General features: G+C 38.8%; 2 protein-coding genes and 1 long non-coding RNA gene across 8 annotated transcripts; all 3 read left to right on the forward strand.

Moving 5' to 3' along the window:
* Nucleotides 1-41,721: 41,721 nt before the first annotated feature.
* On the forward strand, nucleotides 41,722-45,141 carry LOC147911999 (uncharacterized). Its single transcript, XR_015550675.1, has 2 exons — nucleotides 41,722-41,822; nucleotides 44,765-45,141. It is a non-coding gene; the product is annotated as an uncharacterized LOC147911999 (long non-coding RNA).
* A 47,928-nt stretch (nucleotides 45,142-93,069) lies between these two features.
* Nucleotides 93,070-211,216, forward strand: RPS6KA3 (ribosomal protein S6 kinase A3). 6 transcript variants are annotated; one of them, XM_014791154.2, is made up of 23 exons: nucleotides 119,505-119,587; nucleotides 120,560-120,596; nucleotides 126,271-126,327; nucleotides 151,281-151,397; nucleotides 162,038-162,119; nucleotides 170,419-170,499; nucleotides 171,311-171,390; nucleotides 171,996-172,102; nucleotides 177,857-177,894; nucleotides 178,103-178,245; nucleotides 178,428-178,498; nucleotides 187,258-187,346; nucleotides 187,793-187,857; nucleotides 187,935-188,037; nucleotides 189,959-190,083; nucleotides 193,174-193,299; nucleotides 196,197-196,286; nucleotides 198,276-198,434; nucleotides 200,197-200,358; nucleotides 202,978-203,054; nucleotides 203,583-203,700; nucleotides 209,092-209,232; nucleotides 210,221-211,216. In XM_014791154.2, exons 3-23 carry the CDS (start codon nucleotides 126,286-126,288, stop codon nucleotides 210,341-210,343), a joined length of 2,139 nt encoding a protein of 712 aa, XP_014646640.1. In that variant the 5' UTR covers nucleotides 119,505-119,587; nucleotides 120,560-120,596; nucleotides 126,271-126,285; the 3' UTR covers nucleotides 210,344-211,216. The 6 variants fall into 6 exon arrangements, with proteins under 6 accessions (XP_087283670.1, XP_087283669.1, XP_004435244.1 ...); XM_087427544.1 differs by lacking the exons at nucleotides 119,505-119,587; nucleotides 120,560-120,596 and adding an exon at nucleotides 93,070-93,125; XM_087427543.1 differs by lacking the exons at nucleotides 119,505-119,587; nucleotides 120,560-120,596 and adding an exon at nucleotides 93,232-93,545 and having other exon boundaries at nucleotides 193,177-193,299.
* Nucleotides 211,217-220,793: 9,577 nt separating this feature from the next.
* On the forward strand, nucleotides 220,794-240,607 carry EIF1AX (eukaryotic translation initiation factor 1A X-linked). The gene is made up of 7 exons (XM_004435183.3): nucleotides 220,794-221,030; nucleotides 227,910-227,993; nucleotides 230,439-230,542; nucleotides 231,634-231,684; nucleotides 233,486-233,567; nucleotides 235,022-235,113; nucleotides 237,702-240,607. The coding sequence occupies exons 1-7, from the start codon at nucleotides 221,015-221,017 to the stop codon at nucleotides 237,705-237,707; spliced, it is 435 nt and encodes a 144-aa protein (XP_004435240.1). The 5' UTR covers nucleotides 220,794-221,014; the 3' UTR covers nucleotides 237,708-240,607.
* Nucleotides 240,608-241,645: the final 1,038 nt, after the last annotated feature.

The following is a 241,645-nucleotide window of genomic DNA, read 5'->3' on the forward strand; positions in this document are numbered from 1 at the left end:
TCTTTCCAACACCCCCAGAACAAGCTCATCATGCTCCCTTTGAGCTCGAAGACCCCAGTACCAGCCAGTCAGCCCCTACCTCCTCAGAGGTCTAAGTCTGAGCTCCCTGGGCCCCTCCTCCAAGACTCTAAATTTTTTAAATTCCAACCTTTTTCCTTTGTTCTTTCATCCTTACAGGTAATAGTCCTTAGTGTCTCCTCCTCTGTGAATTACCATATTTTTTATTCATTACTATTGTGTTATTTGTCTTTTTCTTATTGATTTGTAAGAACTCTTGTATATTCTTTTTTTTTATTTTTTCCCCCAAAGCCCCAGTAGACAGTCATATGTCATAGATGCACATCCTTCCAGTTGCTGTACGTGGGACGCGGCCTCAGCATGGCCAGAGAAGTGGTGCGTCGGTGCGAGCCCGGGATCCGAACCTGGGCCGCCAGCAGTGGAGCGCGCGCACTCAACCGCCAAGCCACGGGGCCGGCCCTGTATATTCTGAATACTAATATTTGTCAGTTTTGAATGTCTTTTATTGTTCATCTTATGGCTTTTAACATTTTTGTGATATCATATGCCAAATAGACACTTTACATTTTGATACACAAATTTGTCAGTCTCTTCCTTTATGGTTTGTGCTTTTTATTTCTCGTTGAAAGAGAGAGAGATTAAGGGAGAAAAAGAGGGAAAATGGAGGGATGGAGAAAAAGAAGGAAGGAAGGCAAGAAGGAAGGAGGGAGAGATGGAAAGAATCTAACCCAAGATCATTCATTCATTCATTGAACAAGTGATTATTGAGTGTCACTTCATTCTTTGTTCTACCATTATTTATAGTAATAAATAAGACAGACAAGGCCCCTGCCCTTGTGGGGCTTACATAAACATAGAATTTACTGTCAGGGGGTGAAGGTGCTGTGAAGAAAAGTAAACAGGTGTAAGTGGATAGAGGGGGACAAGGGAGCTACTTTACCTAGGGTGGTCAGGGAACACCACTCGGGGCAGAGAGCTGGATGGAGGGAAGGAATAAGCTATGCACATATCAGGGGCCAGAGCATTCCAGACAGAGGGAAAAGCCAGAGAAGAGGTCCTGAGATGACCAAGATGTTTGAAGTGTTTGAGAAACAATCAGCAAGGAGGCCAGTAGGGCTGGAATTCAGTGAGCAGGGGCAAGTGGTGGGAAATGAAGCGAGAGAGTCAGGCAGGGCAGGAGCCACCAGTGGGCCACTGTAGAGAGGCAGGAAAGAGACCTTATCTTGCTTACAATTTAGAAAGGTCACTGTGTACTGCAGTGCAGAGAACAGGTGGAGGGAGGCAGGAGAGAAACCAGGGAGATGAGTTGGAAGGTCAGGCAAGAGATAGTAACTGCATGCACTAGGTCATCAAGAGCTTCTTCTTACGTTCTCTTCTCTTTTAGAGCATTGTTTGTTTTGCTGTTGTTGTTGTTGTTTTAACCTTTAGGACCTTAATGTAGCAGAATTTATTTTGGGATATGAGGTAGGGATCTAATTTTACCTTTTTTCCATGTGGAGAGCCAATGGTCCCAACACTGTTTATTGAATATGGTTGGTCTTTTCCCAATTGATTTGTGAAACAAGCCATTTTATATATCAATGGCTCTTTTTGGGGGGGGTGGGGTCTCTATTCTGTTTCATGGATTAGTTTGTCTACTTCTGTGCCAATACCATTCTTTTCAAATTGTTGTAATTTTGGACTATGTCTTGATATCTGGTAGGATGGGTGTCTCCCTCCCCCCCCACCATCTTTTGTTCTTTTTCAAAATTATTTAAGATTTTTGTGCACTTTCATTGTTTCATATTAATTTTAGAGTCAGTTGCTGTTGAGTTCCAAAAAAATGCTGCAAAGGTTTTTGTTTTTAATTATACTGAATTTATAACTTAACCTAGGGAGAATTTATATCTCTAGAGTGTTAAGTCTTCCTAAGTATAAATGTAGCAAGATTTCAATGTATTCAGATCCTTCAGTGAAGTTTAAAATTTTTCTCCATAAAATCCTCCTAAGAACTTTATAATTTGTGCTGCTATCACAAACATCTGTTTTCCTATTGAGTGTTCTATTAGTTACTACTGGTGACAAAGAACTATATTTTTAGCATCAAAAAAAAAAACCTCTTATCAAGCATAAAAAAGGCAAACAAACAAATAGGAAAAAAAGTGGGCAAAGGACATGAGCAGACAATTTTCAGGAGAAACACAAATAACCAATTAACATATTGAAGTTTTTCAGCCTAACTAACAATCATAGAAATGCAAAATCAAACAACTCTCAGATTATTATTTTACACCTGCCAAAGTGGAAAAGTTTGTTTTCAATTTCTTGTGCTTACTCTGTTTCAAGGCTAATACTAACAGGCACTCTCATACTCTGCTGGCAATAGTGTAATTGAGGGAAAAGAACGTAGTACAGTATTTTAAGAACTTTAAAAACTGTTCATTCCCAATCCTAGGGATTCTGACCTGAGGAGAAAGTCAAAGATCATTGGAAAAATGTGCTCATCAAAAAGCCATTTCTGATTACAAAAACTTGAAAGAATCTGTGAATCTGTATGTCTGACACCAGAGGAATAGTTAAACAAAGTACGGTACAACCGTACGATGAAATGATGCAATCATTATCATAAGCATGTTTGGAAAATCTTTAATAGCCAAGAAAAATGTTCATGATCAACTGTTAAATGAAGAAGGAAGATATTAAACTGTACATCTCCATTTTTTAGAGAAAAATTAGACTAGAGAAAAAACATCAGAATATGGCAATATTTATCTCTGAATAGTGGATTACCAGTGATTTTTATTTTTTTGTAATAGCTATCTGTACTTCCTAAATTTTCTACAATATGCATGTGCTATTTTTTAGAATCAGGACATGAAAACATTAAATAAATAATAAATGATCAAAATCGTTACAAGAAACTAGAAGCGTGAAAGAACCCACCTTGAATTCTCAGTTCACTTTTAAATGTTTGGTTTGTTATATGTAATAACAGATAGACACTGCTCGTGGGCAGTGCTTGAAAGTGCAAAATCTTGGTTGTAACAGTTAAGCTCCTAACCAGAAGGGGTCCACATCATTGTCTTAAGATCCCTCATTAAAGCAAATGCAGCCATGGGATCTGAGAGTTAACTAGTGTCCAGAGGATGTGTTGGGAGGAGGAACAGAGGATGTGTTGATGTATCGATGTATCTTAAAATGCATAGGATTTCTTTAAACTGGGAACTCTTTATAGTTCTAAAGTATATATATTGTTCACTCATCCATTCAATAAATATTTACATGATGCATATTTGGATCTAGACTTTAACATATTGTTGGCACTTTAAGAGAGATGAGTTTGTGGTGATTTTGGCAAAAACAAACGCGTTACTACTAAGGTTTATGTTGTGACTTGGTCTGGTGTCCAAGCCCAGTAGATCCTCGAATATCCTCACACCCACAACCTTTCTGGGGAATGTAACTCACTCCTCCTTGCCCTTGCAGCCAGGAAAGATTTCAGAGTATCCTTTTACATTTACGTGGAACTGCCTACCAAGATATTTTTATCGTATCCTCAAAACCACTCATCTCCTTTTCATCTGCCTTTCATACTTATAATAACTTCAACTCTTTCCTCTTTCTGAAAACGAGGAAGTTCCCTTGATATTTGTGTATTTATTTTGCTAGGAAACAAATTGGAATTAAGCCCACATTTCTATTCAGTGTCAATAGAGCTCATAAAGAGACCAGTTTCCCCCTTGGTTTAGGCCTCTTGGTCAAATTTACTCAGCTTCCCAGTCGGCAATCCATCCCACTCACCAGCGCTGGACTCCTCCAAAGAATAAATAACCTAGGCTGGGAGCTCTGTGACTAATCGTGTTTGCCCAACCCTCACCATTCCCTCATTAAACAGCTTTTAAAATTCAACTTCCTCTGTCTACCAGTGAGTAACTGAAATATGGAGACTCTCCATGCCAAACTCCAGTCTAAAATGGCAGCTTCCTCTTCAACCGTTGCCCGGCGGTCTGCATGGACGCACGTGCATGTTGTTGATGTGCTGTGTGTCTGCACTCAGCACTTGCCCAACTGGACAGACACTCTCCTTTCTGTCCCCACAGTAGCATCTACATTCAAGTGCAAACCTTCAGCCAGCAAGTACATAGCAAATAGGGCTATGGACGATTTTTATGCTCTCACAAAATGATGAGGCCGTTTACAGGAGGCACCTAGAGACAGACAGTAGAATGGTGATTGCCAGGGGCTGGGGGCAGGGGGAATGGGGAGTTAGTTTTTAACGAGGACAGAGTTTCAGTACGGGAAGATGAAAAAGTTCTGGAAGTGGAGGGTGATGATGGTTGCACAGCACCATGAATGTACTTAATGCCACAGAACTGTACACTTAAAAATGATTAAAATGGCAAATTTATGTTATGTATATTTTACAACAATTTTTTAAAAAGCCAAGTTGATAGAAGGTTAAAAAAAAATGATGAGGAAAAAGCAGTCCTGTTTCTCTCGTGAAATCCAAACCCCTCTTATCTAGATGCTGCCTCTTAACATTCCAGATGAGTGAGCTCTTAGATTTTCAGAGTTCCACTCCAGGTCAACTGGTGAAAGGAAGCTGTGAAGAAAGAGAGAAAGGAGAGTTGGATGCACGCGTGGCCCATGAGAGCCTGCAAGGAAACTGCATAAAAGTGCACTTGGGCTCCAGAATTCCTGCAGGCTTGCTTTCCCGCCACTGGCTTCCTAAGTCCTTACTAGGCAGATGGCTTGTTTCTGTGCTTCGTCTTGTTTTGGGGTGATCACCTCCCTCCCCAACTCCAAGAGTTGATTCTACTTGCCCATCAGCTTCACACACTGCAACCCTGCGTGGAACACGTAGTCTCCCCCCTCCCCACCCCTGTCCAGCCCCAGCTGTGCCCTCCTCTCGCCCAAAATATCAGGGGAGACGGATGGGACAAGTAAATAGCAGAGAACATTCAACTCTGCAACTCTGAGACTTCTCCCCAATTCCTAAGAAAATTCCTAAAGTAAAAATGGAATTTTTGTTGGAAGAATTTTTAAGTCGAGCAAATCTGCCACATTCCTTAAACGACAGCTGCGGAAAGTACAGCTACTGTGTTGTTATGCAACATTCAGCCAATATTGGCACAACCGAGCACATGGATAAAACATGAAACGCTTTCCCTGTTTTCCATGTTTTGCCACAAAATTCTGTTCAAAAAGTCTGTGACTCTTCACTGTCTGTCATTTCTGTGGGCTCATCTGGAAATTTAGAAAGTGCCCTTTCGGTTAAAATTCCTCCCCAGTGTAATGAGAGCGGTCTCTCTCTCGCCTTAGGTGACACATTCCTTTCTTACCTGAACTAATGTTTACCTGCATACACTAAAGCAGCAAAAACTACTATTTTTATTTTGCACTTTAAAGGGATAATATGTAGGGTGAAAGTTTTTAAATCCCAATTTCCGAGATAGCTAAAGACCCACTAATCTGTAAACACCAAATTCTTCCGTTCAATTAACGTTTTACAGCTTCCCTGCTCTGTGGAAACAGTATTGGTAACACTTCTCTGTATTTGCAACCTGTTTAGGTGTAACATTGGTGGAAATTAACAGTAAAGTGTTACTTTAAGCGAACCAAAACAACAAATTTTGGACCTGAAATAGTAATTTATGCCATACAGTTCTGATATATCAAGAAAGGGAGAAAACGTTCAGAAAACTACTCGCAATGTCACAAGAGTTAGTCCAATTTCGTTAGGCTGTCCTCGGCAATTGGAAGAAAAAAAAATTTTGTTTCTAAGAAATTGATTTTTAAAATATTCAGAATGCCTCCTTCCTTCTTGGAGAAAATCTTAATTATTCTTTTAGTTATAGGATTCTAACAAATTGAAAGAGAAAACTGGTAAAGAGAGTTGAAAAGATTTTCAGATTAAAAACAAAGTATTTACAATGCCAAGCCAAAATATTTTCCAAAGCCAGGTTCTAAGAAGTGAACTACATCTTTCAAGATCCCCAAGGATCATTCCAGATTGAATTTCATAAAAATAAGTACCCTTTTGACAAAAATGTTTATTCAAGAATGGGATTGCCAAACCCTAACCAATACCCATTCACTATAACAAAATTTCAGAACAATAATACTAATGCTTAAATGGTCCTTGCAAATTCCGTATACAGTATATGATGAGTACAGGAGCAGCTTGCTTTATTTAATACACTAGATGTGTTCCTGCAAAGATGAAGGTAATTTAAATTTTTGTAAGATTAAATCATATTTTTAAGACTAACTCTCCATCCAAGGGAACACTTTGGTAAATCTTTTATTGAATGAAGCATTTTTTTTAAAAAAAAATATCATCACCTCCTAATTTATGTGCTTTTTTATATATCATTTCAGACATCAGATCTCTCTTGAACACCTGACTACTAATAACGTAGGACACAGACATTGTGGAGAATCATATAGGCAACTTTATGTGGTCTAATAGTTTCCAAAAGTCAGATTGAAGCAAAAGATTGAAAATAACCTAAACGGCCATGAATAGGGGTACTGGTTACAAAAACTATGGTATGTCCCTACAGTGGAATACTGTGCATTGTAAAAACAGAATGAAGATGCTCTCTATGTAACATACGGAAAGTCCTCCAAAATATAGTGTAAAGCGGCGGGGGCGGGGGGGGTGAAGCAAGATGCAGAACACTGGGGATAGAAATCTATCCTTTGTGTAAAAGGGATGGGGAAAGAATATAAATCTGTATTTGCTTGTACATGCATTTTTTTAATTCCTGGAATAATACAGAAGCAATTAACAACTGTGGTGACCTATGAAAGGAGGCAAATGGGCAGACAAGGAAGGGGTTAGGAGAGAGATTTTTCACCACATATTTTATACTTTTTAATTTTTGAAACATGTAAATGTATTACTATCTGAAAAAAAAATTTTAAACTCAAGGTCAGACTAAGTGATTATAAATCATATATACTCTACATATTCATTTCCATCATGGGAGCCTTTTTTCAGCTTCCCAGCATTAGAGCTATCTGCTTTGCCCGGAAGCAGAGCCTGAGACAGGGATTCAGATGCTCGTGACTGAGTGAAAGACTGCTCTCAGAGAAGCCTCTTATGGAGTAGGGGAAGCAGGATAGGGTGGGGAAAGAGTCAAGTGAGGAAGTGATCTCGGGTAAAGTCCAGAGCATAAATCACACCACAAACTGTCCTTCCTCAAGGCTAACGGGCCACATTTTTATTCCTCAATATCAGACTCTGGGCCTGGGGTGGGAGGCAGGGGGCTGTAACCTCTCAAGCCATGTGACTCCTATTCAGCCAAGGGCAAGTCTCCAGAGACTGGGCCAGCTGTGAGCAGTTAGCAACCAATATTCCCAGCAGCTGGCAGATGGGTGAGCGGCCTGGGAAGGGGAGTATGGATGGGGCGCTGGCAGCATCCACTGCACCAGGGGTTCTCAACCTTTAGTGTACATCAAAATCGCATCGAGAGCTTCTTTTTTTTTTTTTTTAAAGATTTTATTTATTTATTTTTCTCCCAAAGCCCCAGTAGATAGCTGTCTGCCATAGCTGCACATCCTTCTAGTTGCTGTACGTGGGACGCGGCCTCAGCATGGCCGGAGAAGCAGTGCGTCGGTGCGCGCCCGGGATCCGAACCCGGGCCGCCAGCAGCGGAGCGCACGCACTTAACCGCTAAGCCACGGGGCCGGCCTGAGAGCTTCTTAAAAAAGATCACTGGGCCCCAGTCCTAGAGTTTCTGATTCAGTAAGTGGGGGAAAGGGCGGGAGAAGAGAGGGGCTCTATAATTTGCATATCTAACAAGTTCCCTGGTAGTGCTTCGCTCTTGGTCCAGGGACAACACTTTGAGAACCCCTGCCCTGGGGCCGGCCCCGTGGCGTAGTGGTTAAGTGCGAGCGCTCCGCTGCTGGCAGCCCGGGTTTGGATCCCGGGCGCGCACCAATGCACCGCTTGTCAGGCCATGCTGTGGCGGTGTCCCATATAAAGTGGAGGAAGATGGGCACGGATGTTAGCCCAGGGCCAGTCTTCCTCAGCAAAAAAAAAAAAAAAAAAAGAGGAGAACCCCTGCCCTACATCATCTTTGCCTCTTGCCTCTCCTTTTCCTCTATAGTCAATTTCAGTACCCTCTTATCTTCCTTTGAATCATCTCCTCAACCTACTTCCTCTCCATTCCCATTGCTGACATTCCAGTGCACGTCTTTATTCCATCAAGACCTAGATTAAGGGGAGTTACTACATCAGAGACAAAAAAGAGCAGGGCCTTTTGTGAATTACCTCTATTGTCTGTCTACACTGATTAAAACCGCAGAGTAATTATCCAACTCACTTTAATTGTCTGCAAGTGCCACAGGGAGGGCTTGACGTGTTCAAACAGTGGAAGAACTGCTGCAATTCCTTGCCAATGATCCACATGCTAACTCTATTCTTTTCTAGAAGGATTTATAGAAGTCATCTTGTTCGGTAGTTTTCATGGGTGGTGGCACTGTGGGGCAGAGGAACAGCTCTCAGAACTGAGTGAGGGTGGGTCGCTGATCTCCTCCAAGCCTTTTATTTTATAGATGAGGAAACTGAAGCCCCATTCACAGGCATATGCCTTAGAGTGATGCGTACCCCTTGTCCTGGGAGCATCCCAGCCTGGGATCCAGAATGAGGACCGCAGGCTTGGGTCTTTCACAGCCCCAGAACTTCAGCAGCAGCCAGTTCACCAACTCCAGCCCCGCCTCCTGCTTTCCAGGTTCCTCATCCCCAGGCAACAATGAAGCTAACATTTATGGAGCCCCTAGTGTGTTCAAGACAATGTACCAGGGCTATCATATATACTACCTCTTTATCTCCCTTACACATCTTACCAAGACCAATGCTGTGACTAGGCTGAGGCAAGAGGAGGGCCTCGTCCCAGCCCTGACCAGGACCACCACTTCAGGGTGGGAACAACCAGCCTCTGGGCATGCCCTGATCCTGGTGTCCCTGACAGAATCAAATCCTCTCAAGTGACATTGTGCATGTGCTTATGACAGCACTGTGCACCTTGAGAAGTGATAGTGATGTACAATAATAGTCAATGAGAAACTGCCCTTTGGTTCTAACAATCGCAAACTCCTTTGTAAAAAAAAGAGTGATGGCAGTCACCCAGAAAAGCCATCTGTAGCCTCATTTTCATCTCCTCAATCCTGTCCTTAAGGTCACTTGGGGATGGAGGCTTCTTTCTACATGGGGTGTCTCTTCCAAAAGGAAAGGGTGTCTTTTTCCAATGGGAAGATTTCTTGATCCTTTCATGGAGTGGCTTCTTCCAAGCAGTTCCTTTGTCTAGATCTGTGCCATCCAATATGGTAGCCACTAGCCACATGTGGCTATTTCAGTTTAAATTTAAATCAGTTAAACAATAAAATTAAAAATTCCATTCCTCAGTCTCACTAGCCACATTTCAAGTACTCCATAGCCACATGCAGCTAGCAACTACAGTATTGGACAGCATAGATATAAATATGTCCATCATTGAAGAAAGTTCTGTTGGACAATGCTGGTCTAGAAACTTTCCCTACACTTCATTTATTCAAAATCTTATTTTTCAAAGTCACCTAAAAAAATAATAATTTCTTCCTTAATTGTACAGAATCTGGTTTTTCCTTTAACACCATCCTTTATTTCCTCTATGACTCTTAACTGCCTGAATTCACTTTAAAAGTAAGTTCATCTATGTAAGTGGTTCTCAAAACAGAGCCAAGAGATCCCCGGGGGTCCCCAAAACCCTTTCGGGGAGTCTGTGAGGTCAAAACTATTTTCATAATAATACTGAGACATTATTTATCTTTTTCACCTTCATTCCATCCAAATGTACAGTGGATTTTTCTAGAAGCTACATGATGTGTGATATCACAGAAGCAGATATGATAATCCATGTGTCTTCTATTAAGCTAGACATTAAAGAGATTTGCAAAAATGTAAAAACAATGCTATTTTCTCACTAAATGTTTCTTGTTTTGGAAAATAGTTATTTTTGTTTTAAAAATATATTATTTATGTTAACATGTAATGGTTTATTAATATTGTCTTTAAAATGAATTAATAAATAATTTTAAATATCTGTTTTAATATCTTATATGGTAAATATTGATAGTTGTAACCCACATAAACAATAGCTCTTTGAGGTCCTCAATTATTTTTGAGTGTAAAGGGGTCCTGACATGAAAAAGCTTGAGCGCTGCTGAGCTCTGTTATTAGTGTTAATGATATCATTGTTCATCTTTGTTTTCATTCTTGTTTTTGACATATACCCATCACTAGATAAGAAAGACCAGTCCCAGCCCAGATTCTCCCATTGTCCCCAGCTTGTCTGTGGCAGCGTTAAGGAGGCAATCATCTCGAATCCCTTGTAGAATGAATAGGAGAACAAGGGCCCTGTTGTCTCGCTTCTAGATTAGCAAAATGAGTATCTTTCCAGGGAGCGGAGCAGCAGGCAATGAGAATGAGCCGCAGAAATGTCCCTCCCACCCCCTAGCCCTTCTCTCCCCCAACCTGCCCCTGACCCCTTGACCTAAGAAAGGAGCTGGAGAAAAGTCCAAAGCTGAGAAAGAAAAAAAAAAGCTAAACCCAGGGGGTATGATGCCAAGGGAACACGGGGGTGACCAAGGTTTGCATCGAATCAGTGGCTGCTTATAAGATTGATATTAAACTATTAAGAAATAAATTAAGGAGTGGGGAGATATACACTTGTGTATTTTAGGGGTGAATTCTTTTTTTAAAAAATCTAAGGAAGTATCTTTTTCACTTTGTTTAAGCTTCGTGAGATTTATTTTTTTGCTCAAGAGTCGGAATCATACAGGAGGAAGCCATGTGTAAATACACTTTAAACTGCTCTGTTCCTGTGGGTCTCGGAAGTCAGCAGTGGCGGAGAGCTAAGGCCTCCTTAGAAAAATAGTTGGTGTCTGAACAGATAATAAAAAGGAGGAGCATACAAAGTTATGAATATTAATGACATAGAAAAGAGAAACCTGAAGCCTGGAACCTAAGGTGCTGATCTAAGGGAAATTATCAAAAGATTGGGTAAAGTTAGATTCTTTTCTGCTTGTTTTTCTCTCTTGAGTGGGAGTAAGGAAAGGAACTAAGGAAGCTGGGAGCAGGGAGGGATATTCTCCCAGTAAACAAGGTTCTCTGAAGTCCTCAGCTGTGCCTCTGCTTCCTCCTCCTTCCTCCCTTCACCCAGTCTCACCCCCTCAAATAACAGCAATAACAATAATAGCTACCATGTACCAAGGCCTTGAATATGCGAGGTACTGTTCTAAACACTTTCGATGTAGCAGCTCATTTAGTCACCACAAGCCGACGAGGTGGGTGGTCTTATTAATCCTCACTTTGTAGATGAGACAACTGAGGCACACAAAGGTAAAGTAATTGTCCAAGGTCTTTGCACTTCTGAGCCTAAGAGTTCTAAGGACCAAAAAAAAAGCATAGGTTTTGGTGGGGCAGATAATTGTCAGCTTAAGAAAAGCGTGCCATTTGAACCTAAGATTTTGTCCTTTTAAGATCACTCTTTAGTGTATTTAAAAAATTATTATTGGAAAATCATTTAATGTTTATACTATTTAACGTTTTAATAGAAAAGGCCTAAATAAAAAGGAAAGAGACTGATATCTGTATTTCCCTTTGCTGCCCACATTTAAGAAGAGCCTAACTGCGGATGCTCAGTTGCTTCTTCTGTAAAATAGGGGTAAAACACCAACTTCCTAAGTTGCTAGAAGGATTCGATGACAAAAGTGCACAATGCCTAACACCGCCTGGCACAAAGTAGGTGATTAATAACTAGCAGCTGTAACAATGGTTCCCCCACTTTCCCCCCACTTCTATGCTTTACTTTCCTTTGTATTGGTTCCATTCCAAGGCAGATAAGCTCACCTCTTGTGGTGGTAAGATGGCTGCCAGCAGGTTCAAGTGTATGCCCCATCTCCTCAGCAACTTCAGGAGGAAGACAACTAAGAGTTACAACCAAAGTGTCAAGAACTGTGAAGGGTCTGAGATTTTACCTGACTTGCAAGCTAACAATTTAGCCTACCACACGTGGGAGAAGATACAACACTCCCAGGTCAGAGGCGAAGCATAGTTTACTACTCACAGCAATAGCTGTAGCTGGTGTATCAGCATTTTTGTGCTGTTCTAGTAGGTACTATCAGGTGCTTCTGGGACTTAGAAGGCCTGACTCCTTGTGATATCACAGCTTCTCTCAGACTTCTCCTTTTCTATGATTAGTTTTCCTGACTGTAAAAGAATCTTCAATAAGAACATATGTACCCTTTCCTGTTCTGGTGTTCTAGGGTAGAGAATTTTGGCATAGTGATCACCTGAGAGCTAGTAAGTTGAGATAAAAAAGCAAAAAATATATTGAAAATTTAATATATTTAAAATTTAGAAGACCCAGTCCCCACAAGGCAATACAAACAGGGCCAGGTGACACCTGTACACATAGGGGATTGCATTACAGGAGAGGAACCTTGAGCTTTATGAACCCGAATCTTTTATAATGGTCCAGAGATAGCTGTTATCTTTATTATACTGGACAGTAAGCTTGATTGTTCTTTGCTCTGGAGGGAGACAATATCTCAGTCTTCCAAGGTTGTTGGCTACATAAACCTCCTTGAAAATATAGTCTGGAACAAAGAGCATTCAGTGCCTCACTTGCAGGATGTGCAGAAACATAAGAGACCCATGGAGAGTTGTCTCCCAACACAGAATTCCGGAATTGAGTCTAATTGGTGTGCCTTGGCTCACATGCTCATTGCTGAGTCAGTCACTGTGATCAGGGGAAGGACTGCATTGACTGGCCAGGCCTGAGCCATATCTGAGAACTAGAGAGGGGATTGGCCCCAAAGCAAAAATTATACAGTAGCATCACACCTTCCATTTCCAAATGTGACAGGTGATGGCAATCATCACTCTATGGCTACAAATCTGTGAAAATGCCTCTTGACTCATAGAGAAGGTTTCTATTTTAGCACTAGGACCACAATATTGTAGCACATTACTGATATGCATCAACTGTAACTAAGTGAAGCATAGTAGTAATACCAAAAAAAGCAAAGTTCAAACCAAATAATATGAGATGACACCTTAAGGATAGTACTCAAAAATTAAGAATTTCTCAAGACATTCTAAGAATAATGTTTGACTATAAGATAGTTTGATGAAAGTTACATTGATAAAATGCTAACTTTGTGTTTTTAGCTCATCAAATTATTCCTTTGTAACTTAATGGTTTAGGTGAGTTCTCTTTGAAGGTCCCAATGGAATAATGAGAGTAACTATGTTGCTCACCCCAGTATCAAGGTCTGTTTTTTTTTAATGCTGTCTTTCAATTTGCCAAGGTAACTATCAAACAAAGCCTGGATGACCATATATCTGGCAAGGATGTTATGAATGGGGTAGGAGGCTATGACAGATGTATTTCCCAAATGGAATGGAATGGAATCCATGTATGGAATCTTTGATTATCTCATTATGTCAATATGTTTTTGTAAAAAAAGCAGACAAAAAACAAATTTGATGATCAAATTTAAGAAGCATGTTACAAAGTTAAACAGGTTTCTTTATTGCAGGACTTCTCAGTGCCTTTAAAGTATTAACATGTACTATGAATCTCCACAAGAAAGATATAAAATCTTTTTTTTTCTCAGGCACTCTATTACAGTGTAATAGAATTCAGAATTACAGAATTCCCCATACTTCTTTGACTGCAGAACCAATCTTTTTTCACAGAAAACCTAATAATAATTCAATGAAATACTGGACAAGATAAACATTAATAATCCTTAATCAGAGATTCATAATTCTATTACTTTATCCTCCACTGAAGACCTAATAGAAATGTGACCAGTGATTTTTTACATTTGATATAATCAAGTGAAAGTGTGAATAGGACTAAATTTTCCCCGGTAGATTACACAAGTCTTGACAAATTACTGAAATTTTAGTTCAGCTCCTAGTTCTTTTACTATAACAGAGTATCTAGGGTTTCAAGATGTCTAACTAAATGTGTCAAAATTAAACATGATTATTACAGACCAAGAGAGACAAAATAAAGTCAAAACTATCTGAACATTAGCATTTTCTTTAGGCTAAAATACACTTTTTACAGAGCATGCAGCCATAAAACTAGCATTTATGTCAAACTAGGATTAGTATTATCATATTGCAGATACACTGAGGCACTTTTAGCAATTTTGAAAGGCAGTTTCATATTCCCAACTGGAATAGAGTGCCTGAGAAATCACACCCATCGTGCTAAAACCAGTGTAATTATGAGAGTAAAAACAACAACTAAATATCTTTGACATAGCCCTTTAGCTGTCTCGTAATACTGAGACGTTAAATTAATGCAGTTTGCTGCTCTGAAAAAATGTGGATTCTGCCCTTCCATTCTAGTTTGAAACAAAAATTGAGAGCATAAAATTGAGAAGTAAATGAACCAAGAAAGATGTCCATATTTTTTGTGATAGTCTTGCCTTGGAGAATAAATCCCCCACTGAAAAAGTAGTTAGCTATAGAAAATGAGCAAATCGTAGACTCTCAGAGGCAAAAAGGGACTTAGAGATCATCTGGTGTTATGTAGACCACGTTGTGCAATTTATTTTTTGAAAGCAATAAGTTTGGTGATGGGAAAAAGATGCCTCAAGGTGGATAATGTCTCATTACACTTATTCTTTCACATTACTTGCCAGTCTGAGACTACTCCAACAATTGCACACACTGTCCCCACGCTTGGAGTTGGGAGCTAGCAAAACAGAGAAGCAGGGACAGTGGAGAACCCATTTGGGTGGTGGTGGCAACAGCAGTGGCAGCAACGGCAGCCACATCTGGATTCCAGGGCAGAATTCAGTGCCACTGGTGTACTGACACAAGCTGTGGCATCCGGTGCTCACTGGAAGCAGGAGGAGTGTCACATCGAGGTGTGATTTTTGGCAGTCATGGCTGCATCAGCCAATGTCTGAGCTAGGTTCCAGCCTTCCTGGAGACATGGTGTGAGCTACCCAAAATCTTTTCATTAAACTTTTTCTGCTTAAGTCATCCAGAGTTTGGTTTATTCTTCCACAGAAAGGGAGTCTGAGAGATGGTTTTATAGGTGGTCTCATCGAGGTGTGCTAGCCTGATGTTTCCATGCCAGGCACCCCTTCTTGACACCAACCTTCTGATCAGATTTCAGTAATACCCCTATCATTCTTGTTTGCTTTACAAATATCACCCAATTGTAGGAGCGCCATGTTGTACCTTCGTATACTGACCACAGGAGAGAAGGCTAGAAAGATCTGCAGGACCAGGTCTGAGAGGGCTGTGAATGTCAGGCATGGATTTTGAAAGTTTCCAAGTAGAGGGATAGTATGACTACAGCTGTGCTTTTATCAGCTAATGATGTATAGAATTAATTGAGAGGAGGGTTGCAAAAAGACCAGTTGGGAGACCATCACAATAATACACATAAGGCGCTGGAGGTGCAAACGTGCTACCGCTGGAATATCTTTCCAAGGATTCATCCTCCAAGGCTCAGCTCAGATGCCAAATCACCCAGTAAGCCATTTCTGAACACCACGCTGGGCCAGGTGCCTGTTTTCTCTGCTGCCAGACATTTAGGTGCATTCCGCTACATTAGCTCTTAACATATTATCTTGAAAGTATCAATTTATTTGATACTCTCTCCTATAAACCTTACTGTTTTTCTTTGCATTCTAAAAACCTAGAAGTTCATGGCATGGCCAGAAAGGACACCCAAATTTGGTCTAATTCCAAACTTTCCCATTTCAGTAAATGGCTCTTGGCTCAAGCCAAAAACCTGGGAGTCATCCATGAGTGATATATCCCTCTCCTTACCACCAGTCACCTCCAGGACCTCGCCCAACCCAATCCATCACCAAGTTAAGCCTAGTCTACCCTCAAGATGTATCTAGAGAGAATTCACTCTTCTCCATTTCCACTCCACCATTTTGATCCACATAACCATCATTTCTCACCTGGATGATTGCAATGAACTCCTAACTCATCTCTACTTTTACACTCATGCCTATCTTCCATCTGTTCTCCACAGAGCAACCAGAGGAACTTTCTTTAAAGCATAAGCAGATACAGTCGATTCTTGTTATTCGCAGTAGCTATATTCTGTAAAGGTGCTGTGAACACTGGATTAGCAAATACTGAAGCATTGCTCCTAGGGGCAGTCTTAGGTTCCTGTGAGCCTCGGGTCACAAAATTTTCATCAACTGATCAATATGTAACCTTGTTTTATGTGCATTTCTGTTGAAAGACACTTTAATATATAATTGTTGATTCATTAACACTGAACTCACAGCCAACTGCACTATAACTCATGCCTGAATGAAGCTTATCTAACACACATATTTTCCCCTTAAAGCATGTCACAGCCTTTTTGCACTTAGGGACACTGGACAACATTTCAGCACTATGCTTCAGAGCTATTTTAAACAACAAAATCACCAACAAAAAAATGCAAAAAACGTGACACTAAATATACCACAAAAAAGACACTTGTACACTTGTTTAGAGTATGACAGCTGGAACAAGAAGGCGGAGTGTTGCCTTACTTGACCTCAGCTGGGAATATGCACGTCGGGCAACTCAAACTTTTCACCACTCTGTGCATGTCCAGGAATGACCAATAAAGCACTGTGAGTATTGATTTGAGGTTTGCAAATAAATTTTAGCCACTATCAGAATTCGCAAATACAGAACTTGTGAATAATGAGGATTGACTGTATGTCACTCCCCTGATTAAAACTCTTCAGTGGTTGCCAATGATGCTTAGGGGAATAAAGCAAAGTTTTTAATATTCTCTACAAAGCCCTGCACGATTTACCCCATCCCCACCATCTTGCCCACACTCCCCATCGCATCACTCAGTTTCCTTGTGGCAATACCATAATTCGTAACTAAATATGTGTTTACATATTTAACGTCTCTCTTCCCCACTAGCACTAAGTTTCATGAGAGACAGGACTATGCAGTTTTGGTCCTCATTATGTATCCTGTGCCCATCACAGAGGCCGGTACACAGCAGGTAGCAACTTGTAAATATCAAGAGGCCAAGAGAAGGTAGCTGTGGCAGACACTGTTTGTGCTCTGCACCATGTCCCCTCAGCCCACCTCTGATTTCCACTTCAGCCGTGTGGACAGTTACCATGCATGCTACAAGCATCCCGCCTCATGACCTTCCATGTCTCTCTGCTTTTTTACCTCAGGACTTTTTCCAAAGCTTTTTCCAAGGCTGTTTCCTCCAAGGGTAGTCCAGAAACACAGTTGGGGTTGGGGGATGAAGTTACCGTCCCAGAGAAAACCTCAGCCAGTGGGGAATGAGAGTGGATAAATCCTCCAGCATACCCCATCCCTGGAAAGACATTTCTGAGGTGCATCCTACACAGTTCCTCAAAGGTCCCCAGAGGCATTGAGCCCCGGTTGTCTGCAGGGATAAACAGCTCAATAAGGCACAAGTAATTGGTTCTTCCTGCTTCCTGAGATCATCTCCCAAGTAAGCTACCCACACCCAAGTCCGTTTTTCAAGGACTGCTTTCAAGGGAACGTAAACTAAGATAGTAGTGGACACATGTTCTGCCTGGCATCTTTTGAACAACTTCCTTATATTTGGGGGATTCTCATGTTAGCTTCCCATATCCCACATTGCTTTCCTGGCCTCCTTTGCAGCTTGGACACAGGTGTTCATCCTAAGCTCTGCCAATCAGATGCACCCACAGGAGACTTTGATTCAGAAGAGAGCAGAGTGAGAAAGCAGGCATTACACAGAATCATTGTTCAGGTGAGAATGGCAGAGGATGATGGAAAGGCATTGGGCCGTGTTGGCCATAGCATCCCACGCAGCACAGCCATGAGATGAACCTAGGGTGACTGCACCCGTTGATGGCAGCAGTGAGATGGCAAGATCTCTACTGGAGCAATGCAGTGGTGTAACTTGGTTGTTGTTCCTAGCCGTGTAGTCTCCAAGTCAGATTCTCTGGCCCTTCCAGAGGAGCTTCTCTGAGCCACCAAATGCTCTATAATAAATTATCATGGGCCTAAACTAGCTAGAGTGGTAGGGCAGAGCCTGGCTAGTTACTCACCAAACCTCTTCTTCCTGGTAGAATGCAGCACTACATTTCCCAGCCTCCTTTGCAGTTGGATGTTGCCATATATCTGAGTTCTGGCAGTGATCATGAGTGGAAGTGATGAACCCATAAAAACCTCCCAGGCATCATCCTTCAGCCTTTTTCACCTCTGCCAGCTGGATGCAGAGGATGCTGAGGCACAAAACCACAAGGGAGAAGGAACCTGGGTCCTGAATAACTATTTATAGGAAGTCATATGAAGGCCACCTATGACTCAAGAACATCCACTTTGGGATTCATGGGAGTGACATATAGGTTTCTATTGTTTAAGCCACAGAGACATTGGAGTTTATCTGTTATAGCAGCTAGCAGTACCCTAATGATACAAGTGGGTTCTATTGTTTGCGCCAGAACTGAAACAGAGGCTATGGCAAATTCAAGACACTGAGGATAGTACAGTAAGCTCAAGAACAGAGAGCAAAGGGAAGGGTAGCAATAGCTCAGACTGGAGAGGGGGGCAGAGGTCAGGTGAAGGGACAAGGCCTTTAGAGTTTGCTTTAGTAACTGCAAACTCCAACGTCAGCCTCCAGAGAGTGCAGTAGGAGAGGCATGTAATACACTCATAGTATCCACAGGATTGATTTCTCCTAAACTAATGATTCTACTTCCTGGCCAAATAAATTAATGAGAGAGTCTTGGAGAAGTTGCTGTAACTTCAGAGAGAAGCTCCAGAAACAAATAATGAGTAGGTGACTAAGATCCTTGGAGTAAGGATACATTATTCAATGTGAAGAAAAAGAAACCTCCAAGAAAACTTCTGTGGTCTTGTGAGGCAATGACTAAGAAAACAGATATAAAAGGATGTCATAGGGGCCCTTCCACATATTTATGGAGGAGCCTAGAGGAGAGGTGCTCAGTGGGTTTGCTAAACCTAGGATTCCTATAGGCACCCAACTGTGAAAGTAGAGGAAAAGGCTTAAAATAAGCTAGAATTAGTTGACAGGAACATAGGAAATCTGTGCAAATCAACAGAGACTTGTTTCTCTGTGCTCCAGGAGGTGTATAGGCATTGCTAAAGGACAGAACAGGCTAGTATTCAGCCTAATAAAATCGTGTTGTTTGGAAGCTCTTACCTCTCATAAGCCCAGCCTGGATGCCTGGAGTTCCGACTTTTGATTACAATGAGTTACTGCAACATCATTTGGCAAACTCTAGTACATTCTCCTTGTCTGTTTGAAAATAAGCCAAATGTCAATGGTAATTTATCAGTCAGAAATGAAATGGGGGAAACCAGTTAATGATGGGAAAATAATGAGCAAATAGAAAGTAAGGTATAAAAGACGTGCATAAGGCGAGGGAGGAACCTGCAGAAGTGAGGGAAATTCTCTTTGTAAAATACTAGCTATGTCCTTCCTGTTCCCAGAATTAGGGGCTTCCCAGATAGACCCACTATGATATTTTTATCTTACTTGACTCTAACAAAACTGTGTTATTGCATTCTCTCTGTTATCACAGGCAACATCCTCCCTCATTAGTTCATTTACTGATTTTCTTAATAGTACTATTGCACCACATTTGGAAAATCCCAGTGTATGGGCTGAACCATCAAGTCAAGCCTCTACATTTTGTGAAATCCTCACAAAATGCCTTCCATTAAACAATGTGCGCTGAAAATTATACCACTATCAAGATCCTTTGAGGGAAAAGATATTAGACATCCTGGTGAAAATGGCAGCCATCCCCGAGATGCTGAGACAGCCCTATTGTTTGCCCTTTGTGACAGTTCAGCTTGCACCAGGAACAAATACACTCAGCAAGAGCCACTGCGATTATCTCAGCAGACTTGCATTTTTTGTAGAAGTGTGACTGATTATCCCTACCCTCGGATCCCCTCTGGCAACAAAAAGTCTGACCTATACTTCAGGGAAAAGCTCATATCTTGTTGATGCCTGGTTTAAGAAGTACAATTGGGATGATTGATTTGGAGAACTAAAGTGAAAAGTATTAGTGTTTGGATTACATTTACTTCTTAGAAGGTTCAAGTTCTCATTTTTTAAAATCTGAAATCTTCATCTCCCACCTCAGGAAGCAACGTCTGTGTCATGTCCACACACCCTCCATCCTAGCCAGATGTTTATAACGCAGTGTTCAAGCTTGACTGGTCGCCTGACATCAGCATTTGCCTTCATAGAAGTCGGCTGAAGCCCCTTAGCTGGAGACAGAAAAATCACTTTAGAATTAAACTTCTTCCTAATTTGTTCCTCACCATCTAATTCCTTTATTCCACGGTGCTGCACAGGTTTCTAAGAGCTTCCTATAAATTATTTGACTTGTTCCTCTCTACAATCTGTAAGCAGGTAAGGTAGATTTTACTTGTGAGGAAACTGAGCTATAGAGGGGTCCAGTCATTTGGCCAGGGGCTCACAGATAGAAGGTGACAGAGAAGAGACTCAGACCCAGAATTCCTGTTACCTAACCCAGTGCCCCGACAATTATTCCCCTGCTTACTTGGCCATGATCTCCCATAAAGAACCACGCTTGTGGCTCCTGATCATTTGCCTTAACTTTTTTGGGCCTGCTGTCTTTGAGATTGATGTCCCCTTGCTTCTCTACCTGTCTCATCTCTGACCTCCATGGACAAGTGTGTAGCAGATGCTATTAGAGCCTTGCCTATAACCCCTTCGAATTTACCATTTCTGTACATGCTGACCCAATGATTTCCAACTACAGGCACCTGTGACTCTGCCTAGGGGCTTTCTTGGACTCCTAGAGCCCTCTCAGCCTGTGGGTAGGTAACTAACGTCCCAACACACTCAGAAACAGCCCTCAACCAATGGCTGATGGAAGTTGGTGGATTCATTCCTCAGCTCTCTCACCCCTTTGGTAAAATATGAAGCATATTCTACATTGTCTTCCATTGTTTTCCAGGTAGATTGAGCCCCAGCTGCCCACAGCAGTATGCTGCTCAGTAACACCCGCTCTACTGGCTTCTTTTCCTTCGCTGTCTCACTTCCTACTTCCCTACCAGTCCTTCCTGGGATCACCTCCCACATAAAGTACTTCCACCCAAATCCTTGTCTCAGGGTCTGCTACTGAGGCAACCCAAACTAAGACAACCTGTATGTGTTGTCCCCTCATCTCAACTTGACTTCCTGGTTGGGATTTCCAGCCTTCAGTATGAAGAAGCAGTTCTACTCAAAAATATTCTCTTGACCTCAAACAACTACTTCCACCTTGACTAACAACTTCCAGATTGATCCTAAGTCCAACCATTCCCATGCCTTCCTCATATCCTGTGTACAGAAGCTCTAAACACATCTATCCCTGCACCCTCAGCCGATAGTGCCTCATACTTCCATCACCAATACCATAGCCCCATAAATTACTTGGAGTTTGACTAGATGGATGGATGCTATGACCTAGACAGATGAGGGTGTATTCTAGACAGAGGGAACAGCATGAAGAGAAGGCAGAGATGCATGTGTGAAAGTGGGACTAGCAGGGAGTTCTGTATGTCTAGAGAGTTCTGTATGTCTAAGGAGAAGAGAGGGCAGGCGATGACAATGAGGGGAGCAGAGATTACCTCTAGAAGGACTGAGCATGCCCTGTAAAGAAGTTAAAATTTGGGCCGGCCCCGTGGCTTAGTGGTTAAGTGCGCGCGCTCCGCTGCTGGCGGCCCGGGTTCAGATCCCGGGCGCGCACTGACGCACTGCTTCTCCGGCCACGCTGAGGCCGCGTCCCACGTACAGCAACTGGAGGGATGTGCAGCTATGACATACAACTATCTACTGGGGCTTTGGGGGAAAAAAAAAAAAAGGAGGAGGATTGGCAATAGATGTTAGCTCAGAGCCGGTCTTCCTCAGCAAAAAGAGGAGGATTGGCATGGATGTTAGCTCAGGGCTGATCTTCCTCACAAAAAAAAAAAAAAAAGAAGTTAAAATTTTATCCTGAAGTCAGCCAGTCAGCCCTAAAAGGTTTCAAGCAGGAGAGTGCCAAGTTTAGATTTATATTAAGAAAAATTATTCTGAAGGCTCTGTGCAGGGTGGATTGGAGTAAAATCTTATCTTAAATCAAATAATGAATGTGAAAGCACAGTGTAAACTGTGAAGATGATTTGCAAGTGAAATATTATGAGTCCTGAGGTAGACTACCCTAGGAGTCCTTATTTGTACAATGTAATGCCCTCCTCTATTCCCTCCTCCAGCCTGGTCTGGGGCCCCTAACAGCAGGAGGCAGCAGTGGATTTATTCCATCCACATTTACTCAGCACCTGCTATGTTCCAGGCTCTGGAATTGTGTTGGCGATGAATAATACATAGCCCCTTCCCTAGTGGAACTCACTGTGCAGCTTCTGGAACTCACAGCCCCTGGAACCACCCACATGTCCCACCACAGAGCTAATTTCAGGATTTTATAGTGGCCACTTCAAGGCTTTGATTACACTGATGGAAACTGGTGTGAGACCAAGAAGGGGCAAAAGATGGGGCCAGTACCAGATGGGGAGAATATACAGGACTAGGACAAGTGGTAAGAAATGGAGAAAAGAAAGAGGAAATGGCGTGGCTGAATGTGGGCATACTGCACACCCACAAGCACTCTACATACCTTGTTTCATTTGGCTCACACAACCACCCTGACACTGAGGTACTGTTATCCCAGGTATAGAGCACACATCTGGGAAGTTGCAGAGCTGGAATGTGAACCGGAAGTAGTCCACCACCAAAGCGCATGTTGGTAACTGCTACAGCTAATTTGAGATTCAAGTAGGCCTCTGCACCTGGATGCAGAAGGACCAGATGGGAATGTATGAAGAAAGAAGGGCTGATTGGAAAAGCTGAGGCAGGAGGGGTCTTGGAGCAGTCAACTCCAGAGAGGAAGTGTGGGGTGGGGATGGGTACATATTGCCATAGACTACCTTTTGCAGGAAGACAACAACACACTCAAGTATGAATTACCCCACTGTCATCCTGCAAAATACCAAAATTCTTAAGACAGCACACAACACTGGTGCCTATTAGTTCTCACTGAAATCAGTATTATTCCTTTAATTTTGGTTTACATTCTAGATTATTAATCATATATTTCCTAATAAATTGTTGAAAAGTGGACACCTACAAATAATTTTTGCGTGCTTTTACATTAACAACACTTGAGGATTTTATCGTTAAAAACAAAATGTTTACTGCACTTGTATCTCTTTTTCTTCTAAAATAAAACATAATGCAGCTGAACCTAAAAGAGATATATTTAAAAATTCAGTGACAGTTTTACCAACAGTATGAATAATAACTAAATGATACATTGCCTTGAATGAAATAAGAGCATTTGCTAACTTTAATAACATAAAAAAATGTTATTTTTTCCGTGGGTGATACTAATTCTCTAAACATAACACAATGGTTTTGCATTGTAATATTCTGCATAATAGCTACTTTGTAGCTAATATTAATTTTCTAAATATGACTCAGCACACAATAGCTTTGCGTTTCGATATTCTTGGTAATGGTTGGTTTATGTCAGAGAGAATAAAGGTTATTATGTGATATAATCTCTGCATTATCTTTTTATATACTATTTTTGATTAAATGTTCCCTTCCAATATCAGAACTGACCTTTTACAGAAATCTCTACACCAGAGCAGAAACTGATGTCATAAGGCAAAGGGATATTAAATAACAGGGCTTGTCAGGGATACACTATTGCATCCAGGTCTGGTGTTTTGCTGCGGGTGGATTTTGCTATCTTCCTAAAGTTATAATTAATGTTTAAGTGTGACCTCATTAAGGCCACTGATAGGGAACACAAGTCAGTGAGGTCGATGAAAACCTAGACATATATCAATAATCATCTTAGCACACTAGTCATAATTTGTGTCCAAAAAAGGGAAAAAATCAGCAAGAGAGAGTTTCAAACTTAATCTTTGGCTATACACTCTTAATTCCCCTTCCTCCCCTCACCCTACAATGGATTTGCTTAAAAAACAATCAAGAAATGGAGAATGAACTTGCGCTGGGTGTTGTCTCTGTGCATTTTTCTCCTCTGTCAATCTTCGCAGGCCTGCAGACCTTCATTTCTGCTGTGTTTCCCTAGGCTTTAGAATGTTTACATGGCCCATTCCATTTTTCTTGTTCAGGGAGGGTAGAGAGGTAGACTGACTAATTTTAGAAGGGACAAGAAGACTGTTGTACCAAATGAGAATATTTATAACTTTTCTGAAGAAGAACATCTGAAAAAACAAATTTTGATCTCATATTGTAAAGATTTTCAGCTAAAAAGCACTAATATTTTCCATAACCTCCAGAGTGACAAAGAGGAAAACACTGTCTTGTTTAAAAGTTATTTTTATTTTTCAAAATAGTATTAGGGAGAAAGGAACTATAGATTCTGTAGTAAACATAGATTGAGAAGAGTTGATGACGTCATCCACATGGATTTCCTTCACCACTGACTCATCACATAAGTAGTGAATTTCTACCATGCTTATCTTGTCGTGAGAATTAAGCCATGTTGGCCATCTATGTAACAGTGATGTTTTGATTCTTCAAATGAGCTCATTTATCTTTGAACCATCGAACGACTAAAGTGAGGTAGTCAAATCTTGCTCTGAATTGCAAATAAAGTATCCTTTTCTGGAACCCCGCCTCTCTCTTATATTTTATGGTGCTTTCTATAGCATTTTATGGTGCTTTCTGGTAACTAACGACTAATGTTCTTAAATAAGATATATGCCCTGACCAATTTACTTGTTACTAAGCATTTTTGAGCTACTAATAGGCTCAGCGCTCTGAAGGATAATGTGAAATCTCAACACTCAAAGTGGGTCCACCGACCAGAGATATGGGCATCCTCTGGGAGCTCATTGCAAATGCAGAGTCTTGGGCCACTCCCCAGACCTGCTGGATCAGAATCTGCATTTTGACAAGATCCCCAGGGGATTCCCATGCACATTAAAGTCTGAGAAGCTCTGATATAAAAGACTGAATAAAAGTAGTTCCCACACGGGGACCAGTATGATAGGACCTTTCTGGAAGGAATTTAGGGGGGTTGAGAGACCCGAAAATCCACCCATTAGCAGACAAATATCTTAAATAGGGGTCATAGCATTTTACTCCACAATCAGAAATAAGGTTTTTTTTTATAATTTTTATTTATTTATTTTTTCCCCCAAAGCCCCAGCAGATAGTTGTATGTCATATTCGCACATTCTTCTAGTTGCTGTATGTGGGATGCGGCCTCAGCATGGCCAGAGAAGCGGTGCGTTGGTGAGCCCCCGGGATCCGAACCCGGGCCGCCAGCAGCGGTGCACGAGCACTTAACCGCTAAGCCACAGGGCCGGCCCAGAAATAAGTTTTAAGAAAAGACAGCTCCTGGGAGAGGAAGTGTACTGACTAAATTCCCACGTAGCTGCTTGTTCTGACTCCGCAGCTCCGGTTTCTCCCACCGCCTTGGCTTGTCTTCCTACGGAAGGCAAGAAGGACCTATGCTGGGCAAATAGGGACCAACTGCGGTGCCTAAGCATTAGGTCCCAGGGGTTGGCCTGAGGTAGCTGCATCGCCTACCTGTCCACTCACACCCCAATCCCTTTTGAATCACGTACTCTAAAACAGCGACCTAGTAGGGAAAAAGTAAAATATTACTTTCTGGAGCTGGGCTCTCTATAGCTGAATTCTGACTCTATTCTCCAACATATACACGCATCCTCAACAAGATTCAGCATGCTTGCTAAGAGGACGGGCTCTGGGTTCAAGTGCCAGCTCCATCACTGACTGTGCGGCCTTAGACAAATGATTTAATTGCTCTAACCCTCACTTTCCACATCTGTAAACCCAGCCACAGTAATAGCTCCTATCTCATGGAATGATTGTGAGGGTTAAATAGGTTAATACAAGTAAAGCATTTCTAGCAATGCCCAGCACATAGTAAGAACTCAATAAGTAACAGCTACTATTACCATCATTATTATTATCATCGCTATTGTTACTAGAGATCTGCTTCTGATTTAACATTAATTAGCACTCCCTGGGTAGAGTTGTTCAACCAGTTCCATATGCACACCATCCCCAAATGTTTTTCATCCAGTCCGTAACCCTCCATCTTCTCAGGAAATGGATTTTTGTAAATCACTGTGACAAATAGGACTAAAATCCAGTTGTAGAGTCTTGACCCCGGAACACGCCCCTAGTCTGCCAGAGCACTAACGATCAGGGGACTCACTTGGCATGACTTAGTGACTCCACGCTGTTTGCTAGCCAACTTCTCTTCCCCAAGTACCTATAAACCTATAAAGTACCTATAAACAATTTAATAATTCATTCTAGAATTTTCAGTGAATTCAATTTCCAGTTTGAGGTTGAAGTTTTTGGGAAATTCGGACAGTTTCCCTTTTCCAGTCTTTGAGCTCTCCTCTTCCCCACAATTCCCCAGAATTACCAACAGTGGCTCAGCAATTTCATCTGCATTTGTCCAAATTCTCTCAGATTGTCATTTTTCTGAGTCAGAAGACATAAATCCATTTATAGCAGCTTGTGGCCCTCTGATGATCCCCTCACTTATCTCTGCCTTCAATTTCTCTCAACCAAATGTGTTATGACCTTTCTGCATTCTCTCTATTGCCCACCCACATGACCCCATCAGACCGGAGCAGTCAGGCTAATCTCATTTGTAGTCTTTGTGAGCCAAGGATAAATTGAAAACTGAGTTAGCTCTTCTTGGTCAAACTTTGATTCATTTGGGGTTAAAATAGTTCTAATAATAATTTTATAGGTTTGTGTTTGTTTCATAAATTAGAGAATGTCAGATAGGACTTTGGGTCTAAAGCTGAGGACAGAGAAGTAATAAGTAGCTCCACATTCTAGAGAGAGCCACAAACTGTTGGTACCAGTCACCCCACAGAACAGGCCCCACTCCTGTCAATCATCACAGCCTGCGGGGGGGCAGAGGGGGTAGTAGGCACAATTTCCTCCAATTTCTATAAGTTGAATACTGGGGAAGGAGTCAAAGAAGTCACGAAGTAATCAGTCTTCAGGTGGAAGCACACTGTGGTAAGTGGGGTACTCCAGTGCTCCCCTCTGGGCAAGGCGAAGGGGTGCCTGCAAGAAGCAGGGGCCGCGAAACCATGATGAGCTGCCCCTTCACACAGGACGGCTATACTAAAAAAGACAGACAATAACAAGTGTGGGCAAGGAAGTGGAGAAATTGGAACCCTCATACACTGCTGGTGGGATTGTAAAATGGTGCAGCCACTTTGGGAAACAGTTTGGCTGTTCATCAGAAGGTTAAACATAGAGTTGCCACATGTCACAGCAATTCCACTCCTAGGTATATACCCAAGAGAAATGAAAACATGCTCACACAAAACTTGTACATGAATGTTCACAGCATCTTTATTCATAATAGCCAAAAGTAGAAACAGGCCAAATGTCCATCAAAAGAGGAATGGTATATTCATCCACTGATGAATGGTATACCAATGGATGAGTGGTATATCTGTATAACATAATGTTATTCAGCCACGAAAAGGAATGAAGTACGGCTACATGCTACAACATGGATGAACCTTGAAAACATATGCTAAGTGAAAGAAGCCAGTCATAAAGGTGTATTATTCTATTTATACGAAATGTTCAGAATAGGAAAATCCATTAAGAAGAAAGTAGATTAGTGGTTTCCTAGGGCTGGGGGGAGGGGAAGGTAGAGGGACTGGGGGGATGATGGCTAAGCAGTACAGGATTTCTTTTTAAGGTGATGAAAATGTTCTAAAATTGATTGTGTTGATGGTTGCACAGCTCTGTGAATACATTAAAAGCCATTGAATTGTACACTTCACATGAGTGAACTGTATGGTATCTCAATAAAGCTGTTACCAAAAAAAAAAAAAAAGAAGCAGCATAGATTGGCTTCTCCAGCTGGATACTTGCTGAGGGACAGAATCTGCAAGCCCATCCTAGTGCACAGATCAGAGCACAGTGAGGGAGTGCTCGGAGTTTTGAAGACTTACGTGAACATGGAAACTGGTGCCTGCTTCTAGCCTGGAAGTATAGAACGGGGTAGGACAAGGTGGATGCTGGAACAGCCCACCCTACAATGACAGTGAAGAGTGCTGGCAGTGGACGCGCCTGCACGGCACAGTTTGGTAAGGCAAGAATGAGTACATTTCCTACAGGCCAAGGAGACATTCAGGAAGAAGGTATCTGGGCTCAATCATGCTTAACCACGCCAGCATCCCATTCAAGAGGGCTGCCTACTAGATAAAGGGGCCCTCAGCAGCAAGAGGCTTCTGGCATGCACCCAATGGTAGTAGCTGAGGGAGAGGGAGGAAAAAGAGGCTGAACCAGATCTCCTTCTTCTGGGACCTATATAGTGGGGAGACCTCCCAGGATCCTCTAAGACGGTACATCTCAGCCTTTACTGTGCCCCTGTGGATCATCTGGGAATGTTATTGAAATGCACGTTCTGATTCAGTGAGTCTGGGATGGGGCTTTGCATTTCTATCAAGATCCCAGGTGATCCAGATTCTGCTGGTCTGTAAACCAACTTGAATCTGCAAAGCTCTAAATCGCTAGTTCTCAAACTCTTTGGTCTCAGGATCCTTTTGTACTCTTAAAAATTATTGAGGTCCCAAAGAGCTTTTGTTTATGTGGGATATAGCTATTGATATTTACTGTATTCAGAATTAAAACTGAGAACTTTTTATATTTATTGATTGATTCATTTAAAAATAACATTAAAGCTCATTACATGTTAGTATAAATAACATATTTTTATGAAAAATAACTTTGCAAAAAAATTAGCAAGTGGCATTGTTTTACATTTTTGCAAATCTCTGACTTAGAAGACAGTTGATTCTCACCTCTGCTTCTGCATTCAATCTGTTGCAATATATTGGTTTTGTTGAAGAATATCTGGCCTCATGCAGATAAGTAGTTGGAAAAGGGAGCAGTATTTTAATAGCCTTTTCAGATAATTACAAATACTCTACTTTGATACTACTCTAAAACTCAATGAGATCACTTTTTTGTGTGTGTGAGGAAGATCAGCCCTGAGCTAACATCCATGCCAATCCTCCTCATTTTGCTGAGGAAGACCGGCCCTGAGCTAACATCTATTGCCAGTCCTCCTCCTTTTTTTCCCTTTTTCTCCCCAAAGTCCCAGTAGATAGTTGTATGTCATAGTTGCACATCCTTCTAGTTGCTGTATGTGGGATGCCGCCTCAGCATGGCCGGACAAGCGGTGCATCAGTGCAAGCCCGGGATCCGAACCCGGGCTGCCAGTAGCGGAGCGCACACACTTAACGGCTAAGCCACGGGGCCAGCCCCAAGAGATCACTTCTTAAAGGTTAGTTGCAATGTGGAATCTGAAACCATAACAACGAACTTTTCGTACTCTGCTATGTTAAAATCCATCAGTATATCTTGCACTTTGAATGGATCTTTTACACGGTTTTATAAAATCATGCATTGATAATTTGAAAATATTGGTTCACTGAGTTATGCAGATGTTCCAAATGTTAATACATTTCATTACATAATTCCAAAAAGTCACATTTGTTAATAATATCACCACTGATTTCACCAGTCAGCTCACCAGAAAAGTTTTTAAGAACTGGGAAACTTCCACACTTAGAATGGTGAATACAAGTTTTACAAAATTTTAACTTTTGCTTGAAATCTCAAATTTTATCATTGACAACAAATGCTAGCAGTTGTTTTCCTTGAAGTGGCAGGCTTACTTCAATCATTTACAAGAAAATGGCTGCCAAATACCTAAGTCTGAAAAACCATGGTTTGTCTATCAGGCATTCCTTCCAGTGAAAACGATTTTCCATTAAAATAAGTGGCTAGTTTAGCTCGCAACTCAAACAATGATGCACAGAATGTTTCTTGAGACAACCGTCATACTTCAGCATGTAGCTGAAGTGCTTTATGCAGACTTCCCATATTGTTACACAGAATATTAAAAAGGCATGTACTCAAAGGTCAAGATTTAGCACGATTAATAATTTTTACTGCTTCACCAGTGACGTTCTTAATTGAAATTGGATTTTGTTTTATTTTATTCTGTTTTATTACCAAGAGTGACAGCAATGAAGAATACCATGACTACTAATACAGCTTGGTGCCACAGCTTTGATTTATGCTAAGGCACAGGCAATTTTACCCACTGTTGCTTTTGCACTATTATTGCAAATGCCAACACAATGAAAACACAAATAACATCTTAGTATTTATATGAAAATAGTTTGCATCTCACAGACCAAAGAAAGGGTCTCTGAGAGCCACTGTCCTAAGGAACTCATCATGTGCCCCATAAGAAAGTCAGCATTTGGAAGGCTGCCACCAGAGGGTACAGAGGCCTGGCAGAGTGCACCAAAGAAGCCACAACAACAAAGAGAGAGAAACAATAGCAGCCCATTAAGTAAAGACACACTCGTCCCTGCTTTTGGAAGGATACATTTTAGAGCTAGACCAGGCCACTCCAACACAGCTCAACCTTAGGCTTGGGCAAGGAGAAGAAATGAGATTGAGATCAAATCTGAAGCTGAAATATTAAACCGGACTGAACTTCTAAAAATCAAAAGTGACCAGGAAGTTATGGAATCTGCCCAAGATGTTATTTAAAAAACGGGAAGGGCAATAAGACAGAGCACGGTTGGAAGCAGAGATTAAAGCTAAATAAAACACTTCCATGTTTCTTTCCCTACTGAGTTGAAACTCTTCATTAAACAGTTATGTCTAGTCCCCCTTCCATTTAAAATGCATACGTATTTGAGCTAATTGAAAAGCTCCCTATGTGACATGCCATATTCCTTTTCTTCCTTGTCAACATCATATCATTCATTTATTCAACAAAGTTTGATTGAATGCCTACTGTGCCAGGCACTGTTCAAAGGGCTTGGGAAACACCCATGGAAAAAACAGACGGATATTGTTGGTAGAGCTTACATTTGTAATTGTTAGTTTTTAAAGCTTTTTTCAAGTAACCATGCAGGCTCAGCTGCAAAGCATACTGGGATCTTGGAGCAACATAGTAGGGTTCAGTAGAGCTTGGCTAAATATTCTGAGTGGTCCATAAGGCTGACCCCGAGGAATACAGCCAGCAGTCTACATCACAATGTTCCAGGGCGTGTCCAGCTGGCTCCAACAGCCAAGGTTATCTGATAATCTACTGGGCAGGAGCCCAAGAGCAGAAGGCTCTGGCAAAATTAATAAGAGTGGCAGCATCTTAATTCCAGTGGGATCTAGGAGGAACTCAATGCCAGCCAGTAGCTGGAGGCACAAGGGACAGAGTCCAACTCCTTCAAGAAAGCAGGCCTGGTGAGGGTTTGGCAGGGGTAGGGTCTTAGTCAAATGAGCTGGTGTTCACTTGGGAACTTTAGCAGTTGGGGAAAAAAAACGGCTCACAGGCTGGAGTGAACACTCCAGATTGAATTCAGGACAAAAGGCAGCTCAATGCGTATGTGGCTACTACCTGCTGAGCTCTTTGAAGGGTGTATTCCGGATCCAGTTTAAGACCATTAAAGGCTCGACAATCTGAAAAGACGTGTAATGTAGAATAAAAACAACACAAAACCAGAAAATAAGTATAAGGAAGTCCAAGAAAGTTCTGCTTTTTCCCATGATGTCTTCTTCAAAGTTGTCTCAATAGCCAGTTCCTTCAAATGGGTGTTTGTGTGTGTGTGTGCACGCGCACACATTACAGTGTGTGTGCGTGTACCATAATCTCATGTTTAGTCTGTCTCAGGGGTCATCTTTGCTGATCTGTCCCCAGCCCAACAGAGAACATCAAGGACATACAATAGAAACTCCAGAGTGAATCACTGGCGTTCACGTGATTAACCTTGAACAGGCCTTCAATCGCACTACCCACCCCCCCTTATTATGCCCTCAGCCTATTCCTTCACCTCTCTGACTTTATTTTGGCTCACACTTCCAGTTTGTGACCCAGCCACTCTACTGCTCCAACACTCAGTGGTCCTATTTCATTCCATGACTTTTCTTTCTCTATTCATGGTGCTCTCTTGAGACAGCTCTTTCAGGAATGGTCCCCTTCAATTCCTCTCCAAGTCCCCTTCATACCCCTTGAATTCCTGGGGAGACCTAATTAGGCGTCATCTGGCTTCCCATCCCCCACCCCAGCCTGGACCCTGGAGTAAAGAAGTCAAGCAGATAAACCTTCCCTCTCCCTCTCTATCTCTCTCCCCAAGCAATAGTCATAAGACTTGAGGGAAATGCAAAGGCTCTAGAAAATGGTAGGTCAATAAAAAAGAATGCTAATAACCTTGCATTTAATAATCATAGAAGTCTCAGAGCAGAGCTTCTCAAAATGTTGTATGTTATGCCATGTGCATCGAATCATCCTAGGGTGCTTGTTAAAAATGCAGTTACTGGGCTCAACTCCAGACTAACTGTCTTAGTTTGAGCTCTCCCATAAGCAGACCCTGAGACAAGTATTTGATTGCAGAAGGTTGATTTGGGAGATGGTCCCAAGAAACACTAGCAGGGGAGAGGGAGGAAGTGAGACAGGGAAGGGAAGGCAGCCAATAAAAGGTGCACTCTCACACCAGTTACTACTGTGGGCAACTGGAGCTCAATCCCACTGGGGAACTTTGGAAACAATATAGTACATGCATCTCAGAATTATGCCACCGAAGAGGAGAGGGAGTTGAGGTGTTCGGACACTAACTCCCCTCAGTCGTTGATTGAAGCTGCACTTGGGTGGCATTAATTCCCTGACACTACTGGCCTGCAAAATCATAGCCATCTGGCAAAAAGATGCACGTGCTAGGAGATGGGAGTCAGGCTGGGGTGCACTGAAATGGAAAGGGTTGAAGAAATACAGGCAGGGACCCGACATCATCTGCTACACCAACTAAATCAACGTGTCTGAGTGTGGGGCTGGGATCTACATTTTGAACAAGCTCCTTGCACTACAGTTGGAAAACACAGAGTATTAAGAATATGTAGTACAAGTGAGATTGGATTTCTAATTTCCTAATGGCTTCTGTGAGTAAGAAGACCTTCTACTCTATCATCTGTTCCCCACCAAAAAAAAAAAAAAATCCAATTTTAGTAAGCCCTTCTTTTCTTATGATGAAAGCAAAAAACTTGTCTACCACTCACCGTTATAATCGTTGGGCTGAATTTCCCTTTTGTACCAGGGGAGCTATTTTAGACAAACTCTGTGAACTTAAATACGGAAAGTGATTCATTGGCATGTAAGGTCCGTTTCATGTTGATGTCAGAATGGAGAAATCAGATGGTGCTAAATGTTCTCTCAGGTCAATACTTGATGACTTCATAGCTTTCACCAGCGTTTTTAATGGTTCGACATTTAGCACGCAAGTCCCGGAGCTTTTTGCCAGCTTTGTGAGGGGGGAGGCTGGGGGAGACGCTATTGAAAGGTTTTTTCAAAAGGTTAGTTAATGCACTAGGGCATGGATTTCATTACATGATCGCATAACACTGAGTGGCAGAACATATAGTGGGCAATCTAAAAATAATTACTGCTCAGATGTCAATTAACCAAGGGTTGGCCATAAGCCGGGCTTTGGAAATGTGAAGCTGGGGGCTGAAAGAGCAGGTTCCTGGGACCCCGATCTTCGATAAGGCTGTGGGTTGGGAGAGAATAACATCAAATTCCTGCTACTGGAGTTCTCGCAAACTTTCCCTTCCTCTTCTCCATAATCATAAGCTACTCCATGCCCAGGAGAGCTGCAAAGGGCTTCAAAAAGGCCGTCAGAGTCCTTCTTTGCTACAGTCAAGAGCCATCTTCTGTATGTTAAAAACCAGTGTAGATTATCATTAATGCTTATCTATGGTGGGTGCCATGCACTTTCTATAATATTGCCTTGCCTAGAAAAGTGCAGTGATTGAGCAGAGACCAAGGGAAGAAAGAGAAATTAGCCCAGGGTGTGGAGCTGAAGGTTCTTCTAAGAGAATCAGTCAGAAACTCTCGGGAGAGGCAGGGAAGTGGGTGCATGTAGCTGAGGCAGGCATCCGGAGCTTCCACCTCTGCCAAAGCACTCTCCACACTGTCACATCTTTGTCTCTTTTCTTGCCTGTCTCTCCTCCCTTCTGCCACCCCCACTGAGAGTGCCTTGAAGGCAGGGCTAAGTCCTATTCATTCCTGAATCCTCTCTGCCTCGTATACAGTAAGCTCGCATTGCCTTTTGGTTGAGTAAATAAACGAATAACAATTATTTTTAAAAAGTGACTTGTAGAGCCAGAAGGTAAGGAAGAGCTAAGAAAGAAAGAGAGAGAGAAAGGAAGAAAGGAAGGAAGAAAGAAACCATAGGAGCCAACTGAAAGAACTCCCAATGACCAAAGCTAGAACAGTTTGAACAACAAAATAAATAAAGTAGCATTGGATTATAACCCAAAGTAGAGAATAAATATCTATGAGTCCATACTGATATAAATGAATGTCTGAATAAATTAATAAATGGGGGAGAAGAAACAAATCTTCCATGCAGAAGAATTTGAAATAAATTTTGTAGATACCCTCAAGGAGGTGGAGCATACCTCCCTACTCCTTACATGTGGGCTGCACTGAGTGACTTCCCCCTAAAGAAGACAGTATGGAAAGGGGAAAAAGAAGAGTACTCCTGCAGGGAGAGACCTGACAAACACTGCTTTAGCTAGATGACCAAGATTAACATCAAAAGTCATCAATCATGTTGACAGTATGTACCCTTGATACAACGTGATGAAAATGGTACTTTGTGTGGTCTTCCTCCCCAAACCCATAACTCAGGGCAATCATGAGCAAAACATCAGACAGATCCTAATAGGGGGGCATCCTAACAAATACCTGACCAGTCCTCCTCAAACCTGTCAGGGTCATCAAAAACAAGGAAAGTCTGAGAAACTGTCACAGCCAAGAGGAGGCAAGGGGGATGTGACAACTAAATGTAGTGTGGTACCCTGGGTGGGATCCTGGAACAGAAAAAGGACATTAGGGAATAACTAAGGAAATCTGAATAAGCTATAGGCTTTAGTTAATAGTAATGTGTCAATATTGGTTGATGAATTGTAACAAATGTATCTTGCTAAGGAAAGATGTTAACAACAGGGGAAACTGTGTGGGAGGTAGTGGGGGAGGTGAGGTATGTGGGAACTATCTGTACTATCTGATCACTTTTTCTGTAAATATAAAACTATTATAAAAAATAAAGTCTATTAAAAAGAGAGAGAGAAGGAAAGAAGGGAGGGAGGGAGAGAAGGAATGGAAGGGAAAGAAGGAGATACAGGGTTTAACTCTGTGCTATAGGCCACGGGCAGACCTGCTACAGAAAACCTGTAAGTAACCATAAATGGAAAACTACTAGGGCCCACAGGGCAGGCACAGATAAGAGGGAGTTGCCCCTGTGGAGCTCCAGCAAGAATTTCAGGGACCAAACCTGAGCTTTAGCCCTGAGTGAGGGGGATTGCTGAGTGCCAGACTACTGTATTATATGGTTGTACAAGCTGTTTCTGGATGCTTACATGGCTAGAACTTAAAAGGCAATGGGGACCCCAACTCTGGGCTCCTCTGGGCTCCTCTGGCCTAGGGGACATCTCACTGTTTTCAGGCTGCCAAGATCACTAAGAAAAGCAAGAGAAGTGATGGGGAGCTGATCTACATCCCTGTGTTCTTATCTCATATATATCATTTGCATGGCTTATTAGCTGCTTTGGGAGAAAACAGAAGTAAAAGCAAGCTCAACATGAGCTCAAGTTGCCAATCTCACCCATCCTTGCCACCCAGACCAGAATCTGTCCTAGTCCCTCTGTAATTGTGGACTAGTGTGGACCTGGGGTTGCCTCTCTCAGTGAATACTGCTGTCTTCTTCCATTCTGAATATCTGGCCTGCCCAGTGAACCATCTGTTGAGGGCTTTCTGGGTGCTGGCATGCTTTCCATGTTGTTGCATTAATGCTACTGTTTATGCGGTGGAGGTTATCTTTCCCCACCTGGGGACAAGAATTTGAAGTTCTAGGAAGAGTTGCAATCACACCGTTAAGGGCAGAGTTCATCTTTATACTTCCCCATTGTGGGGACAGCAGAGCAGACAAGCGGTGCTCACAAGAGACCCCAAGCCCCTGGTGGTCTCACAAGTTCTCCAATCCACAGTTCTACTTCTTTCTGCCTCACAATCCTGGGTAAATCCCAGGTCAGTAAAATAGCCTCATATAGTGACTGGCATAACTGTGGCCAAGAGTCAGAGACCCTCGGTTTTATTCCAGTTCTGCTGTTGACTAGTTAGAACATTCCTCAGCATTCACACTGACAGACACTTCACGATGGTAACAGCACAGAAAGTGCTGACGAATTGGGCTAGTCTCTTTGTTTCAGTCATTTTGATAATAACTAACATTTATATCGCAATTTGCAGTGTTCACACAAACCTTATCTCACTTGATTCTCAAAAGAATTCTCTGATATAACCAGAAGAGTTGTTGTTGTCTCTGTTTTGCAGAGGAGGAAGCCAAGGCTCAGCAAAATTAAGCAACTGGCAACAAATTAATATGGCAAGAAAGAGAGGGGCTGGCCCCGTGGCTTAGCGGTTAAGTGAGCACGCTCCACTACTGGTGGCCCGGGTTCCGATCCCAGGCGCCCACCAACGCACCGCTTCTCCGGCCATGCTGGGGCCGTGTCCCACATACAGCAACTAGAAGGATGTGCAACTATGACATACAGCTGTCTACTGGGGCTTTGGGGAACAAAAGGAGGAGGATTGGCAATAGATGTTAGCTCAGAGCCAGTCTTCCTCAGCAAAAAGAGGAGGATTAGCATGGATGTTAGCTCAGGGCTGATCTTCCTCACGCACACAAAAAACAAAAAAAAAAGAGAGAGGAAGGGCGTGGGTAATTTACCAAGTGGCTCCTCCTGATACCTGTAGAAGCAGCAGCTTAATAGTGTTTCCCAGGCTTCCCTTCCTGCTCCTCTTATAGGTTCCATCAATTGGATTTTTTTCAATCTCAAACTCTCAGAAGTCTACAAATTGGGGTCAGTGTTAAAAACGAAGAAACAGGTTCAAAGGTACTTGTCCACTATCATACAGCTAAGAAGATCTTAGCAAATAAGAATCCAGACCTAATAAGACAACAGAACTCCTGTTCTTCCCTCTCAATCACAGTCCTTTCCTAAAATTACACTTTCCCTGGGTGACATCTCTCACACTTATAACACGTTAACCATCAAATCTGTCTCCAGCCCAGACTTCTCCTGAGCTCCAGATCCATTTATGCAATTGCCTGCTGGAAATCGCCCATGCACACCTGCAGGTCAACATATCCTAAACTACACTCATTGTAGACCTCCCAAACCTACTCCTCTTTGGGGACTTCCAACTCTAGTTGATAGCACCACAGTCCAGTCCATTGCACAAATCAGAAACATGGACGTCCTATGACAGTCCTCCCTCTTCCTCACTCCCACACTCAATGGGGAGCCTTCTCAATTCTTTCTCCTAAACATGTATCCAATCACCCTTCATCTCCCCAGGGTCACTCAACCCTTTATCCTTTATCCTTTATCTCCTGCAATAGATTCCCCAATGGTCTCCTTGCCTCGAGTCTCGGCCCACCTCCAAACTCCTCTCTGCCTGGTAAAGCGGCCTTCCTACATCTGGGCCCTGCCTGGCTGCCGTTCCGGCCTCACTACCCTCGCTTTACCTCAGGCACATTGTGTTCCAGCAAGTCCAAAGTACGTCCAGTCCACAAACAGCCATGCACCTTCTGCCTGGAATGCCCTGTCCCCATCTTCAAGACTCAGTTCAACAACCACTGTCACTTTCTCTTTGAAGACTTCCTCTCCCCAGGGAAAGCTGCTGTCTCCTTTGTAACACCCTTGTACCCTGAACATGCCCCTATTGTGGCCCTTCTCACAATTCTTTGCTTAAATGCCTTCCCTCCACCACTACTATCATGGTGAGAGATCCTTGAGAACAAAGACTAGGCCCTACTCATCCTAGCCCAGTGCTCAACACACAGTAGGCACTCCATAGATGTGCACTGAATGTGTGCTGGGATTCGTCATCACTGAATTTTAGAATCACTGAAGGAAACTTAGAGCTAGTCTGGTCCACTCCAAACCCTCATTTTATAGATAATGATACCAAAGCTCGGAGAGGATGTGACTTGCTGAGCTACATAACCACTTGGCAGCAACAGTAATAAGTAGATTCAAATCTCCTGAACAGATTCACTCCTTTATCAGGTCTCTTTCCATGATTTCTCACTGCCTCTCAGACTCAAAGTAGAAAAGCCATTACGCCTGTCAGTGTCTCTGTTTCCACTCATAGACAACGGAAATTACTAATGCCTTCCTTTTCCACAGCATAGGGATTTTATTTAACTATGGTTGAATGTGGTCCGTAAAAATGCTTTGACTTCAGAGATGAGATGCGCCACAGCCGAGACTCAGCGGCCCACCACTTTGATTTCAACTTCTCAGTTTACTCTCTCACTTCCTCTATTGACTTTTCCTCCCATGCAGCCTGCAACCCAGCAGAAGCTGGGGGAGAAAGAGATTTGCGATTTCCTCTTCTACTCCAGCTCCACTTAAATAAGGAGAAAGGTATTGTAAATAAAATAAGTCAAAAGTTCCTGTATAGCAGCGTTAAAAACCTTGCCATTGATTATAAGTTCAGAATGAGACTAAAAGGAGGTTTGAGTTTGAAGTCTCGCACTGGGAGTGATTATGACACTACTCAGAAACTCCACATCCATCCATATGTATGTCTATAAAATAGCCTGCCAAACCTTTGAGATTTTTTTAAATTCTGACATTCTTTAAAAGGGAGAGAGGGGTTAACTTGAAAAATAGCAATGTCATAAAAGACAAAGAAAGGCTGTGGAAATGTTCCAGATTAAAGGAGGCTAAAGAGACATGACATCCGACCCTATACTGGATCCCGTATAGGAGGGGAAAGATGCCATAGAGGACATTATTGGGTCAAATGACAAAACTGGAATGAGAACAAATTATTGATACAAATGTGTTGTATCAGTATTAAATTAGGTAAGAAACTATCCCTATTCTTAGGCAATACACACTGAAGTATTTAAGAGTAACGGCTCGTGATGTATGTAACTTACCCTCAAATGGTTCAGAAAAATGTGTGTGTGTATGTATGGAGAGAAAATGATAGATAGATAGATAGATAGAGTAATATAAAGGAAATGAGGTAAAATGTTTATAGTAAGTGAATAAGTAAATCTAGGTAAAACGTTTACAGACGTTATTTATACTATTTTTATTCTTGCAACTTTTCTGTAAGTTTGAAATGATTTCCAAATAAAAGTTTTTTGAAAATCATGTGTGAACAAGACTTTTCATTTGTAATATTTAAGAAGTTCAATTTGCTATATTTCTCTATCTACCATCTATCTATCTTCAGTAATCATATCTCTGGCACTATGTTAAAAGCTATAGGGTTTAAAAAGAGAAATGGGCATAATTTTCTCTTTAAACAGTTCATTTCTAGTTCAGAAGAGAGGATATAAACACATAAAGAGATAAAAATAATAATAAGCAGCAAATGCTGAACACCAGTTGAGTAGTAGCGACAAAAGGGAAGACACAGTGGGATTTCAGGGCTTAGAGAGGAGATGGAATTTGAGTCAGGCCTGTGAGTGGGGGGTGGGTCTGGAAAGGACACCCCAAGTGGAGGGTGCAGTGAAGCCAAGGTGTGGAGGTGGGAAAGCACACCCTGTCGTGAGTAGTATGATTTGAGAGGTTTCCTGTTGGGGCGGGGTCGGGGGCAAAGATCAGGGTAGGAATGTAGGTTGGGACCAACCGGGGACAACTGGAAACACCAGGTTAAGGAGTTTGGACTCTATTCCAGAGGCCAGAGGTCAGAGGTCAGCAATCTCTTAGAAGAGGCTGACCCCTCTTTCTCCTGGACAACACAGATAAAGCTGGGAGTGGGCTGTGCCAATGATTATGCAAAGACACCAAGAAGGCTCCAATACTTAGGAACATCTCCATCATAGATCCCACCAGTCAGGAATCCATTTGAAAACAGAACTATCTTTCGGGAGCTAATTTGGTACTTATTGTTCATAATTAAGTGCACTTTAATCAGATAATCATATGTCTTGCCTTTAACACACGACTATTTTCAGCCATGTTGCTAGCCACACTGAGGGAATGGAAATTCTTAAAGGAAGATGGAGAGCAGTAATTTTGGAGAATTGAATGAGGGAACACCAAGAAGGCAGATATATTAGCGTAATTAATGCTAGCTGCTGTAACAAAAAAATTTCAGTGATTTAACATAGCCAAGTTCTGGGCCGGCCCCGTGGCTTGGTGGTTAAGTGAGCGGGCTCCACTGCTGGCGACCCGGGTTCGGATCCCGGGCTCGCACCGACGCGCTGCTTCTCCGGCCATGCTGAGGCCGCGTCCCACACACAGCAACTAGAAGGATGTGCAGCTATGACACACAGCTATCTACTGGGGCTTTGGGGGGAAAAAATAAATAAATAAAATCTTTAAAAAAAAAAAAAAAAAAAACATAGCCAAGTTCTATTTCTCATTCATTCATGTCATGATCAGGTACAAAGGGGACAGCTCTCCTTAGTAGGTCCCCTTCAATTGGTGACTCAGGAATCCAGGCAACTTCTATCTTGTGATGCTGCCATCTTAAATACATGACCTCCGAAGTCACCATGGAAAGGAAAGATTGAGAAGGGATCACACCAGGAGTCGTGTCCCGACCTGGAGGTGATGTACGTCACTTCTGCCCCTGTGTCAGAGCCTAGTCACATGGGCTCAACCAGACTACAAGAGCCACTGGAATATGTAGTTGTTTGCACATCCCCAGGAAGAGAAAATGAGATGGTGAGTTTTGGGTTCCCCCACAGATACGGGTGCTAACAGTTTAGGTGAGAGAGGATCTTGGAACACCAATAGGAGAGTAGAGAAGTGAGAGAGAAGGAAGGAAGCCAATGCAGAATATGTTAATGAGCATCTCTGGGCACCTCAGGCTCAATCCTACTGGAGACTGCTGGGCAACTGTATAAAACAAGCCCCAAGTTGTTCCACCTGAGAGATGAGGAATCTGAGATATTTATCCCCCCACTTCTGTCCTTCATTGGTTGAGGGCTGCTCCCTGGGAAATTAACTCTCTGGCATTTCTGGAAAGCAGGCAAGCATGCTCCAGTGGCCAGAGAAAGTCCTCAGGCAGAGAGTCACATGTGCTTGTGTATGATGCCAGCAGTGTGTGCTGAATACTAAATGCATGTGAGAGGGACATCTGCAGCTTCTAGCCTCTCTGCCACACAGATAACCCCGAAAGAAGTGCTCCTGGGAGGCCAGAGTACAGCCTGAGGCCATGGCTCTGGGGTGAGTCCTAGAAACGCATTTTCAACAAGCTCCCCAGATGGGTCCAAGGCAGTCCATTTATAAACAAGCATTTGGAAATACCTCCCATTCTCTACTCAAACTTCCTTCATCTCACTTCTCTTGCAAACCACTAGTGAAACCACTCTCCATAAGATCACCACTGGCCTCCCACTTCAAATCTCATTGTCTCCTCAAGTCCTCCACTTAGTCATTTGACAAATGTTATTATTTCCTTGTTGAGACACTCCTCTTCCTTCTGGGACCCGCCTCCTGCCAGTACTTCCCCTGCCTTCCTGGGTGCTCTCTCTGCACCTAGTAACCAGAGCGGTTCACTCTTCCTTGGAGGCCCACAACTGTTCCTGGTCATCACACCTAGACTTTGAGAAGAAACCAAGAATGGTAAGTAGATTTATTGGTAATGGCTGCCTGAAGCCATGTGTTGAGAAGGATTCTGAGGCTGTATGTTCAATTAGCTATGTCAGCCATGGCTGTTGGCATAGGGAGTGGCAGCCTGAGTTCAGACATTAGTCAGCTCTGCTGTAGATCATTCTCAAGTTTCCATCTTACATGATCTCCCTTGACAGTCTCATCTACTCCCAAGGCGTTAACTATCATTTCTATATAGACATCACCTAAATATATATTTCTATTCATGACCTCTCTCAGGAGTTCCAAAGCCCTATTTCCAATGCTTTGGAGGACATATTAACCTTGATATTTATTTTCTACTTGCAATCTCTTTCATCTGCATTCTCCATGTCACATGATGGCTTTACCATCTTTCAAGACACCTCAGCTTAAAACCTTGGCAGTATCTTCACTCCCTTAGTATTTCCTCATCACTTTTCCCTATCAGTTACCATGGTGTGCAACAAATTATATCAGAATTAGTTGTTTAGTCTCTGTCTGCCCCAAAACACTGTGGATTCACTGAACAAAAGAACCAGATCTAATTCATCTTGCACCTTCAGCTTCCAGAACTGTTTCTGGTACAAAGAAGATACTGAGTAAGTGCCTGAGGATGTATTATGTATTTAGATATATAGAAACAATGTATGTGTGTGTATATATAAATTTAATGTATAAATTTTATACATTATATGTGTGAGTGTGTGTGTGTGTGTGTGTGTGTTTTGCTCCTGTTTAACTCTTCCACCCTTCCCACCTCACATCTCTGATGGATCCCCAAGCTCTATCCGCTCAATTGCTCCACAAAGACATCTACATACACCAGCTCCATTTCCATCCTCATTGTTTGCCACAGGTTGAGTCCCCTGGAAAACAGAGTCTGAGATAGAGATACGAGTGCAGGAAGTTTATTAGGAAAAACACCCGTGGAGGGGTGAGGGAAGCAGGATTGGGCAGAGGGAGGAATTGGGCTGCAATACAGTCACAATAAAAGCCTCAGCTTTTAGAGACCTCTAGAGATGGGATGGCCCTTCAGAGAGTTTCCAAATTGGAGAAAGTGTCTGGGCCTTTATAACCACCACCCCCCACATTGACCAATCATTGGATGTAAACCGCCATAGAGAAAGAGTGCGATTTGGGCTAACGAGCTCTCTTCAGGTGAGGGCAAGGCCCAGGAGACTCAGCTGAGATCCATCAGCCACCAGCATTTCCTGCAGCTGGGCTAATGAGTGCCTCAGTCCTGAAGCGGGGGTCTTGGAAGCACTCCACAGCATCCCCTAGACCACGAGCATCCTAGTTCATGCCCCCATGACTTCTTGCCTCCCCTACTGCAGGTGTTGCTAAGCAGTCTCACTGTCCTCAACCTCTTTTTTCCAATCCATCCTTGCCCTGCCACCCAACTAATTTTTCACAAACCAACCTGATATGTCCAAGAGTCAAGAGTCAAGATATATGTTCAAGTCAACACAGCTTTCTTTGCAGTATGTACAAATCCATTTGTGTGGGTAAGGGGAGAAGCAAAAAAATATGTGCAAAAATATGTTTGCACATATACACGTAGAAAAGTATCTCTGGGAAAATCCATAGAGACAGAAAGTAGATTAGTGGTTGCCAGAGGTTGGGGAGAAGGGGGAATGGGGAGTGACTACTAATGAGTGTGGGGGTTTTTTCGAGGTGATGAAATGTTCTGGAAGTAGACAGTGGTGATGGTTGCACAACCTTGTCAATATACTAAAACCCGCTGAATTGTACACTTTAAAATGGTAGATTGTATAGTATGTGAACTATATCTCAATTTTTTTAAAAAGTATCTCAGAGTTGACATTAGAAAGTGATAGCAGTGATTATGTCAGGTTTGTGTCCTTTGTGTTGAACTGGCTTTTCAGATTTTTCTGTAAGTGAACATGTTTTTGAATATTAATTTAGGAAGGATAACAATTCTCCTTTCAAAATTACTCTTCTGCTTTAAAACCTTGAAACTTCATCCCTACGGGCAGAGTGAAGGCCAAACTCCTTGCAAAGTAGCCCAGGCCCTTTCTGAGCGGGCACCAACCTGCCCTGACAGACACTCGTCGTTCACTGCCCCCATGACTCTCCAGCCCTGACTTCAGCCACTGCAGGTGCCCTGGGCTTCCTGTCTCCAAGTCTTTGTTCCCTGCCACTCACACCCACCCCCTTCTTTGTCTCCTCTCTACTCGTCGTACGCCCTACCTACAGAAATATTTCCAGGGCCAGATCAAATCTCACTTCCCCAAAGCTGCAGTTGAAATGTCTCTCTCTCTCTAGCTCTGCTAACACTTCATTTGGCATCTGTTTTTATAGCATTTATTACAGGCTGCCATTTTATATACAATCAGCTGTGTATTTCTCATTAGGCGAATTCACCTTTGATTCCTCTACCACATACAGCACATGGAATAGATTTTCAATGAAAACTTACTTAATTTTTGGTTTAATTTTTTTTTAAATGCAAATCCACCTTCATTCACTTGCTCAGTCAAGAAGTACTTACTGATGGCATACTATGTGTCAGGCAATAGTGCCCAAGTCAGAAAATGTCCTTACTCTCATGGAACCTACTTCTTTATTTTTATTCATATATGACATACATAGAGTGTGCACAGATATTAAGTATACACCTCAATGACCTTTTACATATGTATATACCCGTGTAATGACCACCCATAGCAAGATATAGAGTATTTCCAGCACCACAGGCCCCCTCTCAGTCAATATCCTCCTGCCCAGAGGTAACTACTATTCCGATTCCTGCCACCATAGATTAGTTTTGCCTGTTCATGAATGTCATAGAAATGGAATCATGTAATATGTTCTCTTTTGTGCCTGGCTTCTTTTGTTCATCATAATTTCTATGAAATTCATCCATGTGGTGTGTGTAGCATCAGTTCATTCTTTTTTTTTTTTTTTGTCAGGAGGACCAGCCCTGAGCTAACATCCAATGCCAGTCCTCCCCTTTTTTGCTGAGGAAGACTGGTCCTGGGCTAACATCCATGCCCATCTTCCTCTACTTTATGTGGGACGCCGCCACAGCATGGCCTAACAAGCAGTGTGTCAGTGCACACCCAGGATCCGAACCAGTGAACCCCGGGCCGCAGCAGCAGAGCACATGCACTTAACTGTTTGCGCCACCGGGCCGGCCCCAGCAGTTCATTCTTTTTATTGCTGTGTAATATTCCATTGTAGAATATTCCATGGAATATTTCACAATTTATTTATTCATTCTCTTATTGATGGATATTTGGTTTGGTCCCAGTTTTTGGCTATTATGAATAAAGCTGTAATAAACATTCTTGTATATGGCTTTTGATGGGCATAAGCACTCATTCCACTTGGATATATACCTAGGAATGGAATTGCTGGGTCATAGGTGGCTTTGGTACATACTGCCCAACAACCTTCCCAAGAGGATTGTGCCAAGTTACGCTCCTGCCCAAAACATGAAAACAAGCTAACAGATAAAAAAGAAAAACATCTGATAGTGATAAAAGTGTCATCGAGAATTAAGATCAGATGATGAAGCTACATTAGATTTCATGGCCAGGAAAAACTTCTCTGACAGGGTGAAATTGAGCCTGAGACCTGAATGACAAGAAGTCAGTCGTGTATGTGTCAGGGGAAGAGCAGTTCAGGCAGAGAGAACAGCGACTACAAAGGCCCTCAAGCAGGAAGATGAGCAGAAAGGAGGCTAGTGGCCTTGGAGTGAGTGGGGAAGTGAGACAGGGAAAGGAAGAGAAGGCAGCAGATAAAGGGTGTGTTGTTAAGCCAGCTGCCACAATAGGTGGTGGGAGCTTAATTCTGTGGGCAAGTGATGGGAAGGGTATAAAATACGTGCTTCAAAATCATCCCATCCAAGAGCCAAGACAGCTGGACTATTTACCAACTGCCATGGTCATTTGTTGAGGATTGCTGCTGGCATGTTGGGAGTGGGGAAGTAAAGGTTAATTTCCTGGCACTTCTGGCCTGTAAAATGACCTTCCATAATTCTGGAAAAAGCCTTCAGGTACAGGGATGCAGATACTGGCAGCTGGAAATTGTCCAGAGCCCCTTAAACTGGATAGTGGCAGACCGAGAGTATACTGACAGCATTGCTATGCTCTCTTAATTTTACCTATTTTCCATTTAAATACTTAATCACACATACACATATCTAACATAGGTATTTACTTCCATAACTGAGATCCAATATCTTCATCTTTATCTAGGCTTTTAACTTCATCCTGTTGTCATTGTTCTTCTCCTTTACCCTCCTGTCCCACAGCCAGAGCCTAAAATTCACCCTCTCCACCATCCTAAATATGACATGAAGCCATTTGACCACCTTCATTCCCATGGCCAGCCTCTCTGGATCATGTCTATCATTTCTTTTGCTTTTCTTGGGCTCTCATTCACTGGACAGTCTACCTAGCATAGTGTCTTACCAATGATAGACTCAGTGTATGCATGCGGAATGACTATTGGAGGGGGATCCATAACTGTGCTGATTTGGAAAGACTTCAAATTTGTGTTAAATTTCAGTTTGATTTTTGCTACTCCCTGTAGTCCTCCAATCCTTAGGTACTTCCTGGATGTTTTCCTGACGACTAAAGTCTCACTTTCTATATCAGTTATCAGTTGCCACATAATACTGTATAACAAAACACCCTAAGACTCAATGGCTTCAAACAATAAGCATTTATTTAGTTCACAAACCTGTGGGTTGGCAATTTAGACTGGGCAGTACTTCTGATCTCAATTGGACTCACTCATAGGTTTGCAGTCGGCTGTAGCTCAGCTGATCTAGGATAACCTCAGCTGCAATGATTGGGGCACCTCAGCTCTGTTCCTCACATCCCATTTTCCAGCAGGATAATCGGGGCATGTTCTCATGGCAAACGCAGAAGAGCAAGCAAATGAAAACACTCAAGATCTCTTAAGGCCTAGACTTGTAACTGACCCACCATCACTTCCACCACATTCTATTGACCAAAAGTTAGAAGGCCAATCCAGATTCAAGGGGAGGGAAAATAGACTCCGCCTCTTTAGCAAAAGAAATTCCCAGGTCATGTGGTAAAGGATGTGGATATAGGAAGAGGTGAAGTATCAAGGTCATTAATGCAATCTGCCATATTTTACTATTTGCCTTTTGACTTAGAAGCTCAAAGTTTCTGTGTCTTAAAACATCCAAATAAATATAAGCAGCAGTGCTTTTTTTGGTTTGAATGATTAGATATTGCTTCGCTTCTCCATTTCTGTATGTGTAGGCATCAAAGAAAGAACTACAGAAAGTGTGATCTCAATCATAAATATCCCAACAGACTTTAAAATCAGGATTGTCAGTCACCAACTAAAGGTCGATCTTGAACAGAAGTTAGATAAAATCGCCCACAAACTTGGAGATCATTTATTTTATTTTGTATTGGAGAGGGATGCTCTTCCTATGTCTGATGTCTTCATTGGAAGAGAGGCAGTGCAAGAAGGTGCTTAAATGGTGTGTCATTTATCAAAGGCAACAAAGGAGCCGCCACTATCACAGCCGTTGCCATGGCCATATCACATTAAATCAGGATAGAGGAGGTTACTGAAGTGGCTTTTCAAACAGAGTGTCTCCTCATGAGACATCTCTGCCAGTGACATCAGCAGGAACACCAAGTACAGAGTGTCCACTGGAGAGAATGTACAAAATATTCAAGACAACGATGATCCTGTAAATCAAATGGTCCTGCTGTGCCCTGCTCAGCACTATTTCTGTTCTGGGTGAGGTGTGTGTCCTGAATTTGATTTACTATCTTTAACGCCTTTCACCCGCAGTGTAGTATGTGGCTGCCGTGAAGGGCTCCAATTAGGATCTGAAAATCCACTGCAGGGCAATTGAAGCATAACTATTAGAAACAGACATAAAGCCGTGGAGAGGGAGGAGAGTGTGAAGGCAACTCATTCGTAATTTCCTGCTTAGGGAAAAGGAACAACACAGAATAGTGTTGAAGAAGACAGATTTCTGAGACAGTCTCAGATTTGAGTCCAGGCTCTGCCATTGCTCACTATATGACTTCAGGTAGGTCTCTTGTCCTCTTTAAGCCTCAGTTTCTTTATCCGCAAAATGGGACTACTGTTGAAACAACTTCGAAGGTTTAATAGAGGGGAAAAATCCATGTGTAAAGCAAGGTGCCTGGCACAGAGTAAGTGCTCAATAAATGTGAACTATACATTTTTAAACTGGAAGGGACTTACGAGGTCATCCAATCCAAGCCTCTCACTCAGAAGATGAAAAACTGCCACAGAAAAGCTAAAGGAGTCCCCCTCAGTTACACAACTAGTTGCACCATCAGGGCTGAAAACTCAAGCCGTTCTGATTCCTGTGCCTCTGTGTTATCCCTCCACTAGCTCACCCTGCTGCGGCCTGCAGCCCTGTCTACCCTCTTCCACAAAGTGGAGCTTCAGTCAAGAGCTGAGGGTTCTCCCCTCTGCCCTGGATAGCCACATCTCAGGCGCAGGAACTCTGAACGGTGTGGAATTTTCTAATGCGCACTCACCGCCTGCTCACTTTAATCTGCTGCAAGTGTCTCTGGGAAATAAAATATTGGCAGGTTTGTCCAACAGCTGCTCAGCCTGGAGACCGCAGCTTATTTTGGTCCATTTATGTTAACTCATCTGTCTTAAGCTCTTTGTTAGTGACTCACCGCATACTGCTACCAAAAATATACACCAAAATCCAAGAATCATTCAGATGAAGGGCAAACCTCTTCCTTAAAATACCACATTTCTGCCGTCTTGTTTTTATGAATTTTTTCCTTCCTCCCACCTCCACAGCACATTTTCTTCTCTCCTTTCTTCCTTCTCTATCTTGGATCACCTTCAGTGATGTGGAAGCTGCATGGTGTGGTCAAGAGAATTCTAGAATGGACATCAGAAGACCTGGTTCTGGTACTGGCCTGGCATTCTTTAGCTGTAAAATACCTAGCAAGTCACAACAGGTATGCGACTCAGTTTCCTTATCTGTAATATGGGAGGGTTGTATTCGCTTTGCAGTTCCCACCAGCGCAACCGCCAAGAACTTCCTCGTTACTTTTCCCTTCAAAAATTCAAAGCTTTGAAGGATTTTCATCTGCCTTGTAAACTGCCTTTTAAAATAAAATTAATAGTCCCTATTTTCTATTAATTGCAGGTATAAACAACCTAATTAATATATGTATTAAAATCAATAAACAACAACAATGAACAGGAAATAAAAATTTTTAAGCATTAAATTTACATATTTGTTAAGATGCCTGCTGTTTCAAACACTGTGCCCAGACTTATCACAAGAATATATGCCATCTTTGTTAGACTTAGTGAAATATTAAAAATGGTTCATATACTATGTCATATACTTAAAAATAGACAGAGGTGGGAAGATACACACCAACTTCAGGATGATGCTAATTTCCAGGGAGGAGGAAAAGGAAGGGGATGGGGAGAGAGCCTTTGAGTGCATCTGTAATATTTCATTTATTAATATCTGAAGCAAATACAGGAAATTGTTAGTGTGTTAAATCTGAGTGGTAGATACAAGGCTGTCATTTATTAATATTGTTCTTTCTCTTTTATATTTGAAATATTTCAAAATTAAATATTTTAAATTAAAAATAAGCTTATCAACTGAAACTCTTATACATTACTGCTGGGGGTGTAAAATGATGTAACCAGCTTGGAAAAGTGTGGAAGTTTCTTAAAAAGTGAAATCTACACCTCCCGCATGACCCAGCAATTCCCCTCCTAGGTATAGGCCCAAGATAAATGAATACATACACTCACAAAAAGACATGTACAAGAATGTTTGTAATAGCTTTATTCATAAAAGCCCAAAATAGAAAGCAGCCCAAATGCCCACCTACAAGTGAAAGGATTAACAAATGGTGGTATAGTCATACAACGGAATACTTAACAATAAAAAGGAGAGAACTCCTTTTATCTCATAATATGGATAAATCTCAAAAAACATGCTGAGCAAAAGAAGCAAAATGAAAAGAATACATACTGCATGATTCTATTTACATGAAGTTCTAAACCAGGCAAAACGAATCCATAGTCATAGAAATCAGAACGGCAGTTACCTATCGTGGGAGGAGTTTGCCTGGAAAGAGCCAGAGGGAAATTTCTGAGATGAAGGACATATACATATCTGGAGGAAATATCTTGATTGGGGTGGTGGCTACATGGGTGTTTGCATCTGTGAAACAGAGCTCTTCAAATTGTACATATAAGATCTGTGCATTTCACCATATATAAATTTTACCTCAATTTAAAAAAATAACTAAAGACCATAACTTCACATATGTTATCCTCATGGACTTCTGGGAGCTCTAGGGACCTCAGGATAGGAACCAGCCCTGGATTAAGGACCCCTGCAGTCATTTTCCTCTCTGAACAGTATAGGATTTTACTTTCTTTATTGCTCTTCACTCTCATTACAGATGAAGTCTTTCTTTGAGGCTATCTTTTACAGGCGATCTGGTGTGGTGAAAAGAATATGGGCTTTAGAATTAGCCAAAGCCCTGGGTTTGAGCCTCTGCTCCATGGCTCACTGGCTGTGTCACTCTGGACAAGGAAGTGACCTCGCTGGGTTTATTTTCTTAACTGTACGCAGAAGAGGATGAAGACTACTTCCCGGGGTTAGTTGGCAGATTAAATTAAATCACACAAGGAAAAGCATATTTCACACAGCCAGGCTCAGCACAGATGCTCCATACGTTCTGGTTTCCTTTTCTTCCTTCCTTTACTTTTTATAGACCCTCCACAGAATGGAAGTTTCATATCTCCTCCATCATCACAGTTCAAATCCTGAGGATATACGGAATAGCCTCCTTGTTCCTCCTCAAGCGTGACAAGCAAAAGTGCTACCCTTAGGTCCTGGCAAAAGGGGCCACTGCCCTGGGCCTCCTGATTTCGAGGGTCTTGCTCTGACCCTCCTCCAGCCACATCTTTCCCCACAGGCGGAGTCAGAGCCTGTGCCTCATCTGGACCACATTCTGGGTACCCAGGACCCCAGAATACGCTGCCCAAATGGCTAAGAGCTGGCTTCCAGAGCCAGCATGGGCCCTTTCCCTGTTCAACTTCCCAAGAACAGACTGTGTCATGACTGTGCATATCCCTAGTTCCAAGAAGCCATCAGAGGGCAGCTGTTTGGGGCTGTGCGGACAGAGCTTGGACATGCAGGCAAGGGTGTCCACTCACATTGTGCAAGACCCCTTGTGGATGGGAGGATCCCGGGGTGGAAAGACAAAGGGGGATTGACCTCTGGCTGGGACCAGAAGCCAGAGGCTGGCTCACCCTCTTCCACCAGGTTCTGGTACAGAACTCTGAGTCTGAGAATTCTAAATCTAAACCTGACCTTCCGGGCCAATATTGAGGTACATTAGTCAAGTTTGGATGACAGAATATGTTTTATAACTTTTAACGTCTAGACATTGAGTTCATGGGCCTCCATTTGTACTCTTGCCCTGGGCTTCACAAATGTTAGGGACAGGCCTGCCAAGCACATTCCCCTCTCCAGGCCTTCGCATTTGCTGTTCTTATGCCTAGAATGCCCCCCCCCATGTCTGCTTGGCTTCCTCCCTCATGTCCTTCATGTTCCCCCTCCTCTCTCCCCTCTTCACTTCTCTGACCATCATGTGTAAAATAGCTCCCCAGCCCCCATGCCTCCATGCCCTTGCTATAATTTATTTTTCTTATTACAATTTGATATTATATTTATTTAAGTGTCCGACTCCTCCATTAGAGTATAAATTCCAAAGCATCAAAAATTTTTCTGCCTTATTCACTGCTGTATTCACAGCCCCTAAAATAGTGCCTGGCACATAGGAGGGGCTTAGCAAGGTATTTGTTGAATTAACGTATGAATGAGTTAATGAATGGATTTGAATTCCCGTGCCTTGTTCTCTGTTCTGGTCCTAATGTTTTATAATGTAAAAACCAAAACAAACAAACAAAACAAAACCTTTTTAACTAGGCCAGCTCACTTGCGTTTCAGATTTTATTTCAGTCTTAATAAACCTGCTGAACGCAATCCTCCATTCTTCCAGTTCTCTGGCTCTATTTTTACCATTATGTCTGTTCTTATTACAGAGACCTCGGGCTCCTTGACATCTCCCACTTTGTCTTCATCTATCAGCCTTCTCCTGTCTCTGTCTCCTTCCCTCTTCTGTCTAGAACTCATGGCACATCTTTTCAACCATTCTTTTGCCAATACCCTCAGGCTCCTTGCCCTTTCGCCTGGCAAAACCCTAACTCTGGATCAAATGAAGGAACTTTTCCATTTCTAAACTTCAGCTACATCAGAGGATAATAAATTAACAGGGGTAGCAAAATGATCTAAAAATATAGTCATTTCTTTCCTGGCCAAACTCTTGCCTACCAACTATTGCACATTCTTTACATGGCTAAAATTAAATATGCAAGTCTTCTGTGGCATTTAATTAGCAATCTGGCAGAAAGCAAATGCTGCTCTACTTTCATTCACAAATTTTAGTTTAATTGCATTCCATACCCTTTTCCAACCCAAGATGGTTGGGTTCAAATCTCTAGTTAAGACAATCTAAGGTAAATGCATCACTTTTGAAAAGCTTGATACAATCAACACGTTCTCTCTCTCTCTCTCTCTCTTTTTTCAGCTAGAGTGACATAGCTTCCTTAGTCCTATTTTGCAATATCCTTATAGAAATTCCAGATCTCTTTTCCAAAGACAGTCGTCAATGAAAAAGCAGAACACAATATTGTGTATATACTATGATTGCTACTATGTTTAAAAATATAAATGTGTATGGGCAAAGGATAGAAGGCAATAAATAGAAATGATAGTAGTAGTATTATAAATTTTGTTTCTTTTCTCCTAACATTCTCAAATGTTATAATATTGTTTTTACAATCAAAAGTCAGGACAAAATAGGGAGGAGGGAGAGAAAGCCAATATTACTGCAGAAAGGATATGATATCATTGCAATATTCAAATTTCTTTTGAATTTCAAGTCAGCATTGGTTCCATTAACACCTAGAAGTGGCCATCTCTCTGACCTTTAATAAACGTCCTAAATAAATCAAAGTAGTCACAGGAGGACAATTATAATCCTGTGGGGTTTTTTTTTGTTTTTTTTTTTGTTTTTTTTTTTTAATTTTTTGTTTATTGCAGTAACATTGGTTTATAACATTGTAAAAATTTCAGGTGTACATCATTGTACTTCTATTTCTGCATAGATTACATCATGTTCACCACCAAAATACTAATTACAACCCATCACCACACACATGTACCGAATTATCCCTTTCACCCTCCTCCCACCCCCCTACCCCTCTGGTAACCACCAATCCAATCTCTGTCCCTATGTGTTTGTTTATTGTTGTTATTATCTACTACTTAATGAAGGAAATCATACGGTATTTGACCTTCTCCCTCTGACTTATTTCACTTTGCGTTATACCCTCAGTGTCCATCCATGTTGTCACAAATGGCTGGATTTCATCGTTTCTTATGGCTGAGTAGTATTCCACTGTGTATATATACCACAGCTTCTTTATCCATTCGTCCCTTGATATAATCCTGTGGTTTTAATGTCACATGCATCCCACTTATTACAAATGTATTACCGGCCTTTTTTTCAATCTCAGAATACAGAGAATTTGAGCTATTTTGCATGATCCCAGAGTCTGGATCAAGTTGCAAGAAAAAATCACTATAAACCCTTATAAAAAGACAACTATATTTTAAAGATTATAAATAATAAATGTATTACTAAAATTACCTATAATATATACATACTGCTTTTCTGAGGACAAAAATGGAAACACAGAGCCCAGAGACTCCATTCTGGCAGGGGGAAAAAATATCTCTAAAACTGGAGTAAGTCTCTAAACTTACAGAAAAATTAAGAAAAGGATCTATCATTCCCTTCAGGTCCAGGTCCACATCCACAAAAAAGTCAGTGTTTCAGTAAACAAATGAGACGAATAATCCATTTATGATAGCACTAATTTCATGAGGTTGCTTTCTAATCAAGACAAAAGTAAACCCTACACATGAATGCATCTTGCTAGTGGCTTCTCCATAAATAACATTGCAAATCAATAATTATGTTCATTTCCTTGGGAATACCTTAATTATGATTCCATATTCTTGCATAGAAACAGGGGTACAAACAAACAAAATTAAATAGAGAACATTCCAGCATCCCAGTAGATCCATTTTGGATGGCTCTTTCTTAGCAATTCAACTACTGTTATTTAAAATTTTTTTTTCAAACAAAACTGCTTGTTTATTTTAAGGAATCCTTCAAGGGGCAGGAAGACTAATTTGGTACAGTTTAATATCACTGTGCTTTTTTGTTTTTTACTGTGCTTTTTAATAAAGAATGATGGTAAACTATGAACATTTTAGCTAAATTAACAATAGTAGCATGCCTCTACTAGCATTCAATTTACTCCAAGAGCAAGTTGTTTATTGTTTCATTTATTATATTCCTTTATTTGCTACCAAAATTTGTTTACAGAAATAATGAAAGAAGATTGAAATAAAAATTAAGTGCATAGATCACAGAGCAACATTGGTAGAAGCAGCAGCAACTGATGTGCCACCTCTTTAGCATGATACTGTAATCATTTCTTAGGTGGCTTGCTTACACTGTTATTAAGCAATAAAGCATGAGCAGGGTGGAGGATAATGGAATAATTCACACTTACCATTTTGTGCTATTTGAGCTCAAGTCAAGGGACACCTCTGCTACTAAATGTGTTTTATTAGGCAACAATAGGGAGTCCTGGGAGATTCTGTTGTAATTTTCATTTTTAAATAAGAGCCAAAAGAAAAAGAATCATTTCTAACAACACAGAAATCCACCAGCACTTTTTTATACACATACCTTTCAAATAAAAGGTAAATGGCACTAGACAGAATGAAGCTGGTTCTCGGGGAATCACGATGGTGATTCCTCAGTGATCTGTGGTGCATTCCTAGCGCCCTGGGGTTCAGTGTGGGCTGGTGTGTTGCTTTTGGGTTCTTGCTACTTTTAGGTTTCTGTATTTGGAGGGTAATAAAAGGAGAATAACCTACAGAGCTTTTGTCAGAGCTCACCTCAACTGTTTAAGATAATGTGGAACCTCACAGAAGAGTTAGGGGAAGAAAAAAGGTTGAGGGCCACTGGTTTAACTGTTTCAAGTACCATATGATTAAGTCTCTTAAGCCAGTGTTTCTTAATTTACCAGCAAATTTCCTTTAAAGGCACAGGGATATAAATTCTTAAAACTCCACCGTCACCCCACCCACCCTAGAGTCTGCGCGCCTGGTTCAGACCAGACTCAATGTCTTGGGCAGGCTACCCCAGAAGCAGACCTGGAGACTAGGAGTTGAGTGGTTTATTTGGGAGGTAATCCCAAGAAGCACCAATGGGAGAGGGGAGGAAGTGAGTCAGGAAGGGAAGGGGGCCAATCCAGGGTGCATTAATGAGCAGGTTACCTCTGTGAGCATGGGGCTCAATCACACTGGGGAAATTTGGGGAGACAGTGTAGAACATAAGTCAAAGTTTCCTCCTTCCTCCTCACTGGCCCACCCCTGCCCAAGGTCAAGGAAGGTGGGGTATTTAAATTCCAACTCCCATTCATCATTAGCTAAGGACAGTTCCTAGGATTGTTAACTGTCTGCTACTCTGACCAAGAGAGAGTCACAAGTGTTTGCAGTAAGACACCAATTGGCTTGTACAGGAATGGTAAGCGTCAAGGAGACATGGGTGAGACCTCTGCCAGCATAAAGTTTTTCTCAACTCTCACAATTTATTATAAAACTTCACACTAACTTTGCATCTAATTCCATTATAATCTCCAAGTTAAAGTGATGCTCTAGGAATATGAACCATATTTATCCTGTGGCTTCAAGTACCTGTCCTTGACATGCTTTGAGAACCTAAGATTAGCACACTCCAATTTTGAGGAAATCAGGAGCAAAGATAATCAGTTTCTGGCTACACCCATTTGGGCAGAGAGGGGGAGCAGGCAATCTTGGCAAAACTTCCCTATACAGGCTTCACTAGAGTGTATACTGGGTTAATGCCTCCCGTTTCAATTTTCCATTTCCCATGGAATTTTCCAATTCTTCATGGAGCCCCATGGAGTCTCAGTTTTTGCTGTGCTCCCTCTCCCAGAAGTTGAGACCTCCTCTTGACTGTGCACGCAGGCTTAAACAGCCAATTCTAGTCTATCCTTCAGTAGTTCTTGTATTTCAATTCAGGTACCTTATCATCCTTCAGCCTTGGTCCCAGACTCCAGTTCTGGCAATTATCTCATTTCCAGGACTCTGCCTACCATGTGCCCAGCTCTAGTATCCACATTCTGTCTTGGTCTCTGCATCTGAATTCCTATCTTAGTAATCAGTCTCATCCCCCAATCCCTTCTGGCACTAGGGCTTTGTCTCGTGCTCATCAGTCCTTGTTATGGGTTGATTTTTGTCCTCTCCCAAGATTCATGTTGAAGTCCTGACCCTCAGTACCTCTGAAGGTGACCTTATTTGGGACATAGGATCTTTACAGAGATAATCAAGCTAAAATGAGGTCATTGGGGCAGGCCCTAATCCAATATGACTAGTGTCCTTATGAAAAGGGGAAATTTGGACACAGAGACATGCATAGAGGGAAGACAATGTGAAGAAACACAGGGAGATGACAGCCATCTACAAGCCTCAGAGAGAGGCCTAGAAAACATCCTTCCCCCACGGCCCTCAGAAGAAACCCAGCCGACACCTTGATTTTGGATTCCTAGCCTCCAGAACTGTGAGACACTAAGTTTCTGTTGTTTAAACCTCCTAGTTTGTGATGCTTTGTTATGGCAGCCCTAGAAGACTAATACAGTCCTGTTCCAAATCTCCAGCAGGCAGCCCTACTGCCTGCTTACCCTAACTGCCTGTCTACCTGGATTCATCCACTTCTCCCCTCCCCAGCTTCCTTCTAAATGCATTCTACTCATTCATTAGAACTCCCAGGTATCTTCCCTTAAACTCCTAGTGCTGGTTGCTTGCCTGGAATTACAACATGATTTTACCACCCCCTTTGGATGCTGTACTTTATCTGCCAAACTTGATCTCTGTTTTCCCAACACCCACTGCCCTGCTCCTAGCAGGTGGGCCAAATCCCAGGTTCTAACCATTCTTAATCTTCCCCCATATAACATTGACTAATGACCTATGGCATAGTCTATCATAGAACATCTTCCTCCATACAACATTGACTATCATAGAATATTGGCTTTCTAGGAATCTAGATATTATTGCCTACTCCCAGGGCTTTGTATCTCTAAAATAAAGTGTTCCATTTTCATATCTTGACAAATTATGTTTCTTCCACTTTTTCCCTGTATGGGGGACCCTCTCCTTTTTTTATCGTTGATATGAGTTAATCAAGTAGAACTAAATCAATGTTGCTCTAAAATTAAGAGACATTCTGGGTAGCAAGTACCATCACCAAAAATCTCTATAGATATCAATGTTTTTCCCTCCAATCATGAGATCAAGAGAGAATGAATTTATAAAAATGCTCCAAGAACATACATACATATGAAAATAAGACGTAAAGAAAGAAAAAGTCAAACTGTGACAACCATTGCCAATTTCTTAGCATACCACAAGAATGTTACTACTAATTTTATACCCATTCATGTAATACAGGGGTAGCCTTGAGATAGGCACTCCCTTTGCTAAATAGGAAGGGATACAATAGGCCATAGTATATCATGGTTCCATCTTTGTATTTTTTTTCCATTTCTTTTACATTCTTATCAGTGTTGTTCTTCTGAGATTTCTGTGTGATATTACAAAAAGTAGGATGTAGATTATTCAATGGTTTTCAGCTATAATACAATGTACTGAAACCAATTATTCTCTACTTTTTCACTACCTCTTTCTAAAGTACTCTATTGTCTTTATCCAATGATAGTGTTCCCTAAGGATATAATGCTTTGAACTTAGTGTTCATCGAACAGGGAGGTTTATTGTCTCTTAGTGGCCCACTGAATTCTATGATGAGGTATCCTAAGGCTAAAATTAGAAGATGCTTGAAGTCATAATTTTTTTATTGATGTCTTAATAGTTTATATCAGTGTGAAATTTGGGTTGTATATTTTTGTTTGTCAATCACCATATACATGTCTCCCTTCACCCCTTGTGCCCACTCCCTACCCCCATTGCCCCTGGTAACCACAATACAGTTTTCTCTGTCCATGTGTTGGTTTATATTCCACATATGAGTGACATCATATGGTGTTTGTCTTCCTCTTTCTGGCTTATTTCACTTAACATAATACCCTCCAGGTCCATCCATGTTGTTGCAAATGGGACGATTTTGTCTTTTATTTTGGCTGAGTAGTATTCCATTGTATATATATACCACATCTTCTTGATCCAATCATCAGTCGAGGGACGCTTGGGTTGCTTCCACATCTTGGCTATAGTGAATAACGCTGCAATGAACATAGGGGTGCATAAGCCTCTTTGGATTGTTGATTTCAGGTTCATTGGATAGATTCCCAGTAGTGGGATAGCTGGATCATAGGGTATTTCTATTTTTAATTTTTTGAGGAATCTCCATACCGTTTTCCATAGAGGCTGCACCTTAAAATCATAATTTTAATTATACTCTTGTTCTGAATGTTCTGAACTGTTTTTCTAACTGAGCTTTAAGGTTTTATCAAGTCGTTCGCAAGATTTCTGCTTGGGTGAAATAACAGCATCATACAATGTAGAACTGAATGGAAGCTTAGATCTTTAGACCTACCCTCTTCTCATATGGAGAATGAAGCAAGCTCAGAGAAAAGAAATGATTTTCCCAAAGTGCCAGAACTAAGTAGTAGCAGGGATCCAGAACCCAGGTGTTCTAACTACTGGACAAAAGATCTTTGGTCTACATGTAGAGTACATACATCTGAACTTAACCAACTTTAGGCAAAATTGTTACATTAGTGAAATTTATCTTATGAACCTCATCCCCTAAGTCCTGAGATTTTCCTTCCTCCTTGAGAAAACTTAAATTTTTCTTTCCCTATTCTCCTTGCCAACTCCTATCAGAGTTTACTTGTCCTGGGTCTTAAACTCAGGAGCTTCTCTTCTGTGTTTTGAGTGGCATCTAATTTAATTAAGTCACATGATAGTGAGTGTCACATAGCTTCATGCTAAGCTTTTAAAATGTGGATTCCTGGGGCCGGCCCAGTGGCATAGTGGTTAAGTTCATGTGCTCTGCTTCGGCGGCCCAGGGTTCACAAGTTCCGATCCTGCGCACAAACCTATGCACCACTTATCAAGCCATGCTATGGCAGGCGGCCCACATATAAAGTAGAGGAAAATGGGCACGGATGTTAGCCCAGGGCCAATCTTACTCAGCAAAAAGAGGAGGATTGGCAACAGAAGTTAGCTCAGGGCTAATCTTGCTCACACAAACACAAAAATATATGTATGGATTCCCATCAGTATAAGGCCAAGTTCATGGGATAATTGAAGCCATGGATTAAATATTATGATTCATCTTTACCAACCATCAAATTATCTGAAGAAATTGGTTGTGGAAAAGAGTGATGAAATCTTTGCCCCTTCAGATCCACTCTCCATCCCTCTCTGCTGAACTCTGTGCTCCTGGAGGCTAACCTGTGTGGACTGCGTCAATGGGCTCCCTTGTCTTCTGGCTTCCAATTGGGTTTGAAGAATGGGGAGTATCAACAGGAGATCAGAGGGAAGGAGGAGCAGGAGGTTGGAGTATTGATTCCATTAGCTCTGTCTCCACAGGATCTCTACAGGTTGGCTGCATCCCTCTGCTTAAGGCCACAGCTACTGTCAGACAGCCCACTCCATAGGGCTGGGTCCCGACAGTCACTCTCTCCCCTTGCTCCTCCAGGCCCTAGAAGTGATAACAGCTTCTCGATATTACTACTTCCAGGATAATGCACTATCCCTTCCTGGTTTCCCTAATCCCTGCCGATGCTTGGTGCTTCTGTTAAGTAGTCCCTCTGTCAAACCCTCTTCAGTTACCCAGTTTGGATGTGCCATCTGTTTCCAGGCAAGACCCTAACTGATAGTCAAAAAGGACAGTAAATAATTTGACTAAGTAATTTAAATATTTTTATATTATCACAAACATGGATCTATTAAAGAGCAAAATGCAAAATATGAATTTATTGTTCTCTGCTAAAGGGCATCTCTGTAGAAAATTTCAAGGCACACTGGCAAATATAATCCTCTTTCCTTAGGCAAAATTTATGATAACTAGAACTCAATTAAAACTTTTGTATTACTACTTTTTTCTGGTCTTTGGCTCATAGTGAAAGAAGAAAAGGAAAAGAGAAAAATGAGAAGAATTTCATGGCAACAATTCACCTTACAAAAATGTTTTCAAATTATGCCCTAAGCTTATAACACTTTCCTTTTTAAAAAAAAATCTGGTATTCACATTTAAAATTTTTTGCTTTTTACATTTCTACTCACAAATATAATTTTACAAAAATGCATAAATGTGATCATACCACACACATTTGAATTTTTGGTGTGGTCTTTTTTTCTTCTTTTCCCCTTCAGCTTCGCTTTCCTCTCCCCCTCCTGCCCCCTTCTCTGGCATATATCCCGCTTCCAAATAATCCATGATAGCAATTTAGTCTCTATCCATACATATTTTCTCCAACCTCATATTTTACACACTCATAGCTGCATATATACATTTAAGGGATTATTTTGGTCATTGTTTTAGAAAGATGGGATTATATTATACATGCTTTTCTGCATCTTGCTTTTCTCATTCAAAAATACCATTTGGAAATTTCCAAGTAAACTGGTATAACTTGCATTCATTTTTTAGCTGATTGTACAATATTCCATTGGCTGGATGTACCATAATTTATTCAATCATTCTCTATTGATGGGCATTTACTCTGATAACCATCTTTTGCCACTACAAGCAATGTGTGTGTGTGTGTATTCACAATTGTTGTTCTTAATTTCTAAGAGTCGGATACCCTGAAAAGGGATGACTAGGTCAAGTTGCATGGATATTTTTAGTTTTAATAGATGCTGCCAGATTGTCTCGCAAAAAGCTGTAGCAGGTCAAATTTCATCCAGTAATGAATGAGAGTGCCCTTTTCTCTGCATCCAACCAGCAATAACAGTTATAGATTCTTTTAAATTTTGTACCTCTTTCTTGAGCAATGTCCTATTGTTACCTTAATTTGCATTTCCCTTTGCTAAGAGCATCTTTTCATGTGCTTTTGACCATCTGGATTTGCACTTTGACCTAATTTTTCTATTGGCAGAGAAATTATATGTATAAAATAGAAATACAGAAAGCTTATGACATATAATTGCAATTTTTTTTTTGGTACTTATCTTCAAATTGCCTATTCTACAAAGAACATTGTTAAAACACATAAAGTATAAGCTGATCTAGATTTTTTATTTATTTATTTATTTTATTGCAGTAACATTGGTTTATAACATTGCAAAAATTTCAGGTGTACATCATTGTACTTCTATTTCTGCATGGACTACATCATGTTCACCACCAAAATACTAATTACAACCCATCACCACACACATGTGCTGAATTATCCCTTTCACCCTCCCCCCTCCCCCCTTCCCCTCTGGTAACCACCAATCCAATCTCTGTCCCTATGTGTTTGTTTATTGTTGTTATTATCTACTACTTAATGAAGGAAATCATACGGTATTTGGCCTTCTCCCTCTGACTTATTTCACTTTGCATTATACCCTCAATGTCCATCCATGTTGTCACAAATGGCTGGATTTCGTCATTTCTTATGGCTGAGTAGTATTCCATTGTGTATATATACCACAGCTTCTTTATCCATTCGTCCCTTGATGGGCACTTAGGTTGCTTCCAAGTCTTGGCTATTGTGAATAAGGCTGCAATGAACACAGGGGTGCATGTACCTTTGCAAATTGGTGTTTTCAAGTTCTTTGGATAAATACCCAACAGTGGAATAGCTGGATCATATGGTAGTTCTATCCTTGATTTTTGAGGAATCTCCATACTGTTTTCCATAGTGGCTGCACCAGTTTGCACTCCCACCAGCAGTGTATGAGAGTTCCCTTCTCTCCACATCCTCTCCAACACATGTTGTTTCCTGTCTTGTTAATTATAGCCATTCTGACAGGCGTGAGGTGATATCTCATTGTAGTTTTGATTTGCATTTCCCTGATAGTGATTTTGAACATCTTTTCATGTGTCTGTTGGCCATCTGTATATCTTCTTTGGAGAAATGTCTGTTCAGGTCTTTTGCCCATTTTTAATTGGGTTGGTAGTTTTTGTTGTTGAGATGCATGAGTTCTTTATATATTTTGGAGATTAAGCCCTTATCAGATGTATGGTTTGCAAATATCTTCTCCCAATTGTTAGGTTGTCTTTTTCGTTTTGTTGATGGTTTCCTTTGCTGTGCAGAAGCTTTTTAGTTTGATGTAGTCCCATTTGTTTATTTTTTCTATTGTTTCTCTTGCCCGGTCAGATGTGGTGTTTGAAAAAGATGTTGCTAAGACCGATGTCGAAGAGCGTACTGCCTATGTTTTCTTCTAGAACTTTCACAGTTTCAGGTCTTACATTCAAGTCTTTAATCCATTTGGAGTTAATTTTTGTGTATGGTGTAAGGTAAGGATCTACTTTCATTTTTGCATATGGCTATCCAGTTTTCCCAACACCATTTGTTGAAGAGACTTTCTTTTCCCCATTGTATGTTCTTGGCTCCTTTGTCAAAGATTAGCTGTCCATAGATGTGTGGGTTTATTTCTGGGCTTTCGATTCTATTCCATTGATCCGTGTGTCTGTTTTTGTGCCAGTACCATGCTGTTTTGGTTACTATAGCTTTGTAGTATATTTTGATATCAGGGAGTGTGATACCTCCAGCTTTGTTCTTTTTTCTCAGGATTCCTTTAGCTATTCGGGGTCTTTTGTTGTTCCATATGAATTTTAGGATTCTTTGTTCTATTTCTGTGAAAAATGTTGTTGGAACTTTGATAGGGATTGCATTGAATCTATAGATGGCTTTAGGAAGTATGGACATCTTAACTATGTTAATTCTTCCAATCCAAGAGCACGGAATATCTTTCCATTTCTTTGTGTCTTCTTCAATTTCTTTCAGAAATGTTTTATAGTTTTCGGTGTCCAGATCTTTTACCTCTTTGGTTAAATTTATTCCTAGGTATTTTATTCTTTTTGTTGCAATTGTAAATGGGATGGTATTCTTAATTTCTCTTTCTGCTACTTCATTGTTAGTGTACAGAAATGCAACTGATTTTTGTATGTTGATTTTGTATCCTGCAACTTTACCATATTCGTTTATTACTTCTAAAAAGTTTTCTGGTGGATTCTTTAGGGTTTTCTATATATAAAATCATGTCATCTGCAAATAGTGACAGTTTCACTTCTTCCTTTCCAATTTGGATCCCTTTTATTTCTTTCTCTTGCCTGATTGCTCTGGCTAGGACTTCCAATACTATGTTAAATAGGAGTGGTGACAGTGGGCATCCTTGTCTGGTTCCTGTTCTTAGAGGGATAGCTTTCAGTTTTTCACCATTGAGGATGATATTAGCTGTGGGTTTCTCATATATGGTCTTTATTATGTTGAGGTACTTTCCTTCTATACCCATTTTATTCAGAGTTTTTATCATAAATGGATGCTGGATCTTGTCAAATGCTTTCTCTGCATCTATTGAGATGATCATGTGATTTTTGTTCTTCATTTTATTAATGTGGTGTATTACGTTGATTGATTTGCAAATGTTAAACCATCCCTGCATCCCTGGAATAAATCCCACTTGATCATGGTGTATAATCTTTTTAACGTATTGTTGTATGCGATTTGCTAGTATTTTGTTGAGGATTTTTGCATCGATGTTCATCAGTGATATTGGCCTGTAATTTTCCTTTTTTGTGTTGTCCTTGTCTGGTTTTGGTATCAGGGTAATGTCAGCTTCGTAGAATGAGTTAGGGAGCTTCCCCCTCCTCAATTTTTGGAAGAGTTTGAGAAGGATAGGTATTAAGTCTTCTTTGAATGTTTGGTAGAATTCACCAGGAAGCCGTCTGGTCCTGGACTTTTATTTTTGGGGAGGTTTTTGATTACTGTTTCAATCTCCTTACTGGTGATTGGTCTATTCAAATTCTCCACTTCTTCTTGATCCAGTTTTGGAAGGTTGTATGATTCTAAGAATTTATCCATTTCTTCCAGATTGTCTAATTGGTTGGCATATAGTTTTTCATAGTATTCTCTTATAATCTTTTGTATTTCTGAGGTGTCTGTTGTAACCTCTCCTCTTTCATTTCTGATTTTACTTATTTGTGCCTTCTCTCTTTTTTTTCTTGGTGAGTCTAGCTAAAGGTTTGTCTATTTTGTTGATCTTTTCAAGGAACCAGCTCTTGGTTTTATTAATTTTTTCTATTGTTTTTTTGGTCTCTATTTCATTTATTTCTGCTCTGATTTTTATTATTTCCCTTCTTCTACTGATTTTGGGCTTTGTTTGTTCTTCTTTTTCCAGTTCCTTTAGGTGCATTTTTAGATTGTTTATTTGAGATTTTTCTTGTTTGTTGAGATAGGCCTGTATTGCTATAAACTTCCCTCTTAGAACCGCTTTTGCTGTATCCCATAAATTCTGGCATGTCGTATTTTCATTTTCGTTTGTCTCCAGGTATTTTTTTATTTCTTCTTTGATTTCTTCGTTAACCCAGTCGTTGTTCAGTAGCATTTTGTTTAATCTCCATGTATTTGTGGCTTTTCTGATTTTCTTCCTATAGTTGATTTCTAGTTTCATACCGTTGTGGTCAGAAAAGATGCTTGGTATTATTTCAATCTTCTTAAATTTATGGAGACTTGTTTTGTGGCCTAATATGTGATCAATCTTGGAGAATGTTCCATGTGCATTTGAAAAGAACGTGTATTCTTCGGTTTTTGGATGGAATGCTCTGTATATATCTACTAGGTCCATCTGTTCTAAGGTGTCGTTTAAGGCCAATGTTTCCTTATTGATCTTCTGTTTGGATGATCTATCCGTTGGTGTAAGTGGAGTGTTAAAGTCCCCTACTATTATTGTGTTACTGTCTATTTCTGTTTTTATGTCTGTTAATAATTGCTTTATATATTTAGGTGCACCTACATTGGAGTGCGTAGATATTTACAAGTGTTATATCCTCTTGTTGGATTGTTCCCTTGATCATTATGTAATGCCCTTCTTTGTCTCTTTTTACAGTTTTTGTTTTAAAGTCTATTTTGTCTGATATGAGTACTGCTACCCCAGCTTTCTTTTCATTGCCATTTGCGTGGAGTATCTTTTTCCATCCCTTCACTTTCAGTTTGTGAGTGTCTTTAGGTCTGAAGTGTGTCTCTTGTATGCAGCATATATATGGGTCTTGTTTTTTTATCCAGTCAGCCACCCTATGCCTTTTAATTGGGGCATTTAGTCCATTGACGTTTAAAGTAGCTATTGATAAGTATGTACTTACTGCCATTTTTTAACTTTTTTATTTTTTTTTTTCCTCAGTGTTTAAGTAGTCCTTCTCTGTTCCTTACTTCTTCTATACAGAATTGATGGTCACTTTAGTTTGACCTCTGTCTGAAAGCTGTACTCTTTAACTACCCTCCTCCCTCCTTTTATGTTTTTGATATCATATCTAACCTCTGTTTTGTGCATTTGTATCCATTACATTCTAATCATTGAAATAGATAATTTTTCCTATTTGTGGTCTTCTCTTTTCCCCTTAAATCAGTCCCTTTAACATTTCTTGTAACACTGGTTTCTTGGTGACAAACTCCTTTAATTTTTGCTTATCTGGGAAAATTTTGATCTCTCCTTCCATTTTGAACGATAACCTTGCTGGGTAGAGTATTCTTGGCTGTAAGTTTTTTCCTTTTAGCACTTTAAATATATCGTGCCATTCTCTTCTAGCCTGTAAGGTTTCTGCTGAGAAGTCAGCTGATAGCCTTATAGGGTTTCCTTTGTATGTAACTTGACATTCTCTTGCGGCTTTTAGGATTCTCTCTTTATCTTTAATTCTGGACATTTTGATTATGATGTGTCTTGGTGTGGGCCTCTTTGGGTTTATCTTGTTTGGGGCTCTCTGTGCCTCCTGTACCTGGATGTCTGTTTCCTTCCTTAGGTTAGGGAAGTTTTCATCTATTATTTCTTGAAATAGATTCTCTGCCCCTTGTCTCGCTCTTCTCCTTCCGGGACACCTATAACACGGATGTTAGTGCGCTTGATGTTGTCCCAGAGGTCCCTTAGACTGTCCTCACTCTTTTTAATTCTTTTCTCTTTTACCTGTTCACCTTGGGTAATTTCTTCTAGTCTTTCTTCCAGCTCACTGATCCGTTCTTCTGTATCCTCTACTCTGCTTTTGAGTCCCTCTAATGAGTTTTTCATTTCCAGTATTGTATTCTTCATTTCTGATTGGTTCTTTTTATATCTTCCATTTCTTTGTTGACTTTCTCCCTGAGTTCACTTATTCTTCTCCCCAGATCAGTGAGCATCCTTAACACTCTTAGTTTGAACTCTCTGTCAGGTAGGTTGCTCATTTCTGTTTCCCTTAGTTCCTTTTCTGGGGTTTTGTCCTGTTCCCTTACTTGGAATGTATTCTTTTGCCTCCTCATTTTGCCTCTTCCCTGTGGTTGTGTCTGCGAATTAGGTAGGTCAGCTCCCCCTCCTCCTCTTGGATAGGTGACCTTATGTAAGTGATGGCTTAGGAGGCTTCCAGTGTGCTTCCCTCAGTTCTCAATGTTCCAGGGGTGGCCCCTATGTGGGCTGCGTGTGGCCTTCTATTGGGGGCTGGTAGCGCTCCCGATAGGCGCCCAGGAGGCTGAGTTATGCTCCTGGCCAGCTGTTGTAATGCTCAGCTGCTTGTAGTTGTTGTGGGCCCTTCAGTCTCTTTATCAGGTGTGGGTAGCCCCAGCACAGTTGGCTGTAAGTTCTAATACCACATTTGTGTTGCAGTATTTCTTTTAAGTGAGTAGGCCCCCAGTGTGGCAGGTTGTTAGGCTCAGGGCCTTAGAATTGCTGTAAACCTCTAGCCTATTAGGTCTCTTGTCAGCTCTCTGAGGATTGCAGCTGGGTGGGGCTGGCCTCAGGCACAGGAGCACCCAATTGTTTCAGGCTTTGGAAGGTGGGGCAAACCTCCTATGTGGGTCTTTGAGAAGCACAAGTCTTCTGCAGCTGACAAGCCCTGCCGCCCAGAGGTCCACACACACAGTCAACACAGTCCTGCCCCGTGTGAGCGCCCCGCCCCCCCCAAGCGGACCCAGTCTCTCCACGGCGGGAGCCCCACACACTCCGCCACCACCCCACACTCTCCACCCGCTCCTTGTGCACACCCTGCCCCGCTCAAGTCAGCTCAGTTGCCAGGCTGCAGAAAATCCAGTCACCAATCTATGCAGGCCCACACGTTGCCTGAGGGCTTGTTGTTAGGTGGGGCCAGTCTCTAGGGTGGGCTGCCTGCCTTGGCTGAGCTGGATTAAATCGGTGCTCTAGCGGGTGGAGCAGACCCTGGGCTAGCAGGTCTCAGGGAAAACTCCAATGGCGTCTGTGTCAGCACGCTCACACCAGGCCACAACAATGGCCGCCGCCAATGTCCCAGTCCCTGGAGAGGGCTCACCCTCACCGAGATGCACTCAGGGCCTATTAGGTGAGTCTCTTGTCACCAAAGCAGTGTGCACCTTTCTTTCTGGTGATTTTAGGATGCTTTCTGGAACGGGTCAGTTTGTGAGGGCCCTTTAAGAGCCAGTTTTAGTTTCTTTGTGAACCGGGTTTTCTGGGGGTGCTCCCCAATGCTTTAGTAGCAGGCAAGGTCAGATATTATGCCACTGGTGTCGATTGTGCTGGGTCCACAAAATGCCCACAGCGGGGGTGCTCCCCGGCTCAGGGCCCCGCGCCTCCAGGGAGGCTGCGTACCTGTGAGCTGCTCCCGGGCGGCCATGAAGCTGGCGGCTTGTGAAGGCGGCGTTTTCCTCTCCGGAAGGGAGTCTCTGCCTCTTCCACCCCAGTTAGGATTGTCCGTTGTTGCAGGAGTTCCTCTCATCCAGTTTTCAGCTCTGTCTCAGGGGTAATTTTTCCACGAGTAGTTGTAAATTGGCTGTGTCCACGGGAGGAGGTGAGTTCAGAGTCTGCCTACGCCGCCATCTTGACCTTCATCAGCTGATCTAGATTTTTAAATGTTTTTCAATTGTTCAATAAAAACGTGTGTTCCTTCAAAAACTTAGGTTAATAAATTATTTTCGAGTGAGTTTTGAAATAATTGTTTCTTTGAATTTTTGCCCATTTTTACATTGAGTTAAACAATTCTTTTTATTAAGTATATTATTATGTCTGTCTGCTGTTGCTAATGTTTTTCCAAATATATTATTTGCTCATTAAAGTTATGGACATTTTTACAATTTTATAGAGTCAAATATACCTGATCCCAGTTTTGGTTAAGAAGGTCTAACCCACTCCACCTGCTACATTTTCTAACAAGATGTTTATTATTTTATGTTTAACATTTAAGTATTTAATACACCTTAAATTTATTTGTGGCAATATATAGACAATGTGTAAGGTCTAATTTTATTTTCTTCCAGATGCACAGGCCTGCCCCATGTATGAAATAGTTTGTCCTTCTCCCACACTTCTCTCTTCTTTTCCTACAATTCTCCATTCTCTCCCAAAATTCTCTAGTTTCTCCCACAATTCTCTGGTTTCTTCCACAATTCCTTATGTCTCCCACAATTCCTTATGTCTCTCACATTTCTCCATTCTCTCTCTCAATTCCCTGTCTCTCTCACAATTCCCTGTCTCTCCTACAATTCTCCATTTTCTCCTACAATTCTTTGGTTTCTCCCAGAATTCTTTGTCTTTCCCACAATTCCTATTCTCTTCCACAATTCCTTATGTCTCCCAAAGTTCCCTCTCTCCCACAATTCTCCATTTTCTTCCACAATTCCTTGTCTTTCCCACAATTCCTTGTCTCTCCCACAATTCTCTGGTTTCTCCCATGATTCCTTCTTTCTCCTCCAATTCTCCAATTTCTTCCTTAATTCCTTGTCTCTGTTACAATTCTTGTTCACACAGCTCCTTGTCTCTCACAACTTTCTGTCATTGCCACAATTCTCCATTTTCTCCCACAATTCTTTGTCTCTCCTACAATTCCCCATTCTCTTCCACAATTCATTGTCTCTCCAACAATTATCAATTGTCTCATACCTCCCTGGTTTCTCCCAGAATTCTATGTCTCTCCTGCAATTCTCCATTTTCTCCCACAATTCTCCATTTTCCCCACAAGTCTTTGTCTCTCCCACAATTCCTTATATCTCCCACAATTCTTTATTTTCTCCCACAATTCACTATCTTTCCCACAATTCTTCACCTCTCCCACAATTCTCTGGTTTCTCTCATAATTCCTTGTTTGTCCCCCAATTCTCCAATTTCTTCCACAATTCCTTGTCTCTGCTGCAGTTCTCTTTCTCACTCACAGTTCCTTGTCTCTCACACAATTCTGTCTCTCTTACAACTTTTTGTCATTGCCACAATTCTCAATTGTCTCCCACACTTCCCTGGTTTCTCCCACAATTCCATGTCTCCACCATAATTCCTTATGTCTCCCACAATTCTCTGTCTCTCTCACGATTCCTTATGTCTCACACAGTTTTTTGTTCTCTCCCACAATTCTCCATTGTCTCCCACATTTTTCCATTTTCTCCCATGATTCTCTAGTTTCTCCCATGATTCTTTGCCTCTCCTAGAATTCCCCATTCCCTCCCACAATTCTTTGTTTCTCCACAATTCTCCCATAGTTCCTTATATCGCCCACAATTCCTCATTTTTTTCCCACAATTCCCTGTCCCTCCCACAATTCTCTGGTTTCTTCCATGATTCTCTGGTTTCTTTCACATTTCATCTTTCTCTTACTCTCTTGTGTCTCCCACAATCCTTTGTCTCTCCCGCAATCCCTATGTCTCCCACAGTCCTTTGTTTCTCCACAATTCCTTGTTTCCCACAATTCTTTGTGTCTCACACAATTCCCCATTCTCTCCCTCAATTCCCTATCTCACCCATATTTTTCCATTTTCTCCTATAATTCTCTGGTTTCTCCCATGATTCTCTAGTTTCTCCCACAATTCTTTATCTCTCCCATAATCCTTTATGTCTCTCACAATTCTTTGTCTCTCCACAATTCTCCCATAATTCCTTATCTCTCCCACAATTCTTTGTCTCTCCCACAATCCTTTATATCTCCCACAATTCTTTGTCTCTCTATAATTCTCCCACAATTCCATGTCTCCCACAAGTCTTTGTTTCTCCCACAATTCCTAATGTCTCCTATAATTCTTTATCTTTCCACAATTCTCCCACAATTCCATATATCTCCCACAAGTCTTTGTTTTTCCCACAATTCCTAGTGTCTCTCACAATTATTTGTTTCTCCACAATTCTTCCACAATTCTTTATGTCTCCCATAATTCTTTGTCTCTCACACAGTTCTCCATTCTTTCCCACAATTCCCTGTCTCTCCCACATTTCTCCATTTTCTCCCATAATTCTCTGGTCTCTTCCATGATTCTCTGGTTTCTCCCACAATTCTTCATTCTCTTCCATAATTTCCCCTTGTCTCCCACAATTCCTTGTCCCTCCAATTTTTCTCCATTTTCTCCCATAATTCTGTAGTTTCTCCCACAATTCTTTGTCTCTCTCATACTCCTTTATGTCTCCCAAAATTCTTTGTCTCTCCAAAATTCTCCCACAACTCCTTATCTCTCCCACAATTCTTTGTCCCTCGAACAATTCCTTATGTCTCCCACAATTCTTAGCCTTATCCACAATTCCTCATTCTCTCCCACGATTCCCTGTCTCTCCTACATTTCTCTATTTTCTCCCATGATTCTCTGGTTTCTCCCACAATTCTTTGTCCCTCTCATATCCCTTATATGTCTCAAAACTCTTTGTTTCTCCACAATTCTCCCATAATTCTTTATGTCTCCCACAATTCTTTTTCTCTCCCACAATTCTCTGTCTCTCCTACATTTGTCTATTTTCTCCCACAATACTTTGGTTTCTCCTACAATTGTTTCTCCCATAATCCCTTATGTCTCCCAAAATTTTTTGTCTCTCCACAGTTCTCCCCCAATTCCTTATGTCTCCCACAATTCCTTGTCTCTCTCACAATTCCTTTTGCCCCCTACAATTTTTTATGGCTCTCATAATTCTCCCACAATCCCTTGTCTCTCCCACAATTGTATGTCCTCTCCCACAATTCCCTATCCCACAATTCCCTGTCTCTCTCATAATTTTCTGTTCTCAAAATTCCCTCTCACATAATTCCTTGTTTCTATTGCAATTTTCTGTTCTCTCCCACAATTTTGTAGTCTCTCCCACAATTACTTGTCATTACTAAATTCTTATATATGTTGGAATCTTTTTCTGGACTCTCTTTTTTTCCATTGAACTATTTGTTTATTCTTATTCAATTACTATATTGATTGAGCCTTATAATACATTCTCTCATAGGGCAAAACATTGCCCCTTCTATTCTGATATTTCAAAAAAATGCCTTGACTATTCTCAGACATTTATTCTTCCACTCAAGAAAAAAAGGATATTTTATTCAGTTCAAAAAAACACACAAAAATTCACCTATTGGCATTCTAAATAGAATTAATTGAATTAATATATTAATTTGGAGAGAATCAATGTTTTTATATTGTCTCCTTCCAGACTTGAAGTGTCTTTCTGCTTGGTCAGATCTTGTTTTATGACCTTCAATTCAAATTTATAAGCTTTTTCATGGCAGCTCTGTTAGCTTTCTTGTTAGTTTCTTGTTAGCTTTCTGTTATGAATCTCATATCTTTTTTCAATATTATGAATGGAATAGATTTTTTTAAATTTCCATTTCTAGGTACTTGTTGCTAGAAAAGAAAAAAACTATTGATTTTTAAAATACATATCTTCTTATTTCCACATGAGTGAACTGAAGAAGTGAATTATGTAGAGAGCTGGGGAAATAACACTCCAGGTGGAAGGAATAGTAAGAGCACAGACTCTGAGGAGGGGACATGCTTAATGAGTCACTTAATAGTAAAAAGATCACCATGACTGAAGGCAGTGGGCAATGGGAACAGTGGTAGAAGATGCAGTCAGAGAAGTAGCCTTGGGCAAGATTATATAGTGCCTTATAGGCTGCATCAGTTATCTCTTGCTGCGTAACAAATTACCTCAAAATTAGCAACTTAAAGCAATAAACATTATCTCATAGTCTCTGTGGGTCAGGGATTTGTCAGTCATTTAGCTGGGAAGTTCTGGCTCCTGGTCTCTCTTGAAGTTGTGGTCAAGATGTCAGCCAGGGCTGCAGTCATCTGAAGGCTTGACTGGGGCTGGAAGATCCATTTCCAAGATGGTTTACTCACAAGAACTCCTGCTACAGACATTTTTTATTTCAATCAATTCAATTCCCATTTAATGCCTAAAGTAACACCCTGAAATGTGTGCATAGTCACTTTTCTCTGACTATAGTTCCTTGGCTTCTATGCTCATTTTGAAAGACGTGTTTTGAATATGAACCCATCTAAATGTCAGACCCTGGCTACAAATGTCACAATCCATGTACATTTCTAAGGCCTCTAAGTGTTCTCTTTTGGAAACACAATAGCATTTATGAGATCAAGAGGATAGTAAGAAAGGAAGCGTGACTATTTTAAAGCAGGAAATATGAGGAACCTCTAGATTTTGACAGAATTTCTTTGATGAAATACTATGTGCAGCTCCTACTCTATTGCAAACATAATAAAAGGCAATATCTCTCAGCATGGAGACTCTATTATATCTACCTATTTATAAAAGGGGAGGCCTCATGTAAATGAAATGGGAGAAGACTTGGCTGGAGAGAATGACTCCATCCTCCAAGAGCTTAGTCTCCCCTTTCAGAATTAGGTTACAGGTTTATTCTCAGGCTGTGACCCTACAATTTGCACAAGTTGCTGTTTCATATTTTTCTTTTAGTTTTATTAAATTTATTCTTATCATGGGAAGTAGAGTTGCTCTCAATAGTCAACTTTCTGTGAACCTTCTCCTGGTCAAACGTGCTGGACCTGGTGAGTAATAAAGAGCTCCAGGCCCAGGAGGTAAAGGCAAACCAGGAATGACATGAATAGTGAATCAGCCAAAAGTCACAGAGAAGGCAATGTCTCTGATGAAAATTAATAAAATTCAAGAATATATCCGGGATCCATCTAGCACAACAGATGCCAAGAAAAAAATGTCAGTGCAATGAGAAGGATATCTAGAACTTTCCCATTGACCACAATTCTGTTTTTGAGAAGAGTAGTTCATTAGGATCTAGCAAAGCCTGGATATTGTATCTCTTATCATCATCTGATTTCTTCTCTCTGTAATCCCATCCTCTTCAGCATGACCTTCTGATAAATAAGATGGTTTGTAGCTCTACCAGGAAGGGAGTACCTTGGAGAGAAGAATCTATGGTTCAAGTCACTAGAAAAGCCTACACTCCTCTATAAGTTAATAAAATTTTCATTCTACTTCACAAACCAGACTCCTATAAATTTTACTTTATGGTTTGCTGGGACCTGATTGCTTCCTAGAGCAGGAGGAAATAAAGTGGCATGCTACTGTTTCTTTTCTTTCTCATTTTATATTCAAAAGGAAAATCAATATGCTAATGTTAAAAGCATTTAAAACTTTTTAAAAATCTTAATAAATATAAATCGAGAAGTCTGAAAGAGGGGAAAGTCTGAATTGTAGAACCCTGTATATATGCAATAATCTAACCTAACAGACTTTTTGTAAATATGAGATGTTAAATTTACTTCATTTAGTAGATGATTCGTGTCTAATCAGCAGAATCCATTTGATCATGAATAACTATACAAGTACATGGAGTTCTTAACCCCTGGTGAATCCCCTGATATTGAAGGGACAGTTTCATATGTATCTATGTGTTGTAGGTAGTACTCTCTCTGTTGCAAGTCAAAAATACTTAAACTAAACTTGTCCAAGCAGAAAAAGGAGGTTAGGATAAAGATTTCTCACAGAATCCAAAGTCAGAAATGTGATTGGCTGAGCCTTAGAAATTACTAGACAAAGAGACACACTTGGTGAATTCTATCATACTTCTCTCTGTTCATTGGCTTTATTCTTCTCACCTGCTGCAAAGTGACTTCTTCCATTGATAGAAAACATGACTAACAACTACTTCAGATCTTTACGTCTTACTTTTTCAAGTGTCTGAAGAGAGACTGGCCCCTTGCCCCTTTCCAGTTCTAAAAAGTCTTGGGCTCAGACTCTGAATGACTTGACTTGGGTCAAGTGATCATCTACTGACCAATCAGATGCAGCCAAATGTTAGTTCGTATTGTACCAGCATTGGGGCTCCTGTGATAACCAAGTGGATGGAAAGGCAGTTTCCAGAAGAAAGGTGCTAACGAGATAATACCAATATATGTCTGCTACCTTGAGTATAGGTATTTTATTGGGATAGATCCATAAATTCCATCAAATTCTCAAGGGATCCTGACCTCAAAATGTGTATGAACTACTGTCTTACTGCAAAGTATGTCCTTTAACATTCTCCCACACCAGGGCAGATAAACACATACTCCTCTCAATATTTCTGTACTACATTATTACTTAAACTTTCTTAAGGATTGTACAAAGTAAATACAAAAAAAATTCCACAAATTCTAAATTATTAGAATCAAACCAACAATTTCATCATGCCAGACAGGCAAATTCCCTAGTCAATCTCTCAGCAATGTTTGATTGTTTTTCTAGTTATATATTATCATTCAGTTTGCTATAATGGGAGGCACCAATTATGTCTTTGATTAGAAAAGAATCATCATTATGTATGTAATCCTTGATCGATGTCTGGAATGATAGTTCCAAGATTTATACTAGTAAGGAATGGAGCATGAACTATTTCAGAACGAGAACCAAAACTCAGCTAGAGAAGTCCCTGCCTCTGTCCTTAATTACTCTTAATATATTTGATGGTTAAGGATTTCTCCCAATGCCTGAGCTTCTTTGTAATGTAATAACTTCTGGAAACTGCATCAACTCTCTAGATCCCCTTATTCAGCTTTTATTATACAGTCCACAAAAGAGTGTGTCTTATTGATAAACTTGGCATACAGATTTGATAAAATAAGTAGGTATTTTTTTGTATCAACCTGAAATTATGTCTAAAGACTATCCAAGTTAGGGTAGATCATATTGTATATGACTACACCAATTGTGAAGCATTACCTTATAATCCAGCTGTATTAGCCCAATTTAATGTCCTCATAAACAGAGACAAAATTCTGAGATTTTTCAAGCATATAGCTAGGGGATCAGTAGATATGGAAGAAACACCTCCTTTTTCACCAAATATTTGAGACAATTCGCTAAAGATTATTTACTTGTGACTGGTAATACCTGTAATATTGTAACTAAAGTCAATGGAAAAATAGAAATCAGGTTACAAACTATTTTGATAGATGTATATCATTAAATTGGCAACATGGAGTAGGAAAGAGAGATCGGAAGTGAACTGGATTTCAGACCTGGCTTTACCTCCATTCTAGCGTCATAACTTAGGTATATGATCTAACTTCTTTGGTCATCAGCTGTCAAATGAGAGTGGTGAGCTCCAACTGAAACATCTTCCAGCTGTAACATCCTAAAATTTTATTTCTATCAATTAGATTAGATTTGGTAGCAAATAACGAAGACCCAAAATAACTGTGGCTTAAACGAGGTTAAAATTTATTTCTCTCTCACATAAAAATTGAGAAGTAAGCAATCTGGGGCTGGTATAGCAGCCCTGCTTCACAAAGCCCTCAAGAACCCAAGCTCCTTACAGCCCTAGGGTTTGGCCCTTATGCTCGTGTCCTAAAATAATGGCTAGAGCTCCAGTCATCGTACCTGTGCTTTAGGCAGCAAGATTAAGAAAGGGAAAATAAGAGACAAAGAGCACACAGCAGCCTTCTTTTAAGAAGATTCTTGGAAACTGCCACACATCATTTCTGCTAATATCCCATTGGCCATGCTGAGTTGCAAGGGAAACTGGGAAATGTAGTCTTCATTTTGGGTGTCTATGTTCCCAAACTAAAGATGGGGAGAATGGTTACTGTGGCACTGGGGAGCCACATACATCAGCTAAAATATCAACACTTCTAATAGGGTACCAGGAAATCTCATTGAATATTAAGCAGTAGAGTTATCCATGTCCATAAGGAGTTAAGACTTTTTCTATTTCAATTTATTTCAACAAATATTTCATTGCTTCCCTTTGCCAGTCACTGTGCCAGGCTCTGGGGATGCAAAAATAAATAAGACAGGCTTAGTCTCTGTTCTCATGGTGCTTACACTAGAATGGGGAAGATCATAAATAAGTAATTATAATTGTGATGATTGTTACATAAGAGAGAAAACAGGGTGCTTTTATATTCATGACAATTTATCCACCAATTCCTCTAGACTCTCTGGACAGGGGAAGAACATGATATCTCTTACCCATATTTGTCACAAAGACCAAAAAGGAGTTTTTCTAGGACATTAACTAGTTCCACCCTCCCCTATCTTCTTTCCTACTTTTTCTAGCAATGCTGGGATGTGGTATGAGTTCTCCAATTTTCCATGGAACTCTGATAAATTACTGACCAGTTTTTACCCTGAGAGTCCAGCACGTTAAAATCTGTGTTCATCTTAACACCTAAGAGTAGAGCAATAGTAGTGCCAGAGATATTTAAGAATGGGTTTCCTGAATTTATATTTATGGAGGGAAGAAGGCTTGGGAAAGATTGTATCAAGAATTTTACAACCAGGGGCGGCCCGGTGGCACAAGCAGTTAAGTGCGCACGCTCCGCTGCGGCAGCCCAGGGTTCCCCGGTTCGGATCCCGGGCGCACACCGACGCACTGCTCTGCAAGCCATGCTGTGGTGGCGTCCCATATAAAGTGGAGGAGGATGGGCATGGATGTTAGCCCACGGCCGGTCTTCCTCAGCAAAAAGAGGAGGATTGGCAGATGTTAGCTCAGGGCCGATCTTCTTCACAAAAAAAAAAAAGAACTTTACAACCGATTGGACATACTTGGGGAAATTATATTGTATTGAGAATCCTTCCTTGTTAAATACTATCCAATCAGAATTTGCTCTTTCTTTTTTTGCTTTCTTTTAATATAACTTTCTTGAAACCTCACCAAATGTATACTTGCCATTAATCATTCACTACAAAGCAAGCTCTCTGCTACCTACAGTATACATGTAGTCACACACATGTATACATATATGTGCATGAACATTATACAGAGAGTTGCTCAATACCTATAACGTATTAAGAGAATAGAAAAGGAACCCTTCAAAAATAAAATCGCAGGTTTAACAAAGTTGTATGTACAGGAATGTGTTAAACACTTATATATGGGGTATAATTTTTTAATAATGAGAGAAGTTCATCACAATGTTCTTCATATCACTTTCTTTCAGATAGACTACTGACTCGCCTTTGGAAAAATTCTTCTTTCTTTCCCATTAAGTCATCAAGGGTCACACGGGCCTAGAAAGCATTTAATCACCGTACTCGGTTGAATGGTGTCCCCCCAAAATTCATGTCCACTCAGACCCTCAGAATGTGACCTTCCTTGGAAATAGGGCCTTTGCAGATGTAATTAGTTAAGATGAGGTCATACTTGATTAGGAAGGCCCCTAATCCAATAACTGGTATCCTTATAAGAAGGCCATGTGAGGACACAGAGACACACAGGGGAGAATGCCATGTTAAGACAGAGGCATGTATTAGAGGGATGCATCCACAAGCCAAGGAATGCCAAGGATTGATGGCAAGCAGCAGAAGCTAGGAGAGAGCATAAAACAGATTCTCCCTCAGAACCTCCAGAACGAACCAACTCCGCTGAGAACTAATTTTGGACTTCTAGCCAATAGAACAATGAGAGAATAAATTTCTGTTGTCTACATATGACAGCTGGAACTGTTGTGGTCGTCTTGCAACCACGATGGGACAAGCTTGAGGATCAAACCAATTCTCTGAGAATGGCAGAGCAAAAATATGGAAAAAGCCCGGGCTTTTAATAACATTGTCAAGCCACTGAATTAATTAACCTTGCAATCACTCTACCTTTAGTCCTCTTGTTATATAATATACAAATTCCCTTATTCCTTAAGCTTCTTTTAGTTGGGTCTTCATCTCTTTGCAGTCAAAAACATCCTAACTGATAAGCCTCTACTTGTATAAATGCAAAAGGTCAATACTTTAGCTTCATTTCATGTTAACCAGACTTTTGTGTATTACTCTAAAAGCTTAACCAGTAGGATAAAAAGGTGAATAGAATTGAAACTCTGAGAAGGGAAAAATCTCTTATAGAAAATAAGAGAGAAAAGATTATTTGTCTTCAGTCAAATGTTTTTGGGCAGATAACAATGACATCAATGGTCTTGAATTATTTACTACTTTGTTCCACAGTGTCATTTATGAGCAATATCTTTTGCAATTCAAGATTTAGAAGCATCTTAACTTTGCATTTCATTTACCCTGGTCACATAGATTTCAATCATATATTTTTCCATGTTGGCGATGCTTCAATTTCTCTTTTCAATTTATTAAAACTCTTCTTTGTTGAACCTGAGCAACATACAATAGGATACATGCAAAATACAAAAGTAGAGAAAATGGAAATAAGCAAACAATCACTCTCAAATAAATAATCCACAATCTAAAACATTAGTCTTACTATACAAAAAGTTAACAAAGTAAAAAGAGCTAAAAATGACCAACACACTATGGCAATAAAATTTGTGAATAGTTCTATGAGATGAAAAAATATATTAAAAAATATTTCTCTCTGAAGTGAAGCTATTATGACATTAATGGGCTTGGTGAATGAGTTTAGATGCTGAGAAGCTTGAAATAGTACCAGAAGAAAGCATAGTTCAGAAGCAAGGGCTGGGAAACTAGAAAGAATAAGTAAAATGTAGCCAAGGAGGAAGATGAGATCATAAAAAGCAGTCTATTTAAGGTTCAGGGCTGAAATTTGTATAATTAAAGTGAAAACCTTTCCATTTCAGGGACTGGAATTATGTTGAAATGGATTTTGATAAAACTCACCATTCAAACTTTATAACTCCATAATTGCTACCTATCTATTATATAGAATGTACCCACGGAATTCTGCTGGCTGAATTAGTCATGACTCATTGGTATGTTTTTAGAACATTTAGATACACTGGTTGCATGAACATTTCAGGCAGTGTTGTTCAAATGTACCTCAACCAGAATACTTCAGTAGCTTCCACCATTTCTAATTAAGCACTAAAACATTGTGAACTACTTAAAACATTTCATAAAATAGACTTTAGTGAATTGTTTCATTAATTCCAAAGGAATTTAGCAATAGCCTAGCTAAGACAGTTGTTAGGCACTGTTTTTAACGTTAATAATGCTCTCCTTCAGTAGAAATAAATATTGACTTGGTTATTTATTCATTTGCTCAACATTTATCAGCATCACTCTGTGCACAGCCCTGTGGTAGGCCATGTGGGGAATATTCAGATGAATCAGGCAGGGATTCTGCCCATTCTGATATCACAGCTAATTTGGGAAGATAAAACACATAGACAAATGACTATTACATGAGATAGGAATGCTAAAAGAGATGTGGACATAAAATTCAAGAAGAGTGAGAGTATATTGCCATCAGAGAGGTGTAAAAAGGGTTTTGTGGAAAAAGTGCATTGATGCTGAATTCATTCCTTCTTTCCAAAAAAAGGTACAGGAAAGGTCCCAGCCCTCACAGAAGGTACAATCCAACGGGGAAGACAGACGTTGAGCAAATAAAGATTTGAGAGTGGAGTATTCTACAGAAAGGGAAAGAGCTTGGCAAAATCAAGAAATAGGGCCAATGTGGGCAAAGTGTAATGAGAAAAGTGGAGAGTAAAAGGAGAGGAAGTCAAAGGGGTAGGTAAGGTTCAAATCATGTAAGACCATGTAGGCCATAGGAGGGAGTTTGGATTTTACTCTGAGTGCTTTGGGAAGCTACTAAAAGGTTGAGCAGGAGGGTAACATGATCTTATTTGCATTTTTAAAAGATCTTTCTGGCTGCAGGGTGGAGAAGGGATTGCAAGGAGGTAAGAGTGAGAGCAGGAACACCTCTCAGGAGGCAAGTGAAAGAATGCAGGTAAGAGATCATGGTGACATAAATACCAGTGGTAGCCAGGGGGCTAGAGAGAAGTGGAGAGATTCAAGAGATCTATTGTGATGATAGAGCCAAAAGTACTTCCTGATGGATTGCAGGTGGAGTAGAAGGGGAGGAAAGGAATGAAAGTTGACTCCTAGGCTTCTGGCTTATAAATGGTGGTGACCCTCACTGAAATTGAGAAGGCCTGCAAGGGGGAGTGGAGCTGAGAGGAGAGATAACCTGACCATGTTAAGTTTGAGATACCTGTTGGACAACAAAGTGGAGATATCAAGTAGACAGTTACATACGCAAATCTGGAACTCAATGGAGGCATAAGGGCTGAGGATATAGATTTGTGAATCATTAGCATATAGATGGTATTTAAAGCCATGGATCTGGATAAGAGCAATAGGGAGAAAGCATTCATAGATTAAGACAGAGACCTAGGACCAAGCCCCGGGGCACCTGAAAGATGAATAACATTTTGATAGGCAGAGGTGAGAAAGGTATTTAACAGGAAGGAACAAAGTGAACAAAAGGTCAGAGACAGGAAAGTGCTTAGCAGAAGTGGAGACGCATGGGTAATCAATTTAGGGAGAACCTATAATAGATACCAAGTCCTAGATTTGGTCCACAGACTTCAACGGACAATCATGGAAGCTTTTAAATCTGTGGAGTGTTTCTGCTCGTGATAATGTCTGAGTAGCCCCTTTGTGACCACCCTTCTCTAGATAACGACTGTAAACCCTGGACAAGATTTTTCTTTAATTCAAACCTGAAGACACTGGAAAGCAAACAAAAGCAGGCAGATACTGGAGGGGGTCAACACTCGAAGGACAGCATCAGCTCTTTGTGAGTTTCCCATACTTTATTTTACAGGCTTTTGCCTGAAAGCAAGTCCCAGCCTTCACCAAGCAGGGCAGCTAAACCTGCAGTCTTATTGACTTGAAGAACCAGAGAAAGTTTGGAGCGAGGTGGGTGATGGAAATCTCTGAACAGAAAAAGACAGAAAGAGAGTACTTTAAGTTCTGTATTTAAACTTTGCCTAAATCTCTGGCTGATCCTGGAAATAGATATGTTCAGGGCAGACTCCAAGAAGCCCAGGTAAGGTTTAAAAAAAAGAAAACCCAACTAAGATTTCAGCTACTGCCCACCATGGGGGAGACACTTCGGAATTTGAGCTCAGCCAAGTTAACTGCCTGCAAAAACAAAAAGTTCCTTTGGAGGAACAGAAAAGAATCCAGAATCTCTAAAATGTATTTACAATATCCAGAATACAACCCAAAATTATTGGACATATGAAGAAATAGGAAAACATGACCCATACTCAAGAGAAAAAACAATCAATGGAGATGACCTAGATGTTGAAATAAGCAGACATAAGGAAAATATACTTGTAATGAATAAAGCTGAGAAGTGAATTCATCACTCTGTATCTTAGAAGAATGAATCTTAAATCAGTGTATGAGATTAATTTGAAGATGCAGAGGCCATAGATGGGAGAACAGTAGGGAAGTTTTGATGGGTGAGTAGTTCTATAGATATAAAGAGAGGAAAAATGGCAAAAAATTACTTTGAAAAATATCATTTGACTGACTATGAGAAGAAGTGAGAGGAATCAGAGATGACATTAAGATTTCAAGTATGGTTGATGAAAGAATGGTAGTACCACCAACAGAAATAGAAACATCAATAGAGGATATAAGGCTTGGATATTGGATGACAAATTCAGCTTTTGAATATTGAGTGTGAAGTGTTAACATGGTATCCAGACAGAGTAACCAACATGGAGTTCCAGATTCAAGATAGAGCTGTGCAAAAGATCAGAGGCAAGGCTGGGGAGCGTGATTTGGAGTCATTCAAAATAAAAGTGATCATTGAAATCCCTATGAAACTGGATTAGATTTCCAAGGAAGAATGTATACAGCTAAAAGAGAAATAATATGTGTTAATTATCTATTGCTATTGCTGCATAGCAAATCAAAAATGCTTAAGACAACAACCATTTATTTAGCTCATAATTCTGTGTGTAGCAGTTTGGGCTGGGTTTAGCTGGACATTTATATGGTCTTTTACGGGCTTAGTCATGTATATGTCATCAGCTGCCAGGTCAGCTTTGCTGATGGTTGTTGGAATTATGTTGAAATTGATTTTGATAAAACTCACCACTCAAACTTTATGAGTATGACTCCATAATTGCTACCTATCCATTATGTAGAATGCATATCTTTCAGACCTCATCTGAGATGGCTCATCTCTGCTCCATATGCTCGCTCATCCTCTAATAGTCTCACCTGAGGTTGTTCACATGGGTTCCCAGAGAGCAAGCAGAAGTGTACAAGACCTCTTAAGGCTCAGACTTGGAACCAGTACCACATTGCTACCATCTCGTTCTATTGGCCAAAGCTAGTCATCAGGCTGTCCCAGATTCAAGTAGCAGGGAAATAAACTCCACACTTTGATGGGAGAAACTGCAAAGTCACATCACAAAGGTGCGTGGATACAGGAAGGAGAAAATTTTATGGCCATTTTGTAATCTACCACATAGTCAAAGAACTTTGGATTTGCACACCCATGTTCACAGCAGCATTATTCACAATAGCCAAGAGATGGAAGCAACTCTAAGTGTCCATCGATAGAAGAATGGATAAACAAATTGTGGTATATACATGCAGTGAAACATCATTCAGACTTAAAAAGGAGGGAAATCTACACATGCTACACATGGATGAACGTTGAGGATATTATGCTAAGTGAAATAAGCCAGTCACAAAAAGACAAATACTGTATTATTTCACTTATGTGAGGTATCTAAAATTGTGAAATTCATAGAAACAGGAAGTAGAATGGTGGTGGCCAAAGAGGAGAGGGGAAAATGAGAGTTGTTGTTTAATGGGTGCAGAGTTTCAGTTTTGCAAGATGAAAAAGTTCTGGAGAGCGGTTACACAATAGTGCGAATATACTTAACACTACTGACCTATACACTTACAAATGGATAAAATGGTAAATTTTATGTCTGTGACCACAATGAAAAATATAATATTTTTTAAAAGATAGAACTTTGGACATCACCCGTATTTGGGGGAGCGGAGGAAAAAGAGAACCAAAGGAAACAAATTTTGCCCAGACCGAAACTAATGGAAACCAATTTAGCAAGTGGGGTTTGAAAATGGTTCTCTACTCTTCTGTCTTTAAGGACTACCATCAGATAAAGGGTTCTAGAATTTAGCCTTTCCTCAGTGGAAGAAAGAGAAGAGCAATCTGCTCACCTGGCCCTCTTCTCTCCAGGATTCTAGCGTTCACAGGGTTTCCCCAATTATCCAGGCTTATAATAGCATGGTGGAAATTCCAGCTCCAGACCCCCCTTCTTTTCTCATTCGTGCCAGCCCCATCTCCTGGTCCTGGACCTCAGTTCTGGTCTCTTGGCTTCACATCAAATTGATTATTACCTATTAATGATACAGTCTGCCTCCAGTCCTTCTCAGAACCACAGCCCCATCTTGCTCCCAGAGTGGAAGAGTGATACATACCGTTAATTAGAGTGGTTCTAAAGTTCTGCTGCACTAGGGATTTGTTTGCTGTGGGCTGTCCTTTTGCTGCCAGAGAAGGACAACCTTTCTGCCATCCCAGATGTCCACATTTGCCTGGTTCTGCCTCGCTCCCTGTTTGCTCGCTGATTATATTCAGAATGTCTTGTGGCCAGACCTGGAGTCCTCCTCTCACTTGAAGCTGCTGCAGATGTTAAAGTCAGGGAAATGGGCATCCCAAGAGCCGAATGGGATACCAAAGTTCAGTAAAATTTAAAAACCACCAAAATTCCATCCATAATCAAATTTTCATGATTGTCTCAAAAATATATTTACAATTGGTTTGTTCAAATCAGGGTCCAAACAAGGGCCATGCATTATATCTAGTTGTCTCTTTTAATATAGAGCATTACCTCCTCCCCCGTTTTCTTCATTTCATTGATTTGTTGCAGAAACCGGATCAACTAAACCTGAAAAATATTCGTTCTACATACTCTGTATATTTGTCTATATATAGTCTATATTTGTCTATTTTCTTGCTTCTGGTGTCATTTAATTTCTTTCTCTAGCCCCCTTTTTCCCTCTAGAGCTAACAGAAGTTAGCTCTAGAGCATCACCGTCCAATAGAACTCTCTGCCATGGTAGAAATGTTCTATAATGTGCACTGATACCATTGCCACAAGTGAAAATTGACACTTAAAATTTGGTTAGGGGGACTGAGGAACTGAATTTTTAAATTTAATTTTACTTTACTTAATTTAAATTTAAATAGCCACCTGCTACAAGTGGCTACCATATTGGACAGCGCAGCTCTAGAGGCATAATTAAATTCCACTTAGGTTTTTGGAAAGAAGACTTCATAGATAGTACTATGTGCTTCCTATTGCATGATGTAAGAGGCTTAGCATTTGGTTGTCCCACCTTTTTTGATGCTAATATTGACTAGTGACTTCAGCCTGATCCTTCCAATTTCAAGTTCCCCATCCGCCTTTCATCTAATGGCTTCACTCATTTACAGTGGTTGCCTGAATCAATTCTTTCGTTATGGGTTTCAAAATGGTGCTTTTTTAAGGCTAACATTCCTTCTACCTTTATAAGCCAGAATTTTTCTGTAAAGAACTTTCATCAACTAATATTGTACGGTTGGCCTGACATATAGTTTATACAAGAAAAGGCATGATAAATTCTTAATTATTTCTCTTTAATTGCCATTAATTGCTGGAGAAAAAGGCAGGTGTCTTGCATCTATACCAAGGTGCTGGAATTTTATCCTGAGCTATGGAAAGCCATTGTGGGTTTTAAGCACGGGATGTACAAGATGAGAGTTTCATTTTAGGAAGCACCCTTTGGCCATAGTGTGGAGAATGAGTGAAAGCCGGGAAGGTTCTAAAGGGAGCTGTCATAATACAGGCCAGAGATGGTGGGGGCCTGAACACTAGAGAGGGTGATAGAAGAGGAGAGTTTGACAGAATCCAGATTAGAAAGCAGAATCAACAAAATCTAGCTGTCAAATAATGTAGGGGGTGGGGGTGAGAGAGGGAGTATGGTAGGATGACAGGGTGAACCCTAGATTTCTAATTTGGTAAACTAAGTAGATGATAATGGCACAAACGACCTTGAGAAATATGGGAAGAGAAGTAGAGAGAAAAGTTGTTTTCTACTTATTTATTTATTTATTTATTTATTAGTGAGGAAGATTAGCCCTGAGCTACCATCTGTTGCCAATCTTCCTCTTTTCGCTGAGGAAGATTGGCCCTAAGCTAACATCTGTGCCCATCTTCCTCTATTTTATATGTGGGACACATGCCACAGCATGGCTTGATAAGCAGTGCGTAGGTCCACACCCGGGATCCGAACTTGCAAACCCGGGGCACCTGGGGCCGCCGAAGCTGAGCGTGAGAACTTAACCACTACACGCTGGGCCAGCCCCAAGAAGCTGCTTTGTAAATGAAAAACTACATCCGCCGGAACACGGACCTTCCAGGCAGAAGGAAAGATTTAGGAAGCTACAGCATAATTTTTTTCACTTCAGTCTAATAAATAATTGTGAGTGCATACTATACTATACTAGGGGAAAATTGCTCATATAGAATCGTCTGGATTCCAGAGATCTATAAATAAAAATCAGGGATTATTTTGTTAGCATTAAGTGTTTAACCTCCAGAAATTAAATTCTAGGCTCTATTCCTAATTTATTTTTAAACATGTTCCAAATTCCTCTCTATCGTTATTTTTCCCTATTGCTTACAGAGATGTACCTACTATTTTAGGAAATCCTTAATAGTAGATATAGTGTTTTCAGAAGCGAAAAATGCTATGCATATGTATAAGCAAAAATCTTCTCAGTGGTTGTATTAGTTTGCTAGAGCTGCCATAATAAAGTACCACAAACTGGGCGGACTAAAACAACAGAAATATGTGGCTCACAGTTCTAGGGGCTGGAAGTCCAAAATCAAGGTGGCAGCAGGGCCGTGCTCCCTCTGAAAGCTGTAGGAGAATCCTTCCTTGCCTCTTCCTAGCTTCTGGTGGTTTGCCAGCAATCTTTGGCATTCCTTGGCTTGTAGATGCATCATTCCAATTCTCTGTCTTTACATGGCATTCTCCCTGTGTCTCCGTCTTCACATGGCCATCTTCTTATAAGGTCACCAGTCATACTGGATTAGGGGCCCACTCCATTGAAGTATGACTTCATCTTAACTAATTATATCTACAATGACCCCGTTTCCAAATAAGGTCACATTCTGAGGTACTGGGTGTTAGGACTTCAACATATCATTGCGGGGGGACATAATTCAACCCATAACTGTGGTCTAGAGGCCCATGGTGAACTATGGAAAGGGAAGTTTTTTGTTTTTGTTTTTTTTCCCTTTTTCTCCCCAAAGCCCCAGTAGATAGTTGTATGTCATAGTTGCATATCCTGCTAGTTGCTGTATGTGGGACGCCGCCTCAGCATGGCCCGACAAGTGATGCGTTGGTGCACGCCCAGGATCCAAACCCCGGCCCCCAGTAGCGGAGCGCGAGCAATTAACCGCTACGCCACGGGGTCGGCTCCTGGAAAGGAAAGTTTTCATTTGAAAATTATCTCTTTTAGCATCCTTTCAAAAGCCTTATATTGCTCTTTGGAGAAACTGAAACTTATTTTCATTTTATTCAAAATGACATTCACAGAATCTTGCTGTATCCACCAAGGTGAAATAAAATAAAGACAGCAATGTGACAAGCAGATGTATTTAATAAAGATACTTTTAAGTACTTATTTAATTGCATTTTATGGTACATTTTCCTGAAGTTTTTTGAAAGAATTAGAGTGAAAAATATTCACTCTTTGTCAAAATGAAACACTGACTTTTACTAACAATACTTATTGTTAGAATGAAACAAGATAATGTATGTAAACCATTTAACAGTTTGCAAGTACTCAATAGCTGTTAGCTGCTATTAATATATATTTAGCATTCTTAGGAGCACAGTGATGATTACAGAGGTTAACACACGTGAAACACTTGTAACAGTGCCTGACACATAGTATGCACTCAAAAGATGTCTAGCTGTTACTGTCAACATCACCATCATTATATAAGATGATAAAGTGTCCGAAACTGCCAATGCTACTTCCAATTGGTTTATTCTTGCTCACACATGAAGTCAACATTTGCATATAGTTTCATTTGGTGGGGTTTCTTAAAATTTCGTTTAATCTATAGAATTCATCACTTATTTAGCAGGCAATTGTAAGTTATTTAAATTCAATTTCTTTTTTAATAAAGGAACTCCTTGATATTTATACCCACCCAAAGCATTTATTTTATTTACTGGTTACCAGGAAGATGACTTGAAAATAAGCTACTGAAATCATAATCGATGTGTTGTTTGAGGAAAATGTACTTCATTTACAAACATGGCGTTATTAATCCACAGCCAGTTTTTCCAGCAACAGAGCTGATTTGACACTGCCTCAGTCACACAATTTTTGTGATTAAAGCTGCAGATTTCCCAACCATAGAGATTTGGGGTTCAGTTGGTGGTCATGGAATAGAGTTCCATTTCATTCCATAGCTTTGCCCAAAGTCACTTCCCCATTTGAGGTCTGGTTATGGGCTGGTCTTAAATGCAAGTCACTAAAAAAGTCAGGATATTTTTTAAAGTATCTTTTCTAGCTGCAGACTCAAATCTACATTCAAAAGCACAAATATAAACTTAAAAAAAACAACGTTACCACAATAACAGCCATGTTCTAAAACAACAGTTCCATAAAGTTTCGAGTTTTTTTTTTTTCATAGTGATGAGTAGGAACTGGTGGTCCTTGGGTTTTTGCTTCAAAATGGTTTGTGGACTGAAAAAATTTGAGAACCACTGCTCTAACCAACCAAACTAAATTGATAGTTATAAAACAGGAATGTTTACCCTCTGAAGGAATACTTTATACTGCGATTTTTGGTTAATGTTAAAGCAGCCGTTTTTAATATGAGTTTGAAAATGAAGTTTTAATATATTATCTCCCTCTTATGAATTAGTGTTTATAAACAAGAACATTTAGTGGGTCTTTTCTGTTCTAGTAAAATGAAAACTGAAGGAAAACAGTAGCTTATTAAAGCTCCAAGAATGGCTTCTCAGTTCCTTGTCAAGTCTCAAAGCCCCATAATTTTTTTCCCTTCAAACAACTCTGAAACAAAATGACACCTCTAAGGATTAAACATTTTGGAAACCAATGAAAGAAAACATTAAAGCATGTCTGACACAGACCTCTTCTCCATACTTCCCTGTTCCTCCCATCCTCCCTACATGAGTATGAGTCAGGTAATGTTAACTTTGAATCATACATTTGTTGGTTTCTTTTGAGCATTGCATAAACAAAGTTTTGATCATAGCCTATGAGGCAACTGACCTGTAATCATTTGCATTTCAACATACGTGGCTTGAAAAACAGAACAGTAAGTTACCCTACATGCTCTTTTATTTGAATTCCACAGGAAGTTACTCACAGTATCATTTTTTGTGATACAAGAGTGCCCTAGAGAAATAGATCATACCATAATAAAATGCTCACACAACAAATGGAAAGAAGTAACTTTCAAGAGTGAAGTATTTGAACTACATTATGTATGCAGGAATATTCCTTTCTGAATAAAGCTGATAAAAATAGCTCCACTTATTGAGTGCTTCCTATGTGGCAGGCACTGTGCTTAATGCTTACAGACATTATTTGCATTTAATCATCCCCAAAATCCTACGCACGAGGTGGGCTTTATTATCCTTATTTCCAGATGAGGGAAACAAAGCTTATTCTGCGAATATTTATTGAGCAACTACTATGTGCCAGACCCTGTTCTAGGCCTTCAAGTTGAAGCTTAGAGATGTAGAGGAACCTGGAGTTTGGACACAGGCCTGTCTCTCCTCTTATCATGAGCCCACACTGCCTTGCTGGGAAGAATGTTAAACATTTCAAGTATTTGTATCGTAGAATGGCTTCCCCTTAGTTCCTTATAGATTTTATTAGCATCTTTCATCATGTGCAACTCTAGAATCATTGAACTTTATATCTGGAGGGAAACCTAGAGAAGATCCTTACATTTTCCAAAATTTGAATTCTCTCAAATAAAATTTTCAAATAGATGTAGAAATTCCTGTTGTCTCTTAAGATGTGTGTCAATCAGGAAAATACTCTTAATAATTTTTATTTAGGAAATTTCAAAGAAAAAAATGGAATTCATACATGTGAAAGATATGTCACCATGCATTTTGTTTAATTATTGTCTTATGTGAGATAAAATTTAAGCCTAAGTTTTATCTCTTTGGAAAGAAATAGTTAAATAGTCTCTAGTGATTACTTTTTCTGTGAAAAATAAATATGCTTCAGATAATGTAAAGGGAAAAAACTTTTTCAGAGAGGTGATGATGATTACGCTTCATTTTCTATAGTGGTGACAAACCTATATGTAACAGAGCTGTGAATTTTGGATGTATGTGAGGTAGATTGTGCCATGAGCCATAGTTAGTCATCTTGTAACTTTTCCAGACTGATGTAACTCCATTTTTTGAACAAATGTTATTTTGTTAAGTAAATGCCCATTTAAACTTGTATACAAAGGTTATAATTATAGCAGGAAATTGTTGGGGACAGAGGAGGTTAAATCTGGTTGTCCTGTCATACATTAGGAATGATTTCTTGGAAATCTAGCCCAGATTTTCGACTGAGGTTTGCTGTCTCCCTTTGCTGTAGTTTTAAGTAATAACTTTCCAATATTTTGGTTCTGACTGAGAGATTTATGGGCGGGGGGCATAGAATCAGTAGGTAACTGAATCAGCCCTTTGTGCTGATTTTGCACAGAGGAGCCCAAAAAGATAGTGGAATGTGAGGATATCACTGAACATTATAGGTCTTGTAGGAATACAGAAAAGGTTCAATGTTAAAGGAAAGTTCTAAAGCAGGGCTGTCCTATAGAACTATAATGCCAATCTTGACAAATAAGCCACATATGTAAGTATACATTTTATAGTAGCCACATAAAAAAAGTAAAAAGAAACAGTTGAAATTAATTTTAACGAAATATTTTATTTAACTCAATATTCAAAATATCATTTCAACATGTAGTCAGTATAAAAATTATTAATGAGGGGAAGTGGTGGGGGGAAGGCAAAAGGGATAAAGGGGCACATACATATGGTGATGGATAAAAACTAGACTATCGGTGGTGAATACAATGCAGTCTATACAAAAACTGACATATAATAATGTACACATTAAATTTACACAATGTTATAAGCCAATATGACTGCAATAAAATAATTTTTAGAAATTATTAATGAGATACTTTACGTTCTTTTTTTTGGTACTGTCTTTGAAATCTGGTGTGAACTTTACACTTATAGCACATCTCAATTGGGACCAGCCAACCTTATTTTAAGTGCTCAAGAGCCACATGTGGCTAGTGGCTACCATATTAGCCTGCACAGGGTGATCTCTAGAGGCAGCAATAACTACACTTCGAGTTTTCCTTTCTTAAACAGGAAAAAAAATTAATCCTGCTCAGGCAATATCAGCTTCTACGTTCAAATAACTTTTTTTGCTGCCACCTACAAGAAAAAATTGATTTTTTGATTTTCCCAAATTCTCCAGCCAGAGAGAGTGGTTGCACCACTCTTGGATTTAATAAAAGAAACGAAAAAAGTTTATTGTTAACCAAAAGAAAAAAAAACTTGCTTTCTTTTCTTTTTGGGCAAAAGTAAGGAGAATAGCGTTTTTCTAAATCAAGTCACAAATACTTATCAAGTTGATCGTATATGCAAGACAGCTGTGCTAGTGGTTCTTTAGTCTATTATTAACAGTTCGTTTAATGCTTAATTCCGGCAGTGTGATCACTGTTCACATTAGTTTTACAGATCAATTAACTTTGTTTTAAAAGTTATTCCTCTAGTTCTCAAGGTAAAAAGAAATGAATAAAAGTTGATACTGAAATCAACTTTTCAGTATACAAACAATCTGATTTATTTTAAAAAGGTTAGTTCACTGAGTGGAGTAATTAGCGCTGGACAATGTTAAATACATAATAACCGTCTCTTTTCAGCTATGTATGTTTTTACTAAAGCAAGAATGTTAATTGGAATAATTGATCACTGTTTGGGGGGCTAATTTACCTTAAACTAACCAAATTGACCAACTTCTTTTCGGTATAAGCAATGGAAACGTGGCTTTGCAATGTAAATGAAAGATAAATTAGGCACTTTGTACGTAAATGCAAAAAAACCCACAACTACTTGTCTTCAGACTTCTGCAAGCTGGTTTTACCCTCAGGAATTATAGAAACGGTGCTCGCAAATTAGCTGAGTTTGGGTCCAGATTGGATTCGCAGCACTTGAATCAAGCCTGTTGGGGGAGGTGACAAAATCGCGAGTTAAGTCCTCCCCACCCCCCACCCCACAGACCACGCTGAGCCTGCCCAGATGTTGCTCAACCCTGAGCTGTCCCCCTGAGTCCAAGGCTGCGGGAGAGGGCGCGCAGCGAGGATTTCCGGCCGCCTCCTCAGGTTCCCTAAACAGATGGAGTCTCTTCAGGAGGCCATGAGGCTCCCGGGCCTCGAGCCTGTGCCAAGGGGCGCGCCGGCGAAGGCCGCAGAAAAAGCCCAACACCTGCCTGTTTCCGGCCCAGCGAGAAACCTTGCACCGCCCGCGCAGACCTGGCCGGCTAGGTGTGGGGCTCTAATCGCATCCTCACACCTGCGTTAGGGAGGAAGGCGAGGGCTCTCCAGGTGTCTGCGTCCCGGAAGGACGAAAGGGAGCTGTTAAGAGGCGTGCACCAGGAGCGCAGCGGGGGACGCGCTGTGGTCGCCGGGCGTGGGAGGACCCGGACGCCTGGGCCGAGGCCTGAGGGGATGAAGGCACTGGCCGGCCTGGAGATTTCCCTTTACTTTTCTCCTTCTCCTTGTAGGGCGGTTAGCCACTGGCTGTAGTAGCTTTCCACTCAGACCGGCGACTTTTACACAGTTCTGCCCTGGCGCACTGAGCTCGCCACGACACCTGGCGCTGGGAACACGGGGTCGAACCCCCCCGGGACCCACTCCAGACGCCCAGGCCTCTCCCCACAAGCTCTCTTCGTCCTCTTGGGCTCCGTCGCCGTCTGGGGATTGGGTTTCCTTAACCCAGGGCTTCCCTATCTTGGGCAGGAGGAGGAGTTAGAACCCCTCCCTCTCTCCCCCTCCTCCACCCATCGCCAACCCGATTTTTAATCTAATCTTTTATTTAAAGTCAACAGAGGAGCAGGAACTCCGGGCTCCTGCCAACAAGATATTTTTAAATAATTCCCCAACCTCTGCTGAGAGAAGCAGCCTTAAGGAACCTCCTTGTTTTCTCTTTCGTCAAGATTTAGGCAGCAGGGAGTGGGGGTGGCTTCGAGGGTCAAGGCTGAAGCCCGAGGGCTCTGCGGACTTGAGGGAGGGGGCGACTCCTGCAAGACGAATGAATTACAAATATTAAAAATATAATACGAGAGCGTCAATTTGGAGAGTCTTGAATCAAACCGAGAGCCGAACCCCCAGAGGGCTCCAGGGCACGAAGCCTTCCGTGTCCCTGTCGTGGGGCGTGCGGAGAGGGGGCAGGTGAATGCCCAGCTTGTGACCCTGAAGAGGGCGTGTCCTGGGCCATGACGGGATGTGCCTATAGACTCCGCGAGCCTATACGCACTCACGGAGGGCTCAGGCCGAAAAGACACCCACGCCCCCTCTCGGGGTCCTTGGCACCAAACCGCGCCCCCCGCGCCTCGCCCATCTCTTTCCCCAGCTGGGCGGGGACCACTGTTCTCTACATCCTCAAGGAGCTTCCGACCTACTGGGTCCCGTGGCACTTAAAGGCTCCCAGCCTTTCTCCCCTCCTGCCTTTCCCCTCTTTTTTCCCCCGCCTCCCGCCGACGCCCCCAGATCTCTCGGACTCGCCCTTCCTGAAAGTAGGCGAGGCCCAGAAGCTGAGGCTGGGGCGAGGAAGGAAGGAGGAGCGCAGCGCGGGGGCCGGGGGCGTGTCTTCCCAAGCCCCGCCCCCGGGTGCGCGCGGCGGTGGTGGCGGCTGCCGAGCCTCGCTCTGAGAGACAGGTATCGCTTAGGCGCCATGTTGTGAGCGGAAGTGGGGGAGCGCGCGGCGGCCGCTGTTCTGCTGGGAGCGGGCGCGGGAACCGGCGGGGGGGGCGGAGCTGTAGTCCCGGCGGCGGAAGGAGGAGAGGAAGAAAGGGGCGAGACCCGGTGCCCGGCAGCGGCGCGAGGCTCTCGCTCGGTGCGCGGACGTCTCCAGCCGGGCACGCGGCATTCGAGGGTCGGTGTCGGCGCCGAGCCCTCTCCCGGGCAGCCGCCGCTGCTGCCGTGGGGCTCGGGCGGCGACGGAGCGGGGCCGGCCGCGGGGCGGGCGGGGAGGGAGGAGGCGGTGAAGGCGGCGGGCCGGGGGGGAAGATGCCGCTGGCGCAGCTGGCGGACCCGTGGCAGAAGATGGCTGTGGAGAGCCCGTCCGACAGCGCTGAGGTGAGTGCAGCCGGGCGGCCGGGGCTGGCTCGTACCCTCCCTCCCCTCCCGTCGCCCCCGCCGGCTCGCTCCCCACCCGGGAGCCGGACACTCGGCCCCTTCCTCAGCCGCTCGCGTCTCGCCTCGGTCTGGGATTCCGGTTTGGGTAGTTGGGGTTGGTCTCTCTGCCCTTCTGTTCCTCCCACCCGCACCCACACCTCCCCTCCCTCGCTCGGGGGGCTGTGGGGTGGTGGCGCGTGGGGTTTGGAGTGGGCGCTGGGGCTTTGGAAGAAGCCGATTTTAATCAGCGTCGCGTGGGGGGAGCGGGAGGCGGAGCGGGGGCCGGCGAGGAGTTGGGAAGTTTGGCCCTGCCGGGTTGGGGGCTTCCCTGGCCCCGGGTGACTTTGGGCGATGAGGGAGGGGTAGGGATTGGGTTCACCGGGGAGCAGGGACTCTCGAGTCCGGCCGGGGGAGGGGGTTGCTGCGGGGACACGGGCGCGCGGGGGCAGGGACGGCGACCTGTGGGGGTTTCGGGTAGGGAGTGCAGGACAGCCCAGGGGTTTTGCCTCCCCCCATCTGCCGCAGCGGTTTCTGCTGCTGCAAAGGAGAAAGTGGAAGCCTGAGGTCCCCCCCCCGCGTTTCTGAGGTCGCTGAGCTCGAGGACCCGGCCCCCGCGAGTTTAACTTGAGTTTCCTGTCCATGGAGGTGAGAGGGTGCTATTCAAGGAGACCAGCGGCCGCCGTAAAGGGCTGTCGGGTTTTCCTCGCCCGGGATCTGGTGACCGTCCCTGAGACACCCTCCCGAGTGCTAAAAAACCCAAGGAATATACCCAAACAGGGCAAAACAGAATTTCCCCGGACACCCCACGGCACTGAGCTTTTCGCAGTCGCCCCTGTCCCGGAACCAACTCGGGGTCTGCGAAAATAATCCAGACAAGACCCATTCCAGGGCATCAGCGCTCTTCTCCGGAGTGGAAAATCAATTCCTGATGGTGGCGCGTCTGCGATTCTTCCTTCTTGACTTTTTTGCTGTCTTCTATCCCCACAGCGGACTTTGGGGGATTACAGGATGATAGGCTGCGTGTGTGTAATAGTTACTGAGTGAGTGACCCCATTTCTGGAAAGCATGACTGAAACGTGGGGGTGGAATGGGGCAGGCTCTGATGAGTGGTGTACTTGGCGGCCGCCGCTGCCCTGCCGGCCTCCGCAGTGTGAGAGGTGGATAGGGTTACTGGTTACGTCAGTACGACCGAGGCTCAGTTTGATCTGAGATGCGGGACACTTGCATTCTCCAGCATATAATGAAGGGGGAGGGGGATCCGTTCTAATCGCTTTTCAGTGTTTTCCTAGTCACCTCCACTGCTGTATAAAATGTTTACTTGCTCTCCCTAACGCAAGCAGAGTTGTAATAGTGCTTACGATTGGTGCTTAGTATTTTGCGACTTAGATCGTATTTTTAAAACCTAAACGCTGCTCTTGAATAAGAAAGACATTGATATATGTTACCTAAAATTTTTTTAAAGGGAATCATGTTTTTAAGACTGGCAGGATTACGAGAATTTCATTTAAAATTGTGTTAGCCAGTCTAATACTATAAATCTTTTATAAGAAAATCAAATTTAGAATGTTTAATCATCCTTCGAATGGGTAGTGTGAAAAGTAGTATGCCAGGGGGCTCTTTTCATTCATTTTTTTTCCTTCAGAAATTTTTTTTTGCGTTAAATAATATAGCTAAAAGGTTGATAAAATATGTTCTCAAAGTGCTGACCTTGTGGAAAGAAATTGAATTTGCTTTGAGCCTGATTTTTAGATGCAAACCTTAACATTTGCAACTTATAATCAGTTCACATTTCTGCTTGGCACGTGTCAATGTGAAAAAAAAATCGTTTAAAATTCCACCTTATCCTTTTCTATGTAGTGTACATTTGGATAAGGAAGGCACAAAACTGGTATTTACTTAGCTCTTATTATATGCCAGATACCGTGCTACATCCTATTTCATTTTCTTTCCTTGATCCAACAGAATACGATTACGGTCCCTATTGTTACAGATTAAGAAACTGAATCTCAGAAGTTAAGGGCCCAAAGATTATAAATAGTAGATGGCAGAGCCATAATTCAAAGCCAGGTGGATATAATTCATGTCCTTTGCTTTATATTAGGGTAGCTGCTTCAGATCCTTTGTGGAAAAATTCAGGGTATAAATAAATAAGCCAGTAGTTAGAGGTCATGTGTTTTTCAGAAACAATTATGGTATTATAAGAGGTCTCATTTGTTAAAGTAGTTATTTCGGTTACTGTCATGGTTTCCAGAATCTGGCAGATAGGATTCCGCAATTTGCCATGTTCAAAGAATTTTCTTGATATTCTGGCATGAAGTATGTCAAACAGCCAGTGTTGCCTAGATTTATTAAAACTAGATTTTAACAAATTGCCTTTAGATATTTTGTTGCCTTTGGTTGTTCAACTGTTTCAAGTAAATTGCTTCTGATAGAAATTTGGAAATATTGAGACCAGTAAGGAAAAGATTAAGAGTTTTCTTTCAAAAGTCTAATATTGGGCTTAATATTATGCCATCTCCTCCCCAGTAGGTTCTTATCAGAGAATAATTGTATTTTACCAGAGTAAAATCAGTTTTTTAAGATAGTCATTTACTTGAGTAAATACATCAAAAGTTTTCTCTCCAGGCTAGAAGATGTCAAGGTTGGTCTCTATAGGAATGTACATTTATGGTCTCACCCCTAGTAGACTGTGAACTCTTGAAAGCAGAGACTTTTTTTCTCTGTATCCTCAGCACTTAACACAGTGCCTGGCACATACATATTATGGACCCAATGGATGACTGCTGAGTGAATTATGAAGGTCAGGAATAGGGTGATTATCAATCTTATCTCTGTTCCTATCATTTTAACCTTACATTGAAATAGGAACAATCTTAAAAGACCTGAGTACCTCACCAAAAGTACAGACAGTTTCTTCATTCCTTTATATGGCCTTCCTGCTCTAAGATCTCACGTGAGTCTCATGGTGCTCGAAACAGAAAAACCCTTGTGGTGGAATTCAAACATGGGTCAGAACATGATAGGCTAGAACTAGGCCAAAGGTTTCAAGAAGCAAATTTAGGATAATAAAAGAAGTACTATGTAAGCAAAGTCAAGATTGGTACAAGATTAAAAACAAAATAGCTTCGTAAATAGTCCAGGTGAATTCAGAACTCTTTAATGAGTTATTTAAAGATGCTAGTATGTTTCTGAATATTTGACTATTGAGATGGATATCAAGGAATTGTGGCTATTCTGTTCTACAAATTCCTTGCTACTGCTGTCAAGGACAGCATTTACTGGATCATAAGCCTGACCTAAAGTGACACTTTTTTCTCAGTTTCAATAGAGTGAGGATAGTAAACCTAAAATTGAACAATTTCCAAAAGTAATAAAATTAAGGAGGTTATTTTGCTTTATAGAAATGTGTTGTATAAAAATAGCCACCTTGAATTCCTTTAAATAACAAATACTCATAATGCGTTGAAAAATAACTATATAAATATTTTTATATAGTTATATAAACTATATAAATATATAAATCTCATAAAAAATGAGACCCTTGTATTGGAAGCCATCTTCAGTAGATGCATGGCCATCTTTAACCTCAAAGATTATACTGGATTCTATAGTAGTTCTACTATATTAGGTTTCTTATGTTTCATCTATAGGGAAAAACATTCTATTAAAGTATGATTATTGATTGTGAAAAAAATGTTTTATTAAGTTTTTTTTTCCTTTTCCTGTTTCATTTTTACCACCTTTCAGGTTTTTTTCTTTCCCCCAAGTGAAGATCTGAGGAGAGGACAGGTATTGTTACATGTCAACTGTCAAGTAACTGTGACACATTACTGAACACTTCGTTGTTTTCAGTGATTATGATATAGAATGCCAGTTTTTGTTAAACAGAAATTTAGGAAAGTTTGCTTTATTTTGGCAACTTGATCCTGTACTGATGGGGTTGATCCAAAATGTGAAACTTCTTTGGTACATCTAAATTTTAAAATAAAGAGCTAAACTTATCTAATTAAAGAAATAAGTATAGGCAGACTTTGTCTTTTCTTTAGTATGTTTCTGGAAATCACAATGAGTATGTCCTATTTTTATATAAGGAGTGTGGCATAATTGGGATGTGCCCGCTTGACCAAGGACATGATATTCAGTAAATTATAGAATGATCAAAAATATAGTAGGTCATTTATCAAAAGTCTGAATTGCATAAGAATTTTGCTGAAGATTTTTTAAAAATTTATCATCCACTAAAAAATTCATACCATTGTGGTCACTGAAAAGATTTGCTCTAGAGTTCTGTGCTCAGGGACATATGATCTGCCAGGCTATGAATGATGGGTGACGTCAGGTGGCCCAATTTGCCCAGTGCAGACTGGATGTTTTAGAGCCAGTGGTTCAGATTACAATGTACAACAGTGACATCTTGGTGATCTCTTGGTAATGCATGAGTGTGATAGTGCTCAGTTGTTTATATGTTTTGGTGGATAACAAGTTTTGAAGCACTGGGATACAATTGTGCAAATATGTATATTACATATCCCATTCCCCAGTTCACATAATAGAAAAAACAAGCAACTGCATTTTAATACTTGGCATTAGATGCCCCCTTTCAGAGTTGATACAGTTCCCTGTGTCATTAATCTGGAACAATTACCAGATCTCAGATAATCCGGTTTATCAATTTAATTCCAAATAGCATGAAAGCAAAGATAAAACAACTATAAATCTTAATTGTTAAGTAAAATGTGTCAAGTTAACAAAACGAGCACAAATATACTATACAGTCATGTGTCGCTTAACAATGGGGATACATTCTGAGAAATGCGTCGTTGTGTGATTTCGTGGTTGTGTGAACATCATAGAGTGTACTTACACAAACCTAAATGCTATAGCCTACTACACACCTAGGCTCTGTGGTACTAATTTTATGGGACCAGCGTCGTTATATGCAGTTTGTCATTGACCAAAACGTCGTTATGCAGGCATGACTGTATACATTTTATAAAACAGATTCAGGATAAAATGTATCCATATAGACTGTAACTATCATTTAACACATTTGACCTATTTTAAGCAAATACTTTAGTTACTAACAATTAAATATTTCAATTTTACTTATCTCCTTATCATTTAGAAGGCACTTTGTGGGATAACTTGGATGTATGGCAAAGTGTTAAAGAACATAAGCTCTGGAGTTATGAAGACCTGGGTTTGAGTCCTGGCTCTGCCACTTAATAACTTTGTAATCTTATGCAAGTTATTTAATGTCTCTATGCTTCAACATCCTAATCTGTAAAATAGGGATGAAAATAATGTCTACCTCGTGGGGTTGTGGTGAGAGCTAAATGAAATGATAATATATATAAAGCACTTGGTTCAGCACATGGTTTAAGTATTTACTAAATAATAGTTATAGTGAATCATCTCTCTAACAGAACTGTCTGAGGAAGTTCTGTGTTTTTCCTCTGGGGTAATTTTTTCAGAATCAAGCAGAACAATTAAAAATGATTTGTTTGATCTGTTTAAACAGAACCATTATAATATCTGAATATAATAGGAGTAAGATGAACAGAAATCTCTTGAATCTTGTCCTTTTTTTGTATTGTTCCCCTCTTCAGTATTGCGTTTAAAGGGGGAAAACAGATAAAGAACATTTTGAAGAATATGTGTCGAAGAAGGAAGAAAGGAAAGTACGTTCACATTTTAACATTGCTCAAATTGGAAGGCGTCTCACAGTCTGTGGCATGTTGTTGTTTAATTAGCAGTGGGTTTTTTCCTCAGTAATATTTAAGATAATAGTGTATCTTACACATAATGGTGTCTTATAATCGATGAACTATGGTACATCCTGTATGTCAACTTCATGAAAGAAGTGTGTCCCTGAAGAAATGGATAAAGTCAATATATAGAGTCAATAAGTAGAATTTTAACTTACTTTCTAAAACATACCAAAACAAAATGTGCACAGCTTTTTATATTTTAAGATCAGTTCTGTTAATTTCATTTTTAGGGACGGAACTTAATATGGCACACCTCCTTGCCCAGTATTCTAAACACGTTTGTTTTGGTTATTTGAGTATGCCATGAGTAACTGGGTTTTCCTGTTTAGAAATATAATCCTTGGATTTGGTCTGTTATGTGGTATTGGTACTTAAGGAACTTTAAACGGTACCTACAGTATTTTTAACTGAGAAGTCTCTGGGAATGTTAAAGGTGTATCTGTGCCCAAGCAACCATCTCCCCCCTCCAAAAAACACAAAGGAGCATGGCATGATCAAGTAAATTTGGGAATTGTGGAGTTAAACAAGATTTGACCAATTTCTTTACTGCATAACTTCTTAGAACTTTCAAGATGTTGATGTACATGATGAATCTGCAAAAAGGATATAGCCCACAGCAGTTGAGACTTGATGTCAGAACCCGTTTTTCGTGAACCATCTATTAAAGTCTCACAGGACACAAGTGCTTTGCAGAACACAGTTTTGGAAAGTCTGATAAGTACAGTAACATGATCCAGTGTTGCCTGGAAATGAGCTGTTATGTTTGTATCAAAGCTTTTTCCTTTAACTGTCAAGACTTTTTGTTGCATTTTACATTGAAATCTTTCTAAAATAAATTGTATAGCAATTTTCCATCTTAATAGTGGACTAAAAATTTAAATATAATAATTTACATAAAAGTTTAAAATAATTTAAACTTTTTATTCAATGTTCTGAAAATTGATGGTCATATTCTACCTTATTATCAAGCTAATTGCCCCTACTAAATGGCCTCTACATTTACTTCCTCTGTAACTTATGTCTAATATTCATAGTTTTTAAAAACTCTCTTTTATCATTTGCTGCTTTATGCTACTGTCAATCTGCCTACCTCTCCCATTCTCCTTTTTAAATTAATTGCTTCTGACTTGCAGTTACTGGAAAACAGGTAGCTAGGGTTAATGATATTTTGATGCAGCCATTTTTAACTTGGGATCATTGTTACTTCATCTTAAAAAAGCAATTTACACTTACAGCTTACCAAATAATGTAAAATAGCATCCTCACCCTTTTTCTGATCTCTGCCCATCATATACACATACCTCTGGGGTCGGGGGTATTTGATGGACATATTACCTACTAATAAACAGCGGTTTTTATGCTTCAACATACCATAACAGAATGGCTCAATTACTGACATTACCTACTCTGCATATTTACCTTCCTCTCTTGAAGGTGTCAGCTGGAAAGGAATGTGAATGAACTAAAGAACAGGCAGCTACAAGACCAAAAGCTAGCCTATTGCCCCACCTGGAGTCAGGTCTCCACATTGTCTTTTGGGGGTGTTTTTTGTGTTTTTTTTTTTCCGTGAAATAGTGCTACTTTCCTGAATATTAGATACCCTACTTTATGTGTAACTCCAAAAGCGCCTTTATATTTCTGTTATTCTTCTCCTCTATTAGTATAAATTGAATTACAGCAATAGCATAACTTAAATCAGATTTCCCCGTCTTAACTAATATATCCTTGTTTTCTTACATACCTTAAAAACTAATTATTTTTTAGCCACCATGTAAATTGATTTTTATAATCTTACATATAATGATGACCTCATCTTCAAATCTGACCTGGTCATCTAGACTTCTGTGAGCTTGCCTCTAATCCTTTGGTCCACAAAGCTTGTTACAGGAAACTTGGTTCAGTCGTTTGATATGTGTTAGAAGCAGATGTCAAATGATAGCCTGAAGCAAAAGATCATTTTGACATTAATAGATTGAAGTGCATCTCAAGTGCAGTGTTTGGGGAGAAATCTTCACTCCAGAAATCTTGTAGAACCTATACTAAAAACCTCATTTACCTAGAATGTTATTTCAGTTCTTCACATTTAGAAGTAGAGAGTCTAGGGGCCGGTTCCGTGGCTTAGCCGTTAAGTGTGCGTGCTCTGCTGCTGGCGGCCCGGGTTCGGATCCCGGGCACGCACCGACGCACTGCTTCTCCAGCCATGCTGAGGCCGCGTCCCACATACAGCAACTAGAAGGATGTGCAGCTATGACATACAACTATCTACTGGGGCTTTGGGGGAAAATAAATAAAATAAATAAATAAAATTAAAAAAAAAAAAAAAAAGAAGAAGGAGTAGAGAGTCTACCTGAAAACAATACAATATAATAGGAAAGATTCACTTAAAAAAAAAAAACCATAAAACTATTTTGGCACCGTTCAGTAGCCACTAGTCACATGTGGCTATTGAGCACTTGAAATGTGGCTAGTGTGGCTGAAGAACTGAATTTTAAATTTAATTTTAATTAATTTAAATTTAAATAGTTACCTGTGACTATTGGCTACTACATTGAACAGCGCAATTTTAGGTTATAGGATTAGTACAAATTGAACTCTTTTTTCCTACACAAGTGTTTTTCAACTCTACCTTCTGTTATTTGTGTTTTGAAATTAATATGCTAAAGCTTTCTGTAAATGAAAAATATATTTAATATGCTTTTTAAAGTTATGTTAATCAGCTTTGTCTTATCTCTCTTCTACCCTAAAGATTTTGATAAGCCCTCCTATGTGGTACATGCCCCTCAGATCACCATTCTGCACTCTCTACAACTTTACTAGTTTTACAGTGACATTTCTCATTCAAGTGATAACAGTGAAGCATCGGGGAAATTTAGCTATCAAAAAGTGTTGCATTACATTCACTATACTGTGGTAATTAATGCTGGAAAAGTGAATTGATGCATCTTGGAAACTAACATTTACTGAATGCTCCCTCTGACTAGATGCTTTGTATATATCAACTTGAATGAGGTATATATAATTAGCCTCAACTTATACATGAGAAAACTGAAGCCTAGAGAGATTAAGTAACTTGCTCGTGGTTGCACAGCTAGTAAGTGGAGGAGAAAGGATTCAACCCCAAGTCTCACAGATTGAAAATTCCATTGACTTTCCATTAGACTGCCCTGCTTGAGTTGAAAACAACATGTAGGTGAGCAATTCAGTCTAGATGAAATCTCCTACAGAGGAGAAAGGTTCCAGGGGGTTTGCATAAGTAGATGTTTTTATGGGAATGTATAAAGTTAGAAAAGTTAAATCAATATTACTCTCCAAATACAACATGCGTTAAATATATTGGCTTTTGTGAGCTGGCCTGAGAAACAGCATTTGTGACACTGTATGGGAAAATGTTTTGAGATTTCTAAACAGCTATCTTGCAAATGAACATTTGAAACAAAAACTACAGTATTTAGAAAAGGGGGGCTGCCTAGATGTTACTTAACAGCTCTCCATACAGAAATCCCTAAGTGTGTGCTTGAGTAACTGTGCTCTGTTTTTTAATTGCAGCTTATTAAATCATTACCTCTTTATATTTGCATCTTCTTTTCAGAAAAATCCATTGAACACTCCCTCAAAGTGCCAGAAAACAGGATCTGGCTCAACCTGAAAAGTTGCCAATTATCTTGCTACAGTATAAGAAAAGGAAATTTAAAGAAAAGTTACACAATCATTGGTGGATTTTTTTTCCTTTGAATTTTTAAACTGTTAGGTCAAATAGCCCTAATTAATCTCTTTTAAAATTGAGATAAGATATACATACCACAAAATTCACCCTTGTATACAATTCAGTGGTTTTTATTATATTCACAAGGTTGTGCAACCATCACCACTAATTCCAGAACATTTTCATCACCCCCAAAATAAATCCTGTAATCATTAGCTGTCACTCCCTATTCCCTCCTTCCCCTAGCCCCTGGCAACCAATAATTTATTTTCTGTCTCTGTAGATTTGCCTGTTCTGGACATTTCATATTAATGGAATCATACGATATGTGGCCTTTGTGTCTGGCATCATTCACTTAACATAATGTTTTCAAGGTTCATCCGTGTTATAGCATGTATCAGTGCTTCATTCCTTTTTATGGCTGAGTAATATTTGGTAGTATGGATATACCACATTTTGTTTATACATTCATCAGTTGATGGATATTTGGGTTGTTTACATTTTTTGACTGTTATGACTAATGCTGCTATGAACATTCATATGCAAGTTTTTATGTGAACATATGTTTTCAATTTTCTTGGGTATATACCTGGGAGAGGAATTGCTGTCATATGGTAAGTCTATATTTAACATTTTGAAGAACTGCCAAATTGTTTTCCAACTTGCTTGTACCATTTTACATTCCCACCAGCAGTGTATGAAGGTTCTAAATTCTCCACATGCTCACCAACACTTGTTGTTGTCTTTTTCATTATAGCCATCCTAGTGTGTATGAAGCGGTATCTCATTATGGTTTTGATTTGCATTTTCCTAATGACTAAGGATGTCAAGGATCTTTTCATGTGCTTATTGTCTGCTTGTATACATAATTAATTCTTGTGTTTATTTCTACTGGTTTTGGAGACTTAAATGGAGTTTTGCTCTAATGCTGATATAGAAGATCCTCATCTATGTCTCAGAAAACTTAGTTTCAATTTGTGCTTTTAGAAGATTGTCTTCATTTTTTTGTGTGTGTGTGAGAAAGATCAGCCCTGAGCTAACATCCATGCCCATCTTCCTCCACTTTATGTGGGACGCCACCACAGCATGGTCTGGCAAGCGGTGTATCAGTGCGGGCCTGGGATCCGAACTCGGGCCGCCAGCAGCAGAGCATGCGCACTTAACCACTACGCCACAGGGCCGGCCCCGGTTGTCTTCATTTTTAGATGTGATAAATACAAAGCTTTTTCTAGAACGGTGATTTTCCAACTGGGTTAATAGAGCCCCACATCCTATGGAAGTACCTTAGGATACCTCATCACCTGGGCCACTCCTTCTCCCAGCCAGAGCAGAGTTTCTAGACAAAACAAGAGGTTAAAGGTTAATTATAGAAAGTTATAGAAAGAAAGCAAAGGTTGAGGCAGTGATATTTTTCCTTACAGTCTCCTCAGTCTTGTTATACTATTCTATAGTTTCTTATTTAAAGCAAGAATACAGAACTTGATTGAAGGTCAAGCAGAACAAAAGGTTTAGAATCTCTGAAATTAAATATAAGTCAACAGGTAAATGAATTCTTTTCAAGAATCCATCTCTTAAATAAAGTGAAATATATGAGTATTTCATTTAAAGAAGTAAAAATGCAAAACAAAAGCCTTGTTTTTCCTCCTTTCCTTAAAGTTCCTGCTGGCTATTGGTATAATTCAAGAGGAATAACTATCATGATGGATATTGATAGCAGTAAGGGGGGTTACTTAAAGAGAGAAATGTCACAGGCAATAAGATTTGCCTTGGATTATTAAAAAGAAGAGCTCATAAATGAGTTTTAAAGTGATCTTTTTCCCCTGGCTGTTCTGAGGGTGTATAGTATAGTATTAGGTCATAATGAATGAAATAGAATTCTTTCCTTTGGAATATTATAGTCTAAAATTACTGAGGTGGACAGGCAGTTGAATAACATGAAGCAAGCTAAATTAGCCAGGAATAATATAAACAGACATAATTGAATCTTTAGGGGAAAATTATGATCTGTGATGTTATAGCAGTTTTCCATAGTGCATTTTTAACCATAATGTGGAAAACTAGAAAATAAATGTTATTACCTCTGACACCCAATAAAGTTCCTTTTAACACACACATACACACACACAAAGAAAATAAATGTTATTTTCAAGATAATAATGAATTACTTGGAGGAGGCTTGTGATTCTTCCAAGATGGAGGAGCCCTACTTCTCCTAGGTCCTCCCTTACAACTAAAACACGTTAGATATAACAGAACAAATAAGCACAGGAACTCTGAAAGGTGGAAATAAGAAGACAGACTGCCCACAGACTTTGGGATTCAAGGAATGACACAAATAGTGTGTTCCCTGAGTTTTCTTATTGTCTCCCATATATCCTGGACAGGGTGCTGTAAAAGCCTCCAACCTGGAACCTCCAACAGCCATAGACAAAAAGGGCTCTAAGAAAAGCCTGTTCTCTTTACCCAGATGACTGAGGAAAGGGTAGCCTAACAACAGTAAACTTTTTTGGCAATACCTACGCTCCTGTAGCCAAACACCAACAGAAGAACCCCACCCCACTCCAAAGAAGCAAGTGGCAGTGCTCTGATTCCTCCACCCAGTGGAGCTAGCTGGAAGATCAGGGACCTAATCTCCCATTCCTTGCCTAGCAAAAGCGGACCGTGCTTTGATTCCCCCTGCTGGGTGGTTTTGGCGGATTGAGCAGGGACCTGATCCTCCCTCACTCCCCCATCCCACCCCTTGCAGAAGGAGGTGGTGCTCTTACTAGGGTAGTGTCAGTGGTGTCCAGCAGCCAGTTGAGCCTCACCCCAATCTGGAAGTGATGAGACTTAACAAGGTGGTATGAGGCAGGGCTAATCTGCACTAAGCCTTCTGCCCTGTGCTGTGAGGAGTTGAGCCTCCACCCTCATGCAATATCAACGAGGCAGAAGAAAGATGGTTGGAGGTGGGCTAGTCAATGCTGCTTCCTCACTCCCCTAATGTCAGTGGGGCCTCCACCCCCAGCTCCTGTCGTGAGGAGCTGAGCCTCCACCCCCATCTGGCATCTACAAGGTGGAACAAACTGGTGGATGGCAGGGCTAGTTGGCACTCCATTTCACCCTCTCCCCTCCCCTGTTGTCAGCTGGGCCCTTCAGGGAGCTGACCTTTCCACTTTACCTTGCAGCAACAAATCACTGTGAGTCAGCCCTCTGCTTGCGCTCTCTCTATTGTCAGTGGGGTCCATCAGGGGGCTGAGCTTACACCCCTACTCATTGGCAATGAGGTGGTGTGAATTGGTGCCCTAGTTTCAGTGGGACCAAGAGTGGAGCTGAACTTCCATTCCACCCATCTGCACAAAAAGCAATGTGAGTCATTGCTTCACTTTTGCCAGAGTAGTATTAGTGGGACCCAGCAGGGAGCTGAACATACACACTCACCCTGCCCTCACACTACACCTCAACTGGTGGACTGCCTACTAAAAAAGACTAAATAGGATCCAGATTCTTATGATCTCCAAAATGTTCGTTATACAGTTGAAGATCACTTATACTAAGAGCCAGGAAAATCACAACATGAATGAGAAAAATGTCAACAGGTACCAACGCTGACATGCTTCAGATATTGAAATTATCTGACAAGCATTTTAAAATAGCCATCATAAAAATGCTTCAGTGAGCAATCACAAACACATATGAAACAAATTAAAAATTAGTCTCGGAAAAGATAGAAAAGATATAAAGCAGAAAATGGAAATTTTAGAACTGAAAAATACAATAACTGAAATAAACACTGCATGGGCTCAATAGAAGAATGGAGGGGGCCAGCCCCGTGGCATAGTGGTTAAGTTTGGGGTGCTCCACTTCAGCAACCCAGGTTCACAGGCTTGGATCCCAGGCACAGGCTTACACCACTTGTCAGCCATGCTGTGGCAGTGACCCACATACAAAAAGTGGAGGAAGATTGGCAACAGATGTTAGCTCAGGGTGACTCCTCCTCAGCAAAAAAAAGAAGAAGAAGAAGAATAGAGATGACAGGAAAGAGTCAGTAAAATTGAAGATTTAGAGCAATAGAAATTATCCAATCTGAACAACAGAGAAAAAATAAACTAAAAAAAAAAATTGAGAGAGCCTCAGGGGCCTGGGGAACATTAACAAAACATTTAACATTCATGTCATCAGAATCTCAGAAAGCAGAGAAAAAAGGTGGACCTGAAGAAATAATGGCTGAAATCTTCCCAGTTTGGCAAAAGACATAAGCCTACAGATTCAATAAGCTGACTGAACCCCAAACAAGGTAAACCCCAAGTAATCCACACCCAGACACATCAAAATCATACCTTTAGAAATGAGAAGTTGCTTAATGGGTATAGAGTTTCAATTTTGCAAGGTGAAAAAGTTTTGGAGATTGGTTGCACAACAATGTGAATATACTTAACACACTGAACTGCAGGCTAAAAAATGGTTAAGATGGTAAATTTTATGTTGCATGTATTCTACCACAATTAAAAAATTTTTAATCAAACTACAAGTAAAAACAAAGAATCTTGAAAGCAGCTAGAGAGAAATAAACTATTACCTATAGGGGAGCAATGATTCAAATGATAAGCAGATCTCACATTAGAAACTATGGAAGGAAATGGCACACAGTTTCTCAAGTGCTGAAAGAAAAGAACTGTGAACCCAGAATTCTATACCCAGTGAAAATATTCTTCAGGAATAAAGGTGCAATCAAAGCAGTCTCAGATGAGGGGAAGCTAAGAGAATTTGTCCGTAGCAGGTCCTAAAAGAATGACTACAGATAGTTCTTCAAGCAGAAAGGAAATGAAAAAAGAAGGATCTGGAACATCAAGAATGAAGAAATAAGAATAATATGAATTCTACAGTCTCTTCCAGAAAATAGAAGAAGAGGAAGCATTTCACAAGTCATTTTATGAGGCCAATATTACCCTGATACCAAAACCTAAAGACAGTACAGAAAAGAAAACTACAGATCAGTATCCCTCAAGAATAGAGGGATCACAGAAGACACCGAATCCTCAACAAAATGTTAGCAAAACAAATCCAGCAACATATAAAAAGAACTATACACCGTGACCAAGTGGGTTTTATTCCAAGGATGTAAGATTGGTTTAGTATTCAAAAATCATTTGATGTAGTCCATCATATTAAAAAGTTGAAGAAAATTCACATTAATAATGCATAAAACATTTAATAAATTAAACATTTATTCATAATAAAACTCAGCAAACTAAGAATAAGAGGCAACTTTCTAAACTCGATAAAGAACATTTACAAAAAACCCACAGCTAACATACTTAATGGTGAAAGACTGAATGCTTTCACCTTAATATCAGGAACAAGGCAAGGGTGTCCACTCTTACCACTGCTATTCAACACAGTCCTGGAAGCTCTTACCAGCATATTAGGCAAGCAAAGGAAATAATAAAGGACAGATTGGAAAGAAACACATAAAACTGTCCCTATTTGCAAGTGACATGATGGCCTCCAATGAAAATACCAAGGAATCTACATAAAACTACAACTAATAAGTGAGTTCAGCCGAGTTGTAAGATACAAGATCAGCATACAAGAATAAGTGGTATTTCTGTATACTAGTGATGAATGTGTGGAAACTGAAATGAAAAAGTACCATTTGTAATTGCTCAAAAAAATACTTAGGTATAAATTTAACAAAACATATATATGACTTGCATGCTGAAAACTACAAATTGCTGATGAAAGAAATCAAAGGTCTGAATAAATGGAGAAGTGTACTGTGTTCATAGATTGGAAGATTCAACATAGTAAAGATGCCAGTTCTTCCCAAATTCTTCTGTAAGTTTAACACAAGCTTATTTAAAAAATTATATGGAAAGTTAAAAGAACTAAAATACCGAAAACAAGATTAAAATAAAGTGGGAGAGTCATTCCACCTGATTTTAAGACTTACTATATAGCTTCAAACTATATAGCTACTATATAGCTTTGATTACTATGTAGTAATCAAAATTCTGTGGTTGATAAAGGGATAGACATAGATCAGTGGAATAGAATAGAGAGCCCAGATATAGACCCATACAAGTACAACCAACTGACTTTTGTCACAGGTGCAAAAGCAATTCAATGGAGGAAGGATAGAGAGCCTTTTCAACATGGTGCTTGGAGCAATTATATGTCCATAGCTAAAACAATGAACCTCAACCTAAACCTCACATCTTATACAAAAATTAATTCAAAATGAATCGTGGATTTAAATATAAAATGTAAAACTATAAAACTTTTAGATTCTGGATCAAGATGGTAGAGTAGGAAGATCCTTAGCTCGCCTCATCCCACGGACGCACCAAAACTACAACCACATATAGAACAACTTTGCTGACAACAAACTGAAGACTAGCAGATTTTCCACAACTAAGGATATTTTAAAAAGCCACATCGAGATGCGTAGGAGGGCCAGAGACGTGGTCTAGACAGGACCCACAACCCCAGTGTGGCAACCCACAAATGGGAAGGATGTCACAACCACAGAGGTCCTCCTGGATGAGCGAGGGACTTGAGCCCCACATTTGGCTCCCCAGTCCCTGGCTTCCCAGTCCAGGGGACCTGCACCAGGAAGATGAACCCCCGTAACATCTGGCTTTGAAAACCAACTGGGCTTACATCTGGCAGAACCAGAGGGCTATGGGAAACTGAGACTCCACTCTTAAATGGCATGCGCACAAACTCACTTGCTCTGAGTCCCAGCCCAGAGGCAGCGGTTTGAAAAGTGCCTAGGTTATACACGAAGGAGATTCATTGACTAATTTTAGAGTGTGTGCCAGAAGGGCAGGGATCTGTTGGAACTTTCTCCGGGGATAGAAGTGCTGGCAAATGCTATTTTTTTTTCTCTCCTTCTACATAGCTAGCCTGGCCCCAGCAGGCACCATTTCGAACACTCTCCATCTATGTTGCTGGCACCACTCACCCCATTCCAGTGTTCCCCTGTGGACCCACCCTGGCCAGCACTCCTCCAAAGTGGCTCCTGCCCCATGCCAACTGGCGGGCAGCCCCAACTGGCACTGGAGCCCCTCCAAATTGGCTCCTGCCCTGCCCCATGTGGTGGGCAGCCCCGGCCGGCACCAGAGCCCCTCCCAAGTGGCTCCCACCCTGGGGGGCCTGCCCCACACACCAGCGCACCCACAGCAATCACAGCCCAGGCACAATAGGAGGGTGCACACAGCCTACACAGGGCACACACCTGTGTGACCGGGAGGGATTGCACTACTAAGCCCCACAGGACACCTTCTACGTAAGGCTACCCCTTCAAGACCAGGAGACATAGCTGATCTACCTAATACATAGAAACATAGAGAGTTAGGAAAAGTGAGGAGATGGAGAAATATGTTCCAAATGTGAAAGAACAAGACAAAAACCTCAGAAAAAGAACTAAATGAAATGGAGATAAGCAATCTACCAGATAAAGAGTTCACAGTAATGGTCATAAAGATGTTCACTGAACTTGGGAGAAGAATGGATGAACACAGTGAGAAGTTCAACAAAGAGACAGAAAATACAAAAAAGAATCAATCAGAGCTGAAGAATACAATAATGCAATACAGTAATAAATGAAAAGCACGTTAGAGGGAATCAACAACAGATTAGATGATGCAGAAGAATGAATCAGTGATCCGGAAGCCCAAGTAGTGGAAATCACCCAATCAGAACAGCAAAAAGAAAAGGGAATTTAAAAAAGACAGTGATAGCTTAAGGGACCTCTGGGACAACAGCAAGCATAGTAACATTTGCATTGTAGGGGTCCCAGAAAGAGAAGAGAGAGAGAAAAGGACAGAAAACCTATTTGAAGAAATAGTGGCTGAAAACTGCCCAACCTGGTGAAGGAAGCATACATCCATGTCCAGGAAGCACAGAGAGTCCCTAATAAGATGAACTCAAAGAGACCCACACCAAGACACATTATAATTAAAATGGCAAAAGTTATAGAGAGAATCTCAAAAGCAGCAAGAGAAAAACAACTAGTTACATACAAGAGAACCCCCACAAGACTATCAGCTGAGTTTTCAGCAGAAACTTTATAGGGCAGAAGGGAGTGGCACGATATGTTCAAAGTGCTGAAAGGAAAAAACTTACAATCAAGAATACTCTACCGGTCAAGGTTATCATTCAGAATTAAAGGAGAGAGAGAGAGTTTCCCAGACAAGCAAAATCTAAAGGAGTTCATCACCACTAAACCAGCCTTTTAAGAAATATTAAAGGGACTTCTTTAAATGAAAAGAAAAGGCCATAACTGGAAATAAGAAAATTATGAGAGGAAAAAAATCTCACTGGTAATGGCAAACACATCATAAAGGTAGTGGATCAACCATCTATATAGCTGGTTTGAAGGTTAAAAGACAAAATTAGTAAAATCATCTGTATCTGCAATAATTAGTTAATGGATACACAAAAAAATGTAAAATATGCCAAAAATGTAAAATGTTGGAGGGTGGGGGAGTACAAAGGATCAAAATCAAGAATTATCAGAAGATTCCACTATATAGGTTTTAATTTGGAAGTTGAGGGGGTGCGATTATGCTGAGAACCAAAGAGGAGGCAGATGAAAGCTGGTGCTTTGAGTTAAAGAGGTGGAACTGGCTTAGTTTGGTGGGGCGATAATAACTTCCTGAGCCTGGGAAGAGAAGAAGAATCCTGTGCTTCCAAAATTCGCAGTCCCTAATGGAGGGCATCTCTAGGGTACTATGGCATGTGGACTCTAAGCACTGCAGCTTGGAAGCAGCATTCAAGATCAGAGTGGAGGACCGCTGAGGAGAGGAGTGCCCGTCAGATGGCAGAGGACCAGCTCTATAGCACCATTGGCAATGATGGTGACCACTGCAGACCTAAGACCAGGCTCCTCCCATAGTCTGGCACTAGATTTGTCAAGGATTCTTGTGTGAACTTATGGGTTGGAGGCCACAGAACCCTAATAATGACTGAAATTAGACTTCTTATCTACTCTGAGAAAGCTTTAATTTGTCCAAGAAAAAACATTTTTTTTTACAATGTTGCTCAAATTTATTTCTACCATGTGGGAAATATCTACGCATGTGAATACGAGCTGAAAGGGTGTGTTAATTTGGTACGATGGTAAATGATTTTCTCCTCTCCAAAAAAAAAAAAACTTTTAGAATTTAGATGTTGGAGAAAATCTGGACTGTGGGCTAAGTGAAGAGTTCTTAGACCAGACACAAAAAGCACAATCCATAAAAGAAAAAAATTCAATAAGTTGGACTTCATCAAAATTCAAAACTTTTGCTCAATGAAAAAGACCTTCTTAAGGGATTGAAAAGACAAGCTACAGTCTGGGTGAAAATATATGCAAACCAAATCTGAGACAGGACTTGTATCTAGAATATATAAAGAACTCTGAAAACTTAACAGCAACAAAGACAAACAGTCCAATTAGAAATTGGGCAAAAGAGATGAACAGACATTTCACCAAAGAGGATATATGGATAGCAAATAAGCATATGAAAAGATGTCAACATGGTTAACTATCAGGGAAATGAAAGTTAAAACTACCATGAGATATCACTACACACCTATTAGAACAGCCAAAATAAAAAAATAGTGAGAATGCTGAATGCTGGTGAGGATGTGGACAAACTGGATCTCTCATACATTGCTGGTGGGAATGTAAAATGATACAACCCTTCTGGAAAATAGTTTGTCCATTTCCTAAAAAGCTAAACATACACTTACTATATGACCTAGCAGTCGCACTCCTGGGCATTTATCCCAGAGAAATGAAAATGTATGTCCACACAGAAGTCTAAACACAAATGTTGATAGCAGCTTTATTTCTTTTTTTTTTTTCATTTTTTATTTATTTATTTTTCCCCCAAAGCCGCAGTAGATAGTTGTATGTCATAGCTGCATATCCTTCTAGTTCTGTATGTGGGACGCAGCCTCAGCATGGCTGGAGAAGCAGTGCGTCGGTGTGCACCCGGGATCTGAACCCGGGCCGCCGGTAGCGGAGCGTGCGCACTTAACCGCTAAGCCACGGGGCTGGCCCAGCTTTATTTCTAATATCCACAAATTAGAAACCAAATGTCCTTCAATGGTGAATGGTTAAACAACCTGTGGTGCATCCACACCATGGAATACTACTCAGCAACTAAAAGGAGTGAATTATTGATACACATAACAACTTGGATGAATCTCAAGGGAATTCTTGCTGAGTGAAAAAAGGTTACATACTCTGTGATTCCATTTATATAACATTCTTGAAATGACAAAATTGTAGAAATGGAGACTAGATTAATGGTTGTCAGGGTTAGGAAGAGGGGAAGGAGGGAGGTGGGTGTGGTTATAAAGGCAACATACAGGATTGTGGTGATGAACTGTTCAGTATCTTTACTGTGGTAGTAGATAAAGGAACCTATACATGTGATAAAGTGTGGAGAACACACACACACACGAGAACCTGCAAAACCAGTGAAATCTGAATAAGGTCTGGGCATTGTACCAGTATAAATTTCCTGGTTTTGACAGGAAGTTATGTAAGATGTAACCACTGGGTTAAGGGTTTATGGGACCTCTCTGTATTATTTTTGCAACTTCCTGTGAATCTATAATCATTTCTAATTAAAAAGTTAAAAATCAGAAAGCATTAGATAAAATTTAATGTCTATTTTCAATTAAAAACTTAGTAAAATAGAAATAAAAGAGTGTGTCTTTAATGTTATTAAAAAATAATCTCAGACCAATAGCACCATGCTTGATGGGGACATATTATAGGCAATCTCATTAAAACTATGCCTCCTGTTTTCATCTCTATTTTACATTCCAGAAGAGTTTGCTAATGCAATTAGACAAAAAAATCAAAGCATATCCAAAAGAAGGTTAAAAGATTACTATTTATAGATGATATAATCATCTACTTAGATAATCTAAGGAAACCACTAAAAAGGTTTGTTAAAACTAACGATAGTCCAATAAGGTGGTATTATACCAAATGTATTCATAAATCAATAAATCACTTTCCTAGTTAGAAATAATGGAAAAAAGATCATTCAAAATAGTAAAAATATTAAATGTCTAGAAATATAACAAGCAAAGGGCAGGAACTAAGTGAAAAAAATTTAAGGAAAAATTTGAATAAATTGAGAGAAAAGCTATGGTTCTTTAAATTACTTTCAATAGGATTTGAGGTTTTTTTCTTATTGTTTATTTTTTAAGAATTGAGGATAACTTTTCCTCCTGTCTTGAATGAATGTTCCCAGATTTTTAGTTTTTTTAATTTCTTTAGGTTTCTTTTAATTATTTTATAGCTTATCTGAGCAGTCAATACTAACAATTTCTAGTAAAATGCTCTTATTAATAGTGTTTATGCTTAATACGTATGCAGCTAGAATTAATCATGGAGCTGTAATTAGAAACTATATTTCTGATTATTTTTTCAGAAATAAGCCTTGCTGCCAGGTTGTGTTTATATGTAATTTTTAAATATATCTATGTATGTATTTCTTAAATGAGTGAGTAGTTTGGATTGTTTTTTCCTAAGTAAATTCAACTTCAGACTTGTACTAAAACACTTTATGTGAAGATACAGTTGATACTACACAAACAGGAATTTTGCTTGGATGTTAAGCTCTGATTATTGTGTGTTTGAGCAAGTCCCATTCTGTCTCGTTTCACTTGCAAGATATTACTGCTGTCTTCTTTTTCTTCATAAGGTTGTTTATAAGACTGTGTATAAGTTTAATTTTTTTCAGTGATTGTTAGATAATAATTATGTTATCAATAATGTGTATTGGGTTCAGTTCAGCAAATATTCAAGCACCACTTGTTTTACTGTTGAGGAAACAGGTTCAGGTAATTTTGCCACAGTCACATAGCAAATAAAAGCTTGGGCTTTGAAGCCCAGCATAATGGTGTGTCTGTTTTATTTTTTTATTTCTTTTTTTTTTTGTGAGGAAGATCAGCCCTGAGCTAACATCCATGCTAATCCTCCTCTTTTTGCTGAGGAAGACCAGCTCTGAGCTAACATCTATTGCCAATCCTCCTCCTTTTTTTTTTCCCCCAAAGCGCCAGTAGATAGTTGTATGTCACAGTTGCACATCTTTCTAGTTGCTGTATGTGGGATGCGGCCTCAGCATGGCCACAGAAGCGGTGCTTCGGTGCGCACCCAGAATCTGAACCCGGGCCGCCAGTAGCAGAGCACGCGCACTTAACCGCTAAGCCTCAGGCCGGCCCTGGTGTGTCTGTTTTAGATAGGAGGGCTTCAGTAAGCCTCTGGAAACCCGAAGAAATCATTAGACTTGTTTCTGCGACTCTTAAATTAGCCAACCCAAGTAATGCATTGAAGAGTTATCTAGTACTCAGACTTTTAGCCCTAGAAATGGAAGTGGACCTATTAGGGTAAGGGACTCATCAGAATCCTCTCAATTATTTGTATTTGTCGTTTCCTCTGGCAAGATGAGCAGGAGGAAAGGGAAGCTAACATTGATTGAACACCCAACAAGGCTAGGCATACTGAACCTTACCACAACCTCAGCATAACTAGTATCCAAATCTTGTGGATTAGAAAACTGAGATTCATGTTAAGTAACTTGCCCAAAGTCACACCTATAATAAAGGGCAAAGCCAGGTTTTGAAACTTGATATGTCAGGCTCCAAAGCCCATGATCTTTCTCTACACTGTGATTTCCCAGACTCGTCTAATCACAGGACTCCTCTAAGGTGCCTGTTTAAAAAAATGAAATACGGAGCCATGGGGTTTCTGGAACTTCTGATTCAGTTTCATTTTGGGGTGACGCCAGGTAATGTATCATTAACAAGAATCTTAGGTGATTCTGATCATCAGGTCGGTTCGGTAAATAACTACAAATGTAGTTAACATTTCTACATGTAGAAAACTACAATGTTTTCTGGTTTTTATTACTACTTCTTTTTCAGGTGACAACATTTGTACAGTCTGTTCTTTGGCATTATCCTTGTTTACACTTGGGTACAAAGGTATCCCACTGAAGGATATAGATAAAACTGTATTTTAGATGCAGAAGAGAAAGAAGGAATTAGACTTAGATAACATTAAATACATTAACATATATAACATAACATGTATAACATAACATGTATAACATAACATGTATAAAATAACATTAAAACAGCTTTAAATACAAAATCAGTAATTTCCTCGGGTATAAAAACCCCACAAAATCTTAAATAACTAATCCTTAAAGTCACAGGATTATAACATTTTCAAGCTGGAAGAGCTCTTAGATATTCACATATTTTATGCATGAAGAAACCACAGCTCAGAGAGGCTTAAGGGCTTGCCTACAGTTAGTGGCAGACTTTCAAATCCATGTTGGCCAAGGTTCCATCGAATTCTTATGGATTGCAGATAAGTACCATAAAATATTGATTTTTCTAAGGTCACACTGCTTTTTAGAAATAAATGTAGTGGCAAATCATGTTTACCTTATATTCTCTACTTTATCTAATTTTATGATTTCTTCCTTTTTAAATTGCCCTATTGAGAATATGAATATATTCAAAGGAATCTCTTTTAGGAGATTATGCAATTTGAAATACTATATCTGATCAATGATATGTTAGAAAAATGAACCATTACCTTAGAATAGTGTATTTAACAAATGGACACTTTCAGAACATGTTCTGTTAAGGAAGAACTCTAGTTTTCTCTGCTTTTTATGACAAAATTTTATTTTATAAAGAAAAATTAGTGTAGCTAGATACCTATACATGAATTCTAACAGTAATGTGACATTTCTATGTAGTAATATGAGCTTTGGATTCAGACTTGGGTTCAATTATCTTATCTGCAAACTTAATAGCTCTGTGATCTTGGACAAGTTATTAACTCTCAACTTTTTTTCTTCTCTGCTATGCATAATAACATACCTCATGGTTTATTAATGATTAGTTGGGATTAAATGAGAGAATGTGTAACATGGCTAACACTGTACTTTGAACAAAATAAGCATTGCATAAATGATAGGTTTTATTATTTATTTCCTTGAGCCAGTGGTTATTTAGAAGAATATTAATTTCTGAATGAGTACTTTATTTCCTTATTCAGTTTTTTTATTGTAATCAAAATATACGATCTATATGATTCCTGCTTTTAAGAATTTTGGATTTACTTTATGGCCTTAGAACATGGTCAGTCTTTATAACTTTTCATAGCCACTTGAAAAGAACCCATATTCTTTTTACATTATAAAATTCAGTATCTACCTGTTCTAATATAAATTACTTGAAATGCTTTGTCCTTATTTTGTTCATTATGCTAGTTGATACTAATGTGCTAAAATTTCCCCTTCCATTTTGTTTCCATTTATTTCATTTTATAGTCTCCAAAACATCTCCTTTTGTGTTTTGTGGTTAGGTCAGTCTGTGATTAAATGTTCAATACTATTTTGCATTTATTATTTTTAATGACTTGTTTGAAAAAATAACACATGCTAATTGTAGAAAATCTGAAAAATAGGGAAACATACACAGAAGGAAATAAACATCTTTACTCTTACTGTTAATCTTATTATTAAAAGATTTAAATGTGATTAAGAGTAAGGGTTTTAGAATCACATTTGGATTTGAATTTGGGCTCTGCTTATTAGCCTTAGGCATAATATTAGACTTTTTCATTTAGTCAACAAATATTTATTGAGCACCTACTGTGTGCCAGGCATTTTGCTAGGGACCGAGGATGCAGTGCTTAAGATTGACATACACATCTTGGCTTGATTTCCTCATTTGTGAATTAGTGATAATGCCTCACAGAGTTGTTAGAAGCATCAAAGATAATCTATAGTACTTAGCACTTGCCTGGTGCGTGGTAATTGCTCAGTAAATGATAGCAATTATTATTGCTATATGTATTAAGTACTAATTATATTTTTAGTCCAAATCAAATGACCTTTTTAATCTGCTTAAGGTTTTTGCTTCACATTTTATTTTTGGCCTTAATATTACAAACAACTGCTTTCTTTTTCTTTATGCTTTTCTATACTTATTTATTTTGTTTGGGTTTCTCTTTAAAGCAGTAAATAATTGTGTGGGTTTTTCAACTTTTTTAAAAATATAACCTAAGACTCTTAAAGTTTTTATTATCAAGCATTTCAAACACATACCAGAGTAGAGAGAATAGTATAATGAACCACCATATTCCTGTAACCCAGCCTCAAGGCTTATCAATTCATGGCCAGTCTCCCTCCCCCACCCCCCATGCACACATACTCTCTCTTTCCTTTCCTGGCTGCAGTGGATTATTTTGAAGCTAATGCTAGATACGTCAATTCAGACATAAATATTTACATTTACATTTCTTAAATGATAAAGACTTTTTAACACACATAACTACCATACCATTATCACTCATAAAAATGTCAATACTTCTGTAATAACATTGAATATCCAGTAAGACTCTTTGTTTTAATTAGAAACTTTAAACTTTACATTTCTTACATTATTACTTTTGGAATGATTTCTGTCATCTTAAGTTTTTTATTCTTTCCTTGAGTTTTTTTTTTCCTTCTGTCATATGGATTGTTTTGTTTGAGGAGGTTATGAAATATTGAAGAAAGAATTATGGAGCTGGAAAGACCTGGGTTTGAATCCTGCTTCTGCCATTCACTAATTAACTTTGCTGAGCCTTCGTTTCCTCATCTGTAAAATAGGGGTAATTATACCTACCTCATGTTCTTAGGGTTGAATGTGATGCCTGTGTAAAGTACTATTCCCAGTCTTTGCCAGTTATCTTCTCTAGTGATTTGGACTGCAGTAAATAAATAAAATTCTTGGTTATTGTATGTTTTTTCAGAACATTCCAACATTTATATTTATTAGCTAATTATTAAAAATAGTGTTTTAAATATCCTTTTAGGAAAGACAGAGAATTTCGAATCTGTTTCTCCTTTCTTTCACTATCTCTTTTATTTTGATTCCACATTAATTTAGCCCAAGGTTATAAATCTTACCTTAACTTTCTAAAGTTTTATATTATTTATATACTTATATCAATTATTTATTCATTATTGACCCTTTCTCCTTTAGGGGCGTTAATTATTTCATTCAGTTATTTCTAGATATTGAGTTGGTGTCAGTGTACTTCACCAGTTCTTTCCTCCCTCAATATTCTTGCGTTCTTATTTTGATTCTTTTTCAATGGTCTAGGACATACCTTTGAACATTTTATGAAAAAAGATACTACCAGGATGGTGAAACTTTATAAGACTTTGCAGATCTAAGAATAATTTCCTGTGACCTTTGTACATGAAAAACTAGGACAAGGTATAAAATTCTTAGATCATAACTTTTCTCTTTCAACTCTGTTAGTCATTACTTCATTGTCTTCTGGCATTTTATTGTTGCAGAGGAGAAATCTGAGGTCAATCTGATTTTAGTTTCTTTGAAAATAACCTATTTTTTTCTGCTTGTATGCTTGTAGGATTATATCTTTATCCTTGAAATTTAAAAACATTTGCCAGGACATGTCTTGGTGTTGATGATCTCTGTTGAACCTTCTCAGTCTCCAGTCTCAGGTATTTTTTTTCAGAACTGGAAAGTTTTCTTATACTTTTGATTGATTAAACTGCTCTGTTTTTTTTCTTAAGGAACATCTGTTATTCATAGATTATTTCTACGTCTGTCCTCCATAGTTTTTTAAACTTTTCTTTCATTTTTTTTTTCATTTACTCAAGTTTGTCCTTCGTGGCATGGATTCCGTTTTCTGCAATGTCAATTCTAATACTTGCTATTCACAATGCAGATTTAATTTTGGCTACTGTGTTTTCATTTCTTTATTCTTATCTCAACATACTCTGTTTCATAAGCAGAATTCCCCTTAGGGGTACACTCTAAAAAACATGAGGCCTAAAATGTATCTATTTTCTGAGGCCACAACCACAGGACCAGAAAGGAAAAAAAAGCTTCTGAAAGGGTCCTCTAAAACTTAAAAAAGTAGATATAACCAGAGGTCATTCCTAGCCCAGTCTAGAAAATAGAACATTCTTGAGTACTGGCAGGCCTTTAGTTGCTAGAGGAATAGCAAAGCAGGTGTAAGGGCACCTTAACTGGAAATAAACTGATTTTTCTAATTACAGTGATTGTTTTTTCTCTTTATAAAAATAATATATAATAAATGCAGATAATTTTGAAAATACAGTACAAAGAAGAAAATCCTATGACCCAGGTAACTACTGATAAGATTTTATATATGTTTTGCCAGTTACATGCACACTTGTTGGGAGGGGGGTACAAAATTGGGGTCATACTAAGTAGTTTTGTATCCTTTTTAATTTAATATATTGCAAGCATATTTTTGCATCATTAATTTTTCTTTGAGGCCCTGATTTTAACCATTGCATAGTATTCCTACATATGAATAGATGTATTATGATTTATTTAACCAGTCCCTTGTTGGTCATTTAGATTGTTTTCTATTTTTCAGTATAATGATTATGATGAATATCACTGTACATAAGTCTTTATGCACATCTCTGATATTTCCTTAGGATAAATGAGGAGCTGATTCTTAATCCTGTCACATTGGTAAGGATTATATACATTCCTTATTAAGAATATAAAATGCTTGTTTCTTATTGTTTCAATGTGATTGCATAGAAGATTCTTTGGATTCTGAACAATTTGATGGTATCTCAACTGAAGTTTGAGAGAGGTTTCTAATGCCTCACCCTCAGCACCTTTATGGAACTCCTACTGCATATACTTCAGGCAGGAAAACCACTGCTGATATCAGGGAGTTTGGAAGGCAGATATACTTGTGGAAACTTGGAGGTGGTAAAAAAAAAAAGCGTGATCCTTTCTCGTTCCTACAACCTGGGTCTCCAAATTAATATGCTAGGGCTCTGGACCCTTCCTTTTTTTTCCTCCCTTTCTGGTATTTCAGGCTGTTGTTCTCTGTGAGGAATTCTTTTTCCCAATGTTCATATGTACATTTCATTTCTAGGTAGGAAGATGTCAGTAGATGATATGTCCTTCTAAGTTCAAGGTAGCATTTTATCAGTCACAGATCATTTTTTTTAGTCATAGTATACTTGTTCCTGATGATCTCCTGCTGGACTCAAAGCATTTTTTTAAACTTATTTTATATTTTGTTCAGAGGTATCAAACAGCAGCCTGGAAAACAATCTGTTTAATAGGGTTTCTTAAAATAAAATTTTTTTAAATTAGTAAAATATTTTGTGTTTAACGTTTCAGAATTTTCTTTAAAATACATGGGAATACTCTAGAAGTCCTGAAACTTTGGTTTAGATTTACTGATTTGAGTTGTTCATCCTCTTTAAACCAGGAAGATGATTGTAAGTGATAATTTTATACCACAACATTTGAAGTTATTTTGAAAACAATTCCTGCTGAAACTCAAGCTAACAGTCTCCTTTATCTGATTTGTTCAGATGAGACCTATATTATACGTTATTCTAATTTTTGATTTTTACACATTTCAGACTAACAGAGTAAAGCATGATTAGCATTTCCTAACCTTTTCCAGTATTTCACATAATATTTGCATATGTACAATCTGCCAAGCCCTGCAGTTTTTTGGCTGGAAGGCATTATGGTGGGATGAAAGAGGAGAAATACATTTGCCTCACTTTTAAACTATCCTTTTTTGTCCATACTCATTCTTTAGCCACATCGAATAAAAATATACTACACATATGAATGATCTCTTCCACCCTGCTTGGCAGGAAATTAGCTGTAGTAAGTGGTGAAACAGGTATCTCAGCATGCTCCCATACTTCTTCATTGCACTACATCTTTAGAAGTTAAGGATAGAAATGTAAATATTACACAGTCGATTGAGGCAAAAGAGGGGACAGGAAGTAGCATCTACTTGTCCCTTGGTGGATCCTTTTAATTATAACATCCCTGTGAGATAGATATTATATGCATCTTACAAATGGAGAAACTGAGGCTCAAAATGTTAAGTAACTTACCCAAGGTCAGGTAGCTACAGCAGTAAGTGAGAGCTGGGGTTTAAACCTGGTACTAGCCAGATTCAGACCACATATTTTTTCTATTTGTTTCTTAAAATTAGAGAAATAAGTTTTCTTGTTTAATAGGTACTATTCCTTGAACTCTTGGAACTATAGAAATTACAATATAACCTAATCTCTAATGAAGCCAAGCAAGGGTCATTTTTCAAAAGGGAAACTTCTTAGCTGCGGAAGTAATTTTATGCTCATTACTAATAGATAACATTTGAATCCTTGTTTTGATGAAATGATACAAAAGGTTTGTTTCAGTAGAGGTGCTCTTTTGGGTAGATTTTTGTAAAGCTTCACTGGTATGTAGAATAATATTGACTTTCATATTTTCCTGCTTTAAAAATTAAATTGTTCAAAATTTTGTCTTTGCTAAACTCAGAAAGGAAGTAGATATTTTTGCAAAAAGTAGAGCATAAAATACCTTTAGATCATGTTTCACTTAATTTTTTTCTTAGATTGTTTTGTTAGTGTATTACTGTTAATTAGCTGGGTGAGGAGTTCAGAAAAGAAAATATATTGTAAAATTTATGGATTACATGAAGCTGAAAATAGTGAAGAGGCTGATTGGCAGATTTGGAATCCAATCTATAGAAGCTGTAGCAATGGATCAGAACTGGAAAAGATGGATCAGAAATTTAAAGTATGGCTTTATTCATGAGACTAAGTGTAACAACAAATAGGAATAGAGGATACAGGGCTTAGTTGCAGTGTAAATAAAGACGACAGGATTTAATCAACAGAAAACTTATTATGACAAGGGAGGCGATATGCCCTTTACTCCACATTGGTCCTATCAAGGTTGGAATGTTAATTGCATGCAATTCTGCATACCGCTCTTTAAGATGAATTGGATGCATGCTCAGAAAACAAGATGGTCTCATCTGTCTAAAAGGAATGCTTGAGGGAACTTGAGTTATCCAGAAAAGAACAGACTCGGGGTGGTTTATAGTCATAGCTGTAGATTTACTTCCTGTGACTTAGCAGATAGAGTACAGGCAAGTTAGTCATCATGTATTAGTAATCCTCTTAAAGGGAATTTGTGGCTGAGGAAAGTTACTGTATAATGAAGAATTTTATCTAGCAGCTAGTGCTTTTTCTGAGATAGTGTGGTAGGCTGCCCAGTGAGGTAGTACAGTCTTGTCCTGATAGTGTTCAAATATAGGTGAGAATGGGATAGAAAGAATTGTATGTATATTTGGAACAGAAGACTTTTCAAGATCCCTTACCAATCCTAAACTTTTTTTGATTATAAGATCAAAAGGAGCTTATGGAGTACTGTTTTATCCTCATGAAGCTACCTCACCTTAATAATAATAATTTGCATTGGTACAGCTCTTTACAGTTTATAAAGTGCTTTCTTATGAGTTATCTCTGTTTTGAGCCTAACAATAACCCTTTGGGTAGACAGGGCAAGTATCCCCATTTTGAACAGATAAAGTAATAGGCTAGGAGAAAGTCTGAATTGCCCGAAATCATAAAGCTTATAAATGGCAGGCCTAGGACTCTACCCCTGGTCTACCAATTCCAAGTTTAGTGCTGTTTCTACTGTACCAGTTTGCTTTAAAAGTAAGTTATAAGTTGTGATTCTTGCTTTGCATACACTGAAAATCCCAAGAAGCAGATGGTTCTCAAGTTACATTTCCAGGGAAAATGTAAGTGTTGCTCAAGTTAGACCACGGATTCTAAAAGCCAAATAATAGGGAGCCATTGAGTAGATCTGTGTTATAGAAAGAGAACTCTATGTACAATTAATGAGAAAATCTAGTTTTGGCTACTAGATGAATGATGGTACTATTCACTAAGATAGCAAATACAGCAGAAGTAGCGGATTGGTGGGACACAGAGCGGGAGATTAATTTTGGACATAATTAAAATAGCTAACATTGATTGTTTACTAAGTGCCAGGCATGTGCTTAGTGTTTTATATCATTTATCTCATTTAGTCTTCACAACAACTCTCTGAAGATAAGACTTTTTAATCTCCACTTCCCATATGAAGAAACTAAAGCTTAGATAGTTTAAATAACTCGTCCAAGGCTTCATAATTAGTGTAAGAGCAGAAATTTGAATCTAGGTGTCTGACGCCAAAGCCAGTGTTCTTAAGAGCTAGTTTAAGGTTTGTCTGGGATGTTTGGATAAAAATGATCAGTATTCAGTTGAATAAACGGTTGTGGCTTTTAGGAGAAAGATGTATCCTGGAGTTGAGTCTTTATCATAGAAGTGAGCAATACTATAGCCTCTGAAGGTGTCTTAGGAAAATAAATATTTTATACCTGCCTCCCCATTTTCTGCATTTTGGCACCATTTCTGTGTTTTATAGTATTGTATAGGCATTCCCTAACCTAGAAACATAATCTATGAGTGTTTGAAAATGAAAGGGGCCCTTTTTATGGGTCAGTAGACCTGTAAGATCCTCCAGGATGGATCTCTAGGATGGGGGCCATGTTTTATTAACCTTTCATCTTCAGCTTGGTGCCTAGAACATAGCATGAATGAAATGAAATGGATGGATGAATGGGTGAATAAATAGGGGTGGGGAGAGTAAAGAGAGGAGTTCAAATTCAGAGCAGCTGCCTCATGTCGGATATGGGGTAATGGGTGGACTACCTTTTATTTCCCAGTTGATAATGCTCCAGAGATGGTTAGCTTAGATCTTTATACATTTGTTGAGTTAACAAGTGGTTCAGGGGCATTTGCTCCTATTTCCAGTGAGGGAACTAGAGAAGACACTGTGTGTTCCTGACTTCTGGTTTGGTTTGGTTTGGTTTTTAATTACACAGATAATACATATTCATTGTAGACATTGTAGACACATTAGAAAATTCAAATAAGCAAAAACAAACAAAATTTAAGCTGTCTAAAATTTTACCACCCAGAGATAGCCACTGATAACATTTTGGTGTATATCCTTCCAGAGTTCTTCCCATACAAATATATACATTGAAACATGTATATATTTATTTAAAATGGGATCATTATAATCCATATTGTTTTGTAAACTGCTTTTTCACTTATTACATGTGACTGTCTTTTCATGTCAATAAATTTACATCTTTATCATCATTTTTAATGACTGCATAATATTCCATTTTATGGATGTACCATAGTATATTTAACTAGTTCTCTATTGTTAGGAATTTTGGTTTCCAATTTGGAGTTCTTTTTGGAAAAAGTTATGGTGAGCATTCTTATATGTACATCTTTGCACACTTGTCCATTTTTTTTAAAAAAGTCAAAATGATGGGACATTTCAAAGTTTTATGTCTTTTTTTAAATACGGACTTAGATTGCCTTCCTGAAATGTTGTGCTGATTTACACTTTCTCCAGCAGTATATCCTGAGTGCTCTTTTCCCCATACTCATATTAATGCTGGGTGTTATTTTCTCTGTAAATCATTACCAATTTGAAAGACAAAGGTATCTTTCGGTTAAATGCGTTTCTTTGATTAGTACTAAGGCTGAACTCTTTTTTCCCTTATTGCTCATTTCTGTTGAGGTTCATCATTTTTTCTTACAGGTTTGTAAAACAAAGCTCTTTATGTATTGAGGAGACCAACTCTGTCATATGTTGCTTTTATTTTTTCGTAATCAGTTTGTTTTTTTCTTTTTTTGTGTCTGACAGAAGACGTTTTGAACTTTTATGGATTCAAATGTCTTTTTATCTTTATGATTTCCACCCTCCTTGCCTCATAAGTATTATTCGCCTATATTTTCTTCTAATACTTGTATAATTTTATTTTTTGGCATTTAAATGTTTAATCCACCTGGAATCTATTTTGATGTAGAGATCTAGCTTAATTTTTCCCCAAAATAATTAATCGGTTGCCCTGATTAATTATCAGTGGAGTTGGAATTTAGAATGTGTTTTGCCATAGAAAGTATTGAAAATGATGCTTGGTAAGGTTTAAATAAGACTATTTGTAATGCATTTAACTGTTAAACTCAAGGGCTCACCTGGAAAAGTAATCATCATTTATTATATCATTTCCATGGAAAAATATTTTAGTTTCAAAAAATCAATTTACATATTAACTTTTGAAGCACAACCTGTTGCGAATTGGCAACTGCATACTTACATGGTGGTTTTGTACTACTTCATTAGAACCCTTTAGGGGTGAGAATATTCTTCTGTGGTTTGTTTTGTCTGCCTTCATTTAACTTTAATTGATGTGGGATTTGTTTTGGTAACTTTCTACTTGCTGTGCTTTTCACAGAATGGACAGCAAATTATGGATGAACCTATGGGAGAGGAGGAGATTAATCCACAAACTGTAAGTAAAATATTGTAAGGGCTATACATAAATCATATACCATAAAATTTAAATATTCCTATTTTTAAACTGAGCAAAGTAATGATTTTACGGTATTAGAAACTTGATGCTTTCACATTAATTTTACCAATATACATTCTTGAATATGCCAGTGACATTTTAAAAACTGTTTCATGAGACTGATTTTAAGAGAATGACAAAAAAAATTGCTTTATATTGTTGAAAGTTTTTCATCAGTACCTTAAAGCTTATTTTTTTTAAAAAAAATCAAACTAACCATAGATTTGTTAGAGACAAAAATATAAAGGTCATACTTCAAAGAAATATTATAACATAGAAAATGAATGTTCACCATTTCCTCATCTTGTTTTTTTTGTTCACTCCTGAATTCCTAGCACCTAGACCAGTGCCTGGCAGATAATAGACACTCATTAAATATTACATAAATGAATTAATAAATTATCCCCCCCACAAGATAATCATTGTTAGCAGCTCAGTTACTATCTTCTTTTTGTTCTATACATAAGACAATTACTATTGATATTTACAAAATATATTCTGCAACTTGCTCTTTTTGCTTAATATGTCTTGAACATCTTTTTATGACAATATATGTAGATCTACCTCTTTTTAAATGGTTGCATAGTATTCTGTTTTACACATGTCCTATTCTTAATGTAATTTTTCCCCTATTTATTTTTGTGAACTTGTGTTTCAGTAGGATATAATCTTAGAAAAGGATGTGCTGGAACAAATGGTATGAATATTTAAATCTCAATAGACATTGCCAAATTGCCCTCCAAGCCAAAATGGTATAAAAATTTCACTGTATAAGAGAACCTGTTTGACCATACCATATTCAACACTGGATATTATCAGAAATTATTTTTAATTTGAGCCACTGTAAATAATATTTTCTCATTTCAGTTTGCATCTCATTTGATTATTAGTGAAGTTGAGTATCCCTGCATTATTGGCCTTTGTATTTTTGTATTTGCCCAATTTTCTTTTGGGTTACCTGTCTCCTTATGGTCTATTTGATCTCGGTATACATTCTGGGTATTAACTCCATGTCTATAATATATCTTGCGAATATTTTCTCCCTATTTTTTTTTAACATTGATTATGTTGTCTTTCGTTGTATATGCACAGAAGTTTTCGTTTTTAAATGGTCCGATCTGGCTTCTGGGTTTTATGTTTTGATTAGAAAATCCTTCCTTGCACCAAGGTTATAAAAATATCCTCTTACGTTTTCATCTATCACTTTTATGGTTTTGTTTTTTGCATTTAGATATGTGATCTACTTGGACTTTTAGCACCTGTTATGACATAAAAATCTAACTTATCTTTCCAAATAGATAGCCTGTTGTCCTAATATCTACTTATTGAATAAATAAAACTCACTTATTCCCACTCATTTGAGATCTCTCTTTTATCATATATAAAATTACCGTATACTCCTTATATTAGTTATCTAAGGCTGCCCTAACCAAGTACCACAAACCGCGTGGCTTAAAACAACAGAAATTTATTCTCTCACAGTCCAGAAGACTGAAGTTCGAAATCAAGGTGTCAACAGAGCCATGCTCTCTCTAAAGGCTCGAGGGGAGGATCCTTCTTTGTCTCTTCCAGTTTCTGGTGACTGCTGGCAGTCCTTGGCATTCCTTGGCTTGTAGGCACATCACTTCAATCCCTACCTCCATTGTCACATGGCTTTCTTCCTGTATGTCTCTGTGTCCAATTTTCCCTCTTCTTATAAGGACACCAGTCACTGAATTAGGGCCCACCTTACTCCATTGTGACCTCATCTTAACATTATTACATCTGCAAAGACCCTATTTTCAAATAAGATCACATTCACAGGTACCGGAGATTAGAACTTGAGCATACCTTTTTGGAGGACATATTTCAACCCACAACATCCCTGAATGTTTTGACTTTACATACATTTTCAATTACTGTGCTTTTATTGTATGTTGTCTTTATATGTGGCAAGGCAAGCACTGCTACCTTTTTACTTTTCAAAATTGTAATCTTATGTATCTTTCCAGATGAGCTTTACAATCCATTTATCAAGTACTCCTGAAAAAGTTATTGGGATTTTTATCAATAAATTTACAGATTAACATGGAAAACATTATTTTAATAATACCTTAATATCCAAGAACATTCATTTATTCTGATATTCTTTATCAAAATTTTACGGTTTCTTACATATAGTTTTGTACATTTCTTATTAAGATAATTCATGGGTATTTTATAGTTTTTGTTATATCATAAGTGGGATATCTTTTCTGCTATGTCTTCCATCTGGTTATTGCTAGTATATAAAAAACTTATATATTTCTATATACTTTTTAACATCTTGGGAAAATTAACTTTTTAGAAATCAAATTGTCTTGAACATTATGTCAGTTATGGAAGAGTGAGATCATTATACTCTTCTTAAACCCTTCAATAGTTTTGTGCTTCCTTTAAATATTTAAAGTCCAAGCTCTGCAATGTGACCTACCAGGCCCTGCATACTTCTCTATATCGTCTCCAGCCACACACCTCTACCCTCTGCTGAAAGTCCAGTCACTCGAATGTATCAGGTTCTCTGTTGCTCCCGGGCCTTCCTAGGCGATATTCCCTCCCCTAGAATTTTTTTCCCTTACCACTCCCTTCAATTAATTCCTGATCATCCGTCAGGTCCAAATTTTGATATCACTTCAACTGAGACGTCTTCCTGACACAATTCCCACTTCCATTTCCACCCTGAGTTAAGTGTTTTTCCTTTGTGCTGCCATAGCAGCCTTTGCGTGCCCTAAATAGCAACACCACACTAGATTCCACTGCCTGTTGACTTGTCTATATTTCCTACTAAACTGTGAGCTGCATGAGGCAGTGACCATGTCTGGCTTATTCCTTGTTTCATATCTAGCACCCAGTACGCAGTAGGTGTTCAGTAAGTACTTGGTAATTAAATAAATGCCTGAGTTAAGTTTTGGCTAGCACAGAGACCTGGGCATGGGGCCTAATGCCTGAGACTGCCTTCAGATTTGATCTAGATTTCTGCACCTCCCAAACCATTAAAGGTATTTTACTTCATTAGTCTATAGTATATATTTATTAACATTTAAGCAAATGTGAAAACAGTCAGTAAGTGCTAATATTTATTTTTCTGCCACCAGCTACCTTTTTTTCTTTATGTAACAATTCCTTTGGAAGGAAAATCTTCAAATTTTTTATTCTCTCTAAAATCAAAACATTTTCCATTGTGATTGTAATATGGCTCATACTTTCCCTCAGGGTATTCACAGCATTAGTAACATTTACATCTGGAAGAAAACTGCATTCTAGAGATAGGTTGAAAAGGTACAGAACTAAGATATTACCAGCAATGTGGGTGAAGTTGTTGAGCAAATCATTCCAGATTATAAGAATTAGGTTTAAGTATAAGATACAAGCCTAATATTTAATTTGTCTTTAATGGTATTAAATCCAAAAAACTGTCAAAATATATATTAGCCTTATACTTTTAAATCATATTTGCCTTTAATGTACAATTTAAAGTTTTCGTTTTGTCAATTACTGGTAATTTAAATGGTGAAAGTTGAGATATTGCATTAGTTATCTATTTGATGCATAATAAATTACCCCAAACTTAGTAGCTTAAAACAACTTACATTTATTATCTCATAGTTTCTGTGGGCCAGGAATCTGAGCACAGCTTAACTGGATCCTTTGGTTTAGAGTCTCTCACAGATTGCAGTCAAGGAGTTGACCAGAGCTAGAGTCTCATCTGAACCTTGATTGGAGAAGAATCTGCTTCCAAGCTCATGTGTTTGCTGGCCCAGATTCCTGGCCCATAGAAACTGCGAGATTATGTATGGAGTTTGTCAACTGGTAGGCTTTCTTGTAGATTGATTGGCCCCTTTTCCCTGGGTCAGAATGCAGAGTGTGATGATAAGCCAGTTTTGACCATGACGAGACTGTAGGATGGATGAAGAATAACGAGAGAGAAGAAACCTGGGTCCTTTAATGGCCTAGTGATCTAGTGACACCTCTTCACCCTAGCCTATCCTCTTACCTATGGACTGCTCTGTGAGAGAAAAGTAGGCACTTATCTTGTTTGAGCTATTGTATTTTGGGGTCTTTTTGCTACAGCGGCTTAGTCTATACTCTAACTACATCTAATCATTCATTAATCAAGTAGTTAGTGAATGTCTGTTTGACGCCAAGAACTCTGCTAGGTTGTTGGAGACACAAAAGCATATAAGGGAAGCTTGCAGTTTTAAAATGGCAAAAGAAAGCTGTTTTTGTTGTCTTCTCCTCTGGGAAATTATCACCCAAAACAACAAGGAGAATCAGAAACATGATCTTTGAGAAGATGTGGTATATATACACAATGGAGTACTACTCAGCCATAAGAAACGATGAAATCCAGCCATTTGTGACAACATGGATGGACATTGAGGGTATAATGCAAAGTGAAATAAGTCAGAGGGAGAAGGTCAAATACCGTATGATTTCCTTCATTAAGTAGTAGATAATAACAACAATAAACAAACACATAGGGACAGAGATTGGACTGGTGGTTACCAGAGGGGAAGGGGGGAGGGAGGAGGGTGAAAGGGATAATTCGGTACATGTGTGTGGTGATGGGTTGTAATTCGTATTTTGGTGGTGAACATGATGTAATCTATGCAGAAATAGAAGTACAATGATGTACACCTGAAATTTTTACAATGTTATAAACCAATGTTACTGCAATAAACAAAAAATTTAAAAAAAAATAATAAAGTAAAATAAAAAAAATAAAAGAAACATGATCTTTGAAATTACAAGACTTCTGTAATTTCAACAACAATATATAAATATGAAAAGCAGATAAAAGAATTGTCACAAGAGGAAGTTATCCTTATAAAGAGGATCCAGACTTGGGGAACCCCAGGTATAGTAGGAAGTGGGATGAGGCACTGGGCTGGAAACAGGAAGATCAAGTGAAAACCTATTACTGAATGGTGATATGGTCCCTTTCCCTACCCATATCCTCCAGACAGGAGAGTGGAGCCTTCTTTCCTGAAGAAATCGAATGATCCCTGATAAAATACCTTCAGATGCAGACGTTTGGGAGATCTTTGATATGAAGCCTGGCTACTTGGCCAGTTAACCTACAGAAATCCTACCAGTTGACAAGCTCTAGAACATCTAGTCTACTTCTTAGTGCCTCACTCTTAAATATGAGTGAAAAGCCAAATATCACCAGACATTTGAGAAAGTCTTCCAATGTGAAAGAATAAGATCTTGGAGGAACAGACAATGCAGGCAAAAGGAAAAAAGGAAAGTTAAATTAATATCTTCTGAGTTTAAGAGAAGAAATACATTCCCTAAAATGAGAGTAGAATGCTATTTAAAAGAAAAAAACAACAACAAAAATCAGAAAAAGAAGAAGCTCTTAGAAATTAAAAATGTGATAGGAATGTTTTACATTTTAGTAGAATATTTAGAAGCTAAAATTGAGGAAACCTCCCCCAAAATAGAACAAGACAAAGAGACAGAAAATAGGAGAGAAAAAGAAAGAGGAGCAATCTAACATCTACCTAATAGGGATTCTAGAAAGAGACAAAAAGGAAATGGAGGGGAAGAAATTAGGGAAGAAATACCATAAGATACATGTTTTTTCCCCACATTTTAACATCTCTGAAATTGGAATGTTTGTTATAATCAATGGTGTGACACATTGTAATTGGCAACATTTTTTTCTTTCATAATGGTATAGTGATAATCATGCTCTTAGATTAGGTGGAATACTAAAAAAAAAAAAAAAAATTTCCCAACATGAGGACCATGAGTCTCTGGATTAAAACAGCCTACTGAAAGCTTATTAAAAAAAAAAAAAAACCTACCCTCAAGAAGGATCATTATTATGAAATATCAAAACACCAGGGATAAAGAGAAGACCCTAAAAGTTTTGCTATGGACTGAATGTGTCCCCCTAAAATTCATATATTGAAGCCTAACCCCCAGTGTGATGGTGTTTAGGGGTAGGGCCTTTGGGAGGTGGTTAGGTCATGAGGGCGGAGCCATCATGAATGGGATTAGTGCCCTTATAAAAGAGACCTCAGAGAGCTCCCTTGCCACCTCTGCCATGTGAAGACACAGTGAGAAGATGGGCGTCTATGAACCAGGAACTAGATCCTTACCAGACACTGAACCTGCTAGCAACTTGGACTTGAACTTCTTAGCCTCCAGAACTGTAAGAAATAAATTTCTCTTGTTTAATATAAGCTACCCAGTCTATGGTATTTTGTTATAGCAGCCCAAACGGACTGAGACAAGCTTTTAGAGATTTTTTAAATATCATATGTAAAGGACTGGGTATAAGAATAATATCAGACATTTCAACATGGGAAGTTAAAAGACAAGGAGCAATGCCTTTGAAATGCTTAGTGAAAATGATTTTCAACCAAGATATTTTTATACATGTACCTATTCTTAGTAAGTTGCTGGAAAATGAGCTCTGCAACACTAGAGGGTTGTTAACTAAGAAAACGAGACATGGGATTCAGGCAATAAAAGATCCAATATTTATAAGCACGATGAAGAAAGTTCTTTCCCATTATGATGAATAAAGGATGCTTCAGAAGGTTAGTCATTCAGTAGGCTTAGAGAGTACTCAGTCCAGATTAAAGCAGACAGATGATTCCAGGAAGGCTGTCTCCAGGAAAAAAAAAAATAGAAGTGATGAATTATACAATACATTTGAGTATTGAAAAATCACTTGAGAGGCAGGGTGAAAAGAATTGGAGATAGGTACAAAGAAAAGAAAGCAAATTTAAAAACTAACTGTAAACTTAAGAAAAAACAAAAGTTGTATACAAGAAATATAACTAGAATATATTCCTTACCTCAACAGTGAACAGTGCTTACATAGTCATAATAATTATAAAGACTAAATATTGATTTAACCAAAACTTGTGATATGTGTTAAATCATCTATAATAGGATGTCTAAAGGTAATATCTGCAATTGATGAATCAAGAGAAAGTAGTATAAAGTTATTATTTATCATATAGAGATAAATACCAGAGGGATCAGTGAAAAGAGCTGGAAGGGTACCGAAAGAACTGGATACTGCTGCTTTTTTGTTATATAAGCCTTGCGGCACTATTTGACCCTTTAACCTTTGATAAAAATTTAAGTAGAATTTAAAATAAAACTAGTCGTGACTGGTGTAATCAGATAAAAATTCACAGAAGACATGAAATTTTAGGTATAGGATTTTGAGAAGTAAATGTCACTATTTGGGTGAAGGCATTCTCATGTGAAAATGGTGTAAACAAAAAGCCAAAAGGAGGAAAAAGTGAGATGTGTTGGAGGTAGCTAAATCAATTTCACTAAAATGATAGTCATAAAGGAGAGCCGAATTTCTCCTAAACATAAAATACCTTCACTCAGACCTTCTTGACGTACGGAGCTGCCTCTGTGATGTCTCTTGAACACGTCTCTTGGTTTCTATTTGCAGTAGAGCCATTTCATTCTGGCTAGATTTTTCCCTACTTCACACCTCATCTCTTCTTCTCTTCTCTTTGTTCTTTTCCCTGCAGTCTGCCTCCTTCCCATATCCTACATATGCTTCTCTTTCCATCTTCTGGAATTTTAACACTGTTTTCTTCTGGCTTTCCAAGACTCAGTCCTCTCTTGTCTTTACTCATCTGAAGTAAAAACTTTTATTTCCTCCACGTATCTCATAAAATATAAGAAAATTTATCTAATTAAATTGATTCATACCAGAATATAACAGATAGCATCACCTTCCATCTCCCTCCCCAAGGAATGTTTGCATATTAATCCATATTTATGTATAATTAGTTGAATTTCTCACCAATTAACTTGCTCTAGCCAATGTCTTTTGTTCTCCCTTTCCTGCTGGAGAGACTTGATTATTTTTATCCTTTATTCTGGTGGGTGAGAGATTGCCTTCATAGCAGAAGATAGAGTGCTATAAAGCACCTCAAGCCAAGATATCTTCCTGGACTCCATAATTTTCCACCCTTTCTCAGCTAGCCAGAGGACTCCGTGATCTGCATGATCCACACGAGAAATAGACAATCTTGACTGTTTAGGTCTCCATATAGTAATCCAAGAATCATTAAAGCAGATTCTTGCTTAGTGGGGAAATAATTCTCTTAATGGTTCTTGCAGTACCAGGCAAAGGTTCTTCTGAGGCTTAAGAATTAAAGGAGGTAAATAAGTACCTAGCACAAAGTAAGAGCCCAGTAAGTGTTAATTTTCCTGTCCTCTTCCTTCCAGAGGCTGATCTTGCTCTCTTACACTATTCACCAGGGATAAAGTGTGCCCCTTAGGAACTAGGGTGGTATCCAGTAATTTTGTAGCTGACAATAGGCCTGGCCTCAGACAAAATTGTGAAATGATTGGACTTTCTCTTAACTTGGTCCTTTGACCCTTCTGTTCCCCTTATCATTTCTTTCTAATGACCATGTGTACATTAATTGCTCATAACATGAACTTTGTAAATATTATATTACTACAATCCTAAACACTGTATTTATCAACTCAGTCATTGTAGCTCTTGTATCATAGTCACATGTATGATTGTCAAGGATTGGAGAAAGCTTGTTAAAAGTAGTAGTGATAAAAAATGGTTTAAAAAGATAAAGTGAAGATAGGTTGTAGATGACTTTAAATGCCAGATTAAGGAGCAGCACCCCTATGAAGGACACAGGCAGGAGTACACAGGCAGTGCCCTGTTCTTCTTTTCAAATCCCCTGAAGTCATGATGGGCCTTTAGCGGCAGTTTCTCCCAACTTCCACACATGCTGTTATTCCAGCTACCATTCATATAGTAACCCTAAGGCTGCAGTGATGTGTATGATGGCCTTCACAATATCCAGGGAATTTCATCAGTTCCCAGTTGTATGCTGGTTTCCTCTGTTTCCTTAAAGGTTCCCTCGAACTGCCTTAAAACTTGCATTTGAACATCCAAAATGATACTCATAGCCATGAGTCCAGCATATATTTGCACACCTCTTGTAGTCATCCTGGGTCAAACACAAAATAAACTACAGAAAGAGAAGCCCTAGCAGAGTAGACAATAGACAGTGAAGGACCCACTCAACACAGGAAAGTACAATAGAGTGGTCATTGGCAGGGAACGTTTGTGGAATGGTACATGAACAACACTTATTGAATAATTGTGTATTGTCTGTTGTTCTAACCCTCATTGGCTCAGAGTATATTTTAGTACTCAGAGCATGGGAAAAATATACTTTAGTAGGTTTAAGTATATATCACTTAGGAAATATTTCTGAGATAAATAGCATTATAATTAGCACTGCATAGTGGCATTAAATGGAGTATGTGTATAACAGAGAAATTTTCCAAGCATATAAGGTTTTCCTTTGCTACATTTTTGATTCTCTTTCAAGGCTATTTTTTTAGTTCCTAGTGTCCCTTTCCTCCACCTGTAAGAGCTTTTTAAAAAATAAACCCCCTAGGCTTGTATGCTGCCTCTGATCCAAAATTGCTTCTCCTCTCTTGATTCAGTGCATTATAATACCCATTTTTCTCAACTTGAGTGATCTAATCGATACTTGGAAAGAGAGCAAACTGATTTGATTAAGTTCTGTTCAAGTATTAATGGTTTATTGAGTCAACCTGAGATATTGGCATATTGAAAGTTATAACCCCTTTACCTAAATGAGTCTTTTTAATTTAAATCTTTTAGACAAACATAACTAAGTAAAAAGAACTCCAGGCTAAGCAGGAAAAAAATGTGTTGATAGGGAGACGAGCAATACCCCCTAGGATGTTTTGCTGCTTACTGCAAGGTTCCGACCTGGGCGTCATTGGTGCTGCTGCCCTCTCACCTTCTCTCCATGCTCGTGGGAGATACTGTGAGTGGAACATAGCTCGCTTTCCACTGAGACAGGGCCTTAGAGGGAACCCCTCTCAGTGCTCTAGGAAGCCACTACCATTTGGGTCAAGTTAATGACCATGCAACTTATTTCTCATCCCTGATTTAAAACTTCAGAACCTTAGCACTTTATAACATTATCTACTGATAGTTGTGTGCTAGAGAGTAATTCTCCTGTACTTAAATGGAAATCCTTACATATTAAACCCTTTAGTGTCTGAAAAATTAAGTAATGCATACAAAAAATTATATACAAAGGAATCAGTTAAGAACATGTTAATTTTAAGTTTTTATCTTAGGGGTTGATTTTTCTCCAGCAGGATTCAGCCATCGTGGAGTCATGAAGGTGGTTGATAATTGGATTTGACCAGGGTTGGGGTTTCACCAGACAAATATAATGTATGGTGGAGAAAAGTGTTCAGGTACTCTGCTATGGACCTCTACGGAGCTGTTTTCCTTCAGGGTCTTGTCAAAAGGTTTAGCACCTCCTGGTTTCTAACCTAAGTCAGCCACTGGCCATACGTATTCACACTCCCTCCCCAGGTAGAATTGCCTGGTTATGCTCCCACCAGTGTCACAGCCATCCCCACTTCCAAACTTAATGAATTTGGGCAGCCGTTTCCTTAACTTCTCTCTAAGCCTCAGTTTCTTCATCTGTAGTGTGGATAATAATACTTATCTCATTGTGGTGAGAATTGACTGAAATAATTTCATGTAAAGCATGGTGCTTAGAATATAGTAGTATCTTAAATGATATTGTTAGAATTATACTTAAAAGAAAAACTTATTAATAAGTGAGAATTCAAATACAAGAACTAAGGACTCAGTGAAAGAAGCTAGAAAAAGAACTACAAAGTAAACTATACAAAGCAAGAGGAAAGAATTAAATATAAATTCCAAAATCAGTGAATTAGAAAACAGGAAAAAAAAAAACAAAAGCAAGTGCACAACATTAGGAAAGTAAAACAGGATATAACCACAGATAGGAAGGAGATTAAAACATCATAACAACTAAAAAATTTACAGATGAAATGATATAATGTCTGGGATTTGCTTCAAAATAATTAATTATGGGAGTGGGGGGAAGTGAGTATATGAAGCAAGATTGGCCATGAGTTGGTAATTGTTAAAGCTCAGTGCTGGGTACATGAGGGTTTGTTACACTATTCTGTCTACTTTTAGATGTGCTTGAAATTTTCCTTAAGTTTAATTTAAAAAACAGAATACTAAGTGTGACTCTATAGTAATATGAAAGTCTTACTGAAATATGTGGTTTTCTGGGAAAATCTAAATGATATCATTTAGGAAGGGATAAAAAAGGTGAATATACCAATAGCAAGGGAGAAATTTAAGCTATTAAAGAACGAGCATTGCCACTCCCACCCCCAACTACAGTGCCAGACTCCAGTGATTTCGTAGGAGAAATCTTTGAAACTTGCAAGAAATAGATCATTCCTGTGGTCTTTAAATTGTCCCAAAGCGTAGAAAAAATTTGCATTGCCTTCTGGTTTGTTTTATAAGGTTAACATAGCCCTGAAAATGAAAGTTAGCACAGGAAAGGAAACTGTGCTAATTTAATTTATGAATATAGATGCAAAAATCATTTAAAAATTTACAAATCAAACACAGACTTATATTAAAACAATGGATTTTTCCCAGAAATACAAGCATATTAAGACATCTGTTGATCTAAGTTATTGAGTCAGTAGGTCAAAGGAGAAAAACTAAGTAACCATGTTAATAGATAATAAAAAGACATTTTATAAAATTGAATATTCCTTCCTCTTTTAGTAAAGAGGAAATAGTCTGACCTTACCATGATAAAATATATCTAAAACCAAATATTGACGTCCTATCTGAGTGATTTAGTGAGTATATTCCCAAGTCAGGATCAAGGTAGCATTTATTAGTGCTTGCTTTATGCTCCATAGACTATGAGAAATTTGGGGTTTGTTCTGTGACAGGAAGCCATTGAAGAATTTGAGGTAGGGGCACAATCCAGTCTGATTTCTGTTTTAAGGTTATTCTGGCTGCTGTGAAGAGAAAGGATTGCACAAGGAAAATTTAGAAGCAGGAAAACCAGTTAGATAGCACTAGATGATGATGGGTTGTACTGAGAGTGGCAGAGGAAATAGAAATAGACAGATGAGGTTTATTTCAGAGATAAAGTAGGTAGAATTTGTTGATGGATTAAATATGAAGGGAAGGAAATAAGAAGAAAAGAGTCAAAAAGGACTTATAAGTTTTGGGGATCAGTAATGATGCCATTGCCTAAAATGGGAAAGATTAGCTTCTCATTTCACTTGAAATAAAATCCAAATCTAAACTTCTTAATAGCCTGTATGGCCCTATTTAACATGTTCCCAACCCACCTCCCATCTCCTTCTCTTTCGTTGGTGTTCACCACATTCTAGCCACCGAAGTCTTTCTTTGTGTTTTAGATTTGTTAAGCTGATTCCTATCTCAGGGCTTTTGCGTTTGCTGCTCATTCTGTTTGACAGGTCTAGACCATGAGTCAGCAAACTTTCTCTATATGTTTTAGGCTTTGTGAGCCATATGGTCTCTGTGGCAACTATTCAAGTTAGGAGCAGCCGTTGTAGGGCAAAAATAGCAGGAGGTCATATGTAAACAGAGATGGGCATGACCAGATGTGACCCCTTGACTGGCCGGGCCTGGCTGTAGTTTGCCCATGCCTGAGGTCTTAGTGTGGTTCCCTCATTATTATTTAGGTTCTTCCTGGAGGACAACTTAGCAAATAAGTTAGGATCAAAAAACTTTAAAATGTTGCATACTCGAGTTCTAGAAATGCAATTCCACTTCTAGAAATTATTTCTAAATGACTGTGAATGTGCACAAAGATGGGGACATCCCAATGGTATAGAAGATCAAATACCCAACAATAGCGGATTTGTATTGTAGAATCCTCTGCAGTCATTAATAATGCATTGAAGGTTGTTTAATAATAGAAAATAGGGGTCAGCGAACAATACCTGAGGCCTGCTGCCTGTTTTTGTAAGTAACGTTTTATTGGAACACAACCTCACCCGTTCCTTTTCCCATCACAGTGGCAGGGTTGACAGAGACCGTATGAACTGCAGAGGCAAAAACATTTACTGTCTGGCCCTTTACAGAAAAAAGCAATAATATGTGTAGTATGGTCCAAGTGTGTGCATGTGTGTATACAGAAAAAAAGTGGAAAGAAAACCAAAATAGTGATTTTTTTCTCTTTATTATTTTTCTATAATGAACATGCATAATTTTTATAATAAAATTTACTTTTTAAATAAAAATATAAATGGTAAAACTAATACAAAAATGAAGAAAAACTAGCTGAAAATTTAATAAGATAAATTTAAAGAAAGTTAAAAGAGTCAGGAAAAGTATAAACAATAATATCTACTTTCATGTGCACAACCACACAAGTAGTGTCCATTTCAGATTTCAACGTGATACTCATTCAGGCAGTCATTATTTGAGTTCCTACTATGTGCTGTTTGCTATGGGGATACAAAGATAAGTGTGGTGCCTGTTCTGAAGATTACTCTGGTAGGGGCAATGAGATGTGCTTCAACAGTAATAAATGCTATAAGCAATGCGCCAAAGGACCTTAAGAGCTTTTGTTCTGGGTAGAAGATAGCTAACCCCCAAGTAAAGCAATTGCTCAGTGATGAGTTGTAACATGATTATAAGGGATTCCAATTACGTGAGCTAGTCTTTTAACTTTGTTTATGGTGCCTTTTGATGTAGAGAAGTTTTTGAATTTTATAATCAAATCGACATCGATATTTTCCTTTATGGCTTCTGCATTTTCCAAACAGGTAGCCAAATGTCCTAACATCTCCCTCAGACGTAAAGTGTGTTACATTTCTTTTCTGTTGCTCTGTTTATCTTTTATACAGCAGTACCACGCTGTTTTAGTTAAGGTATCATTTCAACTCAGGGAAACTTATTTCAGACTTTAGTATCTGAAATATTGCTTCATTTTCCTAGTGTTAATATTAAAAAGTACAACACACAGCAAAATGTGAATTGTTGACCTGAGAATCAGTAGTCATTAACGCCAATTTAGACTAATCCTTTAAATTCAAAAAAGGTTATTTGCTTGCTCCTATTCTTAAGTATTACTTGAATAAAGTTGATGACTGCTCTATCCAGAGATACTCCTATTTTGTTTTGTATGCCTTAGTCAGTTGAGCAGTCAGTAACCACGATGTTTACTTCTTCTTGACAGTCTTAAGAGGCACCTCACGTTCAGACTACAGTTACACAAGGTGGTTGTCCTAGCCTTGCTGCCCTTTTGTAGCATTGTAAGGAGCCTTAAGTAATTCCTTTTGGGAGATGGGAGGGTTCGTGTTCTGATGAAAAACTTTCTAAGTGCTTTCTTTACTGAAAAACTTAGGCGTGCATTTCTAATCAAAAGAAGTGCACATTCCTAGGAAGAATTCAAAGTTTTATCTTGGATATTTATTTGAGTCCAAGTTGATTCTAATGTATTTGTTTACATAAGGTAATTTTTTAATTGGGCAATTTTTTTTTATTTTTTACTTTCTATTAGGTCATTTATAGAACATTGCCATAAAAATTTGATATAGCAGGAACATTTATAGAACAATGCCATAGAAATTTAGTATAGCAGGAAGAGCCCTGGCCTTTCATATGGCACATGTAGCACCTAATGGACACTCTAATGTTTGCTCAGTAAAGGAGTGCTGGGGGTCCGGCCCCGTGGCTTCGGGGTTAAGTGTGTGCGCTCCGCTACTGGCGGCCCGGGTTCGGATCCTGGGCGTGCACCGACGCACTGCTTGTCGGGCCATGCTGAGGCAGTGTCCCACATACAGCAACTAGAAGGATGTGCCACTATGACATACAACTATCTACTGGGGCTTTGGGGAGAAAAAGGGGGGAAAAAAGGAGGAGGATTGACAATAGATGTTAGCTCGGGGCCAGTCTTCCTCAGCAAAAAGAGGAGGGTTGGCATGGATGTTAGCTCAGGGCTGATCTTCCTCAAAAAAAAAAAAAAAAAAAGGTGTGCTGAACTGAGCTCCCATTATAGATAGCTCTGTCATCATCAAATGTGTGCCTACCTTGACCATAGTTCCTTCATCCAGAAAGTGAGCTGATCGTTCTTGATGTTTTCTAGAGGCTCTTCGGGCTTTGAAAATTCAGTGATTTTATTAAATTCATATAAGATATTGTAGATTAACGCTTGAGGTTTTTCTTGGTCCCACGTAAATTAAATATATGTTAAATAGAGCATTTTCCCACAGCTCTCAGTGCTTCTGTCCTTTAGTTTTGTTTAAATGCCACTATCTTGGTGATCATGGTCTGAATATTGGCATACTTTAAAAAATATTTTCCAAAGCAAAAATACCTTAGAAGAACTTCTAGAAGCTATTAGAGGATGAAATGGAGTAAGGGATTGTCTGGTAGCTTGACTCCTCCTTTCCCAGGTTGGCTTTTTCAGTGTGTTCCTTTTGCTCACTAATAACCGAGGGATTGACCTTTTCCTTTTTTTTAGATTTTATCAACTAGGAATGTGAGTTTTAGCTGTGGACCTTGAAGTCTTTAACCTGATTGATAATTGATGTTTATAACCAGTGTGAATTTAGATGTAATTTACTTTCATTTAAGAAGGGAAGAAATTTATGCTTACATCACAATCAAAGCGTTTCTTGCATGTGGTCATTTTCTTCCCATAGTTATGAAACTCTTCCTCGTTGACAGGGAACACCCATGACATGTCTATATATAATCTTAAAATGGTCTTGAGACTATCCTTTGGAGTGTGTGTATAAACATTACAAAGAGTAAAATTTCACAGGTGCATCAATGACTTTTATTATTTTAATAGTGCTGCCTAGTTTCGGTTGCTTTTCAAGAGTTGTCTAGTTAAGAAATACTGGCGTGTCTCAGGATTCTGAAATAAAATAATGTTCATTTCACTGGTTGTGAAAATTGTCCGGATTGCTGGGAACCAGGAGTAAAGAACATTTCAACAGGATTTTGCTATCAGCAAATCTGTTTTGGTTTCCTGTTCTGGCTCCCTACCTATCAGCTACATTAGTGCCCTCGCCATTACGTTTCTCCTTTCTTTTACCACAGGAAAATTGTCAGGCCTCTTTTTCTAGCATTTCAGGACCCGCCTGACAGGAAATTTTCTAATTGCCGGAACAGCCGGTAGGAGAACACTTTGCAGGGACTTGGCCTTCCCTTTCTAACTTAAGTTTTACCGTCAGAAATTCTTTTATCACCATCATGGTTTCGTAGCCATGTTTAAATTTTTGTCTTTTCGTGTTCGCTCTATACAGGTAAGCTTTGTTCAACTTCTTTAAAAACTAAAATGTTTTAGTTGGAGCTAAGTATAATTATACTAATTAAACAGTTATTTTATATTTTCTGTTAAGAACCTTTTCAAAATTCAAAACCCGTTTTTATAGAACTTTTAAAGGATAATATTTCTGTTTACTGAAAGTAAGCCAGTTATGTGTATTATACATTTGAACTCTGTATATTTTGTAAACTTATTTTTACATTGGCTTTTTAGTGCTACAGTAATTTTTATCTTCTAGTGTTTGTAATTTTGTATAATACAACGAATGACTAACTCTCAATATTAAAACAGGCATGAACAAAATTGTGAACTTACTAATATTTAGGAGATTACTATAATGTAAGCAATATTTTGACAGGTAGGAGAATGTATTATTTTAAACAGTCAAGAACTTAAAATCAGATTTTTGTTCAAATTGGTTCCTTTAAAAATTTGAAGTTTTTAATCAACTATTTATAAGTAACTTTAAGCAGGTAATTTTATCTAACTTAGAGTAGGCACAGTTTTCAAAGCATTACTTTGTTAAAGTGGGCTTAGTGAATGATAATTTGCATTATATTTAATCTAAAATCCTGAAATCAACTTGCTATTTTGCTGTGAGAATGCTGCTCTTTAAAGAGAATTAAATTTATTGATTGGGACTCTCGACTGGGAGAAAACTCGGTGCTCTTCGCAGCACTGAGTGAGAATGTTCGTAGGGAGAACCAGCAATGCTATTTTCTCAAATAGATACAAGAAGCTGACTTGGAACACTCTCTTAAAGCATTTGGTTAAATGAAAAATGCTAAGCATATTTATCATCCATTAGCAAATCAAGTAAATTGGATTTGTTTGAATATAATCTAGAATAAATTAAAATGTGGTTTCTCCCCATGGCTTGATAACAAGCCTAATTTTGTGTCACAGCCAAGCAATTTTTATGTATCTTAATTGTCAAAAAAAATTAACATCTTTTTAAAATAAAAAACTATGTATTATAGAACTGTAGGTATCTATATAGAGAGTGATACTTTAATTTGGAATTACATTTAAGTGATAAATAAAGTATACATTTTTCATTTGTAAGGTCTTTTTTATGTTAGGCCAAAAAATGCTTACATGTCTATGGTTAGAATTACTTATTTATTGGCTTTTACCAAGGAACGTTTAAATATTTTACTTCAAGCTTCAACAGTATTTTCTGACATACAAAACAATTTAGAAAATACAAATGCCTTAAGAACACACTTCCTGACTCAAGGGAGGAGAGGAAAAAGGAAATTATGTATACAAGGCAGGGCATAATGCCAAATGTTGAATCATTCTTTAAAATCAATTAATATCACCCAGTTTGTTTTCTTAATGTTAACATGTTGCAATATTAGGTTTTCTGTAACTCAAATAGACAGCATCAATTTCACTTCCTTTTCTTTAATCCTTTTTACATTTTAAGAACAAAATTGTATTTTTCCCCTCTCAACTTGAAAAGGAAACATTAAGTTAATTTTTTTCCCATTAAAGGATGAACTTTAAAGACCATTTAAGTGGGAACCTATGAACCTTTTGTTGGTCCTGGAAAACAAATTAGGTGGCTTTATGTGACTGGAGGAACACCAAAAGATCCACTTGTCCATGAATTTTCTTTTGCCATTTTTCTATGATGTCTAAAATGGCACTCTTTACAGAATTCCTAAAATTATATATTTTTTAACTGAAGTTACTTTGTTTTATCTATTAGGGGTCATATCCAACAGGTATTTATCTAATAATAAATCTTTGAAACCCTAGGTAAATTCCTAGAGGGCAGATACTCTTCTTTATCCTAGTATCTCTAATACCTAGGTCCATAATCTGAATTACCTTCTAACAAAAAGGAATGGGCTTAAGAGAATATATCATAGATCAGAAACATTTCCAATAGGACCAGGCAATTAGGAAGAAGCAAAAGCACAAGAGCCACCTGAGGTTTAGTCCCCTCTCCGACCTGTTCTCTTCCTCTCCTTCGTGCTCTCTGACCCAAACACTGGTCTCCGCGTATGCTCCCACACTGGCCTTTGCAGTGGCTTGTCCCTTTGCCTGGAATACTCTTCCCTCAGATGGTTGGCTCCCTCACCTCCTTTGGGTCTTTGCTCAAATAGCACTTTTTCAATAAAGCCTGTCCTGATGCCTTTATTTAAAATGGCAAACCCTCCTTTCCATCCCTGCACTTCTGATCCGTCTTACCCAACTTGGTATCTTTTTTCCATGGTATTTATCATGTTCTAACATGAACTGATGATGATGATGATGATGATGATGATGATGATGATGATGATGATGATGATGATGATGATGATGATGTCTCTCCCCAAAACGGCAGAGATTTTGGTCTGTTTATTTGTTGTATATCTCAGGCACCTAGAAGAGTGCCTGGCATGTATTAGGTGCTCAATAAATAAATGTTTCATTGGGTGAATGAATGAATTCCCATACATAGCTTGAGAATATTGAATACCTAGAAGGGGGTGGCAAATGTCTAAAAGTGATGGGAGCATAGACAAATGATATGGAGCTGTGATATAGACCAGCTGCCAGCCTCACAATTTTGCCTACAATTAGACCTTTACTTATCAAATAAACACAGACTTTGTAAAAATAACAATATGGAATTTATTACAACTTGTTTAAATACACAAAGTAAGTTTTTTTGTGGTAGTGAATGGACAGATATCCATGTATCATTTAAAATACAGTTGTGCCAGAGAATGTAAAAATATGTGAGCCTCACAGAGTAATTATAATGGATATAACTTATATCTATGTTCCACTTCATTGACAAAATTCTTTTTCCATAAAATTATAGTTGCTCACAGTGTACAGGCAAAAACACAATTTTACAAACTATCAAACTATAGTTCTGTGTTTTCGTGTGGCAGATTTATTTCAGTAACAAGTGATTTAGTGACATAAGATAGGTTTGGCACATGCAAATGTCGGTCTGTTCTTGGGTTATCAGTGCCTTCAGAAATTTGATATTCCTCTCTGCATCCATCTCATTGGATTCCACGTATGAGCTAGAAAAACACATTGTTGCTTTCCTACCTGTTATCCAAGATTGTCCAAGCATTAGTATTATGTCCTAGTTGAACCTCAGATTCATTTCTAAAATAATCACACTCTCATAACTTGGAAAAACTGACGACATTAAGCCCAATCTGGGCATCAAGATACCAACCAAGAATATTTTGCCTGTTATGCACTGTGACTTTGTGTATACATAAAAGATAGAAAATAGTTTGCTGATGTGACTAGTAAAAATTTAGGTCTTATAAAATTTAAACCTGGAAGGAACAGAAAATGTGTTGAGGATAAAATAGTGGCAAGTTTTTGGAACTAGGGCCATAGGCATTGATCTTTTCTCTCTACCACCAAGAACATTTTCTATACTCTCTGACCCCTAATTTAGAAAAAGATTTTTAAAATTCGAATTTGCATCCTCAAAGAGGTTTGGAATGATTGCAACCATTTTGGGGAGAGAGGATAGGGAGTAGAAGAAGTTGCTATTCAAAAAAAAAAAAAAAAAGAAAGAAAGAAACATTGAGAAAAGGAGTTAAATTTATTTAAAAATAAGATTTGCCAGAATAAAAACTTCAGTATGAGGTTGGGAAGATCAAGTCAAGGAAGTCTCTTAGAAAATAGGAGAAAAAAGATAAGTGACATAAAAGATTCAATTCCAGACATACAATATCCAACTAATAGAGGAGTTGCAAAAAGAGAAACCCTGAAAAATGGATGGAAGGAAATTTTCAAAGAAATGTTAGAATTCCCTCAGAGGTAAAGAATTCAGGTCTTTAATTATAAAGGTTCACCAAGTCTCTAGCATTCTGAAGGAAAGAAGACCTATATTTATCTCACTAGTGTGGAATTTCAGAAGTATAAGAACAGAGAAAATTCTTAAAGCTTCTGGAAAGAAAAACCAGGTCACCTACCAAAAAGTCTGTATCAGCTAGCATCACCCATCTCATCAGCAGCCCTGGCTGCTAGAAAGCAGTGGACCAGTGGCATCAACGTCCTGAGGCAAGATTGTTTTTATTCTAGAATTTGGTACCAAGCCAAACTATACAAATGTGAAGACAAAATAAAGACATTTTCAGATGTGCGAGGTTCAGAAAGTTTTCTTCCACATCATCTTTCTTAGGAAGTTACAAAGGAGTAATCTAAGAAAGAGAGAGACATGGGAAGTTGAAAATAGTGGATTCAACCAGAAAAGCACTGAAGAGAGATCCTGAGATAATCGCTGTGCAGCAAAGCCTAGAGAACAACCAGTCCCAGTGGGAGGGTAAGAGAGGGCTCTCAGAAGAGTGGAAAATAGGGTTAAGGGCTAAGAAAAGATTAAGAATAATGGTCAAATTAACCTCTCCCTCCCACCAAGAATGATGGAGAGCTGTTAGAAACAGGAAAAATCAAAAACTACAAGTTCATGGTCCAGATAGGAATCAAAGTAAAATGTATCATGAATTTAAGCATTTGATGAATTTTTTTTTAAGTCCCCGTGGATTGTACTAGAAGTCATTGTTATGGGTCCATATAAAAGGAAATTTAATATACTACCTAGACTGCATTTGAACAGTATATTGTTATGAAAATGTGGATGCCACTGCATAGGCTTTCAGCTTTTAGAATCAGGCTATGGAGAGAGCTTGAAGGATTTGGTTGTGATTACAAAAGAGAATATTAATTTTCTTAATATTAATAGCCTTCAATTAATAAAAATGTAAAAATAAAGCTAGCAGCAAGTGGAGGGAAGTTTGTGAGAAAGAATGTATGGGCACTATTAGCCTCCTTTTACAAAGTGGGGAGTTAGGAGTCTATCTAAAACTGATAGAAAAGACAAGAGGTCTATGTAAAAGTAATGTAATTATCAAACAGTGGGGAGGAAGATGATGGAAGAAACGGGCATAATATAAGTGAGACCCTCATCTTTCTTATTATTTAATCGATAGACATTGTCTTAAGGTTAAACTAAGAAATTATCAAAGTAAGTACAGAAAAGTGATTTTTTTAAAGCCTAGGTATGTGAGTGAGAAGAGACTTACTTTTCAGCATAAGCTGTTCTGTCACTATTTTATTTATTACCCATGTGCGTATATTACTTTGATTTTAGAAACTAAAAATTTAGGGAACAGGAAATAACCCAGATTGAAAAAGGCTATGTGTAGGGGAATGTTGGGAGATAATATCGGAAAAGTAGGTTGAGACCATATTGTAGAGGGCCTCAGATGCCAAAGTGAAGCAGTGCATTTAATTTGGGAAAACTTGGAGGAGTTTTTGAGCAGTCTGGTCGTATGACTGGAGCTTTCTACTTTCAGAAAATGAATTTGTCAGGAAGGTAAATTGGAGTGACAGTGGCAGAAAGGGGCATTATGAGTAACCAAGCTAGTGAAACTACAGTTTTTTACAGAAAAGGTAATGAAGGATCGTACCTAGATGATGCTATTGGAAATAGAAAAAGAAAGAATGAAAGGTATTCCCAGTACCATGCTTGAGACATAGTAGGTGTTTCAGTATATGTTTATTGAATGACAAGATCAAAGGGAAACTCTGCGTCTTTTAGTAACTTTTTTGACAGAGGAAAGGAAGGGTAGTCATCCAAGATAAAATCTTTCTTGAATAGTAACTGCTGTTTATTTTGAGATCCATGGCCTCATCCTAGCTCACACTATAGAGTAAGACTTGATCCTGTATGCCTGCTACAAAATGCAAAATGTTTATAATTCAGTGATCCTTCCCTGCCTGTGTTGCATCTTTATTTGTGACAGACAATTGTAGTAGGTATTTGCTGTGAAATATAAGACAAAAAAATATTGCAGCCTAATAAAGCACATCCCACTTACCCAAGAAAGAAAAGTGGTAAAACATAGAACATGACAGAGTATAGTTCTTCACAGCCTTATGATTTAAGGGCATAAATGGCTGTTATATTCCTGTGAGGTTCTTGAACCGATAGTTTAGTTTTTTCCATAGGAGACTAACTGGCACATGCTGGAATCCAACCCGTGAACTTGGCTTCATGAGTTCAAGTCTGTAGTCCACTAGTCTTCAAAGTGTGATGTGACAGCACTTTAGAGTACAGAAAAAGAAAGAGGAGAACCTCTTTATAGTTTCATTTCCATGTAAAATGTATGTAATTTAGTAATACAAAAAGTACATGTACATAATTTATAAGCCAATAAGTATACAAATATTGGGTGTATGCTAAATTTTTTTTTTTTACTGATAAAGATGTGCTACCAAAAGTTCAGAGACCACTTCTCTAATCAATTTAGCTAACTGACCCAAGAGATACAGACCAGTTACAAAGACCAGGGGAATAAGTCTGTACATTCCTGTCTTTGATCTTGGGTGGGAAACCACCAGGAGCCTCTGACAGTCTCAGTGTGGTGTAATGGTAAGAGCCTTGTTTTAGAAGTCATTAGAAGGCAGAACACCTGGAATTGAGCCCTAAACCTGCCAGTTACTGGCTTATGATCTTTACTTAATCTCTTCAAACTTCAGACTGTAGAGTATTCAAACCATTTTGCCTTGAAAAGATCTGTCAAATTTCTAGTGGTGAATGGGGTCGTCGATAGAGAATTCTGAAATGTTTTTGCTTGCTCTGGGGTGTACTTCACTCTGTGTTATCATCAGCCCTCTCTAACATTGATAAGTAGTTGAAGATCTGTCATGAAGCATGAATATAAGATAAAAGGTGGAAAAGCACCTAACCCAGGCTTGATACATGGTAGGTACTTAATAAATACTTGCTGAGTTTTAATCTAAGCCTTACTTAATCAATCCCACATATACATTGTTCTTTGAAAGTTTTTTGTGTGTGTGTGTGTGAGGAAGATCAGCCCTGAGCTAACATCCATGCTAATCCTCCTCTTTTTGCTGAGGAAGACCGGCTCTGAGCTAACATCTATTGCCAATCCTCCTCCTTTTTTTTTTGCCCCCAAAGCCCCAGTAGATAGTTGTATGTCATAGTTGCACATGCTTCTAGTTGCTGTATGTGGGACACCGCCTCAGCATGGCCGGAGAAGCGGTGTGTCGGTGCGCGCCCGGGATCCAAACCCGGGCCGCCAGTAGCGGAGCGTGCGCACTTAACCGCTAAGCCACAGGGCCAGCCCTGTTCTTTGAAAGTTTTTAAAAAGCATTTGGTACTTTGCTTCCTACCTTTCCTAATGTAGCTATGAACAGCTATCACCCTCAAGCCCTTGTACCCTGGTCTCATTTGGAGAGAAGGGATGCCCAGGAAGGGGGTAGAATCTTCGAGTCAGCTAATGCTTGATTCTACCCTAATGCCTACTGCACAGGATTGTTGTGAGAATTAAAGGAGATAATGCATGTAAATTACAAAATAAAGGACTAAACCGTATTAGGGGATTGTTTTATTTTTGTTGCCAAAATTCTGAGAGTCCAAAATGATTAATCTGCCTAAGTAGTAGGACAGTCTACAAACTATAGCCTCCGTTTTACAGAGTGAAATGGTGGGCCTGGATTCCTTTTTTATCTTCTTACAGGAACTTTTGTTCCTTCTACTACTCGTTTTCAAAAGCTACCACATTAGGATACCCTGGTATATCTTTTTGAGAAATCTTTGTAATTCCCTATAGTGCCAGCATTCTGTGAGTGTTTGAGAAAATGTTACTTGAGCTCAAACATTTATATGGAATACAATAGTAATAAAAATAATGAAATATTTGTGTAACACGTTTAGATTCTACTCATAGTACTTATGCTCTAGAAAAAAATATAGCATTATAGGCAAAAAAAAAGAAAGGAGTCTTTGACAGGTTTATGTTCTGGTTTTGTTGGGTTTTGTTTTATTGTTGTAATTTTTGGCTGTAACATATAGTACGTCTTGATTAAATAAGGTGTACTTAATCTGCTGATCTCAGTGTAAATAAATAATTGAAATTCTGTGTATACATACGTATATTTTCAACCTTTCTCTTCTGACGCCTGCCCTCAGGAATACTGAAGCATCCACTGTCTTTAAAAATCCTTCTCTTAACCCCAAGACCTTTCACTGTTCCATCATGCCAGATAGTCTTTTTTTTTTTTTTTTTCGTGTTTCTAATCCTCCATCCAAATGTTAAATCTTTTTTGATTTTATGTTTTAGAGTTATTCCTTTCTCCCCTCTCACATCTCAGGTAGTCCTAGAAACAGAAAGTAACTTAGATATTTCAAACACAGTAAACTTCAGCATACTAATTCAAATAGCCTTGCTGAGGGTAGAAATCTCCATGCTTACCCTGGAATATTTTTCAACCCCTCTCCCCAATAAACGGGGTTTTTTGTGTATAGCCTTGGTTCTACCTAATACAACCACATCTTGGAGCACAGCAGATTACTCTGATGTATTTTCAGACTTCTTTACACCCTCTGCCCTCACCTCATGAATCTGTTTATTCTAAATATCTCCAGTAGGAAGAATAAAGACTTGGAAATACTCAGTGCTAATGTTATGTAGAGGTTAATTTGGCCTACATGGTAGGCTGGTATTATTCTGTCTCTGACATTTAACTTGAAAGTATATTTGTTTAGCATGTGTTTTCTGTTTACTTGGTGGGTCAGTAAACGTGGTTTGTGTATGTTAATTTGAGGATTTCTAATATGATATGCTAAATTTATATTGCTTGATTTGTAGCTGGAGAAAGAAACTCTAACTCTGTTTTCTCCTCTTATATTTGCATCAACAGGAAGAAGGCAGTATCAAAGAAATTGCAATCACGCATCATGTAAAGGAAGGACATGAAAAGGCAGATCCTTCCCAATTTGAACTTTTAAAAGTGTTAGGGCAGGGGTCATTTGGAAAGGTAAGTCATGAGTATGTGCTTTTTAAAAAGTTGTTTTTTGGAATTCGTGTATATTTCATACAGATGGGGAACAAAAATATTTTATGAAATACTACTGATCTCCCTACAAGCAGTGTTTTCTGTGTTTTTACATTTCTCACAAAGTGGGAAAATGAATAAAGTCATTCAAAAGTACATTGGAAACTTTCATAAATTGACAGTATTCACTTCATTTTATCTTTAAGACCATATGACCTTTCTAATTATACTTCCTGAATCACAAAAATTAAAAATCACAAAATATTCGCTTGATACACTGACCTCAAGTCTTCATGTAGAATTGGAAGGTGATCTTGTAATACATTATAGCAGTGCATCCCAGTCTTTCCTCAAGTATCCCTAATTCCAGTAGGAAGTAAATGAGTGCTCCCAAGGAACTAGGGTGGGGGGATACCACTACAAGTATGCAGTTTGGGGGACTTATAGCTTGTCTTTATAGTGAATGCAGAGGTTACATTCTATTCAATGACATCCGTGTTTGTTTTTATTTTTTGTTTTTATTTTTTTTTTTTAAGATTTTATTTATTTATTTTTTCCCCCCAAAGCCCCAGTAGATAGTTGTATGTCATAGCTGCACATTCTTCTAGTTGCTGTATGTGGGACGCGGCCTCAGCGTGGCCGGAGAAGCAGTGCGTCGGCGCGCGCCCGGGATCCGAACCCGGGCCGCCAGCAGCAGAGCGCACGCACTTAACCACTAAGCCACGGGGCTGGCCCTCGTGTTTGTTTTTAATATAAAAGAATATTTCCCAAAGCCACCAACTAAAATTGCTCCAGAAGATGCCACGTCTTTATCATTTTTCTTTGAGTATTCCTTGCCCCCCTGCTGTACACCTCAGGAGCCCTTCCTGTACTCCATTTTGAGAAGTACAGCATTATCATTACTACTACTTGATCTATTTAGTCCATTTCTTAGCAAGAGGAAGGTTCTGAGATTGCATTCAACTTTGACGTTGCAGTGCTTCCTTACCACCTCTCTGTAAGGAAACATTTGAAGATATCATGCTTCATAAGCTTCAAAACAACGTCAGTTTAGCTCTCTCATGTATTTTAATGGGACTATTTAGGAATTCTTGGCTGACATAGGTAATTTGTTAACAGCTGTTAACCTCTTTCAAACTAAAGTGATGCTTTTAATCCAAATATAGATTAAGTAGCTGGCAGAACATGATTGTTTCAAATTTGGGCTGTAGGTCAGCCAGACTTCAATTTTTTTTTCTTCTACTTACTTGCTGTGTGTGCTTGAGCAAGTTACCTAACCTCTTGGAGCCCCATTTTCTTCTTCTAGCCAGTCATTAAGTACTGAAGTTCCTCAAAGCTCCATTCTAGGCTGCCTTCTTCTCACTCTATATACTCCCTACTAATTATTTTCTCTATGCCCACTATCTTAATTATAACCCACATACAGCTGATGTAACATTTATATCTCCAATCTAGATCGTACCTCTGAACTCTGAACTCTGTGTGCAGCTGCTTATTTTTTTCTCTTCACATGTCTCAAAGGCAGTTTAAACTCAACACGTCTAAGACCAAACTCATGATTTTCCTCTACCCCTCAAACCTGTCCTGTTTCATTTTTTTCTGTCACTGTGAATGGTATCCAGTTAAGCAAGCCAGAAACTTGGGAGGCATTCTTGACATATCCTTCTAGTCTCCACCCTCCCCCCTTCCACCAATCTGATCTGTTAGCAAGTTCTGTTGATTTAGTAAAGATTTCCTAAATCATGCCTGTCCTCTTCTCTTCTACTGCTGCTCCTCCAAGCTATCCACTAACATTTCTCCCTGGCCTATTGAAGGAGGCTCGAAACTGGAGCTTCCCAAGTTTATTCTTGCCTCAAGCCATTATTTACATGACAGCCTATGTGAGCTAATCTTATACTCCACCCCCTTAACCCTTCAGTAGCTCCCTTTACTTCTGGGATAAAGACAAATTCTTAAGATGGCCAAGGAGCCCCTCAGTCTGGCCCCTAACTACCTCAGCAACATCACTTTATATACTTTTCACTGCCTGTCTTCTGGCCAAGTTTTCAGTCCTTAAGCACCAGGCTCCATCCCACTAGAAAACCTTTGCACATACAGTTCCCTCTGCCTAAAACACTCCACCCCACCTCTACCCCTTCTTCATCTGGTTAGCTCCTCTCATGCTTATGATCTCAAAGTCCTCCCTGCCATCCTGACTAGGTCATATTCCTCTATTTTACCCTCTCAGAACATTATTATACATCATCTTCACAGCACTCACCACAATTGCAGTTTTTCATTTGTGTAACTATTTGTTTACTTGCCGTCTCTCCCACTAGACTATATGTACCATGAGTGCAAGTGCCATGCCTTGTACCATGTCTCAGCATTGAACCGGTAGCACAGTACCTAGCATATAATTCTGGAAAGAATTAACGTGTAAATAACAGTCCTGACCTCATAGGGTAATAGTGAGAATTAAATGATATGAGGCCAAGCACATAATATCTGCTATGAAATTGTATTATCATGTAATATATTATGGATAAACCCAAGTAGATGGGTTTTTTATACATTAGATTTTCAGGGAGTACAATATTTAAGTTTCCAGGAGTCAACATGCTTCTCCCTTTATTTTTTTAAAAGTAACTTAAATACTTTACTATAAATAGCAAACATTAAAAATAGGGCGTCTCCTTTCTTACTCATCCTAAAAAGCCAGTCTAAGCCAAGGAAACAGGGATGACCTGTCGGAGCCTAGAATAGCTTCATGGGGGAGTTCGAAAGGTCAGAAATGCTCTGGTGGGGGAAGATCCGATGGCATCTGGGACTGCTGCTGTTCCTGCTATGCTTGACTAGTGACCAGCCAGAGGGAAGGGATTAAGAGCACCCTGAGCAGGAGCACAGAACTGGGTAGCTGGCCCGGTTCTTGTCCCAATACCTCCACTATGACACTAGGCAAATTATTTAAGCTTTCTAAGCCCTAGCTTGGGCAGCTATAAAATAGGCATTGTTTAGTAGTCCTGCCTCCCAAAGTTATCATGATGATGTATTACAAATGTTTGTGAAGACCCTTTGCAAACTAAGAAGTGCTAAAAAGTGTTAAGAAGGTGCTTTCAAAGAAGGGTGAAGGAAGTTTGAAATCCACGAGGAGAATTTTTCTTGTAGAACGGCACAAAGAAGCTTGACTAGGGAATCTCAAGAATGAATAAATATGAGATAAATCCTAATTATCTCCACCTAATTAAAATTTATTTCCATTCAAAAATGTTAATAATCTCTGATTACCTTTAACATTTGAACATCATTTCACCTTAGGAACCACCCTGATTAAGAATGCTTTTCTCTCCCTAGGTTGGCTCACTGCTAACTGCTAAAGAGAACTAAAGGGTGGGGCATGGTGAAGGGGGGTGAGAGGGATGATTTGGGGAGAGGAACATACCCTACATCAGGGTTTCTGAGCAAGTTGCAGTGCTCTTCACTGACTTGAGGTCATTGCACGTTGCCTTTGGCACAGTTTCTCAAAGTTAAGAACTCTGCCTTGCCCTAGAATCAGTTGAATGAATCATTTTTTTAATTTTGTGCTAATAACCTGGCATGCTAATGCTGATAATTGAGAGTTGACCCTAAAGTTAGTTCTTGATTGTATCTCTTCTTCCCATCTGGCAGGTCAGTGATACTGCTAGGAAAGAATTGGTAGGACAAAAAGAGTTGAAATTCAGGTCCATTTAGTAGGTCTGTTTCAAGGTTTGATGGAAAAGATCATGAAACTGGTGATCAAAATGAGTAGAAGGGATTTATTGATAGTTTTGTATTAACCGTGTTATATAGCATGACCATAAATTATTTAGAACAGGCTTTATTCGTTTTGTATAAATACCATACTATATTTTGGAAACAGCTAAAAGTATTTGGAAAATCAAGATGCTCAATAACATACCTGGAAATTGTGTTCTTTATATTTAGGTATATGTGATAATTTGATTTTTAAAAGGTGGGGAGGTAGGGTTCCAACGTAAGTCACTTTAAATTTTTTTTTATTGATGTTTTAATGGTTTCTAACATTGTGAAATTTTGGGTTGTACATTTTTGTTTGTCCATCACCATATATATGACTCCCTTCACCCCTTGTGCCCAACCCCCACCCCCACTGCCCCTGGTAACCACAGTCCAGTTTTCTCTGTCCATGTGTTGGTTTATATTCCACATATGAGTGAGATCATACAGTGTTTGTCTTTCTCTTTCTGGCTTATTTCACTTAACATAATACGCTCCAGACCCATCCATGTTGTTGCAAATGGGACGATTTTGTCTTTTTTTATGGCTGAGTAGTATTCCATTGTATATATATACCACATTTTCTTAAGCCAATCGTCAGTCGAGGGACACTTAGGTTGCTTCCACTTCTTGGCTATGGTGAATAACGCTGCAGTGAACATAGGGGTGCATAAGCCTCTTTGGATTGTTGATTTCAGGTGTGTTGGATAGATTCCCAGTAGTGGGATGGCTGGATCATAGGGCATCTCTATTTTTAATTCTTTGAGGAATCTCCATACCGTTTTCCATAGAGGCTGCACCAATTTGCATTCCCACCAGCTGTGTATGAGGGTTCCTGTTTCTCCACATCCTCTCCAACATTTGTTGTTTTTTGTCTTGGTGATTATAGCCATTCTAACAGGCGTGAGGTGGTATCTTAGTGTTGTTTTGATTTGCATTTCCCTGATGATTAGTGACAGTTGAGCATCTTTTCATGTGCCTGTTGGCCATCTGTATATCTTCCTTGGAGAAGTGTCTCTTCATTTCCTCTGCCCATTTTTTGATCGGGTTGTTTGTTTTTTTGTTGTTCAATTGTGTGAGTTCTTTATATATTATGGAGATCAACCCCTTGTCAGATGTATGTTTTGCAAATATTCTCTCCCAGCTGGTTGGTTGTCTGTTCATCTTGATTCTGGTTTCGTTTGTCTTATAAAAGCTCTTTAATCTGATGAAGTCCCACTTGTTTATTTTTTCTTTAGTTTCCCTAGTCTGGGTAGGCATGTCATCTGAAAAGATTCCTTTAAAACCAATGTCAAATAGTGTGTTGCCTATATTTTCTTCTATGAGTTTTATAGTTTCAGGTCTCACCTTCAGGTCTCTGATCCATTTTGAGTTAATTTTTGTGAATGGCGATAGCACATGGTCCACTTTCATTCTTTTGCATGTGGCTGTCCAGTTTTCCGAACACCATTTATTGAAGAGACTTTCCTTTCTCCATTGCATGTTCTTAGCACCTTTGTCGAAAATTAGCTGTCCGTATATGTGTGGTTTTATTTCTGGGCTTTCAATTCTGTTCCATTGATCTGTGTGTCTGTTTTTGTACCAGTACCATGCTGTTTTGATTACTATTGCTTTGTAGTATGTTTTGAAGTCAGGGATTGTGATGCCTCCTGCTTTGTTCTTTTTTCTTAGGATTGCTTTAGCTGTTCGGGGTTTTTTTTTTGCCCCATATAAATTTTAGTATTCTTTTTTCTATTTCTGTGAAGAATGTCATTGGGATTCTGATTGGGATTGCATTGAATCTGTAGATTGCTTTAGGTAATATAGACATTTTAACTATGTTTATTCTTCCAATCCACGTGCATGGGATATCTTTCCATTTCTTTATGTCATCTTGGATTTCTTTCAATAATGTCTTGTAGTTCTCATTGTATAGGTCCTTCACCTCCTTGGTAAGATTTATTCCTAGGTATTTTATTCTTTTGGATGCAATTGTAAATGGTATTATCTTTTTGAGCTCTCTTTCTGTTAGTTCATTATTAGCATATAGAAATGCAACTGATTTTTGTAGATTGATTTTGTACCCTGCAACTTTGCTGTAGTTGTTGATTGTTTCTAATAGTTTTCCAACAGATTCTTTAGGGTTTTCTATATATACAATCATGTCATCTGCAAATAGTGAGAGTTTCACTTCTTCGTTACCTGTTTGGATTCCTTTTATTCCTTTTTCTTGCCTAATTGCTCTGGCCAAAACCTCCAGTACTATGTTGAACAGGAGTGGTGAGAGTGGGCAGCCCTGCCTCATTCCTGTTCTCAGAGGAATGGCTTTCAGTCTTTCCCCGTTGAGTATGATGTTGGCTGTGGGTTTGTCATATATGGCCTTTATTATGTTGAGGTACTTTCCTTCTATTCCCATTTTATTGAGAGTTTTTATCATAAATGGATGTTGTATCTTGTCAAATGCCTTCTCTGCGTCTATTGAGATGATCATGTGCTTTTTATTCTTTGTTTTGTTGATGTGATGTATCACGTTGATTGATTTGCGGATGTTGAACCATCCCTGCGTCCCTGGTATAAATCCCACTTGATCATGGTGTATGATCTTTTTAATGTATTGTTGTATTCGGTTTGCCAATATTTTGTTGAGGATTTTTGCATCAATGTTCATCAGCGATATTGGCCTGTAATTTTCTTTCTTTGTATTGTCTTTGTCTGGTTTTGGTATCAGGGTGATGTTGGCCTCATAGAATGATTTAGGAAGTGTTCCATCTTCTTCTATTTTTTGGAATAGTTTGAGAAGGATGGGTATTAAATCTTCTTTGAACGTTTGGTAAAATTCACTGGAGAAGCCATCTGGTCCTGGACTTTTATTTTTTGGGAGGTTTTTGATTACTATTTCAATCTCTTTACTTGTGATTGGTCTATTCAGATTCTCCATTTCTTCTTGGTTCAATTTTGGGAGGTTGTATAAGTCTAAGAATTTATCCATTTCTTCTAGATTGTCCAATTTGTTGGCATATAGTTTCTCATAGTATTCTCTTATAATCCTCTGTATTTCCATGGTATCCATTGTAATTTCTCCTCTTTCATTTCTAATTTTATTTACTTGAGCCTTTTCTCTTTTTTTCTTAGTAAGCCTGGCTAAGGGTTTGTCGATTTTGTTTATCTTCTCAAGAACCAACTCTTTGTTTCATTAATACTTTCTACTGTTGTTTTGGTCTCAATTTCATTTATTTCTGCTCTGATTTTTATTCTTTCTCTCCTTCTGCTGACTTTGGGCTTTGTTTATTCTTCTTTTTCTAGTTCTGTTAGGTGTAATTTAAGGTTGCCTATTAGGGCTTTTTCTTGTTTGTTCAGGTGGGCTTGTATCGCTATGAGTTTCCCCCTCAGGAACGCTTTTGCTGCATCCCATATGGTTTGATATGGCATGTTATCATTTTCGTTTGTTTCCAGATAGTTTTTGATTTCTCCTTTAATTTCATCAATGATCCATTGGTTGTTCAGTAGCATGTTGTTTAATCTGCACATTTTTGTCACTTTCCCAGTTTTTTTTTCCTGGTTCATTTCCAGTTTCATAGCCTTATGGTCTGAAAAGATGCTTGTTATGATTTCAATCTTCTTAAATTTATTGAGGCTTGCTTTGTTTCCCAACATATGGTCTATCCTAGAGAATGTTCCATGCGCGCTTGAGAAGAATGTGTAGTCAGCTGTTTTTGGATGGTGTGCTCTGTATATGTCTACTAGGTCCATCTCGTCCAGTTTTTCATTTAAGTCTAATATTTCTTTATTAACTTTTTGTCTGGATGATCTATCCATTGCTGTAAGTGGGGTGTTAAGATCCCCTACTATTATTGTGTTGTTGTTGATTTCTCCTTTTAGGTTTGTTAATAGTTGCTTTATGTACATTGGTGCTCCTATGTTGGGTGCATATATATTTATAAGTGATATGTCTTCTTGATGTAGTGTCCCTTTTATCATTATATATTTCCCTTCTTTGTCTTTCTTAACCTGTTTTATCTTGAAGTCTACTTTGTCTGATATGAGTATGGCAACACCTGCTTTCTTTTGTTTGCCATTAGCTTGGAGTATTGTCTTCCATCCTTTCACTCTGAGCCTGTGCTTGTCTTTAGTGCTAAGATGTGTTTCCTGAAGGCAGCATATTGTTGGGTCTTGCTTTTTAATCCATCCTGCCACTCTGTATCTTTTGATTGGAGAGTTCAATCCATTTACATTTAGGGTAATTATTGATATATGAGGGCTTAATGTTGCTGTTTTGTCACTTATTTTCTGGTTCTTTTGCATTTCCTTTGTTTCTTGTCCCATTTGTTTTGGACTGCCAATTCAGTTTGGTTGTTCTGTCTTATGATTCTTCTAGTTTTCTCTTTGTTTATCATATGTGGTTTTGTTTTGATTATTTGTTTAGTGGTTACCTTGAGGTTTGGGCAAAAAATCTTGTGTATGAGATAGTCCATTATCTGATAGCTTCCTATTTCCTTATACTAAGTCAATTCAGTCACTTTCCTCTTCCCCTTCTAAGGCGTTCTTGTTATACCTTATTCTATCTTGTGTTGTGGCTGTTTACAGTGATGAGGTTAAATTTATTTTTGGTGAATTTCTTCCTTTGATCTTTGAGTTTAGTATTTAAGTGGTTGCTAACCTATTCTGGTAAAGATCTACTATTTCTCTGATTTTGTCTACCTACTTTTCTCCTTCCTCCAAGCTTTGTGTTCCCTTTCTCTTCTTTTTTTCAGGCCTGAGGGCCTTCTTGAGTATTTCTTGTAGTGGGGGTCTCGTGGCCATGAACTCCCTTAGCTTTTGTTTATCTGGGAGAGTTACTATTTCTCCATCATATTTAAAGGATATTTTTGCTGGATAGAGTATTCTTGGCTGAAAGTTTTTGTCTTTCAGTATTTTGAATATATCATTCCAGTCTCTTCTAGCCTGAAAAGTTTCTGTTGAGAAATCCGCTGAGAGCCTGATGGGAGTTCCTTTGTGCGTTATTTTTGTTTTTGTCTAGCTGCCCTTAATATTGTTTCTTTGTCGTTGACCCTGGCTAGCCTTACCACTAGGTGTCGTGGTGAAGGCCTTTGTCTGTTAATATATATAGGTGTCCTGTTGGCTTCGCTTACTGGTATTTCCTGCTCCTTCCCCAGATTTGGGAAATTCTCAGCTATTATTTCCTTGAATAGGCTCTCTGTTCCTCTTTCCCTCTCCTCTCCCTCAGGAATACCTATAATTCTTATGTTACATTTTCTAATAGAGTCAGATATTTCTCGGAGTCTTTCTTCATTTCTTTTTAGTCTTAGTTCTCTTTCCTCTTCCATCTGGAGTATATCTGTATTCCTATCCTCTAAAGTACTAATTCTTTCCTCCATATTGTCAGCTCTGTTCTTTAAAGATTCCAGATTCTCCTTTATCTCCTCCATTGTGTTCTTCATCTCCATCAGCACTGATTGGTTTTTCTTTATGATTTCAATCTCTTTTGTGAAGAAACTCCTAATCTCATTGAATTGTTTGTCTGTGTTGTCTCGTATTTCGTTGAGTGTTTTTATGATAGCTATTTTGAAATCTCTGTCATTTAGTTTATGGATTTCTGTGTCTTCGGGGTTGATTTCTGGGTGCTTGTCATTTTGTTTCTGGTCTGGTGATTTCATATATTTTTGCATTGTGGTTCCTGTGTTGGTTTTGTTTTTCCTCATCCTGGAAGTCTCTGGTTGCAATTTCCACCTGCCACCACTGTCTGGTGGTAAAGGGCTGTGTAGTCTAAGCCCCCTGCGCTCTGCCCCGGTTTTTCTGCTGCGATTCGCAGGTTTTTTTTTGTTTTTTTTTTTCCCCGCTGCGATCCACGGGTCCAGTCTTTTGATCAGGTCTGCCTGGGATCGCTAGGTCTGGTCTGGCTGGTTGAGCTGCAGAGTCCGGGTTGCAGGGAGAGGGGAGCTCTCTCTTTTACCCTCTGGGTCCCTGACGTGGGAAGCTTCTCGATTGCCCCTCTTTATCCGCTCTCTGGGGTGCTCAGATGTTGATGGTAGCCCTGTGGCTCCTCTGAGTCCTCTGTGCCGGAGTTTCCCACTGGCTGAGAGAGTCCGAAGAGCCACGGTTTCCCTGCTGAGGGCCGCCCCTCCCCCCTCTCTGGGAGCCTTGTGGACCGGGATCGCTGATCTGTTGGGGAGGGAGAGTTCTCCTTACCTCTCCCCACTTCCTCCGGGGGCCCAGCACGTTCTGCTCTCAGATGTGCGGCAGTGTGGGTCCCTCCGCTCTAGGTTTTCACTGTCTGGGATTCCGTTGTTGGTCTGTGACTGTTGCTTTTGTTGTATCTTGTCGGGGGAAGAGTTCACGGGAAAGCTCACTCCGCCATGATGCTGACGTCACTTAAATATTTTTGAATAGCCTTCTTCAATGGAAGTGTTTTGAACTATTCTGCCCAGCAGTGAGAAATTTATGTGCAGTTTTCATATATAGAAAAAACCATTTATCAATGAATAATTGTATCAACAGAAAATTGTGGTCAAGGGGAACTCCTCTATAAATGGAATCAGAAGAATTTATATGGAACTCCTGTATAAATATACTTTAAACATGTTAGGCTTTTCTCTAATTGCTACATAGTTGCAAGTTTTTTGTTTCTGTCTTGTATGTTACCTACTCTATAGGAATTGGCAAACAATAAAAAGAAAAGAAAAAATGTATTCACTTATATTGACACCCCAAGTTATAACCACTGTTTCATAATTCATTGTGTTTATAAATGATACATTATAAGAAAAATAGTTGATCTACAAAGTATCAGAATCTTTCTGATAATAAACTATATTATAGTAGGGTCTTATTTTAAGAATCTTATAGTTTGTGATACTTCATAAAACTTATTTTCTCTTATTTAAATACAGGTTTTCTTAGTCAAAAAAATCTCAGGCTCTGATGCCAGACAGCTTTATGCCATGAAAGTATTGAAGAAAGCCACGTTGAAAGGTAAGTGCTGCTACTATTTGTAATGTTCGTGTAGTATAAACAAACTGAAAAGTTTCAATAGAGCTCATGTGATTCCTAGGCCAGTTGTTTACATTCTGAATCTGTTCCTGTTACCGTCTTTAAATTTAGAATTTCTTTTAATGAATTTCTCCTACTGGGCTAGGCATCATATGACTTGTGAGAATGGGAGTTGCCGTGTTATAAAAGAAGTATTATAAATTCATCTTGAGCTTTAGGCAAGTAGAAGATTAGAAGATTAAAACTGGGTTTGAGTCATCTTCAAATTAATATAATTATTTTAATGACTTGAAAACTTACTGATTTAACTGGATGCAAAATAGCTTTTATTCTAAGGACTTTATCATCTTGACTTCTGGTTTCCAAATAAGTTTGTTTTGTTTTTGCTGAGGAAGATTCCCTCTGAGCTAACATCTGTTGCCAATCTTCCTCTCTTTTTACTATGCGAGCCTCCACCACAGCATGGCCACTGACAGACAAGTGGTGTAGGTCTGCGCCCAGGAACCAAACCTAGGCCACTGAAGTGGAGCACGCCAAACTTAACCACTAGGCCCCCAGGGCTGGCCCCAAATAAGTTTTTATTCCAAGCCTCTAATTTTGAAAAATCTAGTGTAGGACTTGGGTCTTATAGGTAAACAGTCATTTAGAAGAAATTGTACATAGATTTTAAAATACCTACGTCTTCCTTTTATTTAGTAGTAGAGGTTATTTTACCACATAACCTCTAGTTGTTTTGTGTGTTGATTCCTAACATCTTTTTTTTTTTCCTCTTCAATTTACTTGTAATTTCTAAAGCTTTTGAAGTATTCTGGAAGGAATGTTTTTGATGATCATTGATTATTTCTGATGTTACTCTTCCCAGTTAGTCACCCACCCTGGATATTATCATCATTCCAAGAAATTCCACCTTCCTCTATAAACACTGTCCTTTGCTCTGTTCACTTGCTCCCTTCCTGAATGTGTTTTCTTTCCTATCCAGTCTCTACCCTCTGGCATACTACTTACTTGATTCTTGCTAGGACCAGGGAATTAAATTCTATCCTCAGTGCTCTACTTTATATCACTACTTTTATAACTTTATACTCATGAATCCCATGTTATAAAACTGCATAGATGGAACTTATATAAGACAAGTCTATTCACAAAGACAACAAAAGTAGTTTGCTTTCATATATTTAACAGGATTTGTGTTGTGCATAATATGTGTAAAGGAAACTATGAAGCTCTGAGAAACCTAAAAGATATCAGGAAAGGAAATAAATGCCCAGTTCCTTTTAGAGAAGGCCAACGGTTGTTAAGAATCTTAATATTCCTCTAGCCATCCAATTAGCTCCATATCCTCAAGATTCCAGTTTAATTTTCCTTGAAATATTCAAAATTTCATTTGAAAAGCATACCCCTCAAAGAATATTCTAAAAAAGAAGACTAATGAGAAAGGAACAAGCTCTATAAGGTTTAAATCGTATTTAAAGCAGTAAGAATTCAGTGTGTTATTGGGGGAATAACATAAGCATACAAATCAGTGGAACAAAACAGTACAAAAGTATTATATATTAAATTTTAATGTATTACAAAAGTATTGAGTACTTACTGTGCAAAGCAAGTATACAGAACAATGAGAAATTAAATAATGATTTCATAAATTTTATTTGAAATACTCCTGAGCAACCTGGAAAAAAATTAGTCTTCTCTTAAACCCTATACCATAATAAACAACAATCTAACTGAATTTTACAACTTAACACATCTAGTAAACTTGTGAAGAGATCCTGAGCAAATTACAAACAAATTGACAGTACAAAAAATTTTAGCCTTTTATAGAATGAAAAATAGTATAAATAGGAAATCAGAAAATTATTTGCCTAAGTATTACAAAATATTAATATAAGAAATTGATTAAAGGGTTCCTACTGGCCAAATCTAGGACAGTTTGACAATTGCAATAATTATTCAATGATAGTGATAGATTACAACCCACTGAATAAAATAAGAATCCATGAGTTAATCCATAAATTAATTAATGGGGAACAAGGGAAAGCTCTTCCTTGCAGTAGGATTCCAACTAATAAATGTCAAAGGAATGATCGAGTTAGGAGTTGCTAAGAAATAACATTACACCCTCCACTTAAAGGAGTTCAGAATAGATTTTATACAAGGGGTTAAAATAAATAATCTTTGGGAAAATGTTCCGTTTTGCTGATAAAGAAATGCATATTTAATAATGAGTTATTTTATATGATGGCAGTATAAATTGGAAAGCAGTTTTGTAGTAAGTACAAAGAGCCATTATTGCTGCTAAATTAACCTGAGGAAATAATCTCAAAGAAGGAGTTCATGTACTTGAAAATTCTCATTACAACATTATTTATAATATCAAAAATTTAGAAATCACATTAATATTGAAAAATAGAGGAATGTTTAGAAAATTATAATATACCGTTTAATAGGATGTTATTTAAATGAAATATTTCAAATATAATCACAAAAATGAACTTAAAAATATGTAAATGAACAATTATAACAAATTTAGCTACCACAAGTATGTAAAATTATATAGATATAACCTATAGAAGAGACTATAGAAAATCAAAAATATTTGACTTACTGGAATTGTAGGCTGCTAGATAATTCTTAATGTGTTCTTAATTTTTATTTTTATCAAAGTAATATGTGTATAGAGTCTTATAAAATAGCAGTGCTTTACCTACCCTCCTCCCTATCCCAGTTCTTGACCCCCAGAGACAATGATTTTCATCTCTTTAGCTGCTGCTTCTACCATTTACTTTCACATTCGATACTCTTGTATTGCAATTCTTTGATTATTTTCATTTGGAGACATAATCTATTGACTTCCTAACGTGAAAGATTAGAATTTAGTTCTATTATACTACCACCCACACACAGTTTTCCTTTTCGTGTCTTCCCAGTAATGTTTTCATTATTACAGCTTTATAAAAATTGTTCCTAGCTAAGCCAAATAGTATACTGGAGTTACATTTCCTTCATGTCTTTGCTGTATTAGATCTCCTTTCCTAAATTCTGTATCTACCTTTTTCTCAGTTTACTTTCTAGTTTTGATGGAACACATCTTCTAGTAGCTACCACAGAAAGAGTGAATGGATGGTAAATTTTTTGTGACCTTGCATGTCTGAAAATGCCTTTGTTTTACCCCCTCACTTAATTTATAATTTGGCTGGGCATAAAATTCTAAGTCAGAAATAATTTTCCCTCAGATATTTGAAGGCATTGTTTCCATTGTCTTCCAGTTTCCTGTGTTGCAGTTATGAAGTTTATTGCCATTCTGATTCCCAGTCCTTTGTGTGTAAGCTGCTTTTCCTTTTGGAAGTCTTTGGAATCAATCTACTCTTTATCTCTGTTGTTGTGAAATTTGTATAGTGGTATTTCTTTAGTGTGGGTTTTTAAAATTCATCATACCGTATATGGGATGGTCTCTTTCAATGTAGAAACTCATTTCTTCAGTTTTGGGAAAGTCTTTTGTCATTTCTTCTCCATTTTGTAACTGCTACTCTTTGGATGTGTTGGACCTCCTGGATTGTTCCTTAATTTTTATTTTTTCCCTCCTATTTTCTATTTTTGTCTTTTTTTTTTCTATTTTCTAGGGAATTTTATCAAGTATCTTCCAACCCTTCTATTGACCCTTTTGTTTCTACTTTCTTTTTTGCGTGTGTGTGAGAGGAAGATCAGCCCTGAGCTAACATCTGATGCCAATCCTCCTCTTTTTTTTTTGCTGAGGAAGACTGGCCCTGAGCTAACATCCGTGCCCATCTTCCTCTACTTTATATGGGATGCCGCCACAGCATGGCTCGACAAGCGGTGCATTGGTGCGCTCCCGGGATCCGAACCAGCAAACCCCGGTCCGCCATAGCGGAGCGCACACACTTAACCGCTTGTGCCACCAGGCGGGCCCCTCTACCGTCATTTTTAATTTCCTAGATTTTCCTTGTTCTCTGATCACTACATTTTTAAAAACTTGTCATTATGGAAAGTGTCAAACATTTACAGAAAGAAACAGAAGAATGTAGAAAATCTACATATACCCTTCTCTCTGCTTCAACATTTCTCAACTCATGATTGATCTTTTTTCATCTGTGTTCTCCCCTTCCCCTCTTTCGATATTTTGAAGCAAATTCCAGACATTGTATAATTTCTTCCATAAATATTTTAGTATGTATTGCTAAAAGATAAAGACTCTTAAGTAATACAACTCTTTCATTATGCCTAAAAAAATAATATACAGATATTTAATCAGTGTTCAATTTTCCAGTTGTCCCTGTTGTTATAATTAATTTTTCCTTTTGCATTTTGTTTGAATTGGGATCCATATAAGGTCTATATTTTGCACTTGGTTGATATCTCTTTAAGTCTTTTAATCTATGAGCTCTGTCTCCATTTCTTTCTTTTTCTTTGTGGTGTATTTATTGGAGATTCTGGTTCTTTCCCCGCCTACCCCTTTTAAAGCTTTTTGTTTCATGGGTGCCATATGGTCTTTGCTCTCTCAGTGGATATAAATTACAAGGTTTATTTTTGTTTTAAGTTTTCTTCTGTTTTTTATATTGTCTCTTTCCCTTTATTCCTTTTTTTCTGTTTATTTTCATAGCTGTTTTTCACGTTTAGAGCCTTTCCTCAAATGCATGGGGATCCTTTGCTGTCTTTCCTTGTTTAAGAATGAGGTACTAAAAAGCTGATTGGAAATGGTTCTATGGCAAGAATTTGCTTATTTCTCATTGGCTTTCTTCCCTTAGGCTTAGATTTTAGCTTTCTCTGATCTGCTATGTGAGTTACCACTTACTCCTCTTTTGCTACTGCTTCCTCACCTGTTCTTTGTCCTTGTGAGTTTATGCATAATTTTTCCATTATTGTAATTTCAGTGGGGTTTTGGAAGAAAATAGAAAGTAAAACATCTATGTTTAACCAGAAATCTCTTTCCATTTTAAAGATCTTATTAATACAATAAATGGAGTCAAATAGAAGTCAGTAGTATTAGGTTGAGTTTATGAGGACTTTTCTCCTAATAAAGTAGTCTGTGGGCCTAAAAGGTTTTGTAAACCATTGCTTAAAAAAAGCATCTCAATACATAATCCTCGAAATATAAGCAGCATTTCTTCTTGTTCACTCTCATGTTCAAGTCAAGAATGGTTTAAAATCTAATAACTACTATATAAGAAAAATTATTTCAGAGGAATGTAGTTGCTTTGCCAGCATGAGTCAGTATTAACAAATTCTGTTTTAAGATTTAGAGTTTAACCAATATAAAACATTCCTTCTTCTGAACCAGTATATCCTGATCAAAATTCCTGATTGTAGGATGATTTATATTTGTTACAAGGTCTTTACATAAGTAAAAGAAACCAGATTAGAATTATTATAGTCCTACCACAGACAAAATGAAGGAATTGCTTATTGAGTGACTCTTGCTGGTTATTTTCAACTAAGCAAGATCTCGTCAGTGTTACATATAAGAAAATTATCTTACAAGATAATCATAATAGAAAGAAAATCATTGTGTTCTAGCCTCTCATTTTATAGAGAAGGAAGCAGAAAGTCCCTGAGCAGTGAAAGGATTTGACCAAGGTAACTTATCTAGTTCTTAGCATGGCCACTAAACTATAGCTGTTGACTCCTAAATAATTCTTCTTTTCATTGTGGTAGAATAATAGAAGAGGGATATGCAGTAAACATATTGATGGATGTTTTTGGTGCTTACTGAGCACCAAAATGATAAGCTTTGTAAGTGTTATATAATTATCAAAAGAGGTAAAAATTTGGAATCCAGCTTTAAGGTAATAGGAACCTAATCCAAGATTGTGTAGGTAGCAGTGGAAAAAGGGCGGATTCGGGCTAGACTGGAACAGAATTATCAACAGGCCTAGGTGATGAATTTCATTCATATAAATAATAGAAAGGGCCTGTTGGATATAAGACACCAGAATTGTAGTGATAGGACAAGATGATGAAATCAGAGATTGATACTGAATTTGGTACACCAGCTGGACAAGTCAGTTAAAAGACAGAGCTGTATCAACATCAGGAGCAATCGATTCCTATTCCTGGTTTGCCCATTTTCAGTCACTGGCACCAAAATCTCCCCATTGGAGGTGGAAAACTGGTAGAATGGGAAACACATGATTTTTTTTAGCTTCTTTGTTTATTTTTCCCAGAGGTCTTATTTCTGTGTTTTAAATATCTGTGGTCACCTTAAATCGAAAAGAAAACCAACTCATCTTTCTCTCTGTCGCCACCCTCCCCCCAAAAAAGACTCTCTTTCCCATTCTTTCTGTTTAATCTTTGGCACCACCATTCAGTCACTCTGGCCTGAAAAATAAAAGTCAGGGGCCAGCCCGGTGGTATAGCAGTTAAGTGCGTGCGCTCCGCTGCGGCGGCCCAGGGTTCTCAGGTTCAGATCCTGGGCACGCACGGACACACTGCTTGTCAAGCCGTGCTGTGGCGGCGACCCATATAAAGTAGAGGAAGATGAGCACGGATGTTAGCCCAGGGCCAATCTTTTTCAGCAAAAAAGAGAGGAGGATTGGCAACAGATGTTAGCTCAGGGCTAATCTTCCTCACACACACACACACACACACACACACACAATAGAAGTCATCTATGATCTATGCTTCTTATTATGCAATAGAAAAAAAAAATAAAAACTTTAATGGATGATCATTTCACCTCTTAAATTCATTGAACTACCAACACAATCAGAGTACTTATCAGAACGTGTTCTAATTATTTATTTACCTGTGTGTCGTTCCTACCAGATTATGAGCTTCTTAAAGGTTATTTTATTTGTATTTGTATCTCACAGTGCCTGACACATTTGCTCAGGAAATGTTTGCTTGGTAAAAAAGAGCTTTGACTATAGGGTCAAATGTAAATTTATACTGGCATTCCAAATTGTCAAGAATCTGGATCTGGGCCAGCCTCGTGGCTTAGCGGTTAAGTGCACGCGCTCTGCTACCGGCGGCCCGGGTTCAGATCCCGGGCACACACTGACGCACCGCTTCTCCGGCCATGCTGAGGCCATGTCCCACATAGAGCAACTAGAAGGATGTGCAACTATGACATACAACTATCTACTGGGGCTTTGGGGAAAAAAAGGAGGAGGATTGGCAATAGATGTTAGCTCAGAGCCGGTCTTCCTCAGCGAAAAGAGGAGGATTAGCATGGATATTAGCTCAGGGCTGATCTTCCTCACAAAAAAAAAAAAAAAAAGAATCTGGATCCTCCCTACTTCACCTCCCCAGTTGCCACATTGATTTGGTTCCTTCCTGTTCATCATGCATGCCTCCATATCCTTGCTTGGACTGGTACTCTGTACCTGGACTTTTCTTCTCTAGGCCTGACCCTTCCCACTCATCTGAATTCTACTCTAAAAGTCCCTAACTCCATACCTCTTCCCTCTAGCCTTATCATGCAAGTAAAACTGATATTTCCCTTCTCTGAATTCCTGTACTACTTATTGCTAGTAATAAATCATTTTATCCCTTTATCATATTCATGGTGCTATAGCTACTATTTAATTGAATCTCTCTTATATACCAGGCTTTGGGATGTACAACCTTATCTCAAATGGTCACACAGTCCCCAAAGGTACAGTGGTGTTATCCATTTTATAGATGAGAGGTAACTGAGACTCAGAGATTCTAAATAAGTAACTTGCTCAAAATTACACAAATGTGAATCCAGATCTTTCTAACTCCAAAAAGCCTTTGTGCTTTCAACTGCACCACAGTATCTTCTCTCCCTCTTCCTCCTCCCTCAAAATAGACCTTTTTGGGTATATCCATCCTTCACCATGTCTGCCACATTTTATAGATGCTTAATGAATATTTGTTGACTTGATTTAATAGAGGTGGTAGGGGTATTGAAACCTATTCCATTTTTTGTGTTTTAATATTTCATTGTTATGCCTTGTTTTTAAGAAGTTGCTCTTTTTTTGGCCATTTTTAATAATTTTAATTAAAATACTTGTAAATTTGATGTTAAAGCCAACATCTGATATGTTCTCTGTATTTTTTTAACTTAAAGCACAGATTTTATAAATATATACAGTTTTTTCTGGTTATATAATTTAGTAAAAAATATAGTTATTGATTTTGAAAATTCAAGAGTAAGTTTTATTTATACATATAAATAGTTTTATTTATATGTTTATACATATAAGCAAAATTTTATTTAAAATAGGCACCAAAGAGTTTTTGTTTTAAAGATTGTCCCTGAAAGCTATTGTAATTTAGCCATATGTGCAATATTTTATAGTTCGAGACCGTGTTCGGACAAAAATGGAGCGTGATATCTTGGTAGAAGTTAATCATCCTTTTATTGTCAAGTTGCATTATGGTAAGTTATGTACCACCTCCCACCTCATCTCTTCACCTCATTCCCCACTCCCTGAGTGCATTCAAATATGTATGTATATAAATAATTATTTGTGTATATTTGTATGTGTTTAGCAGATACATATAGTAAAGTCATGGAAATTAAATCATTACTTCTTAGACAAACTTTAGAAGCTTTTATTGCATTTAGCTTATATTTCTTTTAAACATTGTAGCTTCTGAATGGTAGCCATAGGAACAGGTAATAATAATCATTGTTTTTTTATTATAATAATTAATAATAATGTACCAGCATTTTATAGTCCATATGTGTAAGCCCAACTTATAAAGCAAGAAAGATCCCTAATGTCAACATCCTTAAACTTTTATCACCTTTCTTTTCCCCAAAGGCATATATGCTTTTTCTCAGTGGGTAAAGGTGTGGTGATTCTTATTAGGCGTAACTAAAGCTAACCAATCCACATTTTTTCTGTAGTTAAGTGACATGGTTTTTGTATTTTTGTTTATAGTTAAGTAAGTCTTTTTCTTGTTGATCACATGTTTTAGAACTATTGTATTCCTGAAAGACTATTGCCTGAAGAAAATCTAACAAGTGTTCTAGTGGTTCCATGATAAGAAACACTGCATTTGACATTTCCACATGGAAACTAAGAGAAATCAGTGGTTATCTTCTAAATAAAAATCAGTTTAAATCTATGATATAATCATTAATTTGCTAAAAATGATATTCATTTGTAAATGAGTTGACCTAATGTAAGCCTAAAAAAATAAACTGTGATGGATTAAACGGAAATTTTCATTTCTTCATTCAGCTTTTCAAACCGAAGGGAAGTTGTATCTTATTTTGGATTTTCTCAGGGGAGGAGATTTGTTTACACGCTTATCCAAAGAGGTATAGAATTAATCTCTATTTTTAATCTATTATACGCATTCTGTTTCAACTAAAGCTTTGTTATATTTCAATATTATGCTTATTGTATTTTCTCTAGTGGCACAAGATTCTTACATTGAAGAATCAGAGCCAAAAAAGATTTCTTTTCCAGCCTTTTGAATTTATTCTGAAAGTAGGACTTTAAATTGATAAACTGTCTTTATCTTTTGTCCTGCTTCTTTTAGTTATAGTTTTTTCAGAAGATTAATATATCAACAAGATATCTTGAAACAATTAGTAGTGGAAATTCAGCATGCATTTTAAAGATCACCTTTCATTTCTAAGGTGTTACTGTGGTGGGGCAACAATGGCACAAACTGAATATAGTTGTTACTTAACTGAATGTAAAATTATTTTCCCCACAGTGCATATTTAGCATTTAGTAAGTGATTAGTTGACTGATTTGTTCATTTTTGAAATTTCCTTTCATAAGTAAATTGTGGATAAAACTACATGTAATTAGCATATTTATAATTTTTTGAATACTTAAGCTCTAGGGTAGAACTTTAAATAAAAATCACAGACAAAAAGAAAATAAAAGCAGAAAAATTATTATTTTATTTTAGGTGATGTTCACAGAAGAAGATGTCAAATTCTACTTGGCTGAACTTGCACTTGCTTTAGACCATCTACATAGCCTGGGGATAATCTATAGAGACTTAAAACCAGAAAAGTAAGGAATCTTACTACTAAGTTGAATACAATGTAATATAATTATTTAGGAGGTAATAAAAAAATAAAATTACTTTATAGAACTACCACAAGCATTGCATTAGAGTGTCTGTGCTTCACATTTCTGCTAACATTATGTATTCTCATGCTTTTAAACATCTGTTCGTCAACATCTCTGTTAATGTTATCTTGCTTTCATTTGCATTCTTTGATTTTTAATGAGGTTGAAATCTGTTCATATATTTATTGGCAATTCGTATTTTTGTGTGATTTTTCTGTTTATGACCTTTGCTCATTTTTCTTTGAAATGTTATTTTTCCCATTGATTTGTAAGATATCTTCACAAATTAAGAATTTAACCATTCTACATATATTGTAAATACATTTTTCTAGGTCATCTTTTATCTTCCTTTAACTTTAACATTTATGTTATTTTAACCTACAGAAGTATTTTTTCTCAGTCAGATGTACCAGTCTTTTTTGTTTTTAGGTTTTTTTTTTGTGAGGAAGATCAGCCCTGAGCTAACATCCATGCTAATCCTCCTCTTTTTCCTGAGGAAGACCGGCTCTGAGCTAACATCTATTGCCAATCCTCCTCCTTTTTTTTTTTTCCCCTAAAGTCCCAGTAGATAGTTGCGTGTCATAGTTGCACATCCTTCCAGTTGCTGTATGTGGGATGCCGCCTCAGCATGGCCAGACAAGCGGTGCATCGGTGCACGCCCAGGATCCGAACCCAGGCCGCCAGTAGCAGAGCGTGCACACTTCACCACTAAGCCACGGGGCTGGCCCCAGATCTACCAATCTTTTCTTTTGTGATTTCTTCCATGACTTTTATTCTTAGAAAGGCTTTTCCAATCCCATGATCAGATATTTTTCTTCTAATTTTAAGCTTTCTTTTTATTTTTAACTCCATCTAGAAATTTTTTGGTATGAAGGATGGCACAGAGCTAATTCTTTTCTCCAAATACCATTTATTGAAAATTTTCTTCTCCACGTGATTTCATATTTTAAGTGAGTTGAGCAAATTTCTCCTTGCTTTTATAGTAGCAGTTATCAAGAAGCTAATGTTATTTAAATTGTGCGTACTTCTGTGTTTTAGTTTGTTGGTGTTTGCTGTCTACCACTTTGAATAATAAAGGTGTTTTTTTCCTTTTTTAAGGATATAAACAATAGCCTTGCTCTATCAAGAAGTTTTTTTAAATAGCTTTATTGAGATGTAATTCATGTACCATACTGTCCATCCATTTAAAGTGTACAATTCAACGGTTTTTAGTATATTCACAGATGTGTTGTGCAACCATCATCTTTATCAAGAATCTGGATATTACTTACGTTAAAATGTTACATGAAAAATTTAAATTATATATTACAACAGGAAACAGAGGAAATGCTCCTTTGGAATCCTGTTAAGTTATCATTTAGAAATTGTTATACTTTCGGGGCCGGCCCCATCGCCTAGTGGTTTAGTTCGGTGCGCTCTGCTTCGGCAGCCCAGGTTCAGTTCCCGGGTGCAGGCCTACACCACTCATCAGCAGCCATTCTGTGGCGGCGACCCACATACAAAATAGAGGAAGACTGACACAGGTGTTAGCTCAGGGCAAATCTTCCTCAAGCAAAAAGAGGAAGATTGGCAACAGATGTTAGCTCAGGGTGAAACTTCCTCAAGCAAAAAGAGGAAGATTGGGAACAGATGTTAGCTCAGGGTGACTCTTCTTCAGCAAAACACCACCACCACCACAAGAGAAATTGTTATACTTTCACATTTTATGTTTGTTTTTCATATATTTTGTTTTCAAGTAAGTTTCATATGGTTCTGTTTTTATTCCCCAGATAATTGCTGAGTTTTTCTCATTGTTTTTCCAATTTCTAACTATCATGATATAAAATATAATTCCTGGTGAGAATAAATATTTAGGCATATAGTCCTTAGAAAAAAATTGCCATAAACATAAGATTAAACATTCATAATAAAAATGTTAGTGTTTTATATCATTTAATTGAATGTATTTATTCTAGACCATTGTATTAGCATTGGTCATAAAATTATATATAAAGCATGGGCCCTGTCTCAAAGGTTGAATAAGATCAAATGTAGGTAAGACTGCTTATAGTGAGATCTTTCACATAGATGTCTATGACGCTATTAAGTTGAAATAACATTTAATTGTTAAATGATCCAAGTAAATAGCATCATATAGAAATTTGGAGAAATTTAAGTTTTTAGACCAATTGTTTTATGCACTATAAGGAGTTTTCCAGATTCTTTTATTTTTTATTTTTTTATTTTTTTAATTTTTTTATAATTTTATTTATTTTTCCCCCAAAGCCCCAGTAGATAGTTGTATGTCATAGTTGCACATCCTTCTAGTTGCTGTATGTGGGACGCAGCCTCAGCATGGCCAGACAAGCGGTGCCTCGGTGCACGCCCGGGATCCGAACCCGGGCTGCCAGCAGCGGAGTGCGCACACTTAAGCACCAAGCCATGGGGCCAGCCCTCCAGATTCTTTTAAACTAGAACTCTGTTATAATAAATATGGCTAAAAATAATTGTTAGTAGTTGAAAGGGAACTTTGCTTATTGAAAGTAATAGAGCTGACTTTTTCTTTCAAAGATAAAGGATGAGCATGGTTATCTTAAAAGAATGCATTTGCTATAGAAGGCATAAATAATGCCCTTTTAGCCATGTTTTCTTTTTTTCTCTCAACATTACCAAGAATGACTTAAGATTTGTTTTGTTTTGTTTTTAGAACTGTCTTTCATGTATTTATTAGACAGAAGGGAGAATGATTTCCACCATACCTAATAATTCCCTAAATGTGTTGGTCTTCTTCTTAATCAAGCATAATTAAGATGACTTTTTTCATAATAAGTCTCTTCTTATGAAATAGACTTGAAAAATATGTCCCTACTGAATTACCCTCAGTGGTAAACTTTATTGTAATCATAGTTGAATTGATGAGGTAGGAAGATTGATAGTATTTTTGACACAGTAAAATTTTATTATAACAAAATTTGGCTTGTCCACTTTTTTAGTTAGAATTAAAAGGAAGGAAATGCCTATATTATGGAATAGCTTTGAATATAAGTGAAACAGTTTATTACCTGACCTTTCAAGTCAGTATACTAAAATACCTATCCAGAAATACAATTATTGGCTTACAGCTTAGTACTTACCCCTTTCTATAACTCCTTTTTTTTTTTTTAATTTTTTATTGCAGTAACATTGGTTTATAACATTGTAAAAATTTCAGGTGTACATCATTGTACTTCTATTTCTGCATAGATTACATCATGTTCACCACCAAAATACTAATTACAACCCATCACCACACACATGTACCGAATTATCCCTTTCACCCTCCTCCCTCCCCCCTTCCCCTCTGGTAACCACCAATCCAATCTCTGTCCCTATGTGTTTGTTTATTATTGTTATTATCTACTACTTAATGAAGGAAATCATACGGTATTTGACCTTCTCCCTCTGACTTATTTCACTTTGCATTATACCCTCAATGTCCATCCATGTTGTCACAAATGGCTGGATTTCATCGTTTCTTATGGCTGGGTAGTATTCCATTGTGTATATATACCACAGCTTCTTTATCCATTCGTCCCTTGATGGGCACTTAGGTTGCTTCCAAGTCTTGGCTATTGTGAATAACGCCGCAATGAACACAGGGGTGCATGTACCTTTGCAAATTGGTGTTTTCAAGTTCTTTGGATAAATACCCAACAGTGGAATAGCTGGATCATATGGTAGTTCTATCCTTGATTTTTTGAGAAATCTCCATACTGTTTTCCATAGTGGCTGCACCAGTTTGCACTCCCACCAGCAGTGTATGAGAGTTCCCTTCTCTCCACATCCTCTCCAACACATGTTGTTTCCTGTCTTGTTAATTATAGCCATTCTGACGGGCGTGAGGTGATATCTCATTGTAGTTTTCATTTGCATTTCCCTGATCGTTAGTGATTTTGAACATCTTTTCATGTGTCTGTTGGCCATCTGTATATCTTCTTTGGAGAAATGTCTGTTGAGGTCTTTTGCCCATTTTTTAATTGGGTTGTTAGCTTTTTTGTTGTTGAGATGCATGAGTTCTTTATATATTTTGGAGATTAAGCCCTTATCAGATGTATGATTTGCAAATATCTTCTCCCAATTGTTAGGTTGTCTTTTTGTTTTGTTGATGGTTTCCTTTGCTGTGCAGAAGCTTTTTAGTTTGATGTAGTCCCATTTGTTTATTTTTTCTATTGTTTCTCTTGCCCGGTCAGACACGGTGTTTGAAAAGATGTTGCTAAGACCGATGTCAAAGAGCGTACTGCCTATGTTTTCATCTAGAAGTTTCATAGTTTCAGGTCTTACATTCAAGTCTTTAATCCATTTGGAGTTAATTTTTGTGTATGGTGTAAGGTAAGGGTCTACTTTCATTTTTTTGCATGTGGCTATCCAGTTTTCCCAACACCATTTGTTGAAGAGACTTTCTTTTCCCCATTGTATGTTCTTGGCTCCTTTGTCAAAGATTAGCTGTCCATAGATGTGTGGGTTTATTCCTGGGCTTTCGATTCTATTCCATTGATCTGTGTGTCTGCTTTTGTGCCAGTACCATGCTGTTTTGGTTACTATAGCTTTGTAGTATATTTTGAAATCAGGGAGTGTGATGCCTCCAGCTTGGTTCTTTTTTCTCAGGATTCCTTTAGCTATTCGGGGTCTTTTGTTGTTCCATATGAATTTTAGTGTACAGAAATGCAACTGATTTTTGTATGTTGATTTTGTATCCTGCAACTTTACCATATTCGTTTATTACTTCTAAAAGTTTTCTGGTGGATTCTTTAGGGTTTTCTATATATAAAATCATGTCATCTGCAACTCTCCACTCAAGTATCTGCTAAAGCCAGAAACCCAAGTGTCTTCTCCATTTGTTCTTCTTCATCATGACCCATATCTAAGAGTTCACTAAATACCTTTTATTTTTCCCTCTAAATTGTTTCCTAAAATTGCAGATGTGATTATCCCTACCTTCCATGCATGTAAACCTTTTATGGTCTTCAGTGTCCTTGAGAAGAAGCCCAAACTATGTGGAAATGCCTTATTGCCCTTTGTAGACTGGCCCCATTCCTTCAACATACATTTCTTATTTGTCTGTGCTCTGCCAGGCACTGAGCTACAAGATGAATAAGGTCAAACACTCTAGGAGCTCACAGTTTACTGAGAAAGAAAGGAGAAAACACTGGAGAATGTATACAGTGAAGGGGCGGGTCACTGGAAAACAAGGAGTGTGAGCAAGGTTTGTTGAAGAGAAGAGGATTGTGTAGGTCGTGTCAGAAAAATATCTAGGAAAGAATGATTAAGATGGCTTAAGAATGACCAAGAGATTGACAATTCTAATGCATTTGACTTAAATATGTAGACCATCTGTCTATTGTACAAGCACTAGGGAGTTTAGTTAGGCCACCTGTGCAGAAAGCCATTAGAAAGAGCAACTTAGAAGAGTATAGGTTTTGGTTCTTTTCCTAATAGTTTTCAAGTGCTCCTGGCTCATAATACAAGTTTATAAGGCTTTGCCTTTGGGATTTGTTATATATGTGTGTTCAAAAAATAATTTTTCTCCTCTTTTACCTTTGCCTTCTTATTCACATTCTAAAACAGTTTTTTAGAACGAATGTGGTGATCTGATGCTTAACAAAGTAATTTCAGTTTTAACTTCTATAAATCTCTACTTAGTGTTTGAAAAGATTCTCTGACTTTGTTTTCTTTCAGCATACTTCTTGATGAAGAAGGTCACATCAAGTTAACAGGTAAAAATCCTCATTTTATTAAAATAATCTCTCCTGTGCTGTATAATTTCCTTTAAGGTTGATCATGGTACAAATATTGAGTAACACACTGTGTTAAAAACTTGGATTAGTATTTTTTAATAATTAATGTAAATATTGGAATTCAAAGTTTAAATTTTGTGTACAAATTATTGTAGGATATTTATGAATTCGATATTTATTTTGGCAGATTTTGGCCTAAGTAAAGAGTCTATTGACCATGAAAAGAAGGCATATTCTTTTTGTGGAACTGTGGAATATATGGCTCCAGAAGTAGTTAATCGTCGAGGTCATACTCAGAGTGCGGACTGGTGGTCTTTTGGTGTGTTAATGGTAAGGTTTGGGGTGTTTTTTGAGAAGTTCAGTAATGAATATAGGAGAAATATAAATCACTCATTTTATTATATAGCAGTTTTAGAAGATTTGGTTGTAATTAAAATGATGCTTTTTTACCTTCTGGCCTTGAGATTTTATACTTACTGACTAATACCTCTGATTGTTTTGCCTTTTTGTAGTTTGAGATGCTCACTGGTACACTACCTTTCCAAGGAAAAGATCGAAAAGAAACAATGACTATGATTCTTAAGTAAGTAGTCCCTAGTGGATATGTTTTGTTGAGATTTTTTTAAAAATCTTCAAACTAAAAAATGAGATTTTAGAGTGTTGGCTATAGTATAAGAAGCAGCTAAGAAAATCATCGATATGACATCAATATTATGTGGTTTAAATATGAACAAACCCCATAGATTTAGAGTATTCATACTATCTTCGTGTTAATTGAAAGCTTTACTTTTGAGATTTGAAATATGACAAGGATGCCCATTATTCTACTTCTGTTCACATTTTTCTGGAGCTACTAGCAAGTACAGTAAGGCAAGCAAAAGAAGTAAAGTTTAAGGTTTAAAAAGAAGAAATAAAATTGTCATTATTTAAATAACATGATTGTGTCCATAGAAAATCCATATCTTCTTATAAATTCTTGGAATTAATAAGAGTTTAGCAAAGTTGCTGGATAAAACATCAATAAATAAAATCTATTTCATGTGTATATACTAGCAACAGAAAATGGAATTTTTAAAAAAGATACTCTTTACAATAGTATAAAAGATATCAAATGTCTAGGGATAAACCTAGCAAAAGTTGTTCAAGAACTCTATGCAGAAAACTAGAAAATTTTATTTAAAGAAATTTAAAAAGATCAAAATAACCTGGGAGGTTGTAGTGTATTCACGTTATGACAAACCCAGTTTTGTAAAGATGTGGGTTCTCTAGATCAACATTATCCGACAGAATATAATGTGAGCAACATACATAATTTTAAACTTTTTAGTAGCAACATTAAAAAAGTAAAAAAAAAAAATTAAAATTAATGGTAATATATTTTATTTAACCCACTATATCCAAAATCTTATCATTTCAACATGTGATCAACACTAAAAAATGATTAATGAGATATACAGTATTTTTTTCATACTGGAAAGTCAGTGTGCATTTTAAACTTACAATTTTGGCTAGCCACATTTCAAGTGCTCAGTGGCTATATGTGACTAGTGGCTGTCATAAGGGACAGCATAACTATAGTTTCAATGCAAATCAAATTTAAATCCTAACAAGTTTTTTGTGTAGAACTTGATAAACTGACTCTAATATGATAATACAAAGGACCAAGAATAGCTGAAACACTCCTGAAGAAGATCAAAATAGGAAGACTTGTTTTACCCAGTATCAATTGAAACAAGTATAGACAATAGACTTGTGCAATGGAATAGAGAGCCCAATAACAGACCTATACATATGTGGACACTTGATGTACAACCATTGGAAATTGCAAAGCAGTAGGGAAAGAACAGCCTTTTTTAATCATGCTGGAAAACTTGGTATTCACATAGAAAAAGATAAAACAATCTCTACCTCACACCATACCCAAAAATCATTTCCAAGTATATTACAAATATATATATATATATATTTTACATATATATATGTAAAAAGGCAAAAAAGAGTCTAGAAGAGAATATAGGAGAATATCTTCATGACCTTGGGGTAGGAAAAGTAGTCTTCGGACACAAAAAGCACTAGCCATAAGGAAAAGGTTGATAAATTATTACTACATTAAAATTAATAACTTATTCTCATCAAAAGGTTCCATGAAGAGAGAATAGAAGAAGAAATTTGCAGCACATGTAACCAACAAAGGGCTTGTATCCAGAATATATCAAGAACTCCAGTCAATAAGAAAAAAGACAGCCTAATAGAAACATGGGTAGGAGACATAGGAACTTCACAAAAGAGGATATTCAATGGCCAGTAAACTTATAAAAAGATGCTCAATCTCATTAATCAGAAAATACAAATTAAAACCACAATGAGCTACAACTGCATACCCACCAGAATGGCTAAGAGTAAAAAGACTGGCAATACAAGCTGCTGACGGGATGTGGAGCAATGGCAACTTTCATACATAGCTGGAGGGAATATACATACTCGTATAACCACTTTGGAAAGCAGTTTTTGGTGTTATCTTCTGAAGTCAAATATATGTATACCCTCATCCATTAATCCCACTCCTAGGCACACACCCAGTTTATGTGCATCAAGGTACTTGCACATCAAGAAACACATACAAAGATTTTCATAGCAGCATTATTTATAATAACCAAAAAGTGGAAACTGTATCACTGATATTAGAATGGATTAATAAATTATTGTATATTCATACAATGAATGAATACAGCGGGAGTTGACAAACTATCTGTGAATATTTTAAGCTTTGCAGGCCACACACAGTCTCTGTCACATATTCTTATTGTTTGTTGTTTGTTTCCAGCACTTAAATGTAAAAACCATTCTTAGCTCAAAAGCCATACAGAAACAGGCTGAGGCCTTTGGCCCATGGGTGTAGTGTGCCATACAGCAAAGAAGATGAACAAACCACAGTTATATGCAACAGCTTGGGTAAATCTCACAAGAATGTTGAGTAAAGGCAGTTCAGACACAAAAGAATGAATACTATCTGATTCTATTTATCAAGTTTTAAAAGCAGACAAACTAGAGCATAGTTTTTAGGGTCCATATTTAGATGGCAAAAGCCTGAGGCAAAATAAGGAAAGTGGTTCCATTGGATGAGGGGTTCTGGCAATGTTATATTTCTTGGCCAGATGACTGTTCACTTTGTGGTAAATCATTGAGCCATGTACTTTGGTTTTGGGTTTTGGGGGGCTTGTTTGTTTTTTTTTTTACACTTCATGTTATTCTTCACAATAAAAAAGGTTAAAAAATATTTGCTATATAAATGAATGTTCACTGAACTTTAATCATTCCATCTACTCTGGCCCCTTCCTTTCAGCTAACAAACACACTCTAGTGTTGGAAAAACCAAACCCTTTCTTTGACCTGGGCTTCCTTCTAAGCTTCTGCACCATCTTCCTGCATCCTTTCAACACAAACTCTCTTTAAAGAGTAGTCTCTGTTTTCTGTTACCATTTTTTGGCTGCTTTTATTCCACAGCTTGTTTGTTGTTCCTTCCCACCACTCTACTGAAACTTGTCTCACTATGGTCATCAGTGATCTCCTGGTTGCTTAAACCAATGTTGGAAAGGTAACTCTGTCCATCTGTTGACAGCAGTGTGAGCAAGAGCAACAGGATCTTCTGTGGTCTCACAGACCTTGCCATTCTAGTGTGGGAGGCAAGGAATTAATATCTAAACAAATAACTATACTAATTTCAGATAGTAATAGGAGCAATAAGGATAATAAACCAGGGTACTCTTGAAGTGTGAGGGAAGGGGCCGGGACAGGAGGCATTTTAGATGGGGCAGTTAAAGAGGGTCTCTCTGAAGAGTATTTGACGCTGTTGGCCACTCCCTCACTGCTTAGTTGTTCCTACTCTTATCTGCTTCTGCCTCTCTCACCATTCCTCTTTTGGTCTCTTTTGCTTGACGATTCCTTTTCTGCCTGCTTTTTTTTAATTAGGAAAATTTTCAAACGTAAATTCGCAAAAAATAGAATACAGTGAACACACATATACCAGTCACCCAGATTCAACAGTCATCAAGATTTTGCCACATTTGCTTCATCTATTCCTTTTTTCTTTTCTTTCTTCTTTACTGAAGTATTTTAAGCATTCCAAGCATGTCATTTCTTACCTACTTCAGTTTGCATCGCTAAAAAGTATGGGTGTTCTCTTACATAACCACATCTAACAAAACTAGTAATAATGCTTAGTAATAAAACTAGTAATAATACCAATCCTTAACCAGATTCTTCAGATTTTCTCCAAAACTGTGTCTTTACAGTCCCAAATCAAGTCTGCACATTTCATTTGGTTGTATTTTTTAAGTTTCTGTTCGTCTAGAACAGTCTACTCCTGTTTTTCCCCTTCCATTTACTTGCAGAAACCAAGTCAGTTGTATAGAATTTCCCTTTCTGAATTTATCTCGTCAAAAAATGAGACCACTGGTATATATATACAATGGAATACTACTCAGCCATAAAAAAAGACAAAATCGTCCCATTTGCAACAACATGGATGGGCCTGGAGCGTATTATGTTAAGTGAAATAAGCCAGAAAGAGAAAGACAAACACTGTATGATCTCACTCATATGTGGAATATAAACCAACACATGGACAGAGAAAACTGGACTGTGGTTACCAGGGCAGTGGGGGTGGGGGTTGGGCACAAGGGGTGAAGGGAGTCATATATGTGGTGATGGACAAACAAAAATGTACAACCCAAAATTTCACAATGTTAGAAACCATTAAAACATCAATAAAAAAAAAAAAATGAGACCACTGGGGCGGCCCAGTGGCATAGTGGTTAAGTTCACGTGCTCTGCTTCGGCGGTCCGGGGTTCACACTTTCAGATCACAGGCACGGACCTACACACCACTCATCAAGCCATGCAGTGGTGGCATCCTACACATAAAAAATAGAGAAAGATGGGCACAGATGTTAGCTCAGGGCCAATCTTCTTCACCAAAAAAAAAGAGACAGAGACCACCTCTCAATATCTGAAACAAAAAGCCTAAAGCTGATTCTGTTGCTTCCTATAGTGAGAGAGAGTGATGCTAGTTCAGTAGAGTCTCTCCAAGCAGAGTAGACTACTATTCTTTTTTTTTTTTATTGAGGTCATATTGGTTTATAACATTGTGTAATTTCAGGTGTACATCATTATATGTCAGTTTCTGTATAGACTGCATCATGCTCCCCAACAATAGTCTAGTTTTTATCCGTCACTATACATATGTGCCCTTTTACCCCTTTTGCCCACCCCCCAACTTCCTTCCCCTCTAGTAACCACTAATCTGTTCTCTTTATCCATGTGTTTATCTTCCACATATGAGTGAAATCATACGGTGTTTGTCTTTCTCTGTCTGGCTTATTTCGCTTAACATAATACCCTCAAGGTCCGTCCATGTTGTTGCAAATGGCACGATGTTGTCTTTTTTATGGCTGAGCAGTATTCCGTTGTATATATATACCACATCTTCTTTATCCATTCATCTGTTGTTGGGCACTTGGGTTGCTTCCACATCTTGGCTATTGTGAATAATGCTGCAATGAACATAGGGGTGCATAAATCTCTTTGTATTGTTGATTTCATGTTCTTTGGATAAATGCTCAGTAGTGGAATAGCTGGATCATATAGTATTTCTATTTTTAATTTTTTGAGAAATCTCTATACTGTTTTCCATAGTGGCTGCACCAGTTTGCATTCCCACCAGCAGTGTGTGAGGGTTCCCTTTTCTCCACATCCTCTCCAACACTTGTTATTTTTTGTCTCGTTAATTATAGCCAGTCTGACAGGCATAAGGTGATATCTCATTGTAGTTTTGATTTGCATTTCCCTAACAATTAGTGATGTTGAACATCTTTTCATGTGCCTGTTGTCCATCCGTGTATATCTTCTTGGGAAAAATGTCTGTTCATATCCTCTGCCCATTTTTTGATCGAGTTGTTGTTTTTTTGTTGTTGAGTTGTATGAGTTCTTTATATATTTTGGAGATTAACCCCTTGTTGGATATATGATTTGCAGATATTTTCTCCCAGTTGGTGGGTTGTCTTTTCGTTTTGTTCATGATTTCCTTTGCCTCGCAGAAGCTTTTTAGTCTGATGTATAGACTACTGTTCTTATATAGAGTTTTGGAGAAGGGTGAAGTTCAAGAATTGGCAGATTTTCAGGGCCATAAGTGGGTTGACATCATCTGTAAGAGTGTGGTTACTTGGGTGGGACTGTTGTTGATCACTTGGCACTCAGGTGTGGTTATTGGGGTTAGTCCATTCTTGTTTGGCTAATTTTCACAGATGAAGAGCAGTTACTGATTGATTGGCTTGCATAAAAACTATGTTCACCTAGGCAAGTTGTCTTTGATCAATTGAATGGATTTAAAACCACCCAAATGGATTTAAAACTAGTTCTGGTGGCTCTCTTGTTACCGTGGTTACATAACAATTAATCTTTTTGTAGGAATGTGGAAATATTTTTATTCTCCTTGTGATGTTGTTTAACTTGTTCCTTTATCCCATTTTTGGTTAAGCTTTTTTGGCAAGATTTTCATAGCTTGTGCTGTTGTACACTATTGCATCACATCAGGCATTAGGAGGCTTACAACACCTGGTTGCCCCCCTTTAAGTGATGAGTTCCCATGGTTACGGGTGATCCCGCCATTGAAAAGTTCGCTGTAAGGCTTTCCTCTAATGGTTTCATCTATTGATAATCATTACTTGAAACAATTATTTTATTAGGGATTCAAAAATGGTGATTTTCTATTACTATTATTCCTTCTTCATTTATTAGCTGGTATTTTCCGAAACAATGAACTATCCCTCCTCAATTTGAGCTATTTAGTTACCTTGAAATAAGGCTCAGACAAAAAAAAGTAGAATAAACGTTTAATTCTTTTCTTAATTATTTCCAGTTGTCAGTTACTTCCAGTGGGGTTGGTGTCCAATGAGTTGGGTTTTTATGTTTTGACTTTTTTTTTTTTTTTTACTATAATGAACTTGTGGGATTTAATAATCAGTGTGATTCAGCAAATTGCATTCATTATTTCTAATGCCCAAATTGTTCTTGTTCTGACCACCTTTTAAATATTCTTGTTCCCTAGGGTTCCACCTCTGATATGCTTTTCTTCTCCTCTGTGCTCACTTTCCTGGCTGACCTTGGTCTTTCCTATAACTACTCTCAACATTTTAATTATTCCCAAATCACTGTTTCTTACCTTAACTTACCAAACACCAGACCTATATTTCCATTTACTCATCTGCATGGCTCTCCCAAAACATGTAACATACGTGACTTAACATTTTTAAACTAAATTTATCTCTCTTTGCTGTTCCTTTCCTCTTCTTGTATTCCCAATTAGCAGCATTCCATGCACCCTATTTCCCAAGCCAGAAACCTGGAAAATCATTCTTGATTTCTTCTTCTCTCTTGCGTATGCAAGTATTCACCAAATTTGCTCTCAGAAATGTGTCCCAGCCTTTCCTCTGCATTGCACTGCTTACAGTTCTCAGACCGTGGTGATCTCCTACCCACACTATTGGGCCAAGCTCCTAAGTGGAATGCCTACTACCTACCACTGCTTCCTACTCTCCATCATTCTATACTACTCTTAGAGTTACCTTCTTGAAAATAAATCTGATCATGTTAGTCCCCTTGTTTAAAGACTTCTGCTATATCCCTGTTACCTAACATGGCAGTGTTTCCCCAGATTTCTTCAACAGAACCCTAATTCTAGCAGATGTTCATAGGTATTCTCTGAAAAAGAGGTGCTGGAAACAAATGTTTAGAAAAATACTGATTTCTTTACTCTAGATTTCTCAGCCTTTTATATGCAATATATCTTGTTCTATGTCTCTAATGGCGAGACATGTTAAATTAGATAACGGCTACTGTTCCCTTTGCACTCTTTCCACATGTCCTTCTGAATTTGTCTCTTAACGTACTAAGGTTATCTATATCCGTCTTTCCCACTGACCGTGGGGGGCTATCTTTATCTCTGTATCCGCAGCACTAAGCAGTGTCTAGCACATAGTAGCTCAGTAACAACTCACTGAATAAAAAAATGGATCTATTTCTGAAATAGAAATTTCTCTGCTAGCTGTTTTCCCCAGCTCTGTTATTATTTTCATACTTACAGGGTCATTGGTTTCCTTAATTTGTAGGTTGGGAAAAAGAATAAAATTATATATTAGAGCTAAAACAGATCTTCAAGCTCATCCAGGCCAGTGGTTTTTCAGACTGTGTGCCACAGGCTCTTAGATCTTCCACAGACCCCTTTCCCACCACCTCCTCTTCCCTGCAGGGCTATTAAAGGGAATGAGAGGGAAAATAGACATATGAAGCACATGTTCTTTTAGCAGTTTTAAATGTTGGATTTCTTAAATTCCTTTTGAAAAAGGGTTCTAAGACTACAGTTTGGGAGCCATTGATCTAATGTCCAATCCCCTCGCTTATGAAGAAGTGGTGACAGGCCCAAGGGGATTGTCTTCTCCCAAGTCACAAAGTTCTTAGTAACAGAACCAGAACTAAGATTCATATGATCTTACTCTCACAGTAGTGCTTTTTGCAAAATTCTGAAAAAATGAAAAAGTTTATTAGAAGATTATGAACTAAAATCCCATTACGTGTTCACACAAAAACCTATACACAAATGTTCATAGCACCTTTATTCGTAATAGCCCAAAACTAGACACAGTCCAGATATCCTTCAACAGGTAAATGGATAAACAAACTGTGGTACATCCATGCCATGGAATACTGCTTAGCAACAAAAGGAATGAGCTATTGATACAACAACTTGGATGAATCTCAAGGGAATTATGTTGAGTTAAAAAAGGTTACATACTGTGTGATTCCATTTACATACATTCTTAAAATGACAAAATTATAGAAATAGAGACTAGATTAGTGGTTGCCAGAGATTAGGAATCAGGGAGTGAGGGAGGTGGGTGTGGTTATAAAGGGGAACATGAGGGATCCTGGTGGTGATGAACTGTTCAGTATCTTTACTGTGGTTGTGGATACAGAACCTACACATGTGATAAAATGGCATAGAACTAAATATACACAGACACACAAATAAGTGCAATTAAAACTGGAGACATCTGAATGAGATCAGTGACTGTATCGATGTCAATGCTCTGGTAGTGATAGTGTACTGTAGTTTTGTAAGATGTTACCGTTGGGGAAAACTGGGTATAGGGTACCCAGGATCTCTCTGTATTATTTCTTACAAGTGAGTGTGAATCCACAATTATCCTAAAATAAAAAGTTTAATTTAAAAATAAAATACAGATACCTCCAAAAAATAAAATGTTATTATGTGGATTTATTATTTAGAGCCAAACTTGGGATGCCGCAGTTTTTGAGTCCTGAAGCCCAGAGTCTTTTACGAATGCTTTTCAAACGAAATCCTGCAAACAGATTAGGTAAAATTTTTAATTAATTTGTTTCTTTTGTGTGTTTGTTGGTGTTTGTTTTTTGGGGGAAGGTGGATATTTTTATTGTGAGATTATAGAATATTAGGACAGATATTAAAATTGAAGACTAGGGGTTGGCCCGGTGGTGCAGTGGTTAAGTGTGCGCGTGCTCCGCTTCAGCGGCCCGAGGGTTCGCAGGTTCGGATCCCAGGTGCACGCCGACGCACCCCCTGTCAAGCCATGCTGTGGCGACATCCCATATAAAGTAGAGGAAGATGGGCACGGATGTTAGCCCAGGGCCAATCTTCCTCAGCAAAAAGAGGAGGATTGGCGACAGATGTTAGTTCAGGGCTGATCTTCCTCACCAAAAAAAAAAAAAAAGTGAAGACTAAATAATATATATTCCTCCTTGAAATAAAAGTACCATTTAATCAAAACTAGTTAATTTTTGATAGGCGCAGGACCAGATGGAGTTGAAGAAATTAAAAGACATTCATTTTTCTCAACAATAGACTGGAATGTAAGTATAGAATGAAAACTTGCTTGAAATATTTTTTATAATTAACATGTGTCTGAGTCTCTCTTTTTTTCCTCTAGAAACTGTACAGAAGAGAAATTCATCCACCTTTTAAACCTGCAACTGGCAGGCCTGAAGATACATTCTATTTTGATCCTGAGTTTACTGCAAAAACTCCCAAAGGTAAGGATAAAATGTGGAAACCCAAATATAAGATAATATATATTGTTTCTCTTGTTCGATCAGAAAATCTTTTCCGGTATAACTCTTTATGCTATCCTCATATCTCCCCTTCATACCATATCCCTACCACAATAACTAGATAATTAGTAAATCCTTCACAGCGTTTTATAGCAGTTAAGATCCTTGTTACATCTTTTAGCAAATTATGCTGTGCCTTAAACTTGGATACTACTTTATGTGGAAAAATTATTTGGTTGTGCATTTATTTACCGGTAACTACTTTTACGTCAAATATTCTTCAGTATAAATACTACTGTTTAAAACTCTAGTATTAGGTAGTATTCTGGACATACTTGTAAAGTTCAAGTCCCAAACATAATTTGAGCTTTATATGAGGTGTGATAACTTCAAAATGATTCATATCCTGTATCTTGCTTTATTCTAAAATTGTATAAACAGTGACAATTATAGAGAAGTAATCTTTGAAATGGTAACCTGTATTTTATGAATTAGTGTATGTATATACATAATGGTGTGTTTTGCTCTCTAATACCGTCTCATTTAGGTGTACCAGGCCCCAGGTTTATCAGTTTATCATTGACAAGCAAGTAAATAGAAAGTGTACTTGCATATATTTTCCATAGAGTACATCATTCAAAGTCCTCACAATCTGTATTAAGCATTGATGGGTGTTTATCATTTTTATAAGACAACCTTAGAAATTTGGATTAATACATGGACAAAATCTTATCAAATATCTGGACAGTAATATGCATAGAATTGATGATATATGATAATGTTTTATTTTCCTTTCTCAATACAATTTGTCCTGATAGAGGAAAAATCTCAGAATAGAGCAGTTCTATGTTGCATTCTGCCCAGATAGGTTCTCTTAGCAGAAATCTTCAGTATAATACTGTCACATTGATTTAAAATTCACTAAACATTATACATTGTTGAGAATATAAAGCTGATGTTTAAAAAGAACTTTATGCAGAGTTGATGTTCAAGTAGGTTTGCCTATTTGTTTTATACTTACCCTTAGCCTTTATAGTATGTTTATAAATATTAGCGTGTCTAATTGTGTTCATATTTATGAATAACACATTTATTATACTTTCATTGTTTATTTTTATAGTAAACATTAACTATATTGTAAAAATATTTTTCTATTTTTGTTAATACCAACAGATTCCACTTAAGTAATTTGAATAACAATACATGTCATGTCATAAAATATATTTTAAGGATGACATACCATTGTCCTAGAAATTACTTTTGATCCTTAAATATACACATAAATATAATAATTTTTAACATGTAGTTTAGGTTTCCGGATTCTGACATGTATTGGAACCACTGGACTAAATTCCTTTCTCCTAAATTATCTGTAGATCAACCTTGTATCTCCCCTTAACCAGGAGCCAAAGCATTGTTAGGTTATCATTTAGGGTTGCACTGTCAAATATGGTAGTCAGTAGCAACATGTGGCTATTTAAATTAATTAAAATTAAAAATTTTGTTTCTTGGTCACACTAAGCACATTTCAAATGCTCAGTAGCTGCATGTGGCTAGTGGCTACCATATTGGACAGCACAGATAAAGAAAATTTCCATCACTATAGGAAATTCTATGGGACAGTGCTAATTTAGAATAGCATTAATTCAGTAATTCATTGATTTATTATATTTTTCAATGAATTAGCTATTTTCTGGGCTCTGAGGGACTAGGATGTTAGAGTTGTGATGACAATAAGGCATCAAGACAGATCTGTTACAGTGCCTCATTGAGTTATCCTGGAAGCACTGGGTGCCTGAAAAGTAGAATTCCAGAATAAGTGAGAAAGATCATAATGTCAACAATTCTTCCCTTAATTACCTTTCAAAGTAATTACTTCTTAGTAATTCATTATTCTTTTCAGATTCACCTGGCATTCCACCTAGTGCTAATGCACATCAGCTTTTTCGAGGGTTTAGTTTTGTTGCTATTACCTCAGATGATGAAAGCCAAGCCATGCAGACAGTTGGTGTGCATTCAATTGTTCAGGTGAGTGAAAGTCTAAGTAATTTTAAATTTGAAATGTTGTTAAGATATAGTTCATTGTGTGAATAATTAAATTAGATTTGATCTGCTGACTTTAAGTAAGCAGCTTAAAATACATTTTATATCATTAACATCACTCTTAGAAATTTTTTCATATGCCTTTGAAAAGGTTGCACACACCAGAATCCTGGATACCTATCTAACTTGAAAGTGGAATTCTAAGGGAGTTGAGATAAATATCAGCATCTTGTCTCTCCCCGCTCCTGTGCCTCAAAATGTTTGTTAGGCCTAGTTTATTTCATCCTCTGCCTCTGTCAGGTCAGCTATGATCAGCTGAGGTCTCTTGGTTCCTTAGTGCCTTAGAACAGGTGTCGGGGGCCAGCCTGGTGGTGTAGTGGTTAAGTTTGCACACTCCACTCCGGCAGCTTGGGGTTCACGGGTTCGAATCCCAGGCGTGGACCTACACACGGCTCATCAAGCCATGATGTGGCGGCATCCCACAAAATAGAGGAAGATTGGCACAGATGTTAGCTCAGGGACAATCTTCCTCAGGCAAAAAGAGGAACATTGGTAACAGATGTTAGCTCAGGGACACTCTTCCTCCTCAAAAAAAAAAAGAAAGAACAGAGGTCAGGAGACTTTTTCTGTAAAGGGCCAGATAATAAATAATTGAGGCTTTGTAGGCTATATGACGTCTGTTGCAACTACTCAACTCTGCCACTGTAGCACAAAAGCAGCCATAGACAATACATAAATGAATGAGCATGACTGTGTGCCAATAAAACTTTATTTAGAAAAACTGGTGGTGAATCAGATTTGGCCCATAGGCCATATTGTTTGCCAACCTCTGCCATAGAAACATATAAGAAATAAAAATGAACTTAAATCTCAGGTTTTCCAAGTTTTGTGTCCTTGTTCTTTTGGAGCCCCCATTGTTGCCAGGAAGACATGGTTGTGGGTACTTCCTTAGGGTGCCCTCGACCTCATTATACTATCTGTTTATCAGAGTTGGAGAAAAAGGAGGTAAAAGCTGCAGAAGCATGTTTCTAGGTGTGTGTGTGTGTTTGTAACAGGAGACTGGACTAGTAAATTAAATGTTATTAGAGGAACACAAGTAGTACAAACCATTAGATTTATTTCTTCCCATCCTAGTATCATGGAAAGATTAATTTATCTTCCTAGTCATAGAGGGAACTAGATATATCTTTTGAAGCATTGAATTGTTTTTAGGGTATAATTAGTGCTTGGATTTGCTTGATGATTAAGTTGCTTTTGCTCTAAAGTTTTTTTCACGTTAGTCATCTTGCTTTCCACTTTCTAGAAAACCAATTTAAACAATGGTTTTTGAACAAAGTTCATGTTAAAATAGTCTGTACCTTTTACTATGACAAACGTGTGATGTATGGCAAGTTTTTAAGTTATAACTTCTGTACCTAACATAGAAATCGCAAACATAGTCTACAGAATTCAAGTTTTAATCTATAGAAGCTCGTAGGCGTGGGAGGGGTCTCCTATCAGTATAGCCAAGGGCAACACGACTTCCCTCAGCCTGTTTATGGAACCAGTAATTTGTTGTTCATCATCCTACCATATGTTATTAGTCCTTAATTAATGGCTTCTCTAGCAGAAGTTGTATTGAAGCTATGACTTGAGGGTAGAGAAAGGAGGGCGTGGCTACTGATAGTCCAAAATGACAACAATAGGTATCACCTTCAAATGTTATTTATTTATTTTTTAATTTTTTGTTTATTGCAGTAACATTGGTTTATAACATTGTATAAATTTCAGGTGTACATCATTTATACTTCTATTTCTGCATAGATTACATCATGTTCACCACCAAAATACTAATTACAACCCATCACCACACACCTGTGCTGAATTATCCCTTTCGCCCTCCTCCCTCCCCCCTTCCCCTCTGGTAACCACCAATCCAATCTCTGTCTCTATGTGTTTGTTTATTGTTGTTGTTATCTACTACTTAATAAGGGAAATCATACGGTATTTGACCTTCTCCCTCTGACCTATTTCACGCCGCATAACACCCTCAATGTCCATCCATGTTGTCACAAATGGCTGGATTTCATCGTTTCTTATGGCTGAGTAGTATTCCATTGTGTATATATACCACATCTTCTTTTTAATCCTCATCGTTACCCTCTGAGAAAACACAGGTTCAAGGTTACACGGCCTACAAGTGGTACGTCTGAGACAAGAATCCAGATGTTCTTTTTTTTTTTTTTTTTAAAGATTTTATTTATTCAGTTTTTTCCCCCCAAAGCCCCAGTAGACAGTTGTATGTCATAGGTTTACATCCTTCTAGTTGCTGTACGTGGGACCCGGCCTCGCGTTGGGCGGAGAAGTGGTGCCTCGGGGCGCTCCCGGGATCCGAACCCGGGCCGCCAGCATCAGAGCGCGCGCACTTAACCGCTAAGCCACGGAGCCGGCCCCAGATGTTCTAATTCTGAATCCTCCTAGATCTTTAGATCTTTTCTTCTATACCGGAAGTTTCAAACTTCTCCCCATTTGCAAAGGTACTTCAAAGACCTATAGCCGGTTGGGGAGTGGAGTGGGGCTCACTCCCAGGCAAGGCTGTCGGCCCCTTATCAAGGAGCTCTGTGTTTTCTGTTGTACATATTCAATTTTTTCTTTTTAACATAAGGTTTTTTTAAAAGCATATTTCTTGCTGTACATTTTATTTTAGACACTTCTAAAATATGCAGTTGTAGAAGAATAAATGCTGTAAAGATTCATTTTTTTACTGATATTCATTTATATTTATAATTAACATCAACAATGCATGCTTGGGCCGGCCCCGTTGCTTAGTGGTTAAGTGCGCGAGCTCCACTACTGGCCACCTGGGTTCAGATTCCGAGCGCGCACCGACGCACCGCTTCTCTGGCCATGCTGAGGCCGCGTCCCACATACAGCAACTAGAAGGATGTACAACTATGACGTATAACTATCTACTGGGGCTTTGGGGGAAAAAAATTAAAAAAAAAAAACAATGCATGTTAAGTAACATATTACCCTGTTATGAAATGTACCAAAGTCATTACGGAACTTTTCGTCCATTTATAATTGTGTTTGTAGCAGTTACACAGGAACAGTATTCAGTTTACTGATGGATATGAAGTAAAAGAAGATATTGGAGTTGGCTCCTACTCCGTTTGCAAGAGATGTATACATAAAGCCACAAACATGGAGTTTGCAGTGAAGGTAAATGTTTTTAGATTTAAAATGCAACTCTAACAGTTCTTATTCATGCGTGTCAGTACCAGTTAAAAATTACACTCTTCTTTGCTAAATGTGCCTTTCATTATAAAAAGATAAGGTAGGGCCGGCCCTGTGGCTTAACGGTTGAGTGCATGCGCTCTGATGCTGGCGGCCGGGGTTTGGATCCCAGGCACGCACCGACATACTGCTTCTTCCGCCATGCTGACGCCGCGTCCCACATACAGCAGCTAGAAGGATGTGCAGCTATGACATACAACTATCTACTGGGGCTTTGGGGGGAAAATAAATAAATAAATAAAATCTTTAAAAAAAAAAGATGAGGTAAATTTAAATATCTGGCTAGTGATCTTCAGGGATTTTAGTCTGGAACCTTGGATTCCCCTGTGAGCTACAGGTAAGGTAGCGTACATCAGTTTTCTAGGGCAGTACCAGTTTACACCTGACCTGATTTTTAGTAGCACCCCTTTTACTCTCAAAAGTCTCCCATTTTATGGTCAAGGTGTCAGGGAATTCCTCGAAATTGTATGCCAAATTTTTTATGTTTACATTTTTCTGGCAAAAATGTTGATGCTGTCCTTCACATTTAAAAGGATCTGTGTGGGCCGGCCCCGTGGCTTAGCGGTTAAGGGCGCGCGCTCTGCTGCTGGTGGCCCGGGTTGGGATCCTGGGCGCACACTGACACACCGCTTCTCTGGCCATGCTGAGGCCGCGTCCCACATACAGCAACTAGAGGGATGTGCAGCTATGACATACAACTATCTACTGGGGCTTTGGGGGGAAAAATAAATAAATAATAAAATTATAAAAAAAAAATAAAAGGATCTGTGAACCTATAAAAGAATAGGAACCACTGTGGTGAAATTTATTATCATTAGCTGTTTTAATTTCATCAGGTATCCTAAGAAAATAAGAATTTTCCAAGCCAAAAACCAAGGCTAATGGCTCTATGATAAAGTGTGAGTTGCAAACCTTTAGTTATAAGTGAACAAATACTATACTCAAGTCTCTGCATTTTCACTTCTTGGGATGGTAGCCTCTGCTCTCCCATTGCAAGCAATTCAAGTAATGTCTAAAGCTTTCAACTTACCTTGAAACTTAGAACTAGTCTATAAGTATGGGTAGTTCATGTCTAGTTAGTGGGAAAGTGGCATTAATTGTTATTATTTCCATCCCTCTATCTTTCTAGATCTAGTATGATTTCACTATGTAAAAACAAAAATGAATGTGTTTTATATATGCATAACAAATATCTGGGAAGACACACACACACAAAAATTATTACTATTTTAAACTTGGATGTAATTGCATTAAAAAGTCATCAGTGTCCATAAGGCTTTCTGTCAGATGTAAGGATGAACCATAGAAATACATTTTAATTTGCTCTTCTACTCATTGCTCATAGTGAAATCTGGGGTACATAGACATTTTCAGATTGCTTACATGAAAGGAGAGAAGATGAATAATGTACTTGGTAGGCAGTTTAAGGATGTATCTTGCCTCCATAAACACATCAGAAAAAAAGCAGAAATGTCTTGAGGCCCTCTTTGAATTACAGAAACCAGGAGCAGTATACCAAAACCTTGAGAATTTCTTCAAGCTATTTATGGATTCTTGTGACTTAAATTAGATTAATAAAAGCAATCCCAGCACAACTTGATTCTACTGAAATTACTACAAATCTAAGATCCACAAGCACAAGTGTGGATATAATGTAAGCTGGGCTCAGATTAGCAGATCAGAGAGAATATTGCCAAAAATAACACCTCCCAGTGTGTTCTGGTTTTCAAAAGACTAGCCCCAGATCATCTCCCTTGAATTAGCATGTCTATTTCATATACCTTTCCTCTTAACCATCCATTTGCCTAATTCCACACTATCATTTGCAGTTGATTACAGTGGACCACCTATATGTTTGTCTTCCCTGTTCTTCAAATACAGAACAGTGTTACAACTAAATCCATTTCAGATAGCAGATTTGGCTCATATGGAGAGTTGCAAGCTCTTTCATAGGTTGCTGGAGCATTTGGGTATTTATTGCGTATATTAATTACTAAGCTGTTTTAAAATTGAAGATATGAAGGTCACAAAATTCGTTTCAGACTACCCTTTGGATGAAATGGAAGCAAAACGTTTTGTCTTTTTTTAAATATAATATTACTTAAACAGATTAAAATATTAAGGAACTATTTTTAAGAAGCAGCTGTCATAAAAGAGTTGGAAAGCTACATTAGTATTTTAAAGGGCTTTATTATAATAATTAAACTTAATTCTAGCCAAGTAAAATTCTAAGTGTGGTTTTCTGCTTAGCTTTCTGCCTACCTTCAAAAATAAGCTTGTTCTACTTAACTTGTTAATTAATTTTTTATAAGTAGCTTACAACTAATGGGATATTCCATTGAAGCATTTTATTAAAGGAAGTAAAAATAAAGTTAATTCAATAAACAGATGCTATGGTGGTATTATAGATACATCTTGCTCATAATTATGTGTATTGATAGGGGTTAGAAATTGACTGAGTTCCTAAAGGTTTAAGACATTCAAGGATGGAAGAAAGATATGTTAACTGTGTTCTTGGTACCTTTTGTTCAGGTTTTTGAGTTTTTAGTAAGTCTTAAACTTACTACAAACTTAAACTGGAGAGACCTGGTGGGAATGTGACTCATGGCATAGAATTTACTTTACAACCTCTCTGTCTATATCAAGACTGGCTCTTGAATTTTGATTAGACAGTCTGGCCAGGTACTTGAATAAAATTGGTTGATAAATGGCTTATATCTACAGTGTTTACATAAGATAATACCTAAAGTCTGTAGCTGTAAATACTTAAGTTTTATGACTGTATGGTTCATGAGGTTTTGTGATAAATATTTGCCTTTTAGATTATCGATAAAAGCAAGCGAGACCCAACAGAAGAAATTGAAATTCTTCTTCGTTATGGGCAGCATCCAAACATTATTACTCTAAAGGATGTAAGTAGATTCTTTAACATAGATCATTTGAGTCAGTTGTCTAACTCACATTTGGAATGTTTTCAAATATCATGTGGTAAACAAAGAACTCAATATAGTAAGTAAAAAAAATAGATTAGAAGACAATATATATAGCATAATTCCAGTTATAAAGAAAAATATGTTTGTATAGTTAATTTTTCTACTTTTGCTTTAAGAAAAGAAGTATTGCTGACATTGTTGCTTTTAATATCTATGTTTACTGGAACATGGGTATTAATTAATATTCAGGATTGACTAGTCTCACGCTCCATGGACTTCCCAAACTATCTTCCACAGTACTGCCAGAGAGAGCTAACGCTCATATCTAACCATGTTACTTCTCTGCCTATAGTTCATACCCCCCATCACCTCCAGTTCCCACTTTCCTCCATCCATAGTAGTTTTCACACTTCCTAGCACACGCTATGCTCCAGCCGTGCTCCAGTGTGTACAAATTTTTGAACATGCCTCATTTTCTCATGCTGCCCTGTCTTGAATTTATGGTTCCCTCAAGTTGAGAACACAGTTGCCCTTCTTTGCCTTGCTAACTACCTCACATCTAAGACTTTGCTAAGGCATCGCTTCCTCCAGGAAGCTTGCCCTGCCCATCACTGCCCTTCCCCTAGAGAAGTGAGGTATCCTTTCCCTGCTACCTATGGCTTTTATCATAACAGAGCTGTTGACAGAGGGTGTGAACTCCCCAGGCAGCGTTAACTCCTCTCTGGGTGATGGTGCTCACATAGGCTCAAAGGCCATATCTGGGTGTTGTAGACCAGATATGTCACATAGCCAGTTAAGCCAGAGGACTTCTAAGGTACCTTTCACCTCTGAGATTTTGTGAATTCCAAAGTTTACCCTCCCTTCTTCCTAACCAAAACTCCAATGTCCTCAGATTAATTTATCATTGCTCATTGTTAGAAGGAGAATGTTATAACTTAGTGCCATTAAAATGAGAAGCTATTTAAGTGACTCTAATTAATATAACCTCCAAGAATCCAACCAAGTAAGTTACAAAGGAAGTGTAGAAAATACTTCTCTCAGCCTGGCCTTGGAAACTCCCGAAGCTGTCACTATTTTTTACGTCTTTACTCCTTCCTTCATTTCAAATTCCAAAGTCTCCAAAATTTTCCCCACTTTTATTACAGCATCTCCCACATTTTTTTAACTCTTATTTCTATGTCTGTCTGTCCCTACCAGAATAAAAACTTTGAAGGCAGGTACCTTATTTTCTCCATATTTGGGGTCCCAGCACGTGGTACCTCTTATGCAGCTAAATAAAGGTATGCAGTAACTCCATGATGAGGGGGAATGAAAGGGACTGAAGTTTAATAAAGGGGTTATTTCAGTTCAAGATTGCCTGGAGTAAAAATCAAAAATTACAGTAAGCTTTCTATTTCTACATTAGGAGTAAACTGGTATGCTTCTATGGGACTGGATGGAATTTCTCATTGCTACTTAATCTTCCTTCTTAATTCTTGCCACAACTTGTCTTTCAGTTTAATCAAAACCAGAATAATTCATTGTACTGTGTATATAAATAAATATACTAGAACTTCTATAAATATAGATGTTCTGCAATTGCAGAAGTTCCACAAAAATCACAGGAGTGTGTTTTTGTACCATCCGTGCCATCGTAGGTAGATAGAAAGATCAAGAGGAATGAACTCTAAGAGCAAAAGTTCAGTGCCCCTTCCTAATACGATGCCCATAGTTACTTTGATTGCCATCAATGAAGTTTCACAGGAGGAAATTGCAGGTTATTTTTCTGACATTCAGTCTCATCAATTCCTATTTTAATATTATGTGTATAAAGTTGTTTACAAATTTTATATCCTCCATTGGTTGTGATAAGTAAAATTTTCCTTGAATATAAAATGAGTTTTAATTTCTCTTTTAATATATAAACTTTGTTCTGAGCACATGTAAAGCTTTAAATAATTTTTTACATTTTGGTGTTGAATTTTATAGGTATATGATGATGGAAAATATGTGTATGTAGTGACAGAACTTATGAAAGGGGGTGAATTGCTGGATAAAATTCTTAGACAGAAATTTTTCTCTGAACGAGAGGCCAGTGCTGTCCTGTTTACTATAACCAAAACTGTTGAATATCTTCATGCACAAGGGGTAAGTCTTTTTAACATTTATAATATATATATGTGCATATATATACACACACATACATAAACGTAGATACCATTTTTCTTTTCTTAACGTTTGAGCTAAAATTACAAAGGTATAAGTTACTTTATGCATGTAATGGAAAATAACTGCTATTAGCTTAATTATCATACTGTTCTTCCTCTACCTAAACTTCTCCATTGAGCTTGAAGTGCTACTTTGAAATCTTAGCTTGTTTATGTTAAATTCTTATGCTTCCCAAGAAAAAGTGAGATTTTTCTGACCTGGAAGACATAGCGCCATTTTTGCTAGGCCACTCTGTATACTTGAGAACTGGGCCCATTTTAAGTTTAGAAGCAGAACCAGAGAATCATAGATTGTAGTCACTTACAAAAGGAAATCTTTCAAACGGATGAGGCCAAGTTATCACCTGGCTTCTGGCTGGTGGATGCTCTCATTTCTTCCTGCATACAGATTTCTAGTAAATGGCAAAAAATCATATTTTTAAAAGAAGAGAAATCTGAGAGGGAAAGGGAACAAAGGAGAAAATGAGGGGAGGGAGGGAGGAAAGAAGAACAGCAGAAGAGTGAAGATGAATGGAAAGCAAGAAAAAAAAATGAGATTACTTCCTAAGGAGTTTATTTTCAATACATTATTCTCGTTTTGTTTGTCTTTGCCCCTAGAAGCTAACAAGTGGAATGTGTTAATTTAATTCTAGAGCTTCTTGACCTCTAGCTGGTCAAGATTCGCCTAGTAATGTAGCTATAAACTAGGAGAACTCACTATTCACCAAAGAATTTATGACTTTGCAATCATCTAAGTCTTCTATGTTCTTTTCCCGATGCCTCAGCAGTAATTAGTTATCAAAACGGTCTGGAGAAGTAACGTTCTGGATGTTAGGAACTAAAACTGAGGTGATTGATTAGAATATAGACTCAGAATTTGGGGATGGAAGAAACCCTTAAGTCTAATAAAGTATCAGAGAGGCTTATGATAAAAGAAGTATTCAAGTAAGTGATTAAAGGAGGAAAATAATACAAAACTAAAGGAATAATATCTTTTTGTGTGTGTCTCATTGTCACTTGGATATCAAATAGGCAATACTTAAAGCCTGTTTTTTTTTTTTTTTTTTTCCTTTTTACTGCTAAGCCCCATTCCTGTTCAATTGAGCCTGTCAGCACATGTTTGTTGTATACATCCATTGTACATGCCATTCCCTCTACTTAGAATGACCGTTCCCTGCTGTTCTGGCTTGTTCATTCTGTTCTTCAAGTCTTAGATCAGATGTTACTTCCTCTAGAGACCCTCCCTGACCTCCCTAGGTATGCCCCATCTCTCACCTGTTTATTCTCTGCCTCCCCTACTACTGTAAGCTCCTAGCATGTAAAGGCAAAGCTCTTGTGGGTCTTGTTCACCATAGTATCTGCAGCTTCTTATATAACACCCTGGCACATGGTAAGCGGTCAATAAATGTTTGTTGAATGAAGGAATAACCTGGAGACAGATATTATTGGTATTTGCTTTTCTCCTTAACCCACTTACTTAATTTGACAAAGAGGGGGAAGGTAAATACTATTCTTTCTTCCTCCTCGCCCCAGTTTTGTGTTAGAGAGTTATACTTACATTATCAGCATTTTATAATGTTGGAATAATTTAAAGATCAGCACTCATCATCTTGTTAAGTGCATTGCTTGACAGTTTTTAAATAAAAATTTTCTATAATGGAAATGTATTGTTAATGTACCTCTTTAATTTGTATTTCAATTAGGTGGTTCACAGAGACTTGAAACCTAGCAACATTCTTTATGTGGATGAATCTGGCAATCCAGAATCTATTCGAATTTGTGATTTTGGCTTTGCCAAACAGCTAAGGGCAGAAAATGGTCTTCTCATGACTCCTTGTTATACTGCAAATTTTGTTGCACCAGAGGTAATGGTGAAAGCATTTGCTTGCAGTGTTTCATTATATTTAAAAACTCATTTGCTGTGTTTAATATAGTATAGTTGTTTAATTGAAGACTTACTGAACAAATAATTAGAATAAAATGTCAGCCCTTTCTCTTCTGTTGGTACTTCATCTTGTCATTAGCCCACTACTACCTATAATCCTTTTCCCTCCCTGACTTCTGTTTTTCTTCATAATCACACATCTGTAGTTTCTCCTATCATTAACACTTTTGTGCTTGTCAGTGCATGAAATTAAATGGAAACTAGCTTATTCTCCTGCTTTTCTAATACCCTTCTAATTTCCTGGTTTGTCACCATTTTTCCTGTATTTCCAAGACTAAAACGTCATCGTCTCTTCTTGCCTTTAGCAAAAAGGTGGTAGCGTAACTAGTTACCATCTGTTATCCCCTAAAACCAGTTTGGGGTTTTTCTATTCACAGAACTGCTATCCCAGCCCCTGCTTCCCTCACTACCCCAGGTGTCTGCCACAGCCTAGGTGCACATTGCACCCTCTTGTCATTCTGTGATCATTCCACAAAAGAGCCACAAAGCTACTGAAGTCTTCTTTACACACTCCTTTGATCAAGTTGCTGCTTTTCCTAAGAAATTGCTCTTCTCCACTGCTTTGCCTCCAAGATTTCTTGCCTTTCTATTATCACTATGTAAAAAAATGTAACTATGAACAAGATAAAAAATAATAGTTAACCCTAATATAGGGCTTATATGCCAGGCACATATATTAACTGATTTCATCCTCACAACATATAGTTTACATATAATGATTCATTCTCGTTATAACTATGTGAGGTGAGTACTTTTATTTGCATTTTACAGGAAACCAGGTACAATGAGAGGTTATGTCATTTTCCTGTGGTCAGATCTATATTTGAGGCCAGGCACTCTGGCTGCAAAGCCTGTGCCTTTACCGTGTGTAGATATTTCACAAAAATGGTAATAGTTGGTAATGTTGGGATAGTTGGATTATAGAGTTGGATTTCCCTCCTCTATTTTCCAAACTTTTTGTGATTTTGTTACTTTTTAGATATAAGATAATATTTTTTAAAAGACTTCTTGGATCTGCTCTCCCAGTGGTACTAGAACTGATAAGGGACAGATTGTTTGCTTGTTTGTCCACGTATCCACAGCCTCTGACACATCTTGGTCTCCAAGCATGGTCACTTAATCTAGCCATCTCACTTTTCCTCATGAGTGTTTCCTGCGTCGTACAAGCAATCTGAAATCACCATGTAGCTGTTATGCCTTGGCACGTTGGAATATTTTTGCTTCCAAACCTACCTCTAAATTCATCTTCTTTCAGAAATATTCCACAATTAAACTCTCCTTAAACTTGACCTTTTAACTCTATGTCTCCAATGCTCCATTTAGTTGTCCAAGTTAAAACTTAGAAGTCCTTCTGAAATCCTCCTTCTCTATCATTTCTCCATATCCAGTCTGTCGCCAAATCATTTCCATTCTGATTCCTAAATATTTTAGACCCCTTCTTCCCTTACCATATATGGCTAGTCTCTACTAAGTCCTTCCTGTTTTATCTCTGTCTTTTCCTCTTCATGTCCTGCCCTAGTGCAGATCCTCACAGCCTTTCACTTAGTTTGCTACAAACTGCCTCCTATCAGATGGCCTTGTCTCCAGTCTCTCTTCTTGCCGGCATTTCCTCTATACCTTCAGTTATCTTTCTGGTATACACATCTACTTACTTTATTTCCCTGTTTAATGATTTAATGATATCTGATTGCCTACAGGAAAAAAAACTAAATTCCTTCACAACATATTTATAAAAGCCCTTCAGTCTCTGTAGTATCCCCTACCTGGAGATCTGGCCACACTGAACTCCTTGCCTGTCGCTAAGCATGCTCTGCTCTCTTGCCTCTGCCCTTTGAGTGTCCTCTGCCCTCCCCCACATCCTCCCTTTGCCTCCTGAATTCTTACTTATAGGCCCAATACAAGCAGGCTGCTCCCTAGTCTTCTCTCCCCATATCAAGAATGAATTGCTTCCTCATCTTTGTACCCATAGCACTTTAGACATAATTTTGTTGTCATACTTATCATGTTTAATTGTTAACTATGTATATGTTTATTTCCCCTGCCAGATTCTGATTTTCTTAAGGAAACCAGAGTTGTTTTGTATTTGTCACAGTTCATGCCTGATAATAGTTGATGATTATTAAATGCTTGAGTGAATCAAATTATATATGTATATAAAAGTACGGTTTTACACTATATCATTTGTACTAAGTTATATGGGTTCTTAAAAGTCTTGTTTTATGTAACCATCTCTGCAGCCCCATGCAAAATATAAATATTTTTAAAATAAGAAACTTACCTTCAATTTATTTTATAGTCCTTTGTGTGCCACAGCAGCATTCAATAAATGTTAATTCAAATACCAAAATTTAATTTTATATACATGGATTATTAGTAGTATAAAGTTCTAGAATAGGATTAATATATTGCCTTGTTTGTTAATCATATTCTGTTGAGGTTTTCCTTATGCATTGATTTAGGAGATATAATTCAGTTCACAGCCTATCGAAATCTGTATAATGAAAAGTGGTGTGTTAATACTAATTTTTAATTTTCCTAGGTTTTAAAACGACAAGGCTATGATGCTGCTTGTGATATATGGAGTCTTGGTGTCCTCCTCTATACAATGCTTACTGGGTGAGTGTGTACCATATGTTGTAAACATTTATTCATCAATATTTTGCTTAAAATATCTAGGTTTATTTTTTTAATCTTTATGTGGTAATATCTTTCTTCCCATGTTTTCTCATGTTATTTAATAATAAAATCCTGTATATGTATCACATTTATAGCTGTATCATTACTGATTTTCTATAATGTACTATTTATTAATGCCTTGAGGTCTTAAATTGATTTTTTCCATATCTTTTTTTTACTCTTTTTATATCATAAACATACGTTTTAAATATTTTATTCTATAATTTATAGTATCTTAAAAATATTTACACTATTGTATATTAAGTCTAATTAATATTTTATAACTTATACCTTGACTTGGTGCTTTATGGAGCTTCGTGTTATTGATATTCTTCACTTTAGTAGATTTCAATAAAGTATTACATTAATTGAATTACTCAAGAGTACTTTTGGACACTGCAAATAAGTATAGATTACCAACCAAAAAGAAATTTTATTCATTAACATTTTAATTTTATTATAAATTAGTTACACTCCATTTGCAAATGGCCCTGATGATACACCAGAGGAAATATTGGCACGGATAGGCAGCGGAAAATTCTCACTCAGTGGTGGTTACTGGAATTCTGTTTCAGACACAGCAAAGGTAAGTATGGCTTCCTATTATAAGCTTTTGAGGAAATAATTTTTCATAATCCCTGGTAAGAAGAAATAATGTCAGTTAGAAACTTTTGTTTATAAAGTATTATTTTAAAGTGATGTTACCAAATAACTTGAACTCAAAAAGGGACCAATTATTCTGCTTCTTTCCCAGAAGGCATTGGTTTGGCTTTATTATCTATACATCTAAAGCTACTTCTTACTGACAAACGTGATGAATAATAATGGTGGCAGTCTTCATGATTTGTATCTACTCTGTGCCTCACACTGCATTTTACCTAAATTATCTCATTTAATCCTCTTAACAATCCTGGAAAGTAGGTGGTAGTATCCACATTTCACAGAAGGAAACCAAGGCCCAGAATTTTAGTGTGAACTTTGTGGCACACCAGGGGCGCTTCAAACTAAACAGCTGATTCCAAAGCCCTTGTTCCCTAGAATAACTATACCACGTTCTATTTTTGGTCCATATTATGAAGAAAGGGGTCTCATCTCTTTCACAATAAACAGTAGCATAGTTTTGTAATGTCTGCTTGAAATCCATTTGAGAAGCCTTTCTCACTGGAAAATCTGCCATCCCCTGACTAGCACTGACTTGCTTTCCAACTCTGCTCTAGTTTCACTTTATTCATAGAAAATTCTCTTTTAAAAAGAAGAGCAAAGTTTTCTACTTCAAAATAAGAAAAACATAGAGGAGATGAAGAAGGTACATACTGGTAAAAGTGCTTGCTGATTTTTCTGAGAGGTCGAAGCTTGAGTTAAGGTGATTGCTTAAGTAAATCTGGGCATGTCAAAAATATATATAGATACTTTTGGCATAGAGATGAAGCCTCAGTTAACCAGTTTAATGTCTGTGTAGATAATACTTGGTTTTATAACTGCATTTAAAATGAAATGTTAGGAGGCTGCCCCATGGCCTGATGGTTAAGTTCGGTGCACTCCACTTTGGCAGCCTGGGTTAATGGGTTCAGATCGTGGGCACGGACCTACACCACTTGTCAGCCATGCTGTGGTGGCAACCCACATAGAAAATAGAGGAAGATTGGCACAGATGTTAGCTCAGAGTGAATCTTCCTCAGCAAAAAAAAAAGAAATGTTAGGGCTGGCCCCATGGCTTAGCGGTTAAGTGCGCGTGCTCCTCTACTGGCGGCCCGGGTTTGGATCCTGGGCGCGCACCGACGCACCGCTTCTCCGGCCATGCTGAGGCCGCGTCCCACATACAGCAACTAGCAGGATGTGCAGCTATGACATACAACTATCTACTGGGGCTTTGGGGGAAAAATAAATAAATAAATAAATAAATAAATAAATAAGAAATATTAGCCTTTCTCTTTTTTTTAACAATAAAATTTCTTAAACCAGATAATTCATTTTTCTGAGCACTTGTTTCCTTTTTAATTCATGTGTTAAGCACCTACAATGTGCTTAATAAGTGAAGCCTCCAGGGATAAAAGATGTGATTTATATAGTATTCTTGATCTCAGGGAGCTCACAGTCTAGTTGAGAGATGGCCAAAAATATACAGTACAGTGTCACGTGTGCTGTTACAGTGGTTTGTTTTCTGTGCTAAAGAAGTTCACAGATGATGCTCAGTCAAAAAGATTTCAGGAAAGGCTTTCCAGAAGCATCAAAGGGATTTGTCAGGCAGCTTTGGGGAGTAGAAGGATATAGCCCATCCCAGGCTGAGGGGACGGCACATGCTATTTGTGGTCATGACGGCATGGGAATGGCAGAATGCCTCCAGGGAGCTGCAAGGAGTTTGATATATATGACTAGTACAGGGTACATGTGAGAGGGTAGCCAATGAACCCAGATTATGAAAGGCTTTATAGATCATGCTCAGGATTTGGGGTTTACACTAGATGTTGAGAACTGTTGAAAAATATTAAGCATTGTAACGATCAGATTTTCCTTCTTCAAGTTCACTCTGTGGAGCAGTAACTCTTATCCATGGAGTCTGTCACAAACTTGGTCATGATCAGTTGGGAGGTATATCAAGTAATGTTACCATATAAAGTATCAGAGCCTACACACTGCCTGCTTTTTTAATAAGTTAAAGCAAGTCAAGGTTATCTCTATAATTTCTATAATTTGGTTCTCATTCACTTTCATTCTAGTATGCTTTTTTGAGTGAAAGAGAAAGACAGGTGAGGACAAATAGAGCACAAAAAATTGCATCCAATTCACAGCCTATCTTATAAATGCCACATTATTACTAATAACTTTTACTAATTTGTCCAGGTAAGACTCATGATTACAAGCATGATGTAATATAGTAAATACCCACAAAATGGGGAGGGAGGGCTCTATCAATCTGGTGTGTCCCCTCGAGAGCAAGTTGTACATGTGAGTGTCATCAGTCTTAGGGGCCATATGTGGCTTTGAGAAGAACATTTACTGAGGACTTACGTGCCAAGGACTGTGCTAACACTTTTACCTATATTATTTCATTCAGTTCTCACTGACTTAATATTAGGGGCATTACTTGTAAGGTTTTGCAATATTTCAGGTCATGAATGATGAAGACTTAAACTAGAGCAGTTATAGTGGGATTTGAGCCAAATGGAAGAAAAATTTAGGAGGCAGAATAGACTCAGTGGTTTATTGGACATAAAAAGCAAGAGAGAAGCAGATATAAAGCATGCAGTCCACATTTCCACCTTGGGCAAATGAGTGGGTAATGGTGTCCTTCACCAAGATGTAGAATACAAAAGAAGTAGTTTTGAGAGGAGTGATGATTGCAAATTTGGACATTATGAATTTGAAGTGCTTCTTTGATATTTAGTTAAGAGATATATGTCCATTAGGCAGCTGGCTATATGAATGTAGATCTTAGGAGAGAAGTCTGGAGTGGACATTGAAGGAGTTATCATCCATAGTAGCTAAAGCCAGGAGCATGAATGAGTTTATCTAAGCAGAGTGATAAGAGAGCTATGGAAGGAATTCAGGGAAGCACCACCATTTAAAGAGAAAGCTTAGGAGGAGTAGCCATTGAAGGGTAGCAGTAGGAGAAGTGGTTCTAAGTGACTTGGCCAAAAGTGCACTGGTTAACACACAGATGTGATTAAAATTATAATAGAGTTTTATCGTGCCCCTGGGCAGTTTTGCAACCTTTTATGCATTTGAAGCAGTTTACCCACTTTCAGAATTTGGAAGGGGAGGTCCCTAATTGTTTCTCTTTTTATTTCTAATTCTGTTAGAGTAGCTTACTCTTGTTCTTAGCTGTTAATAACTAAAAGTAAGCAACAGTAAATATCTAGTAGCAGAGGAGTACTTGGAATAACATCTCCCCAATTCCCATTCTCTAGTCAACCACCAGGTTCTGTCGGTTCTTTCTCCTTTTTTTTTTTTTTTTGTGAGGACGATCAGCCCTGAGCTAACATCCATGCCAATCCTCCTCTTTTTGCTGAGGAAGACTGGCCCTGAGCTAACATCTATTGCCAATCCTCCTCCTTTTTTTTTTTCCCTTTTTCTCCCCAAAGCCCCAGTAGATAGTTGTATGTCATAGTTGCACATCCTTCTAGTTGCTGTATGTGGGACACCGCCTCAGCATGGCCAGACAAGCGGTGCGTCGGTGTGCGCCCGGGATGTGAACCCGGGCCGCCAGTAGCGAAGCGCGGGCACTTAACCCCTAAGCCATGGGGCCGGCCCCCGGTTCTTTCTCTTAAGTACCTCAATTCCATCCATATATCTCCATCTCTTCCACCACCACCCCCCACCCCACCCCACCCCCGCTCAAGCTATCATCTCTCGCCAGTCTCTAATTGGAGTCTCCAGGCTTGCTCCCTCCAATCCATTTTCCTCTACACTTAGTGAGTGTAATCTCTCTAAAGTGCAAATCTGACCCCATCACTCCTTTGCTTTAAATGATTTATCACCTCTAGAAAAAGCCCAAATTTGCTAATATGGCTTACAAGGGCTTTCATGGTCGGGTGCCTTCTCACTTCCCCCACTTTATCTGCTGCCACGTTCTCCTTTACAATTTATGCTACAGCCACATTGCACTCTTTTCAGTTCCTTAATTGTGGCATGTTCTCTCGCCCCTGAGGGCTTTCCTCCGAACACACTCCATTCTATCTCCCTGAAATGTTCTGTTTCCCCCTTCCCTAATCCAGTTCCTGGTTATCCTTCAGGTCTTACATTCCTCTAAAGAAGTCACTTCTTTTCTTTTTTTTTTTTTTTTTTGTGAAAGGATCAGCACTGAGCTAACATCTGCCAATCCTCCTCCTCTTTTTGCTGAGGAAGACTGGCCCTGGGCTAACATCCGTGCCCATCTTCCTCCACTTTATGTGGGATGCCGCCACAGCATGGCTTGACAAGCGGTGCATCGGTGCACACCCGGGATCCGAACCGGCGAAGCCCGGGCCGCCATAGCGGAGCGCGCGCACTTAACCGCTTGCGCCACTGGACCGGCCCCTAAAGAAGTCACTTCTAAGCCACCCCACGCTGTTCAGTTCAGGTGTCTCTTTGTGTTCTTCTAGCTGCACCTCGTATTTATTCGTCCCATCAAAGAACTTACTATTTGCTTTGTAATTGATTCTTTGTCTCTCCCTCACTAGGCTGAAAACTTCGTGAGGTCAGAGTTCATTTCTGTCTTATTCACTGCTAAATACCCAATGCCTAGCAGAGTGCCTGGCCTTTAATGGATACTCAATAGATATATTTTGAATGAAAAATTAAACAAGTGGTAGATAGCTTTTATAAATCACAATTGTTTTATTTTGAAGAGTATAAAACTATATAGCAGTTATATGGATCTATAGTCCATGCATAGGAAAGCATTTGGATACATAGGAAGCATTTGTCTCTGGGGAAGAGTGGGTTTCTGGGTGTTCTTCATGTTCTTTTGCTTCTCTGTGTTTCTGATTTTTCTATAATGCCCATGAGTTGTTTTTGAAGTAGAAAAAAATAAAAAGAACTCTATAATCTTTTGGGGGGGTATTTAGGGCCCTCCAATTAAATTCCTATTATTGGACAGTTACGTTCTGCTTTTTCAGTATTACCAGCAGTACAAAAAAGTCTTAAGTAGCTGAAAATTACTTAGAAATAAACCTAAAAAAAATGCAGAAAACTCAGAATATCTGAGGGAAAAAAAGAGCCAAAGTACTTAAAGATACATAAAATGTGGTAAATTTACCCTTTGTAATGCACCCAAATTACCGTTACTCAGGGAGGAGAAAACACTTAGGTTTTTGCCTTTCTTTTTTTTTTTTTAAACAAATTGTCATGTTGACCAAATTGCTTTGAGCCCAGAGGTCTGCTACTGGGAAAAAAATAGTGTCTTATAAACTAAGTAAGAATGTGCAGCAGTATTGAGTGCTATAGAAAACAAACAAAAAGGTTTAAGCTTGTTTTATTATTATTCTTCCCATTACAGGACCTGGTGTCAAAGATGCTTCATGTGGACCCTCATCAGAGACTGACTGCTGCCCTTGTGCTCAGACACCCTTGGATCGTCCACTGGGACCAGCTGCCGCAATACCAACTGAACAGACAGGACGCGCCGCATCTAGTCAAGGTGAGCAGTCCCATCCAGGCACTGTCTTCCACATGTCCTCCAGGAGAGACTAGGAGACAACTTGTCCGTGCCCAGCACCTTTCCCTTTCACTTCCCCTCTCAGTCTGCATCCAATTCTTGTGTGGGATTCTTATACAGTGGGTGATTTAGAAAAGAAAAATCAAGGCATGCGAGAATATCATAATAAAACTAGTTTAAGAATGACTTCTGAATTTCTGAATTTATCAGTCAGATAAGCTTATGGATTTCCTAGCTTTTCTTTATGCTTGTCTTTCTTATGCACAACCCAAAGCAGACTCTTTGAGGTTGTCAGCAGTGGCAAAACACCGTGGCAAAGAGCATGCCTTGCTGCCTCTCATATGCAAGGATTGCAAAGAAAAAAAAGAGTTGAGTAGTCCTAAGAAAAGTGAGGACTGCTCGTTTTGAGCCCATCCCTGTCCTCTCTCATTCATAATTTCAACTTCCCACACTGGCCTCTTGAATTTTAGTTAAATCAGAAGATTTGACCAGTGTGGTTATTTTCACTATGAGTCTAATAAAATCTATATAAATTTGCATATGAAGAAATTAGCTGGTGAAAAAAAACCTTCATTTCGTATTCTTTTATTTTTATTATTTTTTTGTGTGTGTGAGGAAGATCAGCCCTGAGCTAACATCCGTGCTAATCCTCCTCTTTTTGCTGAGGAAGACTGGCTCTGAGCTAACATCTATTGCCAATCCTTCTCCTTTCCCCCCCCGCCCCCAAGCCCCAGTAGATAGTTGTATGTCATAGTTGCACATCCTTCTAGTTGCTGTATGTGGGACACGGCCTCAGCATGGCCGGAGAAGTGGTGCGTCAGTGCGCACCCGGGATCTGAACCCGGGCCGCCAGTAGCAGAGCACGCGCACTTAACCGCTAAGCCACGGGCCCGGCCCATTCATTTCGTATTCTGTGTACATGTGATTACTCATTGTCATTTTTGTTGTGACCTTTCTTTCCTGTTTTCAGGGTGCCATGGCAGCTACGTATTCTGCTTTAAACCGTAATCAGTCACCAGTTTTGGAACCAGTAGGCCGCTCTACTCTTGCTCAGCGGAGAGGTATTAAAAAAATCACCTCCACAGCCCTGTGAAGTGACCTCAGTGAGATATTTGGTACCATGGTGTAAGCTGATAGCACAAGTTCTGGCGACAGGGAGCACATATCTGAGAGACACCTGCAAGCACACACTGTCCCAGCTGGTACCCATAATGCTGCTGCTCCTGCTGCTGCTCCTGCTTTCGTCTCTTCTCGCTTTAAATGATTGTTAGCAAGTTAGATTTTCCTGGAGCTTCGGATGAAATGAAAATGGAAACATGACGAAGATATATTCACTGAATCAACAAGAAGAATAATGAACATATGAATACCACCTAAAAATACACTGAATAAAGTACTCTACACCATATAGCATTATTTTTATAGGAAATATTTCATGTCCCTTAAATATTCTTTGTTAGTTATAGGGATGGACAGTTTATGTTAAGCACTTAGCTTAAACAATCCGTTTATATTAGCACTGTATCCCTTGTGCCATCCAACATTTTGTATGTTTTTGTAAACAGTTCATATACAGTACATTTCTGTACTGCTTTCTTTAATGTATACATGCCTTGTTTAACTTGGAATCTATTATTATTAATCAATTGACTATTAAATCTGGTTAAATAGTTCACCTGGATTAACGGTATTGTTGGACAGCCCTAAAAATGGCCAGATTTTGGAACAGCTGTTGAATGTAATACTTCCAAAATGTACATATCTTTCCCCATGTCTGTTTCACTGGTTCGTTCGTTTGTTTGTTTCTTAAAGTCAGGTGCTCTGTCAGACTAACCTAGAGAGCTGTTATGGTAGAGAAAGTTATATGTGTGTGGCGTGACATCAAGAGTACACCTATGAAGTTAGTCCATATACTTTGCAACTCCTTAGGGTTCTTTTTTCCTTAATAAAGGAAGTAGTCCTTGCACTTTTAATCTTAAATAGTATCCCTACTTAGTATTTGGCATATAATTTGGTATTTTGCCAACAAACATCAAAGGCCTTTGAGAGTCATGGTGAAGAGATTGGCGAAGGAAAATTTAGCAACAGATCATTCAAGTCCCCCTGGATACTTCATGTTTAAATAGATCAAATTGCAGAATTTAGCATATGAATAACAGGATACCTGTTCTTGTATACCTGCAAGAAAAGTATGCTTTTTTGCAAAAAAGGTAAATCATAATGAGTTCTATCCCATTACGATGCTCTATATTAAACACTAATTTGAATATAATAAAGGCCACGGGCCTCTATATAGAATTGGATTTAAACTTTCTTATTCTAGGGAATAAAACATTCTTGATCAAACAATATCTGTTCTAACCTGAAATCCTAGCCAAGGTAGGCTAAGAGAATGTTCAGCATTAAGTGTTTTCTGAATTCCTCCTGATGATTTATAGCCATATAATGCTTCCTTTAACTTCAGAAATGATCAGTTAATGGTCACTGGATCTGCTTAGATTACAATATTCGTTATCTACATCTAATTTGGTAGTTTGCACAATTTTATTCAATTAACAAAACTTCTGTATCCATTATACCTGTATCTTTGCCAAGCTCCCTAGCATACATCAATAGGTAATATGAAAAAAATATGAGCAAGGAAAAAGTGATTTAACTTACCTCATTAAGAACATGCCCAGGGGCCAGTCCCGTGGCGTAGGGGTTAAGTGCGTGCGCTCCGCTGCTGGCGGCCCGGGTTCCGATCCCAGGCGCGCAGTGACGCACCACTTGTCAGGCCATGCTGTGGCAGCATCCCACATAAAGTGGAGGAAGATGGGCACAGATGTTAGCCCAGGGCCAGTCTTCCTCAGCAAAAGGAGGAGGATTGGCATGGATGTTAGCTCAGGGCTGATCTTCCTCACACACACACAAAAACGAGAACATGCCCAAACATCTTTCTTAGTCATGTACTAAGCCATTTACATCAGAAATCTTTTTTTCCTGCCAGAAGCTTTAAATCTTCCCCTGAAAGTACAAAGCCAAGAAAGCATGGTCTATCTAAATGTCTTGGAAACCACTTGTTATTGCTTAATTTCTCCTCTATGCAATTAAAGAGAAAGGGAAAATCTATGGCATTCCTTTTGCCCAAGTGACACAAAATAATTATTCCATAAAAATCAAATGTAAGTTTATCCTCTAAATAAAAAAATGTATAGGAGAAGGGATTTCAGAAGATCTAGATAGGGAAAGTTTTTTAAAATTCTTGACTATATAGATGCTAACTATTAAAAGCTGCTTTCCATCGGCTGGAAAGAAAGCTTTTTTTTTCCTTTCTCTCTGCTCTATTCAGTGTTTCAAACCATGGTCATCCCAAATTCTTGTCACTTTTAAAATGTAAATGTAACTGGGCATAAAAAAGATATATTTTCAGATTTTGACACTGATGCTATTCCATAATTGCTTAGGTGTATTGTCTATCAGTCTTTTAGAACCAGAAGTAAATGTGTAAATCCTTATAAATTTTCCAGTCCACCTTTCTCATATTGCATGTAATGAACCTGAGACTCAAAGCAAAGACTAGAATCCTTAACGTCCCAATCATTTTTTTTCCCTCATAACACCCTGCTGCCTTCCCTTAATATTATCACCTGACCAGGAGCTGAGTTGTTCAAAAAGTACATGTTTCTCGGGGCAGTCCTCTACTGGTCTATGAATGCCAAGTTTATTGCTTTCAAAAATACTGCCTTCTTTGCCTAGTTCACCTGCCAGTTTTATTGGAGAAAAGCAAGTTATATGTTCACAAAACTGAAGGCTTTCTGCCTAAAAAGCAGTTCATAAGCATAATTTATTTCATCTGTGGCTCTGGTGTTCCTATTGCCTTTGACTTAGAGCAGACAAACTTGGCCAACAGTGTGCTCAGAATGTAGTACTTGTGCTGGGTTAACCTTTCCATGAATTTCTCCAAGACCAATTCCTCCAGGCCCCGATAGTTGTGGTAGTGAGGTCCTTCACCAGTTAGTGCTGCTGGTTACCAGGGCTTCTCCCAGGAGGTTTTAGTTCAGTCTTAAAGATAGTTCAACGTGAAAAAGGAGCTAAACTATCAGGTCACTTTTACAAACTTCCTCTTAGCTTATAATCCAAAATAATATCCAGAATGGTAGATTGCATTTAACATTGCCAAGCACATACTGGAAAATACGGATTACACGACCATGTGTCTTACATCTTCCCTTTCAAGTGATGGTGTTAAGGTAAGTTTTTTGTCCTATTAATTTTTTATATAAATCATTTCAGCTTCTAATTTATAGAGATGTCTTTTTTTCTAAGTACAACAGACCCTTGACTTTCGCAGATCTGATATGGATTCATTTATTCACAAGCAACCCCCAAAGTCCAAAAATGCAATAATTTTGACAAGGCACAGAGTTGAGATGCTGTGAGGTTAACGTGTGGGAAAAGTCACCTAGCGAGTGTCTGGAGAGGGTGTAATGTGTATGTGGTAGAGATTCCACATTTCACATGCGGTGGTCTGCAAAGAGCAGGTTTGGGACAACCACTTCCCGTCTATTTTTAAGAAGTGGTTGCTGTTGGGGCCAGAGGACATCATGGGGGGTGGAGTTGGCCTGTTAGCTGTGCCCTGCACCCTTAGCCCGGGAAAGACTTGAAGGGGGAGAGGGGTGCAAAAGCTTCACGAGTAGGCAGAAGGGGTTGGGTAAGAAAGGGGCTGAGGTAGGTCCAGCCTGGGCTGAGAGTTAGCAGAGAAACATTCAAGATCTGGGGGCCTTGGTACAGATGTGCTTAACCACCATGGAAGCCAGCAATACACATCTCAACATGGCTTTGATATTCTCTACTTCTTGGCCTTTATAAATGACCTAAAATTTTTCAGCTTGCTTCACTATATTTTACAAAGAAAATTCTCTCTTAGGGTGGTATCGAGTATTTGATTTATGGAGGCATTAGGACAGATATCTCAGGAATGTAAAGGGTCAGGAAAGGTCTGTTTTCTGTGATTAATAAATATGATGGGTTCCATGGCTAACCCTTGGTGCTTAAACCAGGAGATTCCAATCTAGTCCTAGAGTTCTGTCCCTCCGAAAGGTCCAGCTCCATGTGACTAACAAACTGGATGTGTACTTTGAGCCTTATTCAATTCACAGATCAGTTGACTTAACTCAGTATTGTTATTTCAATTGATAAAAATAGTCCTCTTTTCACCTCCAGATTGCTTACATTTTGCTGGTCTCCCCAAATGACCGTTGGTGGAGACCAATTAATGAAGGAATGAAATTCGCTTTCTTGGGACTGTGGTATTCTGCAGAGCCACACTTAACCACTTTTTCTAGTGAAGAATCTACAGAATGATAATACCTAAATATGGATGGCTGAGAAGAATTTGTATCTACAGTGTGCTTTATGTATTCTTGACACTGCTGTATTCTGTGTGATCGAGTGACTTGTAACTGGTTCCAATGTGACTGAGTGTTCTCAAAGAATTCTAGTAACTAAGTCGACTTAATTTTCTTAAGCCTTGTATTACTATCAGTCTCACATTTACCACTTTGATTCCAGTCTTTTAACTGTTCATAAAAGGGCATACCAAGGGTTGGGATGAGAGCCTACTTCCTACCTCTTAAGGCACTTTCCTCATTATTTTGCCATATAACCTTGAAGTGCATGATAAGCTGTTTAAATGTCCATGACTTCTCCCAGAGCAACTAGCAAAGTATATGACATTGAATAGAGATTAGTGGAAAGGAAAATTTAGACTAAGTTCAGAGGTGCAAACCTCAAGAAAACCTCTTTAGAGCACATACCATTTGAGTACAATATATGTAAACGTATGTGAGAAGAGAGTCGCTATAATAGTCCTAAGTAGATTAGTTCAATATCTAATGGAAGTGAAAATCTTTACTCCTATTATCACTATAGTACTGAATGAACTGTATACTGAGTTTTTCAAAAAGTATTTAAAGTAGAACTTTTAATACAAAGCAAGGGCATACGGATAAAGGTTTTGGTTTGTGTTTCTCTAAGTGTAGTTTACCACCTAAAGCTTTGTTTTTTAATTTAAAAAAAGCTTCAAGGTATTGCCATTCCTTAGCATCCTTAATAATTATGGGTGATGAGTTTTTAACTCTTAAAAATATGTACATGTATTAGGTTTATCTTAACTTACCCTAAGCAAAAGGGAAGGTGTACACCTAAGGGATGTAATTATTTTGCATTTTTGGCCATGGGTGGGAATGGGGTGGGTATCTACTTAAACAGTTTTTAAAAAAGAAAAAAATCACAAATATTTTTCTACTCTTACATATGATCTTACTTTATACTAGTTTCTCTCTAGTAAGGCATGCCAGAAGCCCAAGGTACCATATCATGAGTTCCTATGTATTGTACCTTTTATTGGTGGTTAAATCGCATCAGATGCTTGGCACTGCTGCCATAATTATGAAATGCTTGTAAAAGATTAAATATCACTGAATACTTTAAATTGTTTTACTTAAGAGTCTAATCTGGGAAGTTTTCAAATCATACTATTAATGTGTAATCTAAGCTCTTTCAGATGTATCCATGAATAATCCTGGAACAATATTGCTTGTATTCCTGTCCCAGAACAGGTTTTGTAATCTTTAAAAGAAATGAAAATTTATATAATAAAGTTTCAAATAAATGCATGTATGTCCCTTTATCAGATTATTTTGGTTATATGATGATTATAAATATTCATATTATTCAAATTATTCATATTATCAAATTATTTATCCAAAGTATAAATTTATCAAATTGGATTGATAGAACTTAAGAATGTTTCTGAGTTAATAACAAGTGCAAAATAATTTTTCTATGCAAAGTCTTGGTTAGCCCAACAAGTTTGTCAAATCAGACTCACATCAGTCATAGATCTTACCCAATGCCAAACTTGATTAATGATTCAAAGGATACAAGGTGATCACCAGGCACAGATGAAACAATCTTTTCTTGGAGAAGTCCAAGATTATCAGACTTAGCTCCAAAATGCCCTTTTTCCCCCTCATTACAGTGCATTTTGGATTCAGAATTAAAGGACAAGTTTCCTTTTGAACAACGTATGCAGAGACATTGTTTAAACAAAAGGAGTCATTTGCTTTTGCAACATCCCCTTTTTATACCTCATTAATTACACAATTTAAATGATGAGCCCCCATTCTCCAGCCAGCTATGCCTCATAAACCCATAAATTCCAGGTTTTACAATAAGCCATCTCTATAGACCAAGTGTATCTTGCTAAAAGCATTTTAGAGATAAGGACTTTTCATTTTCTTTCTACTAATAAATATCATTAGCACATTTAAAAGGAACTTTGATTGAGGTCATTGATTTCTGGTAGAGAGGGAATGAGCTATAGGCCTGCAGTTAGTCCTTTCCTTCCCAGTTGACATTTTTGGTAATTTTATATTATGGTGATATATTAGCTTGCTAGGGCTGCCATAACAAAATACCACAGACTGGGTGGCTTAAACAACAGAAATTTCTTTCTCACAGTGCTGGAGGCTGGAAATCCAAGATCAAGGTGCCGGCAAGGTTGGGTTCACCTGAGGCCTCTCTCCCTGGCTTGAGGATGGTTGCCCTCTTGCTGCCTCTTCACGTGGTCATCCCACCCCTGGTGTCTCTTCTAGTCATATTGCATTAGGGCCCCATCCTCACAGCCTCTTTTTAACTCAGTTACCTCTTTAAAGACCTTAACTCCAAGGTACTGGGGGCTAGGGCTTCAACATATGAATTTGCAGGGAGACACAAGCCAGCCCAAAACAGATGGTTTAGGGGCTATCCACTTGGATTAATTTGGGTACATCTTCAGGTTAAGATGGAGAGCTTCAAGGTCACTTGGCATCATATGGAGGCAACATAGGAATGTTACTGTATATATTTATTTTCTACCGCTGCTGTAACAAATTACCACAGACTTTGTGGCTTAAAACAATGCCAATTTATTATCTTACAGTTCTGGAGATCAGAAGTCCAATATGGATCTCACTGGGCTAAGACCAAGGTATTGGCCAGGCTGAATTCCCTTTTGGAGGCTCTAGGGGAGAACTGTTTCCTTGTCTTTTCCAGTTTCTAAAGGCCACTTGCATTCCTTGCCTCGTGGCCCCTTTCCTCCATCTTCAAAACCAGCAACCGTGGGTAGAGTCCTCTTCACATGCATCTCTCTGACCACTCTCTTCTGCCTCTTCTTCCACTTTTAAGGACTCGTGTGATTATATTTGGCCCACTGAGGCAACCCAGGATAATCTCCCCATCTCAAGATCAACTGATTACTAACATTAATTGCATCGGCAACCTTAATTCCCTTTGCCATGTAAGATAACATATTCAGAGGTTCTAGGGATTAGGACATGGACATCTTTGGGGGCCATTAGTTGGCCTACCATGATTATCTAGAGAAACATCTGGCTCCTCAGACAGGCCACGATGGAGTAGCAGTATTGGCCATGGTCAGTCTTCTGCAGCTTTGTAAATCCAGATATTAAACTGTTAATGCACCCTAAATTGATAGAATTGACACACACTAGCAAAGCTAGGTAAAGGAAGTGCAGGATGCTGTAGGAATATATAGCAGAGTTGCCTAGGGGGGCTCATCATTTAAATTGTTGCCCTGATCCCACCAGCAACGGTGGGTAGAGTCCTCTACCCACCAACTAGAGTCCCAGTTGCCTAGGGATCAGGGCAGACCTTCTAAGGAAACAATGATTATGCCGAGACCTAAAAGAGGAAGGAAGGATAAAATAGAATGTACAAAGAGTCAGAGTTAGAGGCACTTAGGAAGATAAAAAGTTCTATACGAATGGAACTTAAAACAAGAAAAGAAGCAAGACACGAGGCTCAGGAGATAGGCAGGGCCAGACCATCAGACATAATAAGTTATATTAAGGAATTTGAATTTTATCCCTTTGGTTTTTCCCCCCAGTCTTCATTCTTTATTTCCTCTGCTACCAGACTGAACCTCATGGCCCTATAGTTGATCACCCAAACTTCTATCTCAGAAGCCCCCTGAACTTCCTTACATCTCCACCTTTATACTGTACCCACTGAGCAGTAACTGATATGTTGGAAGACACCATACAATTATGCGAATCGATACCACTGCAAGATTATGTTTTCTAATCTCAGCTAAGCTCTCAGTACCGTTTGCCAATTCTTTTATTTTTCCTTGGTGAGATCCAATTTCCCATTTCTTTTTTTAATAGCTTTATTGAGATATAATTTACATACCATAAAGTTCACCCATTTAAAGCATACAATTCAATGTTTTTTGGTATATTTACAGAGTTGCATGACCATTATCATAATCTAATTTTAGAACATTCTCATCATCCCACAAAGAAACCTTGTACTCTAGTCCAAGCCATCATTGTCTTTTGCTTGGACTATTACAGTAGCCTCCTGCATGGTGACTGTTTCCTCCCTTGCCTCTCTACAGTCTATTTGTAACACAGAAGCCAAAACCATGTGTTCAAAACCTACTAAGAACTATAACAAGTGATCCGGTCTCCTTACCTCTCCAATCTCATCTCCCCAAACTCCCCCTGGCTCATTGCATTCTAGCCACACTGGCCTTCTTGCTGTGTCTTGACTATGCCAAGCCTGCTCCCACTCAGGGTCTTTGTCCTTGCTGTTCCCTCTGCCTAGTACACATTTCCCTCAGATGTCCCAACGACTCACCTCCTTCCAAGTGATTCTGATGATCAGTCAGATATAGGAACCATCCTATAACAGAGAAATAAAGTCTGATGTTTTTTTGTCCTTTGGGGTTTTATACTGGGTAATTGACAGAGACTTTTGATTTTTAAATATTTGAACTTCCAGATACTTGGAGTCTAACTGATTACTTACCATGGGCTAGGTACAATTGTTAAACACTGAATGCATTATATCAATTTAATTCCTGCAACCAGCCAATATGGTAAGTACTATTCCTAAACCCAATTTACAGATGAGAAAATTGAGGCTTGTAACTTGTCCAAGATCATAGAGTAATAAGTTGCTGCAGAGCTGAATTTGAACCCAGATCTCTCTAACTCCAAAGAACAAGTTCATAATCACTTGGCCTTGAAGCAAAATTTAAATAAATTTCATAGACATCCTTTCATCTTCAATTGTGTAAATTGCCAAGTATTGCAAATGGAAAGAGAAACCCAGAACTTTAAGTACCCATCATCTTTCAGTTTCCTTCTAAGAAGTGCATATGTCATTGGTTTCTCATCCTCAGCTCTATTAATGTTTTGGGCTGGATAATGCTTTGTTTGGGGGTGGGGGGAGCCTGTACTGTGCACTGTAGGATGTTTAGCAGCATCCCTGGTCTCTGGCCACTAGATGCCAGCAGCACTGTCTTCCTTCCCCAGTTGAGACAACTAGAAATATCTCCAGACACTGTTAAAATGTCCCTGGTAGAAAAACCAGTGTTCGACGATTGCACTTTCTTTGTCACTTAGGTATGTCCATTTCCCTAGAAAGAGAATGTTGAAGCCCTGATGTTCGCAGAAAGATGATTTATTTAAAATAAGCTTACTTAAAAGTGAAGCTATTTGTCCTGCAGAGTCAGCTGTATTAGTTTGCTGGGGCTACCATAACAAAGTACCACAGATTGGGTGGCTTAAACAACAGAAATTTATTTTCTCACAGTTCTGGGGGCTAGAAGTCTGAGATCAAGGTGTCCACAGTGTTGGTTTCTTCTGAGGCCTCTCTCCTTGGCTTGTAGATAGCCACCTTCTTGTTCAGGTGGCATTCCCCCTCTGTGCCTGTGTCCTGATCTCCTCTTCTTATAAGGACACCAGTCATATTGGGTTAGGGCCCACCGTAATGACCTCATTTTAACTTAATTACCTCTTTAAAGACCCTATCTCCAAATAGAGTCACATTCTGAGGTATTGGGGTAGGAATTCAACATATGAATTTTGAGAGGACACGATTCAGCCCATATCTTCTTCCCTCCCTCCCTTCCTGTGTGTACTGAGCGCCTACTATGTGCCAGACATTCTGCTAAGTGCAGGCAGTAGTAAGCAACAGATGCGGTCTCTGCCTAATAAGGTTTACAGTGAGGTAGGGAAGACAGATACTTATAGAGTAATAACAAGTGTCATGCAAATATTATCCTTTCGTAATGGGGATGACAGGAAAGCCTTGCCCTTCCCCTCAGACTCCCAACCTGGTTGCGCGGGTGAAAGAGCCAAGTTACAACTGACCGGTGAGATTAAGAGTTAATGAGTCAGCAGCTCAAACCCCGAGACGCACGTTCGTCACAAAGCAGCAAGTCTGGCGTCAGCCAGCAGGGGGCGCTACCTGAATCCCCTCCTTTACTATGACGCCACGGGCTCGCCCCCTCCCTCCCTGACCCCGCCTCCTCCCTGCCCCCGGCCCCGCCCCCGGCGTGTCTCTGCAAACTGCGGTGATGCCCCGGCAGCACGTCTCCCTCCGCTCTAACAATAGGGGTCAGGCGGCCACGCCTGCGCTGTAGGGCCTGCTGGCGGGCCCAGCCGGCGTTGGGAGGCGGGGAAAAGCGACGCAAGCAGCCGGGACGCCATTTGCTGCGGCCGAGCGTGGGCTCAGGCGGATTTAGGAAGAACTCGGCCGTGAGGCTCCCGCGCACGCGACCCGGCCTCCCCCGCCTGCTTGATACCGCGCGGTCCCACGGGTCGCCCCTCGCGCCCCTCGGAGGAGTCGCCACCGCCGCCGCCACCACCACCACCGCCACCGCCAACCGGATAGGAGTCGGAGACACCGCGAGGCCGCACTCACCGCCATGCCCAAGAATAAAGGTAATGCCGCCTGGACCCCGGGACCACGACTCCGCTCGGCCCGGTCTCCCCGGCCCTGCCGCGGCCTCCGGATCGCCCAGGCCGCGGTGACCTTCCTCTCTGCCCTGCCTGCACGCGGCTGGGCGATCCGGACGCTTTTCAGGGCTCGGGAGAGGAGCTGGGAAGTTACTCCCTTCTCCCAGTTTGGTCGCATTGGGGTGGAGCCGACGCCATTTTTGTAGGGCCTTCTGCGGGAGGATGAGGGCTTTTGCTGCTGATTCGCGCCAGAGTGTCCGCGGCGGGATAGGAACCGGTGGCGGAACCTCCCCCGGGGCGGCCTGGGCTTCGCAGATGGGCGCCTTTGGCCTTCCCGGACAAGGGGAGTTAAGCCCTGGAAGCAGTTCTTAACCTTTAAAAGGTGATGGCTGCTTCAGTGACCATCAGGTACTCCCGCGTGGGGTTCTTGATGGCCAGTTGTTGGGTATTGTTGAGACTACTCTGGCTCCCTTGTTAACAGTGGACAAAACCTGGGTGCATTTTTAAGCTTCATCTCTAGAGATTTACTCCTCCCCATCCCTTTACCGGGTTTAACTCCCTCACCCCCCGCCCCAGAACAGTTGTTCTGTATTTAGCCGAGTTTCCCAGTTTTGCTTCAGATCATGTATATATTGTGATGGAAGGAATGACCTTTAAGTTCCCTCTATTCTGAGGCTAAACGTTCACAAATTATCAGACTTGGGGCTAATTTGGAATTTCCAAAATGGAAGGTCTAATCTAGGAAAAAGCAGAACAGTCCTAAAGTAATTCTCATCTTTTTGAACTTAAGGATGTTTCTCTCTTTTTAAGTGTTCTTATAATTTCTCAAAGGAAATTGTGCAAGTAGAAAGAGGGAACACATTCTATTTCCTACAGGAGAGGAGCATATTGCACAACCCACGAAACGTTTCCTTTGATGATTCACCTTTGAGAGCCCTACCCGGACCCAGGCCTGCTTCTGTTCTCTTTTCTGCTTCAGAGCTGGCGTCGGGGGTTCTGCCTCATTTCCTCTTTGTCACTACTCATGTCGTCCCTCGGGGTATTTGGTTGCAGTTCTGTGCAAGATTTGGTGCTGTTCCCTCGGGGCTCTGCACCTTACTGCCCTCAGAAATCTAACTTGCAGCTCCTTTTTTGTGGCAAGGATTTTACTGCTAAATATTCTGGGGAAGATAGGGTGATAAAATAGGGTTTTAAAAGTCGTAGTTTTCTTTTAACCTATTATAATTCTTTATTTCCTCTGAAGTGGTAACTGGATGGCTTCAATCGGTATCTTATTGTCACCTTTATTTCCGGAGATGAGATTTCCAGTTCCCTCACTAGACTGTAAGCTCTAAAGGGCAGTAATAGTATCTGTCTCAATCACATTGGGTTGCTGGCACTTGACACTTAGTAGATGCTCAATAAATATTTGTTGGATTAAGTCACTGCCCTTCTGTTGACTCCCCCCTTAGGTGAATAATAGATTCCCCTTTGGTTCCAAGGGGACAGGACTTCTACATTAAATCACATCTAGTTCACTAGCCTCCTTTAAAGTTCGTTTCATTACATGGCAGTAAAATAGAGAAGGGGATGATCAGGGTATGGTTAATTCTGGTAAATTGACAAGCAATGAATTATTCTTTTATAAATAATATTTGAGGCATACAAAAAATATATAGATAATGCACTGAACACCTGGGAATCCATTACTCTGAACTTTAAAGATTTTATTTATTTATTTTTCCCCCAAAGCCCCAGTACATAGTTGTCTGTCATAGCTGCACATCCTTCTAGTTGCTGTATGTGGGACACGGCCTCAGCATGGCTGGAGGAGTGGTGCCTCGGTGCGCACCCAGGATCCGAACCCGGGCCGCCGGCAGCGGAGAGCACGCACTTAACCGCTAAGCCACGGGGCCGGCCCTGAACTTTAGAATTACAACACAGATTCAGTTAAATTCCTCTGTGTCCCCCTCCCCAATCCCCTTTCCCTCTGTTCCTCTCTTTCTGGAGGTAACTACCATTCTGAATTTGGGGTCTGTCATTCCTATGCATGTAAAACCAATCTGTTGTCTTTGTCGTTATCTCACTTAGGGGAACAGTATTTTTCAAGACCCCTGAGTTTTATGAGATGAGCTTTACTAATGTAGGAATAAATTCATATTTATTTTTCTGTTTTTCTTCATTGGAAAAGCCAGAAGCCCTGTGAATATAATCTTGGTGATGAATACACAAGTAAGGATGTAAATTGCTATGAGCTGAGTATTAAATGACTTTGGTTTGCACTGATTCTTATCAGCCTATTTCTTTTAGAATCCTCTAGATTCTATCAGTTTATTACCTCAGGAAAAGGGGTATCCTTTTGGCCCACTCATGAAGCATTTGGGGTAAAGTACTCCCACATTTTGGGGGAATTACTACCTGTAATTTTTTTTTTTTTTTTTGTGAGGAAGATCAGCCCTGAGCTAACATCCATGCCAGTCCTCCTCCTTTTTTTCCCCAAAGCCCCAGTAGATAGTTGTATGTCATAGTTGCACATCCTTGTAGTTGCTGTATGTGGGACGTGGCCTCAGCATGGCCGGAGAAGCGGTGCGTCGGTGCGCGCCCAGGATCCGAACCCGGGCCGCCAGTAGCGGAGCGCGCGCACTTAACCGCTAAACCACGGGGCTGGCCCCTACTACCTTTAATTTTAAAATCATCCCTCCTTTAGGAATGTATGGACTCTTCTTGACTGATTCATTCAAAGAATTGCCCAACTCGAGTGTAGAACTCAGTAAGCAAAGCAGGTATGATCCTTGCCCTAATGGAGCTGTCACTCTAGTTTGAAGATCTGACATGATTAATGGCTTGAAGCAGAAGATACTTTTCTCTTCCTAGGAATTAGTTTTGGTGTGCCCTTGGCAGTGCCTCAAATACTGAACTCTTAAGGACTCTGGGTGAGCCAGGAAATTGTAGAGGCCCACCTAACAATAGCACAGAGCGTTGTGAGACTGCCCCCAGGACACGGTAAGTGCAAGTTGATTCAAGAAGTTCTGTGTAGGTCTTTGCAGTGGCCCCGTGCACAGTCTTTGTTCTGTTTGGGCTGGGAACCTTTTGCTGTTTCCAGGCTCTTCCCATGAGTCCCTTAGTACCACTACCACTTATAGCCTTTCTCCTTTTGGAAATGGCTGCCAGTGTGCTTTAGGTTCTGGAATGGGAACAAAATGCTGCGGGGACCAGGAACAAAACAGATTAGGTTTGAATCTGGTCACCCCCACTCACTGACTAATATTAAGTGAGTTACTTCTCTGGGCTTAGTGAACTCAATGGTAACTGGGGATGAATGACTTATTACCTCGTAGGGTGATTGTAACAAGTAATTGGGTGGCATTATTGCATAGTGGTTAAAGAATACTCACTGGGGTCATACTGCCCCATTCAAATCCTAGATCTCACTTCACGTGATACATCCTTGGATAAGCCACTTAACATTTTGAAGACCGTTGTCTTTTGTGAAATAAAGACAAAATAGTACCTATCTCATAGACATAGGCTTGTTAAGGGCGAGTTACTGAGACAGTGAAAAGTCTACTTGGATTAAAGCATAAGGTAGTGGAAGAGAAGTATTGAGAGGTAGATTGGTGTCATGTTCATAGGTTGTGAGATTTATATTCTTTGAGGTGGTTATGTTACCCTTAACAGAAACAAAGATGTTAAGGACCAGCTTTGTAAGAGAAAGTAAACTGAGTTTTGAGCTTGAGAAGACAGTAGCCCATTCACTGGAAATGTACTGAGCCATTAGAAATACGAGACCAATGCTTAGTTGAAATAGTGGACTGAGGGGCCGGCCCTGTGACTTAGCGGTTAAGTGCGCATGCTCCACTGCTGGCGGCCCGGGTTCGGATCCCGGGCGCACACCTACGCACCGCTTCTCCAGCCATGCTGAGGCCACGTCCCACATACAGCAACTAGAAGCATGTGCAACTATGACACACAACTATCTACTGGGGCTTTGGGGAAAAAAAGGAGGAGAGTTGGCAATAGATGTTAGCTCAGAGCCGGTCTTCCTCAGCAAAAAGAGGAGGATTAGCATGGATGTTAGCTCAGGGCTGATCTTCCTCACACACACACACAAAAAAATAGTGGACTGAAATGTAAAATTATTAGCATAAAAGTGATGGGTGAAAGAAAATAAATTTCCTTAGAAAGTGGGTGAGCGGAAGGTGGGAATTTGGACTTAATGAAGCTTCTAAGGGATAGGCATAAGTGGAGGAGCACTGATGAAAGGTTGAGAATAGTGCATGTGACCCTTTAAAAGTCAGAAAAAAGAGTTGAGAAATGAAGTGATCAGCAGTGTCATTATTTAAAGTAGGAGGGCCGGCCCTGTGGCTTGGTGGTTAAGTGCGCGCGCTGCGATGCTGGCGGCCCGGGTTCGGATCCCGGGTGCGCATCGAGGCACCACTTCTCCGTTCATCCTGAGGCCGAGTCCCACATACAGCAACTAGAAGGATGTGCAGCTACGACAAACAACTATCCACTGGAGCTTTGGGGGGGGGGAAATAAAATAAATAAAATCTTTAAAAAAAAAAAAAGTAGGAAAAACAAGGAGGGGGAAAATTGCAGATTTTTAAGGACACCTGTAGAAAAGAATTCTAGAATCCTGGAACTGAGATCTTGAGAGGTTTTTGTAAAAGTTCCATGTATTCTTTACTCCTCCTTCCCTCTACATCTGCTTACGGTTCTCTCGTTTCCATCTCAGAAATATTCCTCTTATTTGTCCCTTCCTCTTGGCTGGGCTAGGCCTGTTTCATTCTACGTGCAGTAAGAGCAGTGAGCTTCTCACCAGGTTTTCCCACCCGGAGGATCATGTTACACCTCTGCTTTTTGTTGAAGTATTTTTTAAAATTTTTGAATAGTAAATGTATTCACAATTCAAATTTCAAAAAGTATAACAAGTGAAATCTCTTTCCTAAATGTCTCATTGCCAACTAGTTCTCCTTCCCACAGGCAATCATTAACTTTTTTGTATATGCCCTTCCAGAGATATTTTATGTCTATATAAGCAAATATGAATATGAATATCCCTTTTTTTACACCAATAGTAGCTTTATACTCTTTTTCATCTTGCCCTATTTTTAAACTTATGAAGAATTTTGAATACCTACAAAAGTAAACTAGTATACAGTCACATGTCAGTTAACGACAGGGATACATTCTGAGAAATGCGTCATTAGGCAATTTCATCATTGTGTGAACATCATAGAGTGTAGTAACACAAACCTAGATGGTATAGCCTACTACACACCTAGGCTCTGTGGTACTAATCATATGGGGCCACCATTGTATGTGCGTTCCTTCGTTGACCAAAATGTCATGCCACACATGACTAACGAACCTCCATCTACTCATCTCCTGGCCCCAGACACCATCAATTCCTGGCTAAACGTTCACCATCCACACCAAATAAGGATCCAGATGCGGTCTGCACATTGCTATTGGTTGATGTGTCTTTTAAGTCTCTTTTTAATATGTAAGTTCCCCATCCATCTATGGTGGATTTTTTTCCCTTTATAATGTATCTTTTGAAGAAAATATATTGTTTGTCTTGTAGAATTACCCTACAGTCTGGATTTTGCTGATTGCATCCCTATTGCACCTTGCTTTTTATTGATTTTTAATAGACTTTATTTTTTAGAGCAGTTTTATGTTTACAGAAAAGTGAGCAGAAAGTATAGAGTTCCCATATACTCCCCCCCGTTTTCTCTATTATTAACATCTTGCATGAGCCAATATAGATGCATTATTAACAACTCAAGTCTGTAGTTTACGTTAAGATTCATTCTTTGTGTTGTACATTGTATGGGTTTTGACAAATGTGTAGTGACATGTGTCCACCATTATAGTATCATACAGACTAATAGTTTCACTGCCCTAAAAATCCCCTGTGCTGCACCTATTTATCTTTCCTTCCTTCCCCTTTCCCAACTCCTGGCAACTCCTGATCCTTTTACTATCTCTAGTTCTGCCTTTTCCAGAATGTTATATAGTTGGAATCATACTATTCAGCCTTTACAAATTGGCTTCTTTCCTTTAGCAGTATGTATTTAAGGTTCCTCCATGTCTTTTGGGGGCTTGATAGCTCATTTCTTTTTATTGCTGAGTAATATTCCATTGTATGGACATACCACAGTTTATCCATTCGCCTACGAAAGTACATCTTGGTTGCTTCCAAGTTCAGGCAATTAGCACCTTGCTTTTTAACGTCAAGTATCTTGCTCAACGTATCCTACAGCTGTAAGATAAAATTCAAACTCTCGGGGTTGCCAGAGTTGTTGCTTTCCCTTCACCACCACAAAATCAGTGTGTCCCATTCCAGTAGCTATAACTTGACCTTTTTTCTTTTTTTTTTTTTTTTCAATCATCTCCTGCTTGTACTCAGACCTTTCATGGGGGAGGAGAGGTCAGGTACAGGAGGGACAGGACATTTTTATAAAATTTGTCAAGACCCATTATATCTCCCACCTTGGCCTGTGTTGACCACTGCAGGAGGGGTTCACTGAGCAGTATATTCAACCAAGTGGTCGTTATCTTTATGGTCCAGGGAAGTTTGGTCATTGAATGCAGATGTCCTCAGAAAGGGATCTGTATACTTGTGTATAATATCTGCTTTTGATTTGTTTGTTTGTATTTTATGTCAGAAATATCCCAAAAAGAATTTCCAAGAAGGGTAGGGGAGTGATAGTATGTATATGTTTAATATGATTGGAGATTATAGATTTAATATGACCAAATTAGGTGAATTTTTAAATTTAAGTAATTTTTTAAAAAATGTTTTGTAAGCCTTAATTTAATTTAGTTTCTTTTCCTACTATTTTGCAGATAATTAATGTCTGTCTTTAAAACCATTAGGTAAAGGAGGTAAAAATAGGCGCAGAGGTAAGAACGAAAATGAATCTGAAAAAAGAGAGCTGGTGTTCAAAGAAGATGGACAAGGTAAGTGTTTTCATAAGTTAGGTTTCTTTGAGTAATAGTTTTCTTTCTTTCTTTCTTTCTTTTTTTTTTTTGTGAGGAAGATTAGCCCTGAGCCAACATCCGTTGCCAATCCTCCTCTTTTTGCTGAGGAATACTGGCCCTGGGCTAACATCCATGCCCATCTTCCTCTACTTGATATGGGACGCTGTCACAGCATGGCTTGAGAAGCGGTGCGTCGGTCGGTCTGCGCCCAGGATCCGAACCTGCGAACCCCAGGCCGCCAAAGTAGAGCGCGCAAACTTAACTGCTACACCACCTGGCCAGCCCCAATAGTTTTCTTTTTTTAATATAGAATTTCAATTTCTAAACATAAGAGATACTATTCATAATCCTGAGCAATAAATTGCATGTCACTTTTTGCTCTTCTCCATTGGTCATCCCCCGCACTTCTCCAGAGCCTTTCTTTTGGTAATCATTTCTTGGTATACTCAGGCTGCATTGAGGTTGGGTGGCATTTCTGTAAACATGTAGGTTTCATTGCTTTGCGTGAACACTCATGTTATAACTGAAAAGGAATTGTACAGTTCAGAGAGAATTAAGCCCCCAAAGCTATGGCTGACAATTCCATGATTTAATAGACCTTTTTTGATAGTAAATGGTGCTACATAGTATGTTCAGTAGACCAGGGATATTTGAGGGATGAATCCAAGGCGTTTCCCTCACTTCTCCAGTGCCATTAGCATATAATCTCATAAAATGTAATAAAATGAAACTACACAGTTGACTGACCTTTACAAACAAACCAGTTAAGATTTTGTAAGTGCCAGACCAAGATACATAGCACTAGTTTCCCATATTTTTATTTTGAGTAATTTGAAACCTTCAGAAAAGTGGCAGTATTAGTACAGTGAACTCCCTAAACCCTTCATCTGTGTGTGTTTTTTTCCTGAGCCATTTGAAAGTTAGTTGCAGACGTGATGCTTTTCCCTTACTACTTTATCATGTGTCCCCTAGGAATAAGGATATTCTCTTACATAACTGCAATAGAATTATCACACTCAGGTAATGTAACCTGAATATATTTTATATCTAGTAACTAGTCCATATTCAGATTTTTCCCGTTATCCCAATAATTTCCAGCACTTTTTAACTAAGAACTTTTTTTGATTGTCTTTTTATAGAACTTTGGTGGATTTGTTTCATGCTGTATGTGTAAACCACTAAAAATGAAACGTTTTTTCTGGCTAAAAGACCTTTTTGTTTCTTAGCCTCAGTCATTCTTGCCTCCCTTAGCAGGTGACTTTATTTTGACCACCACTATGTTTTCTTTTTCATATCTTTTTCCCACTTTGGAAGAGAGGCTGCCTTTGAATTGACCAACTGTGTTGAGGCACTAGGTTCACTGTAGTCTGAGTAACTCCCGCATGTCAGCCCCACAGTTGAGCCTTTCAAAGTTACATCTCAGTGTATTGACAAGTTAGTGGATATCCTCTTCAGGGGTCAGTCTTATGTACAACTTGAGTGAGCTAAAGGTGCTGAAGTGATGTGCCCCCCTTCCCCCATGTTTTCTGTTATTTGATGACAGAAGACAGGCCCATGTGCAGGGTCATGCTCATAATCTCCTCCTGCTTTTCAAGTGGCGGTGAAACCGGGTGGCTTCCTGGGTACCTTTTTGGAAAGATTTTGATTAAAAGTTTGGCATTTTGCCTGAGAACATCTTTCTGGCCTTACCAAAACTTTAAAATAATGACTAAGGGGCCGGCCCCGTGGCTTGGTGGTTGAGTGAGCGCGCTCCACTGCTGGCGACCCGGGTTCGGATCCCGGGCTCGCACCGACGCGCTGCTTCTCCGGCCATGCTGAGGCCGCGTCCCACATACAGCAACTAGAAGGATGTGCAGCTGTGACACACAGCTATCTACTGGGGCTTTGGGGGGAAAATAAATAAATAAAATCTTTAAAAAAAAAATAATAAAATAATGACTAAGATATTCTAATTTAACAAAGACGTTATTAACATTTAAGCTCCCTTTATTTGCCAAATGTACCAAGAATTCTGTTGAGATTAGCCTCTAAAGGTTGTGAGGGAAAAGAGATCCAAAACTGGGCGAAGATCCAAATGTGAGAGATTAATGAGATGTAGTGTGCGTTTTGGGACAAGCCACCTCGATCTCCAAAAGTAGAGCATACAGTTGTGAAGACAGTAGTCAGTCTACTTAGCAAAATGAGTAGGTCATTGAGACATTTCTGATAGTAGAGATAGCTTGTCGTAGAAATGGCATTGCAGAGTTTTGGTTCTGGCTCTGCTATTAACTACCTTGGTATTAATCACTCCCTTGTATGTATTTTACTGCACATATTTATTCCCAGCCAATACACCTATGTGTTCTAGTCAATTTAGGTGGACTTTTAAGTTGCTTTTATCAAAATTGAATAATATTCTATACTGTTTTCTTTTCCCTCACCCAGAGTATGCTCAGGTAATCAAAATGTTGGGAAACGGACGATTAGAAGCCATGTGTTTTGATGGTATGAAGAGGTTATGTCACATCAGAGGGAAATTGAGAAAAAAGGTAGGTATAGAGATTTGTTTGACTTTGATATAAAGTTGTGATTAAGGGGGAAAATGGCTCTACAGTTTTTATGGGCCGAGGACTGCATTTTGGAAGTTCCCAAAAGATTTCAGTAGAACAATGATTTACCTATAATAAATCAAAACAGCAAGATCCTTGATGGTAATTTTATACAAACTGTCTTTAAACTCACTGCATCACCTATGTTGTGTTCCTGCCAAAAACGTTTAACCAGAATCTAATCATGAGGAAACAATCGACAAATCCAAATTGAGGGACACTGCAAAACAAATGGCCTGGCTCTTAAATACAGTGTTAGTGTCATGAAAGGAATAAAGGCTTCCGGGGTGTGGGGGAGGTGGGGCGGCACTATTCCAGTTTAAAGGAGATGAAAGGGACCTAATGGTTAAAAGCAGTAGGTGGCCCTTGTTTGGATTCTGGTTTGAGAAATAGCTGTAAAGGGTGTTAAGAAAATTTGAGTATTAATTATGTTAAATAAGTGTTGCATTGTTAAAATCCCTGAATTGTGATCATGAATGGGCTGCTTTGGGGAAAGTAATGATTAATTTCTCATCACAGTAGGTATTCAGGCAGATTTATTAATCAAGTTGGTTAAAAGTCCCTCCAACTCTGATTTTATGACTTGTTTTCCTTTGGTTTGTTAATCTTCTGTTACCAAACTAAAGCGGTTTTGCCAGCTGCCTGTATATGGGTGAGTGGGTGGGCAGAAGAAAGGAGGAGAGGGAGGGCAATAAAACCACATTTCTCATTTTCTATTCTCTTATATAATGGATGCATAACTAACCACTTGAAGTGGTTCACTTATTAAAAATCCCTTAATTTCTAAACTAATCGTTCCTCTGGACTTATTAAACTGTCAAGTAGTTAAATAAGATTGTTATTTTTTTAACATCCCAAATTACAGAAAATCTGAAACAGGCTCAGCTGCTTCCTGTAGTTTTTTTTCCTAATTCTGAATATAGGTACGTCTTGGGTGAATAGTATGTATAGTTTATGGGAAGACTGACTCAATGTTCTTCCTCATTCTTTATTTTTATTTTAAATATAACTTGCAATAACTTCTTTTATAGGTTTGGATAAATACCTCGGACATCATATTGGTCGGTCTACGAGACTACCAGGTAAAAAACAAAATTAAAATTTTCATTGTTCACTTGCTTGAATTTGATGAGCCATTAATGTTTAGAACATAAATCATAACCATATTTGACCAGTTCTGGCCCAGTATGCTGCTTACCATTGCGTCAACAAACATTTCTTAAGAGCCGGTTATGTCTTCGGCATTGTGCTGGGAGGTACCCCAGGGATTGTGGTTCCCAAATGCCAGTCTGTGGAGTCCACATTTTCACTATAGAAGAAATACAGGCAATGTGATTTGGTGGGGGATGATCAGCCCTGAGCTAACATCCATGCCAATCCTCCTCTTTTCTTTTCTTTTTTGTTTTTTTGTGTTTTTTTTTTTTTTTCTGAGGAAGACTGGCCCTGGGCTAACATCCATGCCCATCTTCCTCCTCTTTATATGGGACGCCACCATGGCATGGCCTGACAAGTGGTGCATCAGTGTGCTTCCAGGATCTGAACCCGGGCCACCAGCAGCAGAGTGCGCGCACTTAACTGCTACGCCACAGGGCCGGCCCCTGCAATGTGAATTTTTTATGAAGCTAAATGGTCCTTTTTCCTTTTTTGATATTTAAAAAGTTCCGTTTTTCTGAATGAGTGATATTATATAGCGGTAGTTTTATTAGTGTTCTTAGTTGGCAAAATAAAAATGTAATCTTATGTTTGACCTCCCTCCTGTTTCCCCCGCTCCCCTTTTTTTCTGGTTTAGACATCTTGAAATCAAAATCTAGAAACCATTCTTCTAGGGGATACAGCTGAATGAGTCAAACTCCCATCCCACAAAATGCTTATGGCCTGGTAGTGGAGAGAATAAGACAGGCACACAAGTAATTACAGTACAAACCGTGATAGAAATATGGGCTCTAAATTTAGATGAACATTTAGGGAAGAAGTTGAAACAATCAGCTTCAACCCTTTCTCTTAACTGAGTCAAATTCTTTTCAAACGGGGAAGTGTGAACATTCTAAGGCAGTAGTTTTCAGTGGGACATTGGCATCAGAAACACCCAAAGAGCTTTTAAAAATACAGATTCATGGGGGGCTGGCCCGGTAGTGTAGCAGTTAAGTGCGTGCGCTCCACTTCGGCACCCCAGGGTTTGCAGGTTCGGATCCTGGGTGCACACCGATGCACTGCTTGTCAAGCCATGCTGTGGCGGCGTCCCATATAAAGTAGAGGAAGATGGACATGCATGTTAGCCGAGGGCCAGTCTTACTTAGCAAAAAGAGGAGGATTGGCATTGGATGTTAGCTCAGGGCTAATCTTCCTCACCAAAAAAAAAAAAAAATACGGATTCGTGGACTTCACATCTAATCTATCTTCAGGGGATGTAAAAGCTCCACAGGCAAGTCTGATCAAGTCACACCCTAAGAACCACTGATACATGGAAAAGTGTATTAACTTCCTTAGGTCCTTATACCAGTCTCAATTTTTGAATTAGAGTGTTTAATTGCCCTGTAAATTTTGGTCCTAGGGAATTTTTGCGTTTCAGAAGACTTCTAATCAAAGGGCGACAGTAAATAATCTAAAAGATTGGGTCTGCACAGTTTCGCTCTAAGTGAGATCTGTAAATATCTTCCTAAGCTTGTTGATCATTATTCATTTATGCATACAAGCTTCTTCATACTGGGTTAAACCCAAGGGTTTTTTCAGAGGGTAGGAGAAAACTTTAAAATTTTTTTAAAAAAGAAGAGTTTGTAACAGAACAGTGAGATTTAATTTTTTATCCAATTTGAAAGTAATTTATGAAATAATGGATAATATTTTGGCATAATCAGTTCTAAAAGTTATTTGTCTCTTTTTAAGGATAATAAAGCTGATGTAATTTTAAAATACAATGCAGATGAAGCTAGAAGTCTGAAGGCGTATGGCGAGCTTCCAGAGCATGGTAATGTCTGAGTTATTATATTAACCTATCATACGGTGTTACGGCCTGGTGGTATTTAGGGGAAGGAATTTTGGTGGGATTTGGTGGATTTTGCACGTTTACTTTTGTGCTTACATGATTCCTTTTAAGTATGCCTGCCTACACTTTGTAACACTAGATACCTTAAGAAAAAAGTAACTGGGATTCTGGTCCTAATAAATATACTTCTGTCACATTTGAGGAGTTATACTTTGTAAGCCACAGACTGCTGCATAACAACAGTCAAAAGAGTAATTTTGTTATAGTATTTATTTTAAAATTCCTTTCTCAAGAGACTATCTGTATTCATCTTGTGAAGCAAGGATAGTAATTAGGTACTATTGTTGATTTTTATAAAAAATGTCAGTTTTCAGTTCATCTTATCCTAGTATCATATATCCCATAGGATTTTTTTAAACCAATATTCTTTGCCCCCCCATACAAAAGTTGTGTGTTCTTTTTTTTTTTTTTTTTTTTTGTGAGGAGGACCAGCCCTGTGCTAACATCCAATGCCAATCCTCCTCTTTTTTGCTGAGGAAGACTGGCCCTGGGCTAACATCCATGCCCATCTTCCTCCACTTTACATGGGACGCCACCACAGCATGGCTTAACAAGCGGTGCGTCGGTGCACACCCGGGATCCGAACCGGCGAACCCCGGGCCGCCACAGCGGTACGTGCGCACTTAACCGCTTGCGCCACCGGGCTGGCCCCTAAAAGTTGTGTGTTCTTAATGCAGAAAATTTAAATAAAACAAAAATAAGTCCCTCATAACCTCATCCAAGGGGAAATGTACTTTACATACTATTTTGTAAGCCTAATTTTTCACTTGGAAGTGATTTTTTTTTTTTTTTTTTTGGCTCTGTTACATATTATCATGAAAACAATATAATTTTACTTAAGCCTGAAAATCCTGCTGACATTATTTACTTGGCATTTCCAATGTAGGAAATGCTAATATATCTGGAAATAGGACATAGGACTGCACTTCCTGGTTCATTTTCATTGCTTAGGGTTAAGCATGATTTGACCAAATGTTTCCAATTGATGAGTTTGTCTGATGATTGGTGAGTTAGCGTGTGCTCAAACCTTGTTTGAAGCATAGCTGGAAGTTGTAATAATGCCTTCAGAATTTATGTAATTAGAGCCTGCCTTACTACAAATACCTTTGCAAACAAAAGAAAATGATAACACACTTTCCATCTTAGTGGTGACTTTGTCAGAGAACTTGTATAAAATACTGTTCTGTATAGTAGGGTTGTTAGGTAGAATTTAGGATCTTTATGATAATGAAACTTAGATGAATTAAATTATAAGTTTGACTTGCAAGAGTCTCCTTTTATAGTTCAGCATTGGGTATCAGCCTACTTCTTTTAGTGGGACAATTATTCATTTTAATAACGTCTTGATTATATTATATTTGTTATTGTTTCTTTAGCTAAAATCAATGAAACTGATACCTTTGGACCTGGAGATGATGATGAAATCCAGTTTGATGACATTGGAGATGATGATGAGGACATCGATGATGTAAGTAGATGCACCTTGCATTTTTCAACGTTTGTGGATTATCCACAGAGAAACCAGCTCTTTCCCCTAACATCATTTAATCTGAGAATATTGAACACTTAATTAAGGGTATATTTTGAGACTTATCCATGAATTAAAATATTCAGTATCATTTAGAAGACAACCGAACTGTTTACACTTTGAGAATTCTTTATAATCTCATTCAACACTTCTTCCTGAAAAGATCAGTATTTTGGTTTGGCAATATGAATGCTAGGCATTAGAATCATAGCTTGTTTAATTTTTTTTTCCCCCCAAAGCCCTAGCAGATAGCTGTACGTCACAGTTGCACATCCTTCTAGTTGCTGTATGTGGGACGCGGCCTCAGCATGGCCGGAGAAGCGGTGCGTCGGTGCGCGCCCGGGATCCGAACCTGGGCCGCCAGTAGCGGAGCACGCACACTTAACCGCTAAGCCACGGGGCCGGCACATAGCAGATAGCTATGAAGAAAGTTAGACAGTTGTGAGAAGTACAAAATCTTATCAGAGAAATATGCCTTCTCTTAATTGAAATGCTAGTATGTTAAAAGAAGAATCTTGTTTGAACCAGCTTCAGATGAAGCATTGGAATTAAAACATACATTAAAAACCTTCTTAAAATGGAGGCCTTTTGCGAAGTAAGTTATTTTATCTGTTGGATATGCACTATTGGCAGACTCTTGGTTTGGAGTTGGTCTGTTTATTTTGAGGAAAATGTCTTGTTTTTCCTAACAATAAACCAGTGATGTTCACAAGAGTAAATGCCTCATTGCCCTTTGCTGTCACAATGTTTAAATGAAATTCAAACTTAGTTTTTGGCGATATATATTTATTTAATAATTGGGTGGTATTATAAGTTACTCTCAAATCTGGTTTGGGCTGTTCTTTTCAGCCCCCTTTAAATAAAAATGTAGTTCAGAAACCTCCTATGTATAAATCTAAAAATAATAATACTAATGTTTGATTTGATTCAAAGATGAAATTTTAGTATACCTATAGCAGTTAGTTGTTCCTGACCAAGATTGTGCGACAGAATTACCAGAACTTTTCAAAAATAGAAAGACTGGTCTTGGGGAAGTCTGAGTTAGGCATCACAAGTGATACCCACCACTGATTCTACAATTAGCATTTTTTATACTTGATTTATCACATGTCTGTCTATACGTTTATTCATCCATCAATCCATCTTATATTGTGATGCATCTCTAAACCATTTAGGATACTCACACCATGAATTAAAGAAACTTTTAAGTACATATCCCCAACATATATGTGTTTATGAATGTTTAAACATACACTACTACTCTACTAATGCTATGTACATTTTTTTGTGTGTGAGGAAGATCAGCCCTGAGCTAACATCCATGCTAATCCTCCTCTTTTTTTTTTTTTTTTTTTTTTTTTTGCTGAGGAAGACCAGCTCTGAACTAACATCTATTGCCAATCCTCCTCCTTTTTTTTCCCCCCAAAGCCCCAGTAGATACTTGTATGTCATAGTTGCACATCCTTCTAGTTGCTGTACATGGGACATGGCCTCAGCATGGCTGGAGAAGCGGTGCGTCGGTGCACACCCGGGATCCGAACCCTTGGCCGCCAGTAGCAGAGCATGTGCACTTAACCACTAAGCCATGGGGCCGGCCCCTGCTATGTACATTTTAAAGCATACCCTAAAATAGAAAATGAAAAAGGATAAGAAATAAATACATCATTCTATTATTTTGCTAACGTAGTTTCCTTTGGAGACCCTGAACCAGAAGATTCTTGTGACTAAACTGTTAGTGATACATTGACAGATTTATCGATTATATTCTGCGACAATAACCTGACATGGAGCTATTGTGTTGTAGATTAAGGGATAATCCAAACATTTTTACAGCTCAGCTGGGGTAGAAGGCCTGTTTGGGAAATTAAGAACCTAACCAGAGATCGTGCCTGAATATGAAGTCACATACACAGAGGTGATAGGTTGAGTAGACAGAAGTTAAGATTTTCTAAGGAAAAAATTTCTGAATCTGTGCAAATGCTTCATCAGAACTGGGTCTAGTAGGCTGGCAGGGAAAGAGATGATCAAGACAGTGATTATTAAAGGAATTTGAGTTATCTTGAACATTTTGTAGAGGTTGCTTTGTCTGTCACCTAAGAACCCTACTTCTTCCTGAGACATTTCTCCGGGTGGTTTATAGGTGTTCCAGCCTTCATTCTTATAACCAGGTTGACTTGGAGGAGGAGAATTTGGTCAGTGTCACACTTGTCCCTCTCTTAAAGAAATAATGCTCCCCTGTGTCTGCTTCCACCCCCAAAATAAAAAATCTCTAATCACTAGCACAGAAGGAAGGAGATGATAAACTTTATTAAGAATATTCTGCATAACATCTAACATTCTGAGGGAGGTTGTAAAGATTTACTGGCAACAGACTGGAATTGAGAAAAACCTAGTGTACAGAATTTTCTCTTCAAACTGAGTTTGTTTCCCAGATAGCCTAAGGGGGTTCAAGTCTCCCTTATGAGTGGTAGACTACTGGAATATAAGAATTCTTCTTTTGTTTGATCTGATGTTCTTTTCCTTTCCAGATCTAAGTCGAACTCCACATTTTACATTCCAGTTTCTCTGAGGATTGTTCAACAATTTGGAATTTGGCTGTGACCTGTTAAAGAAGATTAAAATTTCATTAGCATGAGTGCAATTTGTTAAAGGAGACTGGTTTGTTTCTAAGATATTTCTTTAAAAACTGGTAATGCTGAATTCTCTTAAGTGAAATGTTAAGCCCACTTTGTTCTTTTGATGTGGTGGAGCTTATGGGTAAAAGACTACATCTGCTTTTTTAAAAAAGAGAAGAAAATGCATTACTGCCTTTCCTACTCTGACCACTTCCAGTAAGTAAATAGATGTGTTGAATAAACCATTTGCCCTACACTCATTATGAGTTATGATTAAGCCCTAGTCTTGACTAGCCTATTGATTGTACAGTGACTTTCTGTATATTCCAGTTACCTAGATGTTCCCTTGAGATTTTAATACAGTTTAAGAAAGGCAGAAATCTGCATTTGAAGTCAAAAATGATTAGGTCTGTTTTTCATATTAAAGTAGCATGTGGCTATTTTTATACTAATTTTGATATCATGTACATTCTTTTCATTATCTTTTTGCCACTATAAACGTATCAACAAAAAAGCATTTCCGAAATGCAGGTTTTAGAACCTGGGTTTTAATAGCAAGTTTGAATTTGTAAGGTTAGTAGTTGCAGAAATTGAACACTAGGTGGCACCCAGTTATCTTAACATTGGAAATATTGGTATTGTCCACTTTTTTTTTTAATTTGCAAGGGAAATTTCCAAAACAAGAGAAGATTGTTTTGATTATATGCATGTATGTAGAATACTTTTACAGAACAAAAAGATTATGTTAAAAGTCATTTTATTTCAGAAGTCATATACATGTAAGGTATAATTTTGAGTGCTTTATAAACACTTAACTTATGTATAAATGAAATTTTAGTTTCATAACAACTTGTATGAATTAAGCCTTTTCAAACTATCCCTAAGCTGGGGAAAGAGGAGGGAATAACTTAATGAAGAGACGGTCTCCAATTTCTGAATGGAAGAGCTTCAGCTGAGAAATATAATAAAGACAATGTCATGCTGCAGAGTATCTTATACCCTTACTTTGTGTTTAGGATGTATTTTATTGTGTGTACAGATTTTTTTGCTTGTATTTTATTGGAAATTTAGATTTCACCCTGCCTTATTTAGTTTTTCATTATCACCTCTAGTAAGATGAAATGAAGGGCTGGGCTAGTTAGACCTCTGTAGCCACATTGAAATCGTATGCAGCTTCAAAAGAAGAGATCCGTTGTGTAGCTTGTGAAGGCTTTATTATTGGTCTCCAGAGAACTTTTCAGTGATGAAAAGTAATACAAAGGGGGATTAACCTTCATGTGGCTTCAAAAAACAAGCCAATCTTCTCTAATCCCACACTTAGTATAATTTCCTTTCCTAAGTGTGCAAGCTCCAGAGTGAAAATCTGAGGTACTATAAAACATTATTAAATCAAAGAATAGAAATTAAGAGTGGACAGTTGCAGTTCATGTTTCTAATTCGGTGGAGTTCCTGAACACTTACCTAGATGGAATGCATCTGAAACCATGGGCTGGTTTTTAATACTTTTAAGAAACCAGCCTTGAAGAATGGACTTAGTGATTGTCTTCATCAGTAATCTAAACCTCCTAAGATATTTAGGCTTCTGTACATAAAATTGTTTTGCTGAATTTATAGTATATATAGCTCCTTCCATGTTATTTTACCAAGAATGTTTTAACTCTGCATCTGTAATACAGCTCATGGTAGGAATGGTGCAACTCAAACATTAGTATTTTTCTACTTACCTTCTCTAACAAATATGGTTTGTCTACAGATTCTATAAATTACAACTATGACCCCAATTCATGTGTTTGCTAGTGACTTGTTTTGTTTTGTTTTGTTTTGTTGCCTAGGTAGTAACAGCTCAATCTAGTGCTGTTGCCTCCTGGAAAATCTCGAATCATAATGATTAAAATAGTTGGGGTAAAGTGGTAGCTCATATGCAACACTACTTGGAGGAATTATTTTACTAACTTGTCTTTAATGTGGAAATTGTATAGTTTCATTGATTTGATTATATTTCAAATGAGGAATGGAAGTGGTCCTCAAGAAAAGGTTTTTTGTTTTGTTTTGGGGTTGTTTTTTTTGTTTTTTGTTTTTTTTGGTTATTCTCTGATTCCTATAATACAGTGCTATAAGGTGTACCGTGAAAAAAATAAAATGTTTGAAATGCAAGAATAATGGTTCTTACTGCTAAGAGGGTATAATAGTTATTACTGATGAATTTAATAGGCATATATTTTTCATGCACTGTTTATTCCACTTCCAATTAGAGTTTATATATGTTATATTACTAAGGTGGCTAAATAACCAAACCAAGCATTTGTGGTAAAAAAAAAAAAAAAAAAAAAAAAGACTTGCCAAGATTTAATTGTTTGTTGAATCTTTCTTGGAACATCCAGCCTCTTAAAGAGACCACCTCTTAAGGAGCCTGTGAACTATGCATGGTGAAAATTCTTATTTTATTAAGGAATGGCCATTGGTTTACTCACCACATCTGTGGAAGTGTGGCTATAAATATAGTTGCTTACAAAACTCCTTGTGACTTGTAGTTTAACTTAATCTCATCTATCTTGTGTAAATATTAAATTATAGGATGTTGAAGAACATCTTTAATAGATATAGACTGCTGTCAGTATTGACTTCAGAGCAACTGAGTAATCAAATAGGTAAAAGCATGTTTCAAATAAAATACCTAGCTGGGTTTATACTTTATTTGTATTGTGTACAGATTAAACAACATCCAGTATTAACTGTGGCTTGACAGTTCAAGTATCAGAATGAAAGTGAGGTTGTTTATGTTACCTGACTTGTAAAGATTAAACAGATTTGTATTGGTACGAGATGTTTAGATCTTTGTCCTGCTTAGTAGGGGGAAGTTTCATTTATACTCTTCGAACTCCCATGCGCTTGTACACACCACTTGTGTTTTTGATTTATCTTAAACTACCATCCTTTTTATCCTTGCTTTTTTCTTCCTATTCAGAAAAGAACAAAATCTGAATTAAATCTTACTACGTAAGTGTGATAAGGCACTAGCCTCTCAGGTATAGAGTGAACCGAGGAATTTGGAGAGTGTATTGGACTGTGTCCTCTCTTCCCCCCTTCCGCCAGGTACTTAGGAGGCAATGTGATGGAGATTGAAGAGCAGAGCATGGGCCCTGGGGTCAGGTGGCCTGTGCCCCAACCCCCTGCCCTTTACCTGCAGGTGACCACATGCACCTTCTCCAGCTTGTCTGAGCTTCAGGCTCCTCAACTGTAAGATGGGGATGATGAGAACAGTACCTGCAGAATCGCAGAATTGTTGGGAAGATTAATAATTTGTGTTCATACATGTAATCAATTAAAGTAACGTCTGCCACTTTTCACTTGATGTCCAGGACTGTGTAAGATAGAATATGCATGTCTTTTATATTCTCTAGTTACCATTTCTTTTCCTTGCAGTCTTTGGTTCCTATAAGAAAAGAAACATGTAGAATATATATTTGTATATTCATGTTGACACAATATTTAAAATAATGCTACCACTCTTTTAATTCATCATAAGACTAACAGAGGGAAGTCTCTAAATTGCTTGAAGATGTTTTCAAAATACCAACTGCTCTATATTTCTTTAGAGAAAGTTTATAGTTATTAATATTGATAGCTCTGGTCATATTTCATTCTTAAGTCTTTAATGAGTCCTTTTATGTCCTTTTACTTTAGATTCATAACAGCTAATTAGTATTAACTGATTTGGAGGTTTCCTTTCCCATCCTTTGGAATGATGTAAAGAAATTAGATGCAAACTATTGCAATTAGAAAATAAAATATGAAATAACTTTCAATGGTGTATGCAATTGATTCTTTTCAAACTGACATTTTTAACTACTTAAATT

The sequence above is a fragment of the Ceratotherium simum genome, chromosome X, assembly GCF_057802395.1.
Source record: "Ceratotherium simum simum isolate JZ-2026a chromosome X, ASM5780239v1, whole genome shotgun sequence".
Taxonomy (NCBI): Eukaryota; Metazoa; Chordata; class Mammalia; order Perissodactyla; family Rhinocerotidae; genus Ceratotherium; species Ceratotherium simum.

What these genes read in the sequence shown, in the direction of transcription:
- RPS6KA3 (XM_004435187.3), top strand. Translation starts at nt 93,477, where the DNA reads ATGCCGCTGGCGCAGCTGGCGGACCCGTGGCAGAAGATGGCTGTGGAG. An exon ending in GTGTGCATTCAATTGTTCAG is followed by an intron (nt 190,084 to 193,173) that starts GTGAGTGAAAGT and finishes TTGTGTTTGTAG; the next exon opens with CAGTTACACAGGAACAGTAT. An exon ending in AATATCTTCATGCACAAGGG is followed by an intron (nt 198,435 to 200,196) that starts GTAAGTCTTTTT and finishes TATTTCAATTAG; the next exon opens with GTGGTTCACAGAGACTTGAA.
- EIF1AX (XM_004435183.3), top strand. An exon ending in GAGGGAAATTGAGAAAAAAG is followed by an intron (nt 230,543 to 231,633) that starts GTAGGTATAGAG and finishes CTTCTTTTATAG; the next exon opens with GTTTGGATAAATACCTCGGA. An exon ending in TCGGTCTACGAGACTACCAG is followed by an intron (nt 231,685 to 233,485) that starts GTAAAAAACAAA and finishes TCTCTTTTTAAG; the next exon opens with GATAATAAAGCTGATGTAAT.